Source organism: Barbatula barbatula, assembly GCF_947034865.1.
Source record: "Barbatula barbatula genome assembly, chromosome: 22".
NCBI classification, from domain to species: Eukaryota; Metazoa; Chordata; class Actinopteri; order Cypriniformes; family Nemacheilidae; genus Barbatula; species Barbatula barbatula.
In genome coordinates, this window is record NC_136785.1 from 4,281,773 (window position 1) to 4,525,565 (window position 243,793).

The following is a 243,793-nucleotide window of genomic DNA, read 5'->3' on the forward strand; positions in this document are numbered from 1 at the left end:
GAACGTATGGCACAGGCAGCGTCCATGGCTCCAGCCGTGTGACAGAAGGCGCTGAAAGTGACACACTGCAGCGGGGAACGGCGGGTCGACAGGGAGCGAGGCGCTACAAAATACGAATGGAAAAAAGTCGACATGACACCTTTGACAATGACCACAGAGCCCGACCTAATCGTGACGCATTTTGTTTGTTTTGTGTAAGCCGAGGCAGGCGGTGCAGACTGCACCCCCACCGCACCCTTGATTCCTCCCCGCCTCACCACAGCCAAGATCTGAGGGCGTGCGTCACCGTTCTGTGTGTGCGCCTGTGTTTCTTCTCCAGCGCTTTCAGATGGGGTGGAGGTAGATAAAGGGAGAGAGAGACGAGAACGAAAACACAAGGAACTCTGGGAAAAAAAACACAGACAGCTCACACCTCCATTAATTAAGAAACCAAGTGACTCGCCCGATGAAAAGATCCAAGACAACAACGTGCCAGCCATTGGGTGACAAACATCTGAGGAGCTATTTTAAGGACGGATCAGAGTGGTTCCCTCTGAGCTGAGCGAGTAAAGGCCCACGACGCATGCAATTAAAGTTTCCTTAGAAAAAAGAGAAACTTTTGTCTTCTTTGTGAGAGGCGCGCTCTTAAGTTAGGAAGAGAGGACCCTTTTATTTTATTCGCCTTTCATCTCTATATCTTCCAGTTGCTAATGGGGGACCAAAAGAGCACAAAAATGTTTAAAATGTATCTTGATAAGGCATAATTATAGCGATGGGCGTCGCGGCGGAAGGTTGCGGCATACAAATGTAGTCAGGCCTAATTATTGGTTCCTTTTTATTTAACATGCTCGCCTTAACATATTTTGAATGTGTGTGTGTGTGCGTACAGTATGATTATAGATATGCACATTAAACATGCATTAAAGGTCCAGTGTGTGAAATTTAGCGGCATAGAAGCAGTGAGGTTGCAAATTGCAACCAACGGCTCACTCCTACCCTCCTTTTCAAAGCACTACAGTGGCTGACACAGGACTAAGATGTCGTCACGCTTTCGCTTCTTTGCCAAAGCAGATCGTCAGTTTGAAAGATCAGCTTTTCTGTTTAGGGCTACTGTAAACAACATGGCGAATTCCATGTAGGGGGACCAGCGGTGTATGTAGATATAGCTCATCAACTCTGAACACATAGTTATATTCAGCATATTGCATTTCTGTCAATATATCCTTCAAAATAAATACAAACTGGACCTTCAACGTGACAGTTATCACAAAAATAAATATTCTGTCATCATTTACTCACCCTCGTGTTGTTCAAAACCTTGCATGAACCTGTGAACCACAAAAGAAGATATTTTAAGAAAAGTCTCAGTGGTTTTATGTCCCTGTTTTTATTGTATTTTAGTGTATTAGTTAGCTGTAAACCAACTGCAGTTTATTTGATATTAATTGGACTGCACAATAAAAAAAACGTTATTTAAAAAAAACTAATTTTGGAACCAAAATCTTCATATGAAGGTGGATGAAGCAAATTATCATTTTGGATAAACTATCCCTTTAAAATAAACTGATCTAAATGTGACCACCTATACACATGAATGATGAACACAGTGAAAACTTCAGTGAAACCCAGTGAAACTTCGGACCTCCTTTCCTCGATTCATATTCTTGACTGCTCCCCTGTCATGCATAAGGCGTGGGGAATGTCTTATTGGGCAATTCAACAGTGCCGAAGGAGTGGGATTATAACACCTAGTCCTATTAAGCGAATAATTTACACATACAGCCACCTATACCCATATAGCCTTTATGAATGAGTGTTCAATTATTCCAACTTTCTCAAAAATGTTTTTAATATGCATGAAGACCAAAAAAAAGCAGCTTGCAACATATATGGGAAGCTGTTTAAAAATAATTTCAGGGTTGAGAAGTTAAGGGATAAAATGCCAAAAGTACATATATTTAAATTCAAGGCAAAGGACGGCTTCCTCTTAAAATGTCCTAGCATTTTGTATTACTCCATAGTTTTGATACTATTATTCTTCGGTGTGGAAAAATAATACTAAGTGACCCCAAACTTTTGAATGGTTGTCTGCATGATAATTCAAAGATGATTCTTATGTTCGTGTGATTTATCACCTACAGCATACAAGGAATCCCATATGTGCACCTTTTCTATGGGCCCAGTCCCCATTTGTAAAGAACAGAGGCAGGGGTATAAGTCTCATGAGTTATAACAATGTGTCGGTTGAAAGATAAACCTCCTTCAAGCTGTCAACAAAGCATTTAGTGTGTGTGCGCTGGAAGAGAATGAAAGGATGAGGTTCAAGTAAATATAGAAGACTAAAAATGATATCAGTGAACGTCTCCAGGGCCCAGCACAATGCCACCATGATCGAGGATGACAGCTTCCTGTTTTTAATTGCCACGGTTGTTGTTGCTTAGCACCTGGGGGGACAGGAATGAGGCTGATATAGATTGTCTCTAATGAGTATTAATCTAATCTTGCTCTGACACAAATACCGCCAGCGCTCCTAATCACGTAAACCCCCAATTTCTGACATTTAGGTGGGGGGTTATTAACAGATCTTAGAAATTACACAGCAACAAAATTCTCTCTTTAAACACGAGTTAAAAAAGAACATATTTACCCAATACAGTTCAAAACTCATCCAGTAATTGCATTTTCATCCATGTGTAAATGTAAATGTTTCGCTGTTGCCGAGCAACAGGGTCATCGAGAAAAAGCAACGGCAGGTTTTTCTAAAAGACAAAAAACAGAGTTTGTAAACCGAAGCATATTTCAAAACATAAGTCACCAAAATGCCAGCCCCAAAACCTCCAGCGCAATATCCAATCAAAGCAGGTACCATCCTATATTAAAAAAACAACAACAGATATGAGGTATCGGTGGAGGTCTTTGCACGTTTGCAGTTACTCTTGCAGGTGTCTAAGAGACTGTAAATATCCTTTCACAGACACAATCATCTAACAGAACAGCGTTCTCCGGCACGGAGCGCACCAGTGCATGCTGGGGCTTTTATTTCTTTATAACTCTCATTTACTCGCGTTGGTTTATTCATAACTTTCCCCCGTTGGATTTTTATGAGAGGACAAAAAGCCAAACAACCAGGAGGAATGGCAGCCCAAATACCCAGCATGTGTTATTGAATTGTAAATAAAGCAGGATAACGCATTCTGCAAAGGACTGGGAATCGAAAATTGGTTTTGGTTTTATATTAAATACTTGATGGCGCTTAGTTTCCTGAATGTTTATGTACTTCTACTTATGCAGGCAAACTATTTCGCTAAAAGACTTTGATAGTGATATCACCCCTTGAATCTACAGTGCCACGACAAACTGTGAAGTAACAAGAAGTATGAAAAATGTGATCAGACGTGATTGGATCCATGTCACACCTCTTCTCATTTCCCTCCACTGGAAACCAGTAGCGGCCGGCATTAAATTGAAGTCTCTAATGCTATAGCTTTCAAAACCATCACCGGCTCCCCACACGCATACTTTGCCTCCTTCACACATACTGCCCAACCAGAACCCTGAGATCAGCAAATGAACGGTGCCTATAACCCCCCACAACATCAATCTCCCGCTCATTCTCCTTCGCAATTCGTGGCTGGTGGAACAATCTTCACAATTTTACCCGATCAGCTCACATCCTTCAAGAAACAACTAAAAACGTATCTTTTCGGCAACACTTGACAGGAACATGCTCACGTTTGCTAATAAAAAACCCTACCTCTTTTTCTCTCCTCACCTGTAGCCTGGTAAATTTTTAGAGCACTTCATCTTCTATTGTTAGCTCTACTATTTAGGCCTACTGCTTTGTTGTCTCCTCACCTCTTGTACTCCTTCTTGGAGAAAAGCGTCTGTTCAATACCTGAATGTAAATGTATAGACGCAACATTATGCATAGACGAACAGAGTTTAATTTGCAAAAAAAGACTCTTATAATATTTTTTACATGAATCTTTTAAAATAACTCATAATTGAGTCTTAAAATCAATGGATTCAAAAAGATTGACAGAATCAATTGCAAGGGTTACTAAATTATTGAATTTCAGTCTCTTATTACCTGAACCTCAAGTCATTACTTGGCTCATATCTGTTGTAGGCTCGTGAGATTTAAATCAGAACATTTACTGACAGATTTGAAACAACGTTTAGTTAAACATAGACATTGAAAAGATGGTTTTGTTCTTTTACTGTAAATTATATTTAAATTAAAACGTGCTTTCAAAAATACATGGTATTATAGAATTGGTGTTTAGAAGTGCCTAAGAATTGTACGTGGAATCCCTAAAGAATCTGAGCTGTAAACAGAGTTGTAAAATCCCTTGTGATTACACAATTATGAAACGCAGGATAATAAAGGGTTGCATTCCACGCTGCATCCGAAACCTACCAAACGTGAGCTCCATTATCGACCTGTCAGGCATTTGGTGTGTTTTTCACACCGTTAATTCATTTACAATGCAGATTGAAAGCCTGGTCATTAAAGGTTCTAGCCATACAAGAGTAATGCAACACATCTGTACCTGTTACTATGTCGTGGAACTCTGGAAACAAGCCGTTTAATTATAGCGATTAGTATTTTGGGGGAGCAGCTGCGGACACACAATCCAGCCTTAACAAATGAAAGCTTGGATTATCCAAACAAATAGGATGTCTGCCTTCTCATTCCCGTTCTGATGTTGTTAGCATCATAATAGAGGGGGAACACTCATCTATAACAACAAAGGTTTGGCGGAACTTTTTGGACAAAAGACAATTGTAGCCATTGTAAGTGTGGCATAAGTACACCAGAAATGTGAATGCACATGAAGGATTATTATTATTTCTTTATTCATGCATTTAACCTTTTCATGCTATGCATTATAATGGCATTTGCTCTTTGACTTAAGCCACTTGTTATCACTAACATAAGCGATCAATATCTAATTGTAAAATGTATTTTTGGAAAACGGAAATATAGCAAAAGGTGTTTACTTATGCTATATAAAAGGGTCATATCATGGGGAAATGCGCTTGCTCTATTTAGAAAAAATAAATGTAGCATACAAATATGCTTTAAATCTTAGAACGAAAACATATGGCCTAGTCAAAAAAGACAACCAAGCTGCTTTTTAAACATTCTGCAATGCTTGCATTTCTAACAACAAAAACCCAGACACAAAAATAATGTCTGTCAGTAAAAATAAGTATGGTTCTATTATAGTAAATTATGGTAACCTTGTTTCTGTCAGATGAGTACCAGTACTGTATAACCATAGTTCTACTACCAAATAATATGTTTTGGTATGGTGGTTACTGTTCCAAAACCATGAGTAAGTTGCAAAATACAACAAATAAAACCCCAAAAGCTAATACAGTTAAACCATGTTGTGCATAAGGAGTAGGGTACGACCACTTTAAAATACAGTTTTTAATTAAAACCTTGCACATCGTGCACTACTTCACAGGACTAGATTCAAATATTTTCGGAATTTTCACTTCATTCTTGAACTAAATAACTGTACATTCCTGTACTTCCTAAGGTCTAGACGTACACTTGAAACAACAAGGGCTACCAACACCACAACCTATAGGCGGTTTCATCTTGACAACATAATCAAACGTCACTGCGCTCTGCGCATGCACACTTTTGTGACGCCAACTTAACTTCCGGTACATGTTCACAAACAATAGAGTGCGTGTAGTTTATTTCTGATAACAATCAAAAGAAACCGAGAAGATCCGTTACTTTGCTAAACTTGTCTCTCCAATATTTTGAATGTAGACTCCGATAGGAAGCTCAACCATTGTTTAAATGGGACCAAACTACTGGACGTTCAACAAAATTCAACAAGTCGTTTATTTAATACAATTATACAGTAAAATGAATATTAACATAAATTTAATAAAATATAATTAGTTCTATTATTAGACACTAGCCAAACCGGAAGTTAACTGGGGGTCAAGGTCAAACAGACTATAAATGCTTGTTTTAATCTTTGCTTTGTTTCCTAATGTGCCATTTACCCGAAGTTTAATAGAATCCCCCATCCACCTAACATGAGAGTTTACTTTTTCATCTTTTCGCCTCATGCATCATCAGGAAGCAGTGGCTAATTGGTCCAAAAAAACACTACAGAAACTAATCTTAGCAGCGTTTAGCAGGAAACAAAGGGTGCTATAGAATGATCGGTTAAAATACGTTCGTGCAGAGTGGCCAGCTTGGCTAACAGGTGCGTTTCTGTTGATTGCGCAACCTCAATAATTGCTTGCGCTTTTTTGCGTTTATCAACTTAGACGATTATTAAATAGCACTTTGGCCACCCTTCAGCAGGAAAACAGCGCTTAGAACGTCCGCTTGGTCACCGCAATGGCCGGGATTATCTCTCAGATGAGCCTTGTCTATGCGTGTTGTTTCATTTCATGGTCATTTCTGTGATGTGGACCATCCATTTGCTTCTTTTCATTTCCATAATTGTTTTCCGAGCGTGAGGCTGTCGTGCTTTTCGCGGAGGACTGGGTGTGGACTAATGGACGCTAGATTGGATTCTGCCTTTCTACATGGCAAAATGATTTCTCCCCCATTCTCGTCACCGGATCACGTCTCACTTTTGGACTTATGAATAATGGATCGGTTTAAAGCACCGTCCTGCACAGGCTCTCTCTTATTGAAATCTGTGCTCAGAGAGGTGCTTATTTACTGAGACTGATCCCACATCATTTGAGTCAGTTCCTATGCCTCTCTGCTCTCGTTTTCTCACATTCTCTCTCTCTCTGTGATTCTCCATCTCACTCTGTCGCTCTCTTCATTTATGACCCCCTTCATACCCTGACAGTCTCCTCATGGGCCTCTGTTGCTCAATCTCTCTCTTTATTCTTGGTTCGCTCTCATTCATTAAAGTCTTTCAAACGTGCTTTATTCTTGGTGGCACTATTAGGGTCATTCCTGCACGGATCCTTTTGAAATATGTAACTTTTGAGGAGAAAACTGAAGGAAATGAGGTGTAAAGAAACTATTTAATTATAAGGTTTAACAACCTTTCAGATATATAGTATGCTTTGAACGATAGTACCATTAGAGCATTACTTCAATACAGAGTAACCTACATATAAATATAAAATAACCTAAAACAACCCTTTCAAACAACCTTTTGGTAACCAAAAACTGACGTTTAGGAAACGTTCTGTGTATAGTGGGTTTCTGGATGATGACAAAACTGGAACTGGCACAGAATAAAACTATTTGTGAAAACAATAGCATTAAACAATACATTTTTCTAAAAAAAATCAAGTATTCATCTTACACATTAGCACACAGCAACAATGGCAACATCTGTAAACAAAAGACTTCGCAAATCTGTAACAAACAAAAGGACAATATCTGAAGAGTTTGTTTATTCCAAGTAACAATCAAAACATCTAAACTGCAGTCTGATGGATAAGCAATAATAATTGAAATAATATAGATTCATTGAATATGTAAAACATAATTTAAAAAATCTATGCAAATCCTTCATCTCCTGTCCCAACTCACATCAACACCAAACTTTACTCCTTGAGTGATTTCTTGGGGTTTGTAATTGCCGTCTTGATCTGTTTCAATTAATATGAAGCATGTCTCTGAAACAGCGATGCAAGTAGAAGTCCCATTCCACAATGAATGTGGTAATTACAATTCCCTTTACCCTTCACTTATTGTTGCTACTACATTACCACATCTAGCTCTTATTTTATGTGACAAACTTTATGTGCATTTATAACAGGTAGTGTCTTAACACTGAAGAGCCTCGAAGCCTTAAATGTCATTTCTAATCATGCGATTGCTTATTTCATGCTCGACAAACGCCTGCATTTACAACACTGACTGAGCCATAAAAGCGGTGACCACACCATATGAAAGAAAAATCACGAATGAGATCCCTTTAATGTCTCAATTGCTTCTCCCAGAGAGCAATGATATTAAACAAGAGGGCAAAAAGAGACTCTTCATGCTAGCTTGAACAATAAGCGAATAGAGCTCAATGTTATATTATTTGCTATTAATAAATCCTAGAGGAATTTGATGAGAAATGTTCATATTAAAATATCTAAATATTGATTGTAGAGCAATCTGAGCACATTTTAAGACATGATATCTCACCTGAAACGTTGCATTGAAGGAAATTCAGATACTAAAGAGATATTATTTGTTATTTTTCGACCCTCTGTATAATACGATGAGTTCTGTCTCTTCCTGGCGGAAGATTTGATTGTTTTTTTACTTCTTCGTGTCCCTTCTATTTTCTCTGGAAATAACAGCTTCCATTTAGTCTGCCCTGCACTTATGCAGAGCCGATCAGACCTAGCTTTAATGAAATGCTACTACCCAGAATCCCTCTCACCGGTGGAATCGGGACCCAGGGCCATTACTTGGCTGTCTTCGAGAAAAAGGCACATCTACATAAGTTATTTCATTATCTCCCCAGGCTGTGAAAGAGGCAGCAGTGAACTCTCTCTCTCTCTCTTTCTATCTCTCGCCGTGGATTGCACCATGGGGAGGTCATTGGAAAGCCGGTAGAATTATCTGCAAAATAAGGGGAGGCATTCTTTAATGGCGTCCCAGTCCAAATATTTAAAATGATCACCTAAACTTCCATTCGGCTCTTCCATTTCGGCTGATAGAGCTCAAGTGAGTTTGTTTTCATCTTGCCAGACATAAATTGGTGTGTGTGTGTTGCACTGCACATCACACTGCCAGCTAGAAAATAGGGAAAACTCTGCATCGCCTTTCTCATGAGACCCGGCAATAACAATGCAATGGAGATCAGCAGAGGGAGTAGCCTGTCATGAAATAAAGTAAAACACTTCTGTTTTCTTTTCATCAGACTAAAAAACCTACAAGGTGTCACACCTTCCAGATTTTGCACATTTCGCCTGTATTTTTGGTTCCACTTTTCACATTTTGGTTTGTGGTGATGCTTGTTTGGCTCCTTTTGATCAGGCCCACATTCAATCTGTGCCGCAGAACTTCACAGGAAGTTCAAAAGAATTCGGATGCCTGCCATTCACAAAGTTCCACAAATGCATATTCATTAATATTTGGAAGTATTCTGATAATTAAATAACAGCTAATAAATAATAATAAAAGCTCCATTTAAAGGGATAGTTCACCCAAAATAAAAATTCTTTGATCATTTACTCACCTGTCATTTTAAACCTGTATGACTTTCTTTCTCTGCAGAACACAAAAGAAGATATTCTGAAGAACGTTGGTGAACATTGGCCCCATTGACTTCTATTGTATGGACACAAAAGACATTTCTCAAAATATCTTCTTTTGTTTTCTACAGAAAAGTCAGCTTTGTAAATAAATAGGGTAAATAAATGATGAGAGATTTTGGGGGGGGGTAACCTATAAAAAAATTTTAAAGAAAAGATGCTCAACCATCAAAAACAAATCGAAAATACCTATACCGAGTGAAAAAATGGTGCAATGGAATTAAAAAGTGGTATCAAATTTAATTAAAATAACTGACGTTTCGGCCACCATCGAGGCCTTCTTCAGGCCTATGTTTGGGGTAACCTATCCCTTTATTATATTATGTTTAAAAGCATTCTCCGGAGACTTTACCCAAAATTCAGCACTGAAAATGAGGAAAAAGTCGACAGATTCTGTCTAGGCCTAACCGATGACATTTAATTGTGTGGGCTTGTGTATATTTCCTCATTAATGGGTTGCTTTAGATAAACATGTCTGCTAAACAAAAGTCAGAAGTGTGCGATTTAAATACAATGCTGGGTATTTCAACCCAATGTTGGGTAAAAATGGACAAACCCAACAGTCGGGTTATAAATTAACCTATGCTTGGTTGTTTCAACCCAAACGTATGCGTTGTTTTAACCCATTGTTTGAAATAACCCAACATTGTTTTAAAGTGCGGCCTTGTGAGACTTAAATGAAACACAGGGATTCGGAAATAGAAAGTGATCAACACACCAGTTCTTGATGACCTACGGTAACTCTGAAGCATAGAATCATAGCTACATCTCCACAGCAGAACTGAACCAAGCATGGAGCTCAGAGAGAATCCGGCCGGCACCAGAGAGAAACAGCATGTTTTGCACTATGGAGCGTGGAGGCTGGCTGCACGCTGCAGTTGGCTCCACAGATAAGCGAGAACAGACCCATCAGATACCGACTGCCAAGAGCAAGATCCACCATGAAGCTGGCGCTTTCTACATGTACGCCTGAGGAAAGACATAGAAGACACAACCTATACAAATGGGAATTCATTAGTCAGTGAACAGGGAAGCGATCACGTACAGTATGTAGAACAAGAACAAGTTTGTAGTAAAGTACTTGCCCGCACGCCCGGGTGATCTTTTCCACTGGCGAGCATCCCCCTTTTCCTCTGATCTGTGACCATTCCCTTTGATTTGGGCACGGCGATCCAGCTTAAACAGGAAGCAAACACAGGATTAGGCCCAGCCTTCCAGATAACAGGCTGATCAAAGTGTCCACTAAGCCCCTACAGAGGGAGCCAAAATATTTTAAAGAAAGCAGCGTGCTAGACTCAATTCCCATTTTATCTCCACTCAGCCAGGTGGAGATTCCCCCCCTGCACATTCCAGAACTTTCTGTTGCCGGGCGGAAAATACTTCCGCAATCAATCTCTTCATGCCAACTCTCTGGCAGCTTAGGACGAAACAAAGAACGTGATTTCTGATGAGCTTATTTTAACATTGTCTTTGCTTTTCTCACACTTTGTAAATCATTCCCAAACGTGGAATCGCACGTTTGACTGTTACATGGCCTTATACGGTAAAGACTGCGTTCTTGCTGTGCAGTTTATTTTAAGATGAGGCGCTAACCGCTTTATGGTGTTTTTAATTTCCACCCGGGGGGCTGTGGAGGCTCTTGGCCCTGACCCAAACTGCATACTTTATTTGGATCTGGGACTCTGGTGCACGATGACTGAATGACAGTATTTTACCTGCTTCATACCTAGCAACCAATTGCAAAAATATAAATCATGATGTGATGCAACTAGTTGACTGGCTGCACACAGAAGTTTTTTTGGGTACCCATTTCAACACATCGGACGCTTCTCCACCTTGTTGATTGACGTGCCCATCGCTGACACCGACCGGTCCTCAATTACGCAGGTAATTAAAATATTTCCCAAACGCGGCAGAAATGCGTTTGTCAATGTGGAGAAGAAGCGGTGCGTGACGACACACTCTGCAAGTGCTCATGACGCCTTGACGGGGAGCTCTGAGCCCTTCCATGCAATTCTAACTTTAGCTGAGTTTATATCCCACCGACTTTGATTTCAGCACTTCTCAGTGCAGCGGCAGGGAGCTCAGCCAAAAATCAACTCTTATACAGTATATCAACCTCGAGCTAACAGGCGAGGGTTTACAGACTTAAACGAGAGCGAGTGATACAACGTTTGGTATTACAATTGCATAATATAAACAAACAGGGCAAACAGAAGAATATACAAGCTGGACCATTTGAATTTAAATGAACACACGGCCAGATTCGAGCAGATAACTACAAATAAATGTAGCCATTAAAACATCTCGGATGAATCGCTTATGATGAAATTCTTTTCAAAAAGAATGTAGGCTACATTAGTACTTTTAATGTAATGGCTCGAAACAACATTTAAGATAGTTTCAATTATTAAAATAATTATTTCTATTATTTTAACTTATTATTTTGACACAATTGTAGCCACCTAGACTGCTTCACGATGTCATAGAAGAACCTTTTCGTTGAAATGGTTCCATAAAGAACCTTTAACATCCGAAGAACCTTTCTGTTCTTTGTGGCAAAAAAGGTTCTTCAGATTATAAAAAGGTAAGAAAGCGATGTTTCTTTAAAGAACCCTTGACTGAATGGTTCTTCGTGGAACCAAAATGGTTCTTCTATGCCATCACTGTGAAAAACGATTCAAGCACTTTTTTTTTTAGAGTGTAAATACATACCGCATAACCGCAAATCAAACATGAATTCTTCTCTCGTTTCTCTTATACCGTATCGAAAATAGATTATATAACACATTTGTTTTACGATTACTCTCCTATACAGTATCTGGGATCTTAAAATCCTCCGTTCAGTTTCAGCACTCCTTTAACACCAAATGACCTTACGTCTAAATGTAAAAGTTTTTATACGCACAACAACATCTCAGTCAACATTTAGTGGCCCACCGGAGAGCAAGAACATTTTTTGAGAGCTTTCAGGAAGCCAAACCCACAAACACTGTTTATCACCACAATCACCAGGGGAACTGTAGATTTATAACTGTGTTCAATGCCGGTCACATCTTTACCATTCAGAACAATTCAATTCTCATTATAACCAATAAGAGACAAATGCTGAAAAGAGGGGAGAGAGAGAGAGCGAGAGAGAGAGAGATGATGATATCTTGGGCTGCAGAGCCACTTAGCAGACAAATAGGGAATAGCAGAAGTTGAATCAAAGGAAGGACAGAGATAAAGAAAGCATCATTTTAGGTCACCTGCAGTTCTTCTAAAAGTGATTTCATTGTTTACATGTCACACGTCTCTGTTCTTTCATTTGTAGCAATGTTTTTATTATGAAGTCACAGTTGGATATAATACTTGATGGTTACTTGATAAGACACTTATTTGATTATCATCAAATGAAAACCGACACGCTTAACCATCTGTCACCCTGAAAGGAAGGTGCACGCCTCCATGCAGCGAGCAGTTGTTACCTCTGTTTTGTAATACTTTTACATTTTCACCCCACTTTCTCTATTCTTATGCTGCTGTGTCCAGAATACTAACCAAATAACTGGAGATACATAATGCTAAAATCACCATCATTATTGCTCTTACGTATATTGTCTATTCAGACATGAATGACACCTCAAATTGCACAACTTATTGAAAAAAGCTGTGCTATTATGTTTCAAATCTACCGGACATTCCATTTACGTCACATATTTGGATATCAGAACACAGAGATTCATGTATTTGAGGGCTTGCTCATTTATTCGAAGAACCTGGCGACAAATAAATATAAACGCTTACTCAAAAGTTGAGTCAAGCAATGACTCGGTGTGTATGACAGCAGTATTAGTTTCTGGGGACTGGGGATGGAAGAGAGGTTGAGATTGCGGGCATCCTTTGTGTCTTTGTTGATTATTTGTAATGAAAGTTGGCAACGGGTATCACTTGTCCTGAGGGTCTTTACTGCTGGTCAGGTAGGGATGCGACCCTGCGCCTGTGAAATTACAAATCAATAGGATTGCATTAAAAACTGCTGGACTAATGAGAAACAGAATGAGAAGACGTTAAGTTATGTTTTCTAGCCCACATAAGGGAAAACTGAAGGATTAAGGTCTAAATAAAAGAGGAAATAGGTTTGTTTGTCTAAATGTGACAAGATAACAAGGATGAACGGTAACAAAAACTCTCACTCATTTGCAAACTTTTAGCTTAGTGAGGCGAAAGCAAATTTTGACATGTATGGCGTTCTTCTGCAGAAGATATTTTAAAGAATGTTGGTAAGCAAACAACACTGGCGTCCCAAAGACTTTGCATTGTTCGCAAAACTGATAAACACATCTCAAAATATCTTCTTTTGTGCTCTACAGAAGAAAGAGTCATGTTAGTTTCGAATGACATGAGAAGGAATGAATGATATCAGAATTTTAACTGTTCCTTTAAAGTCCATTCAGAAAAGATGTTAGATACAGAAGTATAAATGGATAACCGTAAAGTATACAAACTGCTCATTTAAATACACTAGAAACTTAATTCAGTCATCCGGTTTACACCATTAAAACATTATGAACAGATATGGATCTGTGGTAACCGCAAAGCCCTAGAACAATCCCTATACCGACGGCTTTGAGAGCCATTTACTGCCGCCTTCCCGTCCGGAAAGAAGTTAAGGTGGTGCTTTAAATAAAATATGCATCCCATACTTCAACAACTAGTTAAGTAAATTTATACAGAGGACCGAAGGCTGCGGCTATTTGTAATGCGCAGTCTATTTAAGTCTGAAATGCACTGTCTCGCTGCGGACACCATTAACAAGATCCCAGGCCATTTGAACAGCAGCTGATGTGTATGTATAGGTGGGACTCGAGCAGATAACTCACGTTTACTGTCCAGCCCACGCTATTACAGAGGCGCACAGGGAACGCATACGAGCGGGAGGACGAATGTCGAATCAATATATAGGAGAATAATATGTCTAAGAGAGGAGATGAGTACAGAATGGCATTTCATTATGGATCGATGTAAGAGTGCTTTTCATTGCCTTGATGCTATAACGTCCCACTGAGGTTCACAAGACCAGGCCTGCTCCCTTCCACCACGCTGAATACAGAATGCAGTGATACAGAGAGAGTGTTGGGGGACTGCCCATGTACTGAATGAGTGTCACAGAACATTTTATCTTCTTAAAAAGAATTCATAAGTATAACATTTATACTTACACATTCGTGCTTTTCAAGCCATGCATTTTTTCTTAGTATGGTCCCGGGGTGTTGAACAAGGTTATTATAGTTATTACAGTCCTTTTTTGCAGAACTGAACAACGGTGGTAGCCTTTGTGTCCATAGAATAGAAGGTTACCAACATTCTTCAAAATATATTTTTTTGTGTCCTGCAGAAGAAAGTCATATACAGGCTTGAAATCACAAGAAGGTGAGTAAATGATGACAGGAAGTTTGGGGGAACTATCACTTTAAACAAAGTATTCAATCAATTATGTTAATTTAAATCAAATAAAATATTAAACTTAATATTATTTGAAAAACTAAAATGATAAAGTTTGCCTTAACAATTTTGAGTATTAATAAAAAATGACTTAAACTAAAACAAACGAAAATCAAATAAATGTAATTACAAATACGTTATTAAAGTTACATAAACAAATGTGACTTATACTGTATAACCATCCAAAAGATAAATAGAATTTCATGAGCACTTTAAAAATAGCTAAAACTAAATTAAAATTAACATGAAAGTATAAAATAAATAACAACAAAAATAAGTCTGGTGTCAAACCAGTGTTCTGGTTCTAAGATATTGTACCAAATGAGCATTTCGTGCAAAAAAACTGAGCAGTGCTTTGTTGTTTATAACTCACCGCCATAAAGCTAGTGTGGCTGCTATCTCTTGCTCATACGGCTGTGATTCTTCCTTCGATAAGTTTAACGACTTTTCTGACGCCTGAGAACTTTAAAATCTGATCAAAAGGACAGATCAACATCTGCTGCGTTTATAACATACAGTAGGAAGGTATTCACGTTTAGCCATCGTTGGCATGCACAACATGTTGTGTCTACAATATTTACTTTGTCTCCTCTAAAGAAAGCAAAACCTTCTCAGCGGGTTCAGTTGGAGTATCAGACAGACCCCCCCCCCCCCCACCTCTGCCCATCATCCTCCAGGCAAAAGAACAGTCCAGAGTTATGAAGCTTCCTACCGGTTCCTCTCATCGCTTTGGCCTGGTACAATGAGAAGCGCAGATAAGAGTTTTCATTATCTGGACTCTCTCGCGGGACTTTCTCTCCTTCTCTCTATCGGAATCAAAGAGAGACAGTCTCGGTGATGGCCATGCCATCTTTCATCTTTTATTTGGATTCCCACCACCTTCATTTTTTCGTAACAATCACGCAGGGCCTCCAAACACCATCGTCCTCCCTGTTTTCCTTTCTAATTTTCATCCCATTTTCCCATTTTCAACAAAGTGGCAAACGTGCCAGTGTGATAACTGTGTGTAAAATGGACAACCCCCCCCCCTGTTTATGCTCCTTTGAAATTCACTCCATTGTCTGGGCTGCAGAGTGATAAAGCCACAGCAAAGACAGGCCGTCTTATCTCCCGCTCTCAGTGAAAGGGACTTTCCTCCATCGCCGCGTTTGTTCGGCGTGTTTGTTGTACGTGCAGCCCTACGTGAGGATAATAGCCTCAGACAATGTCTCTCTATTCAAAAGACAGTTCGGACGAGGCTCCACGCCTGCCGCTTTCAAACGGCCCGTCCTCGCTCTGAGAGCACGCAGACAATCGAGAGCAGCCAAGCTCGCCGCGTGTATTTTGTGTGTATTCAAGGTATTTGAATAATAATAGCTCGCTTGTTTCAGGGAAGTTTATGACGGGAGGGTGAAAGAAACATCGGCTGTCGCTTCGGTTGGCGTTCTTGTCATAGATGTGACACAAACCCTTATGCCATGGAATGCATCTTTAAAATTTGCATTAGATTGAAAAAGGCTTGTGCAATTTATTTATTTTCAAACTGAATTACACTGAAAAAAATTTCTAGATCGTTTATATAAAAAGAAAACAAAGATAAAAACTATTTCAGAATACATCCAAACTAAAGGAAAGATGTACTTTCAATCCTTTATGAGGTAATGAACTAACAGATTATTCTAATGTATAAATAAATAATAATGTTAGCGCATTCCAATTAATTAAATTTAAAAATATATATATTCATATTTCATATATTCACCATACCAGAACCATTTTAAACTAAATATGAAAAAATCATCAAAGTTTATTATTGAATTAAAATACTATAAATGAAAACATATGCGTATAAAAATGGTATGTTAAATGTGTCATTGTATTTCACAAAGACATCTAAGTGGTCTATAAAGACCCTCTCAATGCTTCTGGGCGGTGTTGCATGAAACACGTTAGATGGTTACTCGTAGCGTTAACAGAAGCCGACAAAAAAGGTTTGATTATGACCAGAATATCTCTTGTTCGGAGAAATCCCATTTTAGTATCTGAGGGTCTCTGTTTATTCTGGTACATTGAGTTTAATGGAATATCCACTGATCCCTGAAAGAAAATTCCAGAAATCACAAAAACAGCAAACACTGAGAGATATCAACTTCGAGACGACATGTGAACCTCAAATAAGCCAAACGCAGACTCTCACGAGTTCAACCTTCTGCCATGCATCCCATGTGCGAGAACTCGAGACGTCTTTAGTCTCGTTGTTTCATCCGAGGGTACAGAGGAGTGTCAGATTTAGTCATTTAATAGCATCTGAGCTGATACCATCAGGCACATTTTGTATTATGAAATCAGCTCTGACTGATTAGGCCTTCAATCGTTTCCAGAAAGCTGAGAGTGCAAGGTAGTTAGGAACAATTACTACAGCGGTGATGGTGCACATAAGAACGTACAGGCCCGAGGAGAAACACGGTAAAGCGGGCGAGCTTGTGCGAGCACGCCGCGCAGTCTGTTGCGCTAATGAATCTCCGTGCTGATAGGTCTGGAGATGGAAGGTGACAGATCATAAATAATCATTTATGCTGTTGTGTCTCTGTACTGCATAGCAGGCCACCGAGCGCCGACACACAGCAACCAACCACACCTGCTCCACTAATGCCATCACACCAGAGAGAGCCAGATGAGAGGAGTAAGACTCAATAAATTCATTCCAACAGCCAGCAGATTTGCTTCCTTCCACACGGTAAAAAATCTATGCATTTAAAGGAATTTTGCCTTATTGGAATGACACAGCACCTTAAAAATGCAATGCTGCAAAGTTGCTGTTGAAAGGAGCAAGACTTGAAAGATGGAATAAAAAAGTAAAACAAAGGAAGCTCCTGAAGGATCAATGAAAAAGATCTTCAGTGTTCATAAATAGGGATAACGTCTTTTTGTAGGCCAACCCAGAAGTTAGCATCACAACGGTTCCCTCGAACAAAGGACTATCGATTTTTTTTCCATGGACTTTTGGAAGATTGCAAAAAATAAGGTTTATGGGACTTGCATGTGTTTAGTCTATCAACGTAACACAATATATTCAACAATAATATTGAAGTAGAAAGCTAACATGGCTAAACAGACTACGCCACAGTCGGATCTCCAAAAACAAAACAAAATATATAAAAAATGTGTTCCCGGATTAGTAACACGAACCCCCAATGTTTTTATTTTGTAGATTTGTGTCCATGTTGCATTATTTGTGAGATTTATATACGTGATGACATTTAACAGCCCCGACAATGTCTGTAGTTGCATTTAGCAACTTGTTAGCGACTGCCATTTTTAAGACACTGAATCTTAATGTTAATATTATTAATATTAGCGGGTAATTACTGGTGTTTTATCAAAAATATTTACAGATTTTATTAACCACAGACCTTATTTTACCAAATCCATCCATTCAAAACCCTATTGACTTTGGGGCGATGGAACCAGAAGTGCTAAAATGCTAACTTGCTTCCAGGCTTTGCACACAAAAACATGTCATCCCTGCATCAAACTTGTGAAAACTGAATGTAACTTTAAAAACAGCTTCAGGAGTTACAGTAAGTTGTAACTATGAGAGTATTCATTATAAACTTGTGTGTTAATATGCACAAATAAAAAAAAAATAATATAAAATATATAAAAAAAAAATATATATATATATATATATATATATTAGCCCTAAAAACTTGTAGATTTGATCCAGAGAACACGTACTTATCAACTGTAGGCCTACAGCTTGAATGAACTGTGAATTGCTTTGGATAAAAGCATCTTCCAAAAAGTCTAAATATTCGCCATGCCACAGATTCTGTCAATAGAAGTATAAAGTAACCCATATTATTTTATTCTGAGGTGATAGGATGAAAACTGAGTAAGAAAGTCAATACGTGGCATACCAGGAGACCACAAACTTCAAAGATGCCTTCTCTCTCCGAACCGCGAAACATTTTAACATGTCAAACTGTCGATGGGCCTGAAAGACAACAGAGATATAGTGAAGACAAACCAGATATAAAAACACAAAGCAGATGAGGATTAAAAAAAGATAATGGCGCTATAAAACGTATCGAGAGAAGGGCCTTAATGAGAGGTAAAAGAAAATCAAAGGCTGTTGTAGTGTAATGCAGGTTATTTACACTAGAATCAATAGTTGACAGCCCATTAACGTGTGGAGCGAAACAGGGCAGAAATTGAAGATAGCACAGAGGATTGTCCAGCGCTTGGTCATTAAGCAGAGGAATTTGCACCTCAATACCACGATTATTCTTTGGACGGAAGAGCCGTTCAAGCATAACTTTTTGTCTGATAAAACAAGTCCTTTAATATCGGCGTGATTGACATCTACCTTTTTATTTTCCTTTCGCCTTGGGAATGCATCGTGAGCTTGTTCTGGGTGATACGCCATGCCACGCGGGTATGATTCATTCTGAAACTGGTTCACTCTACAAAGAGACTTTAAATGAGAAGAGTCACGCAGAATGAAAGAGAATCAGAAAATTAAGTGCAGTCAGGATTCATGAATATATTATCACAAGAGTCACCCAGCCCACATCTGTATTTGGAGATTTTGCTAGAATCATTCCACCTGTACAATTCTCTCGCATTTATTTTGAAGACTAAGCGCCATCCGTTTCCTGCATTAATAAGCGTTCCATTGTTCTTGCTCGCTTTCTCCGACGGAAGGCAAAGAGTTCAGACGAGAGAAAGCGTTCCTCTTTAATTTATAGCTTCCGCCACAGCGGTGGAACCAGCTTGACTACAGCACTCGCTGGCGTTTATGATGTATAAAATTAAATTACACAAGAACACCGGCAAGCACAAAGCCCAACACACCTTCCGCCTGTCTTCACTTCGCTGCATTTTAAAAGGTGTCTTATTATTGCAGTGTATTATCAAAGTCTTCACTGCACCCCCTTATCTCTTTCTTTCTTTCTCACACACACACTGAAGTGAGAAGTGGGCGGAGCATTGTTGTCATACCTAAAGGGTGTCTTCACTGACAGCAATTAAATGGAGAAAGGTCTGACTGCAGACCTGCAATCCCAGTCACCTGACATTATTGCTTTTGCAATTATAGCACATTGTACTCGTATTTTGTACTTGAACTGAAATGTGCTCTTAGAGGCGCACGTAAATGTACTTGCATGTTAATCACGCTTGCGAGAAACCATGCATCACACGCTCAGCAGAACAATACAGTATGCATGCGGATCGTCATGACAACAGCAAAGTTCACGACCTAGAGAAAGAAAGAAGGGTATTAGTCGATATCACTGGTTATAGCTATACTGTTCCACCCACAACAGGGTCAATAATGAAAATAATATCAATTTTATCTTATGTTAGATTCAAAGGCTAAAACAAAAGCAAGACCGCAACCCTTCTGGAGGTCACCGGGCCGCTGGTCGGTAATAACCCTGTATATTATGAATTATTCTTATTCGACCAACTCGGTACAACTTTCAATAGCTGCACATTTTTATAAACTCTGCTCAACTTGCAAAACTAAAACCATCTAGAACAGAAATCTTGTCACACCGAGCCTCTGCAGGTTTCAATAGCTTTAAGTTGTTTCCTAGTCTCTACTATGTCAATGAGACCTTCTGGCAGGGAAAAATCACACAATCTCAAACCACAATCTAATAAAAACAACAATGATGGATCGTAAATATTTTTGATTGGGTGACTGCAGGACAGGAAAGCCCCATAGCTCTCCGGCGTCATGTCAAGCAATATAGCAAAGCATTACTTCTGACTCAATTGACAGCTCGTATTGATGAGAATGACGAAGTTTGCAGATATCAAGCCTGGGGTGATTAAATCAAGATTGTAAAAATCTAAATCTCCTCCTCCTCTGAATATAAAGTGTTTTATTGGGGCTGGCAAAGTGAACATTATCTTAAATTTAACATTTAATTAAGCATTAGATGTATTTAACACAGTCAACACTTTCACTCAATACTTAATTTACTTTTTTTATTCTGTTCTGTGTTTAAAAGAGACATAATCGTTCAGGGCTCAGATTTAAGTCTGAATAGTCAGGGGAGTGTTTTTATTGTTATCAAAACACCCACACATTATGTTTTATGACATATTTATGACACAAAACTATATATTGCATCTAAAAACTCGTATCGCCATACTTTTTTAAGTTGCAAAAATACTTTATTTATTTCTTTGTTCTGTTAAACACAAAAGACAATATTCTGAAGAATGTAGAAGCACTGTTCTGGGGCACGTTTGATAACATTGTAATTTTTCTTACTATGGTAGCCAATGCTGGTCAAGAACTGTTTGGTTTGGTCTTCCAGTAATCTTTCTCTGTGTTCATCAGAACAAAGAAATGTATAAAGATTTGGAACAACTCGAGGATGAGTAAATGATGACCACATTTTTGGGGGGGTTGAACTGGCCCTTTAAGAGGGTTTAACAGGACCACAAACAGTCCCTTGGCCCTGTCTTCTCTCATCTATCAGAACACGATGAGTAAAGGCCTATTCAATCAAATTGAATTCATAATATTTCATATATTAATATTCCATTGGCTTACGCATCCCACAAATGGCCTACTTACAGCTGTCTCTGCATATTAAACTCAGACCGAGGCAAATTACGAACTATATATCTTTAAAAGGGAACTTAATACTGAATGCATCTACACCAACCGATCAACGAAAACACAAAACATTAATCACCATCAATTGTTGCAATTTACTGACATCTCTTATAAGTATCCAAACTCCAAATCTCCATAAAATGCCGACCGCAGGCCTCCGTGGATTTACAAGACGTATGACACTTAGCATGGATGAATTTTAGATGTGGCTTTGGGCCATAATGTGTAAGGTGTGAAGTAGACAGCCCATGTCATGCACTGCTGCTGTAAAGGCAGGGGACAAGCTCTCATCTGGCAAAACCCTGTCTGATTAACACCCTGTCTTATTCCCTCACCACCCTCCTTCTCCTCTCTCCCCCCTCACATACCGCAGGCCACTTCCTGTCACTCCTCCAAAAATCTGCTGAGTAATTCTCCCTCCCTCCGGCGCCCGGTTGGAGAGCACAAGACAGTGGATGCATAAGATACAGAGAGAAAAAGAGAGATAGAGAGAAATTGTGAGGAGGGGTGAGGCGGATAAGGAGCGGGCGACGCTGACGTTACCCTTCTCGCAGGACTTGCCCGTAAATGAACTCATTTTTCATCCTGCCTCTCCCGTTAATGACTGGCACTTTCCTCACGCAGAGCGCCAGCCTCTGAAGAGCGGCCCCGATGACAGAACGCCATTTATCTTCCCATGACGGGAGCAGAGGGCCACAGGACTCCACGCCATGCGACCAGACACACGCATCTGGACGTGGACGCGGCGCGGGGACAGTTGGACGGGCAGAGCATGAGAGAACTGGCAAAGATGCCAATGCTGGCCTCAGACTACAGCTGCACCGAAAAAAAAGGGTGTGCATCCAGGAGGCAGCCACTACTTCCTGTCTTGGAGGAATTCCAGTTGTTCGCTGAAATAAAAGTAGCAGAAATTCAAGGAAGTTGTGGGATGAGATTTCATAAGATGACACATGGAGATAATTTGATTTATTCAGGACAAAACTATAGAAACCAATCCTACAGGAACCTTATGATTCTTTTGATTCTAATTCAGCATTCGTGTATGTAACACTGGGAGAAAAGCCTAAAAACCTTGAGGTTCCCCAAAGACCACTTATCCAAGGGATCTCATAATCATAATCATAATCTAAAGGACCTTTTACACTACACAGAAAGGTTCTTCCGATGTTAAAGGAATGGTTCACCTTCAAAATGAATATTCGGTCATTATTTACAAGCAAACTCTTGTCATTTCGAACCTGTATGACTTTCTTTCTTCTGCAGAAAACAAAAGTTTAACTAACCAAAAACCGTTGGTCCCTATCGACTTGCATTGATTTTGTGTCAATAGGGACCAACGTTTTTCGGTTACCGACATCTTTCAACATATCTTCTTTTGTGTTTTGCAGCAGAAAGAAAATCAAATTAAAATGATAACAGGGTGAGTATTATGACAGAATTTTCATATTGAAGGTGAACTATCCCTTTAAAGGTTCTTTATGGAACCATTCACCCAAAAGGTTATTCCATGGCATCATGAGACCCCTTAAACCTTCGAGAGGGAAAGTGGTCTTCCTGGACTACACTTTAAATTGAAATAACTATGCTAGTAAGTCTGTAAGATCAGAAAGTCAATAACCTAGCCAAAAAAAAGAGACTGTTTACGAAACATTACGTCAGTATCACAGTACATAGAACAGTGGAGGAGTAGTCTGAACACTAAAAACAACACATTTTGAACATATTTGCTATAATAAAAGAGCATAAAAAAACATTACTGCTACAACAAAAACATGACTTACCTTTAAGTTAAATAAGAAGGGGTGGGGTATCCGAAGGCATGTTTCTTTAAAGCAAAAATGAGAAAAACATGTATAATGAGATAACAGCGATTCAAAGCTAATGACACTCGCACACACTCCTGACCAAAATAAAAGCAGAAACTATAACATGATGTTTTGAGCTTTTGCATCAAAGACATGGGCTTGTTCAAACCCTCTTAGAATAAATATTTCATCGCTCTAACACTTGTAATTACACCTCATTTAAATATCCAATGAATGCTAATCGCAAGGTCAAGCAAAGATCTTTTTTTGGAAGTCATCCTTGGCTTACAAGAGCATGACGTCTGGGGCCAGAGCTTCAAAGACGCCAGTCAGCGTGGGAGGGGAACTTCTATTAAGTATGCAAGTGTGCGATGGAGACAAACATCTCCCACTGTCAAACACAAACTTAATTGTGCCGCCTGTAGGTCTCCAGTGTTGTATTACATTTTGGGCGGGTGATGAATCACCGCCATAAAAACAATGTTATTATAGGATGACAATAGCACAGGTCAGGGTTGAGGTATGACAAGATAAACAGCGTGTAATTCTTTCATTTAGCTGCACTTATCGTGACTTCTCTGTTTTTCATTATTTTGTGGTTTTATGCTCACCTCTGAAGCAGTTTCAACATATATTGACGCAGAGCGTTCGCATCGGCTCCTACAATGACGGTTGGCAGCCACTGGCTTGTGAAGTATACACTGTGAACTTGTGAAGTATACAAAGTCCTTGCTGTGGACTCACGACAACACAATGGAACGATGCAATAATGATGCTCTTGTATCAGTTTAATTGTATTTCTGTATAGTGTTTTTTCTTTGCAAAAGTGATGAAACCAACCTAAAAGACCATATATCTTCAGCAGCTCTGTCTGTATTAATCGCAATGCTCAAATGTTCTTATTCTAAGCTCATTTAGTTTCAACAGCTAAAGAAAGCTGTACTTTATGAGAAATCTTGTCTATGAGTTTGATCTCGTGAGAAATGGACCTCGCCTCTTTGTGAAAAAAAGAGAGAGATCAAAACAGAAAAACCACAGAGAAAGAAAGGCGGAGACTTTCAGTTCTACAGAACTTTCAATAGCAGATGGAAGTCTCTCAAAATGACACTCGGTGGTGAGGCAACACCTGCATCAGAGCTTGTGGACACGGCTGCACCTGTGGCCATCAGCAATGGGTGCTGTCATGCCAGCCACGCTGGCACCGGGGCCTGGCAGGGCTATGCCAACCTGGAGCGGAAGTGCGCCAGAGCACATGGCAAACAAATCAACACTGAAATGATGTTTGAAATACATTAACAGCTGTGATAGGGGATGTTATACACACACACACACACGCTGAGAGCTGAGGTGGGGTACACATTACTGATATTTGCTCTTTGAGCACATTATGGTGTGCAATTACGATTAAAGTGGAAAACGCCTGTCACAATGGATTATGGGTAATGGTCAGCTGTTCAACAATCGGTCACATTATGCCAGTGAGGCTTCACAAATCATTGGAAATCATGACGGTCTATTTACCGAATACAAAACAAATCGTATATCAGCTGAGATTTCTGTATTTCAATATTTTTTGCTGAAGTATCGTGAATGATCGGACACTGAAATGACTGTAATGTCGTTCTCAGTTTTTGTATAATTGTCTATTGGAGATACTAAATGCTTTCACAGTATGTGCTCTGTGACAAATGTGATTTATGGATACAAAAATGTACAAAAAAGGCAGGCCAGAAGCTTATGATGTCACTTTGTGAATATCTGCCGAAAAAGCACAGAACTATGTCACATTGCACACACAATACCATTATCTGGTCTTTAATAGAGTGGTTTTCCTGAACTCTGTCCTTTCCTTCTTATCTTAGAACAAGTTTTCCATTCCCCGTACGTCCTGAGGGAATTCAAAAGCCGATGTATGTTTAGCCTGCTGTATCTACACAGAGGACATGTTGCTGACAATCCAGAATATCCACAGCCTGACTAAACAGACCAAGAGAGCTGAATACCCACAAAGGCGTTCCTCTCAGAACAAAAGAGCACATTAACGTCGACAGGAATTGCCATTTGATTTCTTTCAAGTCGCCTTTTTTCTATCTGCGGGTCAGATAGGTCGCTGAATAAATCCAGACAAAGGCAGTTTTTCCTCTATTTTGAAAGGAAAGAACAGGAGAGAAAGGTTACAGGCAATGATAACATGTTTAATAAGACAAGACCACAGAGGCAAGCCGTGTTATCTCACCAAAGACAGCAGAGAGCGAGAAAGGGAGAGAGCGAGCGAGAGAGCGAGCGAGAGAGAGAAAGAGAGAGGGAGGGAGGGAGAGAAGCCGTATGGTGTGTGTTAACCCCTCCCCTGCTCTGGTGGCCCAGCCCGTGGTCCAGTCCAAAGCCCGGTCAGTCAGAAGTCATTACACCCACTATTAACTCCTGATCAGCATCATTAAGCATGCAAATTGAAGGGGCACGACGGCTCAGAAAACTTTTTACTGCCTTCTTCCCCCTCCCCGCCGCGCCGTCGGGCCTTCTCGCGACGCCCGGCGCTCCGTAGAGTCGCTGTCAATCTGATATTATCGTTAATTTAACTACATTCTTTCTCGCTATCTCTCTGCCTCACCGGCTCACGATCTGTGCTTCTATGAGATATGACCTTCCACGATAAGCACAAATCAAGGAGGAGAAGCTTTGGAAGATTACAGCCTTTACAGCGTAAAAAATATTGATTATAAACACACACAGTTGGGTCTCTGTCTTGTTTGGGTTGACATTTACATTAAAGAATTGAAGATTGTCTGGTGGAGAAAAGGGACCTTTAGCACAGACTGTAAAACTTTTCTGTTTGGAAACGTGGCCGCGTGTACCCCCATGTTCCTGTAAATTATGTAATATGATGGAAAAGGCATGTTTACGCATATCAGATTCTTATGAATTAACATCAAATTCATTTTGTGTTAGTCGAGGCATCATATTTTGCTTGTTCGATATTAAAATCATAAAACAAAGCAGGGACAAAATTTCCCTTTTGTCTGCAGCAATGATTCTTGCCGTCTGTCCATTAAACCTTTGGAACATATACATTTGGTATAGTGCATCTATCATGTACTGTGTCTGTCAGCTTCCCCTACAAAAATATATAAATAAATACATCTCTCCGTTTTACAATAGAGAAATAATCTTAGCGGCCTATTCTGAACACTGAGAATGCCACTTCTCATGGAGAATATCGCCCTCCATTGGTGGCTTGAGGAAGCATAAATACACATTCAAAATGTAAATTGTTACAAGAACAAAAAAGGAAGCAAAATTCTGCCGGGACATAACGAAAGCTATGTTTTAAATGCACTTTTAACTTACTTTTCTGAATATTTTATGTTTCTCTTCAGAATAATGGACAATAATACCATGATGGACTTGTTTATCGTCTTTATCTCGCTAAAATCCAATCTTCTTTTCTCCACCATCCCCTTAAAAAAAAGTGCTAAATTATTAATGCCTTCATTAAGGCAAATTATCTTTTAATATTTTTCCTGCATGTTTCAACTTGATGATAAGCAAGCCAAACAGAGCCGTACAGAATTCCTGACAAAAGATAAACAGCTTTAAAGGGAACAACATAGATAAGTAGCATTTAATTTACTGACCGCTGGACTTCTTTAAGAGCGACTCTAGCTTTAGCAGATAGAAGACAATTGATGTTTGCGACCACACCTCTTACTGATCCTTAGAAGCACTTTAATTGGGTGGTCACCTGTAAATGATTTAAATAGCAAGTCGTTCGTCTTAAAGTAATCTTCGCTTGTTCACTATTAGCTATTCGTTTTCTTCAAGTATCCCACACCTGCATCTTGTCTTCAAGACAAAAATGAAAAAATACTTTTGTGACACAAAAGCGAGTAGTGGTAAACTTCTCCCTTGACATTTTAGCATTTATCTAGCATTCAATATAATTCTATAAAGATAAATTGTAATCTCCTTTTCTTTTGAATCCTGAAAATATGCAATTCCTGTACTTCACTGAATACTTCACTGGCAAAAAAACGAAAAGAGAAAAGTCTTGTTGTCTTTTATCTGTTTGTACCGAGTCAAAAAGCAAGATGATGAGACTAAGCAAATGTGCAAAAGTGTTTTGGCGCTTCTACGCGTGTACCACGTACAACAGGTGTCACATTTGCAACAACGGGGGCCAGCCAGATTATCTGGCTCATTGGTTCATTTTACGGGGTGAAATTAAAGGCCTGGCACAGGTCCTTTCATTCTTCAGTCATTTGGTTACGGGCCAAAAGAAGCCTAAATGATATTTTGGCATTATGAAGGTTATTATGCATTAGCTGGACAGGTTTCAATATCAGATTAATGCGAGACGGAATTGAAAAAATAATTGCCAAATGCATGTTTACATGATAAGCTGCAGTTTGGACTTGAAACGATGTGCTTTTGGTAAAAACGTGAGATTTGTTCATTGATGCTTCAATTATATGTCCAGCTATTACAGCATTTTTACAGCACATAGCGCAAGCATTCTAACATAGGCCTATTGAAAATGAAATACCTGGGAACGCAGCCCACTGATTGTCTTATGTATTGTACAATGATATAAAAACACAATAATTTGATTTCTAATGCTACTTTTTGTCAATTCTGCATCAACATTTCTGTTGAAGTGCCACAATTATGCCTTTAAATTACATTTTTTGGTGGGATGGTTAACAGCAAATACTTCCGGCGACCCGAGTTTGAATCCAATTCCCTCTCTCTCGTCCCATTATTTCCTGTCACACTCTCCACTGTCCTGTCCATATAAGATGCCAATGGCCAAAAAGAAATCTACTCTGCTAACAGATCTATAAATCTGTAATACATCATAATTTATTATTTCTGTCAAATCTCTAATTGACAGCCGTAACAACGTGGTACATTTCACCATTTTACTTTCTGTTTTCCAGTATCCTAAATTCATTGTGTTTTCATAGTCTCTTAAGATAAAATCTCACTTGTGTTAATTGACGGCGTGCTTGGGCTTAGGCGAGGGCCAGGGGCCAAGAGTAGGACAGGTGGAGACGTAATCATGCAGAAAATGAGGCCTTTGGTGGAATGGAGCAGAAAAATGTGAAGGAAGATGGGAGTCAACAGATGAGGGAGTGACAAACCTGGGACCTGACCAGACCAAACCAACACTGATGCCACTTCTCACTTCTCAGATGAAACCGGCCCACCAGCGTCCAGTGAAGTTCTCCTCCATTCTTTCATTGACCAGAAGGTGATTAAACACATTTCACTAAACAAAAGACATACAGCAAAATATGCATAATAAATGTATTTCCATATGGTGCCTGAAAGCAACTTTTTCAAGCTAAACCAATCAGAAACCTTATGTGAACCATCTTGCATATTTGGGTTTCCTGATGTTGGATTTTCAAACATAAATGAATGGTTCAAATCACTTTTTAGACAATAAGTCTATTAAATAATGTTGTACATGACATCATATTAATCAGAAACGTAAAAAATCACACCGTCTATGGGTTCTGTTGTCTTAGCTGAGAGAGCACATTTCCAATGTGCAAAATATTCTCTGAGATGGCTTATGCATTGAGAAAATGTCCTTATTGCTACAGATATGGAACCTGACAGCGGTAAATTGGTAATCAGCTTCCTGGATATTGAAAAATTTCTCATTTATCAGGTGGCGATGGTGGAAATCTTCGCTGCATGTTTGTTAGCGTCTTCCAGCCAGACTCTGTGAGAGAATATTGTATTGTCCTGATAACGCTTCTACAATGCAATGAATATGAAACTATTGATTTTTACAATACATAATATAGCGGGAGATCTTCATCATCAGGTCACACAAAAAACCCAAATACAAACGCACAAGCTGACACATTAAGACAAATGTAATAACACTCTTTTGCAGTTAATATATATATCCACATGGTTTTATTATGCATGGTGTAAGAAATAATATCTTATACTCCATCTAAGGCTGCAAATGTGATGGATTAAGACACATTAAACAATAAAAGCCATGAAACACTTGAAGAAAAAAGAAGAGGGAAAACCAAGAGTTATAAAAGGACAACGGAAAGAAAATCAAATTCCTCAGCTGTGGCCATATGTTACCAAGGTGATGTTCCATGAAATCGATCCCAGTCTTAATATCTGCCAGCTCTTGGGCTTCCAGAGTCTTTGCATGCTGATCTGGGAAAGGCTGAAAGAGGGAGAGTATGTGTTAAAGGCTACAGAGAAATGAAAGTAAGAATCTGTGGTATTTTTTTACCCTTATTTCAAGTTGTGCCGGATGTACTGGATATCTCTCTTGAACTCTCTTCTGGAGATCCTTTTTGAACAGATTCTTTCACTGGTGTTGCAACAGAATCTAAGCAACACGCTGAATGCTTATAAGTATAACTATAGCTTGAAGTTTATATGCGGTGATATATAATTTACTTTCTCTGGGTTCAAACGCCGCAACGTGCACATGGATCATCAACAATTGACAGCATTTTTAATCCTCTGCAAATTCAACCCTAGTGTGTAAAAAGGTAGTAACCTTGTTTTTTGGCAGGGTATTTGGAGCATTCACATATACCAAATTCTTGCAGATCGCTCTCAGACCCATGAAACTAACCAATGTAGATCAATAAAAACAGTAAGATTTGTTAAGATGTCCACAAGACGTCATACTCCATTTCTTTATAATGCACCACACCAGAGATATCTTAAACTAAAACTGTTGAAACATCTCTGTGAAATCTATTTAAATATACTAGAGTAAAAAATGTAATTTATGTCAAAATTTTTGTTTATAAAATGTTCATGTATTTTTTGAAAATTCGGCAAAAGTATTAAATTACAGACATAAATTAAAATAACATGGAAAACATTTAATGTTACTTGACAATTTGTTTTATTTTATGCTGGACAAAATTTTTTATTTTATGCTGGACAAAAAAAGTATTTTATGCTGGTCAAATAATAAAAATTTATATAAATTGACAAACAGAAAATTGACATCAATCCTAAAAATATAAAAATACATATTTTACTAAAATAAAAAAATAAAAACTCTGCACACTACCTATCAAATGCTGCAGAACATCTCAAGACAAAAACAAAGAGCTTCACAATGCGTGTCTGTTAAAGGTGTCTGAGATACTTTTGGACAGCAAGTAAAAAAAGGCCTTTTTGTTCCCGTCCCTCTATTAATCTGAAAACTGTAGCAAAACCCCAAAGGGATTAAATGTGTTACTCTAAAGCTTTTTTCTACTTGCCAATCTGACTGCAAATTAAAAGATTGGGAGGGGACAGCGAGGAGGGGGGGACTGTTAATTGCTCGCCAATCGATAATTCTATAATTACTTTGTGACAAATGGCTGGCTTGGAGTGTTGGAATTGGTGGGGAAAGGGGGGCTTCAGGTGTCGGCCGGGGTGTGTAAAGGGAGTTAGCGATGACCAGGAACGGAAATATTTGCTTTTGTGCCTACAAGCGCTGTCAGTCCGGGCAGTGTGACATGGAACTTGTGTCAGGTTTAAAGTAGAAGCATAAGTCTACAGGGAAGTTCTGTCTTGGGCTTCAGCGAGAGTAAAGAAGCAGGATGCTGCAGGGTATCTGCATCCCTGGTGAAATCACAGGATTAAATTCATCCACAGTGAGAACTGAGGTGGATATAAAAGTTAACTTTTGACAATTTATAACTTTCAAACAGAAGTGATGCCGGAGAAAGATTGGGGTTGTGATTTGATCAAACCAGGATGTGATAATCACAAATCACATCAAATGCATGAAATGTGAAGGTAAGAATTAGGTTCGAATGAAATGTGAATAAAAGGATATTTTACCTTGTTGTGTTAATCCCCATCTGAACAGAAAGCTGAAGCTTTAATTTTGAAAAGTTTGTCAGTCAGTGGGTGCACTTGCTTGTAGCGTAAAACTGTAAGAACAGAAATACAATTTCTCTAGAACGCATTCTTAAACAAATACCATAAAGATAAAGTGAAGTGTTTTAAAGCTCTTCTGATATTTTAACTTTAACTTTTTCTAAGTATGAAAAATGACTAAAAATAGGCCTAATGCAAGTATTTAGAAACATCAGTTATATTTGAAAGAAAATGTGGATAAGACTTTACAATAAGATAGAAGGCTACTTGTTCACATAGTTAACAAACTAACAAACAAAATAGTTTCTTTGTTGATGTTAGTAATTACCAATCCAATTATCAATGTTAAATAAATTATTAATATAAACCCTCTAAAAGTATATTTCTTTATAGTTCTTGTTAAACAACGTTAACAAAAGCAACCTTTTTGTAAAGTGTTACGGATATTCTTTGACTACCTCACTGGGTGAAACAACTTCTCTGTTCCAAAAATCAACTCCATCTAAAAAGAATTTCCTGCCAATTTTTTTTCAAGAGCTTGGAAACAAGAGAGGACGTCAAAAGGAAAATGCCAGCGTGGGCCGGTTGTTCTTGGGCCTAGTACAGGCTGTTCAGATCCCCCCACCCTTCAGAGTTGTTTTATTTAGCGCTGCTGTCGAGAGTGCGTGTTCGCGCTTAAGTATCACAGAGAACTAATGAAGTACGGTGGGAGGCAGTCACACGCTGTGGAATAATAATAAAGCCAGGCGTGGACCACACATCCCCTGACTGCAGGACTGTCATAAACCCATTGTGGAATATTTCAGGACTACTATTACTGCTCGCACGTTCCCCACCATTGCACAGACTCTCCCTGAGACAACAGTTTTTCAATCAATGAAACAATAATGTATCATTACGTTATGAATACAGTATCTTTCAGATTACAGGGTCATCCCAGGAGGTCAGAAGTTACAGGGATCATCTCATACAAAACATTGACAAATGGGCTACAGTATTAAAAAATGGCACAGTTATCTTTTCAAAGCCTTGAGCATTCAAGTGTTGATATGAAGGACGTAACACTACACGAAGACAGAAAAAGGTTATGTGAGGGTAGATGGTTTGTGTACTCATTCTAGCAATGATCAAAGAGCCTCCAACAGTGATTTTAGTGGCTGAAACCATCTCACAATTCAGAGGCTCAGAGCAGAAAGGCCAGTGTTGTAGCTCTTGGCCGGTTCCTGATGGATACTGATTAGCTCGAGTGTAAACTCATCCGGCCCCCTGGCACGATGTCTTTGTAACAAACCTTAGACGGAAAGATTATCTTCAATTTCTCGCCACTCCTTTGATCCCAAATTGCGTCACCTTGGGTGACTTCTGTCGGATTAGCGGGCATTATTGCATCCGGCCTGTCGTGGCTCCTTTGAAATATCTCTCTATGCGTGACATCTTTCCAACTCGACGTAAAGACGTTTGTTGCTTATTTTTCGAAAGTTTCTGCATTTGCACATCTCGTAGGGGCTGTTTTGTCTTATTCACACGTTAATGTTCACAGCCTTTGGTTGTCAGAGTTCTACATGAATAAATTGGTTCTGGCTTAAGTGTGTGTGCGCTTATAAAATGGTGTGTTCTGTTTTTTGCTGAACAAGTGGCTCAAAAACAATCTTACGAGCTCCTTTGCTAAGTTAATTACAGCATATACATTAAAATAAAAAAGTGGCGTATAGTATAACAGTTACAGGCAAACACTTAGTAAACAAGAAGTGGAGGTGTTCGGGGTGTCAGGCTTTGTGCTGCAAAATCTATTCACATTTTCAATGCGTTAAAGGGATACTTCACAGGCAAAGCTAAATGTCCTCATGTTTTACTCACCCTCCAAGGCATCCTAACTGTATATGACTTTCTTCTTGAATAATAATGCAGGCGAAGTAATAATACCACGTATCATTTAACTTCCAAGTGGTGGGAATGGGAGTGAATGGGTGTCGACTTTTTGAAGCTCCAAAAGTGCATAAAAATTAAAAATGTCTGATTAATCTGATAAAAAAATTTAATAGATTGACAGCACTAATATTTACTAATGCTATCGCTTAGTGTAATGCAGACCCATGATGTTGGATGAAAAAGCCGATCCCTGAAGCAACACCAGAACTTCTCTTGATTAAGACGCTAATGCAGTATATATGCAAACAGACCTAATATTTCAGCCTTCACTAAAATGTGCAATGTACAGATATAATTTTTCTATAAAATTTTAATTGGAGCCCCAAAAGCTTCTCAGTTCACTTCCAAAGTCTATGGTGCAACTAATTACTTTCCCGACACAGTATAATCCCCAAGACAAATTCTCCAGCATTTCTAAAGACATGTATGACCTTTCCTGAACTCCCAAATCAGAAAGTTTCGTGTCACAATTCCACGGACAGGTATCACTGACAGTTTGGAATAATGTAAAAAAGTAAGTTTTAGAAAAAGGCAATTTGTGAAGTTTACTAAAACACGACCGCGACCCGTCGACGGCAACACGCAGCACCTCTCGACTGAGCAATTGAGTCCTTTGTGCTGTACGATTTCCATTTTCTCATTTATCTCTTGGATATATCTCGGCAACTGACGTGACATTAATGAGCGAAAATTCTCCAAAACTAATTTGAGCCTCAAAGTTATGGGGGGTTTTATGCTAGATTTAGATAATGATGGAACACCAGTTTTGAGTGGCACATCAAACTTCCAACGGCTCATTTGTGCTCAGATCTGCACAGAAACTCTCATTAAACGCCTTGCGTGATGCAGACTGGAATTCTTTCATTGGCACGGGCAGCGAGCAGACAGCCTGGAAAATAACTCGAAATCAGCCTGTAAGTCATTCTCTTTAACTCTGGGGATGATATGCTTTGCTTCGACACAAATAATGTGTCTGGATTCATGATGGGGTGAATAAAAAACCCTGTTATTGAGATTTAAATTCATTACGTTCGAGTATTTCAAACTTTCACTCGCATTGGTGTAACATCATATAACGGGCAGTTATCGTGCGTGATGTTGAGATTAGAGCAAATGTACAGCACAGTAACTGATGCAAAGAAGTAATTTAACAGACAGAGTTAGTCATTGCCGATGAGACTGAGCAAAAAAATACTTCTATGGATCTTAATGTCGTTCAACAGATGTCTGAGACCCCTATTGAAATGGTTCTATGTTGAATTGTTATAAATGTAGTATCGGTGCATCTCTAATTAAATTCTCTACCGATACCTGATTGGTCAGAGTACTATCTGATCCTGAAGATTAAACTAATATTCATTGTTCGTTCATATAATGACTTTTAACATTGAACACCAAACTTGTGATGTTTCTTAACATTTTCTATTTACGTAGGACAAATTGTGCATTTCATTAATGACCAGGAATTGGCAAATCAATGTAAACATTTCTTTCATTAATGTCCAACATTTTTCTTAGTTTTTATATTATTTAAAGGTTTGAAATAAACTTTATTTACAGGTTTAAATGAAAGAAATCCCTCATCTTTAATACGGTCTAAAACTCGCAGCCCATATTGTGACACCAAAAATGTGGTTACATACCAGAATGGAGCAGGGGAATTGAAAGAGAGTGGCCAAGTGGTGGGAACCAAGGCTTCTTGGAGACATGAGCTGAAAAATATTGTTTCAAAGTTATTACATTTTTACGAAAAAAATATACAAAGACAAACTTTGTTTTCTTTAGAATAACATGCACTGATGAATCACACACAAGAAAACTAGGAGCATTAAAGAAATAAGCTTTGATTTCACACTCTATAAACCTAACCAGATTTAACCGAAGGCCGCTCAGCAGAGCAATTACTATAACAAGTCAAGTAATGGCCTTTGCAGGGACCAGGTGCGTAGGGCTGAAAGAGAGCGAGATGGGTTTAGTGCAGAGCAACAATGTGCCACGACACTGGGAGTAAGCGATTTTGGTTCCCAAAAACTAAGAAAGGTAAACTAAGTCTCAGGGTGCAAGGTGCCATCTCAGAGGGTCTGAAAACAGATGGAGGGGTGGTGGGGGGGTCTGGCAGACAGACAGGGCTCAGGCTGTCACACATGCAAAGCTAAATGACAGCCACCAGCGTGCAGGACCAATTGCTACAATATGGCATCTTGGCCCAGGCCATCACGGGCAGCCTGGCAGGCTGTTTGTCTCTAAGGAGGTGTGCAAAGCGATAGTACTTTTCTTCCCTTTACTATTCCCTTACATTTAAGCGCCCACAAAATCCTTGTAAATGCAAACTTGCTAGGTTAATAAACATTAACTTTCTTTATCAGCTGTACAAAGCTACCTCATGAGAATCTCACCAACTCCCTCACCCAATAAACAGATTTAATTATTTTGAGTGAACACAAAAGGATACTTGAACAGATGTTGCGTTGTGTAGCAGGAGATATGAACGGGTGGTGGAAACTGAAGCAAAAGAAACCGAAGCAATAAACTTCCAAACACAAACAGGAACAAAATACATAAAATGGCTTACCAATCAAATTTTTAAAGAGGCTTAAAGTCAACTTGAGATCGAAACATATGCTATATACCTTAATGCATGTTCCTTTAGTTCACCCAAAAATATAAATTCTGTCTTCATTTCCTTGCCCTCAAGTTGTTTCAAATCTGTATAAATGTCTGATGAACACATGAAAGATATTTGGAAGAATGCATTTATCCAAAAGGTTCTTGGCCACCACTTACTACCACAGTAGGACAAAATACTATATACATTTCTTTGTTCGAAAGAAGATATTTCTAAGAATGTAGGAAAACAAACAGCTCTTGGGCACTTTTGACTATCGCTGTAGCTTTTCCTACTATGGTAAACAATGGAGTCCAAGGACTGTTTGGTTACAACCATTCTTCCAAATATCTTTCATTGTGTTCATCAGAACAAAGAAATGAATACAGGTTTAGAACAACTCGACGGTGAGTGTTAATTCCAAAAGAACGTTTTTTATAGAAGCAAAATATGGCAAATTGCTTGTTTTTTCAGCTGCCTTCCTCCATTATGGCATGCAATGCCCACAATTCAGTTTTCAATCTGGCAACGTTTTTTCCATCCAGTCATTTAAGATTAAGACACCAAAAGTAAAACCATCAAATTAAAGATACTTAGCAATATCCATTAACTACATGTACTGTATAAAGTACAGTATGGATAAACATAGTCTTTCCAAGGCCGTGAAAAATCCTTTGATTAATGGCAGGCAGGTGGGTTCTCGGCGACGCTGTGCGTCTGCTTGTTTATTCACCCTCTGCTTACGGCCCACCTCTGCCCGTCCAGAGCCACATTCATTAAATTTACAGCGGACAGAGGTCTAGGAATAAATACCGTATGCTAATGAGATATATCCGCACGCTCGCCGAGGGAAACTCCCACACGGTTCGTCTTCAGTTTTAATCAGCCTGACAACCGTCATACTATCAGCATGTGACTCCCACCTCGCTGCTTTAACCTAAAATAAACAAGGTATACAAAGAGAGAGAGAGGGGTTAGGCGATAGATGGATGACGACGCTTCGCACATTATGAGGTAGGAAACGCAGGCCAACTTATAATAATGAGATTGCAAGCGCGATGTTCTGACATAATAATATTCACACACTGGTAAAGCTGGGAATCCAGTCTTACACTTGTATAATGATAATAATGATAAAAACACATGCTAGTCATCAGAAGCACTGAATCATTCATTAAATTCAGAGTGATTCCTGAGGGCTTATCAAATCAGCATGTGCTCACGATGGCCGAGAGATGGTCATTCGGTATGCAGCGCTTAAGCCATTGCTAAGTCCACAGCTCATCGATCCCTCACGTCACTGAACCTTTGTCTCGGCTGCAATACCCGACACATAAATCAAGGTCTGGATGCAGAAAGTTTCTCCACAGGAAGTCAAGAAAGAGGAAACCGCATGGAGTTCAAACTATGAGAGAAACAAAGCAACTATGAGTTCAATTTTGATACAATCAACTGTTCAAATTGAAATACAGAATAAATCACGAAAACTGCCAAGAAAATGTCCCTGCTAGGCCTACATTTGACTTGAAAATGACAAGATAAATTATATTTCGTTTATGAGGCCTGTTATAGGACAATCGAAAGTTTCTGGCATTTGGTATACTTTCTATGACAATAAGGCATATCGTTGACATAAACTGACCAAAAAGCTGAAAATAAATGGATGAAATCAAGTTTTTTACAAACTGAAATCAAATCCTGCAGGAGCCACAGTTTTTGTGCCTTGTGTAATGGTCAAACAAGAGGCATTTTTTATGTTCCACAAAAAATACATTTTGCAGTTTTTTTATTACTTTATTCATTTCAAAAAATGGCTCAGTTGTCTATAAACAACAAATATTGGAAAAGAAAAGGTATTGTTTTAAATAACTGCGAATTTCAATACAGAGATATTGCGTCATTTTTTGAGGATTTAATTATATAATTATCATTATACTGAATCCGGAAAGTCTTCTGGACCAGTTTTTCATAGGCCCCTTTTTTGTTTCCGGGGGCGTAGAATAGGTGGAGGCCGTTTTACTAGCTAGGCCTTTTTGACAATGACTGAAGAAAATGTGATTTCTTTTGAATATGTAAGGTTAGCCGGAGCCCGAAAAAAGTAAACTTTAACGGAAAGAACCAGATTGGCCGACATGTACAAGCTCACTCAAAGGATGGACGAACTGTCAGGATTACGTTAAGTGATCTGACATCCACAACACATAGAGAAAGAAGCCAAGTGTGTATAGTCAAGATAAACTGAGAGAAAACACATCTTTAGTACTAACAGTGGTAAACGTTGGCAAACACACACCTGGCACATAATATGAGCCTTCTCAATGTTCCCTTTCCCGGGTTTCTACTAATACCCTAATGAATGCTGTAGAAAGTGCGATGACAAACAGTTTTCTTTATATTTCTTAAAGTTAGCATGTATATGCACTTAAAAAAGGTTAACATTACGTGAAAAACAACTTAACTTGTTCCCCGGGTCCTGATAAGGTGGGGATACACAAGAGGTTTTTAGACACGTAGCCTACCCAAATCTCTAGCAACAAAAGACAATAGTTTATTAAGTGTGTTGGAGATGCAAGCATCTTTGGTGATCGTTTCTGTGAAGTCTGCTAGTTTTATTTTGTTTAACTACAACCGTCATCGTTTTTTTTCTGGCAATGGCAGCTGGTATGTATTAGAATGTCAAATTAGAGCTTTCACTCTGTCGCTTCTGGCACTCAAAAACACAGCAAGATGATATTTTAAACTCCTTATGTAGCTGACTCTGTGCTGATTTTGTATTGGCCACATCCAGTTTTGCCTCCAGCTAAAGTAACCGAATCGTGACGTCGCTTCAAAAGGGGTCTATAGTTTGCCAAGTGGTCTATAAAAGCATTGAGAATATAATAATAACAAAATAAATGACCACTGAAAATGATGTAATATACAAATACATATTTAATTGGAAAATATTTGAATAGGCTATGCCTTTCCGGTCGTGTTCTGGATCTTGGATTAGCTGGCATGACCACAAACATCCGCATTAGTAGCGGGACTCACAGAGAAACTAGTACGATTGCTGTTGGATCACACTTTTCTCGCATTGTTTCACAAGGCTTTATCTCCAGGGCACTATCCGCAACACGATTCACCATTGCTGAAGCTCCAGGAGCTATAAAATCACCATTATGGCGCAAGTTGAGCTGATAGGAAATTCATTTCAGAAGCACATTAAGTTGGAATGGTATACGCGCGTTCCCTCCCGCCCAGCCCGCTTCTCTGGTTATCTTCAGCTTTGCGCAGTAGGAAACTCATTAGCTTCTTCTGCTGGGCATGGAAATAAAACTCTGGCACACTTTGTCTCCATTTCTGAGAAAATTAATTAGAAGAGAACAGACACCGCTGCCGACGCGCCAGCCTCCATTTTGACAGTTGCTATTTTTTCAGCCGCGTATCATTATTTCCTGCTGTTGTTGTCGCTTTAGATATGCTCCGCGCGAGTGATTGTGGTATCGATCTGCTCGGCCCCGTTAAAAACGTCTGGATTTAATTCGCTTGTCTCTGTGTTTGCTGGTCATGCTTTTAAAAAATTCTGTTTACTGTGTGAGGGGAGACGGTATTGAATTTTAGCGTCTTGGTACTATATTGGGCTATTTACACAATGACCACGCTCTCTATAACACACACGTGGCAGAAAATTACACGTGATATCTTGGATTCTTTGGTTTATTTATTTATTTATGGGCGCTAAACTCGAGCTACACAAATTGCGTTGCACCTTATCTTTTTGGTCTGTAATATTCCTTACTGGATACTCCCGCTCTATCTGCGGATGCAATACATGTTTTTCCCGTATCGCCAAAGCTGATCATGTTCTCTCCCTTCTCAACCTGTGTGTGTGTGTTTGCGTGCGCTTAAAATAAAACCAGACTCCTTCGCTAAAGGACAACAATGTGGAAGATAGTTTATGAGAGGAAGTAACGTCAGCCATGTCTGTTTTGGGAAAGGGTCGTACAAGTTTGGCTGATCTTGTCTACAAAACCGGTCTGAAATAAATTCAGGTGATTCTCAGTCTATCACATCACTCGAGTGCTTTGTGAATTCTAGCTTTGACTTGGTCTTTATATAAGCATACTTTTTACATTTCTGCCTCTGTTTCTCCTTACCGTCGTCCTCTTTTCTCACTTTGATTGAGGCTGGGGTGGGTTATTGAACTCTGGACAGAATACCAGAGGGACCCAGTGCTTTTGTAGGAGAGGTGATTGGAAGGTGTTTTTTTTAGCCGGAGTGGGTCGAGAGGAGCAGCATCTTGGTGATATAAAACATTGATCAGCATTGATTTTGTGTGTCTGCGAGCACGCGGCCTTCTTTGTCTCTCTCTTCTCACCTCCTTCTTTCTGCGTTTCAGGCTAAGCAATGAGACGATGTTTACTCCTCGCATTCTTAGTGGGCGGCATTTTGTCCGAACAGAAGATGGTGGAAAGATCTGTACGATAGATAAATGGAAGAAAAATTTGAACCTTCCCGGGGACTGAGGAAAGACGAGGGATCCAGGGACAAAGGGAGAGGAGAAAATAGAATGGGTCCCTTTTCTGCCCTGTGCCTTGAGGCGTGCAGGTGTCCACTTAGTGCTGGTGTGTAATTCATCTTGAGGAATGTACGAGTTCAATCGCCACCGTCTAAACTCGACATGAATCAAAACAGAACTTCGGCTGAATTTCTGAGGGTAGACACACGGTGATGGTAGCTGTGGTGCTGTATCAAAAATGGCGACAATTCAAACGTAATAAAGTTTACTGGGACAAAGTATGTTGGGAAACATATTTGTCATTTTCACACCATAAGGGTTAACATGCAGAAGCACTCAAACCAAACGTTTGTAGCGTTTGTTAGGTGTGAAGCAGTCTTTAGTTAAAATGAAAACTGCTTGGAAGAGGAATTCGGCAATCTTACTTTTGAAGATATGTCGTTTCCTTGCGATCTCACAGGAATTCGTAACTGTTTTACGAACGACTTTGTAAATTGAATGAATTCTTACAATGTGAATTGGACCAAAACCTAAATATTATAAAAACAATACTGACGACACAATCTCACAAGAATTCTGAACTGTTTTACGAGGTGGCTAATTGATATGAAATCGTTCAATCTAATAGTTTATGATTTTCTTTCTCGCCAGTGACGTTAGGTTTAGGGAAGGGGTTTAAGTTTTGCGTTTTTCTAATAATCATACGTTAATCAACATTTACCTGTTACGAATTTATGAATTAGCTACCTCGTAAAATGGTTTCGAATTCCTGTGAGATCAGGTTGATATTGAAGTCCATCACCGGCGCAAAAGCAAATCGTACTCAACATATTTAACACAAATTTGTAACCTCATAAAGTAGTTAAGAATTGTGTTGGTACTTGATGATGGTAACCAGGTGATTATTAAAGCTATAGTTTACCTGAAAATAAAAATGCTGTCAATTTACTCACTTTCACGTCATCCTTTTCTTTCATCTGAAAGAAAAAATACTAAATTTTATATTAAAAAGGCAGTCATGTTTTTTCTATGATACTCAAAATGGTGAAGCATATACTGTATACAATTGTGCATGAGGTTGGCATTAGAACAAATGCATTCAAAGTGAAAGACTAATACACAACGAAGACTTTTATTTTTTAATAACATGCATGCACACCAGCAGTATGTACAGCAAAAGCAAACACGGTCTGTTTTGATATTCTGTTGACTTTAAACAGTCCTTTCTGTGACTGCATATTACAGGTTCTAGTCGTTGTTTGGCATTCTACGACTGCAGGAATTTTATTACTCATTCCTGCAGAGCTATTAAACCCTATGCCCTGAAATTTCTCCTGGAGGTTCAGGCAGCAGTGGTGCAGCGTTGTGGGAGCCAGTGACGGCATTAGCGTCTTGCCGCAGAGCTCAGATGTCTGGCTTTAGGTCCCCGACCGCTCACTGGTGAGGCATGGAGGCCACGGTGCTGAAAATCCCATCAAGCCACAGTTCCAGGTCCTCGCGCAAGAAAGATGAAGCGCGCTAGCTCATCAGGGGACACGGCCAAGCCCTGATGCCTCTTCTCTTCTTTCGTCCCCTTTCCAAAACTCGCTCTTGCTCTCTCTTCCCCTTTTTCTCATTCACTTCCCTTCAGGGAGTGTGTTGCAAGGCCAACAAGCCGGAACCCCATGCGCTGGCCTTAGGGGCTGTCGCTCGCTTGTTGAATAAAGGAGCTGACTGGCTGATTGATAGACCCGCACCAGTCCATGCCCCTCGCACGTTTCCTGGTTCACCGCCTTAAATAAGAATCCTTTGCTGGGCAGCCTGGTTTCAGCATTCGTTAAATTTGGTGCTTGATGGATGGCACCAATTTTATGGCAAACCCAGATGAGCCACCTAAGCATGCCCCCTTCCCTTCTTCTACGCAGGTAAGTCCCCGGTGCCTGGCGAACAGGAGTATTCTAAAACGGTATCAATCACAACAAAGGCCACTCTGCCGCAGCGCAATGTTTCAATTATACCTTGCCGCTCCCTCACGGCCGCATCGCCCCGTCCTGACACCCCCCTCATGCCCCGCAGCCAAAAGAGGAAAGCTTGCCGTCTCCTCAGCAACAGACGCGTCTTTATCTCTTTTAATTCATTTCAGGGTTATTTATAAGCAAGTCTATCATCACCCTAAGGGCTGTACCAACCCCAGAGCTGACAGATGCTGCCAAACCCAGAGTAAGCTGCTCTCGCCTGCTGGTACGGCACTCGGTTCGAAGGTATCGTCTGGAGCCCGCAGAGCCTTGAGCTTTGTCTGTCTGGCGCGACGGGAGACGGACAGGTGAAAAAAGTTAAGCAGGTGCAAGCCCAGAGTCTCTGGCGTGTCGGGGTCATTTGTTACCCAGCGAGGACAGACATGTTCCCCTCAGACATGGCTCGGCAGATGGGAGGTCACTCTTGCAACGAGATCAGTTGCGGCATTTGGACAAGCAGACGTGGAAAACGACTAATGTATCAAATGGTCTTAGGAAGTCCTGTTCAATTAGGCTGGTTTTGATCACAGAATGGATTTCTTAAGCGTTCGTGCGTACAGACACAATTGCAATGGACGGAAAAGAAGAAATCTGTTTAAAGGTTTTTTAAATTGAAATGGCATCAAACGTAATTCTTGTGGTGAGATGATAAAAAAACAACATGAGAGGTGACAAACAGAGAGGCCAGTCTGGATGTGATTGTTGAGCCAGCAGGGATTGAAAGGGATAGTTCACGAAAAATGAAAATTAAATCATAATTTACTCACAGTCTTGTCATTTTAAACCTGTACGTCTTTCTTTTCTTCCTGTACAAAGAAAGATGGCGGCACCCATTCACTTCACAAGTCATCGTTGTTTGGTTACCAACATTCTTCAAAATATCTTCTTTTGTGTTTTTGGAACAAAGTCATATAGGTTTCAAATGCCAAGAGGGGGAATACATGATGACAGAATGTTAATTTGTGGGAGAATTATCCCTTTAAAGAGAATGAATTCAAACATGGTTTCACAGTAAAGTTGCAATCCATTAAAAATATTAAAATGAAAAAAATGCATTTATTAAAGAAAGTCGATTCAACTAACTGCCTAGTCGGTTGTTGGATTGCTTTTGTGCACCATTAATATCTTAATGAAAATAAACCTAAATTAAACTCTATCTGTAGAAATGTGCCTCTAGTTATTATGAGAAATTAAATGCTCCCAACCAACCATCTGCATGCCCCTAAAAATTCATTTAAAAAATGAATGTTTATTTAGATGATTTATATCCACCATCATAAATAAAACGAAAATGTTATCCATTCAATCAAATAAACTCCACCTTCTTATCAGTGTAATTTTGGAATGTCATAAAATTGCATAATTATTGAAAACGTCCGTCATCTTTCTCCACAGCTCCCCGGGCTAATCAATGTCACATTCAATAAGTGCACATTTATGACATTTTAAAAGTTTCAGCTTCAGAAACTACAGCTAATTTGTCTCCATCTCCCTAGTTTTTCAGACACTGAATTCGAGAGGCATCACACTTGGTGAACTAGACTTTTACTTCGGCACACTTCATAAAGTATGACATTACCCAAGGTCAAGTAGCACTCGGAGAAGCCCGGATCCCGTTTCGAGCTTTAATCCCCTCTCTCTATTGCTCCGTATCAAAACTGGAACGTCGGGTCGGGCGGTCCGTCAGGACAGCTGGGTCTTCAGACTGGAACGATCCACTGCAGAGATCCTGCCTCTTACCAGTCTCATTAATTCGCTTCGTCTTTATTATCTCCCTCTGGCTGTGACTATTGATTAAAAATTCACAATGAAATGAGATGAGATCGATGCACCTCTCTTTAAATCAACAACTCATACAAGCGGATGGCAAGAATTTTAGTTTACCTAAAACACGAGGTCTGGAGAGGATCATTGCTCAAGGAACTCTAAGATGCAAAAGGTGACATGCAAGTCGCAAGGGATTGTCATCTGTACCTATGCATAAGAGAAAATCTATTAAAGCATGCTTTTAACTCGGGTTGTATATGAAAGTGGTTCAGCAAGGCCAGATATGCTCTAATAAAGTGTCTTCACATGGGAGTTATAATTAATGTACTATTCTACAACATAAACGTTGGAGTTGCTGTTCAATAACTAATATGCTGGAGGAAATTCGATCGATTTTTCTAATATTTGTACAAAATTACTGAGAAGTAATTTCATTAAATACTTTTAAAAGTTTGAGGATTTCTTGGCACTTTTATAACAGTGTTGCACAACCTATAAAAACAAGACACAACCCAGTTATTAAAGTTGCAAAATTTACAACCCAATTTATTTATGTAATGCAACAGATTTACTATAGACGGTTTCATCGAACACACGTGCCATTAAAAACACAGGTCAAATATCAGACAGACTATTAATTCCTATATGCAGTGTTAATTAAATAAAACAATAAATTCTAGCAGCCCCCCCGGTCAGGTAAACGGTGCAAAACAGTATGGAAACGGTGGCGAGGAACCCAAATCTCCATATGAGGAGAAAAAACCTCAGAGGGAAACCAGGCCTAACCAGGCGATTCCAGTTCCCCTCTGGCAAAAGCTGCAGCCTCTGCACAAGCTCGACAGTGCTTGCACAACAAGGCAAAAATAAAAAATTTGGCCTTTTAATTAATATTCTATTGTATATTCCTTGTGTTAAATTACATTAAAACTACTCAACAGTTCTTGATTCTTTGCGGAGGTCTTCCGGAAGTTACGTTTGGGCCACATAATATTTGTTTATGTTGTTGCCGTTGAAACATCTATAAAGTTGCTAACTTCTACCTCTCTATCGCCATCTGAGTTACAACAATGTATGTTACTTTGTGTACTCATCTTTACAGTATGTGAGTTGAAGTAAAATAACGTCAATCTAACATTTTAAACAGACTTTTTATCTACTTACTGTTTAATGAGAAAGAAATATACACTGTCAGTTTGGAAAAGTAAAACAAAATGGACACAACATAGTTTATTACTTACAGTTGAGTCAGTCTACAGCTGTTATTTCCAATCACTTAAAGCTCTGAGAGTTACACAATCTTTTGTTTGAGAGTCTACACAGTTTTGACCTATAACACACAACAATCAACACTAATTCTACTTTACCAATCTGCAAGTATTAATCCACATTACAAACCTTTGCTCAACACACGAGATAAACATTTTTATTTTCCAACTAGAAGCAAAGCTTTGAATCCCAAATGACAGTAGTGCAGCCAGAGCACAATCTGGTTCCATTCCTGTTCGTCCATCGTATACGACAAGTGGACTTTTGGACATCTGATGGCTGGTTTCTCACAGCAAAGGTAGTATGCTCGCCGGGGGGTTGGGAAGGGGGTACAGCCAGACGCACACTTGGGAACGGTGTGGATGGGTTTGATTCACCCTGGCACACAAACAGAACAACTGGCGGGGTTCTTCTGCAGATGGGTATGCAGGTGGGCATAAGGCAGGGCAGGAGGGAGCGCGGGGGTCCTCTGCCAGGTTTGTGTCGTCCTTGTAGCTTAGAGTAGGAGCATTTTTTTTTTCGTGTTGAGCACATCTGGGCCAAAGTCCACAATGCTTTGCATTCAAAGGCGCATGAGTGTGAATCTGCACTGCCCTCTAGAGGAATCTAGTATACAAAAACGCCTTGCAAGAACCAATATTTAAATATAAATAGAAATCGTGAAACTTACTTAAGACATAAGAAAAGGGACGGTACGATTGCACAGTTGGATGTGAAACAGATTTCATCAAAACAGGTAATTCCATCCAACAAGCAGGGGAACGAGGACGTCAATCGGGTCTAAATGAGAACAGCCGTGTTCTTTGTTTTTGGGCACGAGCGTGCTTACTCATAATGTGTCAACATGAGTCATCGCGCTTCTGTTGGTATGAACAACATCAGCTACAAAACAACAAAACTCTGCGCAACGGCACTTTAATCCACAGCATCAAAAGGCAGATAGCATCCATCTCATTAAATGAGGCCTCGCTTGATCTATTAAGCCTCACTTCAAACAATATTAGAATGCTGTCTTTAATCCCAATCACTTTGCAAAAAAAACTATACCATCATAGACTGGCAAAGCCACAAACAGCATTGATTTCTTAGGAATGGAATACAGACAGCTAATCGATACATGTGTGTGTCTTCTGCACAGGCCGTGAGTACAAATCAATGTCAGGGGAGGCGTCATTGACAGGCAAAGTAAACCTGCTCTGAAGCACAGTTAGAGACCCGCTTAGCAGCAATATTTTCTTTTTAGGTGCATATTTTGTTTGAATTCTTCTGAATATTTAGGATAAACAGATCAACGCTCCCTCCCTCAGATCCCATCAGTTTACAACACTGAAGTCAACACGATATGGGTTTTCAGAGACCGGTTTGCGGCTGTGATTTGAAGTATTCAATATTTTAAGATGGAATGCCTGGAAAGCATAGGAAAAAGGGCCTACGGTACATCAGCTGAAAGGTGATTTTAGAGAAGAGAATTTTATTACATTTTCAGGAAACATTTTTGTCTTTGCTGTGTTAAATTACGAACAGTAAAAACATTTGCATGCATTAAAGTTGCAATGAAATGTATGTTAAACGGATAGTTCACCCAAACATAAAAGTTGTTTAATTCATATATTCACATCCCATTCATGTCATTCTAAACCTGCATGACTTTCTTCTGCAGAACACAAAGTCTTTTGAAGAACGATGGTAACCAAATAACATTGGCTCATCGAGTTCCATTGTATGGACACAAAATGTCGTCTTATGTGATTTTTTTTAATTCCTTGACATTAACATACTGTTTTCTCCAACTGTATACTTTCAGTATATGTGCTGTATTAACTCAAAATGAAACAAATAAAAGTCCAGCACAAGCACCTAAAATCTCTTCCAACTGTGGAAAAACCCTATTATGTTCACGGCTTTAACTTTTCATTCCTCTATCCACAAATTAGTAACATATTGTGCAAATGAATCCTGACACTTATAGTTGAGTTTGGCTGGATCAAGCAAAATAAACTAAGCTAATAACCGCTTTGAGACATTTCTCAAATGTCTTCTTTTGTGAATTATTTTATTGCTTGGTAAGACCAAACGTCTTACGTTTTCTCCAACTGTATACTTTCAGTATTAAATCAAAATTAAACAAATACAACTCAAAACTGCTACTTCCTAATGCGGTTTTGTGTTGTAATTCTTGTCCAACGATTGGCCCAAACATATTACTGCCAGTCCACCCTTGGTCTTTGCCCTTTCCTGCTCATCAAATCGCTGCTCCACCTCTGTCCCAAACTCAACTAAATGATTTATTGATCCAGGGCAACCTCCATATAACCTGTAAATTACCTCAACACCATGTCATTATCTACCAATGATGAGCAGGGCCAAAAAACCCAAGAAGATGCCTCTCAGCGGAGACTTCATTCAATGCTGGACCAAAGTCTGATTCAAACTTTGATCAGGCTTAACCTGCTTTGCAATAATTACTATTCCTGTGAGGGGCTAGATGAGGTTGGAGGTTCAATGAATCCATGGACTCATGACCACCCTGTCTGAAAGCCTTGTTTGATCTTACCGAAGAGTCGCAGCCCAATTCGTCAGTGAGATAGATGAGACGGGCCCAGCAAACCGGCACTCGGGTCCTCTCCGCACCAGCAACCTCTGGACGATGGTTTTCAGACAAAAACACATATCTTTATTTGACGACGGACATCTAAACTATTTAGCACTGTCTTATAGGGTAAAGTGGCAAACATGTATAGCATGTATAAGAGAACATGATTTCTTTATTACAACATTTCTAACCAGATCTATAACGTGATATTGCGCTTTATTTACATCTTTCCTGCTTGGAGCAAATAAAAACAATTCAATTCAAATAATTCTCATGAAAACTGACAGTTCTGACCGAGCCTCATTTTAAGTCGTATAAGTTAGAGCGCGTATCATTATTTGAATCAAATCTAGACAAGATGCTGGGTTTAATGCCATGGTTTGGTAAAACACATTAAGACCTCAGTTTGGTAAAATATTGTACAAACCCAAACTTCGCTTTAAATGGATAGTTCACTCAAAAATGAAAATGCCATTATTTTCTTACCCTTTTGTTATTTTAAACATGTGTGACAGAACACAAAAGAAGATCATTTGAAGAATGTTGGTAACCGAACAATGGCAATATTGACTTGACGTGTTGTTTTTTTGTCTATACAATAGAAGTCCGCCATTGTTCGGCTACATTCTTGGTAAGGAAATAGTGATCGATCCCTTTTTATTATCATACAAAATGTCTGTATTTCACAAAACCGTGGGTTTGAAACAACCAAGCAGGTTTTATTCTAAAAGAGTATATTAATTAGGATAACATTATTGCTTATATTATTTTTGTGATTAAGGTGTTGTTCTTTCGCACAACACATTAACCTAAAACCTTTTCCAACTGTGGTAAAACCCTGTGATTTTCACGGCTTTAACTTTTCATTTACTGCCCACAAATCAGCATCACGGTGTAAAAAATCAATACTGACACTTACAACAGTTGAGTTTGGCTGCAGCAAGCAAAAGAAACTAATAACCACCCAAAGACGCAGGCAAAAATCGCAACACACATCAGTGCCAAAATACACGTGCCGATCAAGTCCAGCGAGTCTATCAAAGAGGAAAATAGTGAATTAAATAGTGTGAGTGAGGGGCTTCATTTAAGCACTAAAGATACAGTCTGTTGCTAATGAGTGGTGGGACAATTAATCCAGAGGAAAGAAGTACAATTAATAACTCATCATTCTTCAGCAAGGTCAAAAAGTTTAATGGTACCATTTCACTTCAATATAAGACTAATAATACTTTACCAGACTGATATAAAACTACATACAGGGTTATTTTGTGCCATGCTAACACTTCACAAGCTTGGGGTGGAGGACTTGAAAAGCAGGTGACCACTGCCCCCGTCTGGTGCTCTGGAGAACAACACAATTGTGTTCTCATACACTCACTTAGACTATTATTGCATTTTGCATATGGTCCACCGTGGCATACAAACAAATTTAATACTGTCATTTTATACAAAGATGCAAGAACTCACACACACCTGAAGCGCTGGATTAAACCTTTAACAAAATTGTATGCCATAAATAGTTTTGTTGTCTAGCATTAGATTTGATATTTAAACAGAAATATATTACTCCCAAACATTAACATAATGGCAGACATTCTTAAAGACACTTATAGGTGATAGGAATTAAAACATATTTACCAAAAACAAAAAAAGTCAGTTAGCATTTTTCCTCCTCAAGTATGCAGTCACAAGTATTAAATTCCCAAGCACGTTAAAAAAAAGCAACAAACTGTTATTTGAGGTACCCATGTGTCGGATAAGTAGCTGGCACACATCACAGTTGTGTGGGAAGAGCTAAAAATAAACTCGAAGGTCGCAGATTAGAGAAAGCTCGCAGTGCGAGTCGATTGCTGGCGAGTTGGAAGGGCGTTAAACGACACAAAAAGGTGACCCCTTAGACAGCAAAAAATTAATCTGATAAAGATTACCTGACCGAGCGGTTACTGTTGTGCCATCACTGCAAATCCCACGAAAATGATGCAGCTAAGCAAAACAATCAAGATGAGATTAATACAACACAAATACGGGTTTACATGGGACAAGAAATGTGGCAGTAATGGTTGAAACAAGGCCTCTGGGTGATGTTTTTTGGCACTGTATGATGAAGAATTTGGGCATTTCCAATGCAGACATTAAATCTGATTTTGTCAGTATCACACTGATAATAATGCTTGATTGTGCTAATTTAAAGGGATAGTTACAGAATAGAAAATTCTTAATTCTTTCAAATGAAAATTCATCATATTCACCCTTGTGTCGTTTCAAACCTGAATGACTTTTAAATATCTTCTTTTGTATTCTGTAGAAGATATAAAGTGTGTTACCAAACAATTCAATGAGGCAATGAATTCCATTGTATGAACACAAAACCCCGCAGACATTTCTCAAAATATTGTCTTTGGTGTTCCACAAACAAAGTGTCATGTACAGGTTTTGAACAACATAAGGGAAAATAAATGGTGACAACATATTTTTATTTTTGAGAAAACCCTACCCTTAACTGCACTGCATATTGTAATTCATTAAAGCAAAAAAGCTGTCAGTTTAGATTTTAAACATATTTGCAAATTCGTACATTCCATAGAAATCAAGTAGATTAGCTTTACAGAGAAAATGATCACCTAGTCAGACACAAAATGCTTACAGTATATACAGTAATGATACAATTTCCCTTTTTTTAAAAGCAGAGGAACATTAAACGTCCATGGTGCAAAATACCGGTCACAGCAATTCAACACATCCGTCACCTAACCATATAGTCAGTTTACCTGACCTGGGGCATGTGTGGATGCTTGTTTCTGTTAAGATTTAGGGTTGGGTAAAAACCATGGCATCTGAAAGACATTCACTGTATAAAGGCACAGAATTAATGCATTAGCTTCAGCTACGCATTTCATGTTAACTGTTACAATAACAGAACAACCACAGCTAAGCTTTATTCCCAAAATAGAATCTTAAATGTGCAACATGAAGCTCAGTATAAGAGACGAATTGTCCTTTTTTCACATCTTGTGAAAACTGAAAACCCTGGTTATGTCAGGAAAACCCCTGAATTAAAAAGCATCATCAAGCTTAAAATGGAAGACATGCATTAAACACAAGATGCTCCCCTCCTTAAGTCTTACTAAACCCATTCAAAATACGCAAGTTCGTCGAGATCCACGGGATAGTCCGTCAGATGTATCGGCTCTTTGTTATCGTAGTGTTCTCCTTTGTAACTTTTCCAGCGTCCGGCCGGCAGGTAGATATCTCTTTCCTGCTTCCCAGGTTCCAGAACCGGCGCCACCATCAAATCATTTCCTATCAGAAACTGCGAGTCAATTTGATACGCAGTCTCATCGCTGGTGGCAATCCACCACAAGGGGCGAATTATGGGATCTCCGGTGTCCAGAACTTCTCCAGCCAGCTCGATAACCCTCGGTGCCACCAGCGTGTCGTGCAATTCTGTGAACTTCAGAGCAATAGCCACCACCTCTTCATCATACTCCCATGGAGGGATGGAAAACTGCATGGAGGGCATGAAAGCGGAGAGCTCCAGCCAGCGGATGTAGAGCTCACGGTCTGGCAGTCTGCCGTTCCCATCGGTACGGTTCGCATAGGCGTTGCCTCCAATCATGTCGGGCAGGATGAACTGGTAACCTAGGATGCTTATGGTGAGAACAGCCGGGATCAGGGACTTTAGACCCAGCTCGTAGCCCCAAACGGAGTCCCGGTCATTGAGACGGAAAAAACAAGAGATGTTCTGAGAGCCGTAGCCGGATCGAAGCTCGGCACGCTCGTTGAAGGGGATTGCCATTTCCGTGTACCGTCGTGTAAAGGTGCTGGGGTCGGAGAGGTGGGCTCGGGTTCTGAACTGCCAGGGGAGGTAGTTGGTCTCGCCGGCATCCAACTTGAAGGAGGAAACCCCATATTTGGAGCGTAAGGAACGTAGCTGCGACAAAAACCAGTTTCGAGCTTCAGGATTGGTGAAGTCGAGAATTCCTCCGATGCCATTCCACCACTTAACAAGTGCAGGAAGTTGACCTGTTGGCTCCATCACGAACAGGCCTTTCTCTACGCATTGTCCGAAATTCGAGGAATCGTAATTCACAAAAGGGTGTGTCCACAAAGATATCAACAAGCCGTCTGCTTTGAGCTTTTGAAACATGGCAGAAGCGTTTGGAAATTTCTGCTGGTCAAACTCAAACTCTCCGTATCGTTTAGTGTAGCGATCATCAAGTTCAAGGTGGCTACAGTTAAAGCCGTGCTTGCGGATATTCTCTGCATAACTCAAAAGCTTGTCTTGGCTGATGTTGGTTTTATGTAAAGCCCACGTGGACCATGTAGGGTGCCTGAACATTTCTTTAGCAGGCACTTTGTTTGGTTTGGGGAAGTATCTGCGAACCATGACTTTGTGGATGGAGGTCACATCCGGGCCCACGCAGACTCTGTAGCTTAGCTCAGCATACGGAGGCTGACCAAGCGCAGGTTTATATGGACTGTCTTGATATCGTGCCTGGAAGTACATGGTTTTCTCTGTATCGTTCCAACCTAGATGGAAGGGCACAGAGTCGTTAATCTTAATGGCCGTAGCATTGGAGGAGAGCCAGTAGCGCTCCAGAATGCCGCCGAAGTCCTGGCGATTGGAATACACGTCGCTTGTGACAAAAGGTTTGGGTGCCTGCTGTCCTGAGATGGCAATTGGCCAATGTTGAACTGCAGTCTCAGCACCACCGTACCAATGTGATCCATTGTAAGACATGGCATGTTCCACGGGGCGATCGGATTCAAGCTCCTCCCAGCGCACACGGTAACACATCACTGTCTCTTTTGGTTTCACAGTCATGATGAAGAAGTTGACCTTTCCGGCAAATGAGCGAGAGCAACGTAGGATCACACCCTCCTTAGAACAGGAGTCAAGATCAAGTGTGCCGGACCTGAAGAGGGCAGATCATAAACAAATCAAAAAGATGCTGTAAAATAGAAACTATTCCTACTAAACCAAGTTGTCATTGCATCGTTGTAAATCAGGACCCTGATTTTAGAACAGATGCCATTGGACATACAAAAAGGTCCTTAAAATCAAACATTTAAATAAACGTATGTATTATTATTACAATAAGCTGTTACCCAACTAAATTTTGTTCCATACCCTTAAATGGATAGTTCACCCAAAAATGAAAATTCTGTCATCATTACTCATTCTCTTGTCATTTCAGAACACAAAAGATATTCTAAAATAATTTGGGTAACCGAACAACATCGATACCCATTGACTTCTAATGTATGGAAACTAAACCAGTGCAAGTCAATGGGTTCGGTTATCATCATTCTGACATATACTGTAGACATCATGCAGACTGACCTGAATCCCATCTTCAGCACAATCCCACCAGCCTGGTTGCGAATAAGAAATCCATCCTTATTCAGATCGAGTAATTCCGTCTTGAGTAGGTCGGCCTTACGAAGGGAGGCGATATAATAACACCAAGCGGTCACAGCCGCAATAACCAGAATTACCCCAATAACTCCAGCCCCTACTAGAGGGCGACTGTCTTTGTCCATCTTTTTAATGGGCATGCCATCGGTAATTGTTCCCCCGGCCCCTCCTGGGACTACTTGGTACATCTTGCTTTTTCCTTCTCGACTTTAGTGTACAGTAGTATGAGTTTCTGTTTTATTATTAAAATGGATTAATGAAGGTCAAATAAATGCGTTAGCTGACCTTTGCAAGACAACCATAGAGGATCTTTTATTAGTTGAGTCTTATATCCATGTTTTCTCTCACTCAGGCCTCTTCCTAGGCATTATCCTTTATGCACCTGTGGGGAAGGAAGTGCCAGGAAATGTTAGTCAAGTACAAATAAGCATTTACTTGTCCGGCATTCTTATTTAGCTTTGTTATTGCTCTGAATTGGTCTGCGAGGGTGTAAAGCTGTTAACAGTTCCTGAATACTGCCAACATTCTCAGTGTGGCACTGTGTGGACTGACTGTTCCAGGGAAAAACACAAGACCACCTGCAAAACTTTGAAAATGGCAAGATGCCATAAGACAGACTAAATAAAAAGCGGTCAGTGTATTAGCTTTACTGCTAAAGAAAAGTCTGAATTGCAGTTGCACAGGATCGCTCTTATTCTACTTTTACACTATGTAAAGCACATTTATCTCGCTGCCTGATAAATGTAAGTTAGAGATTCATATGACTTCACCACAGCGTTTCTTCTTGCATAAAAGAGGACGTTGAGAAGTGAAGCAATAGTAGCCTAATGCATAAAACTGTGAACCCTGGACAGCAAAGAGAAGCAAATCAAGGGCACTTTGCCATGCAAATTCACATTTAAATGCACGAATGCATTTTCATACTAACATAAAACATAAGCATTTGTTTAATAACACAATGTTTGGAGAGACGAAGCAATCGTGTTCAGGGGTAAACGACATTTCGCTGATTCAGAACATGTGACTTAAAGAAATGATTCTCAGTCTTGTCGCACACGCGGTGTTCACTAGATAGGGGCTCAAAGACCACAAGAGTACAAATAGGTTCGGATAGTTTTAACATCAGCTCGAATGACACAAGTGTGCTAAAATAGACACGGCGATGATGAACTTTGTTTTGAAACATGTAGACATCTTTGACACAAAGAGATTGTATTGATCAAAGTGTGAAGCCATGACATGCAAGTTAAGTTAGCAAACAATATTGCGATTGGTCTAAAGCAACTTAGTTACGGGAGGTAAACCCATGATTCTGAAACAATATAAAAGAGTTTAGTGATGTCATCACATGAAGACAACACGAGACAGCACGGAGTGGTCTGATCTATCAACAGAAGGAAAGAACAGTGTAAAGGCACGCGGGGTCTAACTGGGGAAGCCGAAAATTACCATAAATCTGCTGTTTAAATCTTTCAATCTTCTAGTTAGACGAGATAAAAGACTTACCAGCTCGAGTACTCTTGATTTAATAGCGTGTTGACACACTCTGTCTGTACAATCCAAGACGCTGAACTCTCTCTTATAATGGGAGGAGTTTCCACACGGAATTCTGGGTAATTGAGTTCATCGCTCTTTGAAAGAGACCGCCCAAGGATTTCGGGAAGGTTTGCGACTCTTAATGACTTGTTGTTGTTGTTGTTGTTGTTGTTGTTGTTGTTGTTGTTGTTGTTGTTAAACAGGTAAGATATCACATACTAAAACACAATATCAACTACAGATAATGCAACTACAAAGCATTAATCGTTTTCATATATGACGAGTTTGGTTCCAACATGAGATAACTCCGTCATGCGTTCTTTATCGTGCATTAATATAAATAAAACTGCAGTTGGTTTTTTTTTATTTAAGCCATAGTATCTGAAATACTGCAAACCAAAACAATAAAACACAATCAAAACACGATGACATCATAAACAATGTGATTTTTGAAAAACTTTATCTCATTTTTGAACCAAACTGTTCATATAGGCCTATTCATAAATCCCCTGGTAGCACACATACATCTGGCTTACGACTATTTGACGTCTGCATTTACATCTGCAAAACATCTACCATACATAGTTTGCTCATCTGCAATACGTCTCGGAGATGTTTGCTGTCAGACGTCATATAGACCTCTAGAAGATGTCTGTGATATGTTTATGATTTAGAATGGATGAACATCAGCTCTTTCTAAAATGTCTAGCAGATGTTTTTATGCAGCAGATGTTTCCAGATCTTTAGCAGACGTATTACAGATGTTCAGACGTCTCCGAGACGTATTGCAGATGAGCAAATTGTGTATTGTAGATGTCTTGCAGATGTAAATGCAGACGTCAAATAAGCCAGATGGATCGTGCTATCTGGGTTATTCAAACATTTCCATTAAAACACGAATATGTACAAAGTGTATTTATATGTATACAAAACTAATAGATAGATTAAATAATGACGCCCAAAAGGTTTTAATTACAGGTTATTTAGCCAATAATACAAATTCTGCAGTCATTAAAATAGTTAGAAAAGTATATTTGACAAGACAGGAACAACACGTAACTCGTGTCGTGAATACAGCTGTAACCAATAAAAAGAAATGCCCATGCGGCTTTCAGTAGTAGGCCTACATCCCTTCTGACAAGAACTCAGGGTGGATTATATAGTGTCCAACTTTATAGGGTTTCACCACTTGGAAGCAGCTGTGTCCTTTACTGCAAACCAAAACATCTGGATTTAAAAAGTAGCCTAAAATCACAGCCATTGAGATCCATTAACACACAGTCATGCTCAGACTTTGTTCATCTGGTGTCTACTGTTTTTTTGGAGGTTTTGGGAATAAATACCTGCAATCAGATATGGATTTTGAGCGTGATGTTATGTGATGATAAGTAACTTGATGTTGTATATTTTTTAAAGCCGGCATGACATCCATCTTTTGGTCATACTGCGATATTATATGATCTTTTCCTAAGTATTTCCTGAGTAGACAAACATATTGTGTCACCTGAAATGAAGCTAAATATATTCCATAGTTCTTCTATCAAAGGTACTTACTTAAAATAGTATCATATAAAGACTATTTAAATTTCAACCAATTCAAACCAAATGGTAAAAAGTGTTACCCTTGTGTGTTTATATTAGATGATTGTGGGATGTCGGTTCGCTGTGGTTTCAGAAGCCAGCCAGCAGGTGGCAGTGTGCACACTGCAGTGGAGGCACGTGCCTTGGGGTCTTTGTGTGATCTCTGCATTGACTCTCCTGTCTGCACATCTTCAAATAAATAGAGGGAGAGCAGGGAAATAAAAGTAGCAGTTCAGTGTATTTGTATGTACAGAATATTCTGTTATGTCCAGTTTCATTATCAGAGCAGTTGCCAAATACAGCAATTCAAGGAATACGAAACAATAGCATGTACATACAACTACAGAAAGAATTCACGCTGATCGTATGATGGAAAATACTTTCATTATTACCGAAGTTAAAATAGATTTGATGGTTATGATGAGAATTCTTTTTTAATGGTATGTAGTCTTTCTTGGTAATGTGTAGAGTTCTATTGATGGGACGTACTTTGGTGGGTAGCAACAAATAGAATCCCATTATATCCTACTGGAATAAGGCGCAAAGCATGCTACAAATAATGTTGTAATGGTTTTATTAGTAAATTCTATATTGTGTAATGCAAAAACAACAGTGGTTTAAGTATTTGTACCTGGAAACTGGACACATAGGTGTCTGACCGGAGGTAAAAATGAAGGAGTCATGGTCTGAAAGTGTTTCCAGGATCCATATCCAGTCTGAAGCTGTCTTGGCATCAGAAAGTCCTGGGTGGCAAAAGAATGCCAATACCAACCTTAAGTGGCACTTAATAGCCTGCTGCACTGATCCAGTGGAGGTTAGATTGTGTTGCTAAACATAGTGAGAGTCAAACACTGTTCTGTGGTTAGGAAATAGTGTAACCAAAACCGCTGGTAAGCCTCCTACATGTAGATTGTTCAGCAGAATCAGGTGCCTTAATGCTCTATGGACTGATTCATTATTCATGTCTTGGCACAAATGTCTCTCTTTCTAATACCGCTTTTGTATTATTGCATTCTTCACAAAGCTAATGCACAAGTAAAAATGAATGGATGCATTCATGCATTCCTTCATGTCATCCCTTATATTCAAAAATGAAAATTCTCTTGTGGTTACAAACTTGGAAATGATGCAAACTAACTTTCCACATAGTTTTTTTCAATGATGTCTTAGACAGTATATGGATACTTCCTAATGTATACTATAATATAATAAATAATAATACACACGACTACACAAAACAATTAGTAAAACATCACTGGATGATTTAAACCTGCATCTAAACCACAGAAACGGCCCGTGATAATGTTGGAGCCCTAAAACAGCTCCAAAGTTCTGTTTCTTACCGGCCGCGGATGAGGGTTGTTCCTGCGATATGCAGAAGACGGTCGGGGCTGGGTGGGTTTCACCCGAGCCGGGTAACTGAATTCTTCTGAGTAGGTACTGCTGAAGTGTAGTTGAGGACACATTTCAAAATGTACTACCAAGAGTCTGTCTACAACTTGAATGTTCCTGCCTCCCAGAACACTCAACCTCACCCCCTTTCTCCCTCTCTACCTCACCTCGCATCTCATAACCACAGCATGACTTAGTGGTGTCACAGTTCCTTTTGTCTATTCTGTATCTTCATCTTTCAAACCCTTATCTCTCTATGCGATCCATTCAGCTCTGATATCTTTCCATTTATCACTTTCTTTTCTGAAGCAGGTACTCATTAGCACTTTATTTCTCAAATGGCATTTGAAATCATAGTATACACAAAGCACATTCTAATGTGATGTGATTCTGGCAATTGGCAACATGTAAATATTACAAGCTTCAATGATAAGACACAAATAGATGGAAATGGGATCATGTGCATCCTTCTTTCATCAGATTCTAACCGCCCAGGGTTTCCACCCCCTGTCTCTCTCTTAGACAGAATGCCAACAATCAATAATTCAGCTCTGATCCGGTGTGATTTTTGTGGCTCTTGCTCGGTGGGCCTAGACCGCGGTTAAGCGGGTGATGTGAGATCTGTTTGTCGGATGTCATAGTACAGACTCTGTTTATTTTCTCTGCATGCCTGTCTCAAGTTTCTTTAAAGAGAAAGTTCACCAAATTGGTTTTGTGTCTGCACGATTGAAGTGAATGTGTACCGCCATTGTTCGGTTGCCTACATTGTTCAAAATATATTATTTGGTGTTTTGCAGAAGAAAGTTATACAGGTTTAAAATGACAAGAGGGTGAGTAAATGATGACAGAATTGACATTTTCTGGGGTGAACTATGAGTTCCATTGACTTCCATTCATAGGCAAGCAAATGCATCAGACCGGAAACCCAAGCCCATCCAAATATTTTTGATCATGGCATTACTCCCTGTTATTTTATTACAATGTCAGTTCATGTATGACTTACTTTCTTCTGCAGACACAAAAAATTATATTTTGAAGAATGTTGGTTACCAAACACCACTGGCCCTCATTGACTTCCAGTGTATGGACACAAAACCACTTGGAACATTTCTTAAAATATCTTCTTTGGTGTTACACAGAAGAAAGAGTTATGATATAAATAAGGGAATAAATGATGACACAATTTTTATTTTTGAGTGAAGTGAAAGAAAGGACTTTATAAGTGATAATCAAGACGGTTCTCATTTACCCGAGAACTTGGCAATAACCCGCAGTCACTGTCAAATATCCTCCTTTTTCTGTGCCAACACAAGTAAATCAAAATGCAGTCGGCGAACTTATTATGCACCGGACAGCTTGATAGTTCCACAGGGAAAAGCATTTTATACATAATTTATGAAATGAAAGCGATCTCAGAGGAGGTTTATGTCCAGTTCCACTTGAGTAAATAACTACTAAAAAGGATATAACATATTGAAATTAAGTGTGAATAAATATTTTGGCTAAACATGACAAACTCAAACATACAGTAGCAGATATACAGCCGGTGAAATGAGGCTTCTTTAGGGCCATTTGGATACACCACAACACATCCGTGATCCTGTGCCCATACTTATTCGTCTCTGTGTGTCCATCATCACCTCTCTCTTTGGCATCAGGTTGTCCATGTGGCTCATGATTTACCCATGAGTTTCGTTTCTACTCTAGACATATTAAACTTTCATACTTCATCATCGAATTTAGTCTCCCTTGCTTTGTTGATCAATGTGTGAACATACAATGAAGTTAGACACAGGGATTTTTGATGGCAGAATTTGCAGATGACGCGTGATCTTTCATATGTATTTATGAAATTCAAGATAGAAAAAAACGACAGTAATGTTAATTTACAACAAAACCTTTTTAATGACACAAAAAAAAAACATGTTCCTTTTCATTGTTACTGGTGTTGACTGCAGTTTTTGCATTGGATCTTTGATGTGTGATGTTTGGTCTTCCACGGTTTATTGGTGCTTGGCTTTCATTGTTGCTTTAAATTTTGTGTAGACGTGTCCAAAGTTCTAAAAACAAAACAACAAATCACAAAGAAGCAAACCACAGATCATGCGAGTGAGTGGTAGACCCTTCAGATTAAACTGTTCTTGTCTTACATTTATACATTTGTCACACTCTATTATCTAAAGTAACTTAAGTTGCATTTAAAGGTGTTGTGTGTAATTTTAGCGGCATCTAGCGGTGAGGTTGCGAATTGCAATCAATGGCTCACTCCACCACCCTCTTTTGAACCACTACGAAGGCTGCTAGAGAGTTAAAATGTAATTTTCGCTTCTTTTCCGAAAGAGATAACGTATTTAAGAAAGAAGCAGTTTGTCCGTTTTGGGCTACTGTAGAAACAAGGTACCCGTGGTACAGTATGTACAGTAGATAGAAATAGCTCATTCCAAGGTATAAAAACATAACACTTCATTATGTTATGTCTTTATACACCTCTGAACACATAGTTATGTATTATATTATATTGCATTCTGGTCAATAGATCCTCAAAAAAAACTACACACGGGTCCTTTAAGGTACCTTTTTTCTCGGGAATCAAACCCACGAGCTGCTAACTCAATGCTCCACCAACTAAGCGACAGCAACACCTGAATGTAATATGATTTGTATACGAGAGGAAATATAAACTGACCCCAGACCTGATAATTACTTCGGTGTACATTATCTAGGTCTCAGTACATGTATAGTAAATTAATGTGTACCCACCTGAATGGCGTAATAGATCATTCCAAGGTATCCAGCTATACAGCCTCCCAAAAACAGGTCAAAGGCAGCAGGTTTTACCCTAAATGTTATCAAATTTAAGTAAAATAAAATGTAGTCAGGATTCAGTTTGTGCAAACCCTAATGATAAAACAAACCTTTCTGCAAAACCAACCCATTTTAAGACTCACCTGTACATCATCATAGGCTGACTCATTTGATCAAAGAACGTGATTTCAGGATCCCTATAAAATTAAGATAACAGATTTAACATGTCCATGAATGATTGAATGAATGAATGAATGAAGGAAGGAATCTGAAAGATCTATTGAGTTCTAAAAATTACATTTTAAAGGTCCAGTGTGTAATTTTTGGGATGATCTATTGATAGAAATGCAAAATAATATACATAGCTATGCCTTCAGAAGTGTATAAAGAGCATACACAATGAAGCTGTTTTTATTACATTAGAATGAGCTATATCTATCTACATACACCGCAGGTCCCCTTGCATGTAATTCGCCATGTTCTGTCAGTTGTCGTAGTGTTTCAAAAGGGAGGGGTGGAGTGAGCGGTTGGTTGCAATTGGCAACCGTGCTGCTAGATATAACTGACTGGACCTTTAATAAGGTAAATAAGGTTATTTAGGCTTTCTGTTAATGTGATGGTCAACATTATGGGTCTTTTTATATTACAATTAGCTGTCTCTAAATGAATGTGATCTGTCCATATTTAGTCCTTTTGAGACTTTTCCTTTTTGCAGGAAGTGAAGTTTATAAAGATGAAAATGAAAGTTGAATGAAAGACGTTTGAACTATTTCCAGAAATAATCAATTATAGTTCCTTCGATGTGTGTGTGTGTGTGTGTGTGTATACTACGTTGCATGCGTGCGTGTGTGTGTACCTTCTGTCTAGGTGGAACGTGTGTCTATAGACCTGCTTTAGATAATATCTAAGCTCTTGTTCCAGGCTGTTAATGAGGAGTACGTGTTCTGGCTCTCTGTCGAGCAGCTGAATGGCTCTTGGAACAGACGTCATCATGGACATCAAAGCAGACAAACGGCTGTCCTGAACATCCTACACATAATCATTAACATAACAAATGGTGGTCAGTTATTTAATAACTTAAGGAGTGATAGACACGCTGGTTATCCTTTCCACCACTACTTTTAAGCATTTAGGCATAAGGGTTACAATTACATATTTAAGATGATGACAAATCTAAATTCAATCAAGTGTCTCCAAATGTAATTGCTCTACCACGACTTCAATCAAACTACTACGGTATACAATGCCAACACGGTAAATCTAATTGTCTTAAAATGAACAAGAAAATAAGAAAAAGAAAATGATTTTTACCAAACTGTTCATGAACACCTGCATGTCCTTAGAAGAGCCCTGAAGCAAAAATGATAAGAAATGGGACAGAAAAGGAATTATAAAAACAGAACATACAGTACCTGAAGTGTTTTCAAGGTTGGTGTGAAGGTTTCAATTCTCCGAGACTCTAATGTTTGCCTCACCTTGTCTGTAAGGTTGTACATGAATCTTGCCAAGGACTCTGCAACAATAACCACGTTCCGTCTGAGCTTCCTGATGTCCACCTTTTCTCTACATTCAAACGAATATGAAAAAAAGCTTCATCTTTACTTTATTATCTTTTATAACATGATATCTCTTTTAATCCTTTTGTCAAGGGATCTGAAGCTATCTGATTTTGGTAGTTTGTCTCACATGGTGTCCAGGATAGACCCTCTAAGCTCCGATTTGGAGTTCTCGATGTGCGACAAAGTGAATCCTGGGACACGTTTCATACCGAAACGCTCATGCTCCCAGGCCACGGTGGTCTCCTGCAGGTTAATCTTCTTATGGACGGTTCCAAATCTCACCCAGGGAAAGCTGCTGGAGATCACCTGCAGCAGATACACATCAGATATTTATCACAGGTGAGGTTCAAAGGACTGATTTTCACATTGTTATCAAGACGAAACCTGCTCCAACTCCTGAACGAAGCTAAACTGAGAGGATCCGGGTTTAGGAGGTCGTGAAACATGAAGGAAAAGCTCATCGCCATTACCGAGGGAGTCCAGACACAGAACAAATGCCACATTGTCCTGCAAAAGACTGGATTCTGCATAAAATCACAATATCAGTCTTGATATTTCAGTCTGTTATGAAGGCTCATAATTGTTATTTAGGACAAAAAAATGATTCATTTGGCGGATATTGTTAAGAGACATCTAAAATTATTTCACATACCTGCATGGTCCATATTTTCTTCCAGCCAACGTTTGGTGCCTAAGAAGTTGTATTTACCAGCACCAGTCAGGGTGAACAGAAGGTTATATCTACATGCAACGGGACGTCAAAAACCAAAAATAGTTAACATCGAACATGATGGATTAATGAGATTCAGAATTGAAAAATAGCCAAAGTAATAGTTGTAGTGTATCACAAAGATAAATCAATGGATGAGGCCCAAAAAAAAGGAAGGAACTGACGGAGGCTGGCTTCGAGGATCGCTGTACAGATGCTGAAAAATTCGAACAAGCTCAAGAAGCATAGCAACGCCACTGCCATTAGAATCAGCACCATATGCCAGCCACTACAAGAGAATACACATATGAATCATTGAGACACATATGAATGTGAACAGAAAAGAAATCAACTCTTGGTTTTATCTGTTATTGTTATTTTGCCTGTGTTCAAAATCTATTTCAAAACTATCAAATGACCTGTGAAGAGCTGAGGGATTCAAATAATTGTGGTCGATTCATTAGGGAACGGAGAGCAGAGACAGCATCTGTCATTTTGACTAAGGGTGCTTCCAAAAGGACTATATTATCATTACGGCGACATCAATTAAAGAAGCTGCAGCACAGAATGAAATGAGTAAAATCTTAAAGATATAGTTCACTTAAAAATAACCAATTCTTTCATCATTTACTCATCATTCAAACCTGTATGAAGAACACAAACGATAATTTGAAGAATGTTGTTAACCAAACATTGGCCCCCATTGACTTGACATTATTTTCACACAGAAGAAACGACGTCCTACAGGATTAGACGACATTAAGATGAATAAACCATGACAGAATTTGTTTTATTTGGTGAACTATTCCTTTAACTGGGGTGTCAGTTTGCTTTCGGCTATGCTGAAGTTATAGATGTTTGAAAAGGTCACATCCCACAAAGATTGAACCGCTTCAGTGGCAACTTGCATGAATCATTGCATGTGTCATGTTAAGGAATAGCGTGTTTTAAAGTTATTCAGCATATAGTATTAAAACACTGCGGTGTGTACCGACAGAGATACTTTGATAGGCTTGGTCTGTTTGAGGGTGACTTACAGGAGCAAGGCCAAACGTGTCATAATGGGCTGTAATGACAATAGTGGGCGGGTCTTCTCCAGCTCCAGAAAGAGCGCCCTTAAAACGAAGCAATAAATCAGGTTGACTGACATGCAGGATTCATTAAAGACCAACTATGAGTTGCTGTTTGTTGAGGGGTGTCACGCTCACCTCCAAAGCGATGATGGTGGTATCAGTAATAGGTTTGATGGGGGAGTTACTCACTAATATTTGGAAGGCTGTGGAGGTGATTATACTACGAAGAACTGGAAAAATGCACAAAGAAAGAGTCAACAATAAAAAAACATGCATGTTTTTTGGAAGACAATAGAAGATATTTTGAGAAATGTTTTAGTGGTTTTGTCTCCGTACGATGTATGTCAATGGGGGTCAATCTTGTTTGGTTATCAACATTCTTCAAAATATCTTCTTTTGTATTCTGCAGAAAAAGGAAAGTCATACAGGTTTGAAATGACATGAGGGTGAGTACATGTGGAAAGCATCTTCATTTCTTTGGTAAGGTGACAATTCACTCACCTCTCACTAACACAGAAGCAGATTTCGTAGCTGCGGCATGATTGACCTCCTCATACATGCAGAGCAGTTGTTCATCCTCTGGGACGACATACACAGGCATCAGAGTTTCCTTCTGCAGGACCTGAGACTCAGCCACCATGAAACTCTAGAGATGGTGGGGGAAATTCATTTCTGACCTTTAGCTAACCAGGTTGGGGAATTGAGGGGGTTCTAACGCAATCTGCTTCCATCTGTCATTACAAATAACTCAACTGTGACCCTCCCCTGTGCAAACCCAGCTGAATTCATTTTTGCGATTTACTATTTTAAATTTACCCTACATTATGTAAAGAACATTCTGTGAAAAAAAGCAATGCTTGACCACACAACTCTAAACAGTCCTTTCGATTGTTTTACCTTTTCCAACATGAGCTTTATTAAGGTTTACTCTATTTTGTAATAAATAACACTTGGTTATTTTTTAATTAGCATTGGCAATCTGTTGGGTTTCTGCATAAATATGTTAATGATTTATGTGTTTTAGGAATGATTTATGAGTGACCTGTACTATCTCCTGTCGTACTGCAGAGATGTTTTTTGGGAGCAGTATTAATACTGCGGCTGCGTTCTGCTTTTTGGCTTCTAGGTAGCGCTCTTCAGTGAAATCCGGCAGTTTCATGATTACGCAGCGTCGAGTGAGACTGTTATCCGCAGCCGAGCGCGCTTCTGCCACCACAATAGCTCCACGGCAACCTGGGGTCCAAAGGTCACAAACTCATTTTTCAATTTCATATTGGGACAGCTTTAATTCAAATAAGGTTGAAAAGAGATGGTTTTCATCTTCGACCAAATCAGAAATTGAGCATAAGTCACTGATAGATAGATAGAAAACATTCTTTTGAAATTGACTTTATTCGGTTACATATTTTTGTTTAAATATTATAAATAATAAAAGTATTAAACGGGAATACCCGAGGTGTTTTACCGTATTTGTCCTGATGTAAGTTGTACTGCTGCATCCTGTAGACATTGAACTCATAGGAGGAGGCTGCAGGCAGTGCAGACGCATGCAGGAGATGCGCTGACAGCAGCACCAGTGCAGCTACTTTGGAGGTTCTGACATTCATAATGACACCCAACATCTGAATCTGCCCAAACAAAACAAGTCACTATCAAATGTTTGTTATATGAGTTATAAGAGTTCCAAAACAAATACACACACTAATTCTCTCACAGGTAGTGGTCTGGCTTTTGTTGAAACTAACTTTGTATTAGCACCTATTGTATTATTTCTTCTGTATGACATATCGCTTACTGCTCCCTGAGCTTTGGATAAAAGCGTCTGCTAAATGACTAAATATGAAAATGTTTTTTGGTAAGTGTATCTTTAAAATCAAGCACAAATTTCAGGTAAAATTCAAACAAATTATGCATCATTGAAGTATACTCATGTAGAGCTTCAAAATCCTCTAAATACATATTAAGTACACATGTCAGTATTGATAAAAAGATAGTTTGTTAATTAACGTTAAATAAATTACCCCCCCAGTTGTTTCAAACCTTTATAAATGTCTTAGATGCATTGAACACGAAGAAATATATTTAGATTCAAATGTTGGCAAGTCACAAAACTGGGACATCATTGACTAGGAAAAAATCTAAATGGTAGTCAAAGGTTCCCCAGAACTGTTTGCTTCCTTAATTCTTCAAAATATCTTATTTCGAGTTCAACAGAACAAAAAAGATTCTACAACATAGTCAATGATGTCAGAAATATCAACTTCTAAAATGTTTCTGTGTGTTCAACAGAGCAAAGATGTATACAAGTGTGGAACAACTTAAGGGTGAGTAAATGATGATTCAATTTTCATTTTTGTGTGGGGTATCCCTTAAAATGTCTTTCATAAATTCAAACAACCTAAAAGCAAAAAGGCTGATTTGAAGCAACAAATATGTAATACATTATTCTGTCCTTATATTAAATACTGTAATACAACATTGTAACAAGTGCTAACAGTTGTTGACACTGATTATACTGTAATTTTCTACAATGAAAATTAGATGACGTAATTAGATATTTGTACATAAGGACTAAATAAGACTGTTGTTTTGTTACTCACCAAATGTCCAGCCTAGGTCTCACTTTGTGTGGGACAGCTATCTGTCTTTTACTCCAAACAGGACGAATCGTCCAAAGCATGGCTAGGGTAAAGGAGGTGTTGAGGCTTAGAGAGGCCTGTGGGTAAGCCTTGTGCACCATCTGGCCCAGAAGGGATAAAGTCAAGCTAATCAGTTCTCTCCTCCAATCCCAGACAGCCTGCAACACTTCAACAGCCCTCTCTCCCACTTATCAGAACTTCAAGTCATGTCACAAAATACATTTCAGAAATTACCTTGCAAAGGTTTCCAAGCTCATGAAAAATCATTCTGAAGGGAGTTTAAATGATCATTAGTGTACATGCACAAAAACACACGACAAGAGAGAGTTGCAACTGTATATTTCATATGTATTCACAGATAAGTTTCACTACACAGAACAGTAACATTGTTAAATACTGGTATGGAAACTCTTAAAATCTCTACAATCATATTAACTGACAGACGTGGAAAACATAGGAAACAAAAGTCTATGTTAAAAATCCCATTTATTTCAATAAATTAAAAATATGTCACTGGCAATAAATAAAATGACCCGCTGTTTAGCTTCATTTAAGGCAAACTCTAGTTCAGTGAAGTAACAGAAAGCAGAGCATAATTCAAGCGATGATACACAACGGTGCATTTATCTTCATCCAAAGCAGGGACACAGTATTGTATTGACACCAGGAGAAGCATACACACAAACACAGATGAAAAAACAATACATCCCGTGGCACATCTACATACCACAACAGTCTATAACCCCATAAAGCAAGAGTATATGTTCCTATGCAAAAAGATTTCACACTAAAACATACATGACATGTGGCAACCAGGGGTTTAAATGGCAAAGGAGTGTTAAATATTCACCGATATACCAATATAGCAATAAAACTGTTTAGATGAAAAGTTAACACTGTAGTGTTCTGCATTCAGTGAAAAACAGTCATATACTATTCTGGTCACTGACATAGCAATGCACAAAAACATTAAATATTAGATTGTGACATTTTTACATTGTAATTTCCCTTCATACATTCTCCAGATGTAGTTCATTGGATGAGAACTGGAGTGTTGCGTAGTGCTCAGCATAGGGTGTGACTTCAGGATAAGGTGCTCTTGAAAGTTCACAAAATAAACAAAAGCAAAGTAAATAGGAAAATACAGTTGCATGACAAACAGAAGACACAAATACTGTGGAAAATCTACCTTACATGCATTGAATGACTGTCTGACAGCACTTTAAAATGACTCAATATGGAACAAGATCATTAAAGTGTGTGTAAAACCATTGATTTTGGGGGTTGTTAAGAATGTTGGCCATAGGCATAGCTTTCCCCAATCAGTCCATTTTTTAAACTAAAGAAAGAATGCATTTTGGCACAAATAGTGTTGAACAAAATATGTAGTACTGTGTCTTTATGTTAAAGACTATGTATCTGGCAATATGTATCTGGCAACTTCTTTTATGACTTCAAGTACATCAATGCATGCTTTTCCTTTATTATATCCTGAAATCGTACCAAATCGCTGTGTGTAACACATATTTTTAAACTATCTGCTAATGAAACGAATAAGCTTTATCCATACAAATACCTTAACCGGTAACTGCATTGAGTTTGTGTGCCAGTTTTCATTATGTTCAAAATCCACAAGTAACGCTGATCTAAACTTTATGGAACAAAAATGATACGTAAAAAAAAAATAAAGAGTCTCTGTTAGGAGGTACGTTCCCTGACTATTTCAGCAGATCCGTGTGTGTATGCGAAGATTTCTAAGAGTATGTCATTTACTCATGTGCTACAAAGCTACTGATAATATATTAATACTTAAGTAGGAAAATACGAATAGGAATCGAAATGTGAAACAGATTCTGGTTGTCTCTTTACACTCCCTTTCTTTTTCACAAAGACGACTTATGTACTTAATAACTAAAAGTGTAAGCTAAACATAGCTGGGCATTCTAGAGCATTGATTCCAAAAGGGTCAGCAGAGAACAATATTAACTGAAATGCGGTTTTAAAATTGGTATTTCTTAAAGTGTATAATTGCAACATTTGGCTTTTTAATTATCCATCCATCTTCACAACCCGGTTATTCTGCAGGGTCACAGGATGGAATCTATCCCAACATTTTACGCTACAGAATACTATTAATTAAACTGTTAGAAACAGGTTGGAAAGCACTGTTCTAGAGAACAATATTTAGGAGTCAAACATTCAGTTTTGTTCTGTTTTGAAAAGCGGCATAAGTTCTCCGCATTCAGGTACTTCAATGCATCTGTACACACCCTAGTCTAGCGCCCTCTGGTGATGATAAAAACACTCACGTCCTACCATAGGAGGAACCAATGACAGTAACATATTTCTTGTGCATTTTCATCCAACATTCCCTATTTTAAATGAACCGAAATACACTCATTCTATCGTGTTTAATAAATTAAGTTAATCTATTCTTCGGGTCGAGTTAACTGTGAGGTTTAGAGGTGGTGGGTTACTGAATTTGACAGGCTGCGGAGGAAGTGGCTTGACAGCACATGCAGGTGGGGTTCACGGATTTGGGAGGGATGAGGTCCAGATCTTCGTCATCTGGGATTTCGTCCAATCGGTATCCGTCCTTCAGCAGCTGGATGTTTAAGTCTTGGTTTATTTGCTGTGAATGAGCACATTATTTAACAACGGTGTTAGTCACCAAATATTTGATCAAAGTCTTATTTACAGTTAGTTAGATTAGCAAAATTGACTTTTATATATTATATAAATTGTGCTCGTGGTTATATAAAATTACAAGATGACTAGGGTTAAATTAGATCAAAAGACACAAATACCTGGTCCCTCAGATATCTCACCTCGGCGGAAGAATATCCGGATGATGAGTATCTAGACATATCAAAGTCGTCGTCACTAAGAAAAGAAACACAAGAATGTCACAGATATGCATCTTCAGCTTTATGCCTGAAGTAAATAACATCCATACAGATCAAAATGGAAGAACGTAAACTGATTTTGAATAACTTTGACAGATGAGTGAGCACAATTCTATTAGGTGGTATCATACGGAGTTTAATCAATCGACACAATGAGACTTTATTGAGATGCACTGGAGCAAGAGAGAGGAAAAACTGTGAACTGTGGTCGAGAACTTTTATAAGCATGTAAAAGACAGAGCATCTGGACATGTGACTTCAGTCAGGCGATGAGAGAAACAGAAACAGGGACACAATGAAGTACGGGTGAGCTCAAACATGACTTAATAACAGTTCTGAGGTCACAGAGATCCAGCTGGCAGTGCTGAACGCATTGGGATAAGAGACTCATCTGTGTGAGAGACTGGCATGCTGTGCTCGATCATCTGAGCTGTGCTGCAAAGAGGCCATTATGGTTGAACTCGTACTGCGAAACTTCTCATTACAAGAGGGTGTAGGCCACACAAATCATAGAGATAATTCTGTGCTTTGGACTCGTGTCAACAACTATCAAATAAAACACAATCCTTATCTCTACTGTATCTCAGTTAACCCAAGACAGCCAGACAGATATTACATTTTTTATGAATCTTTAAAATATTGTCTAGGATGCCATAAGCCTGAAGACTGTAATAAAAACAAATGTGAGTTTATAAAAACTAAGCGTTGACGTGATGTGAATGAATAAATAATGCTTATAAGCAGCAGTTTAGATACAAATCTTTGTTTAAATTAGTGTAAGCTTTGAGCCGGGATGGCATTCCTTACACCAAAACGTAACACGCGGATAATATTAGCCTTTCATAACTTATCATTGATCGAAAAAAGAAATTTTACGAAAAGAAAAAATGCTACAAACATATAGAATATGTTATGTTGAAGTGAAACTGAGCCTTAAATATCTTGCAAACAAATGCAATAATAGCAGAAGTGGGATTTGTGTCTGCCTCTCTAGACACCTTTAAAAATATTAAAAAGGACCTCTACTGGACTACTGTTATGGATAAGACAATCTGTATAAAACATGATTTTAATCATTTGGATTAATGATACACTTTGAAGGCTCTCCCTTAGCGTCATTAAAAACAGCGGTCACTTCATGAATATGACTCAGGAACATGAATTTCGCCCGTTTCTCAGGTTTGAAAGGGCACTGGCTCTAGACATTTCGTATCAAGCTGGTATTTTATTAACTGTCGGGTCCCTCTGAGATCGAGATGGCTGGCAGAATATCAGCACAAAGCTTTCATTAAGAGGATTTATTACAGAGCACTTGTCATTTTACTCATTCTAATCCTTTCCTTGAAGTGAGGAATTCTTCAATTCGTTCAATACTTTTCCTCCACTTGACAGAAACAGTAAAGTGAGACTAATTTGAATGGTTTCCTACCTGTCTGTGTCCAAGGCTACGAGCGGCTTCTCATCTGGACTTTGATCTAAGGATGAATAGCCTTTATTAGGGACGACCAACCTGCAAGGAGAGAAGAATTGACGAGAGAATACGAAAACTAAATATTAATAAAAGGAATAGAAAGTAATTTAAAGGTTTAGTACAAAATAGAAAATCATTTTCTTAATTAATTGAACAATCGATTCTGCAAAATGCAAAGTAAAGCGTATCAGGTAACATGAGTTTTATTTGAATACTGCATATAGAAAAATAATAAGCCTAGACTTTGCGCTTGTTTTCTTTTTTGCCAAGTCTCCTTCAATTCTTTTCAATGTTGAGCTTCAGTTCAAAGTCTATGCATATAATATTATTAATAGTTTTTTAAAAATCTTTTATATTAATTTATATAATATCATATTTTACCCTTGAGGTAAAATATGACCAAAAATGTTGTTTTGGCATCAACACGGTTTTAAAAATCTATAAACATTGGCATATATATTAATCTATCAATACTTGTAAACCTCAAAAACACTTGCATTTAATATTTGTTTATTTTATGATTTACCTTTAATCTAGTTAATCCTAACACTTCCGAATTTGGATTAACTATAAACATGAGACAGGCGTTTAACACAATCCAACAAGCTTCTTTCATTACATTAGCCAGAGACACATCTTTTACTCAACCTCTTTGGGACAAAGACTCAAGCCTGTGAGCTGTTTATCTAGAGCCCTCGAGCTGTGCTCTAAACCAGGCCTGAGGACAAGTCTAAACACCGGACTAATCCTGACAGGGCACATGGGACCAGTCTGGCACTCACAGCATCTGATCTAACAATCTGACTAACTTAAATTCACAGACCGTATAGCCTTTATATAAACCCGTCTGCTGCATTTGTATGTTATTTTGGTACATATTTGTTATGTACTTAGCAAACCGACCATTATTAAACGGCCATACCTTTGTTTTATAAAAAATAAACAATATATAATGCAACAATGTATGGTTCAGATATGCACAGATCCTTGGAAATCTTTTAAAACTACAAGTTCTTAATCAGTGGAGAATACAGTTATGTCGTGCAAATGCAGTCCGTTTCACCTTGTTCTGGCCATGACATTATTTTTCTTGGGTTGCTGATTGACCGGACTTCCCACAGTTCCATTCTTAACTGAGCTCTTCCGTGCCAATTCCCTCTGTTTCTCTATCAAAGAGGGAAAAAAAAGTGTAAATCAAATGCATTTTCTACTGGTGATATTACAGGATAATGAAATACTGTAACATATAATGTTTAGTCCGTATGTGTTGAGAGACGTAACTTTCTTTAATATCATTTATTCAGTGGTGCGTTTATGATGGAGAACAGTTTCTTCGGATGTAAAGTCTGAGCTTGACTTCTGTGTGACTTTTACACAATGCCCTGCATGTGTGTGTGTGTGTGTGTGTGATATCTCTGCAGTGCTGCTATTCGTAATAAGGGTGTCAGTGGGTGGATTGTAAAGTGAAGTTTAATTAACAACTGCTGTATTTCAGGACACCGGAACAGAACGGCTACTGCGTGCGCTGTAGACGCAGGGCAGGAGAGAGAGACAGTGGGCGAGAGAGCTGGCAGAAGAGCAAATGAGGACTGAGAAGTGAGCAATGTTGTCAATGTCTGACTCTCATCATGGAGGAATCATGCCAATTATCAATGATGCTGTTACAGACCATAAGAACAGAGACAGTTTTTGTTAACATTGTTTTTTCTTTATACTGATATAAAAAAATTATGAATTATTGAATGGTTGTTTTTAAATATATACTGTACGTGCAAATTGCCAGGCCACACCTCCAAACATACACACGTTTACTGTATTGCATTCATTTTGGGATAGCGTAACCAATGAAAACATTACAATACGAGTTATTTTATTTTACAGTAACAATATACACCAGAATATGTTGATATGTACAAAAAGCCAAACCACACCCCTTTTTTAAACAGGCTCCTCCTCTTTGGAAAATCTGTTGAGGTTGAGATTTTAATTTAATCACAACGGTACATACTCATACTGCCCATCAATACATGGATTTCACTTTAATTTTGTATTTATACACAACATTCTTTTAGGAATTATTCATATTCATATCTATTTATATTCTTGACTGCTACCTCAGTCATGTAAATGGCGTGAAAAATGTCCTATTGGGCAATAGTGTGATTATAACACCTAGTCCTATTAAGCGAATCTGAATCTGAAATGCTTATATAAAAAAAATTACTCTCTAGTAAAGATGACAAAGAGGACCTGTGGTCCATGTTTTGAAACCCTCACCTATCTTGACTTGTAGTGGGGAAGGCTTGTAGTTTATGGGGACTGACTCTGGTTCCCTTGTGCTCGAGTCGGTCTCCATAGTGGTTGTTGCTGCAGAGTCCTGGAGGAAGAAACAGTCATCAAGGGTGGAAAGAAGAAATTTAGAGTGCATGAAACCCTCCTAAATCACAAATACTGTAACGAAGAGGGGCTCTCTCAAGCACAAACACCATCATTTCCCAACATGCTTAGCGTGCTTGTGAAAATCAAGAAGGCAAGGATGGGACTGGTTGTGAATAATGTAATCTCCCGAGGCAAGGCGAGTGTTGAGTGGGTTGAATCTATTGGGTGTTAATAACAGGAGTCAGCACAATGTCGCTGGAACAGGTCATTTTAATACATCTCTCTCGAACCGTCTCAGATTTGCTCTCACAGCTGTGCTTGGAAGACTTATTGATTCCAGGAACTAAAAGAGATGCAGGGCCCTCGCAGTCAGATACTTCCTCCAACTTACTTCACCAGTCTGCTATCAATAAACCAAGAGATGGGATGTTTTTAAACCTGCCACTTTCATCCAGAAACAAACAAAGTAATAAATAAATCATATACAGACAGATAGGTTGATTAAGTCACTGCAAGCAGCCACTGCTTCTTCCAAAGCTGCCTCACGTGTCATCAAGCATGTTTTGCAGCTTGTGTTTTCTACAGGGTCTCCGGGCACTCTGTGACATCACTGAGGTTTGGGAGAGGAAGAACAGTGGGAGCTTGTTGAAAAAATGAGGAGAGCACGCCCAGCCTTGCTCTGCCAACAGAGGGTCTATTATGACCTAAAAAAGCCATTCATTGGAGAGAGCCCAAGTAGCCCTTTCGAGATTCTTATCTGTCATCATTGAGAGCTTTCAGAGCCATGGTTGGAACATTTTTATATTTCTGCTGTTGTTCTTAAGATACAGAATACTAATATCAGCATCAAACCGCCAGCCTGGGTTAAAGACAGTGTAACGATTGTGGCCCAACTAAACCGTTTTAAACTAAATTTTCTTTTTAATTATTTTAAAATAACAAACTTGTGTTCAGCCGCCAGACATAGAATTGATGGGAAGGTTTTCTGTGCCAGAAAACAAACTAACATTCTGTGTGTGAGCATGCTAATAATAAAGCACCGGAGCTAAAACATAAAACAAATGTTAAACAAAATGACCAAAATTAACCAACTATTCAGATGACGGATAACTAATGAACGCTAGGGCTGTACAATACTGAAGATACAATAACTTGCTAAATAATGCAATATGATAATACTTCAAATGTAAAAATCTATTTACATTTGTAGTTTTAGAACAAAAAGAATTTTTTTTAAATTCTTACTGGGGAAAAAAGCATCACCTGTCTCAATCTAAAACCTTGTCTATACAAACTTTTCTAAGAACTTAAATAATTTGTTTTTTGCAACTCAATGCATTTCAACCCATGCAAAACACAGCTTTCCTGGGGCTCAGTGCAACGCCAAGGTCATGGGTTCAATCCCAGCGGATTCCACATAGACAGAAACAAATGTATAGTACAATGCAATGTAAGTCGCTTTGGATAAAAGCGTCTGCCAAATGCATAAAATTGTCAAATGTAAATGCACACATTTTAGCGATACTTTCACAGTTTATATTTATTTCGAAGGCCAACGCTTATTTACATACACTAAATAATCTACAATAAATTAAATGTCACCAACACGATTATTATGACCTCAATTAACTTATGTTGGCATACCTTCAATGGTTTCAGGAAATAGAATTGCATCACAAAGACAATGGTAGCATCGGAAAAAAGAAAGTGGGAAACAGACTTGTTTGCCAAGCAAACCTTATTGCCTGCTGGCTCAGTCCTGGGATAGTGCCAGCTGTAAGCCTGGCAGGGTTCTCACAAAGCCTTTAGGCCAAGCACTAGCTAAAGAGCGCAGCGGGGGATTGTGGGTAATAGCCCAACGTGATACCCTCAAGTTCCCAAACGCCAAATCATATGCCATGTGTAAGAACATTATCATTCATCTTGTGCGAAGCATAGCCTGTTAATTTATTTTCTTTGAAGCATCTGGAATTTTACGATTCAAAGCTAAAAGGTTCAAGGCACATGAATAATAAAATACTCTCTTTCTACTTTTTGGTAAACTAAGCATTCCAGACAGCCTTTGTTCGACTACAAGGCAATACAAATCTCAGTCCGAAAACACAAAGTACAGCATCAAAGTTGCATATTCCACCAGCTACGTGTACAACAGGCCGTGAAATGTATTCAACGCCTCACAAAGAAAACCATGCGGAATGAAGCCTCAAAGCTCTACTGAGTCCAATCTATCGTGGCTTAAACTGATTAAGTATGCTGTCACGAGATCCAAGATTAGAGTTATCAGAAATCTATGGGAACTGTCAATAACTGGGACACATAAAAGTCTACATTGATTTGGCCTTCGCAAGGCACACAATTCCATGGTAACAAACCAAGAGATCAGATCAAGAGTGTCGGTAGTTGTACTGTAAACCTGCAGATCTTGTGCATTGGTTAAATGGCCATTTCTCTGCCAGGACCTAAAAATGGATGTCAAAGACAAGGTCAACATTTTATACCAGACATAACATCACATGTGACCCTATGATCTTCAGGACAACTGACTGCTTTCCAACTGTCTCGTCAATGCGGCAGTCTTGTAATGTAGGTTAGGAGATGAAGACTGATGAAAGCGTTGCTGACACAGCTGAACCGATAAAAAGGATTGGTGAGATTATCTGACAGGCTGCACTTTGGACCAATCACAGCAAAGCAGGATCCATAAGGTGGTGACTTGGGGTCATAAAAAGAAAGGTTTAGGATTTGACCAAAATTCTTATCAACTAATCATTTCGCTCTGATTTTATGGGGTAGGTATTGCTTAGGTCTGTATGTTTGCCTGATAGTCATATTGTTCCAGTTCTACAGCAGCAAAATATGCTGATCCTGCAAAACGTCTTATTTGACCAAAAATAACATCCTGAAATTAAAATATGTCCCTCTTGTTTTTTAATCGACCATGTGGCCTAATAGAAAAGCTTGTATTCATCCACGCCTCTAAATATAGATGAGAAAACCATCCTTGCGGTGGTTGCAATACAGAACAGGAAAATAACTATTAAAAAGGAGCCGGTCCGAAAAGCAGGTGCCAGGTTGTTATAAGCCTATGTTCTTTCATTTTCTGTCTACAGAGGAATTCATTAGCATGAGAAAGCACAGTGTGTTGTATAGGGGAAGAGCTGGGTCTTGGGCTCTCTGGGGCGCCGGTGAAAAAAGGAAACGACAATATCACGTCAGGCTTTATCTCACCAATAAAGCACATTCTAATATGTGCATTTGACCCAGCCCTTTAAACTGAATGCAAACACGCTTAGTTTGCTTTGCAGGACATTAGTGTGTCTACCACAAGCTTTCAAGCAAATGAACGTCTGAAGAAATTCAAGATGTATGTGTCTGCTTCTACTGTCGGACTGGACAGATCAGATCAGATCTGATTAATCTTACTCAAGATATTGAACTGTTTAACTTTATGACATTTGATGGATGACAGTGTGACAGCTAAACGTGCACGTGGACTCTGGAAGTCCTTGTGAATGAGGAACTGTTATTGTTTCGTCGTGGAACGTCTAGACGTCCCAATATAATCTGTTTAATATTCAATTTCCACAGAAACACATAGAAATACACTTCGATAGAAAACTACGATTTAAGATGACTAGAATGACAAAAAATAGTTATGTGTGTCAGTAAACAACATTAAATATAACTATGTTCCCATATTTTATTTAGGCTCAATAATGTTAAGCATAACCGAACCAGCCTGGACTCGCATATTTGTTTAGGAATATATTAAGCATAAATAAGTGTAAGAGCATAGAGGGCTAAAAAGTACCATATTGTTTTTAGATGACAGCTGCATCGGTCTGCAAATAAACAAAGTAGATTTCTATTTTATTAACCGGCATCACGTAATTGATTCCTTTAAGCTTCAATTCCTTTCCTTATGTGGCTTTATTAATCTCCACTAAAATACAGAACTGATGTTGTCATTCCCTCATGATAAGGGTTATTTTCCACGACGTGTAAGGAGGTACGGCGTTATTCTCCACTTACCAGCAGCTTCGTCTCTGGATTAACCGGAGGCACTTGAAATCTGTCGACTTCCTCCATCATCTTGGTAAAAGGTCAGCCTGTTACGGTGTAGCACAGATACCTGAGACAATATCCGTACTGAAACGAGCATCTATTCAGTGTCTGGATCGGTTAAAAGATGCACAGGTCTTCCGCATCATCTCGAGTTGTTTTCCGCTATCTGGCTGTTACCAGTCAGGGGTGACTCGACAGCTACATCCTATTTCCGGGTCTGGAACCCCTCCCATAGTTACGAGTTGCTGAATAATTAATGAGGACAACGTTCGATCGTAACACTAATTTAATAACTAAGTAATTAAGTACTCTTAATGTTTTTGTTATTTGTGTATGCAGCGTTTTAAAAAAGGACCGAACAAGAACAGCAACAACAGTACAATAGCGATATTACCGCCACTTGCTGTTTTTGCTGCTGCGACCTAATCCAGAATTTCGTAAAATCCTTTGAAAGAAAGTTTGATGGCTTATATATTTATAAATATGTTTCATACTACACGTCTAAATGTCTTATATTCATCTTAAATAATTGGATTTACGTTCTTACAACTGACAAGAAATGTATCGTTATCGCCCTCTTGTGTTTCTATTTGATCGGGATTCCTTATGGCCCTAGGCAAACCCCACTGAAAAAAGACTTTTATTTTGAAACACTCACGTTCATATTGGTTCGAGTCTGTTGGTTAAACATTTATACATGACTCCTTCATAAGTCTTTTTATCAGCGTTTTGCTTATTCATATTTTACAAAGAATTGCAGGATGTCACAAGAATCTGAACAATGCCGTGGTAGAAACAAAATGTAAAACAATGCGGGAAATTATACTTATATTATGAAAGGCAAGCTCTTCACAGCTACCAGGCGACACTCAAATATGGTTTTGAAATTTTCAAAGTAACAGAATGCATTTCAAGGATTTGCTTACAGTGCATTGCGTGTTGTAAACATGATCACGGAAATGTCGTTAAACTGCTATCATAAGCCTCGCTGTCGTCCTAGACAACATGCAGCTTGCACTTGGATCTGTGTTAGGCTTCGTTTCTAGAGACACCGTTGCTAAGCCTATTATACGACGCTGACCGAGGTCAGCCGCTTTCGTCCAATTAGGAACAGGCGCCCGTAACGAACATTTTAAATCTGCCAATCAAATGAACGAACGAGCATGCCCACCGGAAAGCAGTGTTTTGAAGACTCCGGAGTGACAAGAAAACAGAAGTAGCTCGCAACTATAATTTATGTACAGTTTTTTTCATTTCGACGTTTGAATGTTTGTAATTTCGCATGGTAAGATCATTTACAAATAAATATGGTTTATTTTCCAGCCTAACTATTTAAATAGCGAGTTCTAAAGAAGACATATTGAGACTGTTTTATTGTTCATGTTTTATTGACAATTCTCCTGGTCAACGTATTCTTTTACTCGTGATCTCATATTTATATTACATCTAACCTTATCACCTTTGTGATTCTGTGGCGTAAACGCTAGTTTCGGGTTCCTCATCGGTTATTCCCCGTTAGCCTCCAGCTCACTGTCAGATGATTTACTTATGATCGACTTCAGCAACGTTACTGTCTTTTCTGAAACATGACCTGAAACATGAAGATGTGTGACCAGTAACGTGATGCTTCTGCTACGTGTTTGCTGATCTATAAACAAGGACTTATTTTACAGTCTTTGAACAAGCAGCTGGTATGTAAAACAATTCATGTATTTATAGTTGATGTCTGATTCTGTGTTTATAGAGAAGATCAATGAGAACACGCTCTTCCTCCCCACCACTGCACGTGCACGTAAACGAGAGCACACCTGTGCACGTGCACGTGAAGAAGACCACGAAGAGCAGCCCTACCAAGACACCCCAGGTATAACACACTCTTTGCTCCTTAAAGTACCCAATCACATAAAACATGGAATGTTTTGGAAAATAATCCAATATATATATCTAATAAGATTTTTCATTAGCTGTGTCTTTTATGCTCCAGGTTAAGCCTAAAAGTGGTTTGCATCCTACTGCTAAGGTTAAGACAAGGGTGCCATGGATCCCACCTGGCAAAGTCTCTACTCGGGAGACCTCGTATAAGTGGGAGGTCAGTTAAGAGACACACAAAAAGTATATTCCTAAGAAAAGGAAGAACTGTTTTTACAGTGTTTATATGTGCGTTTAAGGGACCTTCTCATCATCTGGAGATAACGCCCCTTTCAGAACCCGAACGCTCTCAGTCACCTCTCCGTATAGAAGATCTCTCTACTGATGAAGAAGATGCCCTGCATGGACGCATCGACCAGTATGAGAAGAAGATAGACAGCCTGATGACAGAAGTCAGCTCTCTGAAAAATGAGGTGAGAAGTTATTTAAAAAATCGCAGCATCTCACAGATGCTATGGTTTGTTAAGAATAGGCAATTGCTGAAAGTTATAGTAGATGTGATCTACCAAATACGAAATCGGAAGGTGAGGTTTGTGTTTGCAGGTTGATCTGCGTAAGAAGGAGCAACTGATAGAGCGTCAGTCGGAGAGGTTGAGCGCATCACAGCGTGTAATCGCCGTGCAGGAGGAGGAGCTTGCTGAGGTCGCCAGAGAGCTGGAGGCCACAGAGGAGGAGAACTCCCGCCTGCGAGAGTCCATGGAGAAGATGATAGTAGAAAGTGATTTCGGCAGGTAAAATGACAACGTTGCCGTAAATAATCCTTGATTAATTTAATACATATGCTTTGAAATGTAAATTATTAAATCAATTTATTCTTGTCCAGATTAGAGAGAAGTAGTCTGCAGTTAGACAAAGATGCTCTGCTCAGGAAATTACTGGAAGCAGAGATGGACAGCAATGCAGCTGCTAAGCAGGTGTCAGCCCTCCGTGAAACAGTCAGCCAGATGTCCAGGAGTGTGAGTGTAAACTCAAAACGGTTTTAAAAGGATACTTCACCCAGAAATAAACATTTTCTTACTTTGTTGGTTCAAACATGACTTTTCTTTAATAGAGCACAAATTTTTTTTTATATTTCTATAATTGCCTCTTATTGCACTATAATCTTTGCTGTAAACATAACAAAGTTAGATTTCTCACTTTTTATGTTCCTGCACAGGAGAAAAGGTTATCAGGATCTGACACATCACACATGGCCAGACAGAAGGAACTCCTATTGCAAAAGCTGGAGACATTTGAGGGCACCAACAGAGCCCTCAGGAATCTTCTGAGAGAACAACACAATCGAGAGGTACTGCCATGCTACCAACAAATAAATTAAATGAAAAGACGTTTACGTTGTAATGTGCATCTAACAGCAACAGAGTTTGTCTGTCTTTTACAGATGGATTCTCTAAGACTATTGGAGCAGAAGGATGCTCTTCTAAAAAGGCTTACTGCTGTAGAAGCGGAAAATTCGGTTTGTCTTGTCTTGATCATCAAAACCTACCAAAGCCATTATTTTTCCCTCTTTTATTTAACCCTGTTCTGTTTTCTATCCTAAAGCGTATTCTTGTGAAGCTTCAGGACAAAGACATTGAGGTTAATCAACTCTCTTCCATGTTAGATAATGAAAAGGTAAAACTATAAATGTTTTAAACAAGTTTTTATCTTGCACTGTCATTTATTGTGAGATATTAACATCAACATCCTGTAACAGGAGAACTCAAGGACCACCAGTGAACTCTCAAAAGTCTTGGAGGCCACCCGAGCTCATCTGCAGGGTCAGCTACGCAATAAGGAGTCTGAGAATAGCCGTCTAAACGTTCAGATCAGGGTAATGCACCTCAATCGTACTCAACCAACCAATAGTGTTGATTCCAAGTAAAGACTTAAGGTGACGTTAAGTCTTGTTCGTTTCGGTTCAGAATCAGGAGCGAACCATCAGCCAGCAGAAGGGAGAGATTGATCACCTGCAGGAGCAGTTACAAGAGCGCAGGCAGCGGGCAGAAGCTGATAAGGAGGCATTGAAGAAAGCCACGCGGGCACAGAAACAAAGGGCACAGCGTAGTGAAGATAATGTCGGACAGCTCAGTGCTCAGCTCATGGACATAGTGGGTAGAATGATTTTAATGTCTCTTTGGCTTGTCTGTTTTAGGGGGGAAAAGTTTGTGAAACCGTTGTTGATGCAACAAATGTTGTAATGCTCTTCATGTTACATGCTTAAAGGAGCCGTTCCCACAAATATACAATTATGTCATAATTTACTCAACATCAAATTGTTCCAAACTTGTATACATTTCTTCGTTCTGTTGAACACAAAGAAAGCTATTTGGAAGACTGTTAGCAATTTTCAATTCTGGGACATTGTTGATTCCATGGTAAAATGTATTGTATGTTTTTTTTTCTATTGAACACAAAATGAGATTTAGAAGAATGCAGGAAACCAAACAGTTCTGGGGCACATTTGACTACCATTTTAAAGATCTTGTAACATGCTATTTCATGCATTCTGACTTATTTACACCATTTAACGTACAGGCTTCTCATGATTAACATGGTCAACATATGACGAATTATTTTTAAAGCCCATATTTTTCCAGAAATAATCGTGCAGCTGTATCTCTCTTTTATAAATTTGATCAAACTAAATACTCTTGGAAATTACGATGTATGCAATACTACTGTATGGGTACTCAAGATTTATATGGCAGAAACTGCGTGAGTTAACCCAATCTTTAACTTTTCCTACTATGGTAGTCAATTATGCTCCAGAACCGAAAATTGCTTAGTTTGTTCAGAAGAACAAAGACATGTATACAGGTTTGGTTACAGGCAAATAATCCCTTTAAGGTAAGTACATTGTATTGTAGGATGCAGTAATCATTGTACTCTGTTTCATAGTAGTTTGTTCAGGTGTTCCCATAGACAGAAATCTTACATGCTGTGCATAGTAGTTAAATTTTCTTTGGGGGATTGAATAAATAATATATACAACCATTTATCCAATCCTCTGAGCAGGAGGTTCAGTTGGCAGATGCTGTATCAGCCACAGAGAACTGGAGCAGTCGACATGCAAAAGAAATGAAGGATAAGGCACAGCTAGAGATGGAGATCCCCTTGCTGAATAGGTTTGTAACTGAAACTCTCCACACCATAGAACACAACCCATTTTTTGTATGTTTGTGCAAAATATTATTCCGAATTTCTTCCAGAAATCCAAGCAAAATGTTTTCGACCTTTGTTTTCTCATAGTCGTATCACAGACCTGACGAAGCAGTTGCAGGAACAGGAAGAGAAAGCCCGGTCCGAGAGAGACAGACTGTTAGATCACCTTCATGAGCTAACTACAGAGAGCTCTAATGTACGCCTGGAGAACCAAAGTCTTAAGGTTTGTACTTCTGCACCTCCCTTGACCAAATTTGGATATCCAGTTTCATTTTTACCCACATTCCCTCAGTGGACAAAAGGCTTTGGTCTGATGAATGGTTTCATCTGAATTTATGTGCAGGCCACTTTGTCTGCCTTGGAGGAGAAGATGACCCTGTCGCAGTCTGAAGTCCAGCAGATCAATGTTTCAGTGAAGCAGTATGAGAGCTTGGTGGACAGTTATAAAATCCAGGTATGATCATCAAACATCTAATGTCTGTGTTTTGCACCTATGTTTGATAGAGTTTGTCAACTCTGGCTGCTTTCTTTGAGCCTTTAGGTGCAGAAGACCCGCGCTGAGGCGGACGAGTACTGTGCACGACTTCATGTGGCTGAACGTGAAGCCCAAATGGTAAGAGAGGAGCTGGATCAGGAGATCCAGCAGGTCAGAAAGCAGCTCCTCGGTCGTCTGGCGGAGCTCGAGCCGCTTCCTGAAGCTCTGAGACGTACAGAACTCCAGTTGCAAGAAGCTCACAAGAAAGAACGTTCTCAGGAGAGGAAAAGCACAGAGCTCAGCACAGCCCTCACAGAGCTACGCATTAAGGTTACTGCATTTCCACAGAATAAAACTTTGAAAGTAGTTTTAAAATGGAGTAATAGATTTTTCGTTTCTTGCTTGACTGATTTAGGTGGACCAGCAGGAAAGTCAGGCAGAGATGGTGAAACGCAAAAACATGGTGCTACTGGAGGAAAACAAGCAGCTTCAACACAAAGCAGAAGCCCTTGAACGGTCCGTGACTCCATCTTTCTGTTCCCCATGAATCATCTTTTCATGTCAGTTTGTCATTGGCATTGAATATGCTCCTTGATGCCAACAGGAAGTTGGAAGAAGCTACCTCCCAAAACCGAGAACTCTTGCAGGTGATCGCCAAACGAGAAGAGACTATTCACAGCAACCAGGTGCGTCTTGAGGAAAAATCTCGGGAGTGCAGTATTCTGACGCGGCAGCTGGAAGAGGCGCTTGAAGACGCTCGCCGTCAGGTCAGGCTTGAAATGATTAAAGGGATTGTTCACCCAAGAACGGAAATTATATTCCTCATGTCATTCTTTTTTACTGTTATAACACAAAAGGAAATATTTTGAGAAATGTCTCTGGCTTTGTGTCCATACGATGGAAGTCAATGATGGCCAATGTTAAATGGTTACAATCGTTATTTATAATATCTTGTGTTCTCCAATAATCAGGTTTGGAATGACAAAAGGGTAAGTATATCAAAAGTATTGACGATTCACTGTTGATTGGCAGGTAACCCAGACCAGGGAGCGGGCGACTTCAAAAGAACGTGCAACACAGTCCAAAGTTGTTGATCTGGAAACACAACTGAGCAGAACCACATCTGAGCTGAACCAGTTAAGACGGGCCAAAGAGGAGGTCAGTGAGTTAAAAATGTTGCTATATTCTTAACTGGTTAAATGTTATACACATACAGAGTCTTTGAGATGCCTGTGCTGTTGATCCACTCCATCTGCGTTCTTTATGTCCCACTTTAGGACAATCCTTTAACTTTCAAGAGGCAATTTTGTTAATATGTGCTAATATCACTGCTCTATTAATATCACAAACATCTATGCACTGCTATATCTTTCTCTCAGGCGGAACGGAGGTACCAAAGCCGTTTACAAGATGTCAAGGACAGACTGGAGCAGTCTGACAGCACAAACCGCAGCCTCCAAAACTACGTTCAGTTCCTCAAATCTTCCTACGCCAATGTGTTTGGAGATACTGCGCTCACAGGGTCCTCATTCCGCACGCCTTCACCAATCTGAGAGCTCTTTCAGGTTTTTTTAAAGACTTCCTTTAGGACCAAGGCCTTTTCCAAGGCTTTATATTTAAACATTTTACTATAAACTACAAATGGTTATTTTGCTTGTTACTGGTTAAGAAGACCAAATGGTAGGTGGTATTTCTTTGGCATTACGTTAGTTTAAGCAGGCCTATTATGTGATGATATTATCAAATGTATTTTTTCACCATTTCTCAATGCAGAGAGAATTATTAGATTCAGACTAAGAGCACGGTAACTTTATACATTATTTCGATGGGTGCTATCATTGTTTTACTTTATTAATTAGCTATCCATTCTTTTTTAAAAAGGTTGTGTTTTGTCTGAAGTCAGACTTGCACTTGTTTGTCTGTTGTATTATTTATCTGATGTCAGGCAAAATAAACAGCAATGCTTCATTGTTGTTAGTGCATATGAAATGCAACATGTGTTGTTTAATTGTTGTTGTTTACATATCATGGTTGTAAAAGTACTAATGTGCCTCCTAAAAACAGCAATTTGCTTCATTTTGTATTGAAAAGTGTGTTTACATCATTTATACAGTGAAATTTACAGTGACTGTAGAACCATCTTATATAATTACTGTAACCCAATCTCAAAATGTAACATTGTACTATATTGCATCTTCAAATATAAAAACAGCAAGCATATGTTCCTATAAATATAATGGCCAATGCCATTACAGAAAAATGTTATTTATTTTATTCCAAATTAGTATTTTTTGGTGTTGAGGTTTTTCTTGAAGGTATTGTCCCTCTTTGTTTCATGGCTCTGATGGCACTCTGCAGAACTATCGCTCTCTTTTGCCATTGTGTTGCTTTTCGTGACTCTTCTGCTAGATTATTTTTGTATACTTTTATTTGAAGCTGGGCAGCACCTAATTTCAGTTGGTACACTTTCTCTATAGCCTGTAGACGTTTATAACAGCCACAACATCTCGAGTCAGTTGATTTATGTTGTCCTTGGTCTTGAGGGATGTTTTCAGTGTTCAGATTCTGTTTCAAAGGAAAAAAGAGTTAGGATTTTTTTTAAATATCAAAAACTATATAATTTTATAATAAAATTTAACTACACGTATTTTAAACTAAACAATTTAATAATTTACATATATATAATACATGTAGGCCTATATGTAGGAAAAAAGCATTTTAAATATTTGATCAAAGAGATTAAGCTAATATAAAAGCATTTCCCAAAGATAAATGTCGTCTTAATCCATCCACTACAAAAAACTAACGAAAATTAAAATCTTACCATTGACAGTGTAAAATCAAATATTGTCGGAATAGCGTTTGGATGTAAATGCGCTGATCCCGATTCAAAGCAATCCGGAGTGAAGTGAGCGGAGCACAGAGAAGCAGATTCAGATGGAGTCCATTCAGCGTCTCTTCTCATATTTACCATCCAACGGCGACGATTTTCTTCTTCTAGTGGAAATCTGAGAAAACGGGATAGTCAGTAAGAGCACAGTGTCGTTGTAGGCCTACAGGAAAAGACGACAAAATAAATACTACCTGTAGAAGGACACAGCATCGCCATTCCCATCATATCCACAGAAATCACACGCTTGCATCGTTTGCTAGACGTCGACCGAAGTTCATACACTACAGTGATAAGGGCTGGAAATAAGAGCTTTATATGCAACTTGGAGTTGTACTGGTGCTAATGGGGCGATTTGCACATCACCTGAGAACGAGGCGTTTTGGGTGCGCGCGATAGACATAATGCGATAGAAATTTACATAATGGTCTTAGGATGGGGGGTTATCTATGAACGTTTAGGGTCCACAACCCCATTGCTGGAAACAAACACAAACAGTTCAACAAATAAATAAGAGCAATACTTTATACAAAACTACGTACACTATTGCAGACTATTTGCAGACTATAACAATCTAGAAATAAATTTGACTAGGCCTATTTGTAGCCTAAATATATATGGTTTTCTAATGTTTCATCAAATGCATGGTATGGCTCCTTTGAGGTTTTAAGGATTCTGTCGATACTGCAGAACTGACTCGACACTGGGCTCTTGATTTACAGACATCATCCTCAGACATGAGACAGCAAAAGCCCCACCTTTAGATCTGGCAACCACATTTATTAACGCAGCATTTCCCGGGCGCAGTTACGGCCAGGATGTAAAAAGGATGCAGATTCAAAATCTGTAAACTTTTAATTTAATTATCTAATTAACATGCAGGAAATCCACCAAATTATTGTGATGAAATAAGCTAACGACCTTGAGTTTATGAAATTTAGACAACATATTCTGATTCTGTATCTAAAACATAGAAAAAAATAAATGGGTATTATTTTACTCAAATTATTCCTGCAGACTGTCAGCCCTGTAATGTAAACAACCACTCGGCATTTTCCGTCAATGTTCGACTTATTGCTGCAGTGCATGATGTCAGTCTCGTCTCGCGCAGCTAGGTCCATTCGATCGCCGCTGTAAATTCAATCGTTGAGGTCACCACCCGTTTCCACCCAGCTTCTGAAATAGAGCAAAACCCTTCAACAAGGTAGGTATTTACGCAACATTACGACAGTTTATTGTGTGTTTTTGCAAACAAAACGCATTTCTCTGACCCGTTTATCACAAAACGATAGAAATGGCTCGTTTTGGGTGGCGTTTGCTATCGACGAAACCGTGAGGGGCGTTTCAATGACCGTTTTCACATTTTGAAAATAGCGAATCTGTTAACAGTTAACTATAAAAACACTCTTATTGTATTGTTGTGCAAATAAACATTTTAAAAAAGTTTTCTCAGACGAGCCTAGCTTTACACTGCCGACGGAGCCGTTAGCTGCTAAGCTAACACGTATTCACGGCTGCGTTATACATTAACATGACACAGGTCGATGTATTACCACATTAATTTAAATATATGTACGACTGAACGGACAATATAGGTTGGTTTTCATGCAGCTGAATTTAATCATAATGTTATAAGGGTGTGGAAAACATTTGGACTTGCAAATGGACCACAGTTGCCTTCCAATTCCTTTTATTTCTCCAAAACAATATATTTTTTTATTTGTTTCTTGTTTTAGGAAAACAAATCCAGCGTTTTTATACATTTCAATTGGGTTATTGTGAAGACAATTCTATGTTTCGGTCGGGCAGTAGAGGATCCGCCCAGTCTCTCTTTCAGTCATTGGATTAATTCTTTGAAAAGAGGCCTGTGCTTTTGCTTGCCTTTTATTGCTTTTATGGTCGTCATCTTGCATACAGTTGGCTATAAAACACAACAAATGATTGCTTGAATGCATGTTTGACGATAGTGGACTTTTGGGTTTATATTTTTTGACACTTATCTGTAAAAAAGGTTGTTGTTAAAAACATTGGCCATTCTTGTAAATTAGATATTTAAAGACTTCTTTAAATAAATAAATGTTGAAATTGAACTGATCTGCCTATGAATTTGGAAAAGCCATTTCAAACTGTTAAAATGTGCTACTGGTTAATGCTTTATATTGTTGCCTTTTGAACCCACGGACTTCCCTTTTTGTGGTGTAGTGGTTGCTTCACCATGCATGCCAAATGCTGATTTGCCAAAGCCCAGCTGAGCATAAACAAAACCCCCCAAATAAATGTTTTGTGTTTTGACATTAGTATTCAGTGTAGTAGTCACACAAAGCCCCTCAATATGGCTTTTTTAGTATTTCCCTTGCTAATCAAATTGCAGGTCTATTTTCAGACCCGGAGCCTCAATGCAATTATTCATTATGAAATAACCTTGCGCTCTGTGTCATCGCTAAGTGTCTGGAATTCTGTTGTAATGTTAGCAGCACATACTCTGTCAACTAGCCTATGTTGCTGAAATAAATACATCAAAGCTCATTGTTTTCCTTGTTCTGTTTCCTCGAAGACTGACTACATACATACTGAAATTGTTTAAAATCTTTAGAAGGGTGTGGTGTCATCCTGTCTCATAACATTGAAACGGCAGTATTCTTAAGGGGGATGGTCCTGCCGGTGCAGCTGTGCACCCTGTGTTATTTAAGTTGACCACTCCCAGTGGTCCATACTTCGTATGATGCTGATGGTATATTTGGTATAAATGAAGCCCTACGTACTTAAGAGAGCTCATTGGTTTGTGATATTTGTTGTAGAGAAGGAATGGCACTTTTATGACCTGCACAAACTAAGTAATGCTCTGCGTCCATGTTGACGCAGATAATATTGTCAACCCCTAAGTCATGGCTGGTTTGTGCACCCCCTGAAGCCTTGTAATGCTGTACATGACAGGGCATTGTCTGTTCTGATGTCACATTGCGTACCGGTGTAATGTAAACCTGACAGGGTATACTATTTTGCACCAGGCTCTAAGGAACACAGTTGTTCGCATGTCTCCACATTCACTCCGATCATATTTGATCTTACCAGGATCGTTTTTATGTTATTAACTTGCATGAGTTTGAAATATTCATGCATGCAGCAATGTGACTCCATTAAGCAAGTCTTGATTTTATTGAATGTTTTTTTTCTATTGATATTTTAACTCGAAAATGTATTTTCAAAACCCAAGTGTCTTAACCCATAATGTTGTTTTACATTACGCCTTGTAGCCTAGCCTCCCCAGTGACACCTTTCACCATGTCCAAGTTTATTAAACCAAAACTGAAGGTAAAGTTTGTAACAACCAGTTTGTGTTTGTTTCTGCGTGTTCTTCCTCTGATTTGCTGTGGTTTAGTTAACATAGCAATTAAGAGTAAGTGAATTGTAAAAAGTTGGACCGAACCGTGTGGGTGAAGTGTTTGCTCATTTTCTCGAAACGAAAAACGCATGGGCTGGGCTCTGCTTTGGCTGTTGCCCCACGCATGCCCCATCACTGCAGGGCTGATGCTTTTCTCTGCACTGCAGTAGGAGAATAGATGAATTCCATTTGTTGCTGTAATGTTTTTTTGCATACTTATTTACACCCTGAAGAATCATAAATACATTTACCTGGTCTGAACGTAAGTGAATGGATATCACAGTTTACTTTGGGTAAAGAGCCATGTAAAGATTAATTTGATATTATTTAGCCATATTGAAGAAGTCAGTTGTGAAATGTGTGGGTGATGTTTGTATTATCATGGATAATGCATGTGTAACGTTTTTTTTTAAGATTTGTGGCTGTTGCATGGTTTTTGTTTTTCCTGCATGATGTTATTACAGCGAGTGACATGTTGCCGAGGATTTATCACGTTCATTTTACTTGTGTGTGATGTATTGATCCCGGATTCTGATTTGATCATATTTTAAGTTGATTCTTAAGTTAAATTCTGTAAGAACCGTTGTAGCGACTCTTTTCAATCTGCAACTCTCTATAGTCTTATACATTGAATATTTAGAATTGAGGCTTTCTTGCATAGTATCTTCAACACTTGATAACTTACCCGTTTGAAATGAGTCAATAGGATACGCTCTAAATAATTGAAAAACTGTACCTTCCTTTTGTCTGTACCTCCTGTTCTAGTGGCTCTTTGGTTTCTTCGAACAGTTACACTTATTCAAGCTGAATCCTTAGAGACAGCCCGCCTATTTCCTCTAAATTCCTTTAGCCTGCTTCCAACCATTGTGCCGTCATCGGTCTCGGATACAGATGGGTTACCATGGAAACATCTAGGCTTTAAACGTGACCTTACTCTGAGTATTCCCAGCTTGTCAGTGGGAGTATGCTTAATGATAAGTGCTTATACTCTAGCTGAACATTGTATGTTTGGGCGGTGAGAAAATCAGCTTTATGAAAAATGAATGTGAGATGATGTTTATTTGAATAAATTCCTGTAGCTCAGTGGTTAGAGTATTGCGTTAACAACGCAAAGTTCTGGGTTCGATCCAAGGGGATTGCAAAATGTATTCGCTTTGGATAAGTCGCTTTGGATAAAAGCGTCTGCCAAATGCCTAAATGTAAATGTAAATCAGGTTAATGGTTGTGTGTCCCATCACTTTCAGTCACATCTTTCAAATGCTGCTTTGAGAATCTGTGCCGGCAGATTTTGGGTTATTAATAGGCCTCCGTGTCTTCTCTGAGAGAATCTGAAGAATGTCTATAAGAGGGCAACCTCATTTTCATGATAAAGTGGTAATTGAAACTCATATAGTGTCTTGATTATCTGGGTGGAGAGGGAATATAATATAATCTTTATTTAAAAACTTTAATTCATTGAATTCACCTACTTTATTTAAATTGTTTTTTTGACTATAAGACAAATTGTTAGTTCTACAGAACTTTTTGAATAACATAGTCTGCAGGAACTAAAAGGGTTTTAAAATGTTATGTCATAAGCTCTTGTAATTGTTAGCTCTTTCATAAATCACTTGACCACTGTACTTTAGGAGAGCTAATTGTTGGACTTTGCCGGTGTCATCATGTGGTTGGAATGTGAGAGAGTCAGTTATTGAAGCACTCTACTCGATGAATGAATATGTGAGGAAGAGAGGGGGGGGGTGTGAGAGAGAGAGAGAGAGAGAGAGAGAGAGAGAGAGGGTGTTTCCTTATAGCTGGTGGACTGGCATTTTAGTTGTTTGGAATTGGATGTATGCGAATAAAAAAAAATGATAGTGCGCGAAAGGCAGAGTGGAACAGGGAGGGATAAAACGTGTGAATTTGTGTTATCTGTTGTACGCAGTTGGGTTTGAGGCGCTATCTTTTGCTACAGCTACACTGCAGTGACGCTCCTGTGACCCCATAGCTCTGTATTCTGGTGAGTTTCTATTAGCATTTTTTTATCCTTTATTTAATTGTGCAGTTTTCTTTGGGCTGTTATGAGATGTTATGCAGTTAGAGAGGAAAATAAGTATTTATGCGATCGAGATAATGTGTCTGGTAACCTTTGCTGTGGATCAGGGTGTGGTCTGTTGCGCTTTTTGCATACCTCGTGTTGCAGGTTTTTTTATCGTAATGGAGCTGTGAATTATACTGTGTCCCTGACATCTGTCCAAAAGAGTGGTTAGACTGAATCTCGGCTAAGCTTGTTTTATTTCCCCTGGATCCCTGACGGATCCAAGTGGATGTTGAGTCGTGGATCGTTTTGGGAAAGGCTGGGTGAGGTGAGGGGAGGGCGGAATCCATCCAGCTGATCTGTACAAAAACAGGACACATCCGAACAAAAGCAGGGAGGGCTAATCCCACTGCGAGCTGTGACATCAGTTCATCACATCTGGGTGTGTTTTGTGCTTTTCCTTATTTGCGATTTCATTTCTGTGTGGCCAAAGAGGAAGTGACGCTTCCCAGTGCCAAAACTGTGGGATTGATATTATGTAGCTAATGGATCCTACATCAGCCAATAACTTTCTGATATGTTGATGCTTTTATTTTCACCCTACAGTTCCGGATGTTTTGTAAATTGCAGTCACTTACTGAGCCGATCTTCTGCTGATGTTTTTTTTGTTTTATCACATGACTGTCGACAGGGGGTTGGTGGAAAGTTTCCTGCAGTTCTGCTCAGCATAACAAAAGACTGTATTGATCTAGGCAGACAGCACGTTACATTTACTCAATGGTGGACTCCATAGACTGACCACTCTTTACATTTGTTAAAAGGGCTGTTTTGTTTTCCCCCTGACCTTGGATTATCCTGAATGCTTCCCATTTGTGTCCTTAATGGGTTTTGCTTCGGCAAATGGAGCACGTGCCTCTTAAATGATCTTGGAATGGAAGCTTTCCCATAAGCATTACTGTGAAATGATTGTCAGCTGATCGGTAAACATCTACATAAAACCACATGACACTGTGATTATTGAATAAACTTATTTTGAATTATTGAAAACCACTTGACACTTGTCCCTGACGGAAAAGGTCAAGTTTTCCATGTTAGTGCTGAAAGTAAGTTAGCTTTTAAATCTAGTTTCTCCCGAAGAACATTCAACTGTTCGCACACCTATGTAGAATGAGTCCAGATGTTAGCACTTGTGTGTGAAATGAATCCATGCTTTCAGAATGGCTTTGTCACTACTCTGAAATTTTTGTATTTACAATTGACAATTGTCAAGGACTCTCGGATAAATGTCTTACTAATTTGAATATCCATTTTTTTAATGTTTTGTCTGGAACGGAACATACTTTGGATTGTGAACTGAATGGCTCATCAGCTGTTTTCAGTGTACATAACTTTACAAATTATTATGGTAGCAATATAGGTCTGTTTTGCATTCTTCATGCCAGACTCGGTTGCTGTTGTTTCAAAAACATTACTAGGTATGGACATTATACTGCTCATAAAGTTTGCTAACTCTGTAACCAGCAGGTTACTGCCCAGAACCACGTTCTCTGTCATAGGAAATGTGTGAAATGGTTCCAATTTAAGTCAAGTCAGCTTTATTTATATAGCGCTTTTTACAATTTTCATTGTTACAATGAAATTTAAACACCCTGTCAATACGAAAGGGGTACATTACATTAATGTAATCAGGGCATGACCCCTGTCTCATTGGCCTTGGGTAATGTCTGGTTATGGGATATGTTTACCCCCTCCTCCGTCAGGTGGTGTTTACATTAGCCCATTGTCGTACAAATACAGCGTTTTAAAACGAAAATTATCCTCATTTATACTGCCATTTCCACGTGCAAAGTGTCGAATTGAAGTCAAACAAGCCTGTTGTTTATACGGTCCTTGCTAGGCCGGTCATTGCTGCCGTAATGGTAGCGTATAGCATAAACGCCATCTCAAACACAGCTGAAATCAAACTCCCCTGAAACCATGGGACAGATGCCGCTGGGTTGGGATGGATCAAGCCTTGTGCTGGTGGGGGTTGTGTAGAAAGTCAGCAGGGGGCTGATGGCAGCAATCTTTTTGTGCTTGTTAGCTCTGAGGTGTAAGGAATTTCTGCCGGGCCCCCTCATGTGCTCAGCTGTTGGTTATTGTTAGGAAGAAAGAGTTGTCTGTTAACATAAGTTGTTTTACTAACATAAAATGGCTGCCCGCGTTGTATGTTAAAAAACCATTCGGACGTAAGAATGGTTACAAATTGCCTTTACTTCTTTATCGCAAACTATATACATTTCTTTTGTAGTATTTCCTGGAAGTTATTTAGGCATTTCTATGATTCATTGTTTTTAACATTCATACTGTTTATTCTCTGAGAAAGCTACATGGAGGTTCTTTAAACCCATAATATTTTTCTTTTGTTAATTGGTTTGTCCAAATTGATATTATAGGTTTATTAACAAATTACTTTTTTCCCAGAAAATGGATGTCAGTGGAGTAAAAGTTCTGGAGTCGGCTGATGACATCCAAGACCGCCGTCAGCAGGTTCTGGACCGGTACCGACGCTTCAAAGAGCTGTCTACTGTGCGCAGGCAGAAACTTGAGGATTCGTACCGTTTCCAGTTCTTTCGTCGGGATGCAGATGAGCTGGAGAAATGGATCCAAGAGAAGCTTCAGATTGCTTCTGACGAGAACTACAAGGACCCAAGTAACTTACAGGTCCGACAATATAACAGGCAGACATTTCATAGGCGAAACAGTGCTGTTCCCATCAAAGCACTGGTACTCATGGTTTAAACTCAGTTTAAATGTTTTGGTTGTGAAGGGTTAATTATGATAGTTATGCATTAGGTCATACAAAGATCCAGAATTAATATAAAGCCTTATTAATATATAACGCCTATTGTGTTTGTGGTTTAACTGTATGTGTATTGCTCGTCACACAGGGAAAGCTACAGAAACATCAAGCGTTTGAGGCAGAGGTGCAGGCCAATGCAGGGGCCATAATTAAACTGGATGAGACCGGCAACCTCATGATAACGGAGGGCCACTTTGCATCTGAAACCATCCGAGTAAGAGACACTTTCTTTTAAAACCATTTGTAAAAATGTATAAACTGATAATGCAAAATTTGGTGCTCGTGGCTTATTTGTCAACGTTGAAGTTAAAATGTGAATATTAATGTACTGACATCTGCCTGTATGCATCAGTCTTTCACGCCTTACCGGACAGCTCAGCGACCAATAGTTAAAAGTGTAAATTATGGGAATTTTATTCCAGTAGGTACTTGAGTGGTGTGAAACGTTTTCTGTTTAATTTCTTCTCTTAATAGCGAAATGCATGGTCTTTAAAAGAACTGTGTGCAGTGTTCTTCATTCTTTTAGTGATCTTAAACTTAGTTAGTCTTTCTTGAAAAATACATTTCTGGACTTAAACTGAGCTTTCCTAGAAAAACCTGCTTTGGATGAGTAAAGGGCTTTGATTTTATGTTTACTTTCTGCCCTCAAACTCAGACCCGACTAGAGGAGCTTCATCGTTTGTGGGATCTGCTGCTGCAGAGGACAAAGGAGAAGGGAGTGCGTCTCCTGCAGGCCCAGAAGCTGGTGCAGTACCTGCGTGAGTGCGAAGATGCCCTAGACTGGATCAGCGACAAGGTGAGAAAACAGTTGATGTCATATTCACATAATTTCACAATTAAAATCTGAGGTTAAGATCAAATTTACAAAGAGATGCATTCTCGAGATTTCGCGTTATGTCAAACGAAGACAGGGTGTTTGAGTCTTTTAAGTGTTCTCGGATGAGATGAACTAAAGCTAGGTCTCATTTTACAGGAAGCTATTGTCACGTCAGAGGAGCTTGGGCAGGACCTGGAGCATGTGGAGGTTTTGCAGAAAAAGTTTGAAGAGTTTCAAACAGACTTGGCGGCTCACGAGGAGCGTGTGAATGAGGTGAACCAGGCAGCCGCTAAGCTAACCCAGGAGAATCACCCTGAGGCCGAACTCATCCTAAAGAAGCAGGAGGAGGTGAACGCTGCCTGGCAGAGGCTAAAAGGATTAGCTCAGCAGCGGCAGGCCAAGCTGTTTGGGTCTGCCGAGGTGCAGCGTTTTAACCGGTAAGTGACTCGGAGCAGGAAGTGATGTCATTGTAATTTTTTTAATTGTTGACGTTGTAAAATAAAGCCAGATAAGAGAACAGTGAGGTGAAGAACTGTTGAATTCTAGTAGAAATAGACGCTGGTTACGGAATAAATCTTGGTGTACAGGGATGTGGATGAGACAATCAGCTGGATCAAGGAGAAGGAGCAACTGATGGCGTCTGATGATTTTGGCCGTGACCTTGCTAGCGTTCAAGCTCTGCTGAGGAAACACGAGGGGCTGGAAAGAGACCTGGCTGCCTTGGAGGACAAGGTCAGTATCAGCACGTCCACAGACTTTATACAATATAATTACAATTTTGTTAGTAGAACCTACAGTACAGATTGACCTTTCCAGGTTAAGTAATTTAAAAAGAATGCTTATTCAGAAGAATGTTGGTAAAATTTACACTTTAAATCTTCATGAATGTGAATTTTGGATCATTGTTAAGGCAATATGCATCCTACAAAAATGTCTTCAAAAGCAAAGATTACTAAATAGTATATGAACTTTCATCCCCAGGTGAACACTCTTGGTGGTGAAGCAGACCGTCTGCAGCAAACACACCCCCAGAATGCCTCTCAGATCCACTTGAAGAGAGATGAACTCGTTACCAACTGGGAGCAGATCCGCACACTGGCTGCCGAGCGTCACACCCGCCTCAACGACTCCTACAGGTGAGTCACCCTTCCTTCATTTTAAATCTACTATTAGCTCAGCTCCTAAGTGCTGGCTTGTGATCATGTGGTTGGCGTGTGTTTTCTAGGCTGCAGCGATTCACTGTAGATTTCAGGGACCTTACAAGCTGGGTGACAGAGATGAAGGCTTTGATCAATGCAGATGAGCTGGCCAATGATGTGGCCGGAGCCGAAGCTTTGCTCGACCGCCACCAGGAGCATAAGGTATTTAAAATAATATTTAGCTTCTGTAGCAAAGTAGATATGAATGAATTAATATATTTATCTTATTTTTCAGGGTGAGATTGATGCTCATGAGGACAGTTTTAAATCTACCGATGAGGCAGGCCAAGCTCTGTTGAATACGGGACACTACGCCTCAGAGGAGGTCAAAGAAAAAGTATGTCTTTTGATCTGTTTTTGTTAAGGCCAGTTGTAAACTTACTGTCTGCACAATTCTGAAATGGACATCATATGGACCTCTGATTGATTTGTGTTCAGCTGGGCATCCTGTCTGAAGAGAAGGTGTCTCTAATGGAGCTGTGGGAGCTGCGCAGGCAGCAGTATGAGCAGTGCATGGACCTGCAGCTCTTTTACAGGGACACAGAGCAGGTCGACAACTGGATGAGCAAGCAAGAGGTAAGAGGTTCAGATCATAACACTTTCTTTCAAAGATGTAACATTCACTCAATGGGATGAAATTTCTTAATCTTTCCTCATCAAAGGCTTTCCTTCTGAATGAAGATCTTGGAGACTCTCTAGACAGTGTCGAAGCACTTCTGAAGAAACACGAAGACTTCGAGAAATCCCTCAGTGCCCAGGAGGAGAAGATCACTGTAGGAAACAACATATTTCACTGAAAACTAGTTCACACCCAACTATATTTAGTTTATATTTAGTTTTTGTTTTATTCTTTCATTTGCAGGCCCTGGATGAATTTGCTACCAAACTGATCCAAAACAACCATTACGCCAAGGAGGATGTGGCCACCCGCAGAGATGCAGTAAGTGGAGATAAGCACCCTAAAATGTCCTTCAATACAGCCTAGGAAGCAGTTTCTTCGCCTCAGTGATTGCTGACAAAATGCTGAATCACAGGTAGCGCTGCGCTTTAAACCCCCTGTTTTTGTACTTCAGCTGCTGAGCAGACGCAACGCCCTTCATGATCGTGCCCAGTTTCGCCGGACCGCCCTGGAGGACTCTTTCCATCTGCAGCAGTTCTTCCGGGACTCCGATGAGCTCAAGAGCTGGATCAATGAGAAGATGAAGACCGCCACTGATGAATCCTACAAGGTGCATGTTTTGCTGATGCACAGAAGCTTTTATGAATAATGCAGTTTAATTCACTGTCCTCTACTTGATGTACTTTTAGGACCCATCTAACCTGCAAGGGAAGGTGCAGAAGCACCAGGCCTTCGAGGCCGAGCTTTCCGCCAATCAGAGCCGCATTGACGCGCTGCAGAAGTCAGGCCAGGAGCTGGTTGATAGGCAACACTATGCCTCCAGCGAGGTGTCCACACGCATGGATGAGGTCAGCTCTCAATGGAAGAAACTTTTGGAAGCAACTGAGCTTAAAGGTGAGAAATAATGACTGCTTCAAGCTATATGTTCTAGCTGATAAATAGTTTTCATTTTCAGTACTGCAAGCGATTCAGTCTCAATGTTATAGACAGATCCATTTAACAGTGACATCACTTCCTTTTCTCTTTCAGGTATTAAATTGCGTGAAGCCAACCAGCAGCAGCAGTTCAATCGTAATGTTGAAGACATTGAGTTGTGGTTGTATGAGGTGGAGGGACACCTGGCTTCTGATGACTTTGGCAAAGACCTGACCAGTGTCCAAAACCTTCAAAAGAAACATGGTTTGCTGGAGGCGGATGTGGCAGCCCACCAGGTAACGAACTCTGGTTAATGTGGATGTTAATACTGATCTGGATTGTTTTGATTTTGTGGTTCTTTTGTTTTTATCAATGCTATCTCAACAGTCTTTATATCAACTGAGAACTTGTTTTTATTTCTCTTGACAGGACCGTATTGATGGCATCACCATTCAGGCCAAGCAGTTCCAGGATGCTGGCCATTTCGACGCTGATAACATCCGTAAGAAACAGGAGGCTCTGGTAGCACGTTATGAGGCCCTGAAGGAGCCCATGGCTGCCCGTAAGCAGAAGCTGTCAGACTCTTTGCGCCTCCAGCAGCTTTTCAGAGATGTGGAGGATGAGGAGACCTGGATCCGAGAAAAAGAACCCATCGCTTCCTCTACAAACAGAGGTTAGTTTCCAGATTGAATTTCGTAAACGAAGGTCTTTGTTAAAGGATCTGACATTTTAAACACATGACACTAAATCTGGTTAATTGATACTCATAGAGCATTCAACTTCTTGCATTCTCTCAGGAAAAGACCTTATTGGAGTGCAGAACCTTCTGAAGAAGCACCAGGCCCTCCAGGCGGAGATCTCTGGTCATGAGCCCCGTATCAAGGCTGTCACGCAGAAGGGTGAGGCCATGGTGGATGAGGGTAAGTACTTGTTTTCAAATGAAACCGGGAAAATGCATTAATGAGGCTGGCTCAAGCATCCTTTTTGGTTGCTAAAACTACAAATTGGCAATTGGCTGTGGCTGTGTATAGCTTAGGGAATGGCATTGACATTGTGAAAAATTGCAGAACTTTCCACAAGAATATTCTGTGGGTTTATTGAATGACCTGACTAAATATTGTGTCTTTGATTTTTCTCAACTTAGGTCACTTTGCAGCAGAGGATGTGAAAGCTAAGCTGCAGGAGCTACACAACCGCTGGGACGGGCTGAAGGGAAAAGCAGCTCAGCGCAGGCAGGATCTGGAGGACTCTCTGCAGGCCCAGCAGTACTTTGCTGATGCAAATGAAGCAGAGTCCTGGATGAGAGAGAAAGAACCCATTGTAGGAAGCCCTGATTATGGGAAGGACGAGGACTCTGCAGAGGTAAAGGAGGAGGGGAGGAGCTTGATTATATCTGAACTGTCCAGTTTTTTTAGGTTTAGAGGGGTAAGATATGGTTCATAATTTTGTGATAAAAGGCATGCGAAGTAAAGTAAATTTTCTTTGGATTCTTTTTAGTTGTCATGATTTCAATGATCTATTGGTTTGTTTATAGATTTAAGCAATGCTTAACTGGCAGAATTACTGTTTATTTATTGATTATGTTTTGATCAAATATGGAGAATGGCATAGCTACTTCACTTAAACAGAAAATTTCACAAGCTCTTATAACTGTTTTTAAACCTTAAAGGCTCTGCTGAAGAAGCACGAGGCGTTGATGTCTGATCTGAGTGCATATGGAAGCAGCATCCAGGCCCTTAAAGAACAGGCTCAGGCCTGCAGAGTAAGACTTAATAATAACGTTACTGCTGTACTTATTACAATGTATAATTTTAGGCTAATTCTGTATCAGTGAATGTTTTGTTTTTTAATTCCCTGTCAATCACATCTGACTTTTTATGCGGGATCTGTCAACAGCAACAAGTGGCCCCCACTGACGATGAGACTGGTAAGGAGCTGGTTCTTGCTCTGTACGACTATCAGGAGAAGAGTCCACGTGAGGTCACCATGAAGAAGGGTGACATCCTCACTCTGCTCAACAGCACCAACAAGGTAAGAATACTCGCAACTATTTATCATGTGATGACTGTATTTAAAAGCAAAGAAACTCACAGATGTGTTGTCTGGTGCTGTAGGACTGGTGGAAAGTGGAAGTGAATGACAGACAGGGCTTTGTTCCCGCGGCGTACGTGAAGAAGTTGGACCCGACTCAGTCATCCTCTCGTGAGAATCTGCTGGACGAGCAAGGCAGCATCGCTCTGCGACAGGAACAGATTGATAATCAGTAAGAGTAGTTGCGCCTTCAGGTTTCTTATCACGAGACTTTAGATGTGTGCAAATCTTTTATTTTGTTAAATATAAACCAGGGCTGACAATTTAAATACGTTCATTTGTATTTATTATAAACAAGGCTTATTCACCTGTAGATAAAAATGCACAATAAAGCAACACGACTTCTAGATTTACTAAGAGAAGTTAGCATGGAATCAGTAAAGGTGATTCATTTTATTGCATTTTAAAATTAGCAATTGACAGCCCTGGTTGTCATATTTCAATCTACCAACTTACGCTCTGAACGAAATCATATTTCTTTTAACACAAAGCTTCTTTCATTTTTCTGTAGCTTTCACCTCAAAAAAGGCATCTGTAATAACTAACTCTTTAATCTTAATAATGTTTCTGACCCCTTGTTACTCCTCTTTGCTTTCTTTCTTTCTTTCTTTCTTTCTTTGTTTCTTTCCTAATTGAAATGCTTGCATGTGTCTGCTTGCCCTGCACTGTGGCAGGACCGTAGCCACCAAGGAGGCATGCAGCGTGTCTGTGCGCATGAAGCAGGTGGAGGAACTGTGAGTAGGCCTGACCAATGTCTTATCCTTGAATAAAGAACCTTCAACCTCATTCATCTTGCCATTTTTTAGCATTCTTTTCGATACATGTGCTCTGTCGTTTAATCCTGCTGTTTAGATGAATCTGTCTTTCAACTAATCTGTTTCCCCTGTCAAATCTTGTCAAAACCTAGTCTACTGCCTGAATAGAAAGCATTCTTGACTGCATCTTAGTGATTGATTCAAAACAATTTACATGGACAGTAACTCTGACACATGAATGGTATCAGTGGGAATTTTTGTTGATATACAAAACCAGAAGAATCGGTTTCTTTAATAAACATGAAATAAATACATTTTAAGTATGAAAATCTGTTTTGTTGATCAATACTTTTAACTTAACCATTAAAATATATATTTGTAATTATCCTAATGAATCTGCCATATTGAATTTGTTTCATCCCAGATATTTGTGCAGTACATTCTTGGATCGTCTTTACTATTAACATTACATGTTGGCATAGTTGGCCACACAGACAGCTGACTAGGTTTCGAACCTTCATAAACTCTTCTATTCTGTTGAGTGATAGAAGTTTATATCTCGTCTGATGTGACCCATAGATGTTGTTATTCTGAGCTTTTCCTTTTGTTTAGATCTGGTTTTTGGATGTTTCATGTTTTATTCTGCATTTTCAGTTACTTGAATATGCAGATTTCACACCGACTGTGAACCCATGTCCCTCTTTTAAGATGGTGGAACATTGCATTAAAATCTTTTGTCCTCTTTTCACTCTCAGGTATGGTACTCTGATAGATTTGGGTGAGAAGAGGAAGGACATGCTGGAGAAGAGTTGCAAGAAGTTCATGCTTTTCCGTGAGGCAAACGAACTGCAGCAGTGGATCAATGAGAAAGAGTCAGCTCTCACCAACGAAGAGGTCGGCTCTGATCTTGAGCAAGTGGAAGTCCTGCAGAAGAAGTTTGATGACTTCCAGAAGGTAAGTTTTAGCTAACTCCGTAAAGAAAAAAATCAAACAAACCTCAAGTAGGTCTAATGTAGTCTAGTTCTTTGGAAGAGGAAGTTTAATGAACAAATATAGCATTGAACATCAGTAGTTGCTGTCTTCCATATTTAAACATTCTCCTTTTGGTTGTGTTAGGATCTAAAAGCGAATGAGTCTCGTCTGAGGGACATAAACAAGGTGGCTTCAGAGCTGGAGTCTGAAGGGCTGATGGCAGAGGAAGCTCCAGTTGTACAGGCCCAGGTGAGCATTCACCATATGATCCACTCCCTTCACATTTTGATTTTTCATCTGTCATCAAATATAAACCATTTCATTCATTAGTTTATTGTGAACACGTGAGTGTACTATACTAAGTATACATACAGCATGAATGCTATACTTAGATTTTTGCGAATCATGAATGTGGTGATCTTACCTATGTTTTCCTTTCCTTCTCCTCCCATCTTCATCCATTCATCCCACCCAGCAACAAGAAATGCTGGGTTCAGCTCCTGGCAAGGTCATTATTGATTTATACCCTTCATCTTATCTGAACAGTGGTTGGAATTAGAGATATATTGGAAATATACCAATAATCAGTTTGGCCAGTGTGTTTTACCAATATGACAATTTATTAATATTGTAAATTCTGTGTAAATATCAATTGATTTTATGATGTTAACTTATTGTATGGGTCTTGTTTCACAGGATGAAGCAGACAAAGGTGCATCTCCTTGGAAGGTAATGCAACATTTTGGCCTAAATTTGAAATGGTTAAATTTATATTAAGAGATTTGCTCCAGTGAGTTTTAATAGCATGCATACATTTTATGCAGTTATTGGGTTTGGTTTGACCTGGATTTACTTCACAGTGGTATTTTGCTTTGATTGTGGTTACAAAAGACAAGAAAAACCCCAACTCCCGTGGTGATGCTCTCTTGACTGCTCTGTTTTTTTCTGTTCCTTCCCTGTCTTCTGTCTCTTCCTGGCTAATTCTTTGACTCTATGTAGTCTGTTCGATTGGCTGTTCAAACAACGGCCAACTTTAATACTATAAAGGTAAGGTTGCAGGTAAACCTGTATTTCCTCAACCCACCCCACTAAACCCTGTTTTTTGCCTCTGTGCCTAGAGGACTAACTCATAATGGTGGTTTTGTGCTCCTACCTTGGTGTCGTGTTGTATCCCATTACTGAACCTTCACAGTGGTGGAGTTGCACCCCATCTTTTTTCTTATTTGTTGTAGAATGCATTAACACTGTTTTCACTATTTGCCTAATGCAACCACGTTTTTTATATTTGCAAGTCTTTTATATTTGCTAATCATCTTCATCATAATGTGTTTGTGGTGGCACTCATCCATACTGTTGCTGATAATATGAAAGATCCTTTTGATAGTGGATTGGCTGATGAACTTATTTAAATTTGTTATACCAAAGGTTTCCAATTTAAATTTGTTATACCAAAGGTTTCCAATTCTGCTCCAAGAGGGCCACTCTCTTAAAGATTTAGCTTAAGCCCTTAGATTGAGTTTGATGTCATAGGTTTGTAGCAAACATCTGCAGGGTAGTGGTCCTCCAGGAGCAAAAAAAACAACCTTGTGTTAGGCCATTTAACTTATTTACATGAAATGTACAAGAAACCAACTCTACCTTAGCAGCAGTTATGACTCTTATTGGCTGCTCATGGTCATGTGTTTGTGTGTAGGAGCTAAACAACCGCTGGAGGTCTCTGCAGCAGCTGGCCGAGGACAGAAGCAACATGTTGGGCAGTGCTCATGAGGTCCAGAGGTTCCACAGGTGAGTGAAATATAGTACTGATCTCATCTCAAAACAACCCGTCATACAATGATCTGAGAAGTGCAGAGAAACTCAGCTGTTTGTGTGATTTTTCAGGGATGCGGATGAGACCAAGGAATGGATTGAAGAAAAGAATCAAGCCCTGAACACTGATAACTACGGTCATGATCTCGCCAGTGTGCAGGCTCTGCAGCGTAAGCACGAGGGCTTTGAGAGAGACCTGGCTGCTCTAGGTGACAAGGTAAGAACTTGCAAATAGTTTACGGTTGATTCCTTGGTTCAGAATATCTGATGAACATCTCATGGCATTTCTTTGTGGCAGGTGAATTCTCTGGGTGAGACTGCCGAGAGACTGATTCAGTCTCATCCTGAAGCTGTGGATGACATTCAGGAGAAGTGCACCGAGCTGAACACCGCCTGGAGCAGTCTGGTGGGCCGCGCTGACCAGCGCAAAGAAAAACTGGGCAACTCGCACGATCTCCAGCGCTTCCTAAGTGACTTCAGGTGAGTAGAGGATGTTATGCTTTTTACATTTCAGGTGTTTGTTTAATGTTTATCTGACATCAGGGCACGGATGCATTTGGCATACACGTTTATCCAAAAATACCATACAGTTAGTAGTGTGTACATGTTCTAACAGGTCTGTAATATGCAAATACAACAAAGACACTATCAAACTTTCTACACAAATAAAACATAACTTTGTGGTTTTGTCTTCCAGGGATCTCATGTCCTGGATCAATGGAATCAGAGGGCTGGTGTCTTCTGATGAGTTGGCCAAGGATGTCACTGGAGCCGAAGCTTTGCTGGAGAGACACCAGGTACTGAATGCAATGAAGGAACAGCCAAGTACTCATTGCCCATTGCTTAAACATGTCATCATGTTGTATAGTCTATATTAAATCATGTTTAATCTGTGGACAAAAAAATCATATTCTATTTTTATGAAATTGTATTTGGTAAATAATTTTCTGTCCATCACGTAGGAGCACCGCACGGAGATAGATGCCCGTGCAGGCACCTTCCAGTCCTTTGAGCAGTTTGGACAGCAGCTGCTCGCCCGTGGCCACTACGCCAGCCCTGAGATTCAGCAAAAGCTAGAGGCTCTCGACCAGGAGCGGGCCGACCTTGAGAAGGCCTGGGTCCAGCGCAGGATGATGCTAGACCAGTGTCTGGAGCTGCAGGTCAGCAAAGACCATATTTACAACAAAAACCGAAGCACACAAGGCAATGTTTTCAGCAACTGACATTCTTTGGACTCCTCCTTTAGCTGTTCAACCGTGACTGCGAGCAGGCTGAAAACTGGATGGCAGCACGTGAGGCTTTCCTGGCCAGTGATGATAAGGGCGACTCCTTGGACAGCGTAGAGGCTCTCATCAAGAAACATGAGGACTTTGACAAGGCCATCAATGTTCAGGTCTGTATGCACCGTCATGATATGAATTAGCCGAGGTCTATGTTGTTGCTTTTTGATTTAACGTTTGATTAGTTGGAGGAAGTGTTTGCTGCGTTAATCGATTCGATGTATGATTCTCTCATAGGAGGAGAAGATCGCAGCCCTCCAGTCTTTTGCGGATCAGCTTGTTAGCGCTGACCATTACGCCAAGCCTGACATTTTCAAACGCCGCAATGAAGTCCTGGACAGGTCAGTTTTTGTTGTGTAACAGTTCACAGTAAGTGCCATTTTTGTGATGTTGTGTGACATGCTGATGGATGTGTCCTCCTGATCTACAGGTGGCGCCGTCTGAAGGCTCAGATGATTGAGAAGCGTTCGAAACTGGGCGAGTCGCAGACTCTGCAGCAGTTCAGCAGAGACGTGGATGAGATCGAAGCGTGGATCAGCGAGAAGCTCCAGACCGCCACCGACGAGTCTTACAAGGACCCCACAAACATCCAGGTAACATTCCAATTTAGGAATCTGTCTCATCTTCTGAATTTCAGATATAGTCAGATTTGTGAAAATGTATTAATGCTCTATGTATTCATATTTTCAAATGTTGTAATGACAATTCTTCTTCTTAAGTCGAACCTAATATGTAATGGCTTATTTAATAGAGCAGCTCTTATCAATGTTTCTACTGTAATCCCCAACTAAACCCAAGGTTGAGGAAGTTTAACTGAACCTCTGTCTGTGTTCCCATTGTCTGTTTCTAGCTGTCCAAACTGCTGGTAAGTGGAGTAGTGTGCCAGAGCTAACTAACCCTAGTTGGGTCTCTCCACTTGTTCGTTGTCTCGTTTTTGATGTGTCTGTATACTCGTATTTAAGTTCCATATGTCTGTGTCCGCACTTTCAAATGTTTCGCTTTGTATAGTCGTATCATCGTGTCAGTGTCCCTTCTTGCCCCCATCATTGCAGCATTTGGCTGGGATGTCTTTTGGTTTGATTAATTGCACACATAAAAAAACTCTGAGCATTCTACATTTTTACTCTCCATTAAGTTAATTGGTTATTTTGGCATTTATTGGAAAGTTTTGTATTGAGATACTTTATAATAAATCATACGGATCATTTTTCACAGAAAAAAACTGAAAGTCATGAGTATGCTTTGCATACTATGCATATAAAACAGTAGTGTTGGTAGGGTTTTTCTGAACATAGACATGTCAAACCAGAGAGAGGAGATGGAAAGGTTCTTTCAAACATATAATTCAGCTTTGCTTTTTGTGAAATACTGTGTTAAAGCAACAAAATCAAAAACACATTTGCTATGCCTAGAATTCTTATGCAGTACAGTACCAGCAGCCCAGCTTCCCGTGAGTGTATCAGCAAAAGCTTTACATACGCTGTTTGGAAGTGCTTTTTCCTTCTTGCTGTATCTCTGGACCCTTAGAAAATGTGGAATGATCTCAGACAAAACACCCCAAATCCTGTAGGTTCTCCAGAACTCATTGACCACGTTAACATGGACATAAGAAATAAAATGTTTTGCCTTTTTCTGAGTAAGCTAATATTACGATGAAGGTGTTTACATGAGTTGCTTTAAGAGTATACCTTTCATGTTTCCGTTTGAGATGTGACGCTACATAGTTCGATTAATGGCATACGTCATTACGTCCCTAAGCGACGCCGTTCAACATTCCTTCCATAAGTTCATGTATTAAGAAACAGTTCTTCAAAATGTGTTTTCTTGGTTGAAGCCATGTTTGCCGTTAAACGAAACGGCTGTCCACTGATGTGCATGTGTGTAACATGTCGCAAAGTGCTGTGAAAGTTCCTATGCGCCAGTAATAGTGCGGTTAAGGTGTGTACATGTCTATAGCGCACTTCGATAATGCAGTACTCCACCTGTCTTAATTAGATTTGTGTTTACTACGACTATGAGTTGAGACGGATTAAGCTAATCAAAAAGCTCTGTTTTTATGATCCATTCTTATATAGTATTGTACAATCAAGTTAATATCGGATTATTGTTGTCCATGTAAACGTGGTCATTGTGTGCTGGATAATGTCCTTCCAGTCCATCATATTGAATGTTCCATCAGACTTTGTTTGTGTCCTGTTCTGAGTTTTTTGAGTTCCACTTGTTGTTTGTCCATGTTTGGTGGTGTGTATATTTACTTTTGCTTTTTCGTTGCCGATGGGACATCCACGTCATGTGTTTGTTTTTTGTGATGTGTATGTTGTTATTTATGTTAAAAGTCGTCTCTTTCATGACTACAGATAGGACATCAAATTTAGCAAACCATGTAGACGTAGACGTTTACACAAACACATTTCGATAGCTTTTTGAACAAGGCTTGAATATACACGGAAATAAGTTTGTGAAAATGACACATGAATATACACCACAGTGTAGTGCTGGGAAATATATTTACAATAATTTTACAGGGATTTTGTTGAAAAAGAATAGGACAAAAATAGGCAGAAAATAAGAAGTAAATTTTTTCACTATATCACCCAGCTCTACTTCACAGGTAGATACAAAACCAGCCGATGCTTTTCCAAGTCTGCACCCACAGCTGCACCTATGCATGACTTCACTGTGTGGGGCTCAGTTTTGCTCTTTCGCTTTGTCACCACTTTTAGAGCAAACACCAGAAGCACCAGGCTTTTGAGGCTGAATTACACGCTAATGCTGATCGTATCCGCGGGGTGATAGACACGGGCAATGCTCTCATCCAGAGAGGTGCCTGTGCTGGAAGTGAGGATGCCGTCAAGGTAACAATCAGGTATTTTAGTAATACGCAGCCGGTGTGTTGCAGTTTGTACTCATCGCGTCATGTTCACTTCAGGCTCGTCTGAATGCTCTGGATGAGCAGTGGCAGTTCCTCGTCAACAAATCTGCAGAGAAGAGTCAGAAACTGAAGGATGCGAACAAGCAGCAGAACTTCAACACTGGCATCAAGGACTTTGACTTCTGGTTGTCTGAGGTATTGATTAATATGAAATGACTGTTAGAACAGTTCTCAGTAGATCTTTACGGTTAATAACAGTATAAAAGTAAATATTTCAATACGTTGGACATCCTCTTTTGCTAGGTTGAGGCTCTTCTTGCCTCTGAGGACTATGGGAAAGATCTGGCCTCGGTCAACAATCTACTTAAGAAGCACCAGCTTCTTGAGGCCGACATCTCTGCTCATGAGGTAGCGTACAACCCATAAAGTTACACAAAGACAGTCCTGTGTACTTCTCTTTTAGTTGTTCATGGGTTTCCTTGTATTCTGATAGGACCGTCTGAAAGATCTCAATGGCCAAGCTGACAGCCTGATGGTCAGCAGCGCTTTCGACACTTCTCAAGTCAAGGACAAGCGTGACGCTGTGAACGGACGCTTTACCAAGATCAAAAGCATGGCCGCTGGACGCCGTGCCAAGCTGAACGAGTCGCATCGTCTGCATCAGTTCTTCAGGGACCTGGATGATGAGGAGTCTTGGATTAAGTAAGATTACACCATCATTTTAAATAGTCTCAAACTTGTTAAGTTACTAAAATAACTGTTTAAAAAAATGTCCTACCCTTTGTTTTCCACCAGGGAAAAGAAGCTGTTGGTGAGCTCGGAGGATTATGGACGTGATTTGACAGGAGTACAGAATCTGAGGAAGAAACATAAGAGGCTGGAGGCGGAGCTTGGAGCTCATGAGCCAGCCATTCAGGTGAGGAGAAACTTGAAAATATGATTTAAAAAGAGTATAGAGGACACGGTCCTGGCTTTTGAGAAACCGCTAAATGCTAACTGTTTTTGTGGTGTTGCAGTCTGTGTTGGAAACTGGGAAGAAGCTGTCTGATGACAACACCATCGGACAGGAGGAGATCCAGCAAAGGCTGGCTCAGTTTGTGGAACATTGGAAAGAGCTGAAGGATTTGGCTGCTGCCCGGTAAGAACTTTGGGTTTTTGTTTCCTCTCTTTTATCTGCTGTGTATCCCAGGCTGTATTTAAAACTTTGTCATTTATTGATATTCAGTGGGCAGAGGCTAGAAGAGTCGCTGGAATACCAGCAGTTTGTGGCGAATGTTGAGGAAGAGGAAGCCTGGATCAATGAGAAACTCAACCTGGTTGGAAGTGAGGATTACGGTGATACATTGGCAGCTGTGCAGGTATAATGCATTAATATTAGAAGCTCTAGAAACCTCCTTCCTATATAAAATGAATCCAAACAGAAGAGCATTCTAAGCATTTTGTCTTCCCTTACAGGGCTTGCTGAAGAAGCATGAAGCATTTGAGACAGATTTTACTGTGCACAGGGATCGAGTCAATGATGTGTGTTCCAATGGAGATGAACTCATTAAGAAGGTACCGTTTAACCAATTGACTTTTTAAATAAAATAAGCTTCACTGGTGTTTATAAGGGGGCTGTTTGTAAACTGGACGTTTTTGTGCAGGAGAACCATCACGTGGAGAACATCATGGCTAAAATGAAGGCCCTGCGTGGGAAAGTGTCCGAGCTGGAGAGAGCTGCAGCCCAGAGGAAGGCCAAGCTGGATGAGAACTCTGCCTTCCTGCAGTTCAACTGGAAGGCTGATGTGGTGGAGTCCTGGATAGGTGAGTAACTGAGCTCAAAAAAGTTTTTTAACATGGGAAATGTCATGCAAATGAACTACAGGGTTGGTGTCTGTATTGTTCCTTTGAAATCTATAACCACGTTTGTGTCATTTTTAATCAGGTGAAAAGGAAAACAGCCTGAAGACTGATGACTACGGTCGTGATCTGTCCTCTGTGCAGACGCTGCTCACCAAACAAGTATGAAATATACAATACATAACTAAACAATATCTCAGTTTGTGAATGCATGTAGTCTCCTTAGCTGAATTAAGGCCCTGATCCTCTCTTCCACCTGCCATAGGAAACCTTTGACGCTGGTCTTCAGGCCTTCCAGCAGGAGGGCATCACCAACATCACAGCCCTCAAAGACCAGCTGCTCGCCGCCAAACACGTGCAGTCTAAAGCCATCGAGGCTCGTCATGCCACCCTCATGAAGCGCTGGAACCAACTGCTGTCTAACTCAGCTGCCCGCAAGAAGAAGCTCCTGGAGGCCCAGGAGCACTTCAGAAAGGTAAGAAAAATGTTTGCGGCCTGAAAAGAAGTTCCTCAAAAACAAGATTGTCTTGCTGTTATGTTGATGTTTTGTTACTCTTTTCAGGTCGAGGATCTGTTTCTCACCTTTGCCAAGAAGGCTTCGGCCTTCAACAGCTGGTTTGAGAATGCTGAAGAGGATCTGACCGACCCTGTTAGGTGCAACTCTCTGGAGGAGATCAGGGCCCTGCGAGAGGCTCACGATGCATTCCGCTCATCTCTGAGCTCAGCAGAGGCCGACTTTAACCAATTGGCAGAGCTTGATCGACAGATCAAGAGTTATCAGGTGTCATCCAACCCGTATACCTGGTTCACCATGGGGGCGCTAGAGGAGACCTGGAGGAACCTTCAGAAGATCATTAAAGTAAAGAGGAACCCTGACACTTTATTTGTATTTTATCGAAATACATGAAATACTGTTGACCACTCTTCAGAATCAACATTACACTTTTCTTGATGCATCCTCGCAATAACTTGACTGTCCAAAAAAGACTGTCATATCTTTCATACTCTCGCATCATCGTTCTCCGATACTTTGCTTTCCAGGAGCGCGAGCTGGAGCTGCAGAAGGAACAGAGGCGGCAAGAGGAAAACGATAAACTCAGACAGGAGTTTGCCCAGCATGCCAATGCCTTCCACCAGTGGCTACAGGAAACCAGGTACACACACCACACAGTTTGCTGAGCTGCTCTTTTCATCACATTATATTTCAAGGGATTTGTACACGCACACTGAACACACTGCACGGTACACGTTTGATTTTATAGCATCACACACATTTGTATTTTCCTGATCCCCATGTTACTTTCTTAATTGTCCATTTTCGCTGTGCCTTTAGTCTTGGAATCACTGCATGCTTTTCTGTGTTGTGTTCTGTTGTCTGTTTGGTTGATGGAATTCATGTAAATCACTTAGTTAGGGCTTGATATGCCTCAGGGGGGCTTTGTGCTGGTCCACTTCTGTGCACATGTGCCCACATGTGAATGTCAAGCAGTGGCGTCAATGTCACCGCTCAATGACTTAACTGTTTATTTCTCTCTTTTTCTCATCCCCGTCCCTTGTCGACCCTCTCACTGCTGCCTCGATGACTGGGATCATTTCTCTAATCAGGACATATCTGCTGGATGGGTTAATATCACATTTTTCTATTTTACTACAATGTGTGTTTGTTAATGTGTGTGTGATGTGGCGTTAAAGTGAAATACATTATGAAATTGAAACTTTATGATAGAAATATTGATTTTATTATAGAATGAATTTGGGAGTTTCAGGTTAGGACAGTTTTCATCAAGGGTGTCATGTGATCATTTCCTGATTCATTGTCATTCTTTGGGTCATCAAAAATTACTTAAACCAGGCTGTTATTTTGCCTATTTTATTGTATGTTTTTGTCAATATTTCCAAATGTATTCTTTTCTGTTTTTTCACACTCTTTTTCCATTTCCTCTTCATTCCCCACCTCCCTCGTGTCTCTGAATAGCATAGCCTATCGGAGGGTAATCCGTGTGTATCAGTATGAAGTCGATGATGATCTTTCTGGAAGGTCTTTTCCGATTTTTCCTTCTTCTGATTGGCCTCTTACTCCCCACCCTCACACCCTTTGGGTTTTTTTATCATGCACTCGAGTCTGACCCCCACCATTAAGGCTCTCTGTGTGTGTTCTCTTCACTAACACTCACTGCAATGTGCCGTGAGGCATTTTTTGAGATGAACCCTTCCAGCTTCTTAATCCAACAAGCCTGGCTTTGGCACCAATGTTAAGGAGTGTGAACACGTCATCTCATTCTTTTAACGTTTTTTCCATCCACGTTTCAGTTATTTCAGTTCTTTTCTTCATTTTGGAGAAAATGTTCATGCACCATATTCAGGGTGGAAACTGCAATTTTCTTTATCCTGATCTGAATTTGGTCACCAGTGCATTGACATTTTTGTGTCACTTCTAATTGTAAATGCAGCTGGTGTAATAACGGCACTTTTATTATTAACTCCATGGAACTTTCGGTTTTGCACATTTTGCTTGTTTTATAAAGGGATAGTTTCCCAATGGAGAACTCAACCATTTACTGGCAGTGTTACATGAAGGTATGACTGATTTACTTCTGTGGAACACAGTGAGACATTTTGTAAAATACAGTCGCTGCTCTTTTTTTTCCATACAATGAAAGTGAATTGAAAACTCAGTCTGGTGTTCGACAGAGGAAGGTCAGTCATTCAACCTTATTCAACCATTCAACAACCAGTATAAATTGAGTAAATGACAGTTTTTCTTTTTTTGGGCGAACTATTGCTTTAAAACTCTGCACACAATAATGTATAAAAACAAGCAGAGGTAAGGATATAGCAGTTTCTAACCCTGTTGGCAGTGGCCCATCACCATGGATATAAGTTGGCTTTGTTAGCATGACTTGGTTATTGTAGTTGCATTCTGGGATCCCTTGTAGTTGTTACTCCTTATCTACTACAAAACAATTGGTAAGTCCTGCTGTGACCTATTTATAGGGAATTTCAGGAGGTTTGAGAAAAAAGCTATAGAACCAAAATCACAAGTTATAGTTAAATATGAACTTAATATTAATTATTCAGTATGTCATTGTTTTATCTGAAATGAAGAGCTAGTTTTGCATTGAACTGTAATAATCACAGAATCACTTGGCTCTGATGTAGACTCATATGAGGTGTGAATGAGATGTTTTTGGATGGATGTGCCATGTGTTCTTGGATACCTTCCTCTGGTTACAATGCTCTGTGTGTGGGCAGGTCCTGCATGGTTGAAGAATCCGGCACTTTAGAGTCCCAGTTAGAGGCTACTAAGGTAAATGCGAGACCAATGAATGAGCCACAAATCTTACATGTCGACTTGCTCTATCTCAAATCTTGTTCTTCTGGGTTTCTTTGTAGCGCAAGCACCAGGAGATCCGTGCTATGCGCAGCCAGCTAAAGAAGATCGAGGACCTGGGAGCAGCTATGGAGGAGGCGCTGATCCTGGACAACAAATACACAGAACACAGCACAGTCGGTCTGGCCCAACAGTGGGACCAACTTGACCAGCTGGGCATGAGAATGCAACACAACCTGGAACAACAGATCCAAGCCAGGTGGCACATCTCAAAAAATATTTAATTATTATAGACCATTTACAATAATATGATTAATAGTGTTTAAAATAATGATAAAAGTTGTTTATTATCTTTATGAAAAAGATATTTTTAGATCATTACAACATCATTATTTATGCATTATAATATTTTAATCGTTAATAATTGTGATTATTAGTTATTAGTAATTATGAATTGTAATATTATAATGAGATTTTCTGCTTCTTGCTTTTCATCTGTAGAAACACTACAGGAGTAACAGAAGAGGCCCTGAAGGAGTTCAGCATGATGTTCAAGTAAGTGATCTTTCATATGAAGACAAACCAAAAAATAATATCGCTAAACCGTGGTTTTGATACATATTATAAAATGTCTGTTCCCAGGCACTTCGACAAAGAAAAATCTGGACGTCTAAACCACCAGGAGTTCAAATCCTGCCTGCGATCTCTGGGCTACGACCTGCCTATGGTTGAAGAAGGAGAACCAGACCCAGAGTTTGAGTCTATTCTGGACATTGTAGATCCCAACAGGTGAGGAAAACACAATATTGTATCCTGGAGGTTCTAAATAGTACATTTGATGAGCTAACATCAAACGTTTCTGTTTAGGGATGGAAATGTGTCCTTGCAGGAGTACATGGCCTTCATGATCAGCCGAGAAACAGAGAACGTGAAGTCAAGCGAGGAGATTGAGAGCGCATTCCGTGCTCTCAGTGCCGAGAACAAACCTTTCGTCACCAAGGAAGAGCTATACCAGGTACATAACACCCATACTGCATGTCCACTGAGTGCCCTTAGTAATTAATGAATGAAACAATTGTGTGCGTTTGAAGAATCCTCAGTGGTTTCTTGTTTGTTTACAGAACTTGACCAGGGAACAAGCAGACTACTGCATTTCCCACATGAAGCCCTACCTTGACAGCAAGGGCCGCGAAATCCCGTCGGCATTCGACTTCGTGGAATTCACCCGCTCATTATTCGTCAATTGATTCCCCACCCCCTTGCTTGCCAGTGACCAATCGGGATGCGTTTTCCCTCTCACATGACCACACGACTAAACTGCATGAATCTGAATAAGTAATTCTCTATAGCACCCAGTATAGCAATATCTGTATCTTGTTATCAATCTTAACCTTGCCTATTTATCTGACACTTCCTCTTGCTTCACTGACAATAGTTGTAGTAGTGGATCTGTCTGTCTTTTATCGTGGTTGTTTTAAGCTGTTAGGTGCTTTGCTTTAAGAAACCTATAGAGGATGTGCTGTAACATCACCCACGAGACTGCAGTGTGCTTCAATAAACGCTACTGGTTATAACTGGAGATAATTCTCAGAGAGTATTTATTTCAAGTATAAACAGTATTATTTGCAATTTAATACATGAAACACAAATTGTGTGTATTTTAAGGAAATGAAACCAAAAATCTCAGTCAGCCACTTCATTGGCCAGCTGGTCCAGCATTGACGTCTCTTTGGCACCTTGTTCTGTTAACTCTGCACTAAGCTGCCAGATGTTGATGCTGCCATCTGCATTGCCCACTGCCAACAGGTTTGTATGTTTGGGGTTGAACTCCAGGCAGTAAGACGCTTGACCTCCTGTTTTTTGGTCAATTGTGGCAGCAGGCCTTGAGGACCTTCGACCCAAATCGAAAATTTGTACCAAACCTGTAAGAAAAGTTAAAAATGTTATAAATCAAATATAAGTGTTACTAGTTTGTTAGTTGTAATATGCAACATCAACATGTCACCTTGTCCTGTGACAGCAGCAAAAACTAGAGGGCGTGTCGGTGACCACCTGACCCCAAACGCATATGAATCTGATACCCGCAGAGACATGAGGGGGCGGGGCTGAAGCACACTATGGAGATGAGCCAAACCATCGGTTCCAACACTGATGAACAGATTCCTGGAGATTCGGAAGACAGAAAATGTTTATGGAACCAAAAAATTATTTCCAATTTAACAACGAACAGAAAAAACATTTTACCTATGAAAGGGTGAAAAGTGAACTGAGTGTATGGGTCCCCCTCGTGGTGAGAAAGAGAACTGCACTGGTGCCCGCAGTGTCACACTCTCACCATCAGGTGGCACCGTTGCCACCATCTCGCTGCTAAAGGAGCATTTGAGCACCAAGCCTCCTTCCGAGCCCACCAAAAATGTGTCCAAGTCCCACGGGGAAAGGGCAAGAGAGGTTACTCCTATGGTGGAGCTGCCTCTGGTCTTTAGGGAGAGATCATAACCGTTTTATAAAGGTATAACTTCTGTTACGTTACTCAAATTGTGGCACCAACCTTGCTTACTGCTCCACTCTGGGGTAACTGCTGTTGTATAAGTGCATATCCAGAATTTAAGATAAGTTTGGCTTTAGCTCCGTCCACAGTCCATAATAAAACTCTCCCTCCCGATCCTGCGCTCAGCACCATGTATTCTCCTCTGCGAGCACCTGGGACCCAGTTTACCTACATGCAGACACATGCCAAAAGCGTATGGATTACATAATGTTTTCCCATAGAGGCATGCCTCAGGTCATGATGGGTTTTAATGGGATTACCTGATAAACTGGTTCACGGTGGGTGTCTGCAGACATCCCAGTCTGAGCCAAAATAGGGTCCTGTGTACGACTGGTGTCCCAGACCACCACCTCGCCACTGTACAGGCCACCTAATACAACACAAATGAGGTTGTAAATTCTCTAATGTGAAAAAAAACATTCAAGGTATTGAAAATGAGGTGATTCATACCTAAAAGTGCATGCAGTGGGTTACAATTCAACATGACACGAGGATGAATAATCAAAGAATTACATTTTTGTAAACTATCTGTACTTTATCTTTATTTACTATAAATATATTTTAAAAGTGTGTTCATACCAGCAACTACAGATGGTAGCAGAGGATGAAAACACAAACACGTGACAGGTGTAGGTACATCTATATCCACATCCGGCCGCTTTGGGTTCACAGTGTCACGGTCCAGGTTCCATGTGGACACATATGATTTTTCATTGCTCCAGTCACCATCGTCCAAACTGATATCATAAAATAAAATAAGTTAATGATTAATACATCTGACTGTGAGCGTCTGTATGGAGAACAAACTCTTACCGGCCAAATCCACAGGCTACAACTGAGCCAGTGCAGTTCCAGGAGACACTGGTGACCTGCAGATGTCTTTCGTGAGCTTTCGGATGCTGAAGACGGAACATACATGATACCTGCAGCAAGGAAGATGATCATATGAGATTAAACCATCTTTTAATATATGAACCACTTCTACTCTGCATGAAATCCACGCACCGTCTTATTTCGATCTTCCCAATTGACTTCAAACCCATCAAATGCATGACTCTTAGAGTTCTTCACAAGCTCGCGGATCATCACGTCTTCAACACCAAGCAAGAAGTCCAGCAAACCGGGAAAGTGTGACGGATCTCGATCTAAGGAAAGTGTTTGGCCGATCTGGTCCTGTGTGTCGGTTTGGGTGCCGTTGTCTAAAACATCTTTGGATTGTGTTTCAGCCTCTGTTGTGTGAAGTGGAATCGTTTGACAGCTTCTCTGGGCGCAGAAATATTCACGATACCACGCGTATGTGGGAAAAACAGCCCCTCAAAATAAAGATACATGACGTAACGTTGCAAAGGTAAGCAAATGTGGTTTAACTCACCGATTCTTGTGTTTCTTGGTGCGATTTTCTCCAAGTCGATTCAGCTCCAACTAAATCAAGCGTTTCATCTGTAAACATCATTTTGAAGCAATCTACTAAAACCGATTAAATAACTCACTGTAATGAAGACGTGTTTATGGTCGGAATATAAATACGGGTTTATAATGAAAAAAATAACTAATTATAATCGCTAATTTTGCATATTTTATTGTTTTCGGACACAGCAGCAAAATCCTCCATGATTCCCCCGGATGTGACTTCCGTAACCGTGCTGCTATGGATACTGTGAGCCAATCAGTGATGCGCTACGTCATGAACGTTAACTTTCGATTGGTCAGTCTAATTACCATTTCGCATAAAATCCATTTGCGGTTTTTATTTCGAGACGAATTTGCGAGTCTTTAACGGAGACAAATGAATTTATCATCACATCATCACTATCTGTAAACGTAGCTTCGTGTATTTTTTGTTCTTCTTAAGATGTTGAAATTTAGCGTTTGTAAGTCATATCAAATCACCTGAATGAATAAACTCTTTTCTCAAGAGAAGTAAAATGACAATTGAAAACCTAGAGGTGAACTTCTTGACGTGTAAATACATTTATTTTGCTGTTCAAAACACTTTTTCACGGAAAACAAACTCCAGTGTATCCATACGTATATCTCCAATGATGAAAATGGAAGATTCCACACGCTTCATTAACTCATATTTAAATAATCCTTTAATACACATGCCTTTATGACATCAAGACTAGATTACTGTAATGCACTTTTAGGTGGTTGCCCTGCAGGCCTATTACAAAAACTCCAACTGGTCCAAAATGCGGCAGCTCGAGTTCTTACGCGTACAAAAAAGTATGAGCATATTAGCCCCGTTCTGTCAACCTTGCACTGGTTACCTATAAAGCATCGCATAAACTTTAAAATCTTGCTTATTACCTATAAAGCCTTGCATGGTTTAGCTCCTCACTACTTGAGAGAACTTCTAACGTGCACTACGCTCTCAGGTGTCAGGTCAGTTGGTAATACCTAGAATTTCAGAATCAAGTGCAGGCGGCAGATCCTTTTCCTATCTAGGGCCTAAACTTTGGAACAGTCTTCCCTGTACTGTCCGGGAGGCAGACACACTCTGTCAGTTTAAATCTAGACTAAAGACGCATCTTTTTAATCTTGCATACACTACACTATCATAATATATATATTTCAAAGATCTAGGCTGCACTAGTTAGATCAACCGGAACCAGGGACACTTCCAATAACAACTGATGCATTTGTTGCATCAAAGAGTGCAGAACAGTACTCTACTCTCAGCCAGTCTTGTCTCATTGTTCCAAGGTAACTAGAGCGGGCAGGACGCAGTCCAAGGTTACCGGAGCGGGCAGGGCGCAATCCATTCCCAGACCCGACAAATGCTGGACGAAGGACGTGGCGACTCTACAAAACTTCAGTCGCTATTAGATTATTAATGATAATTTTAAATCGAACTTTTTATATTTTGCCTTGTTGTGCAAGCACTGTCGAGCTTGTGCAGAGGCAGCAGCTTTTGCCAGAAGGGAACTGGAATCCCCTGGTTAGGCCTGGTTTCCCTCTGAGGTTTTTTTCTCCTCCAATGGAGTTTTGGGTTCCTCGCCACCGTTTGCCTGGCCGGGGGGCTGCTAGAATTTGATAGTCTTATTTAAATAACACTGCATATAGGAATTTATTGTGTGTCTGATATTTGACCTGTGTTTTGACTTCCATAACCTTTTCTGTTTTACTTATAGTCAATGTTCTCTTGTACAGCTGCTTTGTAATACTGAAAATTGTAAAAAAAACGCTATATAAATAAAGCTGACTTGACTTAATAAGCCAAGCTGAAAATTACAAGAGGACTTTGTGTTTTGTTTTTATTAAAAATGTTTCAAACCTCATGGGTGTCTGTAAAACATTACAATGAAAATTCAATCAACATAAACCCAAATGTTGATGTGTCAAATGCCCACTCGCCCCACCCGACCCCATTGAACCATCAACACCAATAACTGCCATACCCTGATATTGACCCCAAAACATTTACAAGAGGCGACAGGAGCCAGCTGGTGCTTTCCTTTTGTCCAATAAATCACATAGGAAAAACAGTGTCAACTCTTTGGGGCCCACCTCTGCATTAAAGAAAATACATACTTAAGAAAAGTGGCTAGGTATGTATGCTATGATTAGATCACTGCACCATGGCTTATTACTTCAACTCACAACCATTCACAAAGAAAAATAAATCATTGACATACTTAATATTTAAACTGCTATTTACTTCAGTTTAGTCTACAGAGGATGACGTGCAGTTTGTTAATGTGTTGCATTTGTCTTTGGAGATGTTTGTAATTAAAGACGGCGCAAGAGGCTTCAGCAATGAGATTCCACTACTTTTCCGATGCAGGTACTGTATGTCCAGGGAATTAACTGGGTTTTAGAAATGGTCAGGACAGGAGAGGGTTCAGTAGAACAGAAGATGGAGCACAAAAAATAAAAATAAAAACAAAGCTTTTTGCTCCCATGGTTTGGAGGATGACTTCAAAAAGGAAAGAACAGGTATGCAAGTGTTGGAATATGTCCTTATTAGCCTTTAGTCATCTTCCCCGTCATCCTGAGGGAGAGAAAGAGAATGTCTTAGTCTTAACAGCTCATATAACATGCAAACATAAGAAATAATACTCAGGCATTTAAAAATACAAACATCATAAGTTACACACAATACTGTTGTTCTATCCAACACAACATTAAAGTCTCTCACCTCGCCATCTTCTCCGTCATCATCATCTTCGTCTTCCTCTCCGTCATCTCCCTCTTCATCAATGTCCTCCAAACCCTCCTCTTCCTCATCGTCATCTTCCTCACCATCACCCTCTTCTTCATCCATATCAGGAACCTGAGGATAAGACAGACATGTCAAATGCTGCCTGCCAATTATGATCCATAATACTGCAGGCAATGTGTTTAAGTATACTTCATACCAGGTAGTACTGCAGGGGGTTGGGCCAGATGTCGTCTTTAATGACCTCTCCGAGTTCATCAGCCCCTGCGTCGGAGTGATCGGTGAACCAGGTGAAGAAGCTCTCCGGCTCTTCGTGTTGCCTTTTCTTCCCTGCCTTGGTCTGTGTCGGTCCAGTACGCTTTGTCAGGTCCTGCATCATACACAGACAGTCAATTAAAACCAAGTCAAAGAGAACTACACTTTACTGAAGGGTTTTCATAAAAAAAAATATACAAACCTTTCCAGCCTTCCATTTGATTTCAGTGGATTTTGAAGACGGGTCACCGCTCTCATTTAAGTGAAACTCTTTTGAGAGGACTTTGTTTTCAAAGTAAGGATTTTCATCGAAGTACTGGGGGGGAAAGCATAATGTCAATTAAACGCACCTTTCCAAAAAATGTGTTTATTTTGAGACTGTGATCAGGAAATAACAGATACTTACAAAATCTATTCTGTAACCTGATTTGATGTCCTCAAACTCTGTGACCTCCACTCTGGTCAGGTAATGAAGTGCTTCTTCATCTTCCTCACCAAGCAAGGCTGAGACTATTAATAAAGCCAACAATTAGAAAAAAGGGCATCAAAGTTTAATTGAACAACGTGATTCAGGGGCAAGTTTCATACAAAGTTTTCCTATCTCTCTTACCTTGTGGATGGTTGACAAATGTTGTGACCCAGAAGTTGGGGATTTTGGCTATGAGTTCTGATCTCTTCTGGAAGAATGGCTGACGTAGCTTATTGTACTTCTGCTCTACTTTTAAAATTTCCTCACTCGCCTGTTCATTCAATCTGTGAAAAGACCAAAAAACGAGCATCAGAAAAAGAAACGCACGAAACACCACAATAGTATTCGACTGTGAAGAGCTTTTAATTCACCTGTCGATTTCATTCTGTACTTCATCGATGTGTTCAATTGCCTCCTGTTGCTCTTTTTCTGAAATGCAATAAAACACGCATGTTAAAACCCATGATATCGTTCGATATTACTCGACTTCGACGGTATACGTAAATCGCGCAATATAAGAATATGACTCGTGCGCGGTATATCACCATTCCCAATATTATTGAAAAAAAAACACGCATTTTCAAATTCACACACGCCTGCTATATACAATTAAAAACAAAGAACAAGCGTGCACATTTAGTTCTACGTAAAAATAAAACGAAGTGCGTCGTTTCAGGGTAAAGATAAACAAATCTGACACAAGCTTGGAAAACGCGTGGTAAAATACCGGTGTATCGGCTCAATCCGGTGCAGTTTAAGCTTCTGCTGCGCAAGGCCGCGAGGTTTAAACGGAGCGGGAGGCCACACGCTGGGCCACATTTCCAGTCTTCTCTGTGAATTAATTACGCGTCAACTCACGTTCAGTTAACGTCAATTAGCCGAACTTAATCTCGACCCGTTCGAGTATCCCAAAAGCAACCATAATACATTTATCTGTAATGCCGTTCCAGCGTGGTTTCGTGACACAAGCGGGAATTGCGCGTGATGGCGGGGACACACAATAACCAGCTAGCCTATTAGCACCCAGCATGGACTCCATACAACGCACAAGTAAAATATTCGAGTCGGGCGTATAAAAAAAGCCAGTCTGCACACATGATTTAACAACTTGCAATAAAACAAACGGAGTTTACAAAATGAAGTCGCGCGGGCTCTGTGTTCGACGCGCGTGGCACAATGAAACATCATGGCCTCCGGTGAGCGCAACATCATTGTGCGCGAATTCTCCTTCAATACCGGCGCCCTTCTGGATTCAACGTCTACGCGTTCAGGCTCGCCGTAAGAGTTCAATTGAACGCTAAGCGACTAGTTTAAATGAACATTCGTGCATGAAAAGCATGAGGCACAAGTTACTGAAAATGGCGGTGCGCAGGAGGCCGCCATTACTTTACCCGAGGTCTCGTCCGCTCCGTCGTGATTAGAGTTCTGCTCCTTTCGGCTCACTTTCGCCGCCGACATTATTCCCCCACAACCGAAGATATGCCTCCTTGCTCCAGAAACGAAAACTCCAAAACGTCCTCCTCCGCTCGAGGAAAGCGAAAGAAGGGGGAAATAAAGTTGCTTCTAGCTTACTTAAGAAGTGCGAATATCACAACGTGTGTTGCGCTTCCACTCCACACATACAACACACTCACACTCACACTCAAAAATGCGTATCACACCACGCGCCGCCTCTTTTCTGACACCCGCCAGTGTGCTCGAATGCGCGCTCTCTTCCGGCTGTCACGAGAACGCGCTTTAGGAGACGCGAGAGCCACGCCTCCTCACTGAGAGGATGACAAAAGACGCGCTCGCCTCCGCTGACGCCATTGGTCGGGTTGAGGGGAAGGAGGAGGAGTCTGCGGACATCCTATGTAAATTGTATTTAATAGAAGGTCAAAGAACAAATGACTATTCCATTAATTCATATGCTGTTTAATATCGCACAATTTTTAAACAGAAAATAAGTGGTAACTACTTTAAAGAAGGCTTCTGACCATGAAACTGAAATCCCAGTGACGATTAAGGAAATTTAGTACAATTATTAGTTATAACTTGAAAAAAAAACGTTTTTCTTGTGGACATAAAGACTTTTCTTATTAAAGGAAGGCATGGGAGTCGAACTGAGCATGTTATCGCACATTTCTCTGCAGAGTGACAGAACAAAGACTTAGTCTGAATGGAAGACAAACTTTCTAAAACATCGAGTCAAATCAATATCATATTTGAAAAGATGAACTATCAAGTAATATATTACAGATACAACAAAAAACTGCCGTATAAGACACAAATGTGTTTTCCATAAGCCAAATGTGTTTTGTAATAACTGGAAATAGAATAAAATAAAACCTGCATTTTACAAAGTGACAGAGCTAGCCATCTTAACTTAATCTTGTGCTAAAAGGATCTGGATTTTAGCAACTTCATGTATATTTTGGAGTGTTTATATTTGTTTGACCCATTAAACTTAAACGATACTTAAAATGTTTTAATATGAAAATATTATGATATGCTTTTCTTAAAACATTTTTGTATTTAGACCAACAATTGTAGTTTCCTTTCACTTTTAGTTTAGCAATCATTAATTTTTTCTTCCGACGCTGTTTTCAAGATCTCTTATCTACATTTACATTACATTTAGTCATTTAGCAGACGCTTTTAACCAAAGCGACTTACAAGGAGTTCAGGGAGCAATAAGCAATATGTCATAAAGCAGAATTAATGCAAAAGGTGATAATACAAAGATACTAGTTTCTACAAAAGCTGTACCGCTACCTTTGGAGAAAAAGAGTGAGTGTTAGTGTACATGTTTTTTTCATTTGTCTGTCAAGTATTCACAGAAGAGATGGGTTTTAAGTATCTATGCCACTCTCTTTACATGGAAACTTAATATTTTCGTCGCTTTCAATATTTACATATTAACATACACCGTACAGATTCCGTCCAGTACGTGCAACACACTTTTATTTTGAAAATGTATCTCTTTACTGTAGAAAGGCGTGGCCTGTGATTGTTAGCGCTGGCTTCGGGCAGCGGGATTGGGAAGTACAAGCATCACTGCACCGCCGGGGAGTCGGTACAACGGATTTCTTTTTGCCGGATTAAATCGTTTTTCTCTCTTCTTCAATGAACACACCATCTTACGTTGATTCCCTCACATTTTTGGAAGTTCTCTGAGAAGAACAAGGTAACGTGTCATTTTTAAAAATCGTGCTCTTTCTACGAGTGATGTCGTTTCTTGTATGTCGTGTCACACGGTACTGTCGTTAAAGGATGTTTCAGGCCCGCCGGGAACTTTTTCCTCACTCCGGCTGAAATGTTGATATTGTTACAATGTATCCAGAGAGAATAGACGGTGTGCGTCTGATGTCATCACTCACAAAAGTGTTTCCATTTGCTTTGACAAGTTTGTGTGTTTATGTAGACGTTGCTTTTGTCATAAGAGTACTTCTAAGTCTTCTAATTGTGTATCCTGCTGATTCGCTGTGGGATTGGCAGCTGTGCCAGTCTCTTAATCTGTGGGCATGCATGTATTGGTGAGAAGTTAATGTTTAACGTGTTTTTTTTATTTCAAACATTCATACATGTGAACCGTATTCCGTAGCTTTGTGAATATTTCATAGAATTTAAGCTTGTTACCACCAAGTAAAATATCAGTCAGAGAATTTGCTAAAGCCCTCAGCAATAAAAAACTATGACACAATGAATAGGATCTTCTGACTCCCACATCAGTTACCTACAGCTACAGTAAAATTCTATAATCATTTTGCTTCGTGGTACTTTACTCCACATCTTCAGAATGTGTCAATTATAGGGATCGATGTCCTTTACACTTTTTTTTAAAGTTATGCGGAGTACATCTCTTCTCATCCATAGTTTTCTTCCATGAAGTCATCGAATGAGCTGGTTTGAATTGAATCTGAGCCGCACATTCCAGTCCACACAATGTCCTCAGACATCCAAAGCATTTTGATGGAGTGCTTCAGGGTAGAATACGGGTAACAGCAAACCCTGGGCCTTTCTATAAATGGGGTGAAATAAGGTTATGACATGACATGGCAAAATTATTAAACATAGAAATATTTAGATTCTAAAGAGGAAATCGTTCGGAAATAGTTGGAGTACAATTTCATTTAACTTTATTTTCAACTGGTCGTGTCTGCCAAAAATACCTTCGAATGAGTATGCGAGTTTTTCTTCATTTTCAGTTTTTGTTTTACAAATCTGTTTCACGGGCCAGAGAACCGTTTCTTGATCAGTAACAGACTAATCTGTATTGCTTTGAGACATGAAACACAACACTGCAATACACAGTTCAGCAATGATTTGTTAGTCATGCATTTAAAGTTCCTTGGCAATGTGAACTTTTAAATACTAGGCTCTTTATTCTCACTAATAATTTTTCTCTTTCTTAATAAACATGTCTGGGCTTATTATTATATCATCATTGCATGTTTAATTTCACAGTAACTTAAATACATATTTTCTGTTTTAAAGGCCCATTTCACATGAAGTGCTGTAGTGTTTTGCTTTCAGGGCATGCTGATCTTTCACACCGAATGTTTTTTTTGTCCCGTGAGCGCTTCGTTAGAAATGGAGCTTGGTATTGGTTTTAACAGGGTCAGGCGGAAACGACTGCCAGCAGGCCCAGTGGGATGTACCATGGATTGGGCCGAGAGACACTGACCCAGTTGTGTCTCACTTGAGAAGCCTTTACTCTCCTGAGCAAATATTAACTGGAATGATTTTAGTGAATAGAAGCTCCTATTCATTGTGTCATAGTTTTCTTTTTATTTCTTTTTAATTCTCTGACTGATATTTTACTTTGTGGTAACAAGCTTAAAATTCAGTGATGTTTCTTGACTTTGTTTTACTTACGGCCTCCTGCAGTAATAATTGCAGCATGTTCACTGTGTGTATGCAGAAACAACTGTCCAAACAAACACATTCCTCCACTCCCTTCATACTGATGCTCAATTAACAGGCTGGTGCTGTGTTAGATCTGTAGGCAATTTCCATTAGATGCATGTATATTTACTCTGAGATTATCTGAAGATAAATCAGGCAACTGAATTTATGATTTGGTTGAGATGCATTTGATCAACTAAAACTAATTATAGAAACAGTTTACCCAAAATTGAAATTTCTTTCATCATTTTCTTGCTCTCTTGTCATCACAAACCTGTATGGCTTTCTTCAGAACCCAAAAGAATGTTGGTAACCAAACAACATTGGACCCCATTGACTTCCATTGCAAAACCATTTCTCAGAATATCTTCCTTTGTGTTTAGCAGAAGAACGAGTCACATACAAGTTTTGAAAGACTAGGTGGTGAATAAATGATGTCGGAATTTTTATTTGTGGGGAAATAATCGCTTTAAATGCCCAGGTCTTTGATCAGTGGGATGGTCGATAGTTCAGCCTGTTAGACACTTGCTTGCTTTTTAATGCCTCTTACAATTCAAGTTTAAAGGGATGGTTCACCCATAAATGAAAATTCTGTCATCATTTACTCTGGGTGAACTAACCCTTTAAGATCTCTTTAATGTTCACAAATGTACTGAACTCCACCATGACCTTCCGTTCAGACTGGGAGGTAACATCTTCACCACATGGATGTCCCTTGACAAGACAACATCTGTTTTATTCCAGAGCGTGCTGCTTTTGGCTTTGAAGATCATTTTTCAGGATTATTGTTCTTCTGTGCCCCTTTTTGCACATTTCGGCGTACTCTGCAAGGAAGAAACACTTTCAGAATCCATCAGCCCATTTATTTGTCTAACCTCTTCGGAGCATTTCTCAACCTTCACACTACTCGTAATCCAAATGGCTTTCCACCATGTGCACATATTCAAAGTCCCATTGGACACTTTCCGTTCCACAGCAAACCGACCACACAGTGAGAAATTTGACTTTTGTTTCGGTGTTCTCCAAGAGAATGACTATATATCTAATCATAACTAATAATCAATCTGCTTACATGAGTTTCCTACATACAGCAGATGTTTCTTATGTAGCCCTGCATGTTTGGGACTGTTTCTTTTAAAGGTGGTTTGTGTAGAGCACGGATAGGGTCCATATGGATAGGGTTATGTCTTTATGTTTTGGAGATGTCTCAGTGTTAAGTTTTGGATTTGATAGAAAGTTGGCAGGGATGATCTATCGAGTAGAAAGTGGGACGGAAGGAAGCTAACTCTGCTCTGACACATTTCTCCACCAATGATTTTACTGCTCTTTTTCTTTCCCTAAAAGCTGCAGATTACGGCTTTAAATAAACTACATCTCATACTAGGAGTGCAAACTAGTTGCCTTTAAGGATCATTTTGTTCACCTGTCACACATAGGGGTGTGAGCACTGACTGATTCTTTCACTTTTTATCTGTTACTATTAAAGTCAAAGTGAAAATCTCTTTGTAACGGTAATCCTTCAGCAAATATCAAATCTGTGTCAAAGCCCATTGGGAGTTGAGGTCTACAGGTGGGTGAGATTCTTTTTGTTTTGACTACTTTTCAAACATATCGACTTAAAAGGCTTGTGGAGTAAAACATAAGGGTATTTAGGCTGGTGTCTATCCGGGCATGCCTCATCTGTTTGGCATCAAAGTGTCCAGAGCAGTCTGAATTTGTAAAGAGAGGTCGAGTAAGGGAATGAGAAAGGTCAGAGTTCCCCACATGACTGGAGCCTTTCTCTTCTAAATGGCAATGCACTTAAATGCATTGGATACAGATGACAAGCATTTCTAACCTCACGTTGAGCTCATAAGGACGGAGAATGATAGATGGAATTATAAGAAGGTGTGGGAAGGTCTGTCAAACATTCAACTATTTCTGGGTGTGTGTAGCTTCTGGCACTCTACATTTCTAAGACCTCCTAAGTAAGTGGCTTATGTTTATTTTTCTTAAGGCCCCTAGTCATTTCATTGTGATGTAAGCAGTCTGAGCAGAACATTTAGGCACACATTGTGTTTAGAATGCAGACTTTGCAAAAGAGTTTGCTATTAATAGACGGCAGACTCAAATTGTAAATAGTTTTTTTGGATTTAAAAACAATGAGGCACAGATTAGTTTGTTGCATTGAGATAATTTCTACTGAAACAGGAAGTTAGGTCGGGACATATTGAGTGCCTCCTCCCTCCTTAAAATAGCTTGAAAGGACTTTTAATAAAGTAATTTTTTGAATTTAATATTATGGACTTCATTTTTGTGCCCACAGAGGTTTTGATCTCAAAACTTCATAAATATTTTAATCTGTCTATACAAATTTATGTCATATACATCATATTTTAGCGTTTAAACAGTTTTATTATAGACATGCCCCTTAAAAGTTCAGCTTTCTTAACTTTATTTTTCGACAAATTGAAGTGTTAATGCGCACAGCTGCTGGGTTTTTTCTACCCTCAGGCTTTCCACTGCTGCTTGGGAAGTTTAAAGCCTTTTAAGGCGAGACGGAGGTGGTCAGCTCTTCCAACTGGTCTGGCCTCCAACCATGATGATGTGATAAGAAAGGCAGTTCCATCCTCTCTTACAGTCCTCCAATCACACAGTGTTGTCTGCATTTAAATACTGGCCAATGGCTGTTTTACCCTTAAGTGGCTTGAGCTTACAGTGTGTGAGACTGCATAAATAGAATTCTCAGGGACTGTAATGTTACATTTCAACCGTCTCAAAGCGAAACACGGACTTGTACACAATGTGTTCCCCCAGGAAAAAAACCGGTGCTGGTGTAAGGTAATGAGATCTTTAAATTGAATCCAAAATAATTATTAAATGCTACAGAATAGTCTTGAAGACGTTGTTGTTTGTTTGCATGCAGAAAGATGTTTTTTTGTCGTCTTTGGCTGGCTTTATTTTAGACTAACATTGATTGTATACTGTAAGAGCTTATTTACACCTGGGGATTTCAAAAGGAGTGTTCAATGTTTGCTTGTTTTTTTCAGTTTTAATTATTTGAAATCGGAAATTTGCATTTGCAATATTTGGTTCAAATAGTTGTTATTCAAATGTCTTATGTTATACATATGTTGCTTTTTGTCCGGTTTAGATTACGTTGTAAATGTATCAAGAACTTGGAACCAAACATGAAAAAGGCGACCAAGCCCACGGCCGCTACCTCCAGAACCTCAGGATGCACTAAAGCCCCAAGCAGATCAGAGGGAAGCAGCATTATGGGCACAGGTGGCAAAATGACAAACAAAACCCAGAATTCAGCTCCACTATCAAAGGTAGCTTTAAGCCCGCTTGAATAAACTATTTCATATTGACGTACCCACTGAGTATACAGTTAGGTGTATAAAAATTTGGACAGAGGCACTTTTGTTATTTTTGTTGTGTACCAAAATGTATTCAAGTTACAGTTACAGAATGGATATTGTCTTAAAGAGCACACTCAACTTTATTTGACATCCACATTAACTAAAGGTTTAAGGAATTACAGCTCTTTAATATGTAGCTCTCCCCTTTTTCAAGGGAGCAAAAGTGATGGGATAGTTGGATCAAAAGCTTGATGTGGGTTCACAGCAACAGCTTTCAACTGTAGACACCACACGTTGGATAAACTCCAGACATTTAAACATGCTTAATTTACGAAGAAATTATTTAACGAAAAGCCCATACCTGTGATTAAAACTGCTTTTGATTAAATTATAGTAATAATAATAATTTGTTACATATATATATATATATATATATATATATATATATATATATATATATATATATATATATATATATATATATATATATATATAGCCCTTTTCTGGGTACTCAAAGCTCTTTACATGGAAGGGGAGAATCTCCTCAAGTACCACCAATGTGCAGCATCCACCTGCATGATGCAATGGCAGCCATATTGCACAAGAACGCCCACCACACCCATCTTATTGGTGGAGAGGAGACAGAGATACAAGACAATTAGCACATATGGGGATGATTAAGAGGCCATAATGTATAGTGGCGAATTTGGGAAACGGGGGAGCTACATATTAGAGAGCTGTAATTCCTAACCCCTTCATGTAATGTGAATACACTCTAAATAAAGCCGAGAGTGTGCACTTTAAGCCATTATCAATTATAAAACTGTAACTTGAATACATGTTGGCACACGGCAAAAATGTTTTGCCTCTGTCTAAATATTTATGGACCTAACTGTATGTTGTCTATAGTTGATCATTAACCTAATGTGTTTGTATTCTCACCAGGCAAAAAGCAACGACGATCTCCCAGCGGTGAGTTCAGGATCAGTATCTGTTAGCAACAGTAACACTACAGCTAGAAACAAGAGAGGAACTTCTCAGAGCACCAGCAGTACTGAGACCAGGTCCAAGACCAGCTCAGGTAGTGAGTTATTCTCTGTTATGGTTCTGAAGACATTAAGCCGATGTTTGGTTTGTGTTAATCACAATTGTATTAAGAAATAGTTTCACAGAATGTCATATTTTTTTTCGTAGGTCTATCAGGAAGGCGTGGAACATCATGCACGACCAAGGACCCAAGCACAACCCGAGAGAATTTGCGAGAACGTTCCAGAGTCAGTGCTGTCAAAAAGCTTGCCGGACCCGCTGATGCTATGCATCAGAAGCGGTCGCGATGCCGCAGTGTTGTTGAGTCTGAGTCTCTCATGAGCAAGTCACGCTCAGACAGCCAGATAAGCAATAAAGCAGGGCTGGAGTGTCGAGTGAAGGACCTAATGGGCCTATCCAAGAGTAAAGATCTGGAGATTCTCCATCTCCGCTCTGAACTTAGAGGTATGAGAGCCCAGCTCGGTCTGGAAGATCTTCGACCTCCTGAATCAACAGAAGAGTCCAAGCCAACCCAAGAAAAGGAAGTTAGTCCAGTGATCAGTGCCACAGATGTGGAGTCCACACTTCTCCTCCTTCAAGATCAGAACCAGGGGATCCTTGATGAGCTAAATATGTTGAAGAGTGAAAACCGCATGCTGAAGGATCGTCTAAATGCTCTTGGCTTCTCTCTGGAGCATCGCCTGGAAAGTAAAGACAAAAGTCTACACTTGCTTTCTCTCAGTCCTGAGCCTGTATCTGGAACAACCAGCGAAAACGGAGGCTGCAATATGCAGGCATCTTTTGACGAAGGCTCCACTCAAGGCTCTACCGAAGACTTGCTGTCAGAACCGAGACGTGTTGGATCTCCCGATGCAGTGGACAGTGAATGCAGTGAGGCCTACCAGCCAATAACCTCCAGCGATGATGCTCTGGATGCACCTTCAGGTTGTGGATCGTCTTCCGAATCCGAAGGTGGACCGCCAAGCAGGGAACATTCCCGCAGGGGCAGCAGCGGGAACACCAGCGAGGTTTCGGTGGCTTGTCTGACCGAGCGCATCCACCAAATGGAGGAGAACCAACACAGCACCTCAGAAGAACTCCAGGCCACCCTGCAGGAACTTGCAGATTTGCAGCAGATCACGCAAGAGCTGACATCCGAAAACGAACGTCTGGGTGAAGAGCGTGCCATTCTGGTCGATTCCCTTTGTCAGCAAGGGGAGCGTCTGGAACTCTACGGAAGACAGCTGGATTATTTCCGCGGCCTGCTTGATGAACACCGCGTGGCTTATGCCAAGGACGACGAGGACGGCAAAAGCGGGCGCTATATGGAGTTGGAGAGGCGCTACGCCGAGTTAAACGAGGGCTCGCATTTTGAAAGAGAGCAACTTTTAGGCGTTCAGCAACAGCTGAGCAGTGCACTCAAGATGGCGGAACAGGAAAACGCAGAAGCTCAGGGCCTGATGTCGGCGTTGAAGGAACGCGTCCACATGACCGAGAGAACTGTGGAATTAGAGAGGAGGGAGCGGGCCGTCGCCAAAGCAGAACTAGAAGCGCTGAGGCAGGTGTCTGAACGGGAGCAGGTAGAGCTAAACCGCTGCAGAACTCAGCTTGAGCAGGAGAGGCAGAGAGTGGCCCAACTCTTGTCCATTCACAACGCGGGGGATAAGAGCGACATACGCCACCTGCTGGACAGTGAAAGGTTAGACAAGGAGCGAGCCGAGGCCAAAGCTGCTCAGCTGCAAGAGGAACTGGGACACACTCGAAATGAAGCCGCCCAGCTGGAGGAGGCAATAAGCAAGGTAAAAAAAAGGATAAACCAGAATTAATCTCCAGATTGTCTTGGTGCTTTTTTTAACCCTTATTTTATCCACCATTGAACAGAACTTTAACTCGCATTTATCCAACAATATACTCAGATAAAACAATTTAAAATACTCACTTGCTTGTAAATGTTAATAAATGTATTGTATGATAAAAATGGCACTTCCCATATACAGTAGATCGTTTCAGTATGTGTATTGTTCAACATTATACATCCTAATGTTTTCCTGCTTGTGTGTGGTGAAGTTGGAGAGTGAGTTCCGGACATTCCGTGGCGACGTTCAGGCACAGTTAGCCGAGCAAAAGCGGCATCTTGAGCACCAGTGCTCTGAGCTGGAGGAGAAGGACACTGAGATCGCCGACATGAAAGAGACCATCTTTGAGCTTGAGGATGAAGTTGAGCAGCATCGTGCCGTCAAGCTCCATGACAACCTCATCATCTCTGACCTGGAGAGTGAGTCACATGACATTCGTTTCCATGACTGGTGGTTGTTAAAGGAACAGTTCACCCAATAAAAAAATACAAATACTGTCATAATTTAGGGCGTACTCACATTTAGCCCATTGCTGTTCGATTCGCACAATGTGAGTAGGCCCTTACTCACCATCGAATTGTGCCAAATCTGTATACACAAAGAAAAATATTTGGAAGAATGCCTATACCCAAACAGTTCTTGGTTACCACTGGATATCATAGTATGAAAATTTGCTTCGTAAGTTTCTTTTTTTGTAATTTGAACACAAAAGAAGATATTTTGAAGAATATAGAAAAGCAAACAGTTCTGGGGCAATTTTGACTGCCATTGTCAGTTTTCCTACTATTGTAGTCAATGGTGACCAAAAACGGTTTGGTTACAAGCATTCTTCCATAAATCCTTTTCTGAGTTCACCAGAACAAAGAAATGTATAGAGAATTATAACTGTAAAATGATGACAGACTTTATTTTTGGGGGAAGTGTCCCTTTACACCGTTTAAAAGTTTAGCACTTTTATGTAGCTTATTGTTAATAATTGTTTGATTCATGCTTTTTGCAAATACCATACATGGCATGGGTATCTAACTTGTTAAGCATTGTTTGAGGTAAATCATGAGGTGTGCTTTAACTTTTCTATGCCATCTGACTTGCAATTACTGGCGTATGGGTTTTTTAGCTTGGTGCCAGTAAGTAACCACTTAGCAAACGCCCATAACACCCTGTTATTATCAGACTTTTTGCATCAATTCCATCTATCGTTTTGTTTTCATGGCCCTGTGGTCATACAGGCTTCTGTCCACATAGAGGCATCATTGAGCTAATAATAGATGTGGATTTCACAGGCACTAACTGCGTCTGAATTCGCTCACTCGTTCACTATTCCCTATATAGCGAATGCTAAATAGTCCACTATATGGGGAAGAAGTGAATGAATGAGTGAACAATTTCGGACAATGACGTAATATATCCTGCGTCTGACAGTACTGTCTTGGACATTCATCATAGCGCTTATTTTACACCTGTGTGGCTTTATGGATTGTTTTGTAAAATAGTAATGTTAATTTTTACATTATTTGTCACGTTTATTGTATTAGTTTTTAATAAAGAGAACAAACTAAATGTTTGCCACGTTTATTTACTATTACATTTATTACGTTTAATAAAATTACTTCATATATTTAAAATAAAACACTGCTGTATATGACATTATATTAATGTGGTTATTCTCAAAAAGTCGAAAATAACTGTCTACAAGAACAAACACAAGTGTATAAACGTACAATCGTGGCATTAACAGTCACTCTCCTCCAGCTGATGTTATCGGACGGTTGATTCGCGTTGTATCATGGGAAATATGAGAGTGAGCGAGTGTAGATGGGATACACACTCAAAATCAGAATGTATTGTGGGTAGAAATTAGGGAATGAGTTGTTTACTCAGAATTCGGACAACACTACAAAATGACGGACACCCGATATAGTGCACTATATAGGAGATAGGGGGCGAATCACAGCTTTTTGTTCTCTTCATTTAAACTTCTCACGAAAACCTTCCGCCTAATTTACAACACGTGCGTAAGCACATACATTTCTTAAACTCGAGTTTAGTCATTTGCATAAAACGCCCACATTAGGGTTTTCCCCAAACCTTTCCTTTACCGCATGTCGTCACTTAAGTGAAAGATGCTCCACACAACCCCACGTGACGCTATCTACAGAGACAGTAATTCCAAGTAGACCTACGCAGTCCCCAAAACCTGTTCGTACACAATAAAACACTTTTTATAATGACACGCAGTTTACAGAGATCTCATTGGCTGTCAAAGCTCTGTTATTCAGAAAAATGTTGCAGCTCGAGCTATAGTCTAACGCAGCTTTTCTTACTATTTCACTGTTTATGATGAAATCATTTTAAAATGAAATAAACAGCTACATTTTAGCATAATTTTATATATATAATTATTTATAGTATAACTATTATCCTAAGATATAACATACATTTTGTCGTAACTATACAGTATATGTGTACAGAGAGAGAGAGAGAGAGAGAGGGATTTTAAAGATTATTAAGATCCGCCAGAGTGTGATTTTTGCGTATGCGTGTATTCAGCTATTTCCAAAAAAAAAATCTTACATTTCAGTACGAAAATTTTACTTAATCATGACTTTGTGCGCAGGTTTCAGACACAAATTTGTGTGTGCGCATGCTAAGTGAATGAGACCCACTTTCTGTATATATCTGTATTCAGTCCTTGTGTTGTTTTCCCTTAGATTCCATCAAAAAGCTTCATGATCAGAAATATGACATGGAGAAGGAAATTAAGATCCTTCATCGAAAGTTGCGGGTAAATGTCTCCATCGATTCATACATCTTTCATGTTAGTATGACATGATTAAGTACCGTGCATGTTCATGACCATTTACTGACTTTGTTTTTAATTGACACCTGTCACTCACAGGAAGAGTCATCTGAGTGGCGGCAGTTCCAGTCTGATCTGCAGACAGCTGTCGTCATCGCCAACGAGATCAAGGCGGAAGCTCAGGAGGAAATCGGAGACCTACGGCGTCGCCTACAGGAAGCTCAAGAGAAGAATGAGAAAATATGCAAGGAGCTGGATGAACTTAAGAACATGAAGTAAAAAAATATATATCAAGCTTTATTTCCTGTAGATCAATTAGCAGGATCATGGGTTTGATTCCAGCAGAATGCACATTTAAAATTGAAAAATTCGTCTGCCAAATAAATGTTAATTCACGGATGCTTGAATGAATTTGCATGAATGTGTTTGCGTGTGCAAATACAATCCTACACGCTATGCATGTTTTTGCTAGCCGTTTTGAGTGTACAGGAGAAATTTATGTATCCATATGTGTCTCTTGTGAATTACAGACAGGAAGAGGAACGCGGACGCGTGTATAATTACATGAATGCCGTAGAGAGGGACCTGGCCGCTCTGAGGCAGGGGATGGGCCTGAGCCGACGTTCCTCAACTTCCTCTGAACCATCGCCCACCGTCAAAACACTCATTAAGAGCTTCGACAGCGTCTCACAAGGTGCACAAACACCTGCACATATATTCACGTCCACATTTATAGTGTTGATGTATAAGCTTGCAACCAGAAGGTTATATTTGAATTCCCACCAAAGACTACAAATCTTTCCTGACTAAATGGCACGTAATAATCTGATAACATCAACGATAACTTCATATAAGATAACTGAATCATAACATGCCAAATATTTGTGATGCTTGAAGTGTTATTCCGTATACACTATATATGTTCGTCCATGCATCTCTACACAGCTCCTGTTCCCGCAAGTCCAGTAGCCATTGCCACTGCGGTCGCAATCTCCAGAACCCCCCTCAGCCCCAGCCCAATCAAAACACCCACACCCCCTGCCGCTGCGGTCTCTCCCATACAGGTATAAACCACAGGATGGATGAACAGATAAACTGTTAGATGTTTGTTGGACATAATTGAAAAGTAAATCTCAGTAGTAGTGGACAGTTTGACTCGCAGTGGAATAAATGAGCATGTGTTGGATAGATGCATGAGGACAGATCTCCGATCACTCTAGCAGATGTCTGCGTTTTTCCTCTGTGTGGATTTGGTGACCTCACAGCACTGTCTGTCAGATGAGATCTCCAGACCTGATGTGCGTGGAGCTGAAATAGGCTTTCCTTCTCTTTCTCTCCCTGAATCCCCCATGGATGTCCTATGCCGTGTTACTTTTTTTGTAGAATACATGCAAGACGTCCCAAAATGTGCCAAAACAGGATGTGTTTTGTGAGAAAGGGAAAATTAGGCAGTTTGACGTACTTTGAGGTGCGGAGATGCTGTGGTGTAGAATAAAGATTTGTATTTTTAGCCTGCAGTTTAAAGGGATATTTCACCCAAAAAATTTCAATTCTGTCATGATTTACTCTCTTATTATACATTTCTTTGTTCTGATGACCACAGAGCAAGATTATTGGGAAGAATGCTTATGACCAGACACATTTCCCCCCATTGACTTCCATAGTAGGAAAAAAAACAACGGTAGTAAAAAGTGCCAACAAAACCAACAGAACAAAAATATGTTTGGTTATAAGCCTTCTTCCAAATATCTCTCTCTGTGTTCACCAGAACAAAGAAATGTATACAGATTTGGAACAACTCCAAGGTGAGTAAATGATGACAGAATTTTTGGGTGAACTATCCCTTTAAATTCCTAACCTTAAAAATCTGTGTGTAACTACAATTTAGTTTATAATGTAAACAAAATATAGCTTGAAAGTTAGAATTAACCATATGGTGAGATGTGAGTCACTGTGATATCCAATACTAAATATATTAGTATAAAAACAAAAAACAAATAAATAGTTCATGTAATCCATATATCACCTATTTGCATCGATAGCCACGGTTATAGTAAGTTAAAAATATTTTTTTTATATAACCATATCAATTATTTATTACTTATTTAATTATTTTAAATGTTTTTAAATAACAACCATTACCAGTCTTCACCAGATTTTAACAGTTTTCTTTTTTATTAAACTCAAAATAAAACTGTTCTAATCTGCTTTTCGACAGTTTCTGTTTTGTTGAAATCAGCGGTTTATCCTTTTCCCCTCATCCTTGCTTCGAACTAATAGCATTTTCCTATTTTACAGAGACACACCATTAGCTCAAGCAAACCTTTGTCATCTCTTCTGGATAAGAGACCAAGCTACACGGAGCTGAGCATGCCAGGTTAGCTGATGTTAAGTCACACTGATATTATAACTCTCTGATCTTTCACTCTTCCCCACACTGGTTTCATCTGGTTCTACAGAGCTAAACTCAAAGTAAAGGTCATGAGTAATCATGCTGTACCATTTACCTGAGGCTTAACATTTGCGGTTAATGACCACTGAAATTGTGTGCCAGACCTCGAGATGGAAGTGTTTTATTTTTGAAGAGCACGAGCTGAGTCATCCTGCATAAAACTACATTAGTCATTGTCACGGTTGTGTATGATTGCATGTAATCCATTAGGGGACCATATCCTCCGAACGTCACCTGTTACACGCACCGGCTGCGGCCTACAGAGGGTGCCAAACATGGATTCGTCCAAATCTATATCAGGTATGCTGTGAGGATTCCTTGAACAAAACAAGGAATGTGATTCAATGAGAGCGTGTTGCAGATCCTGACATTATTTTTAAAGGTCAATGTTCATTAGACTGGAGGCATGTTAACATTGACAACACAGATGCACTGGTGATCATCGCAACATCGTCCGTTCTCTGCCTGTTAGTTTCTCGCAGATCCAGCGAGGAGTTGAAAAGAGATTTGTCGGGCACAGATGCGTCAGCCCCCTCATCGATCATCACGTTAGGCTCCTCTTCTCCTCAGCTATCTTTGTCATCTAACTCCTCCCCGACTGCCTCCGTCACGCCCACCTCACGAGGACGTTTACGGTAAGTGCCAGATCGTTATGATTGTTTGTCTGCTTTATGTTTACCTTGATCTCTCTCTTCCTCTCTCTCTCTGTCTGCTCTGGCTTTTCTTTTGTTGACTTTCTAGAAAACTGTTGTCAGGTTTGCCAGATGTCTCGCTCTTTCACGCTCTATCACGTTCTTGTCTTTCTGTGATGATAGACCTGTGTTCCGATAATGGATGTCACTCGTTCGTCTGCCCTGAAATCTGACCGCGGCTCTGTCATCGCTTTGAACGGGCCTTTGGAAGGAAGTTGAATCATTCTGTACTGTCCTTTATTGCCAGAGCATCTTCTCTGGGCATTGCGATAATTTCCTTGCTGGGAGAATTTCCTTCTGCAGAAACTAGCTTGTTATGGTGGATCATTTTACACGGATTATTTCCAGTCCAGCTGGTCTAAACTGGAAATGTATGGACAAGGATGCCTGCATTCATTTTATGACAAAGTCTGATCCATCCCATCGTATCTAACCCTATAAACCTGCATTTAAAATAGTTTTAAAGCTTTAGATTAAATCAATCCCACCTGCACATTGATTCAAACAGCGCACAGTCTGAAGTGTTCAGGGATTCCCTGCTGTTGTAATCCATTAGGGGACCTAAAAATGTGGCTTTTAATCCCTTTGAGCTAATCTGTTTTGTCAATACAGAAAGACTTATCCATTTTTAAATGGTAACAGAATCTGAAAGATCTCGCATCCATCAAGTCAATGTACCCCGGTTGAATTTCCACCCAGTGGTGATGGAGGTTTTTTGCTATTAAAGATGAATCCGGTACAATGGAACTGCATTGTTAAAGTGATTGATGTCTCTCCAGAGAGGAGAGGAAGGACCCGCTGTGCGCACTAGCCAGAGAATACGGAGGATCCAAGAGAAACGCTCTGCTCAGATGGTGCCAAAAGAAGACCGAAGGTTATCAGGTAGACATGTCTTTCCTCCATAAATGTATGCATTCTGTAGTCGCCTGTGATTTGTTAATAAGGATGCACTGCATATCGGTGCTCATTGTAATACGATGATCGGGATAAGCATTTTTTAATGATATGTTACTCAGATATGTAGTATGTGCTACCTTAGTATGGTAGGTTTTAAAGTACTCAATTGCCAATTGCACATTTCATCCTCAATTATTCATCCCATTTACTGTACATTTATCACGCAATATCATATAATATTGGGCATATCAGTTATCCTTTGTAAAACCTGTTTATTACTAAAACAATTTGATATGTAAATATATAATCGTTTTGACATATTTATTCATTCCTATTTTTTTACATTTTAAAAATCTAAATGACATATGTTCAGTATACAGCATGTTCAGCCTTATTTGATTTTTAAACCGTTCGCTCACAAACACAAGACTCAGCCAATATCAACCAATCAGAGCACTGAACTCACAGCGAACAGTTTGCAGACTGTCGCACCTTGCCACTTAGTTTTCTTTTTTTTTATTTAAGGGTCTTTCCGGTGCACTTTGCATTTCTTTACTACTTTGTAAAATGTACTTCACATCACATTACTCATTTGCCAGATGCCTTTTTGAATTAAAGTGCATTTGAGGTAAACTTATTGTAAGTATGTGTGTTCCCTGGGGTCGGACCCATGACCTTTGCGCTGCTAACGCAATGCTCTGCTTATTTGTGACCTTGCTTGTGAAAACCCAGGTAAAGTCATTCTTGGTGATTTACTGTCTATATAAAATCAGAATGTAAAATGCATTCTGTTAAAGTAGAAGCTGGATGTCTTGATTAATATTGACTAAGGCCATGTATAAGATTGAAATCAATGAGACTTTGGCCTGGTTTTCACATTTAGGTACAGGAAGCGTTTTTAAAACTTGCACAATTGATCTTAAAAATTTATTTTAATGGACTATTTATGTGACAATAAATTTCATTTATTTGTTTCAAAATATCTATCTTATGTCGTAGATTTGATCCTTGAAGTAGTATTTTTAATATCATATTTGTATAAATTGCATTAAACGTGGAAAGCAACAGTATAATAATATCTTTTAAAATTAAAATAATAACTTTTTGTAGGCATTTTTCTATGAAAATCATCTTAGGTTACAGAACTAAAGAATCATCTACATACATTTTCACAAATTTTTGTTTGTGTCCTTTCTGGCAAGGAAACATTTTCCTCATTTCACACAGCAATTCCTAAGACTTTTTGACACCCAACTCCCATAATCCCCTGTTCTTAGTCTTTGTCCGTCAGTCTGTCTGACTGTGTGTTGTGATGGATGGACATGTCCACTCCTGGATAAAGCCAATTTTTCACTGCAACTCTAATGTGTTCATTATAAGTAGCCAGGCTTTAGTTGGAGTGTACTTTTCTGAGAGAGTGGCAGTAAGCCTCTGTTTTCAATGCGATTAGCCTAATGCTCTCTCTCCCCTGGGCTTTCCTGTTTGTGCACACAAGACCCTCTTTTCATTAACTGCTCACTTTGAACATTGGCACACTAGCGAGGGAGGATGTCATGATGTCTTTGTGACGCTCTCACTTCACACAAAAGACTCATCGCATCACCAAATCCGAATCGGACAAAATTAAGGACATTTAATGTCAACACTAAATCAAAATGATCTGGATCCATTTTCACGGTTTTATTGTGCACCGATGCCTTAAAAATGGGCACTTATTTATTTTTTGTGCCTGCACCGATATCTTGACAGACATCATTATCTGTTTGAGACCACTCTGTTCTGGTGTGGTTGCCCACCCTGATGAGCTCATCACTTCCCCCAATCTGCTCTCTGCAGGTTACCAGAAAGCCGAGTGTTCTGCCAATTTGCGTGGCCTCTTACTATATTTTCGCAGGATTGGCCACATCTGATAAAGGCTGTAACTCTTTCTTTAGGATCGTAGGTCCTTGTGCCAGAGGAAGTCGATGATAATGTAATCTAGAAGGCCGCTTTTGTTTATTTTGGATACGTCTATCAGACGAAATGTGTTGGATGAATAGAGATCACTTCCAGTAAATTGCCACCATTCGGCCCACACACTTTTTAGTCCGAATTCCAAGCATGACATGTCTACAAGCACCTTGAAGTCACGTATAACAGTAAGTTTGCCGTAATTATCGAAAACAATTCAATTGTTTTACATTTTATAAACGGCAATCGAAACACATGGAGGACGGAAGCCTCCATTGGAAGCTTTATGCTGAGTTTGGTGAACAGAAACCCAGTCACAGCGAAACCATAAATGGCCTGCGATCTGTCGGATGGCTTCCTCCATGGATGCATGTGTGAGAAGTATGTTGGTGTAGATAAGCAGGACTGTTGAAAAAAAACACTTCAGCACATGGCGAGGTGATGCACAATAAGCAGCTTTAAGCCACTCATCGACCCCGAGCGCTAACAATTTTCCCCATTCGTATGTAGTTCAAGGGTAAAGTAAACGCTGTTCTCAGAACAGTTATAGGGAGTATCAAAATAATTGATTGAACAAAAATAAATGACTTCCACAAAGTTATATGTAGTTTCAAGCATTTTTAATGTGTGTTATATTTTTAATTGATCATTTATTTATAAAATAAAGCCGTTTCTAATTGTAGTAGTGCATTAAATAAAGAGCAGTATAATGAAATGTAACGTAAAAAAGATTATCTGATGTTCATTTCTGCGTTACACCTTTAACTGTAAAAACGCATTGTTTGCCAGTCTTTGTAAACTCTGTAAAAACGCATGCCTTCTGACAGGATTTATAGTTATGGCTTCCAAAATGTCACACTGACTCGATTCACTGCTTCATCAGTCCATCTGAATCACCCACCCAATCCTCCCGGTTCATCCCCTGAAATTATAACCATTGATCTTTCTCTCACCCTCCGCACGCGCAGAACATCGACATAACAAACTTCAGCAGCAGCTGGAACGACGGGCTAGCTTTCTGCGCCATCCTTCACACCTACCTTCCGGCTCATATCCCTTACCACAAGCTCAACAGTCAAGACAAGGTCTGTCAGGATAAGCAGAATCACAAGACAGCCACAATGATGTGTTTGAATAATTTGAGTACATTTCATTTAGCAGAATTGATGAATTGACATCCATTTGTTTTGTCGTTTCTTTGTTACAGAGGCGAAATTTCACGTTGGCCTTCCAGGCTGCAGAAAGTGTGGGCATTAAATCTACACTGGTGAGTTAATATAAACATCACGGATGTATCCGACATGATTCGAAGCTTTAAATGGATTATTTTGCTTTTAATTATAATGTAGCACTTTGAATAGAAATTAAATGTAATTCATTTTGTATTAAAGAAAGGGGACATGCATGAAATGACTAATATAACCGTATTCTGCTGTATGAGCGGAGATGAATGTTCCTTGGAAAAGAGACAGCTGTATTTAATGTGCCACCTGTTAATTATTGAATTATATTTGATAAAGCTGTGATTGTAATGAAACTGTTATGCTAGCTGGGTTGTGATTTGTTAGCTTTTTCAAAAAGATGTTGTGAGATACGTCTGCGACAAAAAGGCACATATTTAGTTTTCAAGCAAGGCAAAAAATTAAGAGAGCATTCCAAATTTTATTTGAATCACTATATTTTTTACAAATATTACTGTTGTATTGCTTAAAAGTGAATATGAACTTGATTTCTTTGAGGTATTTGAGGTCTAAAAAATACCGAGCATCTTTTCTATTTGACCTGCCTCTACAGATTTCATTTTTTGCAAATACATTATTATTTTAAATTTGGGAGAAATATTGTTAGTAGTTCATAGAATAAATAAAACAAAAAAATATCCGTTTACCTAAACAAATACATGTGAATAGTACATTTAGAAAAACTGAAAATAATTTGTAACTCTGTGGTAAGAGCATGGCAATAGCAATGCCAAGGTTGTGAGTTCGATATCCAGGGGATCCACATGCACATACTTAGAAACAAGTGTATAGTATAATGAAATGCAAGTCACTTTGGATAAAAGCGTCTGCCAAATGCATAAATGTAAATGTTCTTCCCTTATTAGTTTGTGACTCTCTCTGTCTCACAGGACATTAGTGAAATGGTGCACACTGAAAGACCCGACTGGCAGAGTGTCATGACCTATCTGACGGCCATTTATAAGTATTTTGAGACATGAGAATCTTCTTTTTGGAGTGTCACTCCAATGTGCATTAAAACATTTCCCAGATGCCTCAGCTGCGTGTGGTGCCAACAACATATGTGAAGCACATATCAGAGCCTTTTGCTTTTTCAGTGTTTTCCCAGAATTTAGGAAGTTGGAAGGATCGTGAAAGATCTGCAAGGACCTTTGGATCAAACAGCCATATGTTCCCTGTCCAGCTTCCCTATGGACTTGCCAAACTTTTTGTCCTGATGATCAAAGGTGCATTGCATCGTGCCAGCCATGCAACAAAGCTGTATATCTTACACAGAAGATTGCCATTGAAAGGTGCCTTGTTTTGTAGTTTTGTAGGATGGCCTCTGTATAGCAGTGTTCAGCATTAGATTTGTATTAGTTTAGATCAAAATGTATTTATTTCAAAGAGATGTCACTACAGACTTTGTCCACAAAAATATTTTTACTTCGCTGAAATAAGCTCACAATACTTTCTTTTGTTTGGTGTGTTTTTCAAATAAATACGGCAGGGGTCCTAACTTTTGTTGCGATTAAAATTTTGTTTTTGTAATTGTTTCATACACTAAATGAGTGCCAATTCTGAATGTATGTACTGTTTTTTTTTTTAGATTAAATCCATTCCAACCGAACGTTTATAACTTTTTATAACTATAAGACTTAACACAAAATAAGCAAAAATAAAATGCATGGCTGCTTTTTTGTTTGTTTCACAGGATATTTTTACTGTATCTGTTCTTTTTGTTTAAGCACTACAAATGGTTATTTGACACATAAGAGCAGCTGAGTTCTGGAAGCTCGCTGATTCGGTTTGACTTTGTTTTTTGGATTTAAAAGCACAAGGCACGCGAGTGTGTCGTCACCAAAATCAAAGACCTCAGACAACAGTCCATACACTTGATCTACTCGTGGTTTGTTTTTAATATGTCATAGTCATTTGCCTAAGCTCTGCTTCCACACAAAAAGATACTTTCATCCGGAGACTTGCATTAAAAATGAGAATGATGGCACAATTATTGTAAGATTTATTCTGAAATGAAAATATATCTTCTTTTGCATTTTTCAATGTTCATTTCACATCTTGTTAGAACAGATTCATACTTGAAGGGATAAGTGGGAAAATGTGTCCCTGTGTTATGTTCATGTACAAAATGAATTTTATTTTTTGCAAATACTTTTTGTGTGAACGTTTTAATTTATTTAATTTGGTTGCAGAGAGTTGTATTGTTGTTGATTTGTTTTTATAGAATGCTCAGTGGCACGTCAGTGTATTCCTGACATTGAATTTCCTGTAAAAGGTCAATAGTGACAAGGAACTTTTTGGGTTATTTTTCAAAGATCTTGTAAGATTTGATAGTTCTTCTGATACCTAATCTTATGGAATAACACGTTTGCTACCATCTTAGAACTATACCTTTGTATTGTTAATCATCATTTTTATTAGCATATAATCAAAAATAAGGTTCAATTGACACCACAGAAAACCACCTTTTATGTTTGACATGAAAATGTGCTGTCAAGATCTGTCAAGATAAGGAATTGTAAGAATTGTCTGCATAAATACAGTTTATTATTTCTATATTCACGCGTGTCCAGTTCATGTTGATATATGAGCTCTGTATGGTCTGAATTGAACGGGTTTGTGAAATCGTTTCATTGTCTCATAATGACCTTATTATTTCTCAGTTCCTCTTTGGTTTGAAAATCTAACCACCTCAACCCAATCTGCGGAGAGCATTTTCCACACTGTTCATTACATCATTCACAATCACAATGCGTTCTGTCTACATGCACTATATATACCACATCCATGAAAGTACTTCCTATTTACTATTTTAAAGTCTTCTTATCTACTTTAAGCATTCTTGTGAATTTAAATATGGGACAGGATTTTTAGAATCTGAGCTTTTATCACCGTTAATGGTTAACTATTAATAATCGGCCCACTGAACATGAGCTCTGTTATAAAAATAGTAATGAGATATTATTATTGTTTCTGTGAGAAATACAGAACAGTAATTTAAGAGACATCTTAACACTTGCACAACAGTCAGTTTATAAACAGAACAAAACATGGACCAATCAGAAGCAAGTATTTCAGAGAGAAATTTGATAGAAATGTACATTTTGCTCTATTCTTGATTGTATGTGTATCGATGTACGTATGTATTTATTTTATAGTTTACAACTTCAAGCACGTTTATCTCGTATAATGTTTTCAAAATATAATTGAGATGTGAATTATGAGTTCAACATCAACTGTTTTAACTGTTCAACCTGGTTGGATGCATCCAAGCGCGCACAAGCCTGACATTTTAGCAGGTCTATGGGATTAATCAGAAAAGGAAAAAAATCGTCTTTGTACAAAAGTAACTATTCTTGTCTCGTGGGGGGAAAAGGTAGAACAGAAAAATCTATTTAAACAGCCCACAACTTCCTCCTGGAACATAAAAAGCCTTTCAATCTCACCAATTGTATCAGGATTTCAGAGATCTCTGAGAGTGTGAATATTAGTGCAGAAGGTTTATGCATTTAGCTTGTTGATGCACGTGTTGGCTGTGACATGATTCACTGAAATCGGAACGTGTGTCCAAAAACTGAAATGACATTAAAGTCGCGTGTGTGTGTGTGTGTGTGTGTGTGCATGCTTTAATGAAGTCCTTTCCCGGACCTCAGCCTCCGAATTGCTGATTACCTACATTTATCTTCACGTGGCCCTGAGGTGAAACAGGATATTTCAACTGTTGTACGTGAGAAACCACACAGCCTCGCGGAACCCAAAACCAGATCCCCCCGCTTCCTTATTATCTTCGCATGTGCTGTAACTGTTTCACATAACATCTCGAGACTTCCGTTTCACAGTGGATTCTGTTGATTTGATAAATAAACAAATACCGCAAAACAAATTTAAATAAATAAACAAACAAACATACAATCGCCTGTAACATCTAGTTTTGGAAAGGTCAGAATCCAGATTCAAATATATAGCCTCCGGCCATACGTGCTTAAAAACACGTACGTGTTTCTAAAATACTGTGATCTTATTTTAACTTAGGAAAAAGTATCCTGGTTAATTAGTGAAAGTGACGTGTGACCAAATTGAAACAGCATATGCCAATTTATAAATAAATATATTTATATATATTTGATGCGTTTGTGGTTCCAATGGTGGCGATATCAGCTGCTTGTTTGACTGATATTTCCCTAGTCATTTATCCTAAGGGATGATAGAACAGTGTGATAAATGCATCATCCACAATATCAAAAAGTGATCAGCTTTTATAAGGAGGGAAGACAGTGTTTAATGTACTTTGGGAAGCCACAGATCAAAGGAGAGAAACTCGCTCTCTCTCCCTCTTAAGCGCGTGTGAGTTTCTGTCAGTGCGCGTGTGCGTTTCTGTCAAAGCGCGCACTCCCGCTTATGAAAGCAGCACAGAGAGAGCAGTCGAGTCTACCCATCTTCCACGAAAACACACGGAGTGCATTCCTTTATTTTACTTGGTCAGAGTATTAAGAGCATTTTGCATGATTTGGTTTGCAACCAACTAGGATGCACCTACGGTTTAACAATTTTTGCGTTTATACATCAGGGATGGGATGCGTGAAGCAGCTCAGGTGAGCAATAATACTTTTTACATTGCTTTGTCTGCTCGTTTACGTTTAGTGCTTGTGGTCTAACTCAAAGTTAAGAGATAGTTTAATAATTGTTGTTAAATGTCACCTTCAAACTTTTTTGTGCGCTGTTGTTACGGTGGTCGAGAGTCGTTCACATGATGTGTCAACCGATGACCGCATTGGCCACAGTGTGACAACGTTTCATCTTATAGTTATATACTTGTATTTTATGACTTCATTTTTTATATTGAAATGACTTGAAGGCTATGTACTTATAAGTATTTGTTTTGTCACAACGCTTGACGATGTGCAAAATATATGAACATATACTGTGCTAGCTTACATTTTAATTATAAAGAAAATATCATTTGTAATTATTATTTTTTAGGTTGAAATAACGACTTAGTTTTTAGCTTTTAAAAAACACTTCTGCCACAAATGTCTATAGTGTTAACTATGCTGCAAGTGGTTTCAACACAATGTTTTGAAGTGTGGCTGTTTAATAAAAGTATATGCTTTCCTGCTGAAACCTCATATCTCCATATTGTGTGATTTATTGGTTGTTGACATAAATCGTTATTATAAGTCACACTTTATGCTTTTCACTGGGTTTTGCGAATATCAATAGCAAGTATTAAAAAGTGCTTGTCAACTTAGACAAGAACGTGTGCAAATGTGGACATACAAGGTTCAGGAGAACAGAGACGATAGACCCTTGTTGTTTTTTGTTTTATTCTAGATGTTTCTCCACTCATCCAAGTATCTTCTGATGAAGTCACCTTGATGGGTGATGAAACATGTGATCAGATTAACATATCCAAATCACTAGAACTTATAGAACTTGATAAACTTTGTAAAGACTGCCTTTTAGGATTAGATAAAGGCAACAAAAAAGCTTAATAATGTTTTGTTTTTTACTTCCTCTGTAAAGGCAAATTAACAATAATTTTTATAATACATTTACTTGTCATAGTGCGCCAACCCTCAGCATCACTTCCTCTTTTTGAAGCGAGAACATGTCATCTGTCAAATGCAATATGTCCGCACCCACACACACACTTTTTTCATGCATGCCATGAAGGGCAAGACATCATGTGTCGAATATCAAAGTCATTCATAATGGTTTAACAAGCTTTTGGAAAGTACCTTCTGAAACACCAATGCTCCTCATAATGCACGCAGGACGTGTTTCATAAAATGCAAAGGTGTCTTAAAATGAGTTGAGTGTTGGAAACAGTTTGTCACTAGACCTGCTATAAAAAGCACTCAGCAACGACGTAACAGAGACTGTGTGTTTTTAATCATCACATTTTTCTGCCTGATCAAACAGGCTGAACCTAAAAGATAAGCAATCTCTAAAAAATACAAGATAATGTGATCTGCCCTGGAAGGTTTGGTCCAGTTTCTCAGTTTTCTCTTGATATGACAATTAAAGATCCAAAAGGGTAAGAAGATTGCCATACTGATTTAATTACGCCAACATCCAGAAAAAAGGCTTTCCACAACACATTTAAATCTAAAAGCATTGATTCGTTTTTATATTTGTAAGAATTGGCCTTTGTTAAAATAACAGAAGCATACAAGAAAAATCATATGATTTTATGTAAAAGAACACTTGTTCTACTAAGCCAATAATAGCAAAGTTCAACCGTACACACACAAGAAATCGCTGGAGGAAGTGCCGGCACGGTCTTGTGATGAATAGCAGACATGCACAAATATTTCATTTGTATTTGTGGAGTCCTTCTTAAAATAAAACCTTATTGTTGGACCTCGCCTGTCGTCTTTTGATGGAAACAGACCTCCTGTTTTTGTGATGGATTGCTTTTCTGACCCAAAGACGTTGATCTTTTATTCTGCGATATGATTGTTCTCTCTGCAGGGCAAGACGTCCAGGCAAAAGTCTACTGTAACTGTCCCACGTATTCCAGCAGCTGTTTCCTCTAAGACGTTGGAAGCCCGATTTGAGCTAGACCTAAGGGACAGGTCGGTGAACCGGTAAATCAAGATTCAAGCTGGGGTATCATTGCTGACCCTGAAGTGACCCTCGGTGACCTCAAAAGTGGTTTTAAAGCTGGCACCAGGACACGTCCGCCTGCCCACTCCACAGAAAAGCGATATTTGGTTAGAAGTAATTGGCCGGATTGGTTCTTTCTCACTCCCATTATCGAGTGGCAGAGCAAAGTCTCACCGAGCAATTTTTGGGAGCACAACTATGCGCGTCCCAGAGGATTTCCATTCACACTGGTTGATGGCACCATGTCTTCTCCCGCCTATATTGTTCTCGAGCTTCTGATTGCAGTTTTGGCCATCGCAGGAAATGTTCTAGTGTGTTGGGCCGTCTGCCTCAACAGCAACCTCCAGAGCATCACCAACTTCTTTGTGGTGTCGCTGGCTGTGGCGGACATCGCCGTGGGGCTCCTGGCCATTCCGTTCGCCGTCACCATCAGTACGGGCTTCTGCAGCCATTTTCATGGATGTCTCTTCATCGCCTGCTTTGTGCTGGTGCTCACCCAGAGCTCCATCTTCAGCCTGCTGGCCATTGCTGTGGATCGGTACATCGCCATCAAGATTCCATTGAGGTGGGTGGAATCTGTTTATTTATTGTACAAATTGACCAATTAATAGTTTTTTAATTATGTGTAAATAAAAATCAGTTAAATGCAAGTCTTACTATCTTTGGGTGCAGAATAGGCCAAAATGTATGCTGTTGATCACTAAACATATTTCCCTCCCTATTTGAGTCAGCAAACTGAACTTTAGATTCGGATTAGTCAAATTCTTAACCAACTGCTCAGTATATAAACTGGATCAACCAGTTCTTAATAGGATATAAAGAACAATTACTGCTTATTTCCTGAACATCAGAATTGTTTATAAGTGTATAAAAAGAAAATATGCATATGTCTTTGTGCATTTGTAATCTGTGAGTGTGTAGTTTCTGTTCTTTGGATGTATTTAGGGAGACATTAAGAGCTCATGGCCTGAGCGGCTCACTTTTCTTCTGATAATGACTTGATAATAGGCCCAATGTGCACTGCAATTTCCTCAGACACACGTCATTTTTCTTTTAATTGCTCTTTCTTTGCAGTAAATAAGAATCATGTTCAGGAATAGTTAATTCCAGGACAGCCATATGAATAGTCAATACACCATCTGAGACAACAGCGCAAACACTGACAAACAAATACGAGATAAACAATTTGCATTATTAAAGAAATTGTGGTGCTCTTGCAAAATTCACCTTCCTGATGGTTGGGTGTAATGGTGGTTTCTTAATGGATTTTGACATTGGCTTCTGCAAATTGTCTGATCAGATGGTCCCATGATATGGTTCGGATCCTGCCTTCAATTGCATTGATTGTACCACACCTCTTTTCAAAAAGAACTTGAGGTCGTGATCGGCGTGATAGCTGCACATTTTGGTACAGGCTCCACTTAAACTTCACTTTTTCAAGATGTAATAATGGTCAAATAAGCTAATGATTATTCTAAAAAGCCGATTCCCAGCAATGCTCAGCAGCACTTATGGTAATCTGAAAAGTGTGGGACTTCACCACTCGCCTGCATGCAGGGCGTGATGCGTGTTCGGTTCATGGTGTAGATTGAGTCACCCCGCAGCACTTTGAATTACACCAGTGACTGAGAAAGCCCCAGCAGGTGGTGATTGTATAAGGTCTGCCGGCAGCCGCGGGGGCGTGTGAATGAGTTACCAGTAGCACTGGAGCCCAGTAAGTCCTGGGGGTTTAATGAAGCAGCCACTGTTGTTCTCAGTTGGCCAGATGTAAGCACGTGGACTTTTGGAACAATTGACCAGCATTTTCAACTGTTGCTCTTGGCTAGTGTCTGGTGTTTGAAATATGCGGACGTATCAGACAGAAATGGTAAGATATTGGTTGTTTACTAAACGGATTTGAGGTTTAGAAATCAACACAATTATCTGATATCGTTCCGCTGCAGTTGACTTATATTGATTCGAAACAATAGATTCTGATGCAATTATTGTATATGCACACGTGATATTTCGTAAATTAAGTTTTTTTTGCGCACTGGTTTCTTCATATATATGATGTGAATCATGATCTGAATGTGATGTATATGTTATAATTAAATGTATAATATGGGGATTTTGTAGATTTTATTAAAGTGCAGACAGATACTGAGGGGCCAGACCATGCAGTGCCTTATATGTGAGCATGAACACTTTAAAATCAATTCGGAACCTGACCGGAAGCCAGTGCAGAGACTTTAGAATTGGTGTGATATGCTCATTTCTCCTCACTCCGGTCAGGATCCTAGCAGCTGAATTTTGCACACATTGCAATTTGTTAAGTGTGGTTTTAGGAGTCTAAAAATATTTCTGAGATGAAAGAAGGAGTTCTTTACAGGGTACTACACATGAGAGACAAATGACAAACTTGAATCAAATATAACTCGTAGATTTTTTTGTTTGGTTTGGGGTTCCAAAGCAGAGCCATCAACGTTTAAAAATAGTGAACAAGCTTTACGAAGCTGATGGGAGGTGCCAATAAGCAAAACCTCAGTTTTATCACTATTAAGACACAAAAAGTTTTAGGACAGCCATAATTTTATCTCAGAAATACAGTGTGTTAAAAAAGATACATCCCAATTTTGACTAGGCTTAGAGTGAATGTAATCCCAAGTGATCTTAAGAGCAATCCAAGTGGAAATATGTAAATGCTAAAAAGTATGGGACCTTAAATTGAACCTTGCGAAACACCCGTACACACAAAACCAGTTTCAGACCGGTGACCACGCATATACATACAGACTGTTGACGATCGGAGAGGTAAGATCACCAGAACACCAAAGACAGTTTCCACTAAGATCCAGAACGATAAGAGTAGAAAGAGAAGGAGAGGCTATTAACAGATCACTGGAGAGCTTGGCTGTCTCAGTACTATGATATTTTGAAAAGCCAGACAAAAGGGGCTCGAAAACATTATTTAGTGTAAGATGACTCTGTAGCCTCTTGACATTTCAAACCTGTATTACTTTTTTCTTCCGCAGAACACATTCACGCTTTTATCCAAAGCGACTTCAATGGCATTGTACTACCGATTTGTTGACTATATGCAATCCATTGGGCTTGAACCCATGACCTTGGCGTTGTTTGCGCCATGCTCTAACCATTGAGCCAAAGGAAAGAACACAAAATGAAATATTTTGTGTAATGTTTGTTACCAAACATTGGTGGTTCCCATTCTTTTCTATTGTATGGACACAAAACCAATGCAACTCTATGAGTACCGCTGTTGTTTGTATTAGCACCTATCGTACTATTGCACTTTTATGACATATCGCTTATTGCTCCCTAAATTCTTTTTAAGTCGCTTCGGTTAAAAGCGTCTGCTAAATGACTAAATGTAAATATTCTGCTGGGAGACATATTTATTTTTACATATACGTCAACTGTTTTTATTATAGCATGAATAAAACAACCAATGTGACATAATTGTTCTAAAATATATGACAAGAATAAATATGTAGTTTTCGTTTCTAATAATTAAAATGATTATAAAATAACACACAGCAAATACTTAAATTACATAAATTACAATACAGGTGAAATATACTTCGAAGCGAATTTCCTGGTATTTTATACTTTGCTGGAATGTAACCCCTAAACAATGAGTATTTCCCATGAGTGTGCATGAACAAAGCATGTCATGTCAGGACACGCTAGTGTGGAAGTAAGAAAATATTTGTTTATTTTAATCAGTCGCTAACATTATATATACAGTTTTGCATACAGAACAATACAGAAGAGTCTTTTGTCATAACAATGCAGTGATCAAATTAGACATCTTTATCACCACAGAACCCAATTGCATACTTCCTTCTATACTGTTTATCTTTAAATTCCTTCTTCTTATATCTATTTGTATGTGTCTTTTTAAGGTACAATGGCCTTGTCACCGGCCAAAGAGCTAAAGGCATCATCGCAGTATGTTGGATACTTTCAGTGGTTATCGGTTTGACTCCCATGCTGGGCTGGAACAGACATGTGACCGCAAACAACAACAGCTCCTGTCATACAGGTATGACCGAGTGCATGTTCGAGAACGTGGTCACCATGGGTTACATGGTTTACTTCAACTTTTTCGGCTGCGTCCTGATGCCCCTGTTAGTCATGCTGGCCATCTACGTGCGGATCTTCATGGCCGCCCGTCGCCAGCTCAGACAGATTGAGCAGAAGCTGGTATACGGGCACTGGCACACCCAAGGGGAGGGGTCCTCTTCACGGTCCATGCTGCAAAGGGAGGTCCATGCAGCCAAGTCCCTGGCTATCATAGTGGGTCTCTTCGCTATCTGTTGGCTCCCGTTACACATCATTAACTGTTTCACACTGTTCTGCCCGCAGTGCGACCGCCCGCAGCACTGGGTCATGTACCTGGCCATCATACTTTCACACGCAAATTCGGTTGTAAATCCGTTTATTTACGCCTACCGAATACGTGACTTTAGGCATACTTTCAGAAGGATCATCCGACAGCATTTTCTAGGGAATGAAAACAGACTGTCTAATGGTAACAATAACATCGGCATGGTTGGGTCTTCGGCTGGGATCAGCGTGATTGACACTAGTACAATGTCCAATGGATATGTTTTGGAGACCAGTCCCATCCACAGCGTGATTTCCTGCAATGACTTTGGAATTACAAAGGAAATACCCTTGAACATCAGGCAAGTGAGGTCACAAACAGAATTCCAAGATTTAGGTTACGGTTTAAATGGACATCACTCAGTTGAACATTCCTTTCCTGACAAATCAAAGCAGGTTTTCCCAGGACAGAGTGGGAATGAAAAACCCACCATCAGAGACCATGTAGGAGTCATGACTGTAAAAGACTGCAATGTTATAACTAATGTACATATCAGGGGTCTGTTACCTGCAAAAACAAGCAGCCCATCCAATCTCACAGAAGTATCATGACACAAACTTCCTTTATTCCAAAAAAAAGAAGCCTTCCTTCCTTTCAAATTTTTACCAACAGAGTCTTGTCTTCAAAAACTAGTTAGTGATCATTAGAAATATGTGTAAGTTGTTGTGTGAGTTATGTGAGTTTACCATGTTACAGGACTACCTTAGGGTCTTGAAAGCTAAACTCTCATCCAAAGTGATGGTATATGAACTTATACTCGTCCTGTGGGAACCATAATTTCCCAACAGGAATTCTAGGAATTTTTATTTCAGACAGCGCCAATAGTGTTTCTAGATTTTCTTACCTATTAAACGACGTTAAGTGCTGACATTGTAGAACATTTTTAAAGCTTAGGTTTCTAAACAGCTTAATAGTGCATTGTTCCTGCCCACAGAGGGAGAGGCCAACTAAATAGAATCAATATTCTGGGGAATTCAGCTCTGTTATGGCCATGCCATAAAAGACCTTGTGTGTGGCACCTTAAAAGAGGTGTTATCGTTCTGTTTAGTTAGAATGTTGGGTTTTGCAAACATGATGTACTGTGCATTTGATACACATCTGTAGTGCTTTAAAATTGATCAAGCATAATTGTACAGTATTGATTGTAAGCATGTGTTCAAAGTTTTTAAATAAAAACACGAAGCCAAAACGGCCACAAATGAAGGACTGTTTGTAATCCAAACCTAAATATTTTTAATAGTTTTTGATAACATTTGTACTGTATTCTACAACACAACATAATGATTATGGATCATAAGATTTTAGGAGGATATAGGAGGGGGCTGTGTCTCTTCCTTACACAAACAAACGCACTATAGACTCCCACACAAAGCAGCTGTGATTGTGTTTATCGAGAGACAGTTGACGCCAGCGGCCATCCTAATGCAATGGAAATCAAATGAAGGGACATTTGATGATGCTGTGAACTGTACCATTACACTCTTTTTCCTCATTAAAAACCTCTAGGGTGAGCAAGACCTGCATTACGACAACCCTCATGCCATTATGTGATTCAATGAACACACAGTCCAGGAGTCAGTATTTCTGGGCATGCAGAACAGGTCTGTTTATAGAATGTGTGAGTCTAGACACGAGTGACCATTCATACAAATGAAACAAGTGAGATGACCAAGAGCTTTCTTAGAAAAATGTTTTTGTTTTTTATTGCCTTTATCAATATTGCCTCTATATTTGGCCTACTCAACTCAACACAAAGTTTATTTATAAATCACTTTCAAAGCCATTAAAATGGACCAAAGTGCTGTCCGTAGATAGTATGTAAAAGTATGTAAGTATTCATTCTCACACAGATCTGTAGACGGGTTAGGAAAACGATCAATAGATGGACTCAGTGCCTTATCTATAATTGAAAATAATGCCTTCGGGTTATTTGCATCATGTGATATAATTCGCGATAAATATGAAGATCTGGCGGCTCTAACAGCATTTTGATAATTTTGTAGAGATTCTCTAAGAATATCATAAGACACTTGCAATTTATCTTTCAGGCACTTACATAATTTTACCACGGTTGTTTTCAACTTTATGATATCTCATAGTGAAAAGCGCAACGTTATCCATGATCTCAGAACAAACATGATTAAAAGAATTTAACAATTCATCAGGTCCCACAACGGGCAATGCTGTCGGCTCAATATGAAAGGCTAATTCGGTAAAAGCAGTAGAGAACACACTGGGTGTAGAAGTAGTGATAACTCTGGACAAAAATGATGAAGGCTGATAACTGATAAGTCATTTGTTGCAAAAGTAAAAGTAAACCTAATAGGCATATGGTCCGAGATGGCCATTTCTTCAACACAAAGATTTTCTATCGTTATCCCCAAAGAAAACACTAAATCAAGTGTGTGCCCACGATTATGTGTTGGTCCGGAGACATATTGAGTTAAAGGAATCCACTAAATTCAAAAATTCCTTGGTCAAGGGTTTACCAGGACAAAAAACATGAATATTGAAATCACCCATAACCAAAAACCTGTCAGAAGATGGAACAACCACAGATAAAAACTCATTCAATTCATCAAAAATTCTTATTATAACCAGGAGGCCTATTTATCAAAGCACAAATCACTGGTACTGTCAAGTCCATCTTCATTAATTGAACTTCAAAAGTCTTGAAGCATTCAACAGGCAGTAACTTGCACTTTATCATGTTATTGGAAATAGCAGCCTGGGCTCCACCCCGACGGCTACTTCTCGAAGTACTTAAAAAGCTGCATCCACTTGGTAAAAGCTCAGCAAGAGGGCTCGTATCGACATCGTTTAACCATGTTTCGGTGATAAAAAGAAAGTCCAGCCCATGTGTTACATAATAGGCATTCAATATGAATGTTTTGTTGACAACAGAGCGTGCATTTACTAAAACCATTTGCACTGTGGTCGACTCAAAAGACCGAATAGAGGAGGAAAGGGCACTTTTTTTCCCCAGCTTGTCTCAAAGACCGCAAGTTTGAATGTAAAGCACCTCCGCGTCCCATCTCTCTCTGTGTAGTCCAACGCAATGGTGTTGATATGGCAGGCACAACATGTATCAAGTGGGAAGGCCGTGACTCCGCCATTAGTCCAACTCCACTGTTTAGGATCCTCAACCTCCTAAGTTTCACCAAGACTCCATCCCGTATGCCTCGTCTCCGGCGGCGTCGTCTCCTCTTCCAGCACGCGCATGCCGTTACCTGACAGACTTTCATTGGTGGCTGGAACATGTATGGCTGTTCAGCGAACAATTTCAAATTCAAATCCCGCATGCACATATCTAAAGCCGTAGATCGAAGACTTAATAACAAGAGGCGATCATAGATTAGATTCAACTTTATTGTCATTACACATATACAAGTACAGTGTAACGAAATGTAGTTTAGGTCTAACCAGAAGTGCAATTAGCAAGTGCAGGATATACAGTGAATACATACAGAATACAATATTAGGAAAATATTATACAGTGGGCATGGATTATGAAAATACTTTACAGTAGGTGTGTTCTATGAAAATATGACAGTATGTACTATGAACAATATATACAGATGACTATATACCATTAACATTAACACTATGAACATTAATGTACAGGTGGATATGAGCAGATAATCATTTAGACTAATAATTTAGTCTAAAAATAGATCAACTGTGAGCAATCCAAATGATTGACAAAACACACAAGTTAAACAAACAAAACAAAACAAACATCCTAAATGTGGAGGCAAGCAAACACACTTACTCTCAAAAAGACTGATCTCTTTAATATCTCAATTATTTCGCCTAGTCATCAGTGAGAAGTTAAAATGTTCTGCTGAGGAAATGATCTAGATATGACAATGTCCCCATGACAAGATATCTCAACAATGTCACACACTGAGATTCGCCAAGTCTGCAATGGATGGCCTAGGCTGATGGATTTTGGCTGATGCAAAATATCTGTCTAACAACATCTCTGAATGTAAAGATGTAAAGGGTATGATGTTTCTCTTAATTGTCTTTTAATTTATATCTTTTTTTTATTTAAAAGCAGACGTAGTCCACGTTGGTTATTACAGCGGCCTTTATAATGATCAAATACTTGGTACTGGTAACTTACAGTAGCTAATATAAATAAATAGCTTTAGAAGCGCACATTAGTATGTTGACATGCAAGACACGTTAGCAGTCACATTCAACACAGAAATGTCGTGTTTATTTTTACTGAAATACTAATCAGTGTGGATAGTCATCATACAAAACCTAAAAGAAAGAAGAACACACATTTTGTGAAACAGTATTAAACAGACTATGACTAAGGCTTTATTAAAATATTCTCCACTAAATTCCCTTAACAGAATCTGGAATGTGTTTTGCTGAGATTATGAGTCAAATCATTTGGTTTGTTGGCTTCTAGAAATGTCTGCCATTTCAACAGTGATAAGGTGAAATTTTCTCCGTGTCGAGAGCATCATTTTTAAATGAGACAAATGCCCTTTACGACACAAAGTCTATAGGCACGCGCTGATTTATCGCCTTTCGTCACGGATGCTTGTCTTGTGTAAATCAGACGAGAGTGACGGTACTGTTAGTGTGGCATATAGATCACTGACTGTTGGCAGGTTCAATCTGCTGGTAAAATGAGGTTTGAAGAGATTATTGAGAGTTACTGTTTAATCAACACACGTCTCACCTATTGTGACTTTAATTGCTTGAATTGAAGTATTAATGCTCTTGTGAAGTCAGCAGGTGAAAGATCCTCAAAACAAAGTCACTCACCTCGTGTCAGTTTTAGGTCACAGCAATTGGCTTGGAAAATTAATGTTTCCAACGGAGCCCCTTTAGGGACCTGGGGTGGAAAAAATATGAAAGGGTATATTTTTAAAGCTTTTGCAATACATTTAGAGAGTTCCCAGCTAGCAAAAAATATCGGCAAGACTTCTTTTTGCCGCCAGCCCTAAGCTGTCGGCTATAGGTGCGTCTCGCTGGCGGGGATGAAACGTTTGCCGCCGAATACGTCACTCCCATTTCTTGCGAGATGCCGCCGGCATGCAGCCGGCGGCCCGACTGCTTCATTTTCTCTGGCGGTTGCCTCCGTCTATTGGACTGCGGCGGGCTGGCGGCAAGCCGCTTTGAAATTTTCTCAAAATCGACCATGTGCAGGAGTTAGAGTAAAACTGACAGCATTTTAACTACCTTTCACACTTAAAGTGGTTATAAAATCATAATAGCCTAGATGTTAATTATATCCAACAGGCTATAGTTGTTTTGCTCCAAAGTCAGTAGGGTTTATAACAGATTCTTGACTATGATTCCATTAAAGTAAGGTTTAGAAAATGACATTTAAATTACTTTGAAACTCTGAAGCGAGTACAGTAATATATGTAAAATATATCGAATTATTTTATGCACTTAGGTGAACATTTTTACATTTCTTTGATTTATGCACTGACTGGAAATGTCGTTTATGTCTCATTTTTTTCCGACCTCGATTTTTAATGTATTTGACCTTTAACAAGTGTAAGGGATTAATTTGCAATTGCGACCTGTACAAATTAATTGTTAAGAAAGTTAAAGCACATAAAACGAAGTACCTCCACCGGTCGAAAGGGGCAGCAGACGAAGTTACCGGTTACATTTCTCTGTCTGTGTTGCTTGTGTGCAAATCCTGGAAGATCACTCGTCACACGTTTTTGTTTGAAAAGAGGATCAAGATACAGATTTCAGATAATTGTCATCGACTACGATCGTTTAAGTAAGTACATGTTCATTTTGTACGTTGTTTTTGTTTATCTTTGTTTTTGCCTAACTAGTCGAGCTAAATTAGCGTTGTTTATAAAGTTGTCGCTATAACTATTAATTTTCTGAAATAGCTACTTGGTTTCTTCCAGGCGTTGAGTTTTTTTTCTGTTACAAAAGTAACGATGTCTATATTATTTTGTTTGTATGAACAAGTATGCTTTTAATCCACTAGCTAAAGTTGCTAGCAAGTGTTAGCTAACACATGCGGTTTTGCCTTTGTTACAGTACACATTGAGGTTAAGCACTGTTGTTAGTAAAACTTAATTTGCTGTATGCTGCTAATCCTGTAGCTAAAATGGCATTAACAATGTGGTTTTGTTCACGGGTTCTTTCAGATAACTTGACCAGAGCATAACCTGTTATGGGTGAAAACGCTGGAGGTATGTAATACCTTGTGCTAAACTTAAGTCCAATTCATTAAATGTATGCTATAACTTCAAACATATTTTTACATGTCAATGATTATCAATAGGAGAAAGTCATCGCTCTGTTATAGGCCCCTTTCCCCTGGCATCTCGTGTACAGCATGAAGTTTTCAGCTACGAAGGTATATTGTAGGCCTCTGTCTTAGTGTGCATATTAAAAATAGTGCCTTAAGTTGTTGTTTAAAAAAATATATATATGTGTAGATTTTCAGACTCCAGAATGAGAACCAAGCCCTGAGGGAGGAGAACCAAGCCCGGGGAATGCACAAGCAGGTGAGAACATGCACTCTTTCTTAAATTTAACTTTTTTTGTCTGTGATGTAGGTCCAAAATTGTCATATGCCTTTCATTTTGTAGCTTCGGATGACAGCGGCTCGCTTCAAGAGCAGGTGAAGCAAGTTGGGACAATGCTGAAGACGTTTGCTAGCACTGGGCAATCAGGTACAACTCGCAAACAACACCTGTGGTTGTTGATTTAATTCCCATTGGGGCCACCTGTACATGTTGTAGACCTAGATATAAATGTCATAGTTCAGTAGTTGATGAACCAGGACTGACTACTTTATTATTTTATTCTGGGAACCCCTGTAGGTGCAGATCAGACCCTAATGCTGCGAGGTCTTGGAGAGTTTGGTGATGTTGTGCGTAGCATGGACAACAAAATGGACACTATGCTGCAACATTTCAGTGCCAATGTGTCTGTTGGAGAGATATCCCTGCCAGGGTGTAACTCCCCCTAGACACCCAGGAAGATTTTGGTGTTGCTTGACAACACTTTGAGGCAGGATAAAGAGCTCCAGGAACGACTGGTAAGTTTGCTAATTTCGCTGTAGGGTAATCTAAAAAGTAAAATTAAGATTGTACACTGCATGTCACATTTATGTATGAGAAACTTCAGAGAAATTTAATTTGTAACTCTTGGATTTTCAGCTTCGGTTTTTGGCAATCAAATGTGGGAGGGACCTAAAGACAACCGTGTGGCGAATGCTTCAGAGTATCTTCTCTAATCACCTTTCCATTAATACAACCTGGACCGGTGTAGAGAATAAAACATGTTTTAGAGACCTGTTCCTGAAGACCATTGTACCTTACTATCCTTTTGTTAGAAATTACTTGTAAATGTGATGTTATACCTCAAATTATTTGGTGCCAAATATCCGCATTACTTGATATATTTACTGGTAGCCTAATTATTTTCATCCCAGAGCTGACCTCTTTAAATTAACAATTATTGTAAGTGTTCTAATTTGACTGTAATGTTTTTTTACCAACATTGTTTTTGTAAACCTGCATGTTCTTTAGTACTTACATTTCAGTGCTCTACACAGTTACTGTACTTTGAAATGTGGAATTAAAACGCCAAATGGGAAATTGACTGGTTTGATGATTCATTCTTTATAAACTGCACGCTAGAAATATATAAGTATTTTATATATATATATATATATACACAATAAGCGGCGGCAAAACGCACGAAAATAGCCGACGGGCCGCGGAAGAGCCGCCTGCAATATAACGGCGGCTGAACGGCGGTTGGTACGCGGGCCATCCGCGGAACGAAGGCGGTAGAACGCCGGCTGCCGCTTTTAAATAGCGGCTGCCGCCGGCGGGGCGCCGTCAGACGCGTTTGCATTTACGCCTTTCTGACGCTTCTACTGCCGCCGGAGGACCGCCGGTGGGCCGTCGACTCATTGCTATCTGGGTTAGGACAAACACTTCATGTTTAATGTCCTGCTGCCAGAGTTTGAGACTTGCTCCGTACATAAACATTGGTCTATAGTCGCAGATTCCCGGACTAATAACTCCTAAAATAAACCTTCTATTAACATATATGACACCTCATTCTATGTAACGTAAACAATGAACTTTAACAACATTTTACACAAGTCGAGCCTTGTATTGATCTCAGGCGGGAGCCAGCTGAGACAAGACCGGAGGGATCGTCTGCAAAGTGCAAAACCCGAAGATAATTAGGCTACTAAACATAGTAAATTACTTCAGTGCTACGTACTGTAGTATAACTAAACCCATTGTAAATTCAGCAGGAGAGCATTAGTGTGTAATCTGAATTTCGTGAGACTACAGTGTGTAAATTTTAAGTTATTAATTACTATTTTTGTAATAACGCTTTTCGGATTTACAGTCACTTTGCAGGCCATTCGCCAGCTCGTTTATAGATCAATTTATATTCTCGTTTTAAGAAAGACCAGGTTGTTGATCCTTGTCTAAGGAATCATGTGTTATTTGTGTTATAACAACGTTTAGCTCACGAGTTATCGGTCCGGGAATCTACCATGAATCGCTCCATTGTTAATGTACGGAGCAGGACAACAGGACGTTTGAATGTGTTCGGGGAACGCAAAAGTTTTGCGAGATTACTCAAAAGATTAAAAAAAATGTCTTCCCACCCTCGTTCATACCAAGGTTTCAAAAATAAAATAAAACATATCAAAATGCTTTATTTTCACATAGGTGGATTTATGTTCTGGAAACAATACAGACAAAGAGAAAAAGCGATGCTTAGAAATTAGAAATATTCAGTTGAATGTCCATCCTTTGGATACTGTCCGTGTAGTCAAACCAATACTGCCCTCTTCTGAAGCTCCTGTGTGTTGCGTGAAACATCTGCTTGTTCACGTTGACCTGCATCGCTAACGACACTGTACTTCAACTCCCATCATGCAACAAGCGTACAGGAAGAGGCGGGACTTTCGTGTTCAGCTGCATTGTGGGAGCGGGAAAACGTCGCAAATACTCACGTTGTTCAACGCCGCTTCTTGCAAACTCAAAGGATTTTCTCAAAGCTGTTCTATCAAAGGTATTGTAATGCTTTATACTAGAAAAATACTTGTGTTATAATGTTTTATTATTTTACCCTTGACGCAGAAATTATGTAGTACTCCTTGCTTGGTTAGCCGAGATGCTAACTTTAGCTCAGGCATTCATTGCTAACTGCTTGGTTTGTTCCAACTCCTTTAAATCCAGTTACTTTTTAAATATGAGCGTTTAGAATTAGTTTTGAAAACGGATTAAACGAATTTAAACAGTGATCGTAATATCTCCGGGGTTATACTGGATTTGATGCATGTAATTGAAATTGTATTTGACTTCAATGGAAGCTATAATGTTCTCTGTGGGTCTGTATGCGTTTGTGGAATGTAACGTTAATCTGGCGAATTGTATCCAGTAGATTTCGATCATACTGGAATAAGGCCCAAAACACGCTACATAATGGAATTCTGTGTCCTAATGGTTTTATTTTATTTATATAGCAGACTTTTTTTTAAAAAAGGGGAGAAGAGCAGCACCATTATATTAATATAAAAACATACTAAAATGAGGTTTTACATGTCTGGTATGGTTAAGAAATGAATTGATTATTTAACCTGTTCTATTCCTTCAGATAAAAGATGTCTATTGGTGTCCCTATCAAAGTTCTGCATGAAGCAGAGGGTCACATCGTGACCTGTGAAACAACCACTGGTGAAGTGTACAGAGGAAAACTGATTGAAGCAGAAGATAATATGAACTGCCAGGTATTGTTTGTTTGGTGTCTGCAACAGAAAAAGTGTATTAAACATGCTGCTTTGTTACAGCTACCATTAAAATCTCAGTGTTCCCAGTGTATTCTGATGCAAATATGCCAATTTTGCATTATCTGAATAAGTGCATTTGATATATATGTTTTCTTGTTGTAATTTTCAAAGCCTTTCATGTGTGTATTAGTGCCCCTCTGTATTATAGATTCAAAGAAATTGTGTGCTTTTGCAGTAAGTCTGGCTAACACTTTGTTTTGTGTGTGTTTGAATCAGATGTCAAACATTACAGTGACCTATAGAGATGGCAGAGTGTCTCAGCTCGAGCAGGTGTACATACGCGGCAGCAAAATACGCTTCCTGATTCTCCCTGACATGTTGAAAAATGCCCCTATGTTGAAGAGCATGAAAAACAAAAATCAAGCTGCAGGGGCTGGAAGAGGCAAAGCTGCTATTCTCAAAGCTCAAGGTCAGTAAACAGGCACCCTTAATATGCTGGCTGTGACCTCAGTACAGTTACCGTGTTATAAGGCTACAGTTATTTACATTTAGTCATTTAGGCGACGCTTTTATCCAAAGTGACTTACAGAGAGTTCAGCGAGCAATAAAGCGACGTGTCATGCAGGGGCAATAATACAATAAGATCTAATACTTAGTTACTAGTTTCAACAAAATCTAGAATATACCTTTGTTTGTACAGTGGCTGCAGTGAAAATTAGTGTGATCGTTTAGCTTTAAAAATATAGAAAGTTGCAGATGTATTATTGCTTTTGCTGCACATGCAGAATTTTATTGTAAGGACTGTTATAATGAAAATATAGAGGGATTACACTACAATAGGATAAGGGTATATTTTAGCCCATCTTAATAGTTTTATTCAATCACTGGTTGTATTTCAAGATGCTTAATGTATCAAGAAAAAAAATCATGTAAAAGTGTAAAATGGGAACGCTAAGTGTCTTTCTTTTACAGTCGCAGCAAGGGGCCGTGGACGAGGAGGACCTGGAGGAAGAGGAAATATTTTCCAGAAGAGACGATAATGTGAATCCTGTTGAAATCCTATTTTTTGTGTATAGGTTTTTTATTCTTTATTGAATGTTTTTTTTTTACTTGGGTGTGCGTCTTATTACATTCTTTTTGATGATTTGTTTTTTTCCCCCTAAGGTTTCTTATGTAATAAACGGAGTTGTTTACCTATCAGTGTCTCTCTTGTTGCATTCCTATTTTGAGTTCATATGCATGCATGCATCTGTCTGTTCTTAAATCTATATAAGCTTCACTAGTTGAGTCACACGGTTTTTTTGTTTTTGTATTCAGGTGTACAAAACGTCTAGCAAGGTTAAATTCTCTATTTGCAGGTTAAATAAATGATGTTTGGGTGATGAAAATTTGTCCTTGGTGAGTATAATTTTTATTTGATTTTGATCAATATACTGAAATTTGCCAAACTCAAATTTTCAGAAAAAATGGATATCAATTTTCGTAGGTTAACTTTTAATTAATTGTGGTAATGAACAGAAACTTAAGATTAATTCTAGTTGGTTCGATTTTCTATCAATGCAATAATTGGTATGGTACTACTAAGGATGCATCGAATGCTCTGCAACTGAAATTATTCGCCCTAAAATATAAAAAACTGCATATTCGGGGTCAAGCTGAAAAAGTGAAGTATGGCAGAATACATTTTACAGAACATGACGTCTGATGCGATCAAGCAGCAACCAGCGCGAGAGAGACACGCACGATATATTATTGCAGTGTGTGTGGAAGCAAGAAAAAGTGTCAGTCAAAGACACGACACGGGACCTGCGGAGTAAGAGTACATTTTCGGACGAAAGCGTTGTTACCGGCAGACTTCCCTTCAGACGGAAGTGTGCGGTCCGAAGGCTGCGGTTGTGGCTAGAAAGGATACAGCTACGACCGGAAGTGATGCACATAATATAACAATAAATAACATTAGCTAATGGCTTCACAAATCCCTAAATTAATGAAAAATATTAATTAACTGTTCTCAGCGAGACAAAAAATGATCCGGTTTTGAAGTGCGCATGCCCAGTGGAGGTAGCTGTATCCCTTCTAGCCTTTTACACGGCACATTAGCGGCCTGCACACTGTTCACTGTACTAAACAACTTGGAATGTCAATCTGTCTTTGCATCCCTAGTACACCTCTGAGAACAGCCAGTTAGCTTTTGTCTCAATATATTTTTTTAAGTAGGCTACTTGGTTTGCTCAATTTTATATTTTAACTATAAAAAGCACATATGATGATTCCGTTTATACAATGGTGAAAATAATTGGCTAAATAAATAGAAGTGCTAAAAACATGTTCGGTATTCGGCCAAGTGTAATTTTTATTAGTCTTTGGCCGAGAATTTTCATTTCGATGCTAAATGCTTTTAAAATGATTGTTGAGTGCCCAAAGAACAAGAGGTATTTGCATTATTAACATTAGCCAGTACAAAATGTGAATTTACACACATTTTAGGGTTTTAAAAGCATTACATGTTTTAAAAGCTCAAAGTCGTTTATAAAATGAAACCGTTGGTTTGCATGCAAATAGCCTACTTCTTTACATACATGGAATTTTACTGAGAATATAACTCCATCATATTTTATCCTTTATTTCAAATTATCCTATACGCCCTCTCACCGCACTGCCTTGTGGCGATCTTATCATCCTCCAGCACGAGACGCAGTTCCTATTCTGTCCGCGAGAGGACGCCCCACTTAACACTCGCACAACAGATCTACCTCCGTCTCCCGCTACATGCACATCATACCATATCATACAGCCGCTAACATTACTGCCCCAGAGCTAACAACATACCCTTCAACAGCAGCGGCATTTTACACACGGGACAGGTAAGGAGACAACCCATCGCTTAGTACCGCTATACCGCGACGTGCGTGAACGCGCTCGGTAACGATGATAACGACCTCGGCTGGATTTTCCTAACATCTGTTTTCGTAAGAGACGCGTTAGCCAGCTTTAGCAACATTACAACCAACCCTAAAATATTCTTCAAACGAATGTCAGATCTGCCATCTAGTATCAGTATTTATGTAGATACATATGTATTAAAATAGTCAAACGGGTCATAAAAGCATAGTTATTGGCAAACAAGGTGTCACAAGTTACTAAAGAATTCAGCGTCTTCAATTCATTTTTACCTTTTTTGACACCCTACAAGTAGGACATTTAAAGTCCCTGTCCGGTTGAAAAGGCGATAGAAACCATCCCAGAAAGTCTAGTGGATGTAATGGTTATAACGGGGTCAAACTAATGGCTTCTATAGTGGCTTTCTAATGCTAACCTGGTGGGAACCATCACATTGTACCAATTTATGGTTTTATTGGTTAACATCTAATGTTTTTTTTTGTAATGGAAATCATTTACATTTTATTGTTTGCTGATAGGAGGCTTGGTGTTTTAAAACCTAAATTGATGCCTACCTAGACAACATTTTTTCATTTTTTCAAAGGCATGCTGGGAATGTCCAAAAAAGCAGTCTAGGTAGGCAGCTTACTAGCCAGTATGTGTTGTAGTTTTAATTCATATATCTTTAATGAATGGAGATGCATGCATAATAGAGTAGCTTCAGATTTTTATTGTTATGGGTAAAGATCATAGAGGTAAATACAATGTCTGATAAACAGATGATATGCTTTGTCAGCTCACTTGTGTTTTTATGTTGCTTGGATGTTTGGGTCTGTAATAACTTGCCTTGTTTAAAGTGAGTGACAGGTCCATGTAAGGCTCTCCTTTGGGTATCATTTGAAGTCTTGCTATGGGATTGGGTGTTTATGCTATCAATAATATCATAATTTATGTTGTCAAAATGACATTCATTTTCATCTCATATGGAGTATACGTCAGTATTCGTCATTTGTGGCATTACTAGAGAAACTATATTTTTAACTTTCCCTTCAGATTGTATAGACAACTAATATTGTATACAGTAATGCACTTGGAACTTAAATAGCTTAAATAGCGTTTTTGTTCATGTATTTTAAAGGGATAGGTCACGTAAAAAGACTTTCTTTTTCTGTGAAATGCAAAAGATGTTTTAGAGAACAGCGATAACCAAACAACATTGGCGTCCATTGACTTCTAATATATAATATAAAACCACAAAGACCTTTCTCAAAAAATATTCTTCTTTGTTTCACAGACAAAAAAAAACACATACATCTTTTAAATGACATGAGCCCACAATTGTTATTTTTGGGTGAACTATCCTTGTAAATCATGTCAAATATATGAAAGTATTTTAAGGTCCATAGATTCTAATTGAAAATGCTTTTCTGATTTAAACCTCCATAGATTATTATTGTAAATGCATTTCTGATTTAAATCGTTAGGCCAGTGCACTCCGCACAAGTTATTTCCGTTTCCTTTTGTCGTGTTTATTTTTTGCCACAGATTAGTTGTTCGTATTATTCCTGTTAAAGCAAATGTTTCAACGAATACTGCACTCCAGATGGTCCCATATGGTCAATCCTCTGTGGACGCTGTTTCCTCCGGATGCCCTGTGCGTGGCTTCATAATAGAGGCAACCGATGTGAGTGTTAAACCCTACCCCGTGTGTTCGCTTCTAAGGGTGGATGGGTCTCTTCACAACATCCTGAGTTTTCTAATGAGAGGTCAGCTCAGGTAAGGGCTATGTGGAGTTGTTGTATCACAGCGATGGAAAAGTGAAGTACTGTTTGTATCAGTGGGGGTCCAAACTTCTTTTGCATGTGACTCCAAGCCTGCATGACAAATGATGCGTGTGTGTTTGGTAATTTGGACACCTGGAGGAGAAACACTAGGTTGGCAATCCATCAAGGATTGAAGTAGGTCAGCAAGGAGTGCAGAAAATGCTCCCAGACTAAAATAGCCCACCATTGCGGAGGTCAGGCCCACAACTTGCCCACATCGAATGTGAATTTCCTGTTTCTGAAAGAAGGATGTGATGCTTTCTGATTTTTATGTGTGCAGATGCTCAGATATAGATCCTACTGCATTGCGTGAGTTTTGGAAAGCTGCTTAAGGTTTGTGCTCAATAATGGCACCGCACCTTTCGGTGTTTTAGCACTTTGTCTTTTATGGTTATCCCAGCATCAGCCTGGCATCTCTGTGCTAAGCTGAGCTGTCTTTTTGTTGAGAAATGTGAGGACGGGAAGGCCACACCAGTGATCAGAATTTGTTCTTTAGTTTGGGAAGGCGACCACATTGAAAAAAAAGGTTTACCTTGAAAAGCTTTGATGTTATTAGCCTGTTCTGATAGGGTGAGTGTATGACCCAGGAAGATAACAGTTTGGGAAATGAATGCAGTAGGGGTGAAATATGAGGAACAGAAAAATATGTTTTAATTCCCATCATGTTCTTGAACGAAAGTACACCGTCCTCCAGCCGTGTGGGTGTTTTGACAGAGAAACGTACGGAGGCCAAAGCCCTGAGAAGATATTACAGCAAAAACATTGGTTGAGATTAGATTGCAGATAAAGCAAACAACAGTGAACTGAAGGGAAGGGAAAGCAGGCGTTAATTCTTGGTCATTGCGAGAGAAGAGAAATGAGGACGTGCGGTGGGGGCGGGCCAGCCCACACAAGTTCTCCATTCTGAACCCCTCAGAGTAATGAATGTTTTTCATTCATTGTACCTGCTTATATTTCTCTCTTTCTGTGAGACCCACACCTCTCCCACACACACACACACACACACACACACAGTTTTCGATGTTCAGAGAATCTGCTTGTGATCTGCCAAAAACACTACAGCTCTTTGCATCTAAATCAAGGCCATGGAGGCTTAGAGTAGCAATCGTCCAGAGCAGACGTTGCTTGAATAATGCTCAGAACGTCTTATTCATAAGCTTATTAGCTGTATTCTGGTGTTTCATTTCATATAGGTAAGTTGTTTCATAATAATGTCTTAACAAAGAACACAAACTGCAGTTCTTTGCTGTAAGTAAATGTAGGACAAATGATTTTGAAGAATTGGGAATTTGTTTCTAATGTAGAGTTTGTCCTAGAAGCGGAGGTCACATGCTCATATCAAGACATTTTTTCAGGACAAATTGTAACAAAATCTTTCATTATTAATCTTTGTAGGGCTGTCAAACGATCAATCGCGTTTAGTTGCATCCATTATGTATTTACATAATATATGCGTGTGTACTGTGCATGCATATTAATTTATATTTTTAAACACACACACATTCATATATAAATATTTAGGAAATATTAACATCTATTCTATTAGGGCTGTTAACGTTAACGCGTTAACGAACGCTATTCAATATTTAACGCAGAATCCATTTATGTTGTCATTCTTCGTCTAGCATTATATTGCATAATCACGCTCTTATTCATGTAAAGGCCTTTAAACCATGGAAACAGTTGCTTTGAGGCGTTTAGTATAGATAGACAGCGCATATTTGCCGTCTCCCCGCCCTGTTAGGTGATGTTATAGGAAATAATTATTTCCAACAGACTGGAAATATACCATCCTCAGGATTCCCTTACTCACATGAAAACTATTTAGTTTCCTTAAAAGAAACAATCTTTGGGTTGCATCCTTATAGATGTAATCTGTGTGCTCATAATCCCCATATATTTGAAGAGCTTTACAAACTCAACATGTTGGCTCTCAATTATGACCGCCTGATTGTTGCCCTTCCCTAGTGCTGACGAGTTCCTTGGTTTATAAAACATTTAGGAGAGCGCTTTCCTTGCACCATGCCATTGTCGAGGTCTATATGCTAGAAATAAGCTCTCTCTAAATGCTTCTTTCCTCTGACCATAAAACCAACGATAGCCATGTCATCTGCATAATTGAGTAGGGTAACATTACTTTCGCGAATCTGCATTTCATTTATATACATAGAAAATAATGCAGGAGACAACACACAGCCTTGGGGCACTCCAGTGTTCAAAATAACCTCTCCTGATTCGTTACCCTGAACTGAGACTCTTTAAGGATGGTCTTAAAAATCCTTAATCCGTAACCGAAGGTGCCCATTGGTATCAAGCTATAATAATCGATCTAATAAAATGTCAACCCTGACCGTATTAAAAGCTGAACTAAAATCAATTAATAGAATTCTGGCAAAAGTACCAGGGAGCTGAATATGTTTTTCTAATCCTATGAAGCAGAGTTAAAATTCCATCCTCGGTGCTTTTCTGTGTTTTATATGCAAACTGCAATGGGTTTGGCTCTCTATCGCAATCTCTGTTTGAAACAAAATTGCAGGGTACTTACATCAAACTTACATTTCCTGTAGAATCTGAACTGACATAAAATTATAAGTCATTATGAATTGTTTATTTATATAAATGTATCGCTTACAATTGCGAATTGGGGTAAGGAAACAATTTTGAAAACTAATCTTTTGTATACTTGCTTAATATATATATTTTTAATTAGAGTTTTGTTTACTTTGATTTCTTTAAAATCCTCAAGTCTGGAATGTCAGTTTGTTGATATTTTGCACATGTTGTTCAACACCTAACTCGTTCATCTGTTTTTCTTTAAAGGCGTTGATGGAGGGGCTACTGGGAGGTGTTTGGGAAGGACACTATGTTTCCCTGTGTCTCCTCCTGGTCATCTTCTGATCCCCCCGCTGCTCTCAGCCATGCTCTACCCGTTCCCTCGGTACAGCCACCCAATCAGCCACTGCCCGACCTGCTGCGGAGCTGTGCCGTTTTCCCTTCCCCAGCCAAGCATCTGAGCCCCTGCAACTTCGAGATGGAATCCATGATCGTGGTGACGGAATATGAGCCCAGTGGCAGCTCTGGGCAGGAGGGCGTAGAGGAGGAGGAAGTAGAGGACATGGATAGTTCGGAAACACCTGAACAGACATCGTCAGTTCCGGTTCCACTATTCCGCGTAGTCTCCTGCGATCTTCTATCCCACATGGTTGGCCGTCCGGTAGCACTTTTCCCAGAACCGCAGGAGCACAGAGGAAGACTCAGCCTTTCCGACCGGAAGCTCTCGCTGCAGGAACGCTCACAGACGCTGTCGTCGCCCTGTGGTTCGCCTGGGCTCAACGGACGTTATATCTACCCGTCACTGCCCTATTCGCCGATCACCTCTCCGCACTCATCTCCACGCCTCCCTCGAAGACCGACTGTGGAGTCTCATCGTGTCTCCATCACAGACCTGCAGGTAGGGTGCCAGAGTCAGCTGACGTCGGTTTAGTGTTCTTTGAAGTCTAGGCGAACTCCCTGTTTAGAGCAAAAATGAAAGTGAGAAATCATCTCAGAAAATCGAACGGCAGCTGTTTTTAAAATCTCATTTGTCTGAACGACACCATTGTTCCCAGTGTGCCTAACAATTATGTCATATTATATAATTGTGCCATAATTGACTCAAAAATAATCTCAAGCTGTGACCTGAGATAATGAAGAGAAGTGCGTGAGAATAGTTCAGAAAACCCTTTTGAGAAATACCTTTATTTTTCTTCATTCTTTATTCTTTGCAAGACTGCACAGTCAAGGTTGACAGGGTTTGTAAGGTAAGGTGACAGACAGGAACAATTTCATTCCCTTAATAGCGCTTGTCAAGAGCGTTCCCCTAGATGCTTCTGCTCTCTTTCACTAGTCCCAATGCGAAATCAGAACGAATCGTCTCACTTAGCTTAATCTCATGAAATATTCCCTGTAGTATTTTTGTGCTTTTGATTTTATACACATGTTGGAATCATTCCTCATAAAAGATCTAGTTTGCATTGGCTGTGTTCTTTCATCACACAGTAATAAGTTAGCCCAATATCTGAATGTCTTTGCTTGATGTTGTTTTCATCTTTTATTTTAAGGATTGCGTACAGCTCAACCAGTACAAGCTGAAAGATGAGATCGGAAAGGTGTGTTAATTATTTATTTATTATTAACACCAATCATTTCCCCCTGACAGCGCATACAAGGATTTACTGTGACCTTTTGGGCATTGTACCTTGGTAGTGCTATTATATTCTTTGAAGTGCCTTCAGTCTGAATAAGTGAATCATTTTCAGATTTTTAAAGATATTGCAGTATTGTGTTTTCACTGTTGATGTACCACTAAGCTTCATCTCGCTTCGAGGGCAGGGAGAGCTGTCAGCTTGGGAGATTCCTGCTCTCCTCTCATCTCTGTGTCTAAGGGTTGGATTCCCTGCTGGAATGGCAATCTGCTCTCCCAGCTGGGACCTTTTTGTGTGATAGTTGTGTTAGTTTGAGACGAAGAGAGAACTGAGCTAGAAGTACGCCTGTCTTTGGAGCTTAGACCGGCTGTTGCCCACTGGCCTGCTTTGATTTACATGTCCTCTAGATAATCGAACAACACAAATGCATGCCCACTTTAGGCTCCTGTATCCCGTCGTCTTTGCATGTATCTTAGTGTGTTTGCATTTCTATTTACATCTCGTCTTACACACCTTGTTTTCCTGATGAAGGGCTCCTATGGAGTTGTCAAGCTGGCGTATAATGAGGATGACAATACCTACTATGTAAGTGATGCAACATGATGTCATAATCTCTCTCTCTCTCACACGCACACACACCTCAGGCACAAAACAGGTAGTCGAATTTTATTGTAAATAATGCCATCACCCTCCAATCCTGTCATCATTTACTCACCCTCGAGTTGTTCCAAATCTGTATAAATGTCTTTGTTCTGATGAACACAGAGAAAGATATTTGGTAGAATGCTTGTAACCAAACAGTTCTTGGCCACCATTGACTACCATGGTAGGAAAAATGACAATGGTAGTCAATAGTTGCTGTCCTACATTCTTCCAAATATCTTTCTCTGTGTTCATCAGAACAAAGACATTTCTACAGATTTGGAACAACTTGAGGGCGAGTAGATGATGAAAGAATGTTCATTTTTGGGTGAACTGTTCCTTTAACAATTATGTTTTTTCCTTGATATGTTTTTGCGTATGATCCCAGTTTTTCTGGTACAATTGCAGAATGTTGCATATGTCACCCAGCCGCAGAAATGATACTGGCTATCTGCTTTCACTCCTTCATTCTCACTGTTCTCCACAGGCCATGAAAGTGCTGTCCAAGAAACGGCTGATGAGACAGGCCGGGTTCCCGCGTAAGTGTCCGCTTTATAGCAGATGGAACGCTCAGCGGGGTTTGTGATACAGTGTCTGTGTGTGTGATCACACAGCTATCAAATACTTCAAGATTACACATGATTTCTGTGTCGGTTTATACAGGCAGACCACCTCCTCGCGGAGCAAAATTGGCCCCTGAGGGTCCACCTCAGCCCAAAGGGCCTTTGGAGCGTGTTTACCAGGAAATTGCTATCCTCAAGAAACTCGATCATCCTAATGTGGTCAAGCTTGTGGAGGTAGGTGTATCACCTATATGCATCTAAAAGGCGGCACTATTATGACCTCTCCTGTGTATGTCTCTAAAAAGTAAGACATTTTAACTTGATTTTATCTTGACTTTTAAGTGTTTTAAATTACTTCCTTAGTCAAAGAAGAATTGAAATATTAGATTTCTAATGGTGAATTGTGTTATTTCTGGAAACATTTTCTAGGTTCTGGATGATCCAGGCGAGGACCATCTGTACATGGGTAAGTCTGGCCAGATACTTGTTCTCTTGGCAGGTATTCTAAATGCACGATTTGTTCTTTTTAATGCTAAATGTGAAATCGGGTGGTAACTCACAATACTCCTCTGTTTCTTGTTTGCTTCCCCAGTATTCGAGCTTGTAAAGCGAGGGTGAGTACGCGTGTTATTTCTGTTTGTAGTGCCGCCCCATGCTGTGCTAGTGTCACTCTGCTAGGGAAGCTGTGTCTCATTCCCCATGTGTTTGCAGAGCGGTGATGGAGGTTCCTACTGATAAGCCCCTGGATGAGGACCAAGCACGCTTCTATTTCCAGGATCTGCTGCGAGGAATTGAATACCGTGAGTGGGAAAATTTAGCCGACGCTTTGCGGCGCGATCGATATTTGTGATTGATGTTTAAAGACAAAATGTGCTTTTACATCTATAGATAAAAGGATGCTGTATCTTCTTGATGGCATGGTGCCAGTTAGTCTTGCATAGCTTCACTTTTGACTATTAGCATGAGTGAAAAGCAAACAGATTTTGGGTTATGGTTTTTCTGGTTCTAAAAGAACACCACTTTGACCTTCAGAAGTGGCTAAAGGGACAGTTCACCCACAAATAAAAATCCTGTCATCATTTACTCACCGTCAAGTTTTTCCAAATCTGTATACATTTATTTGTTCTGATGAACACAAAGAAAGATATTTGGAAGAATGTTAGCAACTGACACTTCTTGGTCACCATTGACTACCATAGTAGAAAAAAACAAAGGTAGTCAAAAGTGCCCGAGAACGGTTTGCTTTACTGAATTCTTCAAAATATCTTCTTTTCTGGTTAACAGAACAAAGTCATTTTTCCTACTATAGAAGTCAATGGTGGCCAAGAACTGTTCGGTTACAAGCATTTTTCCAAATATCTTTCTTTGTGTTCAACGGAACTCGAGGGGGAGTTAATGATGACAGAATTTCATTTTGTGGTTGAACTGTCCCTTTAACCATGTCTGAAGGTCATAGATTTTGTATTAGAAACAAAGTAGTGTTCTTTTATAACATGTAAAACCAGTCATAACCAAAAATCTGCTTGCTACTACTCATTTTTGGGTAAACTGTCCCTTTAAAGCCAGCCAATCAGATTAAAGTTTAAAGTGAGTTCTTGCTTTGTGTGTAGTTCATTGAACAGTAATCCGTATGTATTGAATAACAGCAGCTTTTCTACCTCAACAGTACATTATCAGAAAATAATTCATCGGGACATCAAGCCTTCCAACCTGCTCGTGGGTGAAGATGGTCACATTAAGATCGCTGACTTTGGGGTCAGTAACCAATTTGAAGGAGCTGATGCCCTCTTGACCAGCACAGTTGGGACGCCGGCATTCCTCGCCCCCGAAACACTCTCAGAGACCCGCAAGAACTTCTCTGGAAAGGTCAAAAGCTTTTTACCAAACCTGTGAAAGTTAAAAATAAAGCTTAGTTATATTCTGAAATAGAAGTATCTTTGTTTGAACCTTGAAAAAATTTATGATTTGAACACAGATACTTTACATTTGTGTGGTATTTGTTTAAAATATTGAATTTCTATGCATTATAGGCTCTGGATGTATGGGCAATGGGAGTCACCTTATATTGTTTCATCTTTGGAGTGGTATGTGTATGTTTTTGACTTTGATATTTTTGTTGAAATACTGTAACGCATTAGTTTTAATTCTCTAAAACCAGCACTCAATAAAATTACATTTTCATTTAGCAGACGCTTTTATCCAAAGCGACTTACAGAGAGTTCAGGGAGCAATAAAGTGAAATTTTTGTTCAGATTGAGATTCAACTCTTTTTGACACCCTCTCTGTCATTTTGTCACAGTGTCCATTTATGGATGAGCGTATTTTAAGCCTTCATCAGAAGATCAAGACTCAGCCGGTTGAATTTCCAGAAAAGTGAGTATTTCCCATGACCTCCCAAGATCTTCCTCACCCTAACGTTGGCTCTCCTCACCCTAACGTTGGCTCCCTATACCTACAAATCTTCTGAAAGAGATGCTCCCAGAAATTATAGATCCTCTACTTAGCATTATTAACTCATCTCTGACATTAGGACATGTGCCTAAAGCATATAAGGTGGCTGTTATAAGGCCCCTTGTCAAAAAACCCCATCTGGACCCTGGAGAACTAGTTAACTACAGACCTATTTCGAATCTACCTTTCTTATCTAAAGTTCTGGAAAAAGTAGTCTCAATTCAAATATGCTCCTTCCTCCAAAGGAATGAGATTAATGAAGATTTCCAGTCTGGATTTAGAGCACATCACAGTACAGAGACTGCTCTGATTAGAGTTACAAATGATCTGCTTATGGCGTCTGACAGAGGTTGTATCTCCTTATTGGTGCTGCTAGATCTTAGTGCTGCATTCGACACCATTGACCACAGCATGCTCCTACATAGACTTGAAAATGATGTCGGTATTAAGGAAATAGCTTTGAAATGGCTTATGCGACCGTTTCCAATATGTAAAAATAAACAATGAGGTATCACGCAAATCGCAAGTCCAGTACGGTGTACCACAGGGCTCAGTACTAGGGCCTATGCTCTTCGCATTATACATGTTACCCCTAGGAGATATAATAAAGCGACACGGAATAAGCTTTCACTGCTATGCTGATGATACGCAACTTTATATTTCCTCGAAGCCTCACGAAACACAGCAATTCCATCGAATAGTGGAATGCATAGTCGATATAAAAAAGTGGATGAGTAGCAATTTTTTATTACTGAACTCGGACAAAACTGAGGTGTTACTTATCGGACCGAAAACCGCCCTACGTAACAACCAAGAATACTGCTTAACTATTGATGGATGTTCCATAAAACCCTCACCTTCAGCTAAGAATCTTGGCTTTATATTCGATAGTACTCTGTCATTTGAGAACCAGGTCGCCAACACCTGTAAGATTGCGTTTTTCCATCTTAAAAATATATCTCAATTACGTCATATGCTGTCATCATCAGATGCGGAGAAGCTTATACATGCCTTTATGACATCAAGACTAGATTACTGTAATGCACTATTAGGTGGTTGCCCTGCAGGCCTATTACAAAAACTCCAACTGGTCCAAAATGCGGCAGCTCGAGTTCTTACACGTACAAAAAAGTATGAGCATATTAGCCCGGTTCTGTCAACCTTGCACTGGTTACCTATAAAGCATCGCATAAATTTTAAAATCTTGCTTATTACCTATAAAGCCTTGCATGGTTTAGCTCCTCACTACTTGAGAGAACTTCTAACGTATTATAGTCCATCACGTGCACTACGCTCTCAGGCGTCAGGTCAGTTGGTAATACCTAGAATTTCAAAATCAAGTGCAGGCGGCAGATCCTTTTCTTATCTAGCGCCTAAACTTTGGAACAGTCTTCCCTGCAATATCCGGGAGGCGGACACACTCTGTCAGTTTAAATCTAGACTAAAGACGCATCTTTTTAATCTTGCATACACTACATTATCATAATATATGTATTTCAAAGATCTAGGCTGCACTAGTTAGATCAACCGGAACCAGGGACACTTCCAATAACAACAGATGCATTTGTTGCATCAAAGAGTGCAGAACAGTCCTCTACTCTCAGCCAGTCTTGTCTCATTGTTCCAAGGTTACAAGAGCGGAGCGGGCAGGGCGCAATCCATTCCTAGACCTGACAAATGCTGGACGAAGGAAGTGACGTCCCTACAAAACTTCAGCCACTATTAGATTATTAATGATAATTTTAAATCTAATTTTTTTTTATTTTGCCTTGTTGTGCAAGCACTGTCGAGCTTGTGCAGAGGCAGCTGTTTTTGCCAGAGGGGAACTGGAATCCCCTGGTTAGGCCTGGTTTCCCTCCGAGGTTTTTTTTCTCCTCCAATGGAGTTTTGGGTTCCTCGCCACTGTTTGCCTACTGTTTTGCACTGTTTTGCCTGGCCGGGGGGGCTGCTAGAATTTGGTAGTCTTATTTAATTAACACTGCATATAGGAATTTATTGTGTGTCTGATATTTGACCTGTGTTTTGAATTCCATAACCTCTTATGTTTTACTTATAGTCATTTTTTTTCTTGTACAGCTGCTTTGTAACAATGAAAATTGTAAAAAGCGCTATATAAATAAAGCTGACTTGACTTGACTCTTCCGGTGCCGACCGTGTTTTTCTCCTTATTACAGTGACATGTCAGATGACTTGAAGGAGCTCCTCCTCAAAATGTTGGATAAGAACCCTGAAAGCAGAATAACGGTGCCACAAATCAAGGTTACAAATCATCAAGTCCAATGTTTTTTAAAGATGATTTCAAAGCCTAGATAGAGCTTATTTTCAATATCAAAGCAGTAATAATTCTGTTGTTGTTGTAGGTGCACCCGTGGGTGACGCGGCACGGTGCTGAGCCGCTCCCCCCGGAGGATGACAACTGCTGCAGCCTGATAGAAGTGACCGAGGAGGAAGTGGAGAACTCGGTGAAGCACATCCCCAGCCTGGCCACCGTGGTGAGTATGCCGGCCCTCAGGGGCCTATTACACTAAATTAGTTTTTATGAATGTGTAATTTATGCCACACTAATAACCTTATAAAATGATTAAACCAAATAATGACTCGCATGGATTATAAACTGTGTTAGTTGTGTGTGTAGCAGTTGCTTACATTTTATCTGTGTGGTCTTCTGCAGATCTTGGTAAGGACTATGCTGCGCAAGCGTTCTTTTGGGAACCCGTTTGATTGGGGCCGTAGGGAAGACAGGAGTCCCGCTGCACCAGGACACATGCTATTGTAAGTGTTTCTCATGAAAGCTTAACGGGTCATACAGGTTTAAAATATCAAGAGGGTGAATAAACGGTGAAAGAATTTGGGGGGAACTGTCCATTTTTATATCGACAAAGTTACACTTTATCCCAGAAATTCCCTTTCAGGTTGTTGTAATGTCTAGAAAGCCCTCATGTTTTAAGATAATTGTTAGCCTTATTTTTTGTTTTGAAGCGCTTCGATCTAAGAATTCTCATGTATTCGCATCTCTCCTGCTCTATAGAAAAGGGAGAGCAGGGAGTTTGAAATATTGCTGCAATCTCAGTACCCAAAGGTAAAGCTCTGCTGGCCTGTTAGTGCTTCACCCGTTCACACTCCTCCATCCGTATTATATGTAGGAGAATTTGGTCATGCCTATTTTGAATGGTTTGCACTTAAAATGAATGTTTTTTATTTTGCATGTTATTATTTTAACAGATTCAGCACCAGAGGTGTTCACGTCCAGAGGTTGCACTACAATAGACTTATCGGTCATTCTGACACTCTTTTCATTTTTGTCTGTTGTGAATTTGATTGTTACCCCAAAAATAAATACAATTGAGGATCTTAAAAAACAGGCTCATATATAAGTTACTGGAATAAGAGAAATGACAAGATGATGCAATGATTTATTTCAGTAACCTAAACATGATCTCAAAAGTGTATATAATTTGATCTATAAACTTCAGATCTGAATGTCATGTCTGGCTCTTGATATTTTTACATTTTTAATGAGCTATTTTAATCTCACCAGATGCTGTTTGCGGGTTTCGTGTCTTTTCTTTTTATTTCGCTAAACTAGACAACAGATGGTTGTTGTATTTCATGAACATAATGTCATGGAATGCTCCACTCTGACAAACTTCTCCAACTCCTTATCTTCTCTGAGTGATTTAAAAAATGTTTTCTCTCCTTTTTCTCATTTCTAACACCTATTGGATTCCTTCACTGTGATGATGTTTTATTTTTGTGTGTCAGAATGACCGAAAGCATGACACAAACTAAGCACAACATCTACTCGTGTGTCCTATAAATTTACGGCCATTTCAGGATGGGTTGTCCAGGTCTTGCATGTCATAATATCAGCAATTTCCTCTTAATGCTAATGAGTAGGAGCATCCCGATTGGCTGACCCGTCGTTTGCCTGACCATTTCTGCGAGGACTTCCACACAAGCGAATTAGTTCGCCGGATACGTTTGCATGCTGAACTGCAGTTTCTATCCCCCTCACAAAGACATGGTACTGTAGATACGAGCATACGACTGATTCAATGCCATGTCAGACCCCACACCCCCACCCCGCTCTGACTTCATTTTCCCAGCTGCCTAACAGTACGAGCCCAACTTAACAACAGTCTGCATTGCTGTAGACTGGTTGACATGCTTGAAATGTGCAGTTATTTTAAAACACCACATTTTGTCTGTTTCCTAGGAAACAAGAGAGCGAGGAAGGCATGCGGAGCATGGACCTGCCCTTCGTAGGCGAGGATGAAGTTCTTTCCTGATACTTGTGGGTGTTTCACTCGCAACGCAGCGAGGGGCCAGTTATGGCATCCGGAAGGATAGGAACTCGGGGCATGGACGGAAATGAAACGGCCCTGTTTTCCCCTGGGTTGTTGATGTGGAGGGTGCCCACCCACTCCATGCACACATTTGTACAGTCCTCCGCAGCATGCACTGTATCTGTCCGCCCAGGTCTCTGCTCTGTCTCTCAGGACCTGTTTTTCTCTGTGTGTGAGCGTTTGCGTGTTTTTACACTCCTCTCCGGTTAGGAGACTCTGCTAAACTCCTCTACTTCAACTAGGGGCCGCCACTGCATGGGCAGAAGGTGAAACGGACTGTAATGTCTGTTGTATAAATTCTAAGAATTTCTTAGAATTTAGGAACTGTACAGTTTCTTAGGTTTGTCCACATGCAGCTTGACTGCAGACTTCAGGTAAACGTAATGAATTGAAAAATGATTAAATAGCTGACCATCTGCAATGATTTTCGGTTTCACAATCCTACTAAAGCTTCCCAAACTTTGTATGAATTATTACATTTATTAAATAAGTGTATTTAAATGATTTCAAATTGATAAGGAGATGAATCATGGTGAAGACTGAAAATACAGATGTGTGGATCTTACATCGCAGAGCTTTTTGTTATAATGTCTGTGTTGTAGATAGTGGGTAGGACCAAACCTTGAAACTATCTATTTCTTTATTTTTAATACAGCAAAGCCCAAATCTAAGAGATGAGGGAATTACGGTCATAGCATGTTTTTCATATTTTTAACATGTAGGTTAATTGCTTAGGGCACAAATAACCTTTAGAAAATGCCAAAAATGGGCATTGCATCGATTGTTCTCCATGTGTATAACCTGACCCTCTTAATCATGAAGGCAACAGTCACTGTATTTTCACTTCACGTGTAGATTTACCAATATGTAGTGGTGCATTTCAAATGTTGTCATTAACAGAGTGGATTGTTAACATTTCTATATCAGACACATACGCTAAGGTTCTTGATGAATTTCAATAATTTTGTGCAATCTATGCATGACTTTTCACTTAAGGAATCAATGTTCCTCAGTCGGTCTGTTTGGACACAAATGTATGCCTTACATTTTCATACTCATAAGTGTAGCATAAGTCATGTGTAGTGTTTTGGTACAATAGATTTGTAGATAAAGTAGAATCGGAGATGAAATGTTCTAAACTTGTTTAAGCTCGATTCTCAGTTCTAGTCCAAAGCCCTGTTGAGATTTTCTCAATGTGCACTATGGTCATGTATCTGTTGTGTTTTTTAATCTACGATTGTTGGTTTGACATTTAGCCATTGTTGTCCGAGTGATGGTGCTTCTGGACACTTATGAAATTGAAATCATGATTCATGCTTCCATGTATCAAGAGAGTTTCTGCACAAATAGATTGAATGTATGTTGTTGTTTCATTGTGTAGCTAGTCAACTCTATATGTTTGTTTTGATCCACTTTTTTGCTTTACTGCATGTGAAAATGCTGTATTTGATAGTGTTTCCTTTGTTTGTAAGCTTTTATTTACTTTGAAATTTAAATTTTTGTGTAGATACTATTACTATGCCTAACAAATCTAAGTATATGGTGCAGTTTTGGGCTGTCAGTCGGTTGGTCTTGTGTTTGTTATATTGGATGTCTCATATTTAAAATTGGAGGAAACCTGTATTATTGACATTAATGTGCATGTGCACTGATGAACAGATGATGGTTATACAAGTCCAGTATATTGGACATTTTTCCTTATTTTGAAAACCTTTAAATAATATATTCAGGACCTGAGCACCGTACTAAAGATTATATTAAAAAAATATTGGAGAGGAATATAGATATGGAGATTTATCTTTGCATATTAGAATAGTCTAATTGAAGGATTCAATGTGACGCATGCTTATTGAAAACTTTAAATGAAGGATGAGGCCTTCATAACCATTTTTCTTTTGTTTCAAATGAGGCGTGGATTTTCTGTTTTCTGTCTAAAACCACTTTCTCAAAGACTGAACTTGCACACGTTGCGTTGAATAGATAGACTGTAAAGGTTTATATTGAATGCTGTACTGTATATTTATAATCTCTAAATATCTTCACGGTTTCTGCCCAGTTTTTCTCAAAGGGCTCGATTAATGTTTGCACCCATGTCACACATTAGATGGCATTTTAAGAGGGCTGTTTACACGGATGTTACATAGCTGCATGCCATCACTATCACCTGATTTCACACAGCATGTTTGTTTTTAAGCATGTTTGAACTCTTTCCAACATCTGCTGATCTCACTGCTGAACACACTATATATTGTATCCAGTTAATTATTTGAATAAATTAAAGTTGCCTTTACTTATTTGTGTGTAATCTATTAACATTATGGTTATTTATTGTGTCTCAAGTCTATTTGTTTTGGGGGTTTTCTTTGCTTTTCACGATAGATAGGGACTCATTTGGGATGTTATTTCCATTCAAAGAACATGAATGGGACTGAGGTTGCAGCTAACAACATTGTGCCCAAAGATCCCTTTTTATGTTCCCCATATATAATAAGGCCTACATGAGGGTAAGTAAATGATTATAGAATTTTCACTTAACCTTTATAAAATGTTAAATGTTCCCCACCATTTCATTTGTTCACCACAAGAGGGTGTCAGATCACCGTATTCGCGTGTGTCCTGGAAGTGTGTACACTTTGTAAAACATACACGAAGGGTATATTTTAAACCTTGAGATTATGAGACATCTATAAATTATATTATGTAACGTGATTGTTTGTGACACTAAAGATAAAATCCTCAAACACCCCTCTCTTGGTATCGGGGTCCTTTACGGTAAACTTCATTTTCTATTTCTTTAAGTATCATCCGATTTCGAAAGATCGTGGAGGGCAAATATATAGGATATTTAGAGAAACAATATTTATATTTTATATAAACAATATAATTTACATCATTCCTTATCTTTCGACGTTTTGCAAGAGATCAAGGAGGACATCAAACGCGCAAAATCTGTTTCGCGCGTGGGTGGCGCTTCAAGTTCGCAGGCTGTGTCTATTGGTTTGTGAGGTGTGTATGCGCAGATATGCGCAGGGTATGATGTGCATGAAGACTCGCGCGTTTCTGTAGCAACTGATCAAACTTTTACTGGCTTGAGCTGCGCGCGCGTTCGGTGCACGGGAGCGCGCAGGTCACAGGTTGCGGGAATGCGCACTGGACGGATCGTCCGCCTTCACAACAGCGTCGACTTTGATGTACTATCAACATCAGCATCAAAGACACCTTATCGCAGAAGCGTGCGAGAAAAACCAATGGTTTTGTAAGTAGTACACCTTACCCTTTTTATAATCGTTGTTTATTTGAGATGTATTCCGAAAGAAATAGGATAACCTATTTAGAAATGCGTGTTTTACTTGACGAATAGGAATACTGTTAGTTTTTTATATATTTCAATTTTATATTTTGCATATTCAAATAAACAGTGTATTTGACCGTGCTTTTTGTCAGAATGCTAGTGCTAGGGCCAGAATGCTTTAAAAATGTACATAATACAAATTGAACAATAGAGAGGAATGTTGAGGGAAACGGATCACTTGCAAATTATGAATGAAATTAAAGTTATGCTTATTTGGGTAGTTGGTTCCCTTGGTGTTTCATGTACTTGTGTGATCTTTTCCAGAAGCAGTCTCGGGAAGACCATCGCCTCTTGATGATGCATATGAACAGTTTACTGAACCGGTGGAGTAAGTCTTTATTTAGTTATACATAATACTTGTATATAAAATGAGCTACTTACTATTGTTTAAGTGCTCTGAGGATGATGTCTGAGGTGTTTTGGTTTTGGCAGAGAGTTTAATGTCCCTCTGATAGTCAGGTTAAAATAAGTTGCGTGTTAAATCAGAGGTGTCAGAAATTCTCTGCAGTATTAAACAGTAAATAAATTAATATTATTAATAATAGATGTGATTTTGTTTTGATGCGATTGGCGCTCTGAGTGTATCTGATTTCATGCTCACTAATTCATCCCTCACATCTATCAAGAGGATTTATATTGTGTGGAGGTTGGCACTTTGTTTCCCAGATGATGTAGGTGTGAAGATTTGTCGAGAGGTCAGAGAGTACGAGTGAAAATGCAGCGGTAAATCCCATATTCGTATCTGGCGAGGAAACAAACTGCAGGGTTTTTATACCGACATAGGTCTGCAAACATAGACGATAGGATAAAAGTGCTGTGCCAGAACACTCTCCACACAGTTGGTAGTCCTTTCATGTACAGAAAACACCTCAAATTAAGTTAACATAGGTGTTATATATTTATGTTGAAGAATGGCTGGTCTTCGTTTTCTGAAGTAGCAAGTGCTTTACACGAAAGCTGAAACTAAATTCTTTTTGATTGAAAGTTTTAGGATTGTTGTATTGTTTGTTTGCTTAGATGTCATACGGTTGTTTATAAATTTGGGTAAATAAAACATTAAATTTCTTTACATTTCTCTGTTTTACCATTGTCGTGTCATCAAAGTAAACCTTTAGAGAATGTTCGGTACTCTTTAAAGCAGTACCAAAAAATATAGCCAATCACACTGCCCCTAGAGTGATGAATGATGGGAACTCGATGTCGGAGACATCCTTGTCAGAATCTGTTGTGATTTTTGTGTGGCCCAAGGTCACGGGCTTGATAGAAGCGTCAGCTGTGGCCTGGTGGTTAGAGCGTTGGGCTTGTGCATAAGGTTGCCGGTTCGAATCTCAGTGCCAGCAGGTCATGACTGAAGTGCCCTTGTGCAAGGCACCTTACCCCTGATTGCTCTGCAGTAATGTGCCACTGTAAAAAACTACTTGTAAGTCTCTTTGGATAAAAGCGTCTGCCAAATGAATAAATGTAAATGTATATTGGCAATCCTCCACCCTGCTGTCTACATATCGGTACAAGCATCTACAATTACACAAATATCAGCTGTGTTAGTCGTCCAATTAAGCGTCTCTTGAGGCGTTCTTTGCCCGTGTAGGTTTCTATGCACTCAGTCTTATATCATCCTTCTTTAAACTTGACCTCTCCGACTTCACCGTACCAACTTTTTTTCCAGTGTTTCAGAGTTCAGCTATCCATGTCCTATAGAGTAACTCCTTACCTTACTTTCCTAAAGGAAACTGATAGCCAGTGATTATTCATTGAAGACGTCCGTTTGTTGTAAAACTGAGTATGCACAGGTCTGACATTAATTGATACCTACAACAGACGACAATCCAAAGTCAAAACCACAGATATCAAGAATGTGTAAAGTTTTTCAGACTCCGTGTTTATTTTTCCATTAACATGGTTTAAAATGGTTTAGTTTGAATTACCTTGTCATTTTATGGCACATAAAGCGTTCTTTGCTTGGGTATATATGAAAGTACCATGGTATTACCATTTTTTGCTGTCACTCACTGCACCATCACGTGCATAGAGTACAGGACAGACATGCCCTGTTCATGTAAATTATGCATTTGGCCGTATTGATTTCATGTAATGACTGAGACCAGCCTAACCGTCTGTGTGACACCAGGGTAACCAAAGGCCAAATCAGAGGTGCAAAGATGCTTACGTCTGAAATGAGACAGATTTACACAGCTTGCTGTATCAGTTGCCATCTGTGAAGACATTGCACTGAATATTCTTGTATAATTAAACTTTGGGATAAAATGTAGCCAAACCGTGATATTGAACATTCAAGAAAACATTCATGATTTACTGGCTTTATCCTGTATCCTTCTCCTGTAATCTCCCTCCTGTTTTTTCTCACCTTTTCTCTCTCATTCACACGTTTCTGAGCTCACGTCATGAAAGCAGAGGGGGACATGACCTGGAGGGCTTCAGTTGCACATGATGAGAAAGAAGCTGAATAGATCTGTAATGTAAAGAACATCCAAAGGAGTTCTCCATTTACATTGAATTATTTACCACAGGTGGTTTGGAAATGGCCCATTTTTACCCTTGTGGTGTTTTAGAGCACCTGTGTTTCTTCTGGAAAACACAAAAGATATTTTGTGCCCTTCAAGGGAAGTCAACAGGAGCAATGTTGTTTGGCTACCAGTGTTCTTCAGAATATATTTTTCCTTGTTCTGCAGAAGAATAGAACTCATACAGGTTTGGAATGACATGAGGGTTACTAAAAATGAAAGCATGCATGTTTTTTTCTTTTCACTCTTCAAAATCCCTTTTTTCAACCTTCCTACATTTAATAATCAGATAACATGGGGTTGTTTATCTGTGGGCCATTTCAGTGAGCCATGTTTCTGAGACGGCCCTCCAAAGACCGACTTATTTTCTTTCCGCCCTTTCTCTCTCTTGCCCCCAAAGTAGATCAAACAAGTGCTTTACGTCACACTACATCTGAAACCGTTCCGCACTTGCTTCCAAAACGGTGTTTGTTCCTTTTCATGTCTCATTTACATGAACATACCCAGAGATGTTGAAAGAGAGATCTTGCCTTGCTAAACCCCCAGAAAATAGCTCAAAGACAACGTCAGCTGAGAACCTGAGCACCTACAATCACCATTGTCGTTTGCATGCGAGACGGGCACACTATGTCTGGCAAAGCAGGTTTCAGGTGTCACACATAACGACTCTTTCTATGTAAGCAGGTAAATCAGTTCATCCGTGCGTGCGTATGGGTGATTGTAAAACTTATCAAATGTCAGCCAGCTATGCACTGGCAATAGTCACTTTCTCTTAGTTTCTTATCTTCTTTTGGGTTCTTTATCTTATCTTCTGCATGTTGCATCTGCTTAGATGACCTGTTTATCTTTGCATGCGGATTTCTTTAGTTTACTATAGTAATATTAACTTCTCCGTCATAGGTATGATGGTTGATCAATGTAGTGTTTGTCTCGACTTAAATGATGAGGTAAAGTGAAGCAAAGGAACATACCTATGGACTAAATTATATATTCTAAAGACAAACAGGAGAGCTTATTCTATCTAACTCTGCAAATCCCTGCAAAAGCTCTCCAATGATTATATAATTTTTCTGCATAAACATACAGTGAGCAAGTGATCTAACCAGCTGTTTATGCTGAGCTTAGACTGTTTCCCTTGTGTCTGCATTACATCACCTTTGAGATAAGCAGTACTCCATTGCAACCAGTCATCTAATACGCCGTTTTCACCCTTAAAGTTGTTCAATATGATTGTCCCATTATAATTCTTAAAACAGTTTAGTTGACCTAGGTGCTAGTCTGATTTTGAAATGAGATATTGTTATGTATTTGCATGTATTTGCATATTAATGAGGCAACAGGCGTGCAACCTGTTTAATAAACCGCTTGTCCATCTGTCAAGAATGTCACCTTGTAGCACAAAGCACATTATCATTTAATGAACATTGAAGTATTTTATATTTTATTGTCTTTTGCTAAACAACTGAATAAACGTAATATTGCGAAATAAACGTAATAAGGCGAAAAATCTGAATATAAATCTAAAGCAGAGCTAACTAAGCTGTGGACCAGGGTTGTAAAGGGATAGTTCACCGAAAAATAAACATGATGATGGACAGTTAGGTCACGCAGTGCTCTGAGCATCAAGAAGGATGTGCTTTATGTGCAATGATGCAATCTATTGATAATACGATAATCTTCTATTTTTCCACATTGTGCAGACATGCACACATATGTTTTCATTGTAAAGCACATGTTATATGTAATCTGAGATTGTGTTTCTTGCCACACAACACTCCAGGTAAAGGTGCACATAGTACACAACGCTATCTAAACTGAGCATCTGGAGGGACAAATACATTTAAAGTCTGTGGGTGCCTTGCTTTTGTTTAGACCAGTATCTAAACACTGACCTCATGTTGTCTCATATTGTGTGATCATTCAATGAGGTCATTAGGAAGCTCTTAGGCCTTAATAAAGCCATATTGACTTCAGTTCAAACGTCATCGGCATAGACGTCTTACTATGACAATTTATTTGGGATCTGGGCACCTGGCATATGGGCAATAGGATGTGATGGCAATTTAAATCATGTATTCTTGTAGATTTGTGTTGTATTTGATCTTTAGAGTCGTACAAATAAATGCTCTTTATCCACTTCTGTTTTGTAAAGCTTTATTGTAGGCTTTATCGTTTGTGTCTCTTCTCTGTTGTAGATGAGATCTCCAACATGTGTGAGGTGGACTCTAAGCCAGAACCAGTCAGCCCAACACTACTCAATGAATCCACGGACACTTACTGTCAGATGGACTGCTTTCACCGTCTCCGCACCACTGTCCGCAAACTGGAATTCTGGGAAGACTTCAGCGCAGAGCTTATTGGTACTGGATTTTTCTCCAGAGTCTATAAGGTAAGTACTGCTTTCCTGTTATTGATAGTGGAGGAAAAATGAATGTACAGTCTGGGATATTCAGTGAAATGTTTCAAGATTTTACTTTTAAAATGAAAAAAAGTGTACAAAAAATTAAGTGTTTATTACATTTACACATTTGGCAGACACTTTTATCTAAAGCATTAATGTGTGTTCTTTCAGTCTTTGGAACTACATGAATAGATAAACAGATTTCTCGATGCTGATTGGCTAGTGAGTCCAGATGTTCACTACTGAACAATTGATACAGAATATTGTTAGATATTTATGCTTTTGGTGAAGTCCACTGACTTGATCAGATCTGCGAAAATGAGCTACATCAAGAGTTATTCGAATGAGATGAATGGCTTTGTTTCACCATTGTTGCCATCCAAGAGATGGCATAGATTGTGTTCCATACCTGTTGTAAAGATAATTGTTGGGGTTACTTTCTGTTACCTGCCTTTATTCTAAAATGCAAAATAATCTTTTCACCTGATCATTTAGTCTGAGACTCACAGCCCTGTTAATCCTTAAGCAGTACTTTTCAGACATGATGTGATTATAGTCTGTCAAAAACATGCTACATCCTGCAAACCAACAAAGGAAAACACGCTTAACATCACGTACAGTCGCCACCCAGTCATGGGAAATTATCTTGAATGCCTCAAGAAACAAGGAAGAAACAAATGGAAATGTTCATTTGAAACTGGTTTGAGAGTTTGTTGATCATTTGGACACCAGCAGCACGAAAGTTGTTTTGGTCTTTTATAAGGTAATGTGTGGAAAATCTCTAGTGATTTATGTACAGAGCTCACAAAAATTCCACAAGGGGATGTTAATGTGTGCTTGATATTATCTTCTGTGTGAAGTATAGTCACATCAGAGATTTTCTATGGTTATGATTTCTATTCTGCTGTGGTGAACATAATAGCAGCAGAATGATGGCACGCAGATAACAGTTTACAACAGTAATACACAGAAAAACATGAAGAAAAGTCCCACAAGCCTCCACTGTCACCATTCTCACACCACGGGCCAAAAGATGACGTAATTTTTCTTTAAAGAACATGGTGTCCTAAAGGAAGACACTCTTTGAATGAAAGGGATGCCATTAAGTTGACTCCAGGGCCGGAGAAGCACGGCGTTCCTTTCATTTGTTTTGCTGCGAGTTTTGTGTATAGGTGTGGTAAAGAAAAAAAACTGAAATCAGTCCTACCGCCGAGATCCAATTCACATTCTGGGATTTTAAATGTAGTTTGAGCTCAATAAATACTGTACAACACATTTTTTTAATACATTTATAGAAAATATATATTAAAAAATATAAACAATTAAAAGACATAGCATTTATAATAATAATTTATATTATTTTAAGACAAATAAAATAAATTAAAACAATAATAAACACAAATGAATAAATGAAATATGACAAAATTGTTAATTGTCATGCTCCCTTGCTTGCATTAAAACACACTTGCTCAGATTTTGCACAAATGTGCAAGGGAGTCATACAGGTTTGGAACAATATGAGGATGAATAAAGTTTGTTTGTTTTTAGCGCTTGGTTGTAAAGCAAGTAGCTTTACAAAAATACATTTAAACACAAAAAGTAGAAACATAATAAAAGGTTATAAAAGAAACAAATGAGAAAAAAATCATTGCAGTGAATCCTATAAATTGTATTAATCCAAATATCCCGTTTTAAACAAAAAATGTACTATAATTGTAATACGTTATACTTTTATAATATCTTTATAAGAATATATACAAATTATAAAATAATATTCATATTATGCTGATTGTAATAAAAATATAATTTACTCTAGTGCTCTTTTAGATATGTTCACTAGATATGTTGGTTGTTAACGTTGTTCTCTGTTGATCGGTCAGGTGGTCCACAGCACTACGAAAAAGGTCATGGTGGTGAAGATCTATAAGAATGACGTGGATCAGGACAGCATTGTAAGAGAGATCAGCCTCCTTCAGAAGCTCTCCCACCCCAACATAGTGAGGTGAGCCGCCTCTACTTACTATTAATCATCAACCATCAATCCCACACCGGCCGGATGCTCAGAGCGCCCACTCAACAACTCGCGTTCATCCTGTAACTGAATATAAAGTCCAAAAGTATTTTGTACTGTAAATGGTTATATTTTTTATGCTTAGTAATAATAAAACAGTCCTTTTTGAGTTTGTTTTTGGATTTAGTGATTTAAACAAACCACCAAAAGTCTTTTCCCAGCATTTATTTCGCTGAGTTAACAAAAACGAGTTTGAAAAAAGTTTACAATGGTTTAAAAAAACAAAGACTTAAATAAGAAGTTCATTATATGCCGAATGGCCACTTTGCTTTTGTCCTGCATTGAACTTTGCATGATAATGTCAGTCTGGAAGATAAAGTATCTGTATTGTTTTATTGTAGGTACCTGGGGATCTGTGTCAAGGAGAACAAGATGTACCCTATTCTCGAGGTGGGTGGCAATATTAAGAAGTCAGTATTTACAATTTAAAGCTTCTAATACCTGCCCTGCTTTCTGCCCGGCAAAGCTTATGACACAATTCTTGACTCATCATCATTTAACAAAAGTCCGAATGTATAATTTTCCACAGCACATTTTTTCGAATAGACTCATTTAACATGCATTTTCACAGTATAAATGAGAAGCGGTCGTCGGGTCAGTTTTCAAAGGGGTTATGTTTTATAATCTCATGCCGTTTACTCCTCCACACCTAGTATGTTAGCGGAGGCTGTCTGGAGGAGCTGCTGGCCAGGGTTGACGTAAATCTCTGCTGGAGAGAGAAAATCGATCTGTCCTGTGATATTAGCCGAGGGATGGCCTATCTGCACTACAGGAACATCTACCACAGAGACCTCAACTCTAAGGTCTGGCAGAATGAACAGTTCAAAGTCAAGTCATTTTGGCAAAGCAGGCGTTTATTACGGAATATCTATAATATCTAGAAAGCATTGAACCTTGAGTTCGAGGTGTGTGCCTGGAACACGTCTTGCATTTATAGATAATCAGAGAAGCATTTAATGTCGTTTTTTTTATTTGGCTGACTTCATCTGAACCATGTTTTGAACATGTTCAATACATGATTTAAAGCCCCTCTTTTGCAAATCTGGTAAATTCTTCAAATTTAGCAAAATATTACAGGTGAAAACTAAAATGTAAAATATAAGAAAAAAGTGTAGTGTCTAAAATATAAGAACAAAATATAATTTAAGTCTAAAGTATATATAATATAATTCTATTATAGAGAATATAGTCAAATGTATAATATCTAGAATATAATATCATTCAATCATTTTTAATTAAAATGATATTTTATCAAATGCAATAAAACCCATACAGTACATATGAGTGTCAAGATTTTGGGGGCCACTGTATGTACGCACAGCACATCATTTATTTCTAAGCAGAGAGGATAAATGAAAATAGACCAGTAGCCAAGAATTTGTTGTTTTGTGGGGGGAGAATGGGAAGCTCATAAAGTTTTGAGCAATAAAAAACAGTCCCAGTGTCTGACAGTTTTAACTGTGGCAGTTGCCAGGCTGCAATGAATAGAGAACACAGGAGTCTGTATGTTTGAAGAGAGACGTTGAGGTCAAACCTTTATAATGCTAATACTCTGCTGAAGCCAACATTTACCATTCCATAAACTCTAAACCTGCTGTTGCTTTCACAGGCTAACCTCTTGGTTCTTTTCCTCTCACTATTACGTTTATCTTGAGTGCACTTTTATTGTTTTTATTCCCACCTAATGGCTACTTCCATCGACTACGCCTAACCGTAACTCTAAACCTAACCTTCATATGTTCAAATGAACAATTTCACAGCATGCATCTTTTTCTTTGAAACCACCAGATTCTTCGAAAACGGATTTACACAACCCCTTCTCATCCTTGATATAAAACCTCAACCTACAGATTGACCTAACGCCTTGAAAGAAGTGCTTTGAGATCAGTATAAATCAGACAGAAGGGTGATGTTTTGTCATCACAGATACTCTTGTACGATTTTGGGAGCATGTATCCACCACACAGCCACATGTGATCATCACTAGATTGCCTCGAGCGCTACATTTGCATAATGTTTGTTTCATTGAGAATGTTTTTGTACATTCTAGGAAACCGAAATATCTGGTTAAATGAAAGCACTGAGCCATGAAGTGATACATTATAGATTTACTTGTAAAATCTGAGATGTACAGCAAAGGGATTAAAGTGTCCAGTGTTATAACATTTATTCATAATAATATGCATAATTAATACGTCTTCAGCCAAGTCATTTGGTTTATTTAGTTTATTTTAAACTGTAGACGGTTGCCAACTCCATTAATCGCTGTGAGTTTGTGGTATTTTAAAGCAGCTTTTCAAACATTTTAAGGCCTGAACTCACTGCTTTTTTATTCTTGGTGTATTATAAAGCTGGATAACTGGTCAGGTCAGATTTGAATAAATGAATAGCAGAGTAGGCTTATAGTGAACGGGTTGGTTTTAAATCATAAAGTGGGACTGTGGGTCATATTTGTCAAGAAAATGCATAATATAAAGCTAATACACTTATCTCTTGATCTACCCATAGAGCAGTGTTGCCCTCTTGTGGAGATTATGGTACTCTGTTTTCAAATGATGTGTTCTCAACATCTCTTTACTCTGTTCCTACTTATGAGGATCTGAGATGCTGAGAAAACCTCCTCCTTGTTTTTATTTCTTTTGAAATATACGAAATACAGATTTGACGCTGATCTCTTGTGGCGTGTGGTGCAACACGATTCAAGGGAGATCTTTTGTTTTTGCTGATGCAGAACTGTTTAATCCGCGTGACCTCGCGAGGGAGAGAAGCGGTGGTGACTGACTTTGGCTTGGCCAGAGAGGTGGGGGAGCTGCCCGCAAACGACCCTGACAGGAAGATGTCTCTGGTGGGGTCGGCGTTCTGGATGGCCCCTGAAATGCTCAGAGGAGAGCCGTACAACCGCAAGGTATTGAGAACAGAACTGAGTAGCAATGAAAATAAATGAGTAAACTTTGAAGTATAAAACAATATTTAACGATTCGGTTACTGTTTATGAAACTAATGAAAAATGAACTGTACAAATACAAATATATAAAGTTGATTAAGCCGCCCCTCCCACATTCAAATGATTATTCAGTACATTAATCATTTTAATGGCTTTACATTTTTTTGCACAACAAATTTTGCCAGGGAAACAAAGAATAGTCAAACTGCTCAATATATTGGTCGCTACTTCACCTCTCAGGGAAACAGGTTGGAGACCCCCAGGGTTAAAGGTGCTATTAAGGAGGATCTATTGACAGAAATGCAATAAAATATACACACCTATGACTTCATAGTTTTATACATAATGGAGCGATATGTCTTAGTATGAGCTATTTCTATCTACATACATCGTGGGTCCCCTTGCATGGAATTCACCATGTTGTTTCTACAGTAGCCCTAAACGGACAAACTAGAGCACGTTTTTTGTAAATATGTTATCTCTTTCGGCAATATGCAACAACATTTTTGTCCTGTGTAGTCGGAGGGATGGAGTTAGCCGTTGGTGATAAATCACAACCTCACCAGATGCAGCTACTGTAAATTTCACTGGACCTTTTATATATTGAGAATTCAATTTTACTATCATCCTTTGCCATAATTGTATTTTTTGCACACGTGTATAGAATCTATAAAACGAGCATTATGTTTTGTCGCTTTTTATTTAGAAAGTCATTTAAATTGGAATGACCTGTGTACAGTTGTGTTTGTAGCTCACTGTCAGTGATAAAGTGCAGGACTGTGCTGTTGCTTATGCGATTAGAGACTGAGCTGTGGATGTTCTGCCCTCTTAAATTGCAGGTCGATGTCTTCTCTTTCGGGATCATGCTGTGTGAGATCTTGGCAAGAATTCCTGCCGACCCAGAGGTGCTGCCCAGGACCCAGGTAAAGGATGCTTTCAAAACACAAGTCTTGTGACCCTCTGGTGAATGCTCGAAAACCCTTTTTCTCACTTTCTTTGTAATAAATAAAATGTACAATACAAATATTAAGGGCAGATTTTAATTCATTTAAATAATTTGGAACATATATCCTATTCAAATACATATAGAGAGTAGCTGTATCCGTATGCATTGTGCTTTATACTTTCATACAACATATTTGCTCGTAGGCAACAAACATCAAAGTAGAGTCAAAAATATAATATTTAATACAATATTTTTTCAAAATTGCTTTTAAAATGAAATCAAACGCTAAAATCAAACATTTCTAAACTATATCTCCGATGCAACATTGTGCGATAGAGGTTTAAATAAATGTATGCAAATGAAACCCTTTTGTTCACTTACAATAAGCTGTTAAACCTCTATGAGTTTAGGTGTGATTACAGTTCTTAAGTATGAGACGCTTCTTATGTTTTATGAATTTGTGTTGTGGTGTTGTACACACTGGGGATGAAATGAAGGTCATAGGGAATGATTTCCCTCTGGTGTACAGCAGTGTGGTCATTTACGCCTGATTAAGTCTGATAGACAGTCGATGATGTTTGAAGGGGTTGAAGAGACAGATTTGATCAAGGTCGAAGGAACCATCGAATGGACATTTAAGATCTTTAGAATATAGATTTATTCATCTCTCATCTATCACATCAAGCATGATGAGTTTCTGGTCAATGCACATTTTCTACAGCTGCACGTATGACGCTAAAGACAAATGGTTATGATAAGCTTTATACTCTGGCAAAGAGGCCAATAGTTGTTGTTGATAGGATCTTTTATTTGGGGATTTTTATGCGTTTGTAAAGTTTGATTGTGATTTCATATTATTTTTAGGTGTCATTTCTTTATTCGTGTTCAACATTTTTTTTCTCTCTTTTTTGCTTATATACAATGTAACGTATCGCTGTTAAAATAACTTTGACTTGACTTAAAGTAGGGGTGTCACGATACCGGTGTTGTCAACGATCATGATATTAAAAACATGTTTATCGATTTTGTGTTAATACTACACATGTAATAATATTGTAAATAGTTCTGCAACCGTTTAAGAGTCACAATGGTTATAGACTATATTCATATTTTGAGTATGATTCAAAACAAACAAAATGAAAACAAATATTTTTAATTTATTTATGTAAAAAAGCCGCTTCATGAAATATCAGGATAATATCGTGAAAGTCTGATGTTATCGTAAAGTTTGCTTTGGAATAATGTGTATGTGAAATTTGTCTTTGACTTTTTATTATTTGCCGATTGTTTGTGCAGTTTAGTGTTAAGTGTTAACCAGTAAATGTTGACAAAGCCACATCATGTCCTATGTGATTTATTCTTTCTAAAGATTTTGAAAATCAGTCTGTCGTATGTTGACAGGATTATGGGCTGAATGTGGAGTCGTTCAGAGAGTTGGTGCAGGGCTGCCCAGAGCGGGTTCTGGAACTGTCTGCCAGCTGTTGCCAGGTATGCATGATGGGCTCCAGGGTGTCTTCAATATGGTGCAACTGTGCACGGACTAACACCTATCATGCATAAACTGTTTCACTCGAAATGTTTCACTCCGAACCCACCTGGTTAGCTATCGAAGCAAACAACATAAAAAACAAACTGTAACTCATGTCTTATGCTCTTTTAGATGGAGGCATTCCGAAGACCTTCCTTCTCCGAGCTTCTAGATAAGCTGGAGGACATCGCTGAGACCCTTGAGACCCCAGACAACATTCTGACCACAGGGTGACCTTCAGAAATCTCTCTCGACAAAGCAATGGACCAAAAGAATAAATGGACTTTGCTGCATGGGAGCTAGCAGTGATGGACCATGACTAGCGCTCTGTTCCCCCTGTAAAGGGAATGTAATGGAGGACAAAACCACTCGACTGAATGACCACTCAATAGTGCTGCACACCCTTCCTGCAATGTGTGACACCGAATGATTGAGCGTGTGCAAGCTTGAATGTTTCTTTTACTTTTTCTATACAAAAGAAAAAAGAAGTCTGATTGTTTGGGGACCAAATCTAAAAGATCTGAAAGATCAAAATGACCCTGTAACAACCCCGATTCCTGAAAGAAAATGTAACCGCAAAGAGAGAAAGTGAGTATGCACAGACCTGGAACAAACAGAACTGCAGAAATTCAGGTGTGTTTGATTAAATGTCGCATCTCGCCTTTTTGTTATATACAAGCACACCTACATATATTCCTAAAAAAACGGTCAACATTGAAATTTTGCCTTGAAGTATATTACAAAAAAGCTGAACAAACACATTGAAACTTTGAGGACTTTGAATATCAAATCAATTTCCTCCGGTCACACAGATTTGTGAATATTCTTACATGGGTCTTTGTATATTTGTATATCCCTATTTTAGATGATACTGAAGTAGATTACATTAATAAACCAGACCTTCTATTTTGTTTACTAAATCAGAAAGTGTTTGTATTATTTCTGCCTCTATTTCTGTACAGTATGCACACAGAAAAAAAAAGGTTCTTCGCCGGTTCTTCACCGGTTCTTCGGGATGATTGAGGTGCTATATAGCACCGCTACTGTATAAAGAACCAGTTAAGCACCTGTATGGTTCTTCAGCGGTTCTTCATTGGTTCTTTGGGGTTGTTAAGGTGCTATATAGCACCACTGCCGTACAAGTAAACCGTTAACCCCTCAGTATATAGTTATTTAGGATCTCAACTCTCTCTTAGTCTCTTTAGTTGGGGAAAGGATTGAAAACAACATAAACAACAAGATAATTCTGGGATGTGAGAGCTGTTAGTTGTAGCTTAAATTATGTGGAAGGAGAAAGGAGGATGAGAGAAAGCTAAAACATGGTGAACGGCTGTAGTCTTTGAATGAATGTAAATGGATAAGAGACTTCACATGGGTGTGCGAAGTCACCGAAATTATATCACAAACTCAATTTTTGGGCTATTGCCTTTTTCTCATATATTAACTTTGCTTTGTGTTATTTAGTGAAATATTATATATTAATGTTTTGTGATTTAAGCTTATATAATGACATTTTCAATCATTTACTATGATCTCAATGCCCTGACCTTTCTGTTGGAAACTGCATTCAAGTAGACTACTAATTTCCAATGTCTTCAGTGTGTCACATACTGGGTGAAAAGCAAAATATAATAAATTATAAATAGGCAATATTCAGATAGATTATCAAAAGCATTCTCAATATTCTCAATAACTATAGTCTTGATATTAGACATAATACAACAATGGTTATGTGTCCTGCCCACAAAAATGAGTTGGAAGTGTTTTTTATCACACCATTGTTTTAAATTATATCTTACGTATATAGTTACATTTCCTTTATAAAAGGTTTAGACCGTACCATCTTTAATCTTATTTACATAGATTATAAAATCCCACCATGAACAAGCACTTAAATCGCTAAAAACCTGAGCTGGACCTGCTCAGAACTGCATTTGACCAGAGCACGTCACGTAACCTAGCAACCATTCGCCAATCAGGTGGACGCACCATGCAAGCGCGAGTTCAAAGCTTCCTGAGGAGAAAACTTCATCGTGGACGCGGATTCAGACGGAAAAGAAGCAAATATATATCGAGGTGAGTAACAGTGCCACAGAAATAGGATCTTTAGTAAATGTATTCTACAGGCGACATTTTTCATTTATATTTGCAAACGTAACTTTAACTTATAGCGTTTTGTGACAGAGCCAAACCAACCGCGTAAGGTAAAGCTAAATTGCAGATTTAGTTTTCTTTATGCGAATACCATCCCATTCACGCTCAAAAAACACCAACAAAGTCGAACCAGCTGCAATTGCTAGTTTTAAACAAAAAAACGAACCAACCGACAAAGCTCGAGACACATAACGTTAACGTTAACCTCGAGACTAAAAAAACAGGGTTCATTTAACGTAACAGAGATAAGTTTACAAACAGTAAAGTGTAACGAAATATCCTTGGTTTCATAATTACGTGTATATTTTTTGTATCTGTATTTACAGTAAGCGATTCATTGCAAGTGTTAATGAATTGGATTTAAGACATTTAATGGCCTTGTGGTCATTTAACTGATTTACAGTAACTGTTCAGTTTAAATTGTGTTAAACTACAGTTCTAGCAGATATGAGTAATTCAGGTTTTCATGTAGGCATAATAGCAGATAATGTTATAGGCTAACATTCACCTTTATTTTATCTTTCTCTTTAGATTATGACAGACCTTATGAGATGGACTTCTGTTCAAGTTTGCCAGCGGCTAAAAGATATCGAATTGGGGGAATTCTGTGAAACTTTTTTGGGTAAGGTTCAAGTATTCTGCAATTGATGTACCAGTGCCCTAACTGCCATGTAAGAACATTCACTTACAACAAATACCTCAGACACCTGCAGTATTTCCATGAAAGTGAGCCACATTTCTTTGTTGTATGTGGACACAGTGGCTGCCTAAAAAGGTACAAAAGAGTAAGTTCTTTACGTATCCATTTTTTTCAGACTCATAAAATCCCAAAGTGTGCCAAGAAAATATCCCCCACATCATTACACCACCACCAGCCTGAACCGTTGATACAAGGCAGGATGGAGCCATGCTTTCATGATGTTGACGCCAAATTCTGACCCTACCATCCGAATTTCACAGCAGAAATCGAGACTCATCCGACCAGGCAACGTTTTTCCAATCTTCTACTGTCCAATATTGGTGAGCCTGTGCGAATTGTAGCCTCCGTTTCCTGTTCTTAGCTGTCAGGAGTGGCACCCGGTGTGGTCTTCTGCTGCTGTAGCCCATCCGCCTCAAGGTTCGACGTGTTGTGCATTCAGAGATGCTCTTCTGCATACCTTTGTTGTAACGAGTGGTTATTTCAGTTACTGTTGCCTTTCTATCAGCTCGAACCAGTCTGGCCATTCTCCTCTGACCTCTGGAATCAACAAGGCATTTTCTCCCACAGAACTGACGCTCACTGGATATTTTCTCTTTTTCGGACCCTTCTCTGTAAACCCTAGAGATGGTTTTGTGTGAAAATCCCAGTAGATAAGCAGTTTCTGAAATACTCAGACCAGCCCGTCTGGCACCAACAACCATGCCACGTTCAAAGTCACTTAAATCACCTTTCTGCCTGATTCTGACGCTCGGTTTGAACTGCAGCAGATCGTCTGAACCATGTCTACATGCCTAAATGCTTTAAGTTGCTGCCATGTGATTGGCTGATTAGAAATGTGCGTTTACGAGCAGTTGGACAGGTGTACATAATAAAGTGGCCGGTGAGTTTAGTATTGTGCCTTATTTAAACATAACATGGCATAGTTGACTGGAACAGGTTATAATGTCATTGATCACTTTAGTATTGACACTTATTTGTTACATTTTATTGACAACCCTCATTTATGACAATTTAACTTCCCTTAATAGGTAGATGCCGGAGAAGATGAACGAAGCATCAAGGAACATCTGTGAGCAATGAAGGTGGAAACTGAGAAGCTTCGACCAAATATAGAGCTCAGAAAAGAAAAGTTGGCACTGATTAAATGCTACCAAAGAAATTTTGTGTCCAACCACAGCACAGAGGAGGCTCTCTCTGAGTTCACGTGTTTTAGACTGGCCAAAATAGTAAGTACAGTAGTATATTAATTGGCTCCTTTAATTGAGTTATGGCTATATTTTAATATGTGTCTTTTTTACTTAATCGGAAGCTACTTTGGATTTTGAGAGACCACACATCTGTTGATGTGGACCAACGACTTCTTGCGCAGCTGTCTGTAATGGCACCTCGAGTCCTTGAAGAGTCACCTGAAAGAGAGATTCAGGCGCAAAATTGAGGACTGTGTAAATGGCAGACTAAAAAAGGTAATTCAATCTGCACTGCTTAGATAGTCTCCCTGCATGTTTCTGTCTGCACAGTAATGAATGTTTAAAAAACTAAACAAGTATTTGGTGAAAGCATCCACCATGTTATGTCAACCTAATGAGGTTATTGTATTTACCTGCACTGTTCAAGTAGGACCCAGGGTTGCTGTTTGAGGTTGAGGTAAGCCATGAACATTTGATTACAGTTTGAAGAACTTATTGCACATTTTGTACATTGAAAACACTGAAATGGAACATTTACACAAGTAGTAAACTTAGTTAGTTATTTACATTCACACTCCACAGAAGTCATCTGCATTGGTTTGGTTCCGATCGGTCGAAAAACCAAGGACTAGTTCGCAAAAGTAGGTTTTTTACATCATCAGCGATAACTCGCAAACCGTTTGCTGGACAGAAGTGGTTCCAGAGGCAAGTTTCCTGTAGCTCAGTGGTAAGAAATAAATTGTATCCTGTATTTATTCTAACTGTATATCCTGCACCTGCTAATTGCACTTCTGGTTAGACCTAAACTACATTTTGTTACACTGTACTTGTATATGTGTAATGACAATAAAGTTGAATCTAATCTAATTTTGTATTGCCTCTGTTTATTCCCTTTATTTAAGCATAGATTTTATTTGCTGCTTAAATGCATAAATTTAAAGGTTTTTAAATCTATGGTGTTTTGATACGATTAAAAAATGTTTTTTAATAAGTGTCATTTATTAAAGCATTTCAACTTGTCTATGGTAGTATCTGGCATTAAAATGAGCCCTATTAGATAAATTAAAACAATATACGACACCTGTTATGGTTCTACCTAGCACCTTTTGATAAATGCTATAACGCTTCTTTATAAGTAGGTGCCATATAGAAGTTCTCCTATGATTATGATCCAGAGAACCATTGTTGGTTCTGTTGAGCACCATTAAGCATAAAGTGCTATATGGCACCTTTAATGGTTCTACATAGCACCATTTGATAAAGGTGCCATATAGCACCATTTAAAATAGGTGCTATATAGCACTAAAAATGGTTCCCCTATGATTACGAGCCAAAGAACCACTTTTAGTGCTATATAGCACCATTTGTTTTTTGTGTGTGGTGTTTGGTTACATATGGGTACATTTATATTTCTAGATTATTAGTTAAATCAATAAAGTTACATTTGATTACTTTATGTTTATTGGTTTATGATACAATCGTGCTCCTCTGCAACAAGATCTATCAAAAATCCATTTATCCTAATTATACCCTGAACACATCAATATTATACCTGCCTGGTTATCATAAAAATGTGGAGCATCAATGGCGAGTTCTTCATTTTGTCATTAGTATTCGGGTACAGTCTCTGATAGGCGTCTACATTACAGCCGTGCTCTCCTCTGTAATTGAGGTGACTCCAGACATGGATTTACCGTCTTGACTCTGACGTTCCCGACCAGCCCTTCCTTCAAGAGTTAATTTATGATCATAGAAAAAATCAATTTGGAGGCCACAGACAGGGTACAAAGAGAGCTCTTGGTTGTAAACAACACGTATGATTTGTGATGAAAAAGCGTTTACAGTCATGGGAATTCGAAACGGCCTGTGCCGGTAAGTGGGTGTCATTTCTGCCCGGGAAAAGTGTTTGTACGGTGGTTGTAAATGACCCCGGCATTTCTAAATGAGGCAGATATACCGATGTACGCCTCTTTATATGGGAAGTGTATTTGTTTCTTATCACAATGTAATCTTAGTGATTCGGTGTTGCGTGCTCTTATTCTCAGAGCAGAAAAGGTTTAGTTCACCCAAAGAATTTATCATTTATTTACCATCATGTCATTTAAAATCTTTTAAACCTTTTCTTGGTTGCGCCCCCTGTAAACCCATTTAAAGAACTGGTGCCTGCCCCCCATACTGTACATTGAGGATAGATAAGATAATGTGTAAAATGTAGTTATATATTACTATATTATATATATATAATGAAGGGAAAAGAATATAATTACAATGTTTGGAGTGAATCTAAAACTGCACCAATTGCAGAATGAAAACATTATATCAATATCTTACATCTATTTTTTCCCTTTCAGGGAAAATGAATAACGGCCCCTTTGCTCAGATTATGTATAGCCTACCTGTACAGTATATGGGTACAACCCTTTGGAAACTGGTGTCGTTCTTGCCGAAGTAAATGAGATCTCGAGTCTTGTAAAAAAGTACATGTGGTGTTTAAATTGTTAAGTCAGCGTACAAGATTTGCTGATCTCAGAGAAAATATGCAGAGGCATCATGTTTGTGTACTCGGAGAACAGGTGCGACACTGACGCCAACAAATACATCCAAACTTCATTAAAAAGATCATCATCAGCACTGCAGGCGCAATGTTGTCTCTGATGTTCAATTGCTCCTTTCCTGATATATTTTCTCTCTTTCTACAGTCACGATGTTATTGTGAATGAAATGTAAAAACAAGTCAAGAGAAAAGAATAGAAAATGGAGATTTTAAACCATAGGCCTAGGCCTATACTCAATTTAGTTCACTGTTGTTAAAATTCATTAGCAAAACATATTTCCGCTTTTTAAATGTTCAGAAATCAAGTTTTTATTGTGAATTTATATAAATCAAACTGCAGATGTTTTTTTTTAAGTATAAGTAATAAGAAATACAGCTACAACAATAAAAACTTAGATTTTTGAAATCAGTTTTCGCAACTAAACTCTCAATATATTTATTTTAAATATATATTTGTATGTTAATATATAACAAATAATTTTGACCAAAAACCATATTGACTTTCATTACTGTAGACCACTGTCGTTATAAAAGTATTACAGTTATAAAGTTATTAAAAAAGTTACTACAAATCCATAGATTTTGTCTTTTCTATACACGATATGCAATCGTTTTCGACCAGGGATGCTGAAACAAATATTATTTATGAAATATTTTTTTTGCATTACTGGATCCAGCGAGTTTGCAAATAAGATTTACTCACCCTGTCCTCTGGGTGGCATAACACTGCCGAAAACTTCCATCAGGATTATTACTGAGCAGAGCAGCTCACAGTCTTAAGTTTAATAGGAAGACATACATTTCACTGCTGTCACAGCTGAAGGTTTCTAGGCACATGGCTGCATTGATTGATTTTTCTGTGCAAGGCCAGTCTGAAAACTGCTTTATTCTCAAGGATCGTGTAGGATTTCACATACACACGCTTTCCACACAGCTGTAGCGTAAATACCTAACATATTGTATGTACATGTTTTAGAACATAAGTTTTAAAAAACAATATTTAATATATTTTTAAAGACACATGTCTGCATTGACTCAGCGAGCCGACACCAGCGAGATGCTTTGGACCAATCATCTCTAATGCGATTTTTATCAATCAATTCAGCCAAATGAGCACCTGTGGTTTAACTTTCAATATAAAGTGATGATATATTTGTTCTGCATAATAGGAATGATTATTTCTAATGAGGCTCAGAAGTGTGCATCACAAACAGAAGCAGAATTATGAATTATGCGCTCATATCTCGTAAACATTTCTATATGGCCAGAGTGTTGCAGTTAGAGGGATAGACAGTCTGCGTCTGAGAAGATTTTGAGTTTGTATCTTATTTTATCCAGCGTATGATGGTAAAGCCAAATTATAATCAATCTGTTTGACTACACTCCATCTGAGCCCCTTTTTTAATTGTAAAGTATTTAAGAATGTTGTGTATTTAAGAATCATTCTGGATGATGATACAGTGTTTCTTCTACTACAATACATTACACTGTAGTTACAGCTATGAGGGAAAACACCTGTTCAAGTATTATGGAAAACACAACATTAAAAGCACGATCTATGAGCAATATCATTTTCATAAATGTTAATACAATTATTCATGATAGTTCAGGCTGATGTTAACAGTTACAACTTTTGATTTTAAAAATGCATTTGTAAATGCTGAAATTGATGTGAATGCTGTAGAAGTTGTGTTAACTGTTAGTTCATTTTAGCTCTTGCACATTTCCTTAAAGTCATCACTTAATTTCCTCAGGTTCCTCTTTTGCATATAATGAAAGTGAATGGGGACTGCGCCTGTCAGTCTACAAAATGACAAAAAACATTGCTTCAAAAGGAATTTTTGCTTCCTAAATTACACTCAAGCCATGGCAATATTCACGAGACGTATTAGAACATCTAATGAGGCAACATGTTAAGTAAAAGATGTAAAAGTGTTACTAGTATTCAGAAAGAAAAAATGCATCGTGTTCAATTGAAACAACATTTTATTAGAAAAGCAAAGCATTAGAAACACTTTGCACCAGTCCGGAATCAGCATGTTGGAATATCTCGTTTTTAAGATGCTGCTGGTCCAATGACCGCATTCATCCTCACATTAAACTCCGATGGTTTGGTTACACCATATGAGATGCACAAGGACACAAATCTGCAGATGTAGATATTTCAAATGACATAATCAACACCAGTTATATATGTTATTCATATCTACAATACCGACGTCATAAAAAACAACAACAACACACTGTCATATTCATGGGGGTGTTCGTAAAATAAGTTATCGCCACACACACACACACAGACACACGCACGCACACACTGAACAGAGCATAGGGAATGTATTTTGGTTGAATATTCATTCTCCTCAATTATAAAACACAATCTCATGTGATGTGAAAAGGGTTGGCCGTGAGCTCCGAGCACAACACCGAAAACCATCTTATCGACTCTCATGACACTAATGACCACTTCTGCACCTGCGCTCGTACTATCCTTCTGTGACTATGAACGGAGGAGGCATGACAAGGAAGGAGAAAAAAAGTGCTACACGTGTGGCGCAAAGCTTATGGAAAATGTTTATGCTACTCAAGGGCATTTTGACTGAACGCTTGTTTTGAATCGATAAGCTGCGCCAGACTGGAAATGAATTCGGTACGCAGCCTGGACGATTGTAAAGCCTCGAAAACGTTTGTATCGTCTCCCATGACACACCGATGGTTTTCATTCCTTCTGTGCTCTCACGGGACGCCTTGGCTTTATGTAAAAAAGACAGCACCGCTCCTTCGATGCGTTTTTTTCCGATTTACAAATAATTAGTTTAGGCCCAACAAAAGGAATAAAATGAGATGGCTGGACGGTGGTTAAAGCTCAAGCAATCGTCTATTAATGTGGATTGAAACAGCACATTTATTTATGCCAAACTATGTCAACAAAGCATTTCAACTGCTGTCCTTCTGAAACCTCGTATCTCCATATTTTGTGATATTTTTGCCGTAAATCTTTATTATTAGTTACCCTTTATGTTTGACACTGGGTTTTGCAAATTTCTAACCAATGAAAGTGTTAAAAAGTGCTTACCAACTTTGATAACACAGTATGTAGTAATCATTTAAAAATATAGTGTTTTTTTTCATTTACTGAAAAACTGTGAATTTGGACATGCAAGGTTTCAGAAGGACAGCGACTATGCAGGTTCTGTTGCTAGTTGGTTTAGAATCATCAAATTCTTGAGTTATCTTTTCTTTCAGATTAACGTTGTGTACCAGATATTTAAAAGCAGATTCTTCCATAATTGTGAGAAATGAATTGCCCTACAAAAACAGTCAAAGCTTTGTACATACAGCTATTCTCGTCCAGCACAAGTATTAGGTAAATAGCATAAAAATCTAAATAAAATACATGATACAAAAAATTTGAGGAGATTTGAAGAGTGATACATATTGGGTATTGCTACATCAACAATTCGATATCAAGCAATATCACACCAACCCGCATGGTGATGTACTGAAAGTTCCTGTGACTGTGATTTGATATTCAGTCCAACAGCAGGGTTTAAATGTAACATTGCTTTAATACAACAATTCTATAAACACGATGTTAGTATTGTGCGACTTACATTTTATACACGATGTGGTCAGTAAATTTGTATATTTATTTCTACAATTTAAATTATTTAAAAAAAAATTCCCCTCCGTTTCCAATGGGTTATTCTGTATTTTAAGGTGGGATATGAGTAAAGTACTTTGCAATTAGGTTGTTTTTGTTAACATTAGTTAATGCATGGCTTTAAAACACTAACTTGGTGTCCTCAGTTAAAAGAAAATAAATACAAATACAACACTTGCTTATAAAAAGGTTAATAAATGTGGATGATATCAACTGAGTTTAAGAATTTATGCATGTTATATATTCAGTTCATACTGGACGTCCCGAGATAACACATTTGCACTTGCACCACTAAATGTTCCCGTTGATGAGGGTGATACTGCCTTCTGTAGTATAGTCTCCATCTTTCTGAAACCTGCTGTGAGCCACAGATGGACCCATAATGACAAAAATTGCTAGAGGATCAGTCTAATTCAATTGCAGCCAACTTTCTGGCCGGGGTGCTACAGTCGCAATGACAGGGGAACTCTAATGTATCCTACTGTACATAGAGTACAGCAACTATACTACAGAATTAAGTCAAAAAGACCATAAGCTTGCCATATTGTAAGAGCATTCAACGACATCTGTAGTCAATGTGTGTGTTTTCATCTATCATTTCGATGTTAAAAAAAGAAATGCTTTGTCACATGCTAAAATATTTTTTTCTATTTCTGCAGGGGTAAGTCGTTCATTGTCTGAACAACAGCAAAGCAACAGCCAATCCGCACCAATGCATGTATAAAAAATAAAAGATGCAAGAATTCTATCATTCAAACAGTGTTGTGAACTTCATTCACAAATGCCTCAAGTCATCCACATCAAAGAGCCTCTGATCAGCTCGCTGCAGCAAGAGCTATAGAGTCTATGGCTTTTTTTTTTTAGCTGAGCACATTAAAACATTCATCATTTTTAATAGGAAAAAAACATCTCAGGTTACTCAAAACCTTAAAAAGCTTCGAATGGAAGAAGAATGCATAGAGTTTACACCTGCAAGCTGCCATAAAATTCAAGGCTTTGCTCTATTATCCAGGTACGGCCGTCAAATACCATCATGCCCCATAAGGCAACAGTGACCTTTGTGAAGAATGCATCTTCATGACCAACCACACCTACGACCTGCTCAAACTAAACTAAAGTGAAGGAGCTTTTAGTGCGAACCCAAATCTTTCTGACATCATTTGGTTGGTGTGAACGTTTTTTTAAGAAGTGGAAGTAAATACTTTTTTTTTGAGGAGAGTCGTTTTTTGTGACCAAGTGGCTCGCTTTCAATTTACGCATCTCTCGCAATGCACCTCCAGCAGACAGATGCAAGTGTTGTTTTGTGCGTTTTGATATTGAACCGACAGGACAAAATGAGCAAAAAAGTAAATGACACTTTCAATGTTTTGACAAATTTTCCTGAGTTGTTACCTAGCTAGCTACAGTAGTAACCAGCTGCCAAGACTGCTCACAACGTTACTCATGTCAGTTACATCAGTGATTCTCAAACTGGGGGGACCCAAGATGGATCCAGGGGGCCACAGATTTTGTGGCATTTTATGAGATATAGAAATTTATTGTAGATTGTAAGCAATCAAACATCAGAAAAATAAGACCACCAACCAAAATAATTGATGTTCCAACATTGTATTACTAAATATGTTTTTGGTTTAATTCAAATTATAAGTCTTTATTTGTGGCCCCGCAAAGCCATGCACTCTACACAAAGCGGAAAGGTTTGAGAACCACTGAGTTACATAAATATACAGCGATGTGGAGCCAAGTAATACAATGAAAGACAAGATTTGGGGGATGGGGGGGTTTCGGGGAGTACTTCAGACCAAACAATCGAATTATTTGTTATAACTGCCTACTGTAATTGTTACATGATGACATATTTAAGGTAAATCTTTTATCTTCAGGTGCGTATGATGCAGGAGACGCAAAATTTCCCGAAATAAACCTCTGAACGCAAAACAAATGACTGTACATTCTTTCCAGTAAATGGCAAACGAGGACTTCCAAACACATATAGATTATATATTCATAAAGGCCAAAACCTGAGTTATTCAAAAGAGTTCATTAGAAAAACCACAACAATACACTCTGACAAAGTAAATTGTGTACCATTGACATTTAGATTATTTGCATGACTAGAGCTACTCTATATGTATAACCTGTATGTATATCAATATATATGATATATGTATATATGCTTATTTCATGACTGTTTTCTTTTTTTCTGATAAGTTTCGTAAAACAGGGTTTGATATTGCACACACTCATTTTGTAAGTACAACTTTCGTAGGTTAGTGACCGGCTCTGCGAGCGATGCTACTGTACGCGAAACTATAATCTTGTCGACAGCTTCAGAGAATACCTTCATACTCAGGAAGCCCATATCATTTCCTCTTTTGATTCTACATTGTTTTGGTCCAGTCTGTTCTGTTGGACCTGTTTATTTTTCTCGTGTGTTATCATTTTAAGGGTGTCTGAATCCGCGGCATGGGGCTCAGATAACGTCAGAGAAGCAGTAAAGTGGCTGCGTCTGTCATCTTTCCCGTTCCTGTTTTCCAAAATGAAAGCTGGTGAGATGGAGTTGTACCGTGGGGCATTCCCCCCGCGTTGCTATGCGCTGACCTGCGCAGGGTCACAACAGATCTTCGTAGTCGAGAAGTTTGGAGTGCTGACGCGTTTTCCAAAGCCTGAACAAACGGAAGTCAAAGTACATCTCGATCATCTCCTTCCCTGAGAGAAAGAAAGAGGATGACGTTTCTAGTGAATTCCACAGCTTGCAAGTCATACACTACACAAGAGTGACTTGATTTAAATACAGAGCACATTTAGTGCCTGATTAAAATGATTCATGTTTAGTGAATTCCTCAAAAACATATTCGGCAGTTTCTAGCAGACGTTCTCACCCTGAGCGGAGAGCTCCAGTGGCGACTCGAACTTGACAGAATAAGGCCTCATTAGGTTCTTCAGTTTCTGGAACAGCTGTTGGCACATGATAAGACAAGACATTAATAATCTCTCTCTCTCTCTCTCTTTCTCTCTCTCTGACTCTAGTTATGGACAGTGGAAGCTTCTTCATGTATTCAATATCGCTTGGTTGCTCATTCACTATTCATTAAATAGCCAGTGGCACATTATTCACTACAGTACAAACATTTCAGTGCTCTTGACTTTGCATTACAGGGAACACAACACCAATAAGTTTACATACAGTATGCATTAAACGTCACGTAACCTTTCACACATCACAAAATGGCTGACACACGATATATCGTGTACAATTTATATGAAAAAGGGGACAATTTGGGACACAGTTTTGGCCCTGAACCAATTTCACAGCTCTCTCCAACAGGTGACTCGGACTTCAAGACCCTTCAAAGGAACCCAGTTAAGATCTTTCCATCCATGCAACGCTTTGACAGGCTTTAGAACCCAGGCAGAGATTAAAAAGTGATTTAGACGCCGTGCACACTGCAGATTTTCTCATTTGGCTCACCCTGCACGAAGAAAACAAATAACTTCCACAAGCGTGACCAAATAACCAATGACCTCGAGGCAAGACTGGAAGAGACCTCTATAAAGAAAATGCTGCAATATTCATAGACTTTAGCTTTGACAATGGGAGCACTCGAGAATTCACTTGTGAAGGCCAAATGCTCCCAGTAAATTACCCAGACTGCCTTCCTCATAAACTCACAAAGTCCGTCATCACCCATCTGTCAATCACAAGCACGTGTACAAAACGCACTTCTCGGGAATGGCGGCGCCTCTTGGGCAATGACGCACAGTGAACGTCGCTTACGCAAAACTCGTCTCCATAGAAACTGATCTGTAGGTTCCAAGGGAGATATAAATGCGTCCTTGGGGCAAAATCTAGGGGTTCAATGACTGTAGTTCTCTGTCACAAGGCTAAATTCAAGACAGAATGAGGCATGGGTCAAGGCCAACCTTGGAGGACTGTCCATGATCTGCCTTTTAAGAGTCTCAAGACCCAGCCGTAAGACGTTATTCAGATTGATGATCCCATAAAATTGTTTGGTGTTTCTCTTAGAGGAAAATCACAAATGAGATCTCTTTATTATCGCAGTTGTTTCCACTAGACAGCAATAAGCAATTGGAGACATTTGCTGCTTATACCAAATGTAATGAACTTCGATGTTTATTATAGGAAAATTCTGATTAATTACTACCAACAGTTTATTGCGGAGAAGCTGAGATTTAAAATCAAGAAAATGTGTCCACATGCAAATTAAAGGTGCGATGTGTACTTTTTTGAAGGATCTATTGTCAGAAATGCAATATAATACACATAACTATGTCTACAGAGGTGTATAAAGACATAATGAAGCGTTATGTTTTTATCACCTTAGGATGAGCTTCCCTATCTACCGCGGGCATAGAAAATACAGAACTCCCAAAAATGAATTTTATCTATTTTTATCTATTTTTATCTATCCCTCATTTATCTATTTGTATAACGTTAATATCCTTTTTCAGTTACTGGTCTATTTATGTTATAACCTGCCCTTGTGTTATTTTTAAAGATGATAACAGACAAAACTTTAAACCCCTGCAGAACCGGTGCTATGTGCCAAAAAAGTTAACGTACAGCCCTGCCTAAATGGACAGACCGCTCTACAGAGCACGTTTCGTAAAAACATGATCTCCTTTGGCAAAGAAGTAAAAACACGACCACATCTTTGTCCCGTTAGAGCCGCAGCAGTGCCTCGAAACGGAAAGGGTGGAGTAAGCCATTGGTTGCAATTCGCAACTCGCCACAAAATGCAGCTAAAATCTCCACATTGCTCCTTTAAGATCTGACTCAAATTGGAGCTCAGAAGAAACTTTATAAACATCTAAGTCCAGAGAACAGGACAAAAAAAGTTATTCGAAGTTACATAACCAGGAGAAAAAGCCCGTCAGGCATAATTGTGATAGACAGAGAGGTGTGATGTAGAAAAATTGTGAAATGGAGCTTGCGCATGTCAGGATTTGAAGAGAAGAGAGCTGGACATGGTCACGACAGTCCCTAGAGGGCCAACGCTAAATATATCGCAGATACTCAAGGCTCAAGCATTACGTAATACAGAACGTGCAAGGCCTTCACTCTGTACCTTTTCTCCATTTGGATTGCCCAAGACGTAACAGCCCATGATGTGGATCAAATTTGGCTCAGGATTTAATTTACTCATAAACCGGCTTAGGCGTTTCCAAAACCTGCATGTACACACAAACAGAAGATGCATGTAAAACATGTGAACTATTTCCCCTCTGAAACAGTTGCTCTTTCTAATAAAAAAAAACTAGAGTTGCGGGACTGTGCTTCAATTTTAATTCACCGTCAAAAATGAACACATCTGTCATCTAGATAGAAGAGTAAGAGATGACAACATTTTGGATGAACTATTTATTCGAAGCTGCAATCTTTTGCCTTAACAGCCATCTCTTGAAACGTAAAATTGCAGGTTACTTCGTGTACTTATCTTTTCAGGTCAAATGATGTCAAACAGACATTTCCCACAAAATCGCACCGACCATGAAATTATTATCAGTTTAGTCTATTTTTGACCATACAATTTTACATACAATAGATTGCAGCTTTATTGACTATAAGAGCGCTAATGTCACTCACTGGCTCATGTCCTCCTCTTTCTCGACCTTGGCAAAGGTGGCCACTTTATTCTTCAGTAGGTAAAGATGCCCTGGGCCGCCCTGCAAGAGAACAGTCACGTCCACACAGAAACACACACATTTGAAACGTCAAAGGGTCAGGAGTCAAATATTAAACTGACAGAACTGAATTGACATAACATCAAACTCAAAGAGACAGCAGTGCATCTTACCGCCGTGTATTTATGTGGACCTTGTTCGGGATAAGTATTTGCTGTGCCATTACTCTCACCTGACAGAAGATCATCATGCGCCAGATCTTGGAGCCTTTTCTATAGGCCGTCAATCTCTTCTCAATCTCTTCTGCACACAAAACAGAAGCCTGTCACTTTCGACAACTACTGTTTACTAAACAACATGAGAGTTCATGTAGGTATCAGTCAATTCTTCTTTCTTAAAGCATATCAAAATCTTGTATTAAATAAAATGATTTCTTACATTTTAAATAATCTTGCATATAATATGCAAATATAATATCAAAACATTTACATTTACATTAAATTTAAAAGACGTTTTTATCCAAAGCGATTTACAAATGAGGTAAACAATTGTCAGCATACTTCGATGTTTAAAAATAAGATTAAAACATTTCTTCAATTTAATTTAAACCCATTAATAAATTCAAAAAACAGTGGGACATCCAAGAAAAACTACAACATCCCCACATTTACACAGTAAACTCTTTGGGAAATATACGAGCAGCTTTCAAGATCAGCTTAATTTATCAAGAATTCAATTGGTTTTCGTGTTCCACATGCCCAGGTTGGTGCAAAAATCAATATATATCCCACCCTCGAACCAGGCAAGAGGCAAAATACAAACACAGACAAAGCACAAGGCATTTTGCGAACACACAACACGCAAGAGGCTCGAAGCTACATACCCAAAATATCGTCAAACGTAGCATGCTCGTGATCCTGGAGATACAAATAATAAATGCAATCAATACAAACACGTTAAGATTATCATGCTCACAGTCTCTGATCTCTAGCACACACTCGGTTAGCCCAGATACGATTGTGTTGTCGTCCGCTTTTGTATTTGCTATCAACTTTCTCATCGCGTGTCCAGCTAAACCTCTGGACATGGACATTTTGTCTCTGCTGCATCTCATGCAGGTGCGCCCTTGGCTCTTCTTTCCAGTACAAAGCAAAGCTTATCTGTGTGTTTTTCTGTCTGTTACTGTATGTAAAAACTTTTTTAATGCATTCTCATCCTGACCGGCTTTAGGTTCGTTGAGTGCATAGATATTTAGCAGATAGGAAAGAGGCGATGCTGTGCACGCATTTAATGCAAATCTAGGTTTTTTATTCAATACCTCTGGTGTTATCTTTGTTCCCCATCAGAGATATGGAATAAAAAAGTGGATTTGCTTTAAAATATGTACAGATGTACACTGACTTCAAGCGATTTACTAAGCAGAGAGTAGATAAGATTAGCTACAGTATTTTCTATAGTGGAAAACTGTCCACGGTGTTGAACAGCCTGAATGCAGAATGTATACGAAAGGGAATGGCTCATATAAAACACTGATATCATGATGCGACATGTTTTGTAATGCAGACTCAAAACAGAGTTGACTTACATATAGGATCGGTATTATAGAAGGATCGTTCCGTCGAATGATGTTGGGAACATATTCCGCTTTGGGAACTTTAGACGATATCAGCTAAAATATAAAACAATTGCAAAGATGAGTATTTTAAAATCTTAAAATAAAATGAAACATTATAAAAAATAGTACGAAAGGTGTGGGGAATGTGCTACGGATGTACTTTGCTACAGACCATAATTTTAGGTGGGATGAAGTCGTCGCCCTCACACGCCAGTCTCTCCATCTCTCTTTCCTCCTCCCAGTCCCGGTCCTCACATCCTCCCTCATCCGGAGTACAGCACGTCGTCTGCAATTCTCCACCTGCAATGTGACACAACACAAGAGCTCAGCAATGGACGAAGAGGAGAAAAGAGAAGAGAATGAGAAGCAGTGAAGGGAGAGAGAGTACATTTAAACTTAAAGGGACAGTTCACCCAAAAATGTCAATGGGGGATCAAATCTGTTTGGTTACTGGCATTCTTCAAAATATATTTCTCTTTGTTGAGCAGAACAAAGAAATGTATACACGTTTGCAACTATCTGAGGGGAGGTAAATTATGACAGACTTTTCATTTTTGGGTGAGCTGTCACTTTAACTTGCTAGCATTACAATGTAAGAGAAAGATAGGACGAGAGACAAAGTCCAGACAGTATCCATCTGAAAATCCATTTACCACAAAAAGTACCAGGCAGAGAAAAATAGACAACATACTGTACGTAAAAACAACTGCATGTAGCAATCGCAGAAATTCAACAGGCTCCCGAAGACTTAAACAGGAGGCAAGAATAAACGTGATGACAAAAATAAATTCAAAGACAAACTATACACAGAGGAGGTAACATGCAGACATAGAAAACTACAGTGTGCACACAAACACACACTCTCCAGAATCCAGACACTCCGGGCGAGACAGATACTCACAGAAAGAGAGAGAGAGGAGCACATATTCGGGACAGAGCCACGCTCAGAGGGAGACACACAAACAGCATCAGGAGGAGGAAGCACGTCGCAGCAATGCTGTGTGTGTATGTGTGCGGCATAGTGGTGTGTATGTGTAATGTTTACATTGAATATACTGTCATTCACTTCGCCTTCTGTCAAAAGCATGAAAATAAAATTAAAATGTATGTAATATAATGTATGTGAATGCACATATCGAAAGAAAAGCTGCTTTTTTATTTGACAGCAATGGAAGCGTTCCATGCATTACATATGTGAATGTTTGTATCGTGGCATGTTTGTGCGTGTTTTTGTGTGTATGGGTGGACTCACTGTCTTTTGAGTCGTGTAGGGAGTCTTGTTTGACAGGTGTGGGATCGCTCCAGGATCGGTTGAAACTCTTCGTCCTGCGTTCTGCAAATGCTAGTAAGGTGGAGAGATGGTCACGCACACACACGCACTCACACTTAAGGTTTCACGATCCTGACAGACTGCGGGTGCAGCATCGCTGTCAAACACAATGCACGCTCACTGTCTCTAGCTCATAACACTTCACACACTACACAAACCATCGCAACAGCAGCTACACACGCGTTCTTCATATGCTCTGATATCAAGTTGTCCCATTGTCCTTTGCTACACTGTTGGCGCCATATAGAAACACACAAGGTGGGCCAACACTCACCCGCTGTTGTTTTATAACACTATGCGTTCCAGCATCCTCCAAAAAGCACACGCTTCACACAGCTAACCATGCAAACATTCCCAATCCACACATGCACATGCTCACAAACAAAATACAGATAAAATGCAAACACAGATGGAGCTGTGCACACACGTGGTGTAGACTCACTTTGTGCTTTTAATCTTCGGCTGCCCACCATTCTTAAATGCTTACGGAAGTTCCTAAAAATAGGAAGAGAGAGAAAGAAAGGAGAAAAGGTGTAATGGGTCATTGGGTCGTTTTGAGAGTTTTCCGGCTGTGTGTGTGAAGTTACATTCAAAACCTAAGCAGGATCTGGCTTTCAAAGACCAAATAATATCAAATTTATACTTTTGTCCATACCTGTTAGCTCTGAGGTCATTTAATGATAGATTCTCTAACTGTACTGATAAATGCTGAGAATTATATTATCAAAAATTGATCTTTCAACAAAATCAAACCTTAGGAGTGGCACAAAGTCATCCAACAGCAATGTGAAAGACTGACAGCATTACAAGACTTTTCTTAAATTCAAATATTACTTGTGATGCTTAAAAGTGAATAAGAACGTGTTTTCTTTGCAGTATTTGAGGTCTAAAAATCCAGAGCATCTTTTCTGTTATTTTGACCTGTTCCTAAAGCTTTCATTTTCTGCAAATAAATGCAAATAAACAATATTTTTATTTGAAATTTGGGAGAAATATTGTCCGTTGCTATTTTTACCTAAAAATATACCCATGAATAGTAAATTCAGATACACTAAAATAATTGGTGTTTTATTTTTCCCTGCTGTATATTTAAAACTTTCTTTGTAATTTTAATAGTAAGAATAAGGTCGCCTGCAACCAGCCAGCACTCAAACTTCCTACTTCAATCATCAACACAGGAAAGAAAACTCTGCCCTATGAAAACCAAGCACCTGTTTTTTACAGCAAATTATTTCCACCTCAGGCTGTCGCCGACATTGGCAGAAGTTCTTGCTGGTGTGCACTCATATGAAGTATTGAAGCAGAGAGTGCTATCTGGCATCTCTCCAGGTAAAAGTGATCAGACAGAGAATAAAACCGCTGCAGAAGAGTCTGTCCCACTCCTCCAACACATCTTACTCTACGCACATATCCATGACAACCACAAACGTAATGACCACAGACAGCAAGAGACAGAGTAACAGATGACCATTTTACAAATGATAATGTTCGCAAATTACTGCTTGGCTGTTTGGGAAAAAGATGCTTCATCATTTTATTTCATTATTTTGATTATGTTTGAGGCCTGTTCTGTAAAATAGTGTATTGTAACTAATAGGAAGTTCATCAATGCAGAGACAGAAAGTAACCGGCACGACACGACAAAAGACATTAGAAACGCATTAGAACCCACACTGGATGTGGCAACGCGACAAACCCATTTCGCGTCCGATGTAGACACGGTGTAAGAGGCAGTCAACAGGAATCAGAGAATCAACGTGTTCTGTATACACATGTGACAGTGCTGTGCCCACCTGTGAGAGGAGGGGGACATGAAGAAATCCCCCTCCTTGTCCATCTTACTGATGACACCCACGTGCAACACAAACAGGGAGAGAGAGAGAGAGAGAGAGAGAGAGAGAGAGAGAGAGAGAGAGACCTCCCTCGCCCACACAGCAAGTTGAAGATGAGTCAGAGGCTTTCTCTGTCTTTATATCTCTTTTGATTCACTCTTTCTCTCTCTCGTGTCCGCAGTCTGTGCTCTGTCATTTTATCGGCAGCTTTTTCACCCTGTTAAATAATCCCACTTCCTAAATGTTGCCCTTTTCCGTTCTCATTAAATGAACAGTTCGCTGAGAAATGAAATTTCTGTCATCTCACCCTCGGGTCGTTTCAAACCTGTATGATTTGCTCTTTTCTTACCTAGAACACAAAAAGTACACTGAGCTTGCGTGAAACTTATATTAAAATATTAACATAGGAAGAATGTGCTGGCACTCTTCCGTGCAAATAAAGCGCACTGGGACTGGACCTATTTAGCTCTTTAATAATCAAGTATTATACTGTGTATCAATCCCTTAAAGGGACGGTTCATCCAAATGTGAATTCTGTCATCATCCTCATGTCATTGCAAACCTGTATGACTTTCGTTCTCCAGAACACAAAAGAAGATATTTTGAAGAAAGTTGGTCCCCTTTGACATTCATTTTTTGGACACAATCATATATGAAAGGGTTTTGAATGACATGAGGGTAAATGAAATACAATTTAAACAAAGCATTTCCAGACTTTACAAGAATATAGCAAAGTTGTTCAGAGAAAGTGTGCTTTTCAGGTCACCAAGCACCAAGCCATTAATCAGGTGTTTTTCCATACCACACAGTTTTTCCCTACAGCAGCTGTGCATTGTGGGAGACATCTGGCTGGATGCTCCAGACAGCTGCTGCTTCGGTCCAATATGACCTCTCCTGGTGCTATTGTCCCCCCGCTCACAAAAACGATTACATAATCGTCTGGCAGTCTTCTCTCTCATTCAGATTCTTATTTGAGCCTTTATCTCGCTCTTTCATTGTTTGTCTGTCCTTTTCTCCTTCACCCTGAATGTGTTACTGCAGTGCATCATTTGATCTCTGCGGGTTAAATTTGGTCTCTCAAATCATCTCTGCTACTGAGACCATGTGCTACTGTTTTAATTAGGATATTCTTTTGGAATAAAAGAAAAGCATTATATAACATTCAGGACTATTTAGCTTATTTCTACCAATTACATGAAAAATTGGTAGACCCCAGGAACCACCAGAGACCCCAAAAGAATCATTTGAAAATACTGGTAACACTTCATTATAACTTTTAAAGATGTTATTCATTCTACACATTACAAAACTATGTGCAGCTCCGGTGCATGATTGGACGAACATGTTATACAATATATATATATTCTTTTAATATACCCCACACATCAATTAAGAGCTGAGAGTATTCATAATTATTAATAATCATAGGTAAGTTGACAAAATGACTACTAAAATGACAAACAAAAAGCCTAGACGAAAATTTGCAATTTCAGGGTCGCTGTAACCATGGAGGCGAGACATTAACAGTGACTCCTATTTCAGCACTCAGACAGCAAACGTTAGCTAAACTGCAATGCTTGCGTTGTTCACGTCAAAGAATAATGAACGTGTCTATTATCAAAGAGAGAACTCATACTGACAGAAAACAAATCTTTCAACTATGTATAAATAAATAAATAAATAAATAAATAAAGAAAGGATGGATCCGACGGCTTTTTGGATCCGACGGCGATAAATATATGGATAAAAGACAGACCTACAAAGTACCTCTGGATGACGGCTGCTGACTCCACCTCCCTCTTTCTCCTCTTTCTCTCTGCTAGACACCGGAAGCCCAGCCAGGAGGCGATACGACTTTAATGCCAGCGGTGGCGTGGGCTCACTTAATGTCAGGTTAGCATTAGGGGTTAGAGCCATGCTCGTGATGGGGCAAGGTTAGCCTGGGGTTAGACAGGAGGACTTTGTTCTGGGTAGATATTTGGTTCAGCCACTAGTAGAGCCTCAAATTGGATTAAAGTATAAATGAACAGCTTTCGTGCTCATACACACAGCAAAGAAATTCCCAAACTGCTTATGTGACCTGTAAAGATTTGTGTGTTGTTTCTGGCTTGATAAGAGAAAACTCAGCCAAAGGTGGTGTGCTGGCCTGATCTTTTTTGGTTGACCAGCACCAGTTTGACCAAACGAGGAGACCATTGTGACAACAGCCCACAGCATGGCCTACGTATTTAAGAGCTTTCATTTCTCCTCCAATTCAATTGAATCAAAACGTTTATCTCACATCGTCAACGGACACACTCCTGCATTTTAACATGGAGTTACATGACTGATGAGTCCCTGAGAAACCATTCTGCGAGATATTTAACATGTCAAGACAATCAACTCGAAAAATGATAGAAATCTGCATCTGCCAGCATTCCCAAACCAGCCAAGCCAGCGACATATGTGTTTCCGGCTGAGGTAATCAGAATTATGCCGAATAGACAGGCCTATGAATTGTGCCTGCGAGCCGTTTCCTGAATCAAAATGCATGACTGCATTACGCTCCCCTAATGCAGCAACATCAATCTTTCCTTCTGGTTTGCAAACCAACGCAGCAACACATCTTAGATTTGGAGTGATTCATTCATATCAGCCCTGAAAAATTATTTTTACATTGGTTTCCTCGACTTTGATTTCATCTGTAACGTCACACACACAAGTAGATTCAGTGGGACTAGAAGGATTGTGAGGTGGGCTGTGGAGGGAAAGCTAGCAGCATCACATGCTGTCATTCGACATTTAAAGGGTATAAAAAAGGGGTACTCACGAAATCCTGTTGAGTGGATAGGCGGACCAGAAAAAAAGTACAGAGAAAGAGAGACAGACAGTGAGCTTAGATAACAACGTTTGCAGAAAGTGTTTTATGTGTGTGAGTGTGGTCACAGTGTACTTGTCGGATCTCGGAGTCAGTTTGACAGTAAATGTCACTAAATGAAAGTGTGTTACTGGTGAGACATCTGCTCTGCCATCTGTACTTGAGGTCACTATAGACTTCAAACTTAAATGTGTGTGTGTTTGCTTATGGTATTACTCACGCCTGCATGGTTGTGGTAGCTGTCTGAAAGCTGAACATGTTCTCTTTAGGGAACCAAGTGTTGTCATCTGTGAAGAAATAAGATATAATTGACCATTAGTACGGAAGTAATGATGCAAAGCTTCTGAATGTATATATTACAGTCAAACACAACAAACGCAATGGCACAACATAAAAACATTTACCTGGACACTTAAGCCAAATGGAATTGCATTAGGACAAAATATTACCCTAGTTAAAAAGGTTTTCAAGCTGGTTAGCTAGGCAGCTTCTGATGGTTGGCCGGGAAGAATTGTGGGGCATCCGCAAGCACCAAAACCACACATGCTGTTTTATTCTCATTCTGGAGAAAGTTAAATGCGCAGGCTAATGTTACATAATGGTATAAAAATTTGAATTTCTGTGCTGGTTTCTATTGTGTTTTTTTCAGCAGGGATGTTACCTGCTCAACATATATCATGCCCACAACACAAAAGAAAATCGAAAGTAGTTTGTAATGGGAATTGTATTGGTTTTAATGTAAACTATAACGGTGTCTACTGGAGTGTGATAAATTCTATTGGTAGGATGTTATATCCTATTGGAATAATTCCCAAAACACACCAAAATTCCAAAAAGGAAATATATAACTTTTCAATGAAAAAGCGATTGGTTTATAATGTTATTTTAATGGAAACTGTTAGAATTTCTGTAATGGTTTCTATTGGCAGGGTTACCTTTCTGTCAAAAAATATATATATTTACCGCAGTGACACATTTTGTTCCAAAGCGTTGCTCAAGTGTCCAAATGTTTTTTCTGAGCCACTGTAGTGATTCACACTGAGCAAAACACACACTTAGTCCACTCCACAGAGGGAGAGAGCACAAAACTCACACACAGGAGAGAGAGGAGAGAGAAAGGAAAGTGGAAACAATACAGACCACGGTACATCGAAACACATCGACGCCCCTGTTTTTGACTAAACCCCCTCCCCTTGTCCAGAGGCTCTCTCTCTCTCGCCCCTCCTGCTCTCCCCCTCTCACCTCGCTCCAGCCCAGTCACCCGGTCCACACTGCACATCCGCTCTAGTGGTGGCCGGCGCTGCTTGCCTGCCTCTCGGGTGCTGCTCTCCAGGTCCAGCGAGCCCTGGCTGCGCGACGGTGTCCCGGGACAGGTGTCGCACGCCAGGCCGCATTCCTTTCCCTCTCCCCAGCCGCGGATGTTGTGCGCGCTGACCGATCCCTGCAGAGGCTGGGAGAGGTGGTGGTGGTGATGAGGCGGTCCATGGTGATGGTGGGATGTTCCGGCGACACTGGTAAGTTGATGGTTGGTCATCCCGCTTCCTCCTCCGCCGCTGCTGCTGCTGATGTGATGGTGGTGGTTACCATGGTGATGGTTTCCACTCGCAGCTCCGCTGCCATGGTGGCGATGATGCTGTGTTGGAGACGAGGAGTTGGAGGAGGTGGAGGGTTGATCGAGCGCCTCTTTCAGTACCTCAAGCTCCAGGTTCTCCTTGCTCCCCCGGCCGGTCCCAAGCATGCCGCGCTCTCCGGTGATAGTGTAGACCCGGGCAGGCTGCAGGGAGCACTCCACACACTTCTGCTGGTCCTCCTCTGCTGAGAAGCTCCGCTCGAGCGACAGGCGGCTCTTGGAGGATGCGACCGGAGGGGGAGGTTCCAGGAGGCCGAGAGCGGGGTTAATCAGGCTAGGGTTGCTGGAATCCTGAAGAGAGTAGTTGTGGAGGTTGTTGTTCTGGGCACACAGGCTTTCTGGGGAGTCAGAGTCGTGGCCAATGAGGGTGTCAGAGAGTAAGTGATCTTAAACCAAACGTTGAGACAAATACAGAAAAAGGGAGAAATGAGTGAAAACGGGGAGATGCGGCAGATGAGGTAACAAACTACATTAAGAAGTAGCATAGTTCTTCATGAAAGATGGATGGGAGACTGCTAACCTCATGCATAGAGGTTCAAAGACAATATAGTGAACAGAAGAGGAGCAGAAAATAACAGCAGACATAAAAGAGGAATGGAGAGGTTTAGATCAGATGACTGACCTGATCCGTTGCGGTTCTCAGGATGAGTGTGAAGATACTCTCCAAATGCTCGGGCTGCTCTGCAAAGACACACAAATATTAACAACTAGTAAGAATAGAATGTCGATATAAGAAAATTCAGATTTTGTTGCATTTAAGTTAACCAGCATTGAATTAGAATTGGCTAGGAAAGTTGTATCCAGAATGGTACCCCAATGCATTGTCTGCTGTAAATACTGTAGCTTTTGGTTGACATATTTTCAAATAGAGAACTAGAAAATGTCATATTTTAAAGAAAATCAACAAGATTTATTCTTAGAATATACGTGGGTTACATTACATTTTTTCATTTATTCATTTAAATAATGTTATCCAAAGCAATTTACAAAAGAGAAAGCATTTAACACATTGCAATGAAATACACTTATTAGAACTAGAGAAGTAAATCTCCCATTGACTTTCCATAGTAGGAATACAAATGACTGAGTAAATAAATAGGGACAAATGAACTACTGAGGTGAACTACTTCTTTAAAGATGGGGTAACACAAGTGTTTCATGCATTCTGACTTCTCTACAATGTTAAGCGTGCTTGCTTCTCATGCATGACATGGTCACCTTGTCAAAAAATGAGTTGGACGTAGTATTTCTTTGCTCGATACACTCCCCCGGCGTTCTATTAGGTTTCGGAAAGTTAAAATGAAAATCCGTTTCGTTACCACTTTTCTTAGTGCCTTATTGGACAATTCTGCATGTGTCAACCTGCCAGAGCGAGAAGAAAGAGCACACGTCAACCTCCTAGAGCAAGAGAGAGAGAGCACTGCGTTCGCAAAGTTCAGCTGTGTTTGTTTGTTCACTGTATTTCCGTGTCCGGATTGTTATATAAACGGTGGATAAAACGCTGGATTTGGAGATCATTTGAAACTGCCCCAGCGCTAAAAAATGCCGGACATGAACCACAGACATATGACTCAGTTTCATTTACTGCCTGTGTTTTGTTGGCAATGGGTGCGCACGTGTTTTAGTATAACATGTATTATAAAATTCTGAAATTAACATGAACAAAAATGAATAAATGCTGCATTAGCATTGTAAGTACATGTTTGCTAATGCATTAACTAATTGTTAATAAATAGAACCTTATTGTAAAGTTTAACCATGAATTCTAAATGAATATTTAATAATATTATATATATATATACAAAAAGGGGTTATTCATGTGACAATTGTCCCACACGTGAAGGAAATAAAAACGGTTGATGCGTATTTCATATTAAAATCATACAACAGTTTCATCAGACGCACAGGCTGGCCTGAAGTTAACTTCCGTTCTGTGCTTGGATATAACCATTCAATTTATATTGATAATAATTGATAATAACATTTTATTGTATATTAATTGTATTTAATATTATTAAATACAGTTTTGATTCTTTGGGAGGTTTTCCGTAAGTTAAGTTTGGGCCACATAAGTTTTGTGTTTATTTATATTGTTACTGCTGAAACAGTCTATAGAATATTTATCCTATACCTCCTACCGATCGTCCATATTTTCGACACAGAAAATAAAGAGGTTTTACCCTGAGCTCATACTGTAGTTTCAACAATGGTGCCTTGTGCTCCAAACGTTTCTATGGGGTCAGTTTCGCTCCCATCGTTTTTCAGTTTGGAAACGACAGGCCCAGTGCGGGGTGCTCTTCGTCTCTTAATGTCACCTGCTAAGATGACATCGGCTTTGAGCTTAAAGGGCTTTCACAGAGATGTAAGTAATGTTCTGCATTGGGAGGTTTAAAAGCTGGACTCAAACTGGGAGTGTGCCACCGCCGCAGTGTGAAAGTTGAAATGACGGGGAGACATGTGGATTCGCATGTGACTGTGAAGAAAGAGGGCATATGCTCAAGAAAAAGATGGGAAGAGGAGGAGTGGAAGCATGCACGGTGTAATGTAATTGGTTGCTTTGTATAATGGTCCAAGAGAATGACGGAAAATGAGAGACTGGGAGGTTGAGAAGGAGACAATAAAAACATGAAGACAGTAATATATGAAAGGAAAAGGGGAGGACAAATGAAAACAGAAATGTATTCAGGTTTGGAACAATCTGAGGGAGAGTAAATGACAACTATTTTTGGGTGAACTTTCCCTTTAAGGGTCACATAGAAACCTAAGAGTCTTTGCTCTTTACATTTCATTAGCATATTGGTATCAAGATAATAGAATATCAATGGATTATTGCCTTCCACAAATGGTGGCTTTGGAACACGAACTGTGCAAATCTCCTGGTGAGTCATGGCATTTCGGGAAGCTGATTAATTCTTGTAGGAGACACGACTGAGGATTCCTTAATGGGATAAATAAGAATCTTTCTTCGCCCTGTGAACAAATATTTGCGCTCACCAACACATGCACACATACCTTCGATGTAACTAATGAAACAGTTTCAGCACAATATGTGGCCCACATAACCATATGCATTCCTGCATGCACCCAACACGAGGAAAACCCACTCCAATCTCAATATTGCAACCTCCTCCACAGAAGCTGTCACACGGCCTTCCTCAAGAGCCCCCGGCGGCTCACAGTCGCCTTCGGCTTTCCTGACGTAATGTTTAACGACGTGACACTTGTGACAGCTCTTTAAATTATTCAGTTTCGCCAAACAAGTAGATCATGCCTGCTTGTAATGTAACAAGCATCCTCCAATGCTTGAGGGTTAATTGGTGTGCCAGATTAGAAGAGGCACGTAATTGAGTGGGATGCTCTAGTGGCGAGCGGTCATGTAAAATGGCTGCACCTAAAGGTGTAAAAATAGATAATGACAATAGTCTTAAACACCTCCACTTTTGTCTTGCTTGCAACACGTAGCAAGCAGCTTGCTGCCTACAAAGGGAGCTGCTTTCTAAGGCACCATCTCATTAGTGACTGATTTCTTACGATGTACATAGTAAGCAACTTCTTGTGTCACACTCTGCAAGGAAGTCTAGACTTTCCATTGATTTTTATGTCAGCATGTTGCTAAGCTAATGCCTTGAAATTTGTGTTTAATGAAGTAAACGCAAATCTCTGCTGAAAAAAGGGTAGAAATGGGCATTGAGATTCTAAATGGATTTCATGGTTATAATGCTGGCTGACTTTAATGAGAACTATAATGGTCTCTGCTGGTGGTGTGTTGGATCTAAATGATCTGGCAGATAGGAACCAATAGAATACAATTCAGCAACTTGCAGATGACTGAAAGTATTACACTTTACTGGAATATGGTGAGCTGATGGATCATAATGGTATTTGTAATTGAAAACATTAGAATTAAAATCGTTTTTTTACAGCAGGGGAAATATTTAAATCACTTCACTTGTGGTACAGACATTTAACTTTAAAGATTGTTTTAACTTTTGGAACAGCCTCTGAAGTGTGCCTACGCTGCCTCCTTCACTAGGTTGTGGAATAGAAAATAAATCTCACCGTCTCTCTCCATATGGCTGGTGGGACTATAAGTAAAAGGTTATTTTCCAATCCGCTCTGATGCACTTAAATTTAACAGTTTCTTTTTCTGTTAGTTCTGAGCTTTGATTAACATCAGACATCCCAAGCTGGGAATTATCATATTAATAAAATATGAGAAGAGATACAAGAAGATGAGACAGAAGGAAATAAGAGAGGGAGAGGAAAAGATCATAGGAAATGAGTGGAAAGGGAGATAAATACAGTATATATAAGGAGAGAGAGAAAGAGAGAGAGATAAACAGACACAAAGAGAGACCAATAGGTAAAAAGAAAATAACAAAAGAAAGTCTGCATGCTACCAGACATGTGACGGAATAAAAATGAGGTCAGAAGGAAGGGGAAAATGGTTTAGAGTCTTTCAGAGCTGAAAGCCAGGGATGAAACTTGTGATTTTACAGGGTCAGAAGGAAAAATAAGAGGTGTAAAGAACAGTAAGCATAAATCCTATCAAATATGGTAAAAAACAGTGGCATCTAATTGTTTGTATATTATTATAGGACATATGAAAAATGTCAGGATTTTATATAAACATGTATCATTTTGCATTATTATTTTATTATTTAGCCATATTAATAGTAAAAGTTAATAAGTCAGCTATGACATTTTACAATTAGGTTTGTATCTCACATTAGTAGGCACTGTGAATCTATTACAGCTCCAGTCGTTCCAAAATGATTTGGAAAATTACATTTTCTATGTAATTTTGTTTGAGCTCAATTCACTATAATGTGTTTTTATTACATCTACTGAATCACAGACAATTCATCAATTCATCCTCTCTCTCTCTCTCTCTCTCTCTCTCTCTCTCTCTCTCTCTCTCTCTCTCTCTCTCTTTCCCTCACATTTATGGCGATTTTCCATGGACATAATGACTTTTACACTGTACAAAAATATATTTTATCTCTATATTTGTATCTCTTAAACCTCACCCTACCTCCACTCATGAATAAAACACAAGCAAAATAAGTTGTTGAAGCCCCTCTCAAACATGGCATCGTCGTAACTTGTGTTTATGCACAGAATGTCAGTTGTTTCGTTCAGTTTGCTTAACAAAACGACAGAAATAGAAACAAGGAAATGTAAATTAGGAGAAATATCCAACGTTTGACAACAATAACCAAAAAAGCAATGAATTCATTAACTTTCCATGTACTGGCGAAGTATAACATGATTCAATTAAACTCTCTGCATCTTCATTTTGAGCTGGGCAGCACCCTTCTTAAAAGGTAGACACTTCAGCGGCCTGCATTCAAGACGAGCCAGGGAAAACCAAACAATCAAGCATTTCTGAACCCTCTCTCACTGTTTTTGACACATTTTTCCTCTGATTCTTTCAGAGCTGGATTTCCTGAGCGCAGCAGAGGCACTTTAATGGCATGTTCTCGTAGGGCATGTTTTCATGGCATACGGGAGCTGAGCTTTAGCAAAGACCGCAGATTAAAATGTCACACTCCTTTTCTGAGCCTGCAAATCTGCCTGGAACCCTCCTTCGCCAAGAGCCCGTTTCTCTCTCTTTTGCATAATAGCAGAGACAACAATGTTAAAGGCGTAATCGCAGTGTCAGAGCTGTCCCGAGATCTTCATTATCTCAAGCAGTCTGACTAATTACAGCACATAGTCTCATCTCTGCAGCAAGATAATAAAACAAGCAGGAAGCATGTGTTTGTGGTGGTGGGGATGGGACAGGGGTTTCCCTAAACAGATCTATAATTAATACTGTTAAAATGCTAAGAATAAAGATTAAATGCTTTTCCAAAGTGAGGAGGTATTATCTAGGATTTTTTTCTTTTAGTGTTGGCTTATATTGGACTAATGATGCCTTACATACAATACTAACAGGTTAGACCAATTTATAAGAAGAGTTAACTCAGAAATATATACATTGTGTCATTATTTACTCACCCTTATACAGTTCAAAGCCTGTATAAGTACTTTCTATAGATCACAAAATGACCTATTTTATGATATTTATGATCTATTTGTTCTAGGGATAGTTGATCCAACAACAACAACAGCCAACCTGAATATGACTCTTTCGTGTTAGTCCAACACAAAAGAAGATATTTTAAGAAATGCCTCCATGGTTTTATGTCCATACAATGGAAGTCAATGGGGTTCATTGTTTCACGTTTACATTTATTAATTTAGCCCATGCTTTTATCCAAAGGCATTCTTCAAAATATCTTTCTCCGTTCATCGGAAACAAATAAATTAATACAGATTTGGAACAACTTGAGGGTGAGAAAATGATGACAGAATTTTGAAGTCACCAAGCTGATTCAATCTGTGGCAAAAAAACAACGTAAAAATCTTCAAAGTTCCCTGCTTTGATATTTAATTTAAATGTATGAGCTATTTGTATTATGCCACAGGCTGGTTAATAACAGTGTGATGCTCCTAGCGAGGAGTACTTCTCCAGCATTCAAGGACCAAAGATCAATGAGTCAGATCTCATCAGACTGCACACTGATAAACAAAAACACACCCAGAAGAGACTCCCCTCCCTCTCCCTATCTCAGACTCCCTTTAGCAAAGATGGTCTCTTCAGATGTTGCAGGCATGTGAGTATACGTGATGGTTCGTTAAAAGGTCCCACACATGTCAATGTGCTTCTGTGTCTGTTTAATGTGCCAGTTAGTGGTTATGCTGCACTGGTCTTACAAAGCAAAAATTGACAGTAGTCGGCTAAAGATTGTCAAAGTAGGGTTCCTTAGGAAACAATCCTCTATTCGTTCCTAGATTTTAATAGTGGTGCTTTACAACAGCCAGCCAAAAAAGAACTCAATGAAAACAATGATTTACTCATGTAGTAATTACTAGCGGCAGGATAATGCGTCCAGTCGGTTGTTATCGCAGAAAAAAACCCTTCAGTGTGTTACAAGAACCGATTCTAATCATGCAGATATATGAGCCTAACACAATGACAAGCCGACTGTACGTATTCGGTTATTTAATATTGATCATTATCATCAGCAAACTTGCTTCGGCTAAATTAGATTGTTAATTAGGTCGCTCAACAGATCACCCTTATCAGATTCAAGATCTTTATTGTCATATACACCTGAAATTATATTTTGCCGATGGGGTAGAATAGCAATAAATGTTATAATAAAGGTCAAACTAAGAACCACAATATACTACAGTAAATATAAAAGAGGATAAAATATAAAAGTAAATTTTTTGTAAAAATGTGGAAGTAAGTAGTATTTTAGTAAAGGAAAATGATTTTATTGATTTAAAGGTTTAACCTTAAATCAAATACTGTAGTGATTTTAAAAAAGTCCCTTCAATGATTTTCCTGCCATTAGGAGGCGGTGTGGCTCAGCCGCATGACGTCACCTCTGCACCTCTTTCTCTGGCCTCTGAGCTTTCAAGTGCACAAGTTAGTTTTGCAATGGGTTTATCTCGAAAGTAGTAGCTAAAGTCAAGGCGGGAAGATTTGAAACTGAAGTGACAGGTTTGAGAGGTTGTAGATGCCTATTTGTGGTTGCAATTCAAATTTGAATCAAGAAAAACCTGTAAATATGTGCAATGCATTTAAAAAAAATGAATATTTTTTTGAATCTTCAAATTTAGTCCACAAGTGCAAATCTCAACATTCAACTGCAGTTTTTTATTTTACAAGTTTTCACATTGGGGCCGTGAGTATATACTTCAGTGTACAGGTACAAATACTTACTTTACAAGTTCACAAATTAAAATCTACATGCTCTCAAGTTTTGCTACTGATTTACCTTCATAAAATACTCTCGAAATATAAATTACTCAAAAACTTCAGAAGACATTCACTGTAATAATATCCCCTTGTTGGAACAGTTGATGGATATACTGTATGTGCTTTTTGGTGCTTCAAAATTGCGGCACTATCCAATGCCATTATCAAGCTGGGAAGAGCAGGACATCTTTCAAGATTACTCAAATCTTGTATACGTATACATCTGATGGCATATGGGTGAGCAAGTTATGGATTTAAATTAATTTTAGGGTGAACTATTCCTTTGAATTGTAAAAATGGTTTGCTTTAATATCTGTGGTACTGTTTAGATGTTAAAGAACAGCTTGGATTGGAGTTTGCATTGCATTATAAATAATCAATTTTGTGATACACAGTTTCAAAAGACATTAGTGTCAGTAAATGATGACAAAATGTTTACTCTTTTGGTGAACTATTATCATATCACACTAGAGTGGGTCACTCACCCTATCTGAATAGAAAAACAGCCCAACCTAACAAAAACATGACATCTCACTAGTCGTTCAGCCTGTACCCAGCATTCTCTCTGGCAGTGATTTTAAAACTCTCTGACTGCTTATCCCTAAATAGCATCTCCCTCTAATTCTTCCATCCCAATTTTTCATCTTGATATAAGAAGCTGCAGGCGGTCCAAACAGAGTAGAACCAAAGTAATAACAAATGCAACAGTGGAATTATGTGATTATATTACCCAAGCTAAATCACAGTCAAACTGTAACCAAAACACTACTGTAAAAGTTCATCAAATAAAACTGTGCATGCATTTGTTGACTATGATGAGAGGACATGATAACGCAGCTGATGACTTAACAGATCTCAGGTCATAAAATGGGTTAAGCATTAAGTTGAACTCGACAGATTACTCGTGATTAGAATGCAAACGCTGTACATACCAGGCTCTCCGTGCTGAAACACTATCCCGGACAGACACCGTTCAAAACATGACTCAAATTCCAAAAACAAAGAAAAGCTCATTTCATAAGCCCTACAAAGAAAGATAAAGAAAATAAACACTGTTCCCCATTGGCTTCCATTATTTGGACACAAAACATTTCTCGAAATATCTTCTTTTGTGATCCACAGAATGAAAGAGTCAAATGCAGGTTTTGAACAACACGAGGGTAAAAAAATAACCAAATGTTTATTTTTGAGTGGACCCTTCAATTTCACAGATTATCGGGTTAACAAATTACCAAAAATTTGCATCATGTGATCAAGCGGCAAGGTTTTGAGATTTGGTAGTGCAGATTGAGAGCACGATGACCTCCTGTGCCAAGATGCTATTGTTCTGTGTGCATTCACAGAAAATAGTTCACCCACCAGTCTGTCTATTCAACAGTTCTGTGGCCATGACCCAGTGTCTGGTTGTGACAATACACCACAGATGTTCTTTACTCTAAACTACTTTAATTTACAGCCTAAAACACCATTACCAGCTGCCAGAGGCCAATGACTAATTTCTTTGCGAACAAGCCGCTTTTGCTGCAGGGCAGCACATTTAACAGGATCCACGGCACAACTGTGTGAAAACCAAACTGCAATTTGACTTGATTTTTCAAGGTAGTGTGCAGTCCCCTCTGTTTATGATGATACAGAGACCCCTAGAGCGTTTCCACAGTTCTCATTAATTCATTAGCTATAATAAGTCATAAAGAATTTATGTAAATTTCAGCCTATGATTACTCATGCATTCCCTCTTAATACACTGATATTGCATAACTCCATTTCTGTAAAAGGCATCAAAGGATAAGTTCACCCACAAAATCTCTTATTGTTCACTAACCCTAATGTCAGGTTTTCATTTCATGTCAGGTTCAATCATTTTTTATGATTTTTGGTTAACCACAAACATACTAGGGTCCAACCATATTTTACCCATGGTATTTGTTGTAAAACTATAGTAGTACAAATGGTAATTACTTTTCCAAAAAACATAGTTACCAGTGTCACCATAATAATAACATGGTTCATTATCCTAAAGCAGAACGATGTTCTGCAAACAGTTCTCTTTCCGTGTTAATAACAGCAATAGGAGTGAGTAAATGATCCAAAAATGTTAATTTTTAGGTGACCTACCCCTTTAACATGCTGTATCTGATTCCCTGTTCCATCGGTCATTTCTACTCGGCATGCAGAGCCGTGCACACTGAGACACCTGCCCTGCATACTAAACAGACGCTCGTTCATACTTATGACACACACACGCTCGTAAACCCAGAGGTGAAGGAAACCCATCCCATTCATGAATGAAACCAAAGTCTTTTCTCGAATCATACCGCTCAACAGCAGCATTTAGCAGACAAGGTCATTTGAATGACTGGAAAGACCATGTTGAAGTTTGTCTCAAATGCACCAATAGCAATTTATTACAAAAAACCTATACTGTAGAGGAACCTTAAAGATGGAATGACTCACAGCATCCCTGAGGTACCAGGCCCAGGGTACCAAAAAGGACAGATGTGATTGAAGGGCTCTAGTTATGTAAGCGCAGGGAAACAGAACACAGAATAATACCACAGAAGTTGATTTACAATTTAAATGAATGCAGAAAGACGACGTTAACTTGTTTTTTCTCTTGGTTTAAACGACAGCATGTTCCTCTCCGTTACGCTATAATTCGCAGTGACACAGGAACACCAAAGTACCACGAGTCATTCACGCATGATTGACGGAGACTTGCCTGTTGCGGGTGTATTAGCGGCGAAGGACAACCGTCAATGCCTCGATCTGCCCCTGAGAAACACGACTAAACGGCTTGTTAGTCAGCTCACGTCCGTGCGTAATTTCCAAGGTCCGTTAAGGAAATACATACGAGACGCGTGAAAGTTTACACGTATGACGCGCATCATTTTTACTGTCGCCGCGCGAGTTCTTCAAAAACGCATCCGTGCGCGTCAGGTACTGTAATAGTAATCATTTCTCCATTAGTCTTCATTTCTATTTCAATGATGCATGGAAATGTGGGCAATATGGGACAAGAACGGACACGGAACTTTACTGTGTGTTACCTTATGATCCCATTTCACCTAATTTCAGCGAAACATCCGAGACGGAATGCGGACTGATGCCAAAAGCAATACAATTAACATTCTACAGATACAAAATAGTGATGACATAAAAAATACACCTGTTTTTAAAACGACCAGTCTGTCTGACCAAGACCGTGACCTTTCTTTGTATCCAGCAGTTTTAGATCCTCCTCACGCCGTTTTGTAACTTCAGCGCGCGCAGGGCACCGGAGACGCACACGTACGATTGCAGAGCCGACGGCATTCACGCAGTGCGCGAGCGGGTAAAATCGGACACTCACCTAACTTTGGCCGCCACCGAAGAAATCGCATCATTTCTCAGATTCTTCCTTTTGGACACTGCAGTTCCCATGCTGGCATGGAAACGGCGCTAGCGAGAAGACAGCACATTCCAGATATCAATGCAATGCGTAAAAATGACGGAACGGGAAAATGCCTTCACGTGCGTGTCTGTTTATCTCACAAAAACCTGGAGGTGCTGCAGGACGGAGCACGCATCTGTGTTCTCCTGCTCGTGTCAACTAGTTCAAGACAAATACACGCATGAACAGATCCCGCCCCTTCTTTCTCGCTCCCTCTCTCTCAGCTCGCTTCATTGATATGTGTGGAAACACGGCTTTGAAGTGAGCGTGTATGGAAGTGGGAGGGTGTGGGGGTACAAGACAGGAAGCCCAACGGATCCGTATATGGCGAGACAACCCCTCCGATTCCACCCACTCATCAGGCAAGACCAGCGCCATTCGAAATGAGCTGGAGTGACCAAAAGGCATGCAGTTGTGCAGTAATGCAGAGGGATGATGCGAAATGTAAATGTTCTGTCTGTCTGTCTATCTATATTCATGATTTTTTTTTATTACTGCCAACTCATAATTCATTTTATCAGCACGTGTGTTCCCTGGGAATTGACCACTCAAGCTTGGCATTGTATGTGGCATGCTTTACCAATCGAGCTACAGGAAACTGGCATGCGCTCACAATTCCGTCGTACAGCAGTGTGCCCCCGGTCCATAACAACCCGTCAATTGTGTGTTATTTTCTGACTGAAGGAGACAGACAACAGACAGCTCATTCCCTCTGCTATAGACAGACAGACAGGTCAGAAAATGCACACAGTGTACATCAGTGACATAATGAACTTTATTGTATTAACATATTGTTTGAAGAGATCACAAACATCTCAGGCGAAAACGAAGGCTTTTGATGTATGTCTTACAGGGTGAAGAGGTACAAATGTATTTTACAGCGCGTCTGGGCTTCACTGTGGTGGATGCTGTTTTGAAGTAGATAATCTGAGGTATCTTTGGGGTCTGGGTGCACGTGGTGGGATTTTTAAGGAAGGCAGGCAAAGCAGGAATGAAAATGATAAAATAGTCTAGTCCTAACCTATTTAGATGTTAAAATGATAGCCATGGGGTAGTTGTTGTTTACAATCACTGCATTAAATTATCATTAAAAGCTTGTATATTTTTCTGACTATTTATATTTTTAACGGTGTCTGAATACAGTTTTACAACCATTTTGGGTAGTTGGTTTGACAGAAAAAAGAAGATACATCTAAAATAATATAATAATATAGAATTAATAATATATAGAAGTAACAGTTTGTTTTCTAAATGATCCATAAGACACATGATACAGTTTATTTGTCAACTAGCCTACCCATTGGTCACAGCGACAGTCATTTTACTTTGAAAATATTATCTGTAATTTCTGTAATTTGAACCTAAAATATTAATATCAAACCAATAAATTACTTCAGTTCCGAAACTTTTTCCTAATCTAAACCTTTTTCTGTCTCCAACTCTTTCTGTATTGGTTAAAAAACGGAAGTCACCTTTAGTGTACTTTGATGATATGGTCCATTGGTTGTACATATATTCTCAAGAAACGTCCTGAAATGCAAATCTACGACAATCACATTACCTAATGCACAAACACACAAATAGTTGAGTTTGACATTGAACTTGGGCTTTTGTGTCTTATTGGGTTTGATTATGAAGAGGGAATGTTAAAGCACAATGTCTGGAAAGGATGCCCGCATACCTTTTGTGCTCTAGACAAAGTTCCCATTCTCTCGTTCTCTCACACACACACACCTGGCAAATTTAAGGAGAGGAGAGCTGCTTTTCTCCATCACTCCATTTCCGTTGTTGTGCCAATTCACCAACCGTATAACACAAACAACCCAACAAGGTCAGCCAGCATACTCACTACATTACTTCACTGTAGCTCACAGTCGGCCAGAATTGTTGTCAAGGTCCATAATGTTTGTGTGTTAAAAACTACAAATAATGCCTTTTGAAATCTCATAACCTCCCACTGACACTGTAAAAGAAGCAATCCTTAAAACCTGTTGTGAAAATCGCAACCGAGAGCCCCTCATGTCTGCCACTTGCATAATTCAAAATTACGCAATAATAAGCAATTACGTTGCAACAACAGGCAAATGATCTAATTCAGTTAGTCATCGCATATAAGCATATTCGACTGAATTATTAAAAAACTCACTTCTATTCAATTATTTCCGAGCTTCAAAAGAATCAAATACTTGCTACTCCAGGTACAAGGTTGTCAAACATGCTCAAAATCAAGTAAATAAAATAGTAAATAAAACACAAGCTATAAGAAAAAGAAAAGTCTTCATCTTTAAAGAAAATAAATACTGTTGCCCTACTGTAGTCTGGAGCAAAGATACACACTGCTGATATTCCTGGGTAATGATGGAGGTCTGTTTACATTACTTTAGACTCATCATTACCTCCAACCCTCCCACTAATGAAATGGTAATGACGCAAAAGAAAAGACACCAAAAATAAGCCTGTAAATTTGCTCGGCTGTGCAGTAACCCATTACAATATGTAAAATTATCAAGATGACATTCACAAACAGTAAAATACAGGAAATTCACACATCGTCATTCGTACATTCGTCATCATTGAGAAGGCAACAATGTTGATTTATTTAGAAACCCAGTATGTCCACATCATTAAAAGCATAATTACAGAGCAGATCCCCCTGTCACCTTTTGAGTCATATCTCCACCTCTCCTCTGAAACCTGTCACTATTGACCCTGTTTAGTCACTAAGGTCTGACGACAACGGAAGAAACGAAGTTTTAACCACATCCCCATGACTGTTGCTGGACGGCATTACAATTGTTATTTATTGGTCATTTTCATAGCATCTTAAAGGGACAGTTCACCCAAATGAAAACCAAAATACAATAAATGAAAATGGATCACAACCTTATATCTATCTAGTCCAAAGAAAAAATGGATAGTGATTTATAATGCCAAGCTCTGCAAAAATACTATAATCTTTCAGCCACTGAACTAAACTAAAGAATTATTTTCATTTTTTAGAAAAATTATAGCTATGTGTTTAGGTAAAATTATCATTCTTGTTTCATTCTGTGAACTAGTGACTACTGATTCCCAAATTCCAAATAAAAACATTGTTTCAGAAAATGAAAATGGAGAAACGGTCAAAATAACGGAAATCGATTTTTTAGAGCTCGAATACTGCAGTGGAAACAAGTTCATATTCACTTTTAAACAATACAACTTCAAAAATATTTTTTTATGTGATAACTGTTATTTTATCACATGTCATGCTGTCAGTCTATCTCATTGCTGTTGGATTGTTACTGGAATGGCTACAAAACATCCAGAAAGGTTTCCCACGGCTGTGTATTGGGGTAGGAACCAAGCCATGTCTAGGACCCAAGCAACATGGTATTATCATGACTGCATGTCAATGCATTACGTACGTACATATGTCTTTCAGAAAATGTGAAAGTTCTAATTGTACTCTGTAAATAAAGAGGATCCTACAGTATAACCAAAAGCTACTCTCAATGCCTTCATGGCCTTTTACTAAGGAGTGTGCCGCATAAGATCACTTGAGTGCGCAACATAGGACGCTTCAGACAAAAATAAAATGACTCCTTCAGCAAAGGTCAAACCCTCATTGAACTTCATTAAACTGATTCAAGCTGACAAATGCACAACAAGCAAAGCAAAGAGTACACATCCACATGGTAACAAGTTGAGGTTGCCAGCTGCCCAGGGTTGAATCTAACCGAACTGTATCTAATGCTTAAAGTTACATATTAGAATGGAAAACAAATCTAGAGATAAACTTATTTTCCAAAAATGAAGTTGAGCCCGTCCCTTATGTCCTGTGATGAAGTTAGCAGCACCACACAGATCCATCTAGTCAATACATTCTTCAGTATTATTGCCACAGTTGTAGGGATTTTGACTACAGTTCAGCACAACCAAATGAAACTGTAAATCTTCACTGACTAGACGTTCTCGTTCTTCAAGGCCACTGGGTGAGACTGCTGACTTCAATGTACAATGAACAATATAGTATCTGGATACTTAAACAATTCTTATAAATAAAGAAATATTATGTCATTATATAACAAATATATATATAAATATATTGTTTTGTTTTAGTTTTAACACCATTGTATTAGGTTTTACGTTAAAAACAATTGAATGGTTTACATTCTAAATTAGAATTTATATGTAATATGTTATGCTTGTTCAATTCAACTTAACTTAATTCATTAAATGACTTTAGTTGTATCAGTGTGTCCACCGAGAAGTAAATTCTGCCAGCGTACTGCATGTTTTTTTTCAATCTTTTCAAACAGAAACAGCGTTTTTTCCCCATGCTCAGCACTGGCATTTAGTTAGTACAGTATTTGTGACCCTGGATAACAAAGCCAGTCTTAAGTAGCACGGGAACATTTTTAGTAAAAGCCAAAAATACATTGTGTGGGTCAAAATTATAGATTTTTCTTTTATGCCAAAACTCATTAGGATATTAAGTAAAGATCATGTTCCGTAAAGTTATTTTGTAAATGTTCAACCCAAAATATATGAAAACTTTATTTTTGTGAGTGGATGGCCTGCTACAGTGCCTCGGATTAACAACTTCAAAGGCGATTTTCTCAATATTTAGATTTTTGCACCCTTTACTTCCAGAGTTTTACACTCTTGTATCTCCACTAGATATTATCACATCTTAACATCCAATATATCAATAAAAAGCTTAACTATTCAGCTTTCAGTTGATGTAAAAATCTAAATTTCGAAAAATTGACCCATAAGACTGGTTTTGTTGTCCAGAGTCACATTTGAGTAGAGATAACATATTTCTAATATGTGGAACCACTGTCCATAATTGAATCAAGTTTAAAGTATAATTCTTTTCACTGGATTTCATATTTTATATCTGTGAATATAATTTTTAGTTGTGATCTTGATGTCCATAAACATCCACTTTAAGAGTCCAACAAGGTCTTGGGCATCTAATTCACACCAAGCGAGAACCTTAGAGTACCGAGCCCAAATCAATCTCTGTTTTTCCTCTCAGAGTGAGTAAACCCAGACGCACGCATATTCTCATAAGCGGCAACCTAAATAAAAGTGCATGCACATACAAAATGAGTCTTGTTATTAAATTAGAACATAATATATGGATCCATCAGGCTTGGGTCGAACTCAAACACAGGTCCCATCGGGCTCGGTTTACCCTCTAACAAGTTTACATTCACATACAGTGTACGCACTCACGCAACGTACAACCTCTCTTACAATAGCCTTTCACGTCGTGCCAAAGCCCCAAAGGTCAAACATTCATCACCGAACAAGCCAAGTATTTTTTTTCTTCTAAAAAACTCGAGCAATGTCATCATTTCTGCAGCGGCAGGATGGGCACCATTCGCTGGATTATCCTGCCAGAGAGAGGGAGTCCTCGCTCTGTACGTGAGCCTCATGCCTATCAGCTCCTTGTTTCACCTTGGCACATACCGCAATAGCTTATGGATGAAAAGCAATGGCTTGATGTGTGTGTGTGTGTGTGTGTGTGTGTGTGTGTGTGTGTGATTCACATGCAAGTACCGGTGCGCTGATATCTGCCTGTATCTCACTCTCTGACTTGAAGCCGTAAGAGAATGATTCATGGTGTAAGGAGATTATTGCTTTACACTCTCTCACCCTTGCCTGCTGTTGGCTGCATCCACGTGGCCTGATTCCTGGCCGAGGGGTGGGGAGCAATAGCTGTGAGAAAGACAGAACAAAAGACAGAAAAGAAGTGAAGTTAACAGTTTTTGTTATTGATTGAAAACAGCAAATGAAATCAATTCCAAAGCGCTTTATATTTTACATGTCTGTATGACATGCTGAGATCAGTTAATGGGTATTTTTGCTAAAGAGTTGGTGGATTGAATCAGGTCTTGAATAAAATATATATTTTGAATATGTGCAGTGCTGTGACACAAGACTGATTGAACGATGAAAGAAGTTAAATTTTTGGGTGAACTATCCCATTTATTCCAGAGATTCGCTATTCTTAAGTTTGACCTTATGCCTTCCTTCAGTGTTTACTCTCTCTCTTACTCTCATCTTTACCCGTTTTAGAGTTCCTTGTCGGAGTGCTGGGACGGGCAGATGCTCATCTGTCTAAATGTGACTTTGTGAGGCATGGTTGAGAGACGGCTGTGCTGCCTCAGCCGAGCGCAAGGAGTAAATGAAAGCCTGGCGGCTCTCCTGTGTGCTGACAGATGAATTATTGAGCTCTGTTTACCCAAACGAAAAGTGTGCTCGCACAGACTGGGGAGAAACGGGGAGAGAACTCGGCGCACCACGGCTAGGGCTAAAAAGCTGCCTCGGTGCACACGACTGGATACAAACACTAATGATGTCATCAAGGCCTGTCATGCTTTTCCACACACGGATATTGTCATAAGGGTTATATTTCAGTATCTGTCACAATAAGTGTTTTCCTCTAGCACCCACTGTAGTTTAAATTATTCAAATAAGAATGTGAATTCTGTCTTAAAGGTCCAGTGTATGAAATTAAGCGGCATCTAGCGGTAAGGTTTTGAATTGCAACCAACGGTTCAGTCCAACGCTCGCCCCTCCCTTTCGAAGCACTACGGTGACTGACACAGGATGTCGTCACGATTTAGCTTTTTTGTCGGAGTAGTTTGTCCGTGTAGGGCTACTGTAGAAACAACATGGCCAATTCCATGTAAGGGGACCCGTGGTGTATGAAGATAGATATAGCTCATTCTAAGATAATAAATACATACCGCTTCATTATGTAAGGTCTTTATACACCTCCGAAAAGCTAGTTATATATATTATATTGCATTTCTGACAATAAATACTTCAAAAGATTACACACTGAACCTTTAACTAAATTTCCAATATCATATTATCAGTGTGTTTCCATTGTGACAACTTACCCAAACAGTCTGACAACATGCCCCGCTATGTGTGTTCAATTAGCTGTTCAATTATCTTTTTCCTGGCGAGAACGCAAACTATTTTTGCATGCAAGTTTTAAAAACCTCAAAAATACACTTTTATTAAAAATAAACGGGAATTGCTCACAGGTACAAAATGTGACAACTAGCCCCGGAGATTCGCAACCAATTTACTGCATGGCTAATAAATGTCTCATTTTGGTTCCATTTACTTTCATGCAGGTGGCGGTTAGGTTTAGGTGTGGGGCATCAGTATTGCTCCGGTGGACTAATCGTACATTTTTTGTACCATTAACATCACACAAATACATCATATGTAAAATGGTCATAAATCCCCATGAGATCAGGCTGCCATATGACAGGAACTAACAAACACCCGTACATACATACATACTGTAGATATGTGAACATTATTCTTTCTAGTTTTCCCACTCACATACACACACACACTTTAAAGTGCACATATGGGCTTGCTGGCAGTGTGGTTCACTGTGTGCTTTTATGTCCATTTGTGTGGGTGTGTTATGTGCGGACCTTTGTGTTATTGAAGACCGTTGTGTCTCATGTCTCCTGCAGTTTGCAGGGAACAGGAAATGCTGTGCATTCGTGATGACCCATATACCCTCTGGTACAACACGGCAAACGGGGGAAAGACACTGACAAAGGCCACGCTAATCAAATCACACCTGAACCCACAACTCAGCCAAAAGGGCAGAACTTCTTGATCTTTCTGCTGTCTGGGGAGAGAGCTGCTTAGCAGTTAAATAGAGTAAATCCATGCCCGGAAAAACATTTATTATAGATAATCGTGCATTTGGAGTCGAGATGGATTGTGCCTGCAAAAAGTCATTTTGGATAAATAAGAGCTAAAATCAACATCATTGTAATAAAAATAATTGTAAGATTTTCAGATGTTGCAAAAATGATCACAGCCCAGTGATGTAATTCAAATTAACATGCAATAAAATCCTGCGACTCCATTTCTGCTGAGAAACGCACAATTTATGTATGTCAGACAGCAATCCAAAGATTTCCACAGGAACCATCTAACGATGAAAAAACGAAAAAAGCCAATTTAATATGTCCACGAAGAACATGCCAAGACTGTGACAAAACAACCACACACATTGATTTTATCTATTCGTTCTGAAGCCCCCGGTCTTTGACGTCCCCTCTCTTCAATAAAATGGAGTAACAGATGCACCCTCAGTGCTCCCGAACAACAAATGAAGGTTTTAGTGAATTGTTTGAGTCCAGGAGATGGGAAGAGGATTGGCGGTAACAAAATGCTGCCTCTCGCTGAACAAGTTCAGGCATGGCACATCCACTTCAATACGCCACAGGGAGATTGAGTAAGATCCTGCCAACGCAGCATTAGGAAGACAATATCTGATGGAAAACAATGTCAAGAAATAAAAGTTTATAGAGAAACAGCAATGAGAGAAGAAAATAGATAAAGGGGTCATGTCATTTTGTATAAAATCATTTTGTGGGTTTAAACACCTGCTATTTCTTTAGATGAATGTCTAGTGTATTATATGTAGCGACATCTAGTGGTGAGGTTGCGAATTGCAACCAATGGCTCACTCCACCCCTCCTTCCTTTCAAAGCACTATGGTGGCTGACAGCACCAAGATGTCGTCAAGTTTTCACTTCATTGCCGTTGCAGATAATGTATTTTAAAACTCACTCTTTAGTTAAATATATATTATATAGCAATACTTTAGATCCTTCAAAAAAATTACACATCACCTTTAGGATACTTTAGTTAACACACTTCATTAACTCATTTAATAATGCTTACCTACACGTTTTGTCCTGTCTTGTCCAGTATGTTTAAGACATTGTGACAGGTTACTGAAGCAATAGGAGCTGTAGTGGTTACTGTTAAGATCAGCGAATGTGAAAATGCTTCTAATAAATCAGATGATAAGCTGAAAGCAGCTAGATGATGCTGAACTATGAAGGAATGTGGCGAAATTACAAATGACAAACATTAATAATAATTTCAGAATATCAGCCAATTTGTTATCAAACTGTGTTTGCTCGAATATAATAAATCACTCATTATCACCTCTGTCAATGCTCTCACCAAGGACTCCAGACTGCAGGCAGTGCAAGGAGATGAGGGATGGAGACAGGGCAGCTGGAAAAAAGAATAATGATGAAAGTGTCATTGTTATTGCAAAGTATGATCACATTAATATACACCAGCTCCATGTGTTAGAATCATAGTGTTTCCAAACAGGAACCAAAGACAAACAGATAAGGAAGGTTTTGTATCGTTGTGAAAGAATCAGGTCAGAATTTGTTATAATGAGACGTGTATTAAAAATCATCTCATCTCCATTTGGTCTAAGAAAAGACGAGGTGTTTATACAGCAGTTTGTCTTCGCATATAGCTCACATGGTGCGTGTGTGTATGTCTCCGTGTGATGCCTAGTGCGTAGTGGATCCGTTTTTAGACTTTTTATGCGCAGGGTGACGCACTTTCGCGAGGGGCTTGATGCACAGAAATAGTCTCAGACCTGCAAAAATAGAGCTAGTGTCTGATTTCATCCGCAGGTGTGAACCTTCCTGCAGATGTTTCAGCATTTAAAGCGAAACAAATCAAGTCTTTTTGTTCCCTAGACACATGGACACAAATGAATACATACAAAGAGTCGTGAATAAAGACACATGGGAGAGTAATAGAAACAAAGAGAAAGAGAGAGAGGCAAACTCAAAGTCTTCTAGCACAAACAGATTAGTGCACCCCAAGGGTCTAAAAGGATTAAAGTAAAAACTTCAAATTGTAAACAAGGAGAAAGAAGTTTTCGTTTTAAATAATGACGCATCCCTTACACAACAGTACTTTGGCAGTGATGATACAACGGTAATACTATGGAGTACTTATATAAACCCTTAAAAATGGTGCTACTTGATGCAATAGAAGAACTTTATTGGCTGTATGGGTCTATAAATAACATCCGGTGAACCCTTTTGTTCTTTGTACTGGAAAAGGTTCATAAGACTATAAAAAGATGTTTATACGGTCTGTGGGGACATTGTGTTTTTATGGCATCGCTAAGAAGAACATTTTGTAGCACATTTGTTTTTAAGAGTATATATCACCATGATACTAAAGTAAATTATTTCCGTATTCATACACAAAGACAGTCCAAGGTATTTCAATGGATAACTAATACCTAGCTACGTATAGGCGCCACACATTCAGTGACTTTTAGTAAAGTTACCGTGTAAATATTTTGTATCACATTTATGTTGTGAATTAATGTCAAGTATATATGGAACAGATGCTTTTGGGACAAGGATTATTATCATGTTCGTGAACACAATGAAGTAGTAATTTATATAGTTACAAAATCAGCAACCCCCACAAAACGCAAAGCTGTCTCAAAAACACATTTTACACAGCTTTGAACTATAATCTTTCTCAACGGACCAAATGCGACGGACTCTATAGGTGTCTACAGTCAATATCACTTTGGGTGAAAAATTATGCAAAATCTAATTAAATGTGAGCATCTGAAAACCTAATTGTAAATTTCGACAGTGTTAAACTAACTGATCATTTTTTAACCGAACTATTGGTAAGATCAAATGAAAACAGTACAGAAATAATAAACAAACCCGGAATATACCAGAAATGCAAAACCAGCAACAGCAAATAATAAACAGATCAATAAAACAATACAATAACACAAAATCTGATCTAGCAATGCCAATGGCAGTGCTAGATGCAGAGAAAGAGACTACATTTTGTCGAAATGAAAATACCAGTCACCTGCCCTAGATTTCAACAAACATTAATAACTGTAATTACCAACATGAAGATGAGTAAGTCATTAATGGAGCAGAAATGAGAGTGGAAGTGTGCATGTGCGAGTAGGAGAGCGAGAGAGAGAGAGAGAGAGAGAGAGAGAGAGAGAGAGAGAGACCAAACTAATAAAGATGCTGTGCATGACCCCTGCAGCCCTACTTTAGGAACCAACATTTCACATACAAAGTGTCCATTCCAGCAACAAATCCTTTCATGGGTGTGAATGCCCCTATAGTGAGGCAGTTTCTGAAGAACACACGCCACGATATCAGTAACAGCAGACGGCTCATCTGGAACATTCCGATTAACTGGATTTAGAGTGGACCCAACGATGCAAAAACCAGGACAGAGTGACCACGAAAACCATTTTAAAAGAGTCGATTGGCCAGAAGCTCAACCACTTTAAAGTTGAAACAAAACATCTTTGATAAACAAAGCAAATTGTGAACGAGTAACCAACTAACAGATTTCATCAGTCAGTTACTCATCGATTGAATTATTTATTTCATGTATTTGACAGGCTTGATGAGCAAGATTCATTAATATGAATATGGGATAGAATGTTGTTAAGTGATTTTATTTTCTTCACATAAAAATAGCTGCTCCCTAATGATAGAGGTTATAGAGTCAAGATTTCACTTCACTCAGAAAATGTTGAATCCATATCGCACATGTAAACGTAATTTTGTTTAGCTCTTCTAAAATGATAATCACACATACCTGTACATTTACTCTCATTTGAAAGTAGCCCAGAAATGAATCTCACCTGTTATTACGCCTCGACAAAAAGAGAAAAAATGATCGACACAAGAGCTGAACTGATTTTTACATTTAGTTTTGAAATAAAACCATTGGCCTCAACATTAAATGATTTCCTCAATGATTCTGAAGCTGAAGAGAAAAAGAAAACACATTTTCATCTAAATTGCTCTTTTGGCCTCTGGCAATTATATTTTTATTTTACTCATTTCAGATTCCGAGAACCCTGGAAGGCGGAGGACCACGAGATTGTCTCTCCTGCCGTTTACCATTAAAATGTAGCTACCATTCCTCCCTGTGTTTCTAACCTAAGCCAACATTCCAGGTTCAAAACAAGTTAAGCTCTATTGGATGGCATTAATAATTTTGACTCGTCCTTGAGATTGCAAAAACAGATCAAATGTCCCATTAACGCACTTACAATGGAAGTCCATGGAGCAAGGAATTCTGGAGGGTTTAAAGCTAATCCTTTTGTTAAAGAGTCCAAGAAATCAAAATGGAAGTTTTTGTGCTTTTATGTATGAATATGTGAGCCTTAAGAAGGTCTATAAACGTGTGTTTCAAAACATTGTTAAAATTCACATTTAGAAGATGAGCATTCAAAACAGTTTGGATCAAAATGGATCAACGATTTTTATGACATCATTCTGCACTTCCGCTTCTAACTTTGCCGACCAATCAAAAGCTCTTGAAAATAGAAAATCTAGCGTCCGCCTATGCTATTGGCTGTTTTAAAAGTGCTTCAGTGGGTGTCCCAGATCAAGAAAATGTATTTTCTAATATAAAATGTAGCTAATTCATACTTTTATTGTTAGAGCCGCAGTTTTACAGCTAAAAACTGTGGTCTGATGCATAATTGTTAATATTCTTTGAAATATCTTTTTTGCTCTGCTGGAAAAAATATGATGCACGTTTCAAATGACGGTGGTGATGGTGGTGAATTATGACAGAATTTTTCTTTTGGTGAACTATCCCCTTAAGGATCACACTAGTCTCCTATTATAAAATGATTTTGTTGGTATATGACATGCCACAGATCTTTAACGTCTATTGATCCCGAAACGGCACAACACACACATGCGAATGTCCTGCACTTTCTTCTATTTCTAAATATTTTCAAAAAGAAAAAAGAACATCTAATGAAGTACACTGACTTGTTTGTATTCAATAATGGATTAACAAAACTCAAGACCCTTTTCACGCTGCCTACTCGATGTCATCAGACGCCAGAGAGGTTTGTTATTTCTAAAGAGCTAATGTACCCACAGGGCCCACTGATCTAGGTACAGGAGTCTGTGTGTCAGTATACAAGTGCGTCACAACTAGAGGGGGATCCAATTTTTGTAGCGCAGTGACCCACTTACCTGTTATAACCCGATTTGATTTTAAAGGACAGGAGATGAACGAGAGAGAGAGAGAGAGAGAGAGAGGGTACAAGACTGCAACAGTATGTCAGTGTAGCAGAAAGGAAACGACAGTT

At 39.1% G+C, this 243,793-nt stretch overlaps 14 protein-coding genes and 1 long non-coding RNA gene across 25 annotated transcripts; 8 read left to right on the forward strand and 7 right to left on the reverse strand.

The window, feature by feature from the left end:
- Nucleotides 1–48,853: 48,853 nt before the first annotated feature.
- myorg (myogenesis regulating glycosidase) lies at nt 48,854–54,654 on the reverse strand. Its single transcript, XM_079486222.1, has 4 exons — nt 54,607–54,654; nt 53,386–53,482; nt 53,026–53,307; nt 48,854–52,597 (listed from the first exon to the last, which is right to left on the reverse strand). Exons 2-4 carry the CDS (start codon nt 53,400–53,402, stop codon nt 50,806–50,808), a joined length of 2,091 nt encoding a protein of 696 aa, XP_079342348.1. The 5' UTR covers nt 53,403–53,482; nt 54,607–54,654; the 3' UTR covers nt 48,854–50,805.
- A 4,837-nt stretch (nt 54,655–59,491) lies between these two features.
- LOC306911212 (BOS complex subunit ncln) lies at nt 59,492–66,484 on the reverse strand. Its single transcript, XM_079486371.1, has 16 exons — nt 66,356–66,484; nt 65,221–65,383; nt 64,798–64,988; nt 64,257–64,401; nt 63,891–63,985; nt 63,720–63,797; nt 62,868–62,971; nt 62,626–62,714; nt 62,358–62,497; nt 62,101–62,279; nt 61,890–61,977; nt 61,726–61,764; nt 61,271–61,443; nt 60,558–60,611; nt 60,370–60,448; nt 59,492–59,669 (listed from the first exon to the last, which is right to left on the reverse strand). The coding sequence occupies exons 2-16, from the start codon at nt 65,375–65,377 to the stop codon at nt 59,613–59,615; spliced, it is 1,668 nt and encodes a 555-aa protein (XP_079342497.1). The 5' UTR covers nt 65,378–65,383; nt 66,356–66,484; the 3' UTR covers nt 59,492–59,612.
- A 240-nt stretch (nt 66,485–66,724) lies between these two features.
- Nucleotides 66,725–77,428, reverse strand: fam219aa (family with sequence similarity 219 member Aa). Of its 3 annotated transcripts, XM_079486372.1 has the most exons (7): nt 77,183–77,428; nt 73,049–73,148; nt 71,835–71,937; nt 70,730–70,810; nt 69,223–69,277; nt 68,872–69,026; nt 66,725–67,492 (listed from the first exon to the last, which is right to left on the reverse strand). In XM_079486372.1, the coding sequence occupies exons 1-7, from the start codon at nt 77,240–77,242 to the stop codon at nt 67,405–67,407; spliced, it is 642 nt and encodes a 213-aa protein (XP_079342498.1). In that variant the 5' UTR covers nt 77,243–77,428; the 3' UTR covers nt 66,725–67,404. The 3 variants fall into 3 exon arrangements, with proteins under 3 accessions (XP_079342498.1, XP_079342500.1, XP_079342499.1); XM_079486374.1 differs by lacking the exon at nt 66,725–67,492 and having other exon boundaries at nt 68,744–69,026; nt 77,183–77,371; XM_079486373.1 differs by lacking the exon at nt 66,725–67,492 and having other exon boundaries at nt 68,744–69,026; nt 69,202–69,277; nt 77,183–77,371.
- Nucleotides 77,429–77,930: 502 nt separating this feature from the next.
- Nucleotides 77,931–85,362, forward strand: odf2a (outer dense fiber of sperm tails 2a). The gene is made up of 19 exons (XM_079486375.1): nt 77,931–78,500; nt 78,960–79,079; nt 79,200–79,304; nt 79,384–79,557; nt 79,688–79,875; nt 79,968–80,100; nt 80,301–80,432; nt 80,526–80,600; nt 80,687–80,758; nt 80,841–80,957; nt 81,049–81,234; nt 82,142–82,251; nt 82,376–82,511; nt 82,632–82,742; nt 82,830–83,093; nt 83,179–83,279; nt 83,368–83,530; nt 83,796–83,921; nt 84,143–85,362. Exons 1-19 carry the CDS (start codon nt 78,498–78,500, stop codon nt 84,314–84,316), a joined length of 2,490 nt encoding a protein of 829 aa, XP_079342501.1. The 5' UTR covers nt 77,931–78,497; the 3' UTR covers nt 84,317–85,362.
- Nucleotides 85,035–85,906, reverse strand: LOC306911559 (THAP domain-containing protein 1; the record flags this gene model as incomplete). The annotated part of the gene is made up of 3 exons (XM_079487028.1): nt 85,035–85,328; nt 85,588–85,771; nt 85,848–85,906. 3 exons carry the CDS (start codon nt 85,904–85,906, stop codon nt 85,035–85,037), a joined length of 537 nt encoding a protein of 178 aa, XP_079343154.1.
- Nucleotides 85,907–86,732: 826 nt separating this feature from the next.
- sptan1 (spectrin alpha, non-erythrocytic 1) lies at nt 86,733–113,968 on the forward strand. 7 transcript variants are annotated; one of them, XM_079486851.1, is made up of 55 exons: nt 86,733–86,857; nt 93,513–93,752; nt 93,980–94,105; nt 94,547–94,687; nt 94,865–95,145; nt 95,296–95,440; nt 95,690–95,844; nt 95,934–96,069; nt 96,143–96,244; nt 96,346–96,483; nt 96,570–96,680; nt 96,770–96,847; nt 96,981–97,136; nt 97,216–97,420; nt 97,556–97,737; nt 97,871–98,114; nt 98,239–98,361; nt 98,586–98,803; nt 99,111–99,203; nt 99,338–99,472; nt 99,556–99,704; nt 101,043–101,241; nt 101,404–101,508; nt 101,735–101,767; nt 101,956–101,988; nt 102,259–102,306; nt 102,953–103,044; nt 103,141–103,285; nt 103,367–103,548; nt 103,766–103,865; nt 104,031–104,228; nt 104,315–104,461; nt 104,586–104,689; nt 104,779–104,941; nt 105,199–105,213; nt 107,072–107,203; nt 107,278–107,415; nt 107,524–107,628; nt 107,714–107,922; nt 108,016–108,136; nt 108,237–108,358; nt 108,446–108,578; nt 108,676–108,774; nt 108,864–109,023; nt 109,145–109,221; nt 109,325–109,534; nt 109,622–109,918; nt 110,101–110,213; nt 110,665–110,682; nt 112,312–112,366; nt 112,453–112,649; nt 112,892–112,945; nt 113,033–113,179; nt 113,258–113,405; nt 113,512–113,968. In XM_079486851.1, the coding sequence occupies exons 2-55, from the start codon at nt 93,516–93,518 to the stop codon at nt 113,635–113,637; spliced, it is 7,380 nt and encodes a 2,459-aa protein (XP_079342977.1). In that variant the 5' UTR covers nt 86,733–86,857; nt 93,513–93,515; the 3' UTR covers nt 113,638–113,968. The 7 variants fall into 7 exon arrangements, with proteins under 7 accessions (XP_079342977.1, XP_079342980.1, XP_079342982.1 ...); XM_079486852.1 differs by lacking the exon at nt 86,733–86,857 and adding an exon at nt 90,767–91,031; XM_079486853.1 differs by lacking the exon at nt 86,733–86,857 and adding an exon at nt 91,361–91,491.
- Nucleotides 113,961–116,580, reverse strand: dync2i2 (dynein 2 intermediate chain 2). Its single transcript, XM_079486858.1, has 9 exons — nt 116,311–116,580; nt 115,944–116,201; nt 115,752–115,861; nt 115,518–115,675; nt 115,199–115,308; nt 114,939–115,106; nt 114,635–114,867; nt 114,396–114,553; nt 113,961–114,312 (listed from the first exon to the last, which is right to left on the reverse strand). Exons 1-9 carry the CDS (start codon nt 116,389–116,391, stop codon nt 114,074–114,076), a joined length of 1,515 nt encoding a protein of 504 aa, XP_079342984.1. The 5' UTR covers nt 116,392–116,580; the 3' UTR covers nt 113,961–114,073.
- A 1,536-nt stretch (nt 116,581–118,116) lies between these two features.
- Nucleotides 118,117–121,579, reverse strand: setb (SET nuclear proto-oncogene b). The gene is made up of 8 exons (XM_079486859.1): nt 121,216–121,579; nt 120,196–120,253; nt 119,966–120,108; nt 119,762–119,865; nt 119,558–119,671; nt 119,300–119,470; nt 119,080–119,214; nt 118,117–118,932 (listed from the first exon to the last, which is right to left on the reverse strand). The coding sequence occupies exons 1-8, from the start codon at nt 121,280–121,282 to the stop codon at nt 118,912–118,914; spliced, it is 813 nt and encodes a 270-aa protein (XP_079342985.1). The 5' UTR covers nt 121,283–121,579; the 3' UTR covers nt 118,117–118,911.
- A 1,210-nt stretch (nt 121,580–122,789) lies between these two features.
- Nucleotides 122,790–143,531, forward strand: specc1lb (sperm antigen with calponin homology and coiled-coil domains 1-like b). Its single transcript, XM_079485819.1, has 16 exons — nt 122,790–122,990; nt 127,845–128,025; nt 129,001–129,136; nt 129,250–130,880; nt 131,149–131,356; nt 133,649–133,722; nt 133,837–134,012; nt 134,268–134,431; nt 134,683–134,801; nt 136,036–136,114; nt 136,400–136,489; nt 136,662–136,824; nt 137,661–137,763; nt 140,697–140,813; nt 140,936–140,995; nt 141,860–143,531. Exons 2-16 carry the CDS (start codon nt 127,882–127,884, stop codon nt 141,947–141,949), a joined length of 3,354 nt encoding a protein of 1,117 aa, XP_079341945.1. The 5' UTR covers nt 122,790–122,990; nt 127,845–127,881; the 3' UTR covers nt 141,950–143,531.
- Nucleotides 143,532–145,326: 1,795 nt separating this feature from the next.
- adora2ab (adenosine A2a receptor b) lies at nt 145,327–153,169 on the forward strand. The gene is made up of 3 exons (XM_079486337.1): nt 145,327–145,561; nt 147,444–148,143; nt 151,484–153,169. Exons 2-3 carry the CDS (start codon nt 147,821–147,823, stop codon nt 152,517–152,519), a joined length of 1,359 nt encoding a protein of 452 aa, XP_079342463.1. The 5' UTR covers nt 145,327–145,561; nt 147,444–147,820; the 3' UTR covers nt 152,520–153,169.
- Nucleotides 153,170–156,888: 3,719 nt separating this feature from the next.
- On the forward strand, nt 156,889–159,578 carry LOC306911468. Its single transcript, XR_013788263.1, has 7 exons — nt 156,889–157,732; nt 158,115–158,159; nt 158,252–158,326; nt 158,409–158,477; nt 158,562–158,645; nt 158,796–159,013; nt 159,135–159,578. It is a non-coding gene; the product is annotated as an uncharacterized lncRNA (long non-coding RNA).
- Nucleotides 159,579–160,873: 1,295 nt separating this feature from the next.
- Nucleotides 160,874–163,125, forward strand: snrpd3l (small nuclear ribonucleoprotein D3 polypeptide, like). The gene is made up of 4 exons (XM_079487237.1): nt 160,874–161,022; nt 161,608–161,740; nt 162,017–162,209; nt 162,713–163,125. Exons 2-4 carry the CDS (start codon nt 161,615–161,617, stop codon nt 162,778–162,780), a joined length of 387 nt encoding a protein of 128 aa, XP_079343363.1. The 5' UTR covers nt 160,874–161,022; nt 161,608–161,614; the 3' UTR covers nt 162,781–163,125.
- A 1,278-nt stretch (nt 163,126–164,403) lies between these two features.
- Nucleotides 164,404–180,922, forward strand: camkk2 (calcium/calmodulin-dependent protein kinase kinase 2). Of its 2 annotated transcripts, XM_079485718.1 has the most exons (17): nt 164,453–164,604; nt 169,264–169,894; nt 170,544–170,591; nt 171,159–171,212; nt 171,757–171,808; nt 171,933–172,066; nt 172,262–172,298; nt 172,425–172,446; nt 172,544–172,632; nt 173,499–173,698; nt 173,863–173,916; nt 174,132–174,205; nt 176,458–176,542; nt 176,644–176,775; nt 176,955–177,055; nt 177,312–177,362; nt 178,500–180,918. In XM_079485718.1, the coding sequence occupies exons 2-17, from the start codon at nt 169,307–169,309 to the stop codon at nt 178,570–178,572; spliced, it is 1,794 nt and encodes a 597-aa protein (XP_079341844.1). In that variant the 5' UTR covers nt 164,453–164,604; nt 169,264–169,306; the 3' UTR covers nt 178,573–180,918. The 2 variants fall into 2 exon arrangements, with proteins under 2 accessions (XP_079341845.1, XP_079341844.1); XM_079485719.1 differs by lacking the exon at nt 177,312–177,362 and having other exon boundaries at nt 164,404–164,604; nt 178,500–180,922.
- Nucleotides 180,923–181,647: 725 nt separating this feature from the next.
- LOC306911376 (dual specificity testis-specific protein kinase 2) lies at nt 181,648–195,315 on the forward strand. 2 transcript variants are annotated; one of them, XM_079486672.1, is made up of 10 exons: nt 181,648–181,885; nt 182,246–182,309; nt 186,699–186,892; nt 188,785–188,906; nt 189,317–189,365; nt 189,629–189,778; nt 191,707–191,880; nt 192,759–192,842; nt 194,267–194,353; nt 194,526–195,315. In XM_079486672.1, the coding sequence occupies exons 2-10, from the start codon at nt 182,276–182,278 to the stop codon at nt 194,625–194,627; spliced, it is 996 nt and encodes a 331-aa protein (XP_079342798.1). In that variant the 5' UTR covers nt 181,648–181,885; nt 182,246–182,275; the 3' UTR covers nt 194,628–195,315. The 2 variants fall into 2 exon arrangements, with proteins under 2 accessions (XP_079342798.1, XP_079342799.1); XM_079486673.1 differs by having other exon boundaries at nt 181,762–181,885; nt 182,249–182,309.
- Nucleotides 195,316–207,263: 11,948 nt separating this feature from the next.
- On the reverse strand, nt 207,264–230,979 carry nsmfa (NMDA receptor synaptonuclear signaling and neuronal migration factor a; the record flags this gene model as incomplete). The annotated part of the gene is made up of 14 exons (XM_079487234.1): nt 230,728–230,979; nt 220,185–220,243; nt 219,175–219,948; nt 218,153–218,219; nt 213,686–213,738; nt 213,166–213,255; nt 212,086–212,213; nt 211,884–211,967; nt 211,182–211,215; nt 210,531–210,601; nt 210,261–210,340; nt 209,743–209,845; nt 207,535–207,610; nt 207,264–207,361 (listed from the first exon to the last, which is right to left on the reverse strand). Exons 1-14 carry the CDS (start codon nt 230,796–230,798, stop codon nt 207,264–207,266), a joined length of 1,788 nt encoding a protein of 595 aa, XP_079343360.1. The 5' UTR covers nt 230,799–230,979.
- Nucleotides 230,980–243,793: the final 12,814 nt, after the last annotated feature.

Bases quoted from the DNA above. Each gene is read 5' to 3' on its own strand.
- specc1lb (XM_079485819.1), top strand. From the start codon at position 127,882: ATGAAAAAGGCGACCAAGCCCACGGCCGCTACCTCCAGAACCTCAGGA. The intron at 130,881-131,148 runs GTAAAAAAAAGG...TGTGTGGTGAAG, and splicing joins TGGAGGAGGCAATAAGCAAG to TTGGAGAGTGAGTTCCGGAC. The intron at 137,764-140,696 runs GTAGACATGTCT...CCGCACGCGCAG, and splicing joins AGAAGACCGAAGGTTATCAG to AACATCGACATAACAAACTT.
- myorg (XM_079486222.1), bottom strand. The intron at 52,598-53,025 runs GTCAGTCTGCAT...TGCCCTCTTCAG, and splicing joins GTGCTGAAGATGGGATTCAG to GTCCGGCACACTTGATCTTG.
- LOC306911376 (XM_079486672.1), top strand. From the start codon at position 182,276: ATGATGCATATGAACAGTTTACTGAACCGGTGGA. The intron at 188,907-189,316 runs GTGAGCCGCCTC...GTTTTATTGTAG, and splicing joins TCCCACCCCAACATAGTGAG to GTACCTGGGGATCTGTGTCA. The intron at 194,354-194,525 runs GTATGCATGATG...ATGCTCTTTTAG, and splicing joins TGTCTGCCAGCTGTTGCCAG to ATGGAGGCATTCCGAAGACC.
- LOC306911212 (XM_079486371.1), bottom strand. From the start codon at position 65,377: ATGTTGGGTGTCATTATGAATGTCAGAACCTCCAAAGTAGCTGCACTG. The intron at 62,498-62,625 runs GTATGTGAAATA...GATTTTATGCAG, and splicing joins AGAAAATATGGACCATGCAG to AATCCAGTCTTTTGCAGGAC. The intron at 60,449-60,557 runs GTGAGTCTTAAA...GATAACATTTAG, and splicing joins CAGCCTATGATGATGTACAG to GGTAAAACCTGCTGCCTTTG.
- setb (XM_079486859.1), bottom strand. From the start codon at position 121,282: ATGTCGGCGGCGAAAGTGAGCCGAAAGGAGCAGAACTCTAATCACGAC. The intron at 120,109-120,195 runs GTGAATTAAAAG...GTCTTTTCACAG, and splicing joins GTACAGAATGAAATCGACAG to ATTGAATGAACAGGCGAGTG. The intron at 119,866-119,965 runs GTAAGAGAGATA...CTTTATTAATAG, and splicing joins ATTTGTCAACCATCCACAAG to TCTCAGCCTTGCTTGGTGAG.
- sptan1 (XM_079486851.1), top strand. From the start codon at position 93,516: ATGGATGTCAGTGGAGTAAAAGTTCTGGAGTCGGCTGATGACATCCAA. The intron at 96,681-96,769 runs GTAGGAAACAAC...TTTCATTTGCAG, and splicing joins CCCAGGAGGAGAAGATCACT to GCCCTGGATGAATTTGCTAC. The intron at 99,473-99,555 runs GTAAGAATACTC...CTGGTGCTGTAG, and splicing joins TGCTCAACAGCACCAACAAG to GACTGGTGGAAAGTGGAAGT.
- fam219aa (XM_079486372.1), bottom strand. From the start codon at position 77,242: ATGATGGAGGAAGTCGACAGATTTCAAGTGCCTCCGGTTAATCCAGAG. The intron at 71,938-73,048 runs GTGAGGGTTTCA...CCTCTTTGATAG, and splicing joins CCCACTACAAGTCAAGATAG to AGAAACAGAGGGAATTGGCA. The intron at 67,493-68,871 runs GTAACCCACCAC...TGAACTTTCAAG, and splicing joins TCCGCAGCCTGTCAAATTCA to AGCACCTTATCCTGAAGTCA.
- odf2a (XM_079486375.1), top strand. The intron at 79,876-79,967 runs GTAAAATGACAA...ATTCTTGTCCAG, and splicing joins GTAGAAAGTGATTTCGGCAG to ATTAGAGAGAAGTAGTCTGC. The intron at 83,280-83,367 runs GTCCGTGACTCC...TGATGCCAACAG, and splicing joins AAAGCAGAAGCCCTTGAACG to GAAGTTGGAAGAAGCTACCT.
- adora2ab (XM_079486337.1), top strand. From the start codon at position 147,821: ATGTCTTCTCCCGCCTATATTGTTCTCGAGCTTCTGATTGCAGTTTTG. The intron at 148,144-151,483 runs GTGGGTGGAATC...TGTCTTTTTAAG, and splicing joins GCCATCAAGATTCCATTGAG to GTACAATGGCCTTGTCACCG.
- camkk2 (XM_079485718.1), top strand. From the start codon at position 169,307: ATGTTTCCCTGTGTCTCCTCCTGGTCATCTTCTGATCCCCCCGCTGCT. The intron at 171,213-171,756 runs GTAAGTGATGCA...TGTTCTCCACAG, and splicing joins AGGATGACAATACCTACTAT to GCCATGAAAGTGCTGTCCAA. The intron at 173,917-174,131 runs GTATGTGTATGT...ATTTTGTCACAG, and splicing joins ATTGTTTCATCTTTGGAGTG to TGTCCATTTATGGATGAGCG.
- dync2i2 (XM_079486858.1), bottom strand. From the start codon at position 116,391: ATGATGTTTACAGATGAAACGCTTGATTTAGTTGGAGCTGAATCGACT. The intron at 116,202-116,310 runs GTGAGTTAAACC...TTCTGCGCCCAG, and splicing joins ACCAAGAAACACAAGAATCG to AGAAGCTGTCAAACGATTCC. The intron at 114,868-114,938 runs GTTGGTGCCACA...CTCTCCCTAAAG, and splicing joins AGAGTGGAGCAGTAAGCAAG to ACCAGAGGCAGCTCCACCAT.
- snrpd3l (XM_079487237.1), top strand. From the start codon at position 161,615: ATGTCTATTGGTGTCCCTATCAAAGTTCTGCATGAAGCAGAGGGTCAC. The intron at 161,741-162,016 runs GTATTGTTTGTT...TGTTTGAATCAG, and splicing joins AAGATAATATGAACTGCCAG to ATGTCAAACATTACAGTGAC. The intron at 162,210-162,712 runs GTCAGTAAACAG...TTTCTTTTACAG, and splicing joins TGCTATTCTCAAAGCTCAAG to TCGCAGCAAGGGGCCGTGGA.